General features: G+C 50.6%; 6 protein-coding genes across 7 annotated transcripts in view; 4 read left to right on the top strand and 2 right to left on the bottom strand.

The window, feature by feature from the left end:
- PADI2 (peptidyl arginine deiminase 2) overlaps positions 1 to 47149 on the bottom strand; it is a 47838-nt gene extending 689 nt beyond the window's left edge. The window contains exons 1-16 of the mRNA XM_010957469.3: positions 46945 to 47149; positions 32888 to 33071; positions 31833 to 31905; positions 25443 to 25504; positions 21092 to 21209; positions 20213 to 20338; positions 14934 to 15112; positions 12475 to 12578; positions 11618 to 11729; positions 10988 to 11095; positions 8311 to 8462; positions 6300 to 6444; positions 5456 to 5549; positions 4781 to 4866; positions 3037 to 3165; positions 1 to 2358 (exon numbers count right to left, since the gene is read on the bottom strand). The exon at positions 1 to 2358 is cut by the window's left edge and continues 689 nt beyond it. Of these exons, the coding sequence (XP_010955771.3) occupies positions 2125 to 2358; positions 3037 to 3165; positions 4781 to 4866; positions 5456 to 5549; positions 6300 to 6444; positions 8311 to 8462; positions 10988 to 11095; positions 11618 to 11729; positions 12475 to 12578; positions 14934 to 15112; positions 20213 to 20338; positions 21092 to 21209; positions 25443 to 25504; positions 31833 to 31905; positions 32888 to 33071; positions 46945 to 47036 (1998 nt within the window). The 5' untranslated portion in view covers positions 47037 to 47149 and the 3' untranslated portion in view covers positions 1 to 2124. The remainder of the gene's footprint in view (positions 2359 to 3036; positions 3166 to 4780; positions 4867 to 5455; positions 5550 to 6299; positions 6445 to 8310; positions 8463 to 10987; positions 11096 to 11617; positions 11730 to 12474; positions 12579 to 14933; positions 15113 to 20212; positions 20339 to 21091; positions 21210 to 25442; positions 25505 to 31832; positions 31906 to 32887; positions 33072 to 46944) is intronic.
- A 62442-nt stretch (positions 47150 to 109591) lies between these two features.
- On the top strand, positions 109592 to 146754 carry PADI1 (peptidyl arginine deiminase 1). Its single transcript, XM_074377309.1, has 16 exons — positions 109592 to 109792; positions 125070 to 125250; positions 126312 to 126384; positions 126980 to 127041; positions 128318 to 128435; positions 128523 to 128648; positions 130666 to 130838; positions 130969 to 131072; positions 132021 to 132144; positions 132550 to 132657; positions 134027 to 134178; positions 138926 to 139070; positions 139879 to 139972; positions 141148 to 141227; positions 141966 to 142091; positions 144740 to 146754. Exons 1-16 carry the CDS (start codon positions 109701 to 109703, stop codon positions 144971 to 144973), a joined length of 1992 nt encoding a protein of 663 aa, XP_074233410.1. The 5' UTR covers positions 109592 to 109700; the 3' UTR covers positions 144974 to 146754.
- Positions 146755 to 148829: 2075 nt separating this feature from the next.
- On the top strand, positions 148830 to 176671 carry PADI3 (peptidyl arginine deiminase 3). Its single transcript, XM_010957467.3, has 16 exons — positions 148830 to 148942; positions 154981 to 155161; positions 157520 to 157592; positions 160458 to 160519; positions 161496 to 161613; positions 162623 to 162748; positions 164384 to 164562; positions 164900 to 165003; positions 165095 to 165206; positions 166509 to 166616; positions 167773 to 167924; positions 169143 to 169287; positions 169383 to 169485; positions 171364 to 171443; positions 173529 to 173654; positions 175374 to 176671. The coding sequence occupies exons 1-16, from the start codon at positions 148851 to 148853 to the stop codon at positions 175605 to 175607; spliced, it is 1995 nt and encodes a 664-aa protein (XP_010955769.2). The 5' UTR covers positions 148830 to 148850; the 3' UTR covers positions 175608 to 176671.
- Positions 176672 to 195020: 18349 nt separating this feature from the next.
- PADI4 (peptidyl arginine deiminase 4) lies at positions 195021 to 227581 on the top strand. Its single transcript, XM_010957468.3, has 16 exons — positions 195021 to 195163; positions 204956 to 205136; positions 207361 to 207427; positions 208973 to 209040; positions 210358 to 210475; positions 211907 to 212032; positions 213612 to 213790; positions 213958 to 214061; positions 215222 to 215333; positions 216845 to 216952; positions 221774 to 221928; positions 222972 to 223113; positions 223357 to 223459; positions 224289 to 224359; positions 224939 to 225079; positions 227093 to 227581. The coding sequence occupies exons 1-16, from the start codon at positions 195072 to 195074 to the stop codon at positions 227324 to 227326; spliced, it is 2001 nt and encodes a 666-aa protein (XP_010955770.2). The 5' UTR covers positions 195021 to 195071; the 3' UTR covers positions 227327 to 227581.
- A 4733-nt stretch (positions 227582 to 232314) lies between these two features.
- Positions 232315 to 253088, top strand: PADI6 (peptidyl arginine deiminase 6). Its single transcript, XM_010957465.3, has 16 exons — positions 232315 to 232424; positions 233217 to 233400; positions 235127 to 235199; positions 236454 to 236521; positions 237038 to 237152; positions 237966 to 238091; positions 242509 to 242687; positions 242909 to 243012; positions 245674 to 245785; positions 247334 to 247441; positions 247653 to 247807; positions 248329 to 248485; positions 248590 to 248713; positions 249747 to 249817; positions 251308 to 251469; positions 252615 to 253088. The coding sequence occupies exons 1-16, from the start codon at positions 232333 to 232335 to the stop codon at positions 252846 to 252848; spliced, it is 2064 nt and encodes a 687-aa protein (XP_010955767.2). The 5' UTR covers positions 232315 to 232332; the 3' UTR covers positions 252849 to 253088.
- Positions 253089 to 254280: 1192 nt separating this feature from the next.
- RCC2 (regulator of chromosome condensation 2) lies at positions 254281 to 278324 on the bottom strand. 2 transcript variants are annotated; one of them, XM_074377307.1, is made up of 13 exons: positions 278136 to 278324; positions 276793 to 277078; positions 271472 to 271565; positions 268367 to 268510; positions 265758 to 265889; positions 265353 to 265441; positions 263908 to 264022; positions 261823 to 261989; positions 260577 to 260757; positions 260053 to 260158; positions 259088 to 259160; positions 257442 to 257519; positions 254281 to 256715 (listed from the first exon to the last, which is right to left on the bottom strand). In XM_074377307.1, exons 2-13 carry the CDS (start codon positions 277069 to 277071, stop codon positions 256611 to 256613), a joined length of 1563 nt encoding a protein of 520 aa, XP_074233408.1. In that variant the 5' UTR covers positions 277072 to 277078; positions 278136 to 278324; the 3' UTR covers positions 254281 to 256610. The 2 variants fall into 2 exon arrangements, with proteins under 2 accessions (XP_074233408.1, XP_074233409.1); XM_074377308.1 differs by having other exon boundaries at positions 278246 to 278268.
- Between the last annotated feature and the right edge of the window lie 4651 nt (positions 278325 to 282975).

Here is a 282975-nt window from a genome sequence, read left to right as displayed (position 1 = left end):
TACTGGCCCAGCTGAATGGGAAGGAGGCCTGTTTAAAGAAGACCCACCCCTCTCATTTCACTGAGATAGTACTTTCTGGAAGATCTGTGTCCTGTGCATTTCCTGAATGTAGCAGATTGGTATTTCTAAAGACCCTACACTGAAAGAACAAATGCTGGCCATTTAAATGTGGGTGCCATAGGTTGGGAACTGACCAGCCCCATGAAGCAGGGACCAAACCCAGTTTGTTACTAAACACTGTATCCTCAGAGCCCACTCTGTCTGGTACTTAGTAGGCATACAACATGTTTGTTGAACGAGTGAATAATCCAAGAAGAAAACTGCCTTCTCCAAGAATACAAATTTATAAACTTTTCATTGGTTATAAATCAGTTCTTTTTTAACTCTCAAAAGGGAATTATAACTCATTTATTCTCCAGAATCGGCTGGCCCTAAAGGAACTTTTTTTGGTTGAAACTGAGTCATTTCAGTTGGAGCTAAAGAATTAATGTGATTATGCCCAAATGAGGTCTTCAGCAAATGCACCGGTGAACTTCAATGAGATAATCAGCCTGTTTCTAAGGCCAGCAGCTGGCCCAGAACTGGCTGTTCTGGCTGGGAGCTAGGACACGATCTTTGTGTGTGGGGGCTGATGTCTGGAGAGGAGGGGTGGGTCTTGGATTATGTCCTGGGGGCTGGTCTGAGCCTGGCTGGTGGGGAAGAAGTCCTTGTCTAGCTGCCTGGAGAGATGGCATCGGAATAGGAAGTGGAGGCCGTGAGAGGAGGGAGCTCAGGGACTGGCCAGAGACTCAAGAACCTGGCAAGAGAAGATGGATAAGGCTCACCCTGCGGCATTTTTACACACCGAACTCTCAGGCCACAAGGATGCTGGTTTGGGGAGAAACCTCCAAGCATCTGGGAGAGCCTGGGTCCATGAGAAAATGAGGCGTAGAGGCATCTCGAAAACGGAGAAGGCTGCTTTGATAAAATCTGCTTCCAGGGAAGGTTCTAAGCTCAATTATTGGACCCTTAGGGAATGGGGAGGCTAGCCAATGGTGTCTACACTGCAGAGAGAAAGCCAAGGGGATCTGAAGGAGGCTGGTAAGGAATGAATAATTGGGGGTGGCACCTGGACACTTCAAGGGTTTAAAATGATGATGGCAGTTCAAGGTATATCTGGAGGTTCCGGAGTCCCTTTCCACGCAATCTACCTTGACCTTCAGGTATGGTTACCAAGAGAACTGATCATCCCAGAACCTCCTTCCCTTCTCCCCTCATTTGATTTTGTTCAGGAGGCTAAGGATTCTCTGAGGAATGGCTTGGGTACATGGGTTTTTGTTTCATTTTGTTTTTCATGTCAGGGCTATACAGATGTTGGCCAAATGTTCAGCTATTTTCAGGAAGGACAGAGTTGAGGCTCACTGGAGGTGACTTTGGTGGATGCTGAGGCCCTTCCAAGGGAGGGCAAGGCACGGATACCCCAAATCCTTTCCCACTTCCTAAAGCTCTCTTAATGGGGCCCTCCAGTCCATGTCAGGCAGGGGGGAAGCTCTGGGGGTTATGAAGAGTCTGGAGGACTTGGGGAAGAAGGGAGGTGCCAAGCTCCCTGTCGTGTAAGCCCCAACAGGTGGGTTTTCTCCTGTTTGTAATACAAGTGCCTGACTCAGCTTTGATGGCTGAGGCTACCACTTCAGAGACGGCTATCTCAGGTAAATGTATTGCAGCCACACGACTAGAAAAAGAGCCAGGCTGCCTCCCACCGTGGAATCTCCTTTCTTTTAGAGATCTTGGTTGATTTTGATAACTGACCATTTGGGCCACTTGTTTTTTTTTCTCTCACCTCGCTTTAAATTCCCACTCTTACGTTTTAAATTCACTAATAATGGGAGAGCCCTCAAAACTCTAGGCATCTCCCCTCAACCCCCACAAAAAGCAGAACCCCAATCCTATGAATTCTCTCTTCCCATGACCTCACTGTGTGGCCCCAGGTGTGCCAGGTAATTTCCAGGTCCTGTAAGTAATACGCTCTGTTTTTTTCCCCAAGTGTCCAGATAATTATTGCTAAAGGGCATCTTGCAATCGTAATAAGAGAACCACGAGGGCTGGTCCAGCCATCACACTGGCACACAACAGCCCCCCTGCAGGTCAGGGCACCATGTGCCACCACTTGAAGGTGAAGGGCTTCCTGCGCACGTTGGTGCCGCAGTGCACCTCCCCCAGGAACTTGTGGTAGGCGGAGATGTCGTCGACGAAGGTGCAGCAGAGGCCCAGGGGCTCCAGCAGGGAGCGCACATGCGTCTCCAGGCAGCACACCTCCTCAACCTGGGGCCCGAACGGCTTGGGGATGCCCAGGTCCTTGTCCAGCACAATCATGTTCACCTGTGATGGGGGCGGGGCAACAGCTCTGTTTAGTGAGCATCTACTACACCTGGCCCTGTTCTCAGCTCTCTGAACCCTCCCAACAACCCTGTGAAGTAGGGATTGTGACTATCCCCACCTTATCCCCACCAGGTGAGGAAACTGAGGTTCAGAGGGGGCTAAGCAACTCATCCATGGCAGAGCTGAAGGGGATAACCAGCCAACCTGTCCATGTGTACGTGTATGTCCACGCATGTGCATGCAGCGATGTATGTCTGCATCAGCGTGTGCATTGCATGCATGCGAATGTGTGTTTTCATGCATGTACACGTGTGTATATATGTATCTGTGTGTAGGTGTGTATGTGTTCTAACTTCTCTATCTCATAGAAGCCTCTCCTCTGTGATAACAAGGATCCTTCCTGTCCATAAAGGCCTTTTCAATTTCCAAAGCACTTTCCAATCTGTGAAGGTCAAGGATCCCCCAGGACCCCAGTGAGGCCACTAGGATAAGCATATGACCCCAGGAGGGAATGAGGCCCAGAGAGGGCGCATGCCTGGGGTGGGTAGGAGGCCACAAAGCAGCTCAGCCTGGACTGGGACCTGGGCCTCCCGGCTGGACAGCCTCAGCTGAAGGGTTCCTCTGGATCTGGCTGTCCCTGATTGGCCCGGATGAGGTTTGGGGTCCGGAGCGCCTCACCATGTTTGGGAAGAAGGCTCTGGCCTGGCGGTCCTCGTCCATCTTGAACAAGGCAGGCAGGTCGATGATGTCCTGTTCTGTCAGTCCCAGCTCCTTCTTGAGGATGTCACGGTTCCAGTCCAGGCAGCGCTGAGCGAAGGGGAAGGAGAGAGGGCAGGCGAGTGAGGGGAGACCCTTGCCACCTTCGTCATTGCACCAGCCCCGGGGCCCTGGCACTCCAGGGAGACTTCCAGGGCCCCTCCCACCCCTCCCGCTCCTCCGCCAGGGCTCAGTCATGCCAGTAATAAAGACACTACTAAGGTCTCATTTACTGAGCACCTACTATGAGCCAGACCCTGGGCTAAGTGCTTGCTAAGTGGTGTCTCCCTGAATCCTCAGGCCACCCTTTGATGTAAGAGTAACAGTGACAATGATTTTGATTAACAATAATAAAAGTTAATATGTACCTTAAGTGTACCGTTCTCAGTGCTTTACATGTATTACTTATTTAAGCCTCAACCTCATGAGGTAGACACTATTATTATTCCCTTATTAGAGATGAGGGAACCCAAGACATGGAGTCCTTAGTGGGTTGCTCAAGATCCTACTGCCAAAAGTGGGGGGCCATGATTTGACTCCAGACCCACCTGATGCCAAAAAATGACCATTTGAGGGGAGTTATAGTAAAGTCAACTTTCAAATAGCCAGTGAGGCGTTCTGTGAACTTTGGGAAACCTTACAGTTACTTCTCCAGCAGCCACTCCACCTGCTGCCCTGAAATGTAGAAGCATGTGGTTGGACTGAATGGAACACACCCTACCGTCTGGTGAGAGTTAATTAGTGGACTCTTGCCCTTCCCTCTTTGCTCCAGTGATCGGTTCAAGGATGGGCAGTAAGCCAGGTTTAAGGCAATCAGTGTATGGAATTTCCTTGGCTACAGTTACTTGTTCAGGTTGGCACGATCAGATTGAAATGCAAGGCTTTTGTTTAATTGTTGGAGGCATATAAAACCTCTCTCTTTGTGGATGGTGTGCTGGGTAGATGCGAGACCTTGAACTGTTGCAGCTAATCTGCAGAACTCAAGAAGTACAGAGAAATAGAGTGGGAGCCCTGATCAACCTGCACCTGAAATCCATACCACTGCTGAACTTTCCACTTATAGGAGCCAACCATGCCTTTTTGTTTAAATCAGTTTGAGTTTTTAAAAAACTTGATACTTTCAATATGCCCATGCAAATAAAGACAGAACTAATTCAAGTAAATATGACCCTGCTGACTGGTTTCTACTTCTGGAGACAATCTTTGATACTTAGGTACTCAGAAGGTGGGATTTATCCATAGATAGAAAACTTCAGGGGTCTCTGATCCCCTAAAACAAATTAAAATTCAGAGCATATATTCATACGTGTATTTTTCTGGAGAACAAGTCTGCAGTTTCATCATATTTTAGTGAATGCGTGTCTCCTCCAAATGTTGTGAGTTCTTGCCTTACAGAGCCCTTGGCTCCTTAGTATTGCCTGATACGCCTTCCTTCCCAGGGCTCCTGTCTGCTTCTAGCTTCCGCTGACCTGTTCCTTCCGCCTTTGTCATTCCGTTCAGCCTCCAGCTTTAGCACAGGAGTAGAGCAGGAAGGCTGGACCGAATGCTTGTTGGGGCTGTCCCCTCTGCCATGTGCCCTGAACCCTTGGCTATGGAAACCCTGATGATGTGAGAGGTGTCATTGGTCACAGCCTCATCCCACCCACAGGTCCCTGCCCCACCTCACCTGGAAGTACTGGTTCTCCTGCACGAGACTCTCATTGGACAGAATCTTGTTGATGGTGATTCGCTTGCTGCTCATCCCGCCCAAGCCTGGAGGGGGGGTCAAAGGACAGGGGACAGTCCAGCCTTAGGTACCCAGCCTGAGTGCTCCCCTTTGCCAAGGTCCCCCAGCCTCTGGGATAACTGTAGGATGAGGGAGATGGGGCTGGGACAGGCTGGGGCACAGGAGGGCAACCTCAGGGGAAGCCAAGCCCCCTCTGCCTGGGAGGGCAGCACACACTATGCTCTCCACAGTAGCCTGTGTCACCTGGGCCAGGGAATGGGTGGAAGCTGCTTTGCTCTCTCTCTGACCAGAGGATCAGGTGGCCCAGTAGCCACCTGGGTCTCCCACCTGGAGCCTGCTGCTAAGGATGAGCAGCTGACCCGAGTGAGTGTGGCAGAAGCAGGATGCCCAGAGGTGTCACCCTTCCTGTTTTCCAGAACTGCCTCATACTTGGCCTCTGCCCTGGTCTGTGTCTACTTTTGCCTCCTCTCCCACCATGATGGCCCATGTGGTTTCTGGCTTGATTGGTAACATTTAACACTCGTGGAGCATCTGTTGATTGGCAGGTAGTCTTCTCTGAGGGTCCCTCTGGGGGCTCAACTCCCTGCTCCCTGCCAAGGCCCTGTGGGCACTCACCTTTGAACATGATGGCCTCCCCATGGCCCTCTTTCTGCTTCTCTCGGAAGAGCTTGTAGCAGGCCGAGGTGCTGGCCATGAGCATCCGGAATTTCTGTGAGAGACCGTCAGAAGGATGGTGTCAGCAGAGAGGAAGTGGCCAAGCAGCATGAGGGAGCCCCTGCCTTGAGGACCCGGGGCCCTATCTGTCTGTGTCTCAAGCCGCCCCCAGGCTAAGTGGCAAAGGCTGCCTGGCAGGGTTTTCTCTGTTTCAGAGGAATATTTCTCACCCCTCCTGCTACAGCAATTCCTCCACTTTAGCTACACCATTGAGTCAAAGCTCAGGGATAAAGGTGGCTTTGGATAGAGAGAAAGAGCTTCTCCAAGTTGTCGAGAGGCCAGGCCATTTGCACAAAATTTCCAGGGCACGCCCAGTTTCTTTAACTTCAGAAAATGAAGAATTTTTTCCAGAGCCCCAGGCTCATACCCCATTGCTCTCCAGGGCATTGCAGCCAGTACAGTAGCCCCTATCCCTGTGGGATTACTGGACACTTGAATCGTGGCTAGTCAAGTCGAGATGTGCTAAGAGTAAAATACATATCAGATTTTGATGACTTATTATGAAAAATAGAACATAAAATCTCGTCAATAATTTTTATAATCATTACATGCTGAAATGCTAATATTTGGGATATACTGGGTTAAACATTTACCTGCCACAGCAACAACATACAAACTAGCTCCAGCCTACTTCCTTCTTCCTCTATGTGGTCCACTTCCTTTAGGTAACCCTCTTGGATGACAAGACCTGATAGGACGGGGTTCTCTGAGATTCTATTCACTCCAGCTTCAGGGGCCAGCTCACCTTTGTGCCTGGGATGGGGACGAAGGTCATGAACTCGTCCACGTGGCCCACGGTCAGCCAGTCCGAGTAGAGCTCCACAGGCGCCTGCACCTGCTGGGCCTTCAGGAAGTCCCTCACCACCTTTGTCATCCTCCGACCACCGGACCTAGGGTGGGGATGGAGAGGAGGCAGCTCTTCAGAACGTGCCCACTGTGCCTGCCTCACCAGAGGGCCTGCAGGAGGCGTTCAGCCTCTAGAACCCAGCCTGGACCCAGTGTGGGATCAGCAGAAAAGTCACAGGAAGGAGCCTCAGTTGTAGAGACCCTGGCACAGGCAGAAAGGCATTTGAGCCCAAGGGGAAAGAAGGAGTTAGCTGTAGCCATGGCCTGTGCAAAGGGCATTAAGCCCAGCCATCAGCCCCTGAGGGTGTCTGTGGGTGTAAGGAAGCCAGCTTCTGAGCTCAGGGATCCTTCCTGGACTGCTGGAGAGGGCTAGGGCACAGGCATGCTTCCAAAATCCTCCCCAGCTCATGTATCTCTTTGCTTATTAACTTCTCAATTTCAATCTTCAATCAATTCAAGTGACACCTCTTCCAGGAAGCCCTTTTTGACTTCTACACTCACTGAGGCCTTCAATCTCCCCATTACCTTTAGAATAGAACCCAAGGCCCTTACAGTGGCCAAAAAATTCCTCTCTGATCTGGCTCCTGCCTGGCTCTCCTACCTCATTCCTCCCTTCCTCCTTGTTCTGTTTGCTCCAGCCACGTGCTAAGCTTGTTATCACTTCAAGGTTTTGCTCATGCTGTTCCTTCTATTTGGAATGCTCTTCCCCTTTGACCTTCCCATGGCTGCTTCTTTCTCATCATCCAAGCCTCAATTCCAAAATCACTTCCTCAAAACCGCAAAAGGGCTAAAGTGCCCCCACCCTGTCACTGTTTATCATGTACCCTATTTTATCTTCTTCATTGCACTGCTCAGCACCCAGAAGTATCTTATTTACTTGCTTGCTTCCATGTTTATTTTCGACACTCCCTGGCCCTTATCTGAAAATTCCCTGAGACCTGGGATTTTGTCTGTTTTGTTCATTGCTGTCTCCCCAGAGCCTAGAATAAAGCCTGGCACAGAGAGAACTCTTATTAGATCTTTGTCTCTAAGAAGCTCCCCCTAAATTCCCCAAGAGGGTTAGGGACCCCTCCTTGGGTTTCCTTGGCTCTCTTCCATTCTATCACTGTACATATTCCCTATTTCATGTCTGTGGTCTCCACCATCTCCTTGAAGGTATGGGCTGGGCTTCTTGTTTGGAACCCCACGCCTGACACAGGGCTTAGCATTTGGCTGATGCTTGGGAAATAGCTGCTGAATGGATCAGTGACTACTGAGTGGAGGGAGAAGGAGGGTAGGGTGGGCAAATGGTCACTGCCAGTGCCAGTGGCCTTCCTCCAGAAAGCAGAGTATCTCATGTGGCTCAGAAGGACTTGGTGTCCAAATCCTGGCTGATCCCATATGTGCAGGTTCCTGGCAGCCCTTTTGTGAACTGAGGGTCCACAGTACTCATTCTTTCCCCAGCAAATGCCCTGACCAAGGAAGAATTTGCCTTTTCATTGACTGGTGGGTCACCCGGGGAGGGAGTGAGGGTGTTGTGGACAGGCCAGGGAGCCAGGGACTGGGCAGGGCCATGTCTTCTCATGTGTCTTTGTGTATAGGCACCCTTGATGATTGGTTGGTGTGTTCCCACTCATCTTTCAGTGTTCCTTCTCTGGACTCCTTCATCCCTTCCCCACCTGGCTTATAATCTCTTTATATACCCTCCCATTTGGGGAAGAGGGTTATTTATTTAGTTTTATATTAGATTCTAATTCATATTAAGATGTAGAGGCTAACTTTCTTTCCAAGAGTGTCTGTATCTTGTAAGAGAGTCGCGGGAGAGGGTAATTCTCTCAGCCAATCACTCCATGCCTAAGCCACCCGGGACGCTCATCACCCCCAACCCCCACCTTCCCCTTCTGCCCCAGCCCCTCCCTGGCTTCTCTTACAGCGGAAAGCTGCTCCCGATGAGGATCCGGCCCAGGGGGTACGTCTTGCCGTTCACGGTCACTGGGGGACTGACCTCCAGGTTCCCAAAGGAATCAAGGCTGGTGACAGGCTCAAAGAGGGGCTCCCGGGTCACATAGCCAAAATCTGGGCCCTAGGCAGAGGGCATACACCCGTCATTAGTCTCCTGCGGCCAGGAGCCCTTAGCCCCAACCCAGCTGCCCTCTAATGACCACTTTTCACCACCTTTGGACTGGCACTGTGGGCACTTGAGATCTAGGGGGATCAACCATGGTCTTCTTACTCCCACTGAAGAGCAGGGCCCTGGCACGGGGAGGCTGAGTTTGTGATTACACTGGTGTGAGTGCGGGATGAATGTGAGTGTATGAGTGTGTTTGAGTGTGCATGTGTGTGTATGCAGGCACATCTGGGTCTCTGCACGTGCCTGCTTCCCAAACACAGAGATGCATTGGTTATTTCATGACTGGTCCTCATTTTGTGCTACTGATGTCCCTGCTCATCTCTCAATTTCTCTCACCCTCTGTTTCCCCATCTGGAAAAGTGGCATCAGATCATGTGACCTGGGGCAGGGTGGTAGATTGTATTCTTATTCCTAAAGACTTGCTACTCACAGTAAGGGTTTTGCATCCCATGCCATTGCTGTGTAACTTCTGGTAGCTCCCTGTGGCAGGAATATACTTCCTGCCCAGCATCAGAATTGGTCATGTGATTTGCTTTGGCCAATGAAATGTGAGCAGAAGTGATACATGCCAGCTCAGAACACAAGCCATGAGCTCACTGTGTATGCTTGTCAAATCCCTTTATTTTCTCCTTGTGCTAGGAGAATGGCATTTCCCAGACTGGGGCTGCTCCTGCATCTTGGGCTCTAGGATGAGGAAGGGACGAGGAAGCAGAGCTGCAGACAACCAACCAGCAGTCAACGTGGAGTGCGAGCAAGAAATGGACCTTTGCTGCTGTCATCTATTGAGATGTGGGGGCTGTTTGTTACTGCAGCCTTACCTAGTGAAAGCTGACCAATACACACAGGAATGGTAGATATATAACATACATATCATCCCAACAAGTTCCCAACCAACCATATTTGTTTACTGAGATGTAGTTTCAGAATCCTTCTTAGCACAGAGCTCCAACAGATTGAAGTTATATGATATAACCCCAGGGATCCCCTGAATTTTAAGTTTCCTTCCATGATTTTTTTGGTTAAAAAGTTGAGGTCTTGCTTGGGAGCTTGCACTGGGGCTGGGACTAAGCTTGTCTGGCAAAAATCCTTGTTAATAAAAACCATAGAGTGAGAAGATGTGGCTTATCCTAGCTGGGCCGAGAAGCTCAAGGGACAGCCATGCCAGTGGGTGGATGGCTGCAGATTAGCGCTTTCTCGCCTGGGAGTCCCAGATGGCCAGGTGCGATTTGCCAAAGGCTGGGGCAGCTGAAGATTTATGGCCTCACACAGGCAGACAGGCACGCAACACAAAGCTGGGCTTGGCCCAGTCCTCCAGGAACAATGCAGCCTGGGGCTCTTGGAACCTGGCCAGCCTGGGACACTGAAGGTAGGTGGTGACCCAGGAAGAAAGAGTAAGGGCAGGATGTGAGAGGCCTTGGTTCTCAAGCCTGCGGCAATGGCTGGCTGGTTTGACTACCCCTCACAGTGTTGGAGGAAGTGAATAGTCCTCACTGAGGACCATGTCCAGGGCTGTGAAATGACCAGAACAACATCTAATAATAGTCATTGTATCAGGTGCAGCCCAGATGCCTGATATAATGCCTTCAATCTTCATAGCAAGCCTGTGAGATGAATACTGTTTCTATCCCCATTTTACAGATGAGCAAAATGAGGCTTGAGGAGCTTAAGTTGCTTGCCCAAGGTCAAATTGTGCTAAGAGATGGAACCGGGACTCAAGGCCAGGTCCGAATGACATCCAGAGCTTGGTGTTCACACCATGGGGCTGTACCCTCTCCCATGATGAGGGACCAGGTTAGTGGATGTTCTCAAGAAGTAGATGTGGACCTGGCAAAGGGTTGCCTCTGAGCAGCCCTGATGTCTCCCAGGAGGCTGCCCTGCATGTGACCGTGGGAAAGCCCCTGGACATACCCCAGCCTCTGCTCTGTGCTCTGTCCAAGCCTCCCCCTGTCTGTTCAAGGTGGAAGGTGAGGACGAAGAAGATTGATTTGGCTTCTGTCTTCATGCAGTTGGTTGTTGAGGGCATAAAAGGGGAGTGGTAATGACCTCTAGAATTGGGGGTGGGGTCAGATTGCTTTGAAAAAACACATGACCTGAAAACCACAGCTTTCATGAGCTTTGATGTTGGAACAGTCCTTTTCAACAATTGCTTAACTATAATTTTCCTCTTTGAAACTTATTTTGCTGCAAGTTGGAGGTGGGGTTGTGGCAGGAGTTAGGCCTCTATCTCCCATAGCAACCATTTCCTAATGAGAAAACCCTCCATGTTTTGGAAAACCACCAGTTATCAAAGCAGGAAAGGATGTTAGAGGTCGCTATCCCACCTGACCCATTTTGCAGATGAGGAGACAGAGGCAACAGCCTAATTTGCAACAGACTAATTAGCCAAGGGTGCCCAGGGCCTCCCGACCGCTCTGTCCTGTAAGAGTCCTTAGGATTGGGCCCTCCCCCCACCCCCAATGTGGCCCTCAGTATCTCACCAGGAGCTGCTTCACCGGGAAGTCCTTCAGGTTTCCATCTCTGGGGGAGTCCAGCACCACAGGGAAGCCTTTGTGGGGGGCCTCGATGTAGCCAAACTCAATTTCATCCTGCGGAGACACCAGGAAGAGCCATTAGATGAGCCCAGGGGGCCACCAGTGAATACCAGCCAGCCTCCTCATTCTCCTCCCCAGCACGTGACAGCACTGGTTTCTTACATATCCTTCCTCAGTCTCTGTACATCCCAAGCATGTTTTGTATATATACTGACTTCATTTTAAAAACATAATTGGTAACCTCCTGCATATGTTTTCCTGCAAGTAACATCTTAACTTGAAGTGTGTTCTGTATTTATAGATTGACTTCTTTTTATCTGCTATATAGTACTCCATGGTAAGGCTGTCCTATCATAGGGTCACCCTGTCCCCTGTGGATGGACATTTAGGTTGTTTTACAGTCTTTTGCTACTGCAGTGAGTTGCCTTAGACATTTCTGTCCCTATGCACAAGTGCATGTGTGATCTGATGGCAGAACTCCCATATGTGGCGCTGTTGGGTGCCAGGGTATGGATGTTAAGCCACCCTTCTTGCCTGAGCCCAGGGCCACGTCCTTCCCGGCCTGGGGTTCCTCACCTGGATCCAGCGGTCGCCCCGGTTCATGTACTGGAAGCAGACCTTCAGTTCACAGTTGGTTTTCTCCACCAGGTTCTTTACCTCTTTCAGGAACAGGTAATTGTCCTTCATGCTAAGAAGTTTAGGGGAGAAGGGGAGGCCAGGAGGAGGGGTAAGGAGGGATGAGGGCCAGCCCATGGAGGTGGCAATAGCAGCTGGCACCTCTGCACTGCACTGGGCAGATGTGGCCACATCTGTGTTCACAGGCTCCTTTGCAAAGGCCCAGCAAACTCACCTCCTCACACGGTGTTTGCCAAGGTCATGAATAAATACAATGAGGAGGGGAACTCTCACCCCTACCTGCCCCAAAGCATCTCTGATCCTCCCAAATTTCCAAAGAAGTGCTGTGCCTAGCACGGAGGCGGCGGCTGGACCCCCGTCCCAGGGGTCCCTTTTGGTGTGACCAGCATCTACGGGCAGGCACTTCTTCCCCCTGCTTCTCATCTGGCTTTGGCTGCCTAGCATGTAATAGATGCTCAATCAAAAACTGCTGCATGGATAAGCTGAGCTAGATATCCATTGTACAGGAGATTCCCAACTACACGGCACAGGCCAAGAAGATACAGGAAAGAAGCGGGAATTATTATTTTCAGAGCACAAAAACAAACTGTGCTAGGACCTTGGATAAATACTTTGCCTGCTTCATCTTATTTAATCCCCACAGTAACTCTGCGATATCTGCATCTCAGAGAAACAGAGGCACAGAGAGGCCAAGTGAGTTGCTCAAGGCCACACAGCTAGTAAGTGACAGAGCCCCAGAAGCCCCGGCTTCAGCCACTCTGCCTTTGCCACCCCTCTGCGCTGTGGCTACTGCTTACCAGCACACAAACACCGACACAGGAGGCAGGATGTTGGGGGTCATGATCCACGGAGCAATCCGGAAGGTCACAGTGTCCGTGAAGATGGGGGTCAGGGGAATCGCCTGGGTGTGGGGGAGAAGGGAAGGGGGTCAAAGAGTCTTGTCAGGGTGCTTTTCACTCCTGCCTTCCAAGGTGGGTGAAACTGGTAACAATAGTACCTTATTGGGCACTTACTGTGTGCCAGGTCCTATTTTTCTTTTTTTTTTAATTATTAATGATTAAAAAATTTTTTTCTTTTTTTTTGGGAGGGAGGTAATTAGGTTTATTTATTTATTTACTTAAATGAGGCTACTGGGGATTGAACCCAGGACCTCACGCATGCTAAGCATGCACTCTACCACTGAGCTATATACCCTTCCCCCTTTAACAATTTTTTTAAAAAATTGAAGTATAGTCAGTTTACAACGTTGTGTCAATTTCTGGTGTTTTGGTCATACATACACATACTTATATTCGTTTCATATTCTTTTTCACTATAGGTTACTACAAGATATTGAATATAGTTCCCTGTGCTCTACAGTAGAAACTTGTATATCTATTTTATTTTACTATTTTTTTTAAAGTTTAACATTTTTTTGTATATCTATTTTATATATAGTAGTTAGTATCTGTAAATCTCGAACTCCCAATTTATCCCTTTCCACCCCCTATCCCCCCGGTAACCACAAGTCTGTTTTCTATGTCTGTCAGTCTGTCTCTGTTTTGTAAATAAGTTCATTTGCGCAATTTTTTTTTTTTTAGATTCCACATATGAGTGATACCATATGGTATTTTTCTTTCTCTTTCTGGCTTACTTCGCTTAGAATGAGATATCATTTCTGCCTCACAACAACCCTTGGGGGAGATGCTATTTTAATCCTTGTTTTACAGATGGGGAAACCGAGTCACAGACCTCAGAGTCCCAGAACGGTCACACAGCCGGCCAGGTGCACATGGTTAGTAGGTGGTACGGCCTGTATTAAACCCAGGAGGCCTGGTTGCTGAGCCCGCACTCTTGACCACTGTTGGATCTTGCCTTATCAAACTTCTCTTCCTGAAACTGGCTCACATGATGGCTGAGCCAGCCCCGGCCTTCCTCTGTTTTGGCTCTGGGCACTTTGCCCTTTCCTATGTGCGAGCATCTTAATGTTATTGGGGAGTATTTTGCTATGTCCAGATCATTCTTTAAGAGAAGGTTCGGGAAATTCACCTGAAATCTCAGGGAAGATGGGATATGATTTCTTTGCATGGCTGGCTTTGGAAAGAGAGGAAACCCGCCCCTGCCCTTGGTGGGGAGGATGGGGGTGAGATTAGGGCAGGCTGGCCTTTCCTGTATGGGTCTGCCTTTCCAGTCTCTGCTGGTGTCTGCTGGAGGGGCCAGTCTGAGACACCCTGATGGCTAGGGTGCTCCAGGCACCAGTGGGAGCAGGAGAAGCCCCCTCCCTACCCCATCCTGTTAGCTCTGCTTTTTCTGCCTTTCCCTCTTCCCAGGGACTTGAGGGTGCTTTGCGAATGAGCTCTCACAAGTTTGGATGCTCAAAACCATCCTAGGAAGCAGAAGTGTTGGTTGGTTCTGTTTTACGGATGGAGAATCTAAGGCACAGGGGGAAAGTTCACTTGCCCAAGGTCTCCTGGACTCGAACCTGGGCAGTGTGACTCCAGAGCCCCTTCTCTTCAATGTAAGCCAGACCCCGCTCACCTTCTACAGAGCCCATTGCATCCTGCCCCAAAGTGGTCTGGGGGGAAACGTGGGGAGGAGCCCCTGCGTCTGAGAGGGCAGCCAGGTTACTCCCTATATTGAGCAAAGCGGGGGTGCCTGAGAGGTGGGGATCTGGGGCTGCAGTCTTTGATGAGAGGTCCTTGTGGGCAGGACACACCCTAAGCTAATGGGGCTTCTTCTCTAGTGGGGCTCTCTTTTTCATCCAGTTTCCCAAAACCAAGAACGAAAGTGGGTGAGATGTCCGGCCCCAGGGAGGGGACATGGCCTGGGACTGGGATTTGGGGTTCAGCCTGTGGTCAGAGTCAGCAGAGCCCACAGCTAGGGTGAGGGGTCAGTCAGGGAGGGACAAACAGGGCACACAGGCAGTCAGTAAGCCTCACGTGTGTGGCTTCGTTTGTTCCTTGTGCTAACCATTGGGGCTCTGGGCCTCAGAACTAGGCCTGCCCTCTGTAGGGAGGGCAGACCAGGGGACGGGCTTGATGTCAGAAAAAGTCACCCGCAGAGACTCCTGGGGAATAGGTACAGCAAAGAGGATCCCCAGAGCACAGCTCTGAGGCCCCGGCAGACATGTGTGGGTGGTGGGGGCATCTCGGTCTCCAAGACTGGACACCCCTACCCTTGGAGCTTTGAAGGGAGTGGAGCACAGCCGGGACTCCTGGGAGTGGCCCTTCCAGAAGGACCCCACCAGGCCCCCAGGGTGGAGACCTGGAACCCTCACCTCTGCCATATACTCCAGCAGGCTGACGTGGATGGAGACCAGGCCCGAGAAGCCCTCATCAGGAAAACGGAGGCCTTCCACGAAGAACAGCAGCTCCGCGGAGCCACCTGTGTACTTGACCACGTGGTAGAGCTTCCGCCGGCCCAGGATGTGGATATAACGCTGGCCGAAAAACGGGTCTAGAGGGAGAAGGACCAGAGTCAGGCCCCGCCCCCAGCCAGGATCCTGCCAGTGGGGCGGGGTCACCGATGGGGGACGAGATGGCAGAGTAACTTGTCCCCTAGAAACAGAGAGAAAAGCACAAGCAGAAAAAGCCACCAGGAGGGCCGCGGCCCGGTCATTGTCCCAGCACTGCTGTGCCCTAGCCGTGGGGCACAGACACCCTCCCTGGCTTCTGGCTTCCTCGTCTATAAAGTGAGCTCGTTCTCCCAGGAAGGGCACGTATGCAATGGTAGCAGGTGAGGACTGGGCAGACAGTGGTGTCGAGGAAGGGAATTATTGGTCCTATTATACAGAGGCGGAGACCAAGTATCAGAAAGGACAAGTGATTTGTTCGGAGTCACGTAGCCAGTAAGTGTCTGAGCTGGGACTCAAATCCATGTCTAATTCTTTTTTCTTTTTTTTTTAATAGAGGTACTGGGGATGGAATCCAGGACCGTGTGCAGGCTAAGCATGCACTCTACCACTGAGCTATACTGTTCCCCTCCAGCTGAGCTACATCCATCTCCCCACCAAGCCCGATTCTGAACCTCAACCTCCCTCCCCTTTATATAAATAAAACACTAATGCACCCATTTGTGCCAAAAATTCCCCTTCATGTAATGGAAGCCATGTTGGCACCTGGGTCTCAGGCTACACACTTCTGCAGGTGGGAAGAAAGGCAAGCTTCTCCCTGCCCCCCTGAAATCGCCAGCCCTTCACAGTGCTGTCCCCTCCCGCTTGGGACAGTTGTCTCCCTCCTCCTTTCAAGCCTTACTTTGTATCACTTCTGGGAATTGTGCCAGATCCACCAGAGACCAGGCCAGGGACTCCGTCTGGAGCTTCCGCAGCCCCTATTCTTCCCTATCACAGCCTTTACATGGATATGATCTCAGTAAATTAGTTGCTGGCCCTGAGAGACTGTCACCTGCGTGGGGGCAGACAGGCCCGGCCGGGCCCAGAGCAGGTTGTGTTTAATAAATGTCTACTGAACAAACCAATGGCTCACCCACCACTCCCTACAGGAGAATTTTCAGGCTGATTCAGAGCACAAATAATGAATTACTCCTCTGTGACCTGCATGAGCAAGGCGCATTGGGGGAGACAGAGATGGTCAAGATGCAGCATTTCTGTGTGTCTAAGAGCAGCGCTCAGGTGACAATAAGCTAGTGCAGATGTGGGAAGCATAACAGAGCTACAGGGTGAGAGAGCCCGTGGGGATAGTGGGGTGGGGTGTGGAGGGCAGGGGACAGGAGGCGGGCTGGGAAGTGTGAGCAGAGAAAGGCAGCCTTTGAGAGGCCCTTCGGGGCAGCAGAGGTGGGGTGCAGTGAGGAGAGGAGATACTTGCATTGCCAAAGGCATGGAGGTAGGACCCTACGGAGTTCCCCGGAGGAGTTTCTTTCTGCCCTGCAGAGCTGGAAGGGCAGAATCAGGCTCAGCTTAGTATTGTTGTCGACAACAATGGTAACGATTAACGACCAGTCACCCAAGGGCTAGGACATGCAATTAGAACAGTCCTGGCATAAACAGGATGCTTGATTCAAATTTGCAAAATGAACATAGGAACCAGTGAAGCCCAGGCTCAGGATGACAATGTGCTCAACTAGACCCCGGTTATGCATTTCACTGAGGGCGGGTCACTTTAGTGGTTGTGACCTCCAGAGTCAGGGAGATGTGGGTTCAAGAACCGCTCAGGCTTATGAGCTGCGAAACCTTGGGGAATTCACTTAACCTCCTTGAGCCTCAGTTTACTTATCTGTTAAATGGGGGATAATAATACCTATGCTACTGGGTCCTTGCAAGATAAAATGACACAGTATCAGGAACTGAAGTAAGCTTGGCAACCGAGAGTAACCATCGGTAACACAGCTGGGAACTGCTGGTGTTGCTGCTGTGAGAGCCCATGAATGAATCGGCACACACTTTATTGTACAACTCGCAACATGTTCACTGATCATTTTAGGACCAGAAGGCAAAGAAAAATACCTCACTTCACCTTTCCTTGGGTGGGCCCAAGAAAAGAAGCACTGGTTGTTCCAAGGAACTCATCACAGCCCGACATAAAGATGAAGTCCTCCTCACTCAGAAAAGACAGCACGTGCCCTGTGTCCCAGTCACTGAGTCGATCCAGATGGATCTGCATAATTTAAAAAATTCTCCCCCAGGCACCAGGCCCTTCCCTGTCCACATGTCCCAGGTAGCACTTGAACTGATGCTCAGGAAAGATATCCGAGGCCTAGAAGCTGACTTGTCTTTGCAGAAAGCTCCAAAACTTTCCCAGGGCTCTGGGCAGCCTGGGGAGGGAGGGAGGGAGGGAGGGAGAGAGAGAGAGAGTGTGTGTGTGTGTGTACTTGGTGGGGACAATGCAGCCACTGTCCCGAGGAACCTCCTTCCCCCATCCCCGGGCCCCAGCTGGGTGCAGGCCTGCCTGAGTGTGGCCGGCTCTCCCTGCAGGAACCAACAATGTCCCTCTATTGAGCAGCCCACGTGCCTTGGGACTGGGCCCTGTTAGCCACCCTGACCTCTCTTTAGCCCCAGGCATCGCCCCTGCAGGCTGGCACATGGAATGGTTTGGCATAACCCTTCTGGTCACTTTGGAGCCATTCCACCTCCCAATGAGACTCTTTAGAAGTGTGACCAAACATCCTGGATTACCTGGTATTGAGGGGTTTCCTGAAATGCGGGCTTTTCAGTGCTAAAACCAAAAGTTCTGGTTCTGGGCAAACGGGGACAAGCTGGTCACTGTATCCTTGCAGGAAGATGTCAGGCCCCAACTTTGAGATCGTGGGCAGGATGTGAAGCTGGAGCACAGACACCTGGGTTTTCCTGGAGGACTGGAGACTCCTGTCCACTTCAATGATTATAATTAATAATCATAATAATCCTCCCCAAGCAACAAGTGCCCTCTATAGAGAACGTTCCATGGGCCGGCTACTGTACTGAGTGCCTAATACATGTTCCTTGTTTAATCCCTGTCATCAGCAGGGACAGCCAGGCCTCTCAGTAGCCCTACATCACATCACAGATGAGGAGCCCAAGGCATGGTCTGGTGAGTAGATGTGCCCAGAACCAGGATTTGAACCTCCTGGGCTTGGTCTCCAGCCCAGCCCCTGCCCTTAGGGGACACAGATGACATGACGTTCATGTGACACAACACATTCTCATTGACAGGTGTACTTGGATTTTGACAAAACCCCAAGATGCCTGCATGGAAGAAAAGGAAGAAAAAGGAAACTGTGCCACAGATGGGTTATTTTTCATCCTGTTCTTTAGTGTGGTACTAAGTATTTATCCAGGATTCCAATTTTGTGTGAAACTGGCTATCCTGGGATTGTCGCTGCGTCAGTAACGCCTTCCCCTGCAGGATGGCAGCCCAGAGAAGACAGAGTGGGAAACAGTATCTCTAAGCACTCACAGTAGTGGTTCCTTTTTTTCTTGTCTGCTCAGGACCCATCTCAGGTGTCAGTGAGCAGAAGGGATGTGATTACGGGCCAGACCTCAATCCAATGCCATCAACAAAAAGACCCTCTAGAGAATGTCCAGGTGCCACTGTTAGCAACAGGGCAGTCATCACAATTCAATGCCCTGGTTGAGATGCCCAGGTCCTGCCTGTACCCCTCCTGCTGGCAGCCACCCCCACCCCCCACTGTGGCAACCCTGGCCTGGACGGGGTAAATATCAACATCTCTGGCCCCCTGGGGCAGTGGAGCCGGCCTGACTCTTGGGACATTCCAACCTGTGTGAGGTCACTGCCTGAGCCCAGGGTGAATCAGGAGGACTGGCTTCAGGTGACAGCTGTCCACTGCTGTCCTGACTAAATCACTCCCTGAGGTGAGGGTCTAGGGCCACCATGACCACGTCCTCACGGCGACTGCCCTGGTTCTAGTGGGTCAGTGCAGAGGTGGGTCCTGGAGCTAGGCCGGAGATCCTGGGCCCCTGGACAGCCGGAAGCCCCCCCCCCCCACCACCACCACAGCAAACTGCAAAGCAAACTATTTTGCTGAGAGAGCTTTTTAATACATAAATCAGACCTTGACAGTCCCTTGCTTAAAACTGTCTAATGGCTTTCCGCTGCACTTAGAATAAAATCTGCATGCTCTGTCTGCGTGCCCTGGCCCCTGCCCAGTTTGCTGACCTTGCCTCTAACACATCCCCCTGCTCCAGTCTTCTGTCTGCTCCTCCAGCACCCAAAGCTGCTTCCCTCCTCCTGCTTTGTACGCACTGTTCCCTCTGCGTAGAACACTCTTCCCTCAGCTCATGAATGCCTGGTTCTTTCTCATTGTTGGTTTGGGTCTCAGCTCAAATGTCACCTGCTTAGAGAGGCCTTTCCAGACCATAGGCTAGCGGTGCCTCACCCCCACCCCTGCCATTCTCTATTACTTGGTCTGCGTCTTTGCCTCCAATTGTGTTAACTATTATGTCTCCCTCAGGAGACTGTTTTCTCCCCGAGGCCAGGGTGTGATGGCAGAGCTCACCCAGGGATTCCAGTGCCCAGATCAGCACCTGACACTGAGGGGGCTCAACACACATTCACAGAAAGAATGGGACGGAGCAGGCAGCTGCGAGGATTAGCTCCATGGCGGAAGCACGCTCCCTACACACTGGGGGCCCAGGATGCCCTGTCACCACTAAGAGGAGCAAGGGGTCCCCTCTTCAAGGGGGCCCACAGCATCATCAGGGGCTCTGTAAAAGTCGGAGGCAGTTCTCAGCTCCAGAAAGTCTGTGGTGGGCAGAAAACTCCTGGTGGGGAGGGCACCTGCCTCAAGGACCATGAAAATGCTGCAACTCTGGGAATAGATGGATCTCAAACGCCCTTCCTCTCCTGGTTCACAGGGTAGAAGGGCCTCTGGGCGCCACATAAATTAGCATCACCGCCGACTCCTTTGAGGGAGGAGAGATCTATCCTACGGGGCCTCCTGCCTTCACAGGCCGACAGCGGTCCTGGTTACCATTATCAAGAGGCCAGTCCTGGCCCTCTCCAGTCACCTGCAACTGCGGGGACCATGACTGCTAAGGGGCGGTGTCTGGGGAGCCTTAGAGGGCAGAGCTGGGCTCCCAAGGGCCAGGCTGGGGTTACTTACTTTCCACGTAGAACACGCCCACTTTGTCTGAGTCTGATATGGAGATGTAGAGGACAATCTCGTATCCGACGGGGAGGCGGTCCGGGCCTTTGGTCCGCAGGATCATCTGGGACATGTCCTTGAGGTCTGAGCGGGGAGGTTAGAATTAAGAGAATTGTGACTGGTTGGGGGGAGAGGGAACTGGATAAGAGTGGTCCAAAGGTACAAACTTCCAGTTATAAGATAAATAAGTGCCAGGGATGTAACGAACAACATGATTAATAAATTAACGCTGTTGTATGTTACATGTGAAAGTTGTTAAGGGAGCAAATCCTTCGAGTTCTTATCACGAAAAAATTTTTTCCATTTCTTTAATTTTGTACCTATATGAGATGATAGATGTTTACTAAACTTATTGTGATATTCACTCCATGATGCATGGACATCAAATCATTACTCTGTATACCTTTAACTTACATGGTGTTGTATGCCAATTACACTTCAACTAAAAAAAAAAGGAGAATTGTGGCTGGAATGTTAGCTTAGAAATGCCTGTTACTTTTATACTCAGGACAAAGCAACCCCACACACGTGTATTATGGAAGCTACACAAAAGACTAAAAACCAGTTGTCATCTCCAGTGACACAGAGGGCCTCCTATAACCTTCTGGGAATTTCCTTTTGCTCCTTTTTCTACGTATGTGCAACTTTTTAAAAACATGGTTGCAAATGAACTGTATAGATAGCTTTGTCTTCTGTTTTTAGCAAGAGTCCATCATCCTCAGGAGACCTAAGTTCACTCCTGCCTCATTCTCGGCCCAGCCCAAGGCTTAGCATGCATGTTTCCATTGTCCCCCCTGCCCTTCCCGCCCCCCAACCCCAAGTATGGATCTGCGGCACCTTCCTTGCTGTAGACCTTCTCATCGCTGCAGTCCTCCTTGGACAACCAGGGTGTGTCTCGGTCACAGTTCACCAGCAGGATAGCCCCCTGGCCCTCAGGGCCCCAGGTCCAGGATGCCTGCATTGGCAGGGAGAGAGGTCAGTGCCGTCTTCTCCATCTTCTGTTAGAAATTCCCAGTCCCCATGCAGACCCCACAGGACACCAGAGAGGAAGCCCCTGGATGAGACTCAAGAGCAACCACTACCCACTGGGGCAGCTGTGAGCTGGCAAATGTGAGTCCTACGTCTGATGACCAGAGAGGGTCTGTATAAGCATCAGAGGTAAGTTCAGGAGGGGGACGGTGGCAGAGAGAGACACAGGGACAGAAGGCTGACTGGGGCATTTTTGAGCCTCACATCTGATGTGCTGTAGTCTGGAGGTGGGTGGAGGCAGGGAGGCAGAGGGCGGCCAGGGAAATGAACAGGCAGACATTCTAGGACAGGCTCTAAAGTATCCAGAGGGAAGGTATCACATGCCCTGGTTTCAAGCTATACTACAAAGCTACAGTAATCAAAACAGTATGGTGCTGGCACAAAAAACAGACACACAGATCAACAGAACAGAATAGAGAGCCCAGAAATGAAGCCACACTTATATGGACAACTAATCTATGACAAGGGAGGCAAGAATATATAATGGCAAAAAGACAGTCTCCTCAATAAATAAGATTGGGAAAACTGGACCTCTACATGCAAAAGAATCAAACTGGACTATTTTCTTATACCATGCAAAAAAAAATTTTAAATGGATTAAAGACTTAAATGCAAGATTCGACACCATAAAACTTCTAGAAGAACACATAGGCAGTACACTCTTTGACGTCAGTCTTAGTAATAATTTTTTAGATTTGTCTCCTCAGGCAAGGGCAACAGAAGCAAAAATAAACAAATGGGAAAAAACAAACTAAAAAGCTTTTGCACAGCAAAGGAAACTATCAACAAAATGAAAAGGCTGCCTACTGAATAGGAGAAGATATTTGTAACAGATATATCAGATAAAAGGTTGATATCCAAAATATACAAAGACCTCATACAACTCAACATCAAAAACAAACAAACAAACAAAAACCACCTGATTAAAAAATGTGCAAAGAAGATGAACAGACATTTCTCCAAAGACATACAAATAGCCAACAAGCACACGAAAAGACGTCCAACATCATTAATCACCAGGGAAATACAAATCAAAACCTTCTACCTGTCAGAATGGCTATCACCAAAAGACAACAAATAGCAAGTATTGGCGGGGATGCGGAGAAAAGGGAACCCTTGTGCACTGTTGGTGGGAATGTAAACTGGTGCAACCACAATGGAAAACAGTATGGAAATTCCTCCAAAAATTAAAAATAGAATTACTGTATGATCCAGCAATTGCACTCCTGGGTATTTATCTGAAGAAAATGAATATACTAATTAGAAAAGATATATGCACTGTATGTTCCTGCAGCATTATTTACAATAGGCAAGGGATGGAAGCAACTTACACACCCATACATAGATGACTGGATAAATAAAATGTGACTCTACACACACACACACACACACACACACACACACACACACACACACACACACTGGAATATTACTCAACCATAAAAAAGGATGAAATCTTGCCGTTTGCGACAACATGGATGGACATGGTGGGTATAATGCTAAGTGAAATACGTCAGACAGAGAAAAACAAATATCCTATGATTTCACTTATATGTGGAGCCTAAAAGAAACAAAACAAATGAACAAACATAACAAAATAGAAACAGAGCTATAGATACACAGAACAGACAGGTAGGTTGTTGCTAGAGGGAAGCTGGGTGCAGGGGAGGAGAGAAATAGATGAGGGAGATTAAGAGGCACAAACTTACGATGGCAAAATAAATGTCGTGGGTATGAAATGTACAGTGTGGGGAATATAGTCAATAATTATGTAATATCTTTGTACAGTGACAGGTAGTAACTAGACTTATTGTGATCATTTTGAAATGTATAGAAATATCAAATCATTATGTTATGTAACAGGATCGAACATAGTATTGTCAGTCAATTATACTTCAAAAACAAACAATCAAACAAACTCAGACATAAACAGATCAGATTTGTGGTTACCAGAGGTGGGGGTGGGGAGAGGGGGAATTGGATGAAGGCAGTCAAAATGTATGAAGAATGTAATATACAATGTAATATAATTAATACTGCTATATGTTATATACAAAAGCTGTTAAAGAGAGTGAATCTTAAGAGTTCTTATCACAAGGAAAAATTATTTTTTTTCTATTTCTTTAATTTTGCATCTCCATGAGAGGACAGGTGGCTTTTCATTGAACTTGGTGTGGTAATGATTTCATGATGTATGTCAGTCAAATCACTATGCTGTACACATTAAACTTATGCAGTGATGTGTGTCAATTATATCTCAATAAAACCAGAAGGAAAAAAAAGTGCCCAGAGGGGCTCAAGGGGAGTTGCCTGGACGAACGGACACCCAGCCATTTTCAAAACACTCCGAGCGCTCCAAATGGGACCTGCAAGGCGAATGATTTTCAACATTGCAGCCAGAGGAATATTAGAGCAAACTCCAGCCAGATCACGTTGCTTTCCTGCTTTAAGCCCTGTCGGGGGTTCCCTGTTGACTCAGGATAAAGTTCCAACCCCTCACTGTGGCCTTCAAGGCCCGGGGAGACCTGCCCACCTCTGCATCTGTTCCCTTCCGCCTTCCCTGTTGCTCTTTCTGATTACCCCATGTTCGCCACCTTTCAGCTCCCAGAAGACTCCAAGCCCTCCAGCACTCTGCCTGGAAGGTTGCCCTGTTCCTCTTCCCCTGGCCAACTCCACCCCTCCTTCTGGTCACAGCATTTCAGACCAGAGAGGTTTCCCTGGGTTTATACTTATGGCACCAGACACGTTCTTTCTGGGGAGCACTTAGGACAGTTATGATGAAACAGCCACCCACATCATTTATTTATTTAACGTGGGATCCCACCCTACCCCCTGGACTATGGGCTCCCTGAGGGCAGGAGCTGCATTTCTCTCATTCTCACATCCCCAGGGCTCCACCTAGTCCCGAGACATAAGAAGTGCTCAACACATCTTTACGGAATGAGTAAAGAAAATATGAAACTTCACTGGCCCAGAAAGAGGAAGTCTGAGTGAGTTCAGGACCACACAGGGACTGTGTGATTCCCCAGATCCTCAGGGGAGGTCGAACGCCTTAGAGGCCTCCGTCATGTCACTTGGCCATGAACACAGAGAACGTATGTGCGGGGCTGACTCGGCCTCGGGAAGGCAGGGAAGACAGAGCTGGGGCAAAGCCCCTTGATGAACCTGAGAGAAGAGGTTCCCCACTAGGCCTGAGGACCCGCTGGAGACATGCAGAGAGTCTGGGGCTGGCTACTAGGCCCCAGGCTTCTCACTGGGCTGTATTTATTTAGCTTTTTAAAATATCCATCTACATGTAATTTAAACCAGGCCTTAGATTGTTATTATAAAAGTAACATATGCCCATGGAAAACTTTTGAGTGATAAAGAAAGGCAGAAAATGGAAAATAGAAACAACAGTTTGGACATACACAGAGCAAAACCAAAGGAGCTCAACAACTGGGTTGAGGTAAAAGGAGGAATTAATGACGAGAAGAACACAGTGCTATCTGCACAGGTTAAAAATACTCGCCCGCTCGCCAACCACACCACATGTTTCACAAGAATCACAAGAAGAGAGAGTGACCCAAGAAAACCACTAAAACGGTCCTTTGTAGGGGAGCAGAATGGGAGGGGGGCAGGCAGGATCAAAGAGGAAGTGAATGAATGAACAAATGAATGAATGAATGATGAATGAATAAATAAAAATAAATAAATAAAAACAGGACGGGGTTGGTTGCGCACGCACCATGAAAGACGACAGGCCTTGAATTGTGGGTGATGAATGCGATCTTCTGCTCCCGATGGTCTCCCCCACTCAGTTTTAAAATAAACAACAACGACAAAAAAAGGCGAAATAATAAGAGCAAAAGCTTTGGCAGCACTTCCTCTGCAGCAGGACCTGCATTCTTTCCAACAACTCTGTGAACTGGGTGTCCCCATCCTGTGCATGGGGAAACTGAGACTCGGGAACCTACTCCATAGCTTTTCTCCAAGGAGCTTGCTCCTTGGTGGCCTCTGTCATTGTTGTGTGTGTGTCCTGGAGCCTGTCTCCTCATCTGTGAAATGGGAGTTGTCTGAGCTTGCTGGGAGGACCATGGCTGCCTGCAAGACCCAGCCTGGGGCTCTAGCCCCAGAAACCCACCCCCATTCAGGGCAGTCTGCCCCGGCATTGGCGTACCTTCCTTGGGTTGTTCTTCTCCACCACGCCATCCCGGTCTGCATCCACATCCAGGGAGATCTCTGGGGACAGACACGTGGGTGAGATGCTGAGCAGGGTGGGTGGGGCAGGGGCAGGAAGAAGACCTGTGGGGTTAGGGTGCAGCTCACCCATTGGCTGGGTCCCCGGAAGGGGAGGGCCTTGCTGAGGCCATCTTATCCAATCTCCTGCCTCAACACCCCACTGCAGGCTGGAAACTCAAGTAGACACCGTGCAGACTGCGCAGCTCACCAAGGTGCTGTCAGGTGGGGGTCTCGCACCCCTTCAGTGTTCCTCGGTCAGTTCTGAGTGGTAGGCAAGATAATCCCTACTGGACAGATCTGTGAGCCTCTTTTCAGAGAGGCCAACGCACATGCTCAGGGTCACATAGGTCATGTTAGCAGAACTGAAGCACACACTGCATTTATGCTCATATTTTGAAAACTTTTGAAGGAAAGTTTTCCTGTGAAAACTACCTTCTGCAGCCTTTCCCAGCCTGTCCTGTGCACACGTGCATGTGTGTGTGTCTCTCAGAATGTACAGTGGTCTAGACCCCGCCTCTAAGTACTGAGGGTATTACTTCGGGTGGGAAACTCATTCTTCCACCTCTCTCCATCTGAGGGTCCCCGAGAGGCCAGGGCGCCAGATAGAGGACCGAGGGCGGGGTCCCTGTTTATCCTTTCCCTAGGTGAAGGGGCCTTCGCCATCCCTAGGCCTGCTGTGGGGACTGTGTGGGGCAAGGAAGTGAGCCTATGATTTAGCATCACACAGTGCTGGGTTCGAACTCTGGTTCTCTGCTTACAAGCTGTGTGACTTTGGGTTGGTTTTCAGTTTCCCTGAGCCCTAGTTTCTATACCTGAAAAATGGGGCCCTTTCCAGTTAGAGGAGTTGCACTAATTGCAATCGCAGGCACTACTGACATTTTAAGCCAGATTCTACTTCGCTGTGGGGGCCGTCCTGTGCATTGGAGGGTGTTTAGCAGCATTCCTGGCCTCCACCCACTGCATGCCAGTCACATCCCCCAGCTGTGACAACCAGAATGTCTCCAGATACTGCCAGAAATCCCTTGGTGGGTGATATGGCCCCCTGAGTTAGAGACTAACAGGCAGGCAGGGAGTTGTTGGGAAGGTGACACAAGCCACACACAGAATGAGACGAGATGGGTCCAGGCCCCAGAACTGGCCAGTGGGCTCGGCCTCGTGCTGGGCATGACTTGGACCGATGTAGGAGTTGGGTGGGAATGAATGGATCCCTGGTCAGACCGCTTGGCAGATGTGTCTCCTCCCTTTCTCGTAAGTCCGGGAACTACATTCAAGGTCTCCCTTTGTCCACAGCCCAATTCCCTCCCAACCCTGAATGTGATTCTTCTGGGTCTAGAAGGAGGTAAGATGGGGAGGCTTTAAAGTTGCCTAGTCCTTGGGAGAGATGCACTCCCAATTTCTGTAGTCCCACTCTCAGTTCGATACTGTAGGAAATCATTATATAAACTCCTCACATTGAGCCCATTCACGCAGCAAATCACCACTGAGCATCCAGTGTGTCCCAGGCACCATGCTAGGTGTGGGGACCTGGTGGTAGGCAGCTGGGGTGCAGGGCTTGCTCTCAAGAAGCCCCCAGTCCTATGAGAGAAATATTATTGTTCCCATTTTACAGGTGAGCAAATCCAGACCTGGACATGTCACCTATCAGCAAATTGGGCTGATGATCTGGAAGGCTGGTGCAGGGTGAGGATTCCAGGGAGAAGGCAGAGAAGGTGGCACCACCAGCTACTGTTAAAGAGGCTGAAGGCTCAGATGGAGGAACAATATTGATTTTGACTCCCAGACTGTCACAAACTTTCCAGTGGAACATTCCCCAGGGAACACTGCCTCTCAGGGAGTGTTGGCTTCCTGAAGCTCCTCCCTGGGGACCAGCTGCTGAGCCAGCCTCCTTCAGGAATCACTCTTTGCTTTTCAAGATAACGATCTCTTCTGTGTGGACAGTTCTTTGCCAGCAGCAGAGCACTTCACATGCAGGTTCTACACTCAATCACCCCCTCGGCCACCCCCGCCTCTAAATGAGGAAACCGAGGCACCCAGCAGGGCAGTGACCATAAAGTCCCCAGAGAGTGCAGAGCGAGGGGTCCCACCTGGGTCTCTGACTCCTGACCCCTGCCCTTGGCTTTTCTCTCCACTGACTCAAGCTGACCTCCGCCCTGGGCTATTTCCAAAACCCAACCCTGCCTTCTAAGACCCAAGACTTGCTCTCCTAAAGGTCATTCCCAGAGGACCTGGCCATATCCCCACCCTGGCAGCTGTGTGGTTTTCATCTCCAGGCTGCAAGGTGGCTCCTGTGGTGTGTCCATGAAAGCAGTGGGTCACAGGAGAGAAATTACGAAGCACTTTACGGTGCTTTACTTCATCATGAATTTCTTAAATTAAAATTTTTTTGTCAATATAATATTTGCACAAGTGCAAAAAAAAAATCAAATAGTATCAAACAGCTTCTTTTTTAAAATGGAGGTACTAAGGATTGAACCCAGGACCTTGCGCATGCTAAGCATGTGCTCTACCACTGAGCTACACCCCCACCACCCCCAAGCAGTGTTTAAAAAAACCTAGCAGCTCCCTGTCCAGCCTGCCCCCTCACCTGCCTGAAACTATCTCTGTAATAGTAAATAATATGCTTATTACTCTCTCTTGGTTTGTTAAACTCAGGTAAATTGACTTCCCCTTATGAAACTTTTTATGTAGTTGGGCTCCCTTGTTGCCCACCTCCCAATGTCCTACGGTGCTTCTCACTTTCTCTTTTATGACTCATGACCATCTCCACAGTCAACTGGAATGGCCTCCTCTCCCCTCCACCCTTCCTCAGAAACCCCCTCAAGCTATAAGCCATCCCTTGAGGACTTCTCCCCTTCAGAACATCCCCCAATGTCCAACTTAACTAGACTCCAATGGGATGATTCCCGTGGGGACGGAGAACAGACCAGGCATGGCCTGTCCAGAGCTCTGGCCTCCTGGGAAGTCTCTGTCTTCCCCTGGGGTAGGAGGGAGAAGACATCTGTTTTAGGGCCTCTGGGCTCCAGACAACATCTCTTCAAGGCTCTGAATCCTACCTCAGCTCCCCAGAATAGCCCCAAGGTGTCAGGTCCAACCTGGGGTGTGGGGCAGTTAACAGGAAATGTCACTGGGATTGGGTTCAAGGCAGCCTGCCCTGAGAATCAAGACACGGAGGCCTCGGCTTCCACACAGGCACAAGCGTTCTGGTGGGCTGCCGGCCCTCGTGGACAGTGGCAGGGTGCCTGGCCGTCTTGCCTAACCAGCCAGCTTGGGGTGCGGTGGGGAGGAAGGGCTCTCTTCCCCAACAGCCAACTGGGGCAGTAATCTTAGGCCCTGGGGAGGGGGCACCAGGAATGAGGGCCTTAGGTTGATGCTAAAAATTCTCAAGGCTCAGGTACACGTACTGTTCTCATTGCTGGGACCACAGCAAAGAGGGTGAGACTGTTCCTCCTGCCGCCATCCCTCCCCTCCCACTTTCCCCCTTAACAAGGAAGGCTTTGCAGGTCAGCCTTAACTGGGGTCTTGGAGGCCCTCAGGGATCAATGGGCCACAGCCTGATTTGGCCAAGGGCATCAGAGTTTTGTTCTCAAATCCCAGGAGTAAGACTGAAGTACGCTAAAGTTCTCCAGTTTCTCCCAAGCAGTGAGAAAATGGGCTACCCCAGGAAGAAGGGAGAAAAGAAAAGAGCATCTCCTGAGCACCTAGTCCACGCCGGGCCCTCGGGATGCACTATCCCAGCGAATCCTCTTAATAAGCACTGTGCAAGTATGCCCCGTGAATCCCATTTTGCAGATGAGGAAACTGAGGCTCAGCAGAGGTGGTCACAATGTGGCTGGAGCAGGCGGGGCCAGAACTTTGCTCACTCTGAAGCTAGGGATTTTTTTGCTCATCGTGGACTCTAGACAAAACTAGGGTGAGATGGACTCAGATACACCCTTGGAGGACAGCTCCACCACCCTGAGGCATTCAGGGAGTTTCTGCCTCTGAGGTGCTGCTTCTGAATAATTACTCAGGGCATGGGGCTCAAAGGCTCCTGAGGGAAGACAGGACCTGGAGCAGGTCAGACAGACCAGTGAGTCCCAAGGGAAACCCAGTTTTTACCAGGATCTCTGGTGGAACAGGAAACATCAGTTTGTTTGATGGGGTGAGTGTAAATTATAAAGCTTTATTTCTACAATGTAAATGAATGTCTTTTATTCTGAAATTACGCCCTGCTTATTTTTTAGATGTTAAAATGACGGTAATAGCTAATGGCAAATTGTTTTATTTTTACTCCCCCCCTTAACGGAGGCATTGGTGATTGAACCCAGGACCTCGTGCATGCCAAGCATGCACTCTACCACTGAGCTCTAACCCCCACCTGGCAAATGGTATTATTAATGTCTTTTCTTTTCGGCCAAGCATAAGAATTGTTAGGCTTATTGTGTTTTAGGTGGTTGGGGGGTGGGGAAGAGGGGCATTTAATTGGCCCCTGGAGCCTAAAACCTGGAACTTGTGGCAGTTAAAGAAATAACTGCTCAATGAGACCACAACCTCGGAGCCTCAGAAGGATAAGCCTGGCCATTCATCGTGCGCATATTTGGCATCTCCTGGGGTCTCAGCCCTGCTGCTCCCTCGGAAGCTTCCTCTGAGCACATGATTTACAGACTTCTAGTGGAGACGAGCAGGCCGGTCCTGTCTCCTTCCAGTGTGCTAATCTGCTGTCCATCCTAGGTCGGCTGTGCTTGTGTTAGTGGTGTAGTCAGCCCTCTGGGATCTCCCTCCTTCGCCAGGCCTCCGGCCACTGCCCTTCCTGCTGATGTCCTCAGGTGTCCCTTCTTCTGTGGGGTTAGGTTTCCCCAGGGACGGTCATCTGAGACCCCTGGGGGGCACGGTGTGCCAGTGAGGTTCACACACGTGCCAGTCCTTAGCTGTAACTGGGGAGGCTTCGGTATCACCTCCCAAGGCTCCCCAAGGTTGTCCTGAGGAAACCCTGCCCTCTAGGCTGGGCACTCACTCCCTCGGTGCAGAAAGAAGGGCAGGTGACCAGCCACTAAGCCCATCTGGGAACAAGCTCAGAAGTGGGAGAGCACAGATGCTGAGCCTATTTCAGTGGCTAAAGGCACAGGGCTGGAGACGGAGGGGTTGGCTTGGGAACTAGTTGTTTTGTGGGGCAGTCTGAAGACCCCCAGAGAATGTGAGACAGTGAAACAGCTGGGTGTCCCACAAACCACTTTCCAGGTGTGTGGCTTCAGGCAAATTTTTATTTATTTGTTTGACTTTTTAGGAGCCTTGGTTTTCTCATCCGTAAAATGGGGACAATAAGAGTGTGTATTCTTGGAATAGATGTAAGAACGTACTGAGATCATGAGAGTAAGACGTCTAGTCTTGGCACACAAAGTAGGTGCTCGATAAATGTCAAGTGACTCTCTTCCCCCACTTCCTCCTCAAAGTGCCAGATACAGTCCTGGACACAGAGCAGGTGTTCAGTAAATAGACAACAGCACTGTTATTTTTAAAGCACTCAGCACTTGATTGACTCTTAATAACTGGAAGTTCTCTCCCCCTGCCAAGTGGTAGCTCTGTCAATGTTATACTGAGACAGGATAGACAAAATGACACTCTGAAATGTCCCTCTGGCTTAAACATTATATGATTTAAAATTTAAAAAAAAAAAAAGCAATACCCCCACTGCAGAAGAGTCAGTGAGTGAAGCTTCAGAAGACCACACCCCACGTGCCCTGGCACCCAGGGCAGGGGAGTGCCACGGGAATAGAAAGAACCCAGGAGGAAATGAATCCTGAGTTCTGGACCCAACCTGCCACTGAGTGGCTGTGTGACTTTGAATGAGTTTCCTAACCTCTCTGGGCCTCAGTGTCCTTGTGAATCAAAGGGCTTGGACCAGGTGAGTTAAGGACCCAGGCTGCATCTCTGTGCCCCCAAGGCTGGGTCTGGGGAGGGAAAGAGTGTAGCTGAGATTGTCAGAGACACTACAGGCTTTGTAGACAGGTCATTTCCCTCACTGTGACAGGCAAGCTCTTCTCTGGGTGGGTGGCAGGGAAGAGGCAGGGGGAGAAACAGATTTTGCGCTTTCTCCTCCATGGACCACAGTGCCTGCGATGGGGACCCTGACATTGGGGTGAGTCGCTGGAGGACCAAAGCATGCCTCCTTCTGCAGGACATCCCTCACCCCAGTACAGAGGACCTGGGCACGTGTGGTATCACTCCTCGGGCCTGCATTATTTAGAGGGAGCTCTGAGTGCCAGGACTGTAGCACTGAAAACACTGAGAAGGGCAGCAACGCCAGCCCTTGGGGAACAAAGGCACCTGGGCCAGAGCCATGCCAACTCACCAATGGCCGTGAGGAAGAGCCCAGCCTGGTCGATGGGGATGAACCCTTCCTCCTCATAGTAGTTGACGGTGACCTTGATGGGGGGTGGGGCACATTGGGAGAGAGAGAAGAGCAGAGATCACAGATCACAGGCGGGAAGATCCAGTGACCACCCTCCCTGTCTCACACCTCACGGCCTGTGAAGCCAACCCTCTCTAAACATCTGAATTCTCTCCTCCAGGAAGTACTCCTGGGTTGGTGGGCTGTTTCTCTCAGGTTATCCAACTAGATAGGGGACTCCCTTCTCTGAGTGCATCCAGGGTGCTGTCTGCCTACCTGCCCGCAGGTGCATTCTGCTGCCTGCAGGGGGCCCCCACATCAGCCATGCTGTATGTCTGCCTCCTGATATGCAACCAGGGGGCTTAGGTGGTTCTCTTTGGATAATTCCCAGCGCCATCACTGCCATGGGGGCATGCGGTGAAGTTTATAATTAGAGAACCCAGGGAAGAGAGAGTCTGGTCTCAGCTTCACCACTTGGGCTAATCACTTTGCTGTGTGGGTGCTCAGCATCCCATCTGATACACGATAAGACGGAGGATGTCTGTGGCTGTAACTTCCAATGATTCTAATAGTCCATCATTCAGCGGCCCATGATTTTAACTTTCCATGAAGCCATCATTCCAGGGTCTAACACCAGGCTGTCTAATATGGTAGTCACTGGCTACAGGTGTTTACTGAGCACTTGAAATGTGGCAAGTCTGAATTGAGATGTTCTACAGTGTGAAATTCACACCAGATTTAGACTTGATATGAAAAAAAGATGTAAGCTATCTCATCAATTTTTTTTATATTGATGTCATGTTGAAATAATATTTTGATATATGGAGTTAAGCAAAAGATATTATTAAAATTAAGTCAACCTGTCTTTTTGCTCTTTTAATGTGGTTGTTAGAAAACGGACAATGACACACGTGGCTCGAGTTCTGCTTCTATTGGGCAGCAGTGGTCCAGCCTGTCTTGATGCACAGCCCCTGGTTCCCACGGCCCTCAGAGGGACATGTCCCCAGCCACAGTACCTTGTCGCTGCTGGCCTCAGTGCTCGCCCGGCTCATGGTGAGCCGCAGTGTGGTGCTGGGGGAGAGGGCCCAGCGCTGTTTGCCATTGGTGGCTACCTCCTCGGCTTGCCCATCACGCACCACCTCCACGCGCACACGCTGCGAGTGCTTCAGGCTGAAAGTTTGGGCCCCGGCTGGGGCTGCGCTGTAGGGAGAGAGGACACAGGTCATGGGGGTCCCTGGGCAGGCAGGACAAGGGGCTTCAGGAGGAAACTCCTGGAGAGGCAATGTTGCAAGGACCCTCCCAGGCCTCCTGGTCTAGGGGAGCCCCCAAGGACCCAACTGTACTGTAATCACCTGGTAGTGAAGGGCACACATGTTAAAAATACAGATTCCTTCAGCCAATCTTATACCCACTGAGTCAGAATGTTCCAGGGTGGGACCTGGGGAATCTGCATTCTTAACAAGCTTTTTTGTGCTTCTGATGGGTAACCAGCTTTGGAGCCACATGGTTCTGTAGTGATGGAGGACTGAGGCCCAGAGAGAGGAATGAATTTGCTCCGAGGACAGTGCTAGGCCTACAACCCTGTCTCCCAACCCCTGTCCAGTGTCTGAGCTGGAAGCCAGGAGAATTCAGCGGACAGTGAGGAGGCAGGCATTAAACACTGGGTATGCATACAGCATGGAGCCTGGAACTTGTGTCTTAAAGGGGTAAGGGTGGGCTGGCTCTTTCACATAAAGACCCCTCTTTTCAGCCACAGCTTTCATGGCTTGGAATTCTCCCCTCTGAGAGTCATTCCTTGGGAAGTGGTGTTCTATTGAAAGAAATAATTTTGGAATTCTTGAAAAGCCATCAAGATTTCAGAGCAGGGAACTAACCGGTTTGACCTGGCTGCTAAGGACTGACTGTCTCCTCAAATTCAGGTGCTGAAGCCCAAACACATTCTCTAACACCACATACAAACATAAACTCAAAATGGATTAAAGACTTAAATGTAAGACCAGATACTACAAAACTCCTAGAAGAAAACAGAGGCAGAACACTCTTGACACAAATCACGGTAATATTTTTTTGGATCTGTCTCCCAAAGTAAAGGAAACAAAACCAAAAATAAATAAATAGGACCTAATTAAATGTAAAAGCTTTCACACAGTAAAGGAAATCATAAACAAAACAAAAAGACAGCCTATGGAATGGGAGAAAATATTTACAAACGATGTGACTGACAAGGGATTAATTTCCAAAATATACAAACAGCTCATACAACTTAATATCAAAAAACCAAAAAATCCTGCTGTACAACAGAAATTAACAAAACATTGTAAACATTCAATTAAAAAAAGTTAAAACAAGCAAACAAACAAACCAATTGAAAAATGGGGCAGAAGACCTAAATAGACATTTCTCTAAAGAAGTCATACAGATGGCCGACAGGCACATGAAAAGATGCTGAATATCGCTAATTATTAGAGAAATGCAAATCAAAACTCCAGTGAGGTATCACCTCACACTGGTCAGAATGGCCATCATCAAAAAGTCTACAAATAATAAATGCCGGAGAGGCTGTGGAGAAAAGGAAACCCTCCTACACTGTTGGTGGGAATGTAAATTGGTGCAGCCACTATGGAGGACAGTATGGAGGTTCCCTAAAAACTAAAAATAGACTTAACATATGATCTACCCCTGGGCATATATATCTAGAAAAGGCAAAAACTCTAATTTGAAAAGATACACACACCCCAATGTTCATAGTAGCACTGTTTACAATAGCCAAGAAATGGAAGCAACCTAAATGTCCATCAACAGATGAATGGAAAAAGAAGATGTGGTGTACACACACACACACACACACACACACACACACACACACACACACACTGGAATATTACCCAGCCATAAAAAGGATGAAATAATGTCATTTACAGCAACATGGATGGACTTGGAGATTACCACACTAAGTACAGTAAGTCAGACAGAGAAAGACAAATATCGTATGATATTACCTATATGTGGAATCTAAAAAATAATACAAATGAATTTATTTACAAAACAGAAACAGACTCATAGACATAGGAAACAAACTTATAGTTACCAAAGGGGAAGGGGACAGAGATAAATTAGGAGTTTGGGATTAACATAAACACACTACTATATATAAAATAGATAAACAAGGACCTACTGTATAGCACAGGGAACTGTATTAAATATCTTGTAATAACCTATAATGGAAAAGAATCTGAAAAAGAATATATATATAATATATACATACATACATATATATATATATATATATATATATATATATATATGTATATATATAAAATAAAACTGAATCACTTTGCCGTACACCTGAAACTAACACAACATTGTAAATCAACTACACTTCAATTGAAAAAAAAAAGGACCTAACACTGTGGGTTCATCTTCAAGTTAATGTTCTTACTTTAGAGTGTATTGTAAAAGGGCCTTATAATTCCCTCCGTAACAAGTTTGAGATCTCAACTTAGATTTTCCTTCCAGGGTTTTTAAAGTGCAAATTTAAAATAAGATTTCATTTAAACACAGCTCAACATTTTGTGATGCTTTTGTGGCTCAGACCCTAAAAAGTAGGCCAGAATACCGTATTTTATTAGAGACCATGTTTCTTTGTCTACAGTATCCCAAGTGAATGGTCTCAAGTTAGATCTCCCTGTATATAATAATGAGGCTAATGATGACAGTAATAAAAAAAAAAACCTAATTAAAAAAAAAAGATACTGGCTTGAGGGGAGGTAACAGGAAGGACAGGGAGACAGGGCTGACAGATTTACTGGATCTCCAGCCCCTGGTCTGAAGATTCCCAAAGGCTGAAGAGTGCTCAGAGGGATTTAGGTGGGATTCTCATTGGCTTTGGGACTAAGCTGTAGGGACAAGTGTCTGCCTCAAAGGCATGCCTGCTATTTTGAAGGCCTGGTGCTCTTGGGTTCTAGAATGGCTCTGGGCATCAGAATCATCAGGGGGTGCTGTTTAAATCTTCAGGTGTTTTTTTTAAGGGTTACAGATTTGTGGATCCTAGCCCCGGAGAGTTTGGCTGGCATGACGGAGGCACGGCTGGGGCCGCTGAAGTTGTGAGCAGTGGCCAGGGCTGAACGAGAGCTTCAGATCAGCGGTTCTCAAAGTTAGGACTGGCAGCAGCAGCATTACCCAGAGGGCTTGTCAAAACACGGATGGCTGGGTTCCTTCCCAGGGTTTCAGACTCAGCAAGCCTAGAGTGGGGCCTGAGAATCTGCATGTCTACCATGCTTCCAGGAACTGTTGGTGTTGCTGGTCCAGGGGCCACAGTTTGAGAACCACTGGTCTAGATGTGCAGGGGTGCACTGTGGTGCTTAGAGCCCTGGGATGGGATGGCCAAGGCCCTGAGTAGGAGTTTGTAGAGGCCACCAGGCAGGGCCTCTGATCCAGGCCACAGGGATGCTTCAGGGGTTACTGGCAAAGACCACTGGTCTCGGGCACTGGCAGGAGAGAGTGGACGAGCGTCTGGCAGCCCATGGCCAGTGCTGGGAAAGGAACTCGTAAAAGAAGCTCCAGCACCACTCTGTTTCTCGCCTGTGCCCTTCTAACTCCTCAGCCCATCATGGGGACACTGGGTTGATCTGAGGCTGGACACTTGTTGGCTGTGGTCTGCTGCCCTCCGTTCACGTCCATCATCAGGAGAGGCACAGAGTCCGGGCAGAAACCCTGGATCAGGTGCACATGTGCAGAAGGTTTGGGTTCATCTGTCACTGACGCACTGATGGCGACTTTAGTGTGTCCCTTGCACCTCTGAAGTGTCCATTTGTTGACCTATAAGGTGCAGGATGACTGTCCATCCCTCCTGACCCTCAGGCCTTGTCTCTCATTCCTCAGGATGGTGCCTGCATTTTGCCTCATGGTGTTGCCACAGGGTGTCTGCTCTCCTCTGGATTGTAAGCCCCTAGGGCATGGCCTAGCTTTTAGGATGCACAAATTGAAATTGGACTTATGTATTAATTAAATGTGTTATCTTTTTATGGCAATGGATAAAGGCTTGCCATTTACAGTAATATTATAAGATCTCCACTTAAAGTTCTAAGAAAATATGAGTTGGTTTAAAAAATTTTAAGTCAATATTGGAATATGGTTTTGGTAAAATCATGAGAGTCTGGACAACCATGGGCTCAGGTCTGGGAAACATTCCTCTTGTGCAAATCCTGGCTTTGACCATCAACCTGCTGGATGGCCTGGGGCAAGGTGCTTGTCCTCTCTCAGTTTCATCAAGTGTGAAATGAGAGGATGGGACCAGGTCAGAGGTGGTTGGAGTCTGGGGAGCACAGAGAGGGCAGGCCTGGGCAAAGGGGTGGGAGGGAGGCACTGTTATTCCATCCGCTTGTATATATTGGGTTTCTGCATACAACTCTATTTAGAAAAAAAAAAACTTTATAAATTCATGGGGCAGGATGATCTTTTAAGGCCCCGACTCTGACAGTAGTTGTTGTAAATGATGCTTCCCGCCAACTTCATCCCTCTGAGCCAGTGAGAAACTGGAGGAGGCCCCAGAGGATGGGGGTTAGCTAATGCCCCGCCCACACTGGAGCTCTGGGGCCCCACACCCTCCCATCCCAGCACCAGTCCTGCTCTGAGCTGAGTAAACAGCTATTCTTAGAGAGGCCCTGGCTGAAGCAACAAAGGCACCCATTGTCCCCTGCAGATCCTGCTGGCTGCCTCCCTCCCCAGGAAGAACCTCTCAGAACCCCCCACAGAAACCCAAGAGCCAGGGGCCGCCGGCACCTCAAATGTTCCTGGAGGCTGCAGGGAGGGGCCCAGGGAGGAATAGAGGGAAATAAAGCAGGGATGGTGGTGGCCATGGTCTCCTGCTTATGGGAAAGAGATTAAAGATATGTGAACAGAAGGACAGGCTGGGACCACGTCTGCTCGGCCCTCCACTGCAGCCCAGTGCTCAGGACATGGCCATGCTCAATATATAATTTGGGAATGAATGAATGAATGAACCCACCCTTCTTGGTTTCCCAAACTGTATTACCAGAGTGGTTTAACAAAATGAAATCAGCTTACTTGCCTGCTTGAAAATATTCAGTGGCCCCTGACTGCTTACCACACAATAAAATCCAACTCTGTAGCCTGGTCTTCACCCAGTGGAATTCAGCCACCGCATCTTAACTCGACTCTCCGGCCTCCTTTCCTGCATCTCCTCCCTGCCTCAACTCCCTGTGTTGCTTCATCTCACCATTCATTTGCATATGCTGTTCCTTTTACCTGCATACTGTTCCCTGACTTCTCTGCCTGGCAACTGCCCATCCCTCTTTGAAGACCCAACCAGATCAGTTTGTCTCCATCCATATTTATCTTCCCTTGTGACAGTTAGCTCCTTGAAAGTAGAGATTTTATTTTATTTTTGTTTTAGCACCTGCTTTAGCATAGGCACACAATGAGTATAGCTTAAGGCAGGAAGGGCTGGAAGAGGGGGCTTGCTTATGTGGTCATTCATTCACCCAACATGCATTTATTGAGCACCTACTATGTGCCAGGCATATACTAGGTGCTGGGGCAGGGCAAAAGAGATAAAATGTTCCTGTGGCCCATGGAGCACATATTCTAGTGGAAGAGGGAGACTTTCAATGGATTACACAATTAATTGTGTGATTACAGCTGTGATAATTGCTATAAAGGAGAAGTATGGATTGCTAAGAGGCCCTGGCCTGGAGGTCAAGAAAGGATTCCTGGAGGAAATGGCATTAGAGTTGCGGTTTAAATTTTACACTCTAAACGACAGATGAAAATTAATTAGACCAGTGGTTCTTAACTTCCAGTGTGCATCACTGTCACCTGAAAGGCCATTTAAGATACAGGTTGTCGGGCTACCCCCGGAATTTCTGATTCAGCAGATCTGGGGTGGGTGCTGAGAAACTGCATTTCTTTCCCCACCCCAGCTTTACTGAGGAACAACTGTCAGATATAACTGTGTGTATTTAAAGTGTATAACATGATGATTTGATATACAGATACGGTGGGAGGAAACTGCATTGCTAACAAGCTCCCAGGTGATGCTGTGGCTGTTGGTCCAGGGAACCACTGAATTGGACAAAGCGAGGAGGGAAGAGGAGCAGGGATTTCCAAGCGGCAAGGACATCTTGGGCAATGGCCTGGGGTAGACCTTAGCCCAGCATGCTCAAGAAACTGGAAGGAGGTTAATGTGGCTGGAGTTTATAAGCGAGGAGGAGGGAGAGTGGTGGGTGGAGATGACCCAGGTCAAGGCGAGAGCTGGCCTTTCCCCCGAGGGCACTGAAGCTCTGGGCAAGGGAGACATGATCATTTTTGCACTGCAGACAAATCACCCAGGGCACAGGGTGGGGAATGGATTCCAGATAGCAACAGTGAGAAAAGGAGAACCAGGGAGAAGTTGGCTGCAGCTGTCCAAGTGAGCGATGCTGGTTGAGTGGGACCCAGTGGCGGCCGTGGAAATGGAGAGAGATGGCCACTTGGTTGGGGTCAAACAAAGGAACTTTGAGCAAGATTGTATCAGATGTAGAAGGAGTATCAGATGTAGAATGGGAATGCTGGGCATTGTGACCTAACATCTGCTCAGCCCCACAAGTGCTGTGTAGCCTCTGGGAACTGAGTCAGCCTCTCTGGTCTTCTCTTAGTCAGTGGGGAGGGTCCCCAGCTTGGCTTGTCAGGGCTGGGACACTCACTCAGCCCCAGACTTGAAGGCACAATGTGCCTGCTACTTGCTGGCATCTGGCTCTCTCTGCTTGTCCGACTGCCCTGGGCCTCATTAACACCAGTGGGGCTTACTCCACAGTGAACTCAGCTCCTGGCAGCCTGGGTGTGACATCCTGTCCTTGGGTCTTTGCAGGAATCTGAGGGGGTTCGTGGATGCCAACCTGGCATGCAATCCTATGGCGAGCACCCTCCAGGAGCTGCCTGGAGTTGTGGTGGCCAGAGCCCTGAGGTGGGTCACTGGCCTGGACAGGGATCACTGAAGACAAACGATGAGGTCTGTTTTCAGACCACCTTCTCCTGAGCCTCGTAAGCTCAGCAGCCACCCTCGCTAGGCATTGGTGCTTCCAGCTGCCCAGGGGCCCTCTCCTTAGGGAAGAAACAATCTAATCCACTGTCACTCCCTCCCCAAACACCTTCAATGACTCCCCACTGCCTGCAGAACAAAGTCTAATGCCTGAGCCTGGCATTCAAAGCCCCAGGTTAAGCTTATCAGTGCTCTAGTTTTGCACTCCAGGCCATGGAAACTATGCCCTTTCTGCCCCCACATGTCCCAACTTTCTTGCCAGTACTTGTGCTGCTGCATGGCATGTCCTGGTCACACTGAGAACCCCTGTCCATCCCTTAGCTAGGTTGCCACCTCGGCCAAGAAGTCTTTCCTGATTCCATCAGCCCGGATTCTTCTCTCTCACCCTTTGTGGGTGCCTCAAACAACACTTATCCAACATTTCTCTCCCCTGAACATTGTAAATGCTTTGAAGCCATAGCTCATTATTTGTTTTAATCCTATTATGATAAACCCAATACTAATTCATACTATAACTACTTATTCAGTCTTATGTACTAGGCTTTGTTCCAAGTCCTTGGGCCACCTGATCTCAGTCCATAACCCCATGAGGCCTGTATTTAATATTATCCCATTTTGCAGATGAGCATGTTGAGGCCCGCAGAGGGCAAGAACTTGCTCCAAGTCTCAGGGAAAGACTGTAACAGGTAGAGTGTGGGGTAAACTCAAACTTTCTGAGCTCCCAGCCTGGCTGCTCCCTTCCCGGGAGAGGATCCAGAGGTTACAGTCCTCTCTAAAGGTCCTCCGGGTAGGGACACTTGGTGGTGAGGAGGAGTGTCAGGCCTGGCTCAGGAGAGGATCAGATGAGAAGCCCCTAGGAACCTCTAGAGTTCCCTACTTATTTTGCAGGTGGGGATCAGAGGGCCAAAGAGGGGACACAAAAGGCTGGCTTCCTGCCCTGGGCTTTTGGGTGAGTGACCAAGAGAAGCAGGCTTAGGCCAGCCAAAGCCTGGGGCACAGGGCCTGGCATGGCTGGGCTGGACAGAGCTGCCTCTGAAAACTGGCCTCCCCCAAAGTTTAACAGGTGTGCCTGTCCAGCTGGGGGTGGGCACTTGGGTGAACCCCTGCCACCATGTTCCACCTGACTCAGGGCTCTGTGAGTAGGGAAGGAAGGCTCTCAGGGACCCCAGCTGTGCAGGGGGCTGTGGGCTCAAGCCACAGGGTGCCGGGTGTTCCTTTGGACCCTGCCATGCCCTGGTAACTAGCCTGAAACCTGAGCCCTGGAGCGGCTCCTGGCTGGGCCTCCTGTTTAGGGTTGAAGGCTCTGGGTGTTGTTCTAATTTATGGGCCACCTGACCTGCCCTGAATTCCACTTACTGTCATTCTCTGGAGAATACGTGCTGCTCTGGCCAAGCTCGGCCATCTGCTCTTGACCTTCCATGGGCCTGTCCAGTGGTACCCATCCCTTGAGGCTGGGGGTGGAGAGCTCAGCCCAACAACAGGCCAGTCCACAGGCATCCCTGGCCACATTCATCCATTCATTCACCTAACCAAGGAGCCCTTCAGTGACCTGAGGGCAAGACGTTCATGGGAACGAGGAAGGCAGCGAGCATGGAGGAGGTCACGCCTAAAACACGAGTCCCTGAAGGCAGCCCAGCCGAGCGATCAGGGGCCTGGGCTCTGCACCGCCACCATCTACCAGCTGTGCCATCTTGGACAAACATTCTTTACCTCAGTTTCCCCAATAATAGTACCTAACTCATAAAGTTGTTGTGAGGTTTGAACACGTGTAAATTATTAAATACACACGAGCTGAGTGTGCAAGGTGCCCAAAGGCTGCCTGGTACAGAATAAGTATTCAATAAATGTTAGCTTGTAATATTAAGTAAATAATGAGATCTGAAAAAAAAAAAGACAATAGTGATGAGGTAGAGAGTGCCTGGTGGGGCTTGGGGTAGGGTACCATGAAATGGGGGGAGTCAAGAAAGCTGCTTGGAGGAGGTGATGTGAGCTGAGACTTGATGGATGAAACGCCAGGCTTGCAGAGGTCTGGAGAACAGTGCTCCAGTCAGAGGGAACAGCGCCTGCAAAGGCCCTGAGGTGGGGATGAGCTTGGTGCCCTCAAGGGCCAAAAGCATCCACAAAACCAATGTGGCTGGAGTTTGGGGTGTGCAGGGGAGTCAGCAGGAGATGGGATCAGTGAGGCGGGGCCTGGCATCCTATGGGGAGGGGAGACCATGGCATCCCAAGTCCCCATTACTTCAAACCGGCCCTGTGTCCATTCCACCCTCTACCTGGGCCGTGAGCAGACCCTCCCTGGCCTTTGTCCTAGGGATACTTTCTAAAACACTCACACCAACCATGAGTCGGAGAGAGGAAGTCTGGGAGTGAGGTGGGGATGAATTTAGATCCTCCAGGCTCTCCCCCAAGGCAGGATACACAACTGTCCTGTGCCCTGTTTACCCAGCACTTTACTGTGCTGACATCTAGGATCTCCCGCCCTGGTACCCCCTTTCCTGTCTTCTGCCAGAGAGTGATGGGGAAGGCTCTGCCAGGAGAAAAGGCTGGTTAGCCTTTTCTAACTGGTTGGGGTATCTCAGAGAAAGGGGCAGGGGATCACCCCGACAGCCTACCTCATGGGCTCATCACGAATTCAAACATAAGCAGAAGAAAGTTCTGCAGAGGCAAGAGATAGTTGTTAATATCATCTCTGCCCTGAAGCTCCTGAAGACTTCAAGATACTGGTCCTGACCTCTCTCCACTAGGGAGAAGGGGAGAGCTGCCCAATGGAGAAATTTCACCCTCCTGGATAGATGCATAAACCGAGGGAGGGATAGGAGAAGCTGTCTGCCCAGCTTTGTTTGTGGGTCGGGGGAGAGCTGGGCAGAGTCCGATCCTCCGTTAATTTACTCCAACGCTGCCCTTCCTCCAATCCCTCCAGGCTCTGGGGGTGCCTGGCAGGGGTAAGTGGGGAGGGGAAACCAACATGGGATGCCACTCATTCCGTGCCGTCTCTCCAACTTCAAGCCAGAATCAGATGGGGACCCAGGTCAGCCCTAGTGAAGAAGCAGCTGCCAGCTAGAGGGGCCGTCGGGGGAGAGTGTGTAGACAGGATGTACTTGTGCCAGATTCAAGATAAGGACACGGAGAGAGGTGGGAGGAACAAGCAAGTATCCTTAACAACTATCACAAAGTAAATCTCTAGAAAAAAAAATCCTACTTCCTTGTTTCTGCGCATCTATTTATAGCTTGCTGGATACCAGCACTCAGAGTGTGGCTGGGTCAGGGTATCCATCCCCAAAGGGCCAGTTTTGCTAGGAGATGGTGGTGACCCACAGGGCCTGCTGAGGAAGGGGCAGGCAAGGCCCTGTCTGTGTGTTTGGAGGGGAAGGAAGCGTGTGTACATCTCAGGAAAGGGGGCCCAGAGCCCTTGGAAAGGGGGTGGGTGTTGAGATCTGTTCACCTTTGTGACTCAGGAGTGAGGGGTCAAGATACCACCCCCTACTCTAATTTGAAAAGACACATGCACCCCAATGTTCATAGCAGCTATTTACAATAGCCAAGACATGGAAACCATCTAAATGTCCATCAACAGATGACTGGATAAAGAAGTTGTGGTGTATTTATACAATGGAATACTACTTACTCATCCATAAAAAAAATAATGCCATTTGCAACAACGTGGATGACCTGGAGATTATTATTCTAAATGAAGTAATCCAGAAAGAGAAAGAAAAATACCATATGATATTACTTATATGTGGAATCTAAAAAAAAAAAGGCACAAATGAACTTATTTATAAAACAGAGACAGACTGACAGACATAGAAAACAGACTTGTGGTTACTACGGGGGAAAGAGGGTAGGAAGGGATAAACTGGGAGTTTGAGATTTGCAGATACTAACTACTATTTAAAAATACATATACAACAAACTTCTACTGTATACACAGGGAACTATATTCAATATCTTGTAGTAACTTATAATGAAAAAGAATATGAAAACAAACATATGTTTGTATACATATGAATGAAACATTAGGCTGTACACCACAAGTTGATGCAACATTGTAGAATTACTACACTTCAATTTTAAGAAAAGCTATTAATAAATTTAAAAAAAAGACACCACTGCCTTACTAACTGGACCTAGGGTCCACCAGGCCTTGTCGCTTGGTGTCTCCTTGGAGATTGGAGACCCTGGGGCATCACATGGGGTCATGAGTCAGGATGTGTGTCTGACTAGTCAGTTCCTCTGGGTGGGGAAGGGCTCGGTGGGAAGCGGAAGGTTGATGGGGGGTGGGTGAGGTCTCTGGGGGCAGTGGGCTCATGGCCTGGGTGGAGGGTGACAGGCCCTCCAGTCCAACCTGCTCGTTTTAGGGTCTCACAGGCTATCGTACAGATTAAGAGCATGAGTTCTGAGTCAGACAGAACTGGACCTGAGTCCTATGTGACATCAGGCAAATGGTTTCACCTCTCTGAGCCTCACTTTCCTCACCTGCAAAATGGGAGGCTCCTAGGATGACTTCCAAGGTCTGTGGGAGGAAGAGAAGAGACAATGCACTTGGTTTGGAAGTGCTGTTACCTCCCGCTGCTAATATTGACCGGAGTCTCCCCACTACAGCTGTCAGGAGTACCAATAGCGCGGAGCCCCGGCTCCTTAGTTCCAGAAGGGGCTTCCTTCCACTAGCCCAGTGGGTCTCAACTGGGGGTGATCTGTCCTACCAGGGACAGCTGGCATTGTCTGGAGGCATTTCTGGTTGTTACAACTGGGGGGTTGTTACTGGCATCCAGGGGTTAGAAGCCAGGGATGCTGCTAAACATCCTACGATGCACAGGACAGTCCCTGATAACAAAGTTTTATCTGGGCTCAAATGTGGTAGTGCCGAGGCTGAGAAGCCCTGCTCCAGACCTGCGCTGTTCAGTACACACAGTGGCCACCAGCCACCTGTGGCTACTGAGCACCTGAAATGCAGTGAGTCCACATAGAGATGTGCTATAAATATACAGCATTGAATTTCAAACACTTCACATGATGTAAATGATCTCATTAATAATTCTGATATTCACTACATATAGAAATGATACTATTTGGGTTCTATTGGATTAAATAAAATACATTATTGAAATTAATTTCTCCTGTTTATTTTAACCTTAAAGATGTGGCTACTAGAAAATTAACAATTACACGTGTGGCTCTATTTGTGGCTTGCATTCTATTTCTGCTGGACCCTGTAGGTCTAGAAGGCACTGCTTCTCTTGGGGGTGGTGGAGAGTCTTAAGTGAAGTGCAGGTGCAGGAGGGTCACTGTGACTGAGAAAGGACGAAATGGATCATCACACCTCTGCCCCCGCCAGAGGGGAGATGAGTCCACACCGCCCCCACGGGGGCTGGGCCTCTCTGCCAGGACAGAGGATGGGGAGGGGGCCCGGGTCTGAACCCTTTCTTTACTCGTCACCCCCTACTGGAGGCACCACGCCAGCCTTTTAGGCTGCACTAAAAGTGCCCCAGTGAACAAACAGGCGGGTATGTTGACAGCTGAGGCTTAGAGACCTGACCGTCCTGGCTTCTGGCCCACTTCCTGGCAGTGCCCAGTCTAGGACTGGGGGTGGGGAAGGGAGGGGAGCTCTCCCGGGCCACTGAGGCCTGGACCACACTCCTCTTCTGTGTTATGACCCTCAGAAACCAGCCCTGAGGTTTACATGTGGACAACTGAGGCCAGGAGCCAATGAGTGGAGAAGGTCCCTGGTCTGCACAGTAACCGACCCTTTGCTCTCGGGGAAGGCCAGTGCCTGCTAAGGAGGTGGCAAGGGACCAGCCTAGCAGGATTGCCAGGGCCGCTGGAGGTGACAGAGAGAATGCGCTGGGGAGGGTGTATGGGAAGACACAGGGATGCGGTTTGGTGGGGGCCTGGGAGAGCAGGGTGCTCCAGATGACAAAACGATTTGGGGACAATAAGCCACTTTGGCACCTCCAGCTTAGCTCAAGGCACAGAGCGGTCTAGGGGACCTGCTCAAAGGTAACAGCATGGGGTCCCACCCTTGAGTCAAGCATGCTCCCTCCTCTCAGCACTGACCCCTCCCACGCTGGCAGTGGGGAACATTTCAGATGCTTGGAATAGAGGGTTGCAGGATCCCACCCTGGACTCTCCAACTGTTCACTCACACAAGCCACACCTTTGCCAGGCCTCCCCCCCCCCCCCCCGCACCATAGGGAGGTGGATCGTTAGACTTGGCTGCTTCCTGGGGGCTGGGGATAGTGGTGGCGCTCTGACTTCAATTCCCCCACCCTATGTCTGCTGTCCCAGAAATCCTGCACCCCACCAAAGTTCATGGACAGGAGAAAAGGGTGGGTGGGAAAGGGTCCTGAATCAAGAGAGCTCTTCTGATAAAAGACCCTACCTCCACACCCTCCATTTGGTGTAACAAGGTCCCTCCCTGACCCCAGGGTGAAGTCGGGGAAGGCATCTGGGGACATGGAACTCACGGCCAGTGAGCAACCCCCAGGGCCAGGCTCTGCCCCAGGGCAGCTCCCCTCTGGCCCTGCCCCAGTCCTCAGCAAGTCCTGAAGGAAAGCTCAGCTGATCTGGGGGGTGGGGCGAGGGGCTAGGCTGAGGTGAGTGGTGAGCCAGTAGGGTCTGAGGGAAGGGACCGCATTAGGCAGGTGCTGAGGGGAGAGCGGGGAAGGGAAAGAGGAGAGGATGGCCAGGAAGCTGCTGGGGTGCTGAGGTCGTCCTGAGGGGATGGAGAGGGTCAGGCAGTCGGAAGAGTGTGGTGAAGGGGCAGGGGTCTGAGAAAGGAGTAGCGAGGGAGCTGGGGCTGTGTCAGGGTGTCTGGGAGGGTCTCTGGATTTCCGGGAGTCTGACACAGGGTTTGGGGGCTGTCAGATTTCTGGGAGAGGTTCTTAGGATTTCTGGGCGCGGGGGCTCAGATGAGGGACAACTCGGGCTGTGCGTGTCCCCGATCCGGGGAAGGTCTCAGGATTTCTGTGGCTCGGATTTCGGGCAAAGCCCAGGGGGTCGAAGGGGGTCTCAGGGCGGCGCAGCGACCTGGCTCACCTGTAGACATCGGTCCAGAGGTGAGTGCCCAGCACGTACACCGCCTCGACGCGGCTCCCGTACTGCAGCCGCACGGTCCGCTCGCGCAGCATCTTCCCTGTGTCCGGTCCCGTGCACGACCTCGCTCTTCGGGGTTCGGCCGAAGCACCTGCCGCAAAAGAGCCCCCCCCCGCTGGCCGCACAGGCCACGGCCCCACGCTCTGCCTTTATCCTGCCGCCGGTGGGCGGGGCGGCCCTTCGGCCTCCTCTCGCAGTGGGCTGTGGGCCAGTCCGTCAAACGTGGCCACGCCCCCAGCTATTTTCCGCCCCCCGCCCCGTGGTCGGGATGAGGTCAGGAGTTGCCAGTTTCCGCCTTTCCATGGTTGATTTGCTCGTTCTTTCATTCAACATACTTTCAGTGGGCCCCCAGCTGCCCGGCGCCAGGACACGGGGCCCGTCTCCCCGCTGGGAACCCCTAGCCCTGCGGGGCAGATCATACAAATGTGGAGCTATCATAGGGGCGGGGGCGGGAGGTGGCGGGAGCCCAGGACCAGTGGGTGCCCTAACCCAGCCCAGGGTCCCAGACCAGAGCCTTCTTAAAGGAGGGGTTTTCGAAGCAAGGGAAAAGGGGGGAGAGGGAGCTTCCTGAGCAAACCGGGAAACCAGATACAGCCTGACATCCATCTCAACTTCCCAACAATCGGATCAGTATTACAGTGCGAAGATGCTGAGGGAGTGGGATGGGGGACCTGGCTGCCTGCCGGGCCAGAATGGCAAGGCATTGGTGGGTGGGTGATGGGAGCCTTGGCACGGATGCCTCAGTGAGGAGTGGTCAGGAGTGGGAGTGAAGGAGGCCATCCTGGCTCATTGGATGGAGGTGCCCCTGGGGAGGGTGGATGAAGACCCCTGCTGGGGCTGCCCAGAGCGCTGGAGAGAAAGGGATTGAGCTGACTAATGTTTGTGGACTGAAATATTGACAATGAGGGGCACCATGTTGGCCTTGGCCACTGGGCACAGGAAGGTGCCGCCACAGGGGTCAGTTTGTGGCTTGTGGAGGCTGAGGTGCAGGATGACACCCAGTGGGGGCCTGAAGCAGCCAGCCCCTATCCCATTCCAGACCCTTCCAGCTCTGAAGCCAGGACAGGGCCTGTTCAGATAATTCAGAATGTATGACTGAGTTGTCCTTGGTAGAAGAGACAGGAACAGAGGTGTGAGAAGGCAGAGGTTATAAGAAGGACGTGACAGGCTGGAGGGGATGCATATTTGGGTAGTAGGTGGTCTGCTGCGGAGATGAGAGCCCTGGGACGGGGTGCACCTCTGAGTAAGAAGGTTGAGGCTCACAAGTGCCCAGAGCTGAGACACACCTAGACTCCTGACCCCAGCGGCCTCCTTGAGGCAGCCCAAATTAGGAAATGGCCAAGAGCCCAGCTGCTCCTGGGTAGTGGGAACTTGGAAGGAATGTGGGTGGAGAAGAGGGAAGGCCTGTGTTCTGACACACAGACCCAGGGAGATGCTGGTAACTTTTGATAGGCTCCTGGTGGTCACTGAGTGTATCCTGTAATTGGGAGGCAAGGTGGCCTTCTGTCAAAGAGGTAAAAACTTGTGCAGCCTGGAGCTGATTTCGAGGCCCCTGATGTGGGCTCTTGTCTGGGCATCCTTCGACCAGAATTACTTTTTTTTCCTTTTCTTTTCTTAATTGAAGTATAATCGATTCATGATGTGTTAATTTCTGGTGTACAGCACGCTAATTCATTTACACATGCATATATTCCTTTTCACACTCTTTTTCATCATAGGCCATTACGAGGTATTGAATATAATTCCCTGAGCTATAAACAACACCAGGACCTTGTTGTTTATCCGAAACTACATTTGAGCTCCTACTATGTGGCAGATACTGGGCGTGGGCCAGGGTGCCCATTATCATGGGGATCATAGTGCACAGCACCCTCATTTCACCTGCTGGGAAACCGGGGTCCAGAGTGAGGGGAGGGGTGGTGCACCCCCCCCCCCCCCGCAACTGAGGCCTGGGCAGGTCTTAACAGGAGCCAGGGAGTGATAACGTCAGACAAAGGCGGTGATTGCCGGCAGAGAAGGAGTAACAGCCGGCCCTTAATGTGTTCTTTCTGTGAGCCAGGCGCTGGCCCAGCGGCACTTTTCATGTGTTAGATCATTATACCCTCCCACCAACCCCACCACTTTACAGATGAAGAAAGCGAGATGCAGAAAGGTTAAAGAATTTGCCCTGCCTCTGATCTCATAGCTCCTAAGAGCAGCAGAGCCAGGAGAGGAATTTGCATGGCTGCAGTGGGAAGGGGAGGGGCGGGGCTGGGCAAAGCAAATAGAAGCAGAGAAGGAATGTTGTCCCAGAACCCAAGTTCTAGTGCAGCCCTGCCTTTGTAGACCCTTGGACAATTCACCCTGCCTGCTCTTTGGGGCCTCATTTTCTTATCTGTGAATCAGCTGATCTCTCAGCACAGATGTAAGGATGACAGTAGATGAGACCATGTGTGGAAGACACTAGCACGGTCTCTGACATATAGTGATTGATCAAGAAATCAGACTCCCTCTTCTTAAAACACACACACACACACACACACACACACACACACACACACACACACACACATACACAAACACACACAAAATCCCCTGGGGTTCAGGGTATAGCTCAGTGGTAGATGGCATGCTTAGCATACACGAGGCCCTAGATTCTATCCCCATTACCTCCATTAAAAAAAAAAAATCCTACCCTGACCTGGCTGACCTACACTCAGGGCTCCTGTCCCTGGCTCTGGGCCTGCGGTGTTGGGTCACAGTGCATGGTTGGTGGGATGGGAGCCTCCGGGTGCCCAAGGGTTTAAAATAACTGAAGTGGTCACAGCTGTTGGTGGATTCAGGGCCGGAGGTCTCACGCATGACGGCTGCTCCCCTGGGGCCTGGAAGAGCCACGAGACATCTCATTGTGCCTTTCGGGGGATGCCAACAAAGGGCAGGCTTAGGTCAGGCCAGCTCTGGCACTGACCCGCACCCCACACCCCCAACTCGCTCTGGCTCCTGTCAAGCACGTGGACAGAAAAGCTGGCCTGGGAGAAGCTCATCTGAGCTGTTCTGATCCTTTCCTGGGTGGGTGGGGGAGTGTGTGTGTCTCTCTCTATGCCAGGTCTTGGGGGAACCTTGGGAGGTGACCCGGATATCTCACGGGCCTGCTTTGTCCTCAAGTTCACTTTGGGCCTCATACGTGCAAGAATTTAAAAAGAAAGAAATACACAAGTAATCCTTGATCATTTTGGAAAAATAATTTTTAAAAAAGGTCACTCATGAGCCATGACTAGAGACGACCACTGTTAATATTTCTGTGTATGATCTCACAGCGCTTGCTTAGGGGCAGTCCGGTACTGCTTGCGCTCAATGAGTTACTGAGCCCTCAACCTGTGCCAAGAGCAGCTCTAAGGGCTTCACACCTCTTAGCTCATTTAATCCTCCTAACAATCCTGTGAGGTGGGAGCTATTATTATCCCCAATTTGCACAGAGGCACTGACCAGCCTGGCGGTGAAGAGCATGCATAGCCTTTGGGCTTGGCAAACCTGAGGTCAAGTCCAGCTCAGCCCCTCTCTAGCTTGGGGACCTCTCTGGACCTCGGTTTCTTTCTCTGTATAAGAGATACTAGCGGTGCCCAGCGCACAGGGTTGTAAGGAATAATGAGACACAGTGCTTAGTGCTTAGGCCTGGCACAGACTCAAGTCCTAGTAGATGGTAATTATTTCCTACGCGTGTATATGGTTAAGTTTTTGTAAAAACAGGCTTCTGACTGTATGTTGCTATTTGGCTCCTTTTTTTTTTTTTAAATGGAGGCACTAGGGATCGAACCCAAGACCTCATGCGTGCTAAGCATGTGCTCTACCACTGAGCTATATCCCTCACCTTGTACGTAGTATTTGATAACACACTTAAAAAACGTCTGCAGTGTGTCACAAGCATGCATTCCTCTCCCTTCATGTCCAGAATTTCAGAGTTTGCAAATCAAAGCCAGGTTCTAATTAGACAAGGAAACTCAGAGAAGGGAAGGAATTTGTGTCAGGCGAACGTGATAACCACTACACTACGGAAACAGTCTAGGGGGAATGAATTTGTGCAAGTCACCCAGTCAGACAGCAAATGGAGGAATCCAGAGCAAGGAGTGAGCACAGTTATGTGCCAGGCTGTACTAAGTACCAGGCGGTCTGAGATGTGAAAGCAGGCAGTTGCAGTACAGCTGTGGGAGGGAGAGGGAAGGGGAGGGCCGGAGCAGGGTAGTGCCCTGTGATCACTCCCAGCCCCTCCAAAGCCACCCCAAGCAGATGGTTGCATCTAAGATCCTCAGATACAGAAATTCTGGAGGGGCAATGGAGCCAGGGTTTTGGGGGGCCTGGAGGAGGGGAGCAGGGCTGCCACACAGAATAAAGGGGTAGACCTAGGTGTCCAAGGTGAGACCGGGAAGGTGGGCTGCGCGCGGGACGGGGGATGAGAAGAGTGTTCCAGACAGAGGGAAGTACATGTGCAAGGGCCTGGTGAGTTACATCTGGCCAGGATTTGGGGGATGGCGGTGGCGGAGGCCGGGCTGGCCATAGCCACATCACACAGTGCCTCGTAAATATTTTGGCTTTATCTTAAGGTCACAGGAAAGCCTGGGGAGGACCTTGAAACATGGCAATGGCATGATGCGTGCTTTAGGAAAATCACTCCGACTGCCCTGTGGAGCTGAATTCAACAGGGTCTGGTAGGAAGCCAGAGTGGTGATGTTAAACCAACAGTAAGACCCCTAAATCAGGAGTCTGCCTGGCGGCCAGAAAGAATTCACAGCTGAGGCAGAGGGACAGAGGAAAAACTGCTTTTACTTCTCAAAAGAAGAAAAGGAAGGAAAATGGTCGAGCAGGGAGAAGGAAAGCGGGAGCGGGGAGCGGGGCGGGGAGCCGCTGGAGCAGGGAGCTGGCAGCCAAGAAGGGTGGTAAGACAGCTCCAGCCAGGCTGGGCCACATGGGCTTTGATGGGCATCTCTGTCATCCTGTCCTCCTTCTGGGTGTGATGGAGCCAGTCAGTCCTTGGAGGGGCTCTTCAGTCCTTGCATGGGCTTTTCCAGTTGTCATGGCAACTGTCAACGTCTTGGCGCTGGTGGGAGTGTCACCTCGCCTGCTACTAATACATGTAATCAATGAGTGTATGCTGAGGCCTAAGGTCCACTGGAAGTCAAATTCTCCACCTTCTCAGGTGTTGGTTCTAACCAGTTCTTGTTTCTTCTCTTTGCAGCTGCCTCCTGAGACTTAGATAAGAGAAACTGGTTTCTAGTTGAGGGAGGAGCAGGGGTACGTTCCTGGAGGCAACAGCCTTGGCGACAAAAAAAAAGAATGTTGCTTTTAACCAGAATGCACGCAATCTGGTGGACCCAGCATCCCTGGAAAAAAACAAAAAACAAAAAACAAAAACCATCTCCAAAGATTCTGTTCAGCCATGAAAGTTTTAAAGGGAAATGAAGGAATACTCTCAGTTAATCGTTGAGATAGGTGGTCAGAGTTGTCGCCATCCCCCAGTGCCTGCAGGCTTGTCCTGATCAACTGCCTGCGCCTGCTCTTCTATGACTCAGGGAGGCCTGGGAGAGGCCAGCTCTTCTATAAATAAGATGCAGGGGTTGGGGGTGCCCACAGAGTCCTGCTCCCCCTTCAGGGGGTATTACTTCTGCTTCTTTTTCAGCCCTTGGTCCTGCAAGGTATTTCACTGAGAAGGAGGGCAGGGCTGGGGTGTTACATTGTTGTATTCATGCAGTGGCTGGAGCAAGGCAGTTATTCAACCTCTAATACCAGAGGTATTCAGAATGAGGGACAGGTGTCCTGCTCTATACTCAGCCTTCAAAGACTTCCAGGGGCTACCATCACCGAAAGGAATTTAAGGAACTGCTTCATGCAATTGTAGGGGCTGGGAATTTTGAAGTTTGTAGAGTAGACCAGCAGGCTGGGTGGCAATTTACAAAGAGTTGATGCTACGGTCTTGAGTCTGAAATCTGCAGGCTTGGAAACTCAAGCAGGGTTTCTATAATGCAGTCTTGAGGCAGAATTTCTTTTTCTTCCGGAAACCTCAGTCTTTGCTCTTAAGACCTTCAACTGATTGGTTGAGGCCCATCCACAGTATGGGGTGGGGGCAGGAGGGGTGACATGCTTTACACAAAGTCTATTGATTTAAATGTTAATAACATCTCAATAAAAAATAACTTCACTGCAACACCTAGTCTGGCGTCTCACTAAAACAACCAGGGAGCCAGAGCTGAGATGTTGCTGTGGAAAATTAACTACCACAGTGCCAAAAGGAGGCTATGGCTCTGATACATGAGGTCACCATTTATGCAGTATTCACTTCTTGCCAGGTGTTCCTGCTGCAACCCCAGAGGGCCCCTCATTTTGCATTTCAAACGGTAACATGACTTGCCCGTGGTCCTATCCCTAGACCCTGAGATTCAGTCCCAGCTCAGTGGGAGGACAGAGCTTGGATTCTTAATCCCTCCACACCTGTAAAGCAAAGCTACAAATGTGGACCCTGAAGAAGATGGGATGGGTTGAATCTCTCAACAACTGTCAAGGAGCCAGAGTAGGTTGACCTGACTGTCTAGCCTTGTGCTGTCCAGCATGGTAGGTAGCTGCTGCCCCCTGGAGCTACTGAGCCCTTGAAATGTGGCTAGTCCAAATTGAGGTGCACTGTGAGTGTAAATACACAGGTATTTGAAGACTTTGTTTGCAAAAAAAGGGGAAACAATTTTTAAAAATATATTGATTACATGTTGAAATGATAATGTTTGCGATATATTGGGTTACATAAAAATATTATTCAAATTAATTTCACCTATTTATTTTACTTTAAAAAATGTGGCTACTGAAAAATTCAAAAGTACATGTGAGGTGTGCAATTGTGGCTTGCATCATATTTCCATTGGACGTGCTTGTCCAGATTCTTCTAAACTGTTAGGCAGGAACTGTGGCTACCTTGTTCATGATCGTCTCTCTTGGGTTGAGCCTTGGTGCCTGGGCATAGTAAATACATATTTCGTGAAGAGGGTGGAATTACTCTGGAGTTTCCAGAAATGTCCATCAGCGGTGTCAATGACGAGAAGAGAGGAGGAAGAGAAAACGTAGTGGACAATGGAAGAGGTGGTGACCACAAGGTGGCGCCAGATCCCCATTTTAGAAGCAGGGAGGAGGGAGGTTTTTCTGACCGGAGAGAAGGAACGAGCCAGCATGAAACTGAGAGATCAAGGATGCCTCCTGGTTCTTTCCAACCTCACTCAGCCCCTTCCTTTAGCTTTTGGGACTCTCTCCTGAATAGGTGGTTGGAGTCAGGGCTCAGGGACTCTTTGTGAAGTCCACTCCCTTAGACTGGAACTCTCTCCCTGGACAGAGGGGCAACTGAGGCCCAGAGAAGATGGAGTGAGGCCCAAAGAGGGCAGTGACCTGCCCAAGCCTATTGGCAGCAAAGCCAGGTCTCTCGAGCTTCATCTTTTATGCCTGCCCTGTTGCCTTAGTGCCTTGGTCCTGTGAGCCTGGGTTGTTGATTCATTCTAACAAGCACTTAATAAACAACCACTGAGTGCTCAGGCACTGGGCTGGGCAGGAGGAGGTGCATGGCTCTATGCAAACACGTGTGTAGGCACACATCCCCTTTTATAAGAGTTCTTCTTAGGCATTTACACCTGGACACAGGTGCTATAATCATTCCTGCCACGCCCCACAAGGTGGTGAAATTCTCCAGCTTTAGAAGCAGTCCTCTCGAATTTAAACCCCCAGCCCTGACACTTGCTGGCTTTTGAGAACTTGACCAAGTCATTTTACTTGAGTCTTGATGTTCTCATCTGTGAAATGGGGGTAACCATGGCACCTATGTCCCAGGTTGTCATGAAGTTTAAACCAGACGACGCATATAAAGGGCCAGGCACATAGAAAGTGCTTGATTCATCTTGCCTGTGGTTTTCATGGTCATCCCTCAAGGCCTCTGCTGACCAGTGCTACGGCAAAGGCACCAGCCAAGTACCACGAAGAGAATGCCCTGACAGCTTATTGAGGGTTGCCCTGGAAGCAGATCCTGTGGCAGGAATTCAGGACGAGCTGTTTACTTGAGAGTCAGTTCCAGGAAACACCTGGAAGGGAGTGAGAAACTGAGGCAGTTAAGGTTAGGGAGTTAATAAGGAGAGTAGTATAAAGTGATTTGCCTTGGTGGGCAATTGCAGCTGGGTCCTACTGGGGTCTCTGGGGGGCAGTGTGGAGCATTAACTCAGAGCTACCCCAGCCAGGGGAGAGGGAGCTGGGTGTTCATCCTCCATCCTCCAGCTGAATCACGGGGGAGGGCTGTGCCTGGGTGGGGGCTGGGGTAATTCCCCAGAACTCCTGGTCTGTTGTCTGCTCAAAGAGAAAGCCTTCAGGCAGAGGTCCAGTTGCTGCTGGAGGTCTGGCTGGTAGGCAAAGCCTGTACTTCAGCAGAGAAGGGAAAAGTTCATTCAAGCCAAGGAAAGAAGGCCTCATGGAAGAGGGGGACTTGGAGCTCCCCTTTGAAGGATGTGTAGGAGTTTGACACGCAGAGATAGGGGAAGGGTGTTCCTGGCAGGAGGCAGAGCACAGCCAAGGGAGGACAATGTGACAGCTCAGGGAGTGCAGGTAAGTTGTGGGCGGAATATCTGGGGGTGTGGGCAAGGCCAAGAAAACAGTCTGGGGCTAGGCCACGGAGGCCTTGAGTGCTGGGCCAGAGAGCCTTTTGGTTGGATTCTTTGGGCAGTAGGGAGCCAGGGAAAGCAGGATCTTTCTCTGCTGCAGGTGAGGGTAGGTGGGAAGGACTCCCTAGAGGAGGAGGTGGAGGGCTGCGCTCCAAATGGCAAGTGATGAAAGCCCAGACTGGACAGTGGAATTGACCTTAGAGGCAAACTGGAGGTTAAAAAACTTCCGGGGGTGGGTGGCGGTCCCATCTCGGAACTTGGAGCCCTTTCTGTCCCTCCCCCAGGGCAGAAGCCTCAGACGAGGTTCTTTCTGAGCGGCTGTGAAAGGCTGTGCCGTATGCCCATCTTCCAGCAGGGGGCGCCAACGACGCAAGGATCTCAGCCTCTTAGAGCTCAAAGCCGGAAGAAAGGAGGGGCTGCTCTGAGCAAGTTAATTAGATGGATTCCATGCTTTAGAGGGGAGCTTGCCAAGACACAGCCAGGAGATCTCTGGATTTGAATCCTAGTACTGCTTTACCTTTCCGTGTTCCCACTTGTAAAATGCGGGTGATGAAAGTATCTTCTTCACATGATTGTTCTAAGAATGAAATGAGCTACAGCACATAAAGCCCCCGGTTCATAGCAGGTGCTGTTGCTGTTACTGGTGGGCACGTCCCACGAGGGCTGAAGCCAAGAGGCTGACCAAGGGGCTGGTCATCTGGAGAAGGTGACTTGAGCCGTCCAGAGACTCGGGGCCTTGTCTGAGGGTGCCCAGTGCACCTGGACAGTCCAGTGACCCCTGGGGGGATCTCAAGTCACTGGGAAAGTGGGAGTGGGTGACCTGCTTTTAATTTCCACAGCTGTTGTTACATGAGCATCAATGTGAGTTTTTGGGTGGCTTTTCCGCCTGGAAGAGATTATTCAGATTCTCCTTTGGTTTTCAAAAATTGCTAATTTATGATATTCAGTTTATTATATTTATAAATTCAACAACCCCACTTCAGTCTGAGTAAGCTTAAATATCTTCTTTTATGAATATAGCAATTTAAAAAATAACTTTAAGGGGACATTGGATGAATGCTTCTAATGTTGGTTAATTAAACATGCTGAAATATTTTAAACTACATTTATAAATTTAATATATTCAGTTTATTTTTTAAATGCTTTGCTTGCTTTAATGACAAACAAAGCTTTCTCAAGAACTTAAATACTTCTTAGAAATCTAATAATTTATGTTTATAAATATGGTGAATTCCCCCAAAGGGAGGGGGTGGAGGGTGGAGGGATAAATAGGGAGTTTGGGATTAGCAGATATACACTACTATATACAAAATTGATAAACAACAAGGTTCTACTATATGGCTCAAGGAACTATATTCAATATCTTGTAATAACCTATAATGAAAAATAATATGAAAAAGAATATATATGTATAACTGAAACACTATGCTGTACACCAGAAATTAACACCGCCTAAACCAATTATACTTCAATTCAAAAAAATTTTTAAAAAGATGTGGTGAATTTGAATTCTTATAACTATTTTAATATACAATGGAATAAAGACAGTCTCTTCAGCAAACGGTGCTGGGAAAACTGGACAGCAGCATGTAAATCAGTGAAGCTAGAACACTCCCTTACACCATACACAAAAATAAACTCAAAGTGGATCAAAGACTTAAATATAAGACAAGATACAATAAGCCTCCTAGAAGAAAATATAGGCAAAACATTATCTGACATACATCTCAAAAATGTTCTCCTAGGGCAGTCTACCCAAGCAATAGAAATAAAAGCAAGAATAAACAAATGGGACCTAATGAAACTTACAAACTTCTGCACAGCAAAGGAAACCAGAAGTAAAACAAAACGACAACCTATGGAATGGGAGAAAGCTTTTGCAACTGAAACAGACAAAGGCTTGATCACCAGAATATATAAGCAGCTCATAGGACTTATTAAGAAAAAAACAAACAGTCCAATCCAAAAATGGGCAGAAGACCTAAACAAGCAATTCTCCAAGGAAAAAATACAAATGATCAATAGGCACACGAAAAAATGCTCAATATCACTAATTATCAGAGAAATGCAAATCAAAACTACAATGAGGTATCACCTCACACCAGTCAGAATGGCCATCATTCAAAAGTCCACAAATGACAAATGTGGGAGAGGCTGTGAAGAAAAGGGACCCCTCCTAGACTGCTGGTGGGAATGCAGTTTGGTGCAGCCACTGTGGAAAACAGTATGGAGATTCCTCAAAAGACTAGGAATAGACTTACCATAGGACCCAGGAATCCTGCTCCTGGGCATATATCCAGAAGGAACCCTACTTCAGGATGACACCTGCACCCCAATGTTCATAGCAGCACTATTTACAATAGCCAAGACATGGAGACAGCCTAAATGTCCATCAACAGATGACTGGATAAAGAAGCTGTGGTGTATTTATATAATGGAATACTATTCAGCCATAAAAATGACAACATAATGCCATTTGCAGCAACATGGATGTCCCTGGAGAATGTCATTCTAAGTGAAGTAAGCCAGAAAGAGAAAGAAAAATACCACATGAGATCGCTCATATGTGAAATCTAAAAAAAAAAAAAAAAAAAAAAAGAACATAAATGTAAAACAGAAACAGACTCATAGACATAGAATACAAACTTGTGGTTGCCAAGGGGGTGGGGGGTGGGAAGGGATAGACTGGGAGTTCAAAATTTGTAGATACTGACAGGCATATGTAGAATAGATAAACAAGATTATACTGTGTAGCACAGGGAAGTGTGTACAAGATCTTGTGGTAGCTCATAGTGAAAAAAAAGTGACAATGAATATATGTATGTTCATGTATAACTGAAAAATTGTGCTCTACTGGAATTTGACACAACATTATAAAATGACTATAACTCAATAAAAAATGTTAAGAAAAAAGATATGGTGAATTTAAATTCTTACAACTATTTTAATACTGTTGATAAATTTAGTAAGATTTTGACTTAAAAATCACAAGTCTAAATCAATCAATGATTCATTTATGTACTTTAAATTAGAAATTCAAGGCTGATCTGTTATTCCCATAGAGAATATTCTTTTAAATATTACAAACACTTAAAATTCCAAACATGCACCCATTATTTCTTAACACAAATAGGTAAATACTCTATGTTCGATTCTCTTATTTTTTCTTGCTCAATTCTTATCATGCTTAAGAGACGTGGGCTCACTAAGGGTTTGCCATCCCAATTCTTGGGGTTGACTTCCCAAGCCATTGTGGAGTAATCATCTCCTCTAAGATTCCTTAACGTCCACAGACGCCCCAGGCTTAGTCGTAGGTTTTTGCCCATAACCTTGATAAGACATGAGTCCCACTCCAAGTTCCACTCAAACAGGATTTCCCACCATGTAAAAAGGGCGTGGGTACATAGCCTGGCTCCTGTGAATTCCATTTATGTCTTCCCCCACTTCTCACGTCAGATTTGAGGCTAACTGTCTGTGTTTGGGTTTGGGTTTAACTGATGGATTTACTGCTTGATTCTAAGACTTCTTCTGGGGCCCCCCTGTTACAGACACTGAAATGACACACAACTGAATTTCTCTGCTTTTGCCTGGCTCCTGGGGACAATTCTAAGGTTTTTACAGTGATGATGAGTCTAATCCTAAGAAGCCAGAATATACCTGAAGAAATCAGAGGTGGGTGGGGTTAGAGATGGTGTCTGGGGTGGGGTCTTCCTCCTTATTCAGGCCTCAGCTCCCCTGGCCCCCCCACCCCCACCCCATACTATCGCAAAAATCACCCTAGCTTAGTTTCCTCAGATTGTTTGTTACCAGCTGAAAACATTTTATGTAGGCAAATAAAAACATAAGATCCCCAGTTACATTTGAATTTCAGATAAACAATGAATAATTATCCCAGATCCCAAATATTACTCAGGACATGGACAATTATTCACTGTTTATCTAAAATTCAAGTTCAGCTGGATGTCCTGTAGTTTATCTGGCAGCCCTACTTATCTGTGTTGAGAACTGCCTGTCCTGCACCCTCCCCTCAACTCTGCTCTGAGCCTGGAGGGCTCAGCCCCTCTGTCTTTCACCGCTCTGCTCTTGGTCCCAGCACAGGACCCACCTCATGGAAGGTGCTGAATGAATGAATGAGTGAATAAAGGAGCTGAGACAGGCATTGTAACTGAGCAGGACTCTGCTATGTCCCCTGCGTCTTGTTGGTAGACAAGCGCTAGCCTCCTAGGCTTTCCCTGAGTTCCAAAGAGCAAATTTGATCAGAGAAATGCGAAAAATGCAGGAACAAAGGAAAACAGTCAAACAAGACAAAATAATAGTTTAGCCATAAAACAAAGTCAAGGACCTTTAGTTCCTCCGCATGGGCTATAGATAATATATTGAGCCATATCCTAGAGCTGTTTTGCACGTGCTGAAACCCCCACGAGGTGGAAGAAGTTAACTGTATGCTGCCCACAGGCAAGTAGACCCTGGAAGCGTTGGAACAAGAAGGCTGATGAGGTTGACTCCTGATTAGCTCACCACCAGCCAATCAGAAGAGTGTCCATGAGCTGGTCACGCCCCCCACAACCCCCAACCCCTCACCGTGTCTTTAAAAACCCTTCCCTAAAATGCATCAGAGAGTTTGAGTCTTTTGAGCACCAGCTGCCTGGACTCCTTGCTTGGTGCCTGCAATAAACGTGGCACTTTCCTTCACCACAACCCGGGGTCAGTAGATTGGCTTTACTGCATGCAGGCGAGGGACCCAGGTTTGGTTCTGTAATGGTGTCAGTTCGGGCTGGCTGGGTGGGCAGAGCCAGGGCCAGTGGTGGGTGAGTGCCGCAACAGGGCAGGTCCGACTTTTCCCAAGAGTTCCACACCTCAGGGTGTGGTGAGGAGCCCTGACATTCCGTCTGCTCCACCACCCTGAGGCCAGAGATGGCCACCCAGAGCAGGGCTGGGTGCATCCTGGGCCCCGTGGACCGGCTGAGTCAGCTGCTAGTCCCACTCTGGGTGCCCAAGAGAGAAAACAGGGGTCACACGTGTGGCCTGCAGGAATGTGCTCTTTCCTGGGGCCAGGCGGGTGACCCTCCTACCCTCACAGGCCATTGTGGGCTCTGAGGCTGGGTCCTGGGGTCCCCATGGGGCTGGGCTGCATGGCTCCCGGCTGGGGTGGTCAGGCCTGTGAGAGGTGGCAGCCTCGGCCTCTGCATGCATGAACCAAACTCCACGTGCACAGATGTGCTGACCCTCACAGGCCAGCCCAGAGAGGCACGTGTGTGCTCCACACACGTACACACACGTGCACACACAGTCTCTCTCATTCCCACCCCGAGTTCTCACACACGAGCTGACCCTGCCTCAGTCCTGTTAACCCCATAAGTATCAGCTCCCAGAAGCCTCCTGGGCCCCTCCCTGAACCCCTCCCCGGGACTCAGCACCCCTTCTTGGAGGGCACACATCACCCTGAAGGTGAGTTCCTGGTGGTCAGGGACCTCCAATTTCTCTTTGTCCCCAGTGTCTGGCTCAGGGCTTAGAAATGCTCAGTAACCACTAAATGAGGGTGAGATCAGAGACCTTGTCCCCACCAAGCAGCGAGATTAAGTCCTGGGCACCTGCTTCAGGCCCGGCACCGCTTTAAGCTCTTTACAGGTATGAATTCACTGAGTGTTCTCCAGAAGCCTACGGAGTGGCTACTACTATTACCCCTGCGTTCCTGAGGAGGACACTGAGGCACAGAGAGCTTAAGTGGTGACCATGGTGAAATGACCTGAGCCCTGGGAGCCCGCCAAACCGTGAAGGTTAAGAAACACCCCAACCCTTGGGTTTCAGAAAATGGTTTACTGCGTGGAGCCCCCTGGGCCGGATGCCTTAGTAACTAAGACTCACAGAAGCCCGGCTGGCTTCCCCAGGGCAAAGCCAGACACAGACCCTCCCAACTCCCATCCTTTGCCCGATAAACGGACTGCCTGTGCTTACTGATCACGCAGAAAAAACGCTTGTTAACCAAACTTAGGTTTCTCTCCTTCCTCCAGGCCCACCCTCAGCCGGAGCCGGCAGACAGCTCCGCCATCCCCAGAACAGGCCGGCCTCAGGATCGAACATTCTCTGATCTATCTTTCCATCACCCACCCTTTCATCCCACTTTCCCACACCAGATCTTTCTAGCCTTGTTTCCTCCTTTCCGTAAAAGAAAACTCCCTTTTGCCCAATTCTTGAGATACTTGCAGAATTTACAGTCAGAACGTCTTCCTGGTGCCACAGTCGCCTCTTGCCCCCTTGGCAATAGTGCCTCCCCCACGATAATCCTTTTGAATAAAGTCTGTCCTTACTCGGTCTGGATCTGTTGGATTTGATTTGGCATAGCTTATCCAAAGTCGCACAGGTAGCAAGTGGCAGAGTCCGGGCTGAGACCCTCTGCTCGTCTGCCTGTTGTAGCCGCGTGCACCCTGCACACCGCCACAGCTACCGGCAAACACACAGGAAACACGCATAAGGAACTTGCATCTCCATCACCACGAGCTGTGTACCCGCTCACGCCCCACCCCCACCCACCCACGTGCGTATGCGCACACGATCGCTCACGCTCCTAGTCTCCCACGCAAAGCAGGTTCTTGGCGCCTGGGAAGGAGGCTGAGTGTGAGTAAAAGCTTGTGGCCGGCTCTGAGCGCGACCCCACTCTCCTGTCATCCCATCACTGCCTGTGAGGGGCTTCTGATCCCCCACCCCTATGCTGTCCTAGGGCACCTACCAGGCTGCAGTGGTCCCTTGCCTCTCACCCAGTTGTGATTCAGGCCCTGGCAGGGAGGGAGCCGGAGGGAGGTGGTTAATGGAATGTGGGTTCCAGCGCCCTGGTACCCCCAGTTCCAGCTGGCAGTGTGGAAGTAAGGCCCGTCTTGAGCTGCACAGACTCAGGCATGGCTCTGTCCCACCCGCTCCAGAGGGGTCTGGGTTTGCCTCTGGGCTTGAATCTTCTTTCTGCAGCCTGCCAACTGTGTGGCCTTGGACACATTGCTTAACTTCTCTGAGCTTCAGTGTTTTCACCTGCTGCGTGAGGACAAGGAAGACAATTAAAAAGACAAGCTACTGTTTATTGACTATTTACTATGTGTCAGACACTGGGCCAACGACATTAGTTGGATTCATTTATTTAATCCTCCCAGCAACCTGCCAGGGTAGATTTTCATCTGAACCACATGAAATTGCCATTTTTATAGGTCCAAATAGTCAGATGTTGACAAATTTATTTAGTTTAGTCTAATATTTTTGTCTCTGTGTTACAGATGAGGAAACTGAGGCTTGGAGAGGATGTGATCTGCCCAGCATCACACAGCCAGGAAGTCTCAGAGCTGGAATTTGGACCCAGATCCACCTGGCTCTTCTGCTGCACTTTTGATCTCAAGGCTCAACACAGTAAGTGCTCAATAAATGCACCATTCCTTTCCTTGCTTGCTGGGGTGACTTCTCTCAGAGCTGAAACCTGAACCCCTCCACCAGGCTAGATGATGGAGTCCCCCCACTCCTCCCCAGCCCCTCCCCCTGACCTGTCTTTCACTCCAACTCTGGGCAGTCATTCACTCCAAATCAGGTGCTGGCCTCACCCCACATTTGACCCTCATCTTCCACCATCATCTAAATGGATCCTGGCAAAGGTAATCCACCCTCTTTTAGGGAGTCTTCCCGGTTGGGCACCTCCCTGCCTGGCATGCACTCCCCTTCTCCCTGGGCTCAGGTTCAACACCGTGTTCAATTGGTTCTGCATGTGCCCATAGAGGCTGTGTGCCTGGAACAAGGACTCTGCATTCAGAGCCCCTCCCTGAGCTCTTCAGCTAATATTCTGTGTCTGGCACTGGGCTCATGTTTCCTATGTTCTCTAATTTCATTTCCACAAGAACCCTTTGAGAGGGGTGCACTTTTTTTCTTCCCATTTTGCAGATGGGAGACTGAGACTCTGAGAATTAAAGTGACTTGTAGGCTTGAGGTGAACCTGAGGATAGAGTGGGGGCTGTGACCTCTGCCCAGGGGAGCAAAGGGGCACATCCTGGTGGAGGTGACATTTGGGGAGACCCTTGAGTGGATTGCCTGTCAACAGGGAGAGGTAGGAGGTGAGGAGAGAGGGGACAGTCAAGCTGGGCAGGGGAGACCTTGTGATTGAGGCTTGACCATTTTAATGTTTTTTATTTTTAACAACTTGGCACCCTAAGATTTCCTCATCCCAACATTTCACTAGTGTAAGGTCCTGTATGTTCTAAACTTCTATTAAACCAAGAGCTTAAAAGCTCCGAGGTTCTATAATTCACACTTGCTGAAAAGCCTTTGTGTCTCAGATCCTGTAATTTGAAGATTCTATGATTAATTTCAGGAAGATGCTAAATGTGTGGGTGGGGAAGGCAGGGACTGGTCTGGTACATAAGCATCACCCCCTCCCCGCTCCCAGCCTTCCTCAGGTGTCAACTTCCCCAGGGCTGGGTCCAGAAGAGGAATCAGGAAATACTTACAGAATGATTGATGTTTGGGTAAGAAAGGACAGGGCCACCTGGGGCTTTGGGGTGGGGGCTGGGGGTGGTTCTGGGCCAGGTGCAGGGCTCGAGTTGGCACAGTTAAGAGGAAAGGGTCAGGTGCATTTGTGGGAAGCCCACACGAAACTGCAGATAAAAGTTTGAGCACTTGAGCCTATATTTGAAACGGGAACCATGCCAACATTGACATGCAATGAATTCAGACTAACAGTCCAACCCCAAGGTGCTGTGAAGCCAGGAAAAACCCAAACAGGGGATATCATCCAATCTTTGTGTAGATGGCCAGACAGTAAATATTTTAGGTGCTGTGGACCATGACATATCTTGTATTCTTTTAGCACAGATATAGTGTCATTGCCTAATACGCACAATGCTTTGCCATCTAATCAGATAAAAAAATAACACACACTCCACTGTACCTTAAAAGTGCAACATTTGACGGTAAGTTGATAAACTAAATGTGATATATACATACAGTGGAATATTATTCAGTCTTAAAAAAGGAAGGGGATTCTGATACATGCTATAACATGGTTGGACCTTGGGAATATTAAGTGAAAGAAACCAGTCATAAAAAGTGCTTAGAGTTGTCAAATGCATAGAGACAGAAAGTAGAATGGTAGTTGCCAGGGGCTAGGGGGAGGGGGGAATGGGGAGTTACTGTTTAATAGGGGCAGAGTTTCAGTTCTGGAAGGTGAAGTGTTCTGGAGATGGATGGAGTGATGGCTGCACAACAGTGGAAACGTACTTAACACCACTGAACCATAACTTAAAAATGGTTACGATGATAAATTTCATGCATTGTGTGTTTTACCACAATAAAAAAAAGTGTGGCATTCAGTGTTCACTTTTCTTGTTTTGACATGATGGATGTGCACAGGTTATAAAAGAATAAAACTTTGCACTACGGTGATATGCATGCTGTCAAGGCACAGCTGTACCACTGTGGCTTGTCATGCTCTGAGCAGCCACGCACAGGGGTGAGAGGACAAGTCTGTGTCATAGCTACTCAACTCTGCGTTGCGGGGCGAAAGTGCCACAGACAGGACGTAACGAATGGGCGTGAGTGTGCTCCAACGAAGCTTTACTTATGGACATCGGGACTGAATTTCATTTAATTTTCACATGTCACGGAACATTCTTTTGATTTTTCTCCCCCGACCTGTTAAAAACATTCAAACCATTCTTAGCTCGGGTGTTGCAGAAAAATTAGCGGTGGACAAGGTTTGGCCCATGAGCTGTAGTTTGCTGTCGCCTGGGAGCATCAGACAAACCCAGACTGAGGGACAGTCTATGAAAAAATTGCCTGGACTCTTCAAGAATGTCAAAGTCACAAAATGCAAAGAAAGTCTGAGGAACTGCTCCAGAGTAAAGGGCACGAAAGAGATACGCATTGGGTGAAATCCAGTGAGATCCGTGGGTTAGGTCATAGTGCTGTGTCAGTGTTAATGTCCTGGTCTGGCTAACTGTGCTCTGGTTATGTAGGAGAATTCCATGCTTTTAGGAAATACATACTTAAGTATTTATGGTAAAAGGACATCATGCCTGCAACTTACTACTAAGTTTTGGAAAATCGACAAATACATAATATATAAACCACAAATAAATATACAGTATATAAATATATATAAACTATAAATAAATATATGCAGTGGGAGAGAGAGAACACGGATGTAGTAAGATGTTACTATTTGGGGACTCTGGGTGACCTAGATGCAGGGCATCTGCAGATTCCTTGTTTTATTCTTGCAACGTCTCTGTAAATCTGAAATTATATCAACAGAGAAATTTGAAGACAAGTAGAGGATTGATCATTCTATTTTATGTATCTATTGATATTGGCAAATTTCCTTCCAAAAAAGATGATACCATTTATCTTCCACACTAACAGTGAAGGAAAGTGCCAGTTTCTCCACATCTATACTAACACTGAGCATTATCAATCTTTTGAATTTTTGACATTGTGATAAGTTAAATATATATCTCATTTGTTTCCTTGGGCATTTCTTTTGCTATAATTGGGGCCGAGCACATTTTTCTGTGTGCGCTGTCCATCTATATATTTTCTTCTGTGTAAATAGGAGGTGAAGGGGGCCAAGACCACATGCTGGGACCCTTCAACATTGGGAGGAGGAGCAGAGGAGTCGAGGAAAGCTGAGACAGCATGGTATCATGGATGCCAAGGAAAGAAGGTGCTTCAAGAAGGATGGAGGCCAGTTGTGTCCAAGGCTGCTGAGAGAGCCAGTAAGATGAGGGCAGAGGAGTGACCAGTGGGTTTACTGGCAAAGAGGCCAGTCTTCGTGGCATGTTGGATGGTGGCCCAATCACAGTGGGTGGAGGGGAGAATGGGAGATGATGTTTCGAAGATATGGACCATCCCAGCTATTTCAGGAATGCTGCTGTGAACTGGAGCAGGACTGGAGGGGGAAGTGAGACCAAGGAAGGGTGACACTCCTTGTGTTTGCTTATGGGGGTGATTCAGCAAAGAGAGAGAAACTGATGACGCAGGAGACAGTGGAGATAACAGGAGGAATGAAGTCCTTCAAAAGAAGAGAGGGGCCATTTTCTTCTCCTCAGGTGACCTCCCCCAGTCCCACGGTCTAAATCCTATCTAGACACCAGTGACTCCCAGTTGCAGGCTGTCTCTTCACCCCAACTGCCTGCCCGAACCCCAGTCACATCCATACACCTGCCTGCTCGGTATCTCTCCATGGATGGTCAGCAGGCACTTGAGCCCAATCTGGCCCCAGAAGAACTTAACTACTCTGGGCCTTAGTTTTCCTCATCTGTAAATTGGGGATGATAGCCGAACTCAGAGTGCTAGTGAGGATTATATGAGAGAACCTATGCAGAGCAGTGTTCCGAACCAGTAATGATTTTACCCCAGGAGGCTATTAGGCAATGTCTGGAGACATTTTTGGTTGTCCAGCTGAGTGTGTGTGTGTGTGTGTGTGTGTGTGTACACATGTGCTACTGACATCTAGTGGGCAGAGGCCAGGGATGTTGCTAAACATCCTACAGTGTTCAAGACAGCCCCACAACAAAGAATTATGTGGCCTCAAACCCCTGATGTAAAGCGTGCCGGGCACAGAGGAAAAGCTCAGCAAATGTTAGGTAATACTATTATTTTATTTTATTATTTTTATTTTATTTATTTATTTAATTATTCTTAATTGAAGTGTAGTTGATTTACAATGTTAGTTTCAGATATAGAGCAAAGTGATTCAGTTGTACATATTATACTGTTATTTGAAAACTTCTGTCCAAACCATCTCCTGCCCACCACCTCCCACCCTGTCTTCTGTCATTTTTCCCATCCAAGAAAAAGTACCACCATCTACCCAGGGCAAAATACATGCAGTATCCTTAACTTCCCTTTTCCACTCATCCCCAAATCCAGTCCATTATTAGTAAATCCTGTCAGTTACTACCCTAACATCCTGAATCCTTCACCCCCACCCCGACGCATTCACCTCATTTCAAGTCCTCATCACTTCTCCACTGGTCCCAAGTAGGCACCTCCTAACTCAATTCCCTGCTTCCCTTCTGGCCCTACTTTTGTCAACTCACAGCAGCCAAAGTGAGGTCTTTAAAAAAATGCAACCACATCATGTCATTCTCCTGCTTAAAACCTTCTGATGGCTTCCCACCTCACTCAGACCTCAGCCCTCTCCCCGGCTTACAGAGCCCTGCACATTTGACCCCTCCCATACTCCACACTCCCCTCCTTGCCCACTTCTCTCTGGCCACACTGGCCTTCTTTTGGCTTCTTGAACATTAGAGCTCATTCCTACTTAGAGACCTTGTGCTTCCTTGCTGGTCCCATCTCTGGAGTGCTTTCCCCAGAGAATGGCTGGCCTGTTCTTATCATTTGGATATCACACCTTCTTTCTTTAATTTTTATTTTTTATTTTATTTTATTGAGTATATAGTCAGTTACAACGTGTCAGTTTCTGGTGTACAGCATAATGTTTCAGTCATACATTTACATACATGTATTCATTTTCATATTCTTTTTCATTATAGGTTACCACAAGATATTGAATATAGTTCCCTGTGCTGTATCAGCACCTTCTTGAGAGGTCTTTCCTGACCACTCACCTAGAGTAGCTCTGTCACCTCTATCATATCACTCAATTTTACTTTGCTGTATAGTACTTATCATTAGCTGCCATGTGAGATATATATGTTTATTTGTTCGTTACTGCTGCGTCCCCTCACTAGGCCGTTTCAAGAAAGCAGGGACCTTGTCTTGCTCACTGTGCACCTCCAATGTCTAGAACAGTGCCTGGCATCCAGTAGTTGCTCAATGAGTAATCATTGAATTGATTTAAAATTATGTGGCTTGCCTCTTTGTAACTTTTACCTATTTTTGTATTGAGTTATTATTTTTATTTATTTGTAAGAGCTCTTTGTTTATTAAGGATATTAGCACTTTGTTTTCTGATTTCTTGAGAGGTGCTTCCTGAAACAAATGGTGCAAACTTTGGGCTACAGTAGTGTGAGTACCTAGCTCCTACCATTTGGATTAAGTGCTCCAGCCTCGGAATATGAACAGTGAAAAAACATGCATGAATACCCAGGGTTGGCCAACTCTTTGGCAGCATCAAAGGGTGGGACCACTTCCCCTCCATGGAATGCTGGGGAGCTTGGAGACCCAGATCCTTGCCCTGACTTAGCTAGTGGCGTGAGCAGGTGACTTTTTGGCATGTCTCTTTGCCTGAGCTGAGTCACTTGCAAATTGGGGATAATGATGCTTGTCCCTGGTTCATCAGCTTGGGGTATTTTAAACTTTTTAGATGGTAGGTTTTGGGGTTGGATCAACAGGTCCACAAATATTTATTTAGTGAGTTCCCTTTCTGTGCCAAGGCCCTGAAGGAATAAGACATAGTTCTGCCTTTAAGGAGTTTACAGTCCAGAGAGAGAGACATGTATGTATATCATTAGAGGGGCTATGAGAAATAAGTGTGTGCACAAAGCACAGACATCAAACCCAAGAAGAAATGGGTAATGGCCTAGAAGGAGAGCAAGGAAAGCTTCCCAAAGGAGGTGACATCTGAATAGGGTTTGAAGGAATGAATATGAGTTCGTCAGACAGACAAGGGGACAGAACAATCAGAGCAGAGGGAACTGCATGTGCAAAGGCTTGGAGGCAAGCAACAACACAGTAGATATGGGAAAATGACAATTCTGTGGGATTCTTCTCTGTCTCACCCCAACTTCCATTACCTCTTTCCTTTCCTGACTTTGGCCTGAGCCAGTGTGTTCTTGAAGCAGGGGAGGTGGACGATGTGTTGGCAGGGGTGCTGAGCCTCCTTGGGTAAGGCTGGGCAACAGCCCTGCAAGGAGGTGCTCCCTGGAGGTGGGGTAGGTCTTTAGGAGACCTGCTAAGTCTCCTTCCTCTCTGCCCTTGGCCCAACAGTCTCATCCATCATGGCGGAGGACCCTTTCCAGGAGCAGAGAAACCACAGGGCTGGGACTCTGGGAGAACTGGAAGATGCTGACTGAATGGCAGAACTGGGCAGAACCTGAGCTGCCTTAGTCCTGGGAGGGCAAAATATTTCATCTTCTCTGGCACTTGTATCCTTGGTGTTTGGTGGCTATTGGGAGTTAGGTAGCTGAGGCTGAGATATGTTTCAGCAGGAAAGTGTGCTGGGATCAATTAGCAATGTCTGCCATGACTGTTGGAAGGGGCAAAAGTGGCCTGTGTGCTAGTATCTTGCCATTTCTGACCTAGTCAAATGCTCTCATTTCACAGATGGGGAGACTGAGGAGCAAAGAGTCAGAGTGCCTCCTAGTGGTTCTATCTCCAGTCCCAGGACAGTATCTGTCACGCAGCGCCAGGAAAAGTCTATGCAACTGACTTGTATGAGACTAAAAGCCCAGTTTTCCCAAGTCTCAGTTTCATGTTCTCTCTGCTAAAACTGGACAAATGGCTGTCTGGTGCACAAACGCTTGCACATTTCCTGGGAGATTTTCCGCCAAGGAACAGCCCCCAGAGGAGGCTGGGGAGTCAGAGTGGTGCCTCCTCCCGGCAGCTGTGGGCTGACCTGGGCAGAGAGCCTGGGAAAAGGGTCAGGCACCAGGCTGCAGAAGGGCTGACTTTGCCCTTTTCAAAAAGATCAATTCAAGTATATAAAATATCCCAGCAGAGCCACAGAATTTCAAGTCTGAAAGCCCTCAGCAGACTTTAGTTCAATTTAGTTGGAAAAAAAACACAGACCTGGGTTTAAATCTCAGTTCTCTTTCTACCTACGTGATCTTGAGCAAGTGACCTGAACTCTCTGATTCTATTTAGTTTCCACATCTGTAAAACAAAGATAATATCATCTCCAGCTAAAAGGTTTAAATGAAACATGCAAGTGCTTGACACTGAAAATAGGAGCTCACATTTTACAAAGTGGAAACAAAAGAAAAACGGGCAGATTCTGGTTCCAAAGACAATAGTGTTGGTATTTCTAGCAGATACACATATAAAAGAGGCACATTTTACTGCTATTCTGCACCTTCCAGAATATTCCATCTCCTCACTTCTTCCACTAAGTCTTTGGGCCACAGTCTTGTCTTCTGCACCTGTACAATGTGGAGTTCTGGGATGACCTCAAAGACCCAGTTTCACTCAACACCCATTATGTGCCAGGACCTGGCTTAAGCACTAGGGCACAAGTTTAGTCCACACAGGTACAGGCAATGACTGTCAGAGGATCAGTGATTCCACAGGGAAGTCCAGCTCTGCTGGTCCTGGGTAAGTTCCTTCTTGCTGGGCCTCAGTTTTCCCATCTGTGATATGGGGATGTCGGCCTGGACCAGAATTGCAGGAGCCCTTCCTCTGATCTCCCTGAGAGGGTGGGGGGGTGTCTGGTGCTATTAAGGGGCTGGGGTTGGGGAATGGTGGACCGCGTGGTGTGAGCAGGGCGAGAGAGATGCGCCTGGCCAGGCACTGACCCATGACGGCCCAACCCGGCCTGGGAGTGAGCTCGCAGTGAGGCTTAGCATGGCATTAGCCAGGGATTAGGACGGGCAGCAAGCGCATTAGTGACTAAGCCTGTGTTCGAGGCCTGAGCCACTGCCTGGGGCATCCGAGCTCTGAAGGACGGGAGATGTCGTTAGGCCCAGATGCTGAAGAAATGCCAGAGCCCAATGGCTGGTGGCAGCCGCGTTGCCATTTGGCAAACCAGGCGCCTCCATCTCCCCAGGACTCGCTAGAGTGAGCCTGGGGCATGCAGAGGGCGCTCCACAAAGACCCCGGGTCAAGCCTTACTCTGCAGGTATCTGTGCTTCCCAAAGCATGGTCTTGTGGCCCCAAGTGAAGCACCTCTTTGTCAGTGGTTCCAGGCATCCTTTGTCCAGGCATCCTACCGTTTCCTGTTAGCCTGGTGTACCGGTGCGATCCCCGGCCATGGGTTCAAATCCCACCTTTGCTGCTTGCCTGCTCCATGACCTTGACAAATTAAGCTCTCCAAGCCCCCACATTCCTTACAGGACTGTGGCAAAACTCATTATTAATAATAACAACAATAGTGAACACTTATTAAGAGGCATTATAGAGCCTGGAAGCTCTGAGTATGGTCTGTGGACCAGGAGCACCGTCCTCTCCTGGGAGCTTGTTAGAAAGCTCCAGCCAGACCTGCTGAGCCAGACCACATTTTCACAAGATGCCCAGCAGATTCGAGCACGTGGTGCAGTCTGAGACACACTGGAGTGCCAGGACCTGCCTGCCGACCCCTGTCTGCCTCCTACCAGCTGCTAAGTTAAGACAGGTTACTCTGGGGTGCAATTTCCTCTTCTATAAAATGGGGATAGCGTGCCTTAGAGAGATGTAGTGAGGATTAAACAAACTAAAAATTAAAAAAACTGAACACCGCCTGGGACAGAATAAGGACTCTGTAAATGACAGCCAAGCACGGAGGGGCTCCCACATCCCACCTTTGCTGCTTCTCCGGCTGCCGGCTGCGGTCCGCTCTCCTGTCCTGGGAGGCTGCTCGGCCCTAGCCCCGTGCCTCGGGGCTGTGAATCCCCTCCCACCTTCACGGCAGCCCGGCGTCCCTTTCTCCCGAAGGCCGAGTCCCCCCACCAAGGAGGGGACACGTTTTGCTGGGCCTTACCCACAGTAGGTCATTACTAAGCGTTTGTCCAACAGGACTGGGCTGCCCCCGCCATTGTGCCTTTATCTGTGTGCGTGTTTGGGGGGGGTGCTTAAAGGGAATTTAATGATCGCCTTTATTAAACGCTTACTGTGTTTCTAATCCTTGCTAAATATGTGACATGATTATTCATGGGAGTGAGGTAGGTACTCCAGTTACTGCCATTTTTCTGATGAGGAAAAATGCGGAGGCTCAGAAAGATCAGGTCATTGGTTCAAGTCCCCACAGCGGGTAGGTGGCCAACTTTGGATTTGGTTGTCTTTCTGCCCCGCTGTGTGACCCTGTCTCCTCTTTATTAAGTCTCTGGGGAAAACAGTCCATGAAGACACTGGGGAGAAGGGAATCTAAGCTGGATCTGAAATGACATGGGGTCAGAGGTTCTCTTTTGCTTGCTCCCTGGAGAAAGCCATGGGCTGGGATAGAAGGAGGGAGGAACTGAGGCTCTGAGAGCTGCACCTGGCATCGGGGCCAGAACCTGGGCCCTGCCCCTGTTTCTTCCGGCCCCTCCCAAGACTCTCCCTTAATCCTGCTGCTCTGGCCTGGCCAGGTGAGGCAGCTCAAGATCCAAGGTCTAAGAGTGTTGGGGTGGTGCCTCACTGAGGTGGGGGACAGGCTTCCCAGGGATGCCCCACTTGGCTAGAGAGGAGTGAGACCCCCACATAGGTCTGGATTGGAACCCTGGACTTTGGGATGTCAGGGCTGAGCTCTCAACCTCTAGTTCTGCCAGGAATCCGCGGAGGTTGGTGCAGTTACTTATTTCCCAAATAAGCAAACCGAAGCTGTGTCTGTATTAGCTTCCTACAACTGCCGTAGCAAATGACCACAGACTCGGTGGCTGAACAATGCAAGTTTATCATCGTAGAGTTCTGGAGATCAGAATTCCGACCTGAGCTGGGCTAAAATCAAAGCGTCAACTGGGCTGCATTCCTTTCAGGAGGCTCTAGGGGAGAATCTGTTTCCTTGTCTTGTCCAGCTTCTTGAGGCCGCCCACTTCTGTTGGCTCACAGACTCCTTCCTCTAACTTCAAAGTCAGCGATGCTGTGTCTTTCCGACTCTTCCTCTGTAGTCACATCTCCCTCAGACCACAGCTGGGGCAAGGTTCTCCACTTTTAAGGACTTGTGGTTAGATTGGGCCCTCCTAGATAATCCAGGATAATATTATCTTAAAATTCTTAACTTTAATCACATTTGCAAAGTAGCTTTTGCCATCCTCACAGGTTCCGGGGGTTAGGATGTGGATGTCTATGAGGGAGCATTATTTTGCCTCGCACAGAGTGGTGAAATGATCTGCCTGAAGTCACACATCCCAGAAGTGGCAGAGCCAAGACTTGAATTTCAAACCCCATACCCCAAGCACCAAATTCCACAGTGATGTCTCTCCCCGTGTCCTTCTGCTGCTCTGGTTCTAATGTCTATTGACTGGATGAGGTTCACTCGAAGGTTTCAGGAAATTTCTAAATTAATAAATCTTTTAGAAACTAAGATGTCTCGGGGAGGGATATAGATCAGCTGTAGAGCTCATGCTTAGCATGCACGAGGTCCTGGGTTCAATCCCCAGTACCGCCATGTGAAACAAACAAAAAAACCTAATTACTTCCCCCCCAAACAAACAAATGAAACTAAGATGTCTCAGTGGGTACTTGCCCAGTAGATATGATTAGATGGAGGACAGAAATGTCAAAGATGGGATGGAGGAACTGGACTGCCCATGTCACTGCTGCCCATGGAAAGTTGATCTTTCTACCAAGGCTGCATCCTAGATTTGCATTTGGGGGCATAACTTTGAGGTCATTATTTAGCAAAAGTGCAAAAAGAAGTGGCAATATGGATGGAGCTGGAGAATGAATAGTCGGGCCCACTTTCTGACTTTCCTACAACCTGCCTTAGTAACAAGTGGGGCTATGAGAACCTATAAAAACAGTCACTGTGTTTATTGTAGGGATATTACTGACTAAACTAAACTGTTTATAGTTGTTAGAATACTCTTCATCAGCTACAAGGTGTAGAAAACCCAGCTCAACTAATAAAGGGAATTTATTGGCTCATGGTACTGAAAAGCCAGAGGTAAGTTAACCTTCAGGCATAGCTTGATCCAGCAGCTCATACATGCTCAATTCTGTAGCCTCAACATTAGCTCCATTCACAGTCAGACTCTTCCCTTGTGTTCTTATAGATGACTCAAGAAGTTTCTGTGATTCTCTGTTTCTAGATTCAAATGCAGTAGAAAAGAGAAAGTTGCCTGGAATGGGGTCTTGTTGGCCTCAGTTGACCTGCTGTGGGCCATCTGTCTATCTCCCAGTCAGTAACTATGGCCAGAAGAATGGGCCATGCTAACTGACTTAAGTTAATTGGCACTTGCCTCTGAAGCTGAGGGTGGGGTTAATTCCTCTCAAAGCATCAGGTTGGCAAATTCAGAGTCCCATTAGAAAGGGAGAATGGATGCTGTGGTGGCTAAGGCATCACTCTCCTAGTCATCATCATGTCCCCCCTTGTAAAGACACACAGCTTTGCTATGTGTGACAATCTGGGCAATGGGCATGTTTGTACCTATGGACACCATGACTTTCGTGTGTGGGGGAGGCGGGAAGGGGTGCTCAAATGAAAAAGCAGTTAGGAGGAAGAGAAAATGAAGGTCAAGTAGGGTAAAGCCAAGGAGAAATAGCACACAGAGATTAATGTCACAAGCTTCTACTTTGTCTCAGCCTCTCTGAGTCTTAGTTTCCTCATCTATAAAATGTGGATACTAACCCTGGATCATGAAATCAAATGAGAGGAAGTTTATAAAAGTTTGTGTGAATAGAAAATGGTGGCCATCCCATCATTCAACAGTCATTTATTAAGCACCTAACATGTACCAGGCCCCGTGCTGGGGCGCTAATGATGGGCAAGACAGATGTGATTCCTTACTCAGAGGACCCAGAATTGCCCAAGCATAGAAGTTGTTGTTATTATTAAAAGATGGTGATGCTGGGGGGTCTCCCCAGCCAGGCCTGAGTGAGTAGTGACGTTCCCAGTGCTACACATTGGTGGAGCTTGGACTTGAACTCTGAGCCTCCAGCCTTTGCTGCTGAGATCCGTGGCCTCTTCCCTCCCCACCCAGTAGCCACCCACTGGTTGATGCACCAGACTTCCTTCTGGTGCACTTAAGAGCTGTGTTTGATGTTGTTCTTCCTGGCTCTGGGAGCCAACAGGCCCTTCCCAAACTATTGCTGGTAATTGGGGTGGAGAATTAATCACAGCTTTGTGGTTCCACTTTCCCTGCCGGCATCCGGCACTGCAACCCAGAGAGGGAGGTAGAACACGAGTGGTGGGTCGTGATTTTTGTGTTCTGGGCTGAAGCCACCGAGTGGAGGTCAAGCCTGTTCTGCTCTGTGTGTATGTATGTCTGGGTGTGTTTGCACATTTGGGTATGTGTGGTGTGCTCTGTGTGTGTGTGTGTGTGTGTGTGTGTGTGTGTGTGTGTGTGTGTGTGTGTGTGTGTGTGGCGGGGGAGGGTCTGCAAGTGTTGGGAGTATCACTGGGCAGGGGTAGGGCCCTCCCCAGAGTAGACCTGGGTCTAGACCTGGCTCTACTCTTCCTTAGCTGCATCACTGGGGCCAAGTCACGTTTCTCCAGTTGGCCTCAGTTCCCCTAACTGTAAAACAGGGGCCATCTCTGCCTTGGTCCTTGCCTTCCTTATGAGATGTTCGTGAAAAACAAATAAGACCATGAGGACAAAACTGGACAGGGGGAAAAGAAGGACGTCCTATAGAGGCAGAATGCCTCATGGTTAGAATGCGGACTGCCTCTGTTCCAAGTCCCAGCTCCCCTGTCTTCTAGCTGCATGACCTTGACTTCACCTCTCTGGGCCTCAGTTTCCTCATCTGCAAAATGGGGAGAGCATTAGAAACAACCAAAGTTCATCAAGTCTAAGACTCCCTTCAATTATCCAACATCAATATGTTATGTATTATAAATAAAGAAAAAAGGCTACCACTTAAGCTAGGACGTGATGCTTCCTTATCACTTGGATTTTATTTTATTCTCACTCAAAGAGCCCTTTCAGGCAATGTGCTTTATTATTAATCAGTCTTACACATATATTAAAAGGAAAATATAAGTAAAATGTATTAGTTAAGATATTCCATAAACATCTTCACATTCAGAATCCAACTTTTCTGAATCACTTTTCAACTCATACTTGCTGGGGACCATGTTTCCCCTGATTGTGTTCTCTGTGCCTGCAGGAGTGTGGAGGTGCGGTGGGCAGCATCTCTTAAAAGGGAGCTTGTCCTACACTGTACTTCCTTTCAACCCCTGACCCTCCTGCATTCGGTCCTAGACATGAGGCCTCTTTTGGCCAAGGGAGGAGAGTTGGCCCTGGGAATTAAGAGCAAAAGCATCAAAAAAGCTGCGTCTGTATAAGGCAGAGAGATTCAGTAGAAAATTGACAGACTGTACCCTGCTGCCACCTCCTTGAAAGGAGCTCAGAGGGCAGGGGATGAGGCCACAGAAATTTGGGGATCCCAGAAGAGAGAAGGCATGATTCTTTAACCCAGGAAGCTGTGATGATCAGGGGTTTGGGGGATGGCCCAGCAGTGGCCTAAGTTCTCTGACCTCAGGTAGGGTATAGAGCAGGTGAAACTTCCAAGGAAGGTGTGTGGTGATGCTGTGGGATCGTGATAAGATGACACTGGGCCAAGGCAGCTGAGACCCCACAGCTGGAAACCAGGCAGGGATGCAGGTTACTTAGAATGGCCACGAACTCCATAGCATTATGTCCACCTCTGATTCTGCCCAAATGCCAGATGGCCCACTCTGGTCAGTGATATTCTGATGCGCTATTTAAGTTATTAAGTGGACTTAAATGCTACTGAGGAAGGAGGAAGGGGTGAGGAATGGGGAGGAAGAACCCTAAATTGATGGAACTCACCCTGATTTGCTCAAGGCAAACAACTCCTTAACTGAGATTAATCTGAAATGACCAAGGTTATCCATTAGCCAGTTTAGGTTTCTACTAGCAGGAAAGGAGCTTGAGGCATAAACTACATTCAGTTGCAGGAAAATAAAGTTATATTTCTTGTATACCTGAGTTTGTAGCCTGGGAAATCCATACCCACTGCATATTCAAATACATGTGCCCACATACATAGATGAATATTCATGTATATATTGATACATGAGGGAAAAGAATCAAAGGAGAGACATCAAATGTTAACACAGATTCCCTTTGGATGGGGCTACCCTGGTTTGTGTCAGTTGGCTCCTGGGTTTTGTAGCTGTAACAAAGGCCGGAAAAGCAGTGGCTTTCACAAGAGAGGAGAGGCATGGGCAGAACACACACAGTCTAGGAGTGATATAGAGGCTGACTGACAGGTTGGGTCCCAGACTCCTTCTGTCTTGTTGCTCTGCCTTCTTCAATACTTGACTTCTGCCTCATGATCTAATCTGGCTGTCCCTGGTCCCTCCATTACATCTGTATTCCATCTGCTGAGAAGGGAGAAAGGGGAAAGGGAGGGCAGGCTTCTTTGTTTCTTTTGTTTTTTAAGGGCACCATCCAAAAGTTGCACTCATCACTTCCTATCACATGACTTGGACCTATCTTGGTCACATGATCACATCAGCTGCAAGGGCGTCTTCAGCCAGACGGTTGTGTGCTCGGCTGAAGCTTTTACTCTTTTTTTTTTAAACATTTTTTATTGATTTATAATCATTTTACAATGTTGTGTCAAATTCCAGTGTAGAGCACAATTTTTCAGTTATACATGAACATATATATATTCATTGTCACATTTTTTTCTCTGTGAGCTACCATAAGATCTTGTATATATTTCCCTGTGCTATACAGTACAATCTTGTTTATCTGTTCTACATTTTGAAATCCCATCTATCCCTTCCCATCCTCTGCCCCCTTGGCAACCACAAGTTTGTATTCTATGTCTATGAGTCTGTTTCTGTTTTGTATTTATGCTTTGTTTGTTTGTTTGTTTGTTTTGTTTTTAGATTCCACATATGAGTGATCTTATATGGTATTTTTCTTTCTCTTTCTGGCTTACTTCACTTAGAATGACATTCTCCAGGAACATCCATGTTGCTGCAAATGGCATTATGTTGTCGGTTTTTATGGCTGAATAGTATTCCATTGTATAAATATACCACCTCTTCTTTATCCAGTCATCTGTTGATGGAAATTTAGGCTGTTTCCATGTCTTGGCTATTGTAAATAGTGCTGCTATGAATATTGGGGTGCAGGTGTCATTTTGAAGTAGGGTTCCTTCTGGATATATGCCCAGGAGCAGGATTCCTGGGTCCTATGGTAAGTCTATTCCTAGTCTTTTGAGGAATCTCCATACTGTTTTCCTCAGGGGCTGCACCAAACTGCATTCCCACCAGCAGCGTAGGAGGGTTCCCTTTTCTCCACAGCCTCTCCAGCATTTGTCATTTGTGGACTTTTGAATGATGGCCATTCTGACTGGTGTGAGGTGATACCTCATGGTAGTTTTGATTTGCATTTCTCTGATAATTGAAGCTTTTACTCTTAAAGAAGGGGAGAGTGGATCTGGGGGAGGTGCATCTAGCAGTCTGTCACATGGATGGTTTTCAGCATTCTTTTTCATACTTTCATACTTAGTGAAATCATCCTGCCCTGCAATGTTGATTCATTTTTAAATGTTTTTTCTTCCCCTGTTTAATGGGAGGCAGTGTGATGTAGAAGAATGAAGATCTGTCCCGAGTTTAAATTCTAGATTTGCCACTTTCTAGCTGAGAAACATAGGGCAAGTCATTTAAACTCTCTGTGGTAGATGTTGCTGTGTGTTGCCCAGATGCTCCCCCGCCCCCAGCAAAAGAGAAAATCCCTGAAGTACACGTGCCCTGGCTTTGGGGAATATTGGTGGCTGACGGCTGTCAGATGAATCCCTCTCCAGGAATTGCCCTTAACCAAAGGGAGCCGCCCTCGGCCAAGGCCATGCCTCTTTCCTGGGGCAGCCCGTATCTAGTGATTCATCAATGTGGGGGTGCAAAGCCCCACCCCTTGCCTCCATGTAGGACATCTCAGAAGGACATTCCAACTCCAGAGCCTTCCCAGGGGTTAGTTGAGGCCCCTGTTATGAATGTTCCGTAGCCCAGCTTCTCCCTTCACCCTGGCCAGCTTCCCGCCCTGCTCCCCGCCCAGGTGTCCACTCTGGGAGCACTTCTCAGTCACTGCTTGCATGCAGATCTCCATCACAGAGTCTGTTTCCAGGGAACCTAACCTCACCCACACTCTAAGCCAGTTCCCTCAATTTGTAAAATTGAAACAAACTGTTATAAGGGTTAAATGTAATATTTTAAGTGAAATATCCAGCACCTAGCAGGTGCTTAGTAAATAATATTAGTGAACACTTAAATAGATAGCACTGACTCTGCCACACCCTGTTCTGTACCCTTTACCTGCATAACATCATTTATTCTTCAAAACAAGTCTATGAGAAAAGCACTACCATTGTCCCCATTTTACAAAAGAGAAAACTGAGGCTCAGAGAGGTTAAGTAATGTGCTCCAGGCACCAGCTTGTAAATATGAAGATGCAGTACAGATACGTGTCAACTGGTGGATCAGGATTATGAGGCCAGAGCCAGGAGGATGGGCTCCGTGACTCCAGGCAAGGAGCCTGGACCTTAGGAACCTCTGCTGAGAACTTCCATCCAAGCCACCACACTGGCTCCTTCAAGGCTCCCATGTGACCACAGAAGGAAGTGCTTTGTAAACTGTAGTGTGCTGGGCACTTCTGCAGCGTGGTCATCTCTTATGACTTTTCCTTCCTTCCTTCCTTCCTTCTTTCCTTCCTTCCTTTTCCTTGCAATGAGAACGCTTAGGATTTACTTTTACTTTTTTATTAAATTTTTTTAATTTAAATACAATTTTATTTAAATAAAATATATATTTTTATTGAAGTACAGTCAGTTTACAATGTTGTGTCAGTTTCTGGTGTACAGCACAATACTTCAGTCATATAGGAACATAAATACATTGATTTTCATATTCTTTTTCACCATTGGTTACTCCCAGATATTGAATATGGTTCTCTATATATACACAACACATCTTCTTTACCCAGTCATCTGTCAGTGGACATTTAGGTTGCTTCCACGTCTTGGCTATTGTAAACAGTGCTGCTGTGAACACTGGGGTGCATGTACCTTTTCAAATAGGAGTTTTCCTCTTTTCCAGATACATACCCAGGAGTGGGATTGCTGGATCATATGGTAAGTCTGTTTTTAGTTTTTTGAGGAATGTCCATACTGTCCTCCATAGTGGCTGCACCAATTTACATTCCCACCAAGAGTGTAGGAGGGCTCCCTTTTCTCCACATCTTCTCCAGCGTTTATTATTTGTAGACCTTTTAATGTCTACAAATGATGAAGTCCATTCTGACCGGTGCGAGGTGGTACCTCGGTGGAGTTTGGCTTTGCGTTTCTCTGATAATTAGTGCTGCTCGTGATTCTCTTTACAATGATGATAATAGCACCCATTGGTGGTGTGCTGGCCCCACGTTAAACACTTGACAAACATTATGTCATTTATTCTCACCAACCCCATGAGGCAGGCAGCTGTTGCTGTCTGTGTTTTTTAGATGAGGCCACAGAGGCTCAGGGAGGTTAAGTAAATTGCCTTAGGTCCCAGGGCCAGGAGGTGGCTGTGTGGGACGCAAACCCAGGTCAGTGTGAGTCTGGAGGGTGACCCTGATCCCGAGGCCAGCAGCAGGAGGAGGCCCTGCAGCAGCTGCCCTCAAACAGCCACTTCTCGGATTCTAGTTACTGATCCCAAACAGAGAAGGATAACTTTACCAGGGCTTCCTGAGCAGGGGATCCAGGGAGTTCCCAGGGCGTCGGGGAGACACAGGTCCACGCTGGAGAAACTTCTTCTGTGCAGTTTGATGGGCAGGCTCAGCCTCTGTCCCAGCAGAACCACCAGTCTGAAGCGGGGAAGTCCTGAGGGAGCTCCTGGTGTGGCTGGAGAAACACCGGCCCTGCCTTGGAGGAGACCGCAATCTAGTAAGGGAAACTCTGTCCCGGCCCTTGCTCCCTGCGGTGGGGAGCTCGGGTGCCAACAGAGGCCCTAGGAAGGAGGAAACAGTGGTGAGAAGGGGCCGAGGAAGGGGAGAAGCTGGAGCAGGGAATCGGCCAGAGGCCAAGGTCAAGGCCAGTCTCTCCTGCCTCGCCCCTCCCCGTCTGTTCTGGTTTCTGTAACAAGCCTGTGAGTACCTGCCTGGGGGCTGGGAGGCCAGTCACAAGGACATGATGGGGCCTCATGAGGAAGCCACACGGCCCGGTGTGTGGGACCTGGTGACTCAGGAGCTACCCTCTAGGGTGGTGTGTGGCTGGCTCCACCATCTGCCCAGGCTGCTCCCCTCCCCAACTCACTTCGCGGCCCTGGACCATCCTTCTCCTCTGTGGGCCTCAGTCTCCGCATCTGCCAATGGGGGGAATAGCCCTGAATAGCCTTTCTCCTTCTGTGGCTCAGTTGCCTCAGGCCACTGACCCATAGGAGCCCTCAGTCTGGGAAATGTGGTCCTGAAGTCCCCTCGGCCTCTGGTTCCTGTCCTGTTCCATTCCCCGCTCCTTCTCAGCCCTCAGTGCCCGCTAAAAGACCCCCTTCTGAGGAAGTCCTTGCCGCCAAAGCCAAAGGTCGGTCCTAGACTGCACACAGCAGCTTTGATTTCATCAGCTGTCCCTCCTGGGTTGAGTGACATGGCAGGTTCCTGGTTTCCCTCCTGCTGCCCCATCACCTCCTTTCCCTCACCCTTGGCAGGGTGCAGGGGGTGGGGGGACACTCTGCAAGACTCAGATGTCCCTCTGTGAGAGCAACTCCCAGGTGCGTGTCCAGCTGCTCGTGGGGCCTTCCCTCTGGGGTGTCCCCCGTGCGGCCCGACAGGATACACGGTTTCCATGCTCACTGCAATTCCTCATGCCCCATTCTGGAGATGCTAAGTTATTTCCCCTCCCCATCCTCAGTAATCAGTGAGGTCTTTGCATCCCTTGCTCCCAGGATGTGCCTGGGACCCAAAGCCAGGCGCCCTTCAGACAGTATGCTCTGTGGAGCTGGGACTGTGTGTATCTCGCACATTTTGGTACCCCCCAGTCTAGGTTCCACACCTGGCATGTGGTAGGTGCTCCATAAATATTTGTGGACTCGATGGGTGACCGGATGGAGGAGTAAGTGCATGCAGCGTTGGCATCTGTGCGATGGGGAGGGTCACAGTACTGACTTCTCAAGGTTGTTGGGAGGAGAAATGAGAAATGCCTGTGAGTAGCTTAGCACAGCGCCTGGCACACAGTAAGTGCCCAATGCATGGCAACGGGGATCGTTGTTAGCTGGCTGCAGTTTGACAGGGTGAAGTGATGAGAGCTTGCACCTGTCACTCTGCTGGTTTCTTTTGGGCCTTGATTCAGATTCCTGCCCATGGCCTTTCAGAATGAGTCCAGGTTGGTATCTGATGGAAGACCTTGGAACCTCCGAGTCTCAGCCTCCAGCTCCTGGGGACTTGTGGGCCACCCAGACCCCAGTGTTCTTGTTGGCCAGTTCCCATAGCAGTAACGGGGAGGGAGGGAGCCCTTCAGGAGGATGCCATCTGAAAGAACAGAGCTGAAGCAGGACCTGCACAGAAGGTGACTCCTTGGGTTGGACCAGCCTTTGGATCAGTCTCTGACTCTCTACTGAGCATCTGCTGGGGGCCTCCACCTGGGACAGTGGGGTGTGGGTAAGATGTGAGAGGCGGCTGCTTATGTGGGGTTTGGAGTCAGACAGAATATAGGGTGACTTGGGAGGAACCCCTTCATCTCTCTGAGCCTCAGTTTCCTCAAGATGCAGGGTGACTGTGAGGACTCAGTGAGGATGGAGCACAGCCTCATATGGTCACGCTGCCGGGCACAGTGTGCAGCATTCAGGAAACAGCACCTACCTCTTACACTTAATTATACGGTAGGGTTTAGACTCTTAAGGATCTCACATTCCAGGTAAGGAGATGGACTGATAAGAAACAAGCTGAGAGCCCATAGTTCCAGCCATGATGTGGGTCCCAAGTGATGTGCAACTGGGAAGAGTTAAGACAGAAACTCACCTGGGTTAGAGTGATCCAGGAGGGCTTTCTGGAGGAGGAGGGGTATCCCTCAACCTTGCCCAGGGGAGGAACAGGCTGTGGACAGGTGGATGGGAGAATGGAGGGCATTCAGGCAGGGGAATGAGGTGCAGGGAAGCATGGAGGAGGGGTGATATCCATACACTGAACCTGGAGACAGTGTTAGGGGGTGGCAGTGATGTGGCCGGAGGGCTGCCAGGGACACTTTGGGGGATGTCACAAGAACAGGGTGGGAGGCAGGGCCCACAGCCTTCTGGGGGCAGGTGGAGGTCGCTGAGTAGGCCTGATTTAAGGAAGGTTTATCATCTCTTCTGCACTAAGCTGGGTTGGGAGTTAGTTTTAGCAGTTCAGGGAAGAGATGAGGGGGCTGCAGCCTCCCATGGCCTTCAGGACCAGTCCAAGCCCCTCAGCATGACCTCCCCTACCCAGGGCCCTTTGTGACCTGGCCTCTCCCCATCTCTCTGACCCAAGCAGCCCCACCTGACCCCCTAGCCAAGCTGAACCATGCCGTGTCCCTCAACATGCTTCTGGCCTTTGCTCTGCTGACCTTCCTCCTGGAATGATCTTTCCCTCACACCCACCTGGAAAACCCCTGCTAATCCCTTAAGACTTAAAAGTCACCTCCTCTGTGAAGTCTTCTTTGATCTGCCCAGGAGGAGTGGGCTCCTTTCTCCTGTGTGCCCCACACATTCATCCATTGTAGCAAATGCATTTTGCTGTGCCAATAGCTGGCTATGTGACCTTGGGCAAGTTATTAAACATCTCTGTGCCTCAGTTTCCTCATCTGTAAAATAGAGATAATAATGGTACGGCCTTGAATGGGCTAACACTTGTAAAGCATTCAGAACAGTGCCTGGCACTTAGTAAGTAGTAAATGTTATCCATTATTAAAATAATTACTGTTACCTCATAGGGCTGTTATGAGGATTAGATGAGTTAACACATGTCAAGTGCTTTGCACCATGCTGGGCACACAGTGAGCCCTTAACAATTTGGACCGATCATCCCCATTGTCATCACCGTCACCACCATCGTCATCATCATCAGTCTGCCCATCTGCCTCCCCTAGACTGCGAGGCACAGCTATGCCCTGGCTATCTCTGATCCCAGAACCAGGCACACAATAGGTGCTCAGTAAGTGTTTCTTGGGAGAATGAGGAGAGAGGGCTCTGGCATGGGGGTGATGAGGAGGGCAAAGATGTAAGCGAGGTTTTGGAGGGAGAGTTTGGACTACAGCAGTAGGGGTGGGGGTGGCTATAGGGGAAAGTGCTGGGTGGGCATTAACATGAAACCAACCAGCACTGGGAGGCTCTGTCCTCCGCAAAGTCTTTCCAAAGCCCTTTGGATCCAAGCTGCAGCCTCTGTTGGAGCAGAAGGGTACTAAGAGGGATTTGGAGAAAGCAGATCCCCTCTGAAGATAGCTCATCCTAAACTTCCAGCCTCAGGAACTGTCTCCAGTCTTGGACTCCACCCTGAGCTGAAGCTGTTGACCTCATAGATGTATGGGGTGGCCCTGGGCGAGGACGGTGCATGTGGCTCCAGGATAGTCTTCTCAACAACCAGCAATATGGATGGAGAAGGGGGTCCCTGGGATACAAGCTGAGGGAGTGTGAGAATTAGGGTGGGCTTCCTGGAAGAGGTGTTTGCAGTTGGGAAATAAATCCAGAGAAGGGATAGGTGGTACCAGTGGTCAGCAGAGAGAGAGGAGTAAGCCCTGGGTTCTCAGGGCTCAACCTACCCACCTCTCCCCACCTCATTGACCCTGCTCTGGTCCAGGCCCCCATCTCCCCTACCTGGATCGCTACATCCCTCTTCTTCCTGTCTTGCCTCCTTAGATTCCACTCCCTGCCTGGCATCCTCTGCTCAGAACCTTGCAGTGATTCCCGTCTCATTCAAAGTCAAAGCTGCCAGAGGCTCTGGCATGACCCGGCCCCTGCCTGTGGCTTCTATCTTCCTCACCCCTTCTGTCTCTCACCTTTCCAGCCACAGAGGTCTCCTCGCAATTTCCTAAAACCCTCCAGGCTGTTTTCTACCCCAGGGCTTTTGCACAAGCTTTCCCAGCTGCATGGAACACTCTATTCCTGACAATGCCTGGGGCCCTCTCATTCTGGAGGTTTCAGCTTAAGTGTTTCCTTGTCTAAGGTTTTCTCAGACTTCCTTATTTGATTCCTTCATAGACTGAATCACAATCTGCAATTCCCTGTTCTGTTCTAAAATTTATTATTCCTTCTCTCCACTAGAATGTCAGCTCCACAAGGGCAGGGAACTTGTCTGTCTCTTATTGCCACATCCCCAGAACCTCACGCAGTGCCCGGCATCAAATAGACCCTCATTAAATGGTACAGAATCCATACTGTGCTTTGAGATTAGGAAGGTTGGGGGAATCGAGGAAGGCTCCCTGGAGGAGGTGTTCAGAGCTGGGAAACAAATGCAGGGCTGGTATGGGTGGTGGACAGGGAGGATAAGTTAGAGATACAAAGAAGATGGGTGGAGAAGGCCCAGGGGAGCCATTTTTCCCTCTTTGGAATAGTTTAACGATCGCCCCCACCTGAGGCTGGAAAACTTCTGTCTAGGTGTGACCTTGCTCCAGGAGGGCCATCCTGGGAGGCTTTAGAGCCAGGAACACCCAACTCTGCAACCTGTGGACAGTGCAAGCTGTGTGGTCATGGGAAAGTCCCTTAATAGTACTGGGCCTCAGTTACCCCATCTGTTTAATGGGAGTGGTGCTAACAAGGCCAGTATTCAATAAGCGGCAGCCCTGGTGCTAAGTGCTTTACAAATGCAGCCAACTGGATCCTCACAGCCACCGCATGTGGCAGGTGCTACTGAAACAGGCACAGAGGGATTCCGCACAGTCTTGCTGGTGAAGGGCTAGTCTCCACGGCTGGCCCTGGTGCGCACTCAGTACTAAGGGTCACCAGTGAAATCGAGGCTGTGGGCACTTATTTCCCCTGCAGAGGGAGCCCGGGAACCTGCTGGATGCTGACTGGGACTGAGTCAGGCCCATCCTCAGGCTGTACCTTGATGCCTGCCCGCACGAGGGGACTTCTGCCCTTCTCCAGGCCTCTCTCTGGAGCTTGGTCGGGTCACCTGTCCCTCTGGCCTGCCCCACTGGTACCCAGGGCAGTGATGTGAGTCATGCAGCGCTGCCTCCCTGCCCGTGAGCCAGGCCAGCTGTCTGCTGTGCGTCACATTTTTATGTCAGTTAATTACAGCCATTACTGTCATCATGAAAAAGTTATGTGATCTCGCAGGTCCAGGAAGCCCTGAAACAGCCCTGAAGCTGCTCTCCATGGATGTGGGGACGAGGCTTTTCCTTGCTGGCCTGTTCCCTCTTCCTCCATTGCACTAGCAGCCCTTTGAGGATAAAGATGGTATCTCCCTCACTGGGCAGGTATTCTGGACCAAAGATCTAAAAGAATGTTTTAAAATGCATGATTCAGCTGGCAAGAAAGTTGAAGCACTCCAAAGCAAAACATAGATAAATAAGTTTTAAACAGTAACAAATTATAAATAGAAAAGAATGTGTGCACAAGCCGAGAGAGGTCTGTGAGCTCTGAACTGGCACCTCCCCTATAAGAGTCCTGTAAACTAGAGCTTTGCTTGTTTTCAAATTAAGGCCAACTTTACACAGAGTAAAATTCACCCTTTTCAGTATAAAGTTCTTTGAGTTTTGACAAATGCATATAGTTGTGTACCATTCACTACAATCAAGATGTAGAATGGTTTCATCTGCCCTCAAATCTCCCCATGTCCCTCTAATCTCTTTCCTCATCCCTGGCAAACATTGATCTGTTTTCTATGCCTCTAGTTTTGCCTTTTTTTAGGATGTCATATACATGGAATCATATACTAGGTCACCTTTTGTGTCTGGCTCTTTTTTACTTAACATAGTGCATTTGAGATTCCTTGGTGTTGTGTGTGTCAGCAGTTTACGCCACTGTATGGATGTACCACAGGGTGATTAACCATTTGCTTGTTGAAGGACATTTGTGTTGTTTGCAGTTTTTAGTGAGTATGAATAAAGCTGTTAAAAACATTTGTGTACAGGTAGTGGTATAAATGCAGGTTTTTATTTCACTTGAGTAAAGAGTTTGGGGTGGGATTATTGGGTGGGATAGTAAGTACAAGCTTGACTTTATAAGAATCTGCCAAACTGTTTTCCAAAGGGTTGTGCCATTTTGCATCCCCCTTCCTGACCAGCATGTAGACCTTTGCTTTTAACAGATGTGCATGAGGCAGGAGACAAAACCCGAGACCTCACCGGACAGAAGGTGGGATCTGAGACTCCCCCGTAAAGTCAGAACCTCTGCAGACAACATCATTAAAGAAAGGGCAAACTTGAAAAATACCTATTTTCCAAAGGTAGATGGTGAGAAAAATGATTGGTCTTGACTTTGACTGAGGATGGAAGGGGAAATAAACTCTTCCCTGAGCTAGCCCTCAGGTGAGGTCAGAGCCCAAATTTCTACTTTTTGTTTAGTCTGGAAACTTCAGGCTGAGAATTAGTTTGAAGTAGTTTCTAGTGAGTAATGCTCCCAGGTGTCCAATGAAAAACAAACTAAAATCCTTTTTGGAGGAAAACATGATAGTCAAAGCCTTATACAATTTCCAGATAGAGTCCTAATGATCATGAGCTTACAATGAAAAATTTAAAAAACACACAAAACCCAAGATTCCAGGAGCAAGTTTTAATAGAAACAAGAAACAGCAGAATCAGACCTGCAAACACCTCAGGTGTTGGAGTTAGAGCATTCATATTAGGAAATAAGGGTGCTAAACAATTTAAACAAATAAAAGGAAGTACCGAAAGTATGAACACGGATCAGGAAACTACTAAACATAACCAGGCACAGACTCTCATAAAATTAAACATCTATTTACTGTATGAGCCAGCAACTCCCCACCTAGGTATTTGCCAAAGAGGGATCAAAGCATATGTCTTGGAAAAGATTTGTATATGAATGTTTGTAACAGTTTATAATACCCCCAAACTAGAAATGACACGAATGTCCATCAACATATAGATGGAGGAACAAATTTTGGTATATAATGGAATTCCACTTAGCAATAAAAAGGAATGAACTATGGATACTTTGAACTATCTGAATTAATCTCAAAAACATTATGCAGAGAGAGAGAAGGTAGACACAAAAGAGTACAAACTGTATAATTTGTATGAACTCTTTGAACTGTCAAAATCTGAGCTATAGTGACAGAACATAGATTAATGGTTGGCATTGGGCAAAAGGACACAGGAGAGCTTTCTGGGATAATGGAAATGCTCGTTTTTCTTAGTTTTTATTGAAGTGTGGCTTATTTGCAATGTTAGTTTTAGGTGTAAATTGCAAAGGGATTCAATTATACATATACACACACACATACATACATATTTTTTCCACTATGGCTCATTACAAGAAACTGAATATAGTTCCCTGTGCTATACTGTAGGTCCTTGTTGTTGGTCTGTTTTATATATAGTAGTTTGTATCTGCGAATCCCAAACACATAATCTATCCCTCCCCCTGGAAATGCTTTATGTTTTGATTGTATTGGTGGTTATCTAAGTGTATACATTGGTCAAACCTGTACACTTAAAACAGATGCACTTATGGTATGCAAATTTTAGGCAATATAATTACACCTCAGTAAATTATATTTCAGTAAAGTTAATTTCAAAACTAAAGAGTCGGTTATCAGGAAGTTTGAAAAAGACTTAGACTGAAGTTCTGGAGGTGAAATATATAAAATCAAAATAGAAAATACAAGAGATAGGTTGAGTAGTAGACTAGACACAGCTGAAAAGAGGATTCGTGAACTGAAAGATTGCTGAATAAATCTCCGGATTGCAGCATCGGGAGACAAAGAGATGGAAATCATGAAAGGAGGTTAAGAGAATGACGCGAAAAGGTCTAAAACAAGCCAACTCAGAATTCTAGACAGGGACCATAGGGAAAATAAAAGGAAAACATTTTTCAAAAGGCTAAAGGCTGAGAAATTTCCAGAATTAACGAGAGATGAATCCTCAAATTCAGAAACTCAGCCAGGAAAACTAACAAGAAATACATCTTGACAGTTATACAGAAATTTCAGGATATCGAGGATGAAGAGAAGACTTTTAAAAGCAGTTAGAAAAGTCAGGTCACCTACAGAGGAATAACAATTAGGCTGATAACTGACATTTCATCGGAGACAGTGCAAGCCAGAGGCACTAGAATGATACCTTCAAAGTGCTGAGAAAACAGCTACTGACCAGAACCAGATACTTAGTGAAACTATCTCTGAGGAGTGAGTGGGAGTTTCAGGCAGTTTTGGATCAAGAAAAGCTGAGAGTTTAACTCCAAAGGAGACACATGAGAGGAAATCAAAAAGGATGTGCTTCAAAAAGAAAGAAAATGATTTTAGAAGGAATGTCTGAGACACAGATGGAAATGTGCATAATAAACATGCCAAACATGTGGCTAAATCCAACTAAATACCAAATCTATAATTAGTGATGGTAATATCTTTTTTCAGAGCATAAAATAATACAAGAGAATGAAAATGCCAGGCAGCAATAGCATGTTAAGTCAAGAGGGGTGATCAGATTTAAAGCTTTCTAAGGCTGCTGGATTATTTTGGAGGAGAGTGAATGCAGTGATTATTACATATGCTTTTTAGGACAGAGGTCTGCAGACTATGACTCTAGGGCTAAGTTAGGCCCAGTGCTTGTTTTTATAAATAAAGTTTTATTGGCACACAGCCATGCCCATTCCTTTATGTATTGTCTGTGGCTGTTTCCATGAGTGGTTGCCGCAGAGACAGTATGGCTCACAGAGCCTAAAACATTTACTGCTGGGCACTTTGTAGCAAATGTTTGCAGATGCCTGCTTTTAGGTTTTTAACTACTGAAAATACAGAAATAGAGGATATAACATTTAAACAAACTGAGGGGGACAAAAGCATGAGGAGAAAACTCAATCCAAAAGAAATGAAAAAAAGAAAAATTTTAAAGGAGATCAAGATAATAGAAAGTACAAAGACGGCAGAAGTAAGTCCAAATGCTTCTAGTCACTGCCCGATTCTCTGCTTCCATTTCAGCAAAGCCCTGCCGAGGTGGCTTCATGCATAGTCTCCACACCTCGCCTCTCCTCTCTTTTCTCAAAACACTGCAGTGAAGTGCTTGTTCCCATGACCTACTGTCTCAGCTCTGGTCAAGGGTACCAATAATTTCCACATTAGTAAGCCCAATTGTCGAGAGTTTTCCAACTGGAGTCCCATGCGTGGAAGGGTCTCAGATGCCCAGATGTGGGTTCTCTCTGCTCTTGGGGCATTGGGCAGGGCCAGGGGTGGCTGGAAGTCTCAAGTCGGTCACCTGCATCCTTGACAGCCTTGTCTGTTTCCCTGGGAGGCACACAAATATTGGTGTTTTCTGTGTATCCCATCACATGGAAAACGCTGGGAGGCTTGGTTAGGTCTGTCTTCAGTCCTTTCCTTAGACTCATCTGCAGCCTTCCGCAGCTGATCATGCCTCTTTTGGGGACCCTTTCTCTTCTGGGTCGTGCCCACCTTTTCTTGGTTTTCCTCTTACCTCCCTGGCTGCTCCTTCTCATCTCCTTCCTTCTCCCCAACCTCTAATGGTTGGAGGACTCCAGGATGTGGTCCCTGGGCCTCGTTTCTCTCCAGTCCACAGCCCCTAGCACTCTCACCCAGACTCTGGCTTCAAAACTGCCCTACAACTCCCACATTTGTATCTCCGGCCCAGCCCTCATCTCTGAACTCCAGTGGGATCGTCCAGTCCCCTCCACGTGTCACCTCTTGAGGGTCTAATTGGCACTTCAGTCTCAACTCCTGTGAACCCATCCTCCTGGTTTGCAGTCCCACAACCCTGCGCCTCCCCCTAGAGTCCCCATCCCAATCAGCGGCAGCTCCACGCTGCTGATTGCTTACATCACAAACGTGGCGTCATCTTTGGTTCCTCGCTTTCACTCATACCCCACATTTACTCCATCGGTGACCTCTGTTGGATCTGCCTCCAAAAAAAAGTTTCAAGCTGACCACTTTTTACCTGCTCCACTGCTTGTTTCTGGCTGAGATTATTAGCGCTGTCTCCAGCTGGTCTCTCTGCTTCCACTGCTGCCTCCCTGTAATCTGTGGTCAGAAAAGCATCCGGAGGAATTCTGTTGAAACGTGGAGCAAATCATGACTCTTCTCTGCTTAAATTCTCCCAATGATGCCTCATCTCACTCACATGAGTGAGACCCTTCCTTTGGCCTTCAAGGTCAACACGATTCTACCTTGTACTTTTCTGACCTCATCTCCTAGTACCTTGGCCCCTTCCCCCCACCCCTTGGCCACATGGGTCTCCCAGCAGGTCCCTGAGCATACCAACCAAGCTCCTGTCTTGGGGCTTTTGCACATTCTGTTCCCCTTCCTGACACTTGGACCCTCCACATGTCCACATTGCTTGTTCCCTCGCTTCCTTCAGGTCCCCACTCAAGTGTCACTCTGCTAGAGGGGCTTCTGGGCCCCTGGATAATACAATGACCTTGCCCTGTTCTATGGTGTTGATGACCACATCTTAGCATTGATATTGGCCTGGATCACCTGGCTGTGTGTGACTGGCACCTTAGGCTCCTCACTAGGCTGGGAGGTTTAGGGGTGCTCCCTATATGGTCTCTACTTACACCCTGGGAATGGGGGTTGGCCTCATTACCCTGAATGGTAGTGGAAGTCCTGACCCTCTTCTAGACTTCCCCTGACACTGCCCCATAAGGAGGAGCCCCCTGTTCCTGCCGGGTGCTGGGAGACCAGGCCCCCTCACACGGTCTCCTCTGGTATCGCAGCATCAGGGAGGCACCTCGTTAACTCCCAGTGAAAATGCAAGTCCTGGCTCCTCTGATTCCTCTGACAGCGGCACAGCGGAGCCGTTGGGGCACCTTATTACAGTCTGACAGAGATGGGGGTCAAGGTCCCCTACTCACCCTTTGCTGGCACGGTAAGCCTGGGGTCACAGTTTTTTCTATGCTGTTTGGCTGGAATAGGTGGTTATTGTCTCAAAGTTTCCTGTCTTACTCAGCTACCCCTTTCCTGGTCACTTGGCCAAAGAGTGCAGGGTTTTGTGGGGCTTTTTGGTCTCATGTTTCTGGGTTGCTGGCTTCTCCAGTGCTCAGTCTGGGATATACAGTCATAAAGAAAACTCAGGGAACTCAGCTTTGTATATTTTGAACTTACGTTGTTAAACCATACAAGTTCAGAATTGTTCCAGCTTTCCAATGTGTTGAACATTGTAACATTATGTAGTAACCCCTTTATTATTACATTTATTAATAATGTACATTATATATTTACTGATAATATATTTATTTATATACTTATAGAGAATTATGTATATTAATATTAACTATGAGGTTAATTAATAATTACATGATTTCATATATAATGTATATATACATTATACATGTATTGATGAAATAAAAATTCATATTCTAAAGCAAGTCAAGAAAAATTTAAATATAAAAAATTTTCTCTGCCTTTTGGCCTCCTCTCCCCTTTACTGTGCATGTGTATCTGCGTTACACATCAAACAGGCCTCCCCAGCAGCAGAAATACCTGCTCGACTATAAAGAACAACATTCTCCTAGCACCAGCAAAATAACTCCTTAAAAAGAAAGTTGTGGTATATAAATACAAAGGAATACTACTCGGCCATAAAAAAGAATAAAATAATGCCATTTGCAGCAACATGGATGGACCTGGGGATCATCATTCTAAGTGAAGTAAGTCAGAAAGTGAAAGAAAAATACCATATGATATCACTTATATGTGGAATCTAAAAAAAAAAAAGACACAAATGAACTTATTTACAAAACAGAAACAGACTCACAGACATAGAGAACAAACTTATGATTACTGGAGGCAGGGTTGGGGGAAGGGGTTGGGAAAGGATAAATTGGGAGTTTGAGATTTGCAGATACTATCATATATAAGATAGATTAAAATAGATAAACAACAAGTTTATACTGTACAGCACAGGGAACTATATTCAATATCTTGTAGTAACCTATTATGAAAAAGAATATGAAAACGAATATATGTACATGTATGTATGACTGAACTATTATGCTGTACACCAGAAACTGACACATTGTAAACTGACTACACAAAAATCAGTAACAGAAAGATAATAGGAAAATCTCCAAATGCTTAGAAATTAAATGATATGCTCCTAAATGATACATGGGACAAAGAGGAGCTCTCAGGGAAATTAAAAAATACATTAAACTGAATGAAAATGGAAATGCATCATATCAAAATACATGATGAGAAGGAAATCTATAGCTCTAAATGCTGACATTAAAAAAGGGAAAAAGTCTCAAATCAATATTCTAGGCACCCACCTTAAGAAATTAGAAAAAGAAGAACAAAAACAAAATAAAACAACAACAACAAAAAAGCAAAACCCACAAAGCAAGCAGAAGGAAGGAAAAAAAAATAAGGAGAGGAGCAAAATCAAAGCAATTGAAAACAGAAGAACAAGAGGGAAAAGCAATTAGGCAAAAACCTGATTCTTTGAAAAGATCAAATGACAGAGAGAGTGAGTGAGAAAGACACAAATGATCAATATGAGGAATGAAACCAGTGATACGAGATCTGCAGACATCAAAGAATGATAAGGGAACACCACAAACAACTCCACACACTTAAATTGGAAAACTTGAATGAAATGGATCACTTTCTTGAAAAACACTAATAACAGAAATTCACCCAATATGCAATAGGCAATTTGAATAGCCCTGTATCTATTAAAGACATGGAATTCACAATTTAGAAATTCCTGAAAAAGACATTTCCAGGCTCAGATGGTTTCACTGGATCCTACCAAATTGTTGAATAATGAACACCAATTCTATACAATCTCTTCCGGAAAACAGAAGAGGAGAGGTCCTTCCTCAGTTCATTTTGTGAAGCTAGTGCTAATATCAACACACAGGCAACCAAAATGGATTGACATCTAAGAGCTGGAAAAATCTACTCTTAGAGTGGAAGATATTATGGATAAACTGATGGATAAACCAGCCCCCTGCCCCCAAATCAGTAGTCAGTAGAAGATTTGACAAACACCAATAATGAGCTCCATCCAACCAACATTGGTGCAACCTGCATCAACCATGGACAAACACATTCCACTCAAGCACTGTGAACATATGTAAAAACTGACTGTGAATCCTGGCCGTAAAGCAAGTCTCAACAAAATCGAAATAAATCGGACCATCCTGACCACATCCTCTGACTCAGAAGCGATTAACTTAAAACTCAGTCAGGATAATAAGAAAATCCCATTTGTCTGAAAAATTTAAAAAGTCATTTAAAGAACTCACTGATCAAAAGAGACGGGGATGGAAATTCTGAACTGAACAATAGCAAAAAGGCAACTTATGAAAACCCAGGGACTTAGCTGAAATGGCTCTTAGAACAAATCTTAAATGGTTGCGGAAGGAAACAAGAAAGGCAGGAAATGAATGAATTAAGCACTCAACTTGGGAAGTTTGAAAAATAAGATTAACCCAAGGAGAGGAAAGATAAATATAAAAGTAGGAGTTGGTAAAAAGAAATAGGATTTTTTAAAAATCCAAAAATTGGTTCTTGGAAAAGATTAGCTAAATTGGTAAGCTTCTGACAAGATTCATTGAGGAGAAAGAGAAAAGTATAAATAAAGGGATTTAATGAGAGATTCACAGGAGAGGATGAAGATGTACATAGGAAACCCAAGGGAGCCACCTTGGTGCCTGCAGTGGAGAAATGGGTACCATCTCAGATCTACCGGCCTTTGAATGACCCCAGGAGGGGAGACATCCGTGTCCTGTGATCTTTGGGGAAAGCCAAGCTTATGAAGCCAAATTTCACACTCCTACTTACAAATATGCAGGACTCTAGGCCTCCAGAGAGGTGCCTGCTTCCTCAGAAGAAAGCCCCTGGCGTAGCATTCCCTTCCTCTTACACCTCCTGCCTCACTCTCCTCTTGCTGAGAGGTAAAAGAACTATCAAACTAGCACAAAGCTGCACCGAGCTGCATTTCCAAGCAGCGACACCATTTTACATCCCCACCAGCTGCATATGAGAGTTCCAGTTTCTCCACATCCTTACCAACACTTGCCATCATCTGTTTTTTTAATTTTTGATAGTAGCCATCCTGGTGGATTTGAAGTGGCACCTCATTGTGGTTTTGATTTGCATTTCCCTACTGACCAATGATGTTGAGCATCTTTTCATGTGCTGCTGACCATTGGTACCTCTTTCTTGGAGAAATGTCTGTTCAAATCCTGTGTCCATTTTGTAATTGGGTTGTCTTTTTAATGTTGAGTTGTAAGAGCTCTTCATATATTCTGAATATTAGACCCTCCTCAGATAAGACTTGCAAGCATTGCCTCCCATTCTGCAGACTGTCTTTTCACTTTCTTGATCTTGTCCTTTGGATCACAAAAGGTTTAAATTTAAGTGAAGTCCAATTTATCTATTTTTTTCTTTAGTTGCTAAAATTAAATGTAAATGAAAAGAAAATATATACCAACAAATGTGAAAACCTAGAGGAAACGGACAAATGTCTAGAAAAATGTAACTTTTCCATACAACCAGTGGTGTGCTGGTAAATGCTTAACATTTGGCCTTCCAGACCAACCAGACACACACACACGCACACGCACACACACAAATCCCCTCATTTGTAGCATTTACCAATTTCTATTGTGTAAATAATACCACTCTGGCCAGTTTCAAGCTACCAATCTGACATCACTGCGTGTAGAGGCAGCTGCTAGCGCACCTCTGAGTTCTAACATGAGAAATGGAAATCTGTCATGTCTTCCTGCAAAGGACGCCCCAGCAAGCCGCCCTCCACTCTGGTAGTCACGGATGTTGCAGTTAGTGAGGGATGACCTTGACAGAGTCCCACCAGAGAGGGGCAGCTCAGGAGTTCACAACCACTCCTAGCCTGGCTCTCTTTCTAAGGACCGATACTAAGCAATGGTCCTGTCTGAACCTTTGAACCTAACCAGGCATGTGTAGAAGTATGCATCACAGGATGTTAATGACCAACTCTGGCTCAGAGAGGGCCAGCAACATGTCCAAGGTCACACAGCAAGCATATGGCAGAGTTCAGATGGAACCCAAGCCTCCCACTCCAGCCTTGGGACTGTGCAAGTTTGAGTCTGGCTGGTGAACTCCTTTAGCTAGGCCCCTGGGCCTCTCATGTTGCCCTGTGCTGAACTGGGGATCCCAATGGATCGCTCATACACCAAGGCCAGGTCTGACTGTCTTTATTGCTCCTCCTCAGGAAGCTTAGGGGTCTCCAAGAGCAGGTCTATGGCTAGAGGGCGGTCAGCAAGGCCAGCTTTGAGCCATGGGGAGAGTCCACCTCCCCAGGACCAAGTCATCAGACTAAGGTTGACAGAAGGCTCTAGACACTTTCCAGAGGAGGCAGGCATCCCCTGGGGCCCTTTCGGAGTCTGCGCGTACAATGGGGAAATAAAGCATGGGCTTTGGAGGCAGACAGAGCTGGGCTGGCAGCCCAGCTCCCCACGGGGGTGCTGCGTGACCTTGGGCAAAGCGTCTCAACATCTTTGAACCTCCGTTTCCTCTCATAAAGGTGCCTGTCTCACAACGGTGTGAGGCTCGCATGAGGTCATGCTCAAGGGCTCTCTCTGGGTCCGTATACAGGAGGTGCCCAGTACACAGCAAGTACCGCTCCTTGCCCGCTGTCTCAGCAGGGCCTTTCCCCTGTGCAGGGGATCCTGCCGGCTGACCGCGTGGCGATGGGCAGGCGGGTGATATGAGTCTCTAAGCCTCACAACCCCTATCTTGGCAAATTCCTACCATGGCCAGGACCTGGGTCAGTCCCCTCAAGGCATGCTAAGGAGGGGTGGTGTGCAGAGCCAGGAGTTGCAGGTCCAACCCCAAGGCAATCCTTGAATACCCCAAGTACAGAAGATCTTTCTGACCCCTGAGCTATTCCCACAAGGGCAGCTTGAGATGAAGAGCTGCTCCCCGTGGCCCCAGTGCTGGCAAGAGCCTTGGTCAAGGGTCAGGGGGCCAGTGGCAGGTCCGAGCTCTGCTGCTGATGTGCTGTGTGACCTTGGGCAAATCATTGCCCTTCTCTGGTCCTCACTGTTCCCTTCTGTAAAAGGCAGGGGTTGGGCCAACTCAGCCCTGGGGTCCCTCTGGCTCTGATCGTTGGAGATTTTAAGCCTCCACCCAGCTATGGCTCTCAGAGAAGTGGCCTTGGCCAAGGCTGCACCCTAGCAGGTGTTTTCCTTGGCTCACGCAAGAGCTGTGCCCCAGGCTCCCTGGGCCAGACCAATAAACTGAGCTCATAAATGCCTGGCAGGGCAGCAGGACTCCTTCAGATAAAGTGTTTTCCAAACAGATTTGAGGAAGGTCAGCTCTGGGCAGCCCTGAGTCAGCTGTTGCGGGGCAGTGGGGCAGAGGGCTTCCGGCTGGCTGCCCAGCCCTCCCAGGCCAAGGGCGTGGGGAACCAGCTCCCTTAGTCATCCACCCCTCTTCCCTACCTCTCTCCTTCCCTCTTTGCCTCCAGAGATAAACTTGGGCTCTGGTCCTGCCTTCCTGTGGCCTTGGCCCTGCCACTTCTCCTTCTGGGCCTCAGTTTCTCCATTTGTCAAACAGGTTCCGCAGAGCATGGCCTGTGCCTCCTCCTTCAGACTGGGGACCCCTGTTGTCCTTCTTTGTCCATCTCCGTCAAAGCCAGCACCTAGGAGGCATGTTGTGGGCAGCTGCTGTCCGCGGGGCTGGCCCTTGGGGACCAGCGCTGGACGTCAGGGAGAAAGGAGGCCACACGTGGACTCGGGGAAGTGGAGCAGGAAGCACGGATTAAAGCAGAGCTGTGGCTCGGAATGAGGTGCTCGCCCTGCCAGGCCACGCTGGCACCGAGAGCTCAGGCAGAGGGTCAGGGTCAGGCTGGGTGACTCAGGCCTGCCCTGGGGCTGGTTGGCTCTCAGACTCAACCCAACCCTGACTGGCGTCACTGTGGGTTATTTGGAGTGGAGGGGGGGTGGTCACTGAGGCTGGGGGCACTGGGATGCTCTTAGGAAGGAGAAGTAGGGGGGTACCAGGAGGTGTGGGCCTCGCCTAGTTGCACTGAGTCCACGCTGGTCAGCGCTCTGGGATCAGCCACCCAGTCTTCTCCTTGTACAGATGTAAAGACCCAGATCGTGAAGAGGGTGCCCAAGTTTACACTGCCAGTCTGCAGGGCATTAGACATGGAGCCCTAGGCTCCGACTCCTGGCCCAGTGCCCCTTCCACTCTGCCTGCCTATTTTGTGGGAGACAGAACCCGAGCACTGCCTCCCATCTGAGGGTGGATGGAGCCCCCTATCCGCACCCCACAGTTAACACTGAGCCCCGACAACCTGGGCAAGAGTCTGGGCGCTGTCTGCGAGACTTCCCAGGCCCTCTTACCAAGGACACGTCACCTGACACTTGCCAATATCTACCCCTGAGTAAAGGCACAGCCAGAGACATGCCCTGGAGGGGTTCTGGGGTCGCAGCCTGGGAAGCCAGCTGTGAGCACAGGATCTCCTGGAAGGTTCCTGCTTAATACCTGCAGCCTGTGAGCTCCGCTCTACCGTGCAGGACTGGTGGCTTCTCTTTTTCACGCTGATTTGCAGACGCCCCTTACAAAGTCTGGATGGGGGCCCTTTGTCAGATGTACGGATTACGAGTATCTTCTCTCCTACATGGAAAATGAAATCATTTGTCATCAGCTCACTCTGGGAGCATCAGTAACGAATGGGCCAAGCCCTGTTTATGCTGGGCACCGGGGTTCCCAGGTGCGTGTGATGTGACCCCGTCCTCACAGAGAGCACACCTCTAGGGGATGAGACGGACATTTAGAATGAGGAAGAAAGAAAGGCCACTTCTTCCCAGGTTAACATGATTTTCTTTACAAAAGATCTATCAACACTTTCTTTAGAACCCAGGTAGAGTGAAAAGCAAGGTTTCCTCTTGTTTGTTTTCTGGGCTGGGTCTTTAAATCAGTAAGCCCTGCTTACAGGTACTTCCTTGACTCCCCAAGCCCCATTGGCTGAACCTCACCCGCTGACCTGTCCCCTGGGTTCTGCCCTGGTTTTGTGTGTTAATGGCTGGGAGGATGGGGAGCAGGGGTAGGGTCAGGCCCCATGAATGTTCTGCAAAGCTGGGTCCAGTTTAGAACTCCTCATCTGTCCTGGGGTCAGTGCATCCCATGTCAGGCAAAGCCAGACTCCCCCTCCCATCTGAAGGGGACTTGGGAAGCTGTGACCCAGACGAGGGACAGAGGCCAACCCTTGGAGCAAAGGGGCCAAGTGGAGGCTTTTCGAATGGGTCTGGCATGGAAGGGGGGCCGAGGCCACAGAGAAATCCATGGCCCATCAGTGCGCGGATAGTGGGGCCTTGGCAGGCTGGGGGCAGTGTGTTTAGAAGTGTGATAATAGGCAGAGGAGGGCAGAGGATGCTGGGCAGGGTGCAAGAGGCCTGGGTTCTAGCCTGGGCCCTGCTCCCGGCCTGCCATGTGCCAACCAACTCCCGTCTCGAGGCCTCAGTCCTCTTATCTTTGAGGTGGGTGGGCAAGACGGATCTTGGTAGGTGGGTGGTGACAGTTTCCACAGCCCTTCTGATAAACCTAGAGCCTCCTTGCCAAAGACTTCATGAGATTTATTTGTTTCCTTTGGAGCCAGGCAAGGTGCCAGGCGAGCTGGGTTCCAGCCTGGGCTCTGTGGCTAGCTGCTTCGTTACCCAGAGCCAGTCACCACCCATCTCTGGGCCTCAGTCTCCCTGTCCATGACCTTCCTGCCAGCACCCTAGCAGCAGTTTATTTAGATGAGTCATCTATGGCTCCCAGCCTCATTTTCTTCATCTGCAGAGTGGGGATAAACACAGCTACCACCTGAGAGGTGTGGCGGGGGGAGGGGTTGTCCTCAGCTCCCAGGCCAGGGGCAAAGTAAGTAATCAGCACATGCCTGGGTACAGGGAGCAGAAGACTTGGGGAAGAGACCCCACGGGAAGCAGGAAGGCGAGAGAGGATCTTGTGGGCTCTAGGACTCCCTCCTGCTCCTCCCTCAGTGTCTCTGTGCCTTTCATTCTCTGTTTCGGTCCCTCCCTCTGTCTCCATCTCAGCCTCTCTATGCATCTTGCTGTCTTGGTCCCCGCTCTTCTCTGTGCCCCTCCTCTTCCTCACTCTCTCCCTTTGTTCTCTCTTTTCGGGCCTTCTTTGTCTGTCTCTGTTTTTCAGTCTGTTTCTGTCTGTTTTTCCGTCCCCTTTTCCCATTCTCTCTCCTCTCTGGAGGCCCTCTGGCTTCATGGAACCGCCAGGCCAGGCTGGGTAGGGAGAAGGATGCAGCTCTGCTCCCAGGTGACCTCAGGGCCCCTGAGGATGCTCAGCTTAGTGCCAGGGTCAAGGAGATAAAGGCCAGACAGCCCAAGAGCTGTGTCAAGGGATGGCCAGAACCTCTGCCTGGGGAACATGGGGGCTGCTGATTGGCTGTGGGATGGGTGGCCGTGAACTCTTGTACCTCTGTGAGTCTGGATCTTTTCATTTAAGCCAGTTTTCTCAGCCCCTGCCCCCACCGCCACCAGAGTCAAAGACATGGCCACTCTCTGTCCTCTGAAATGTGCAGTTTTGCCAGAGTGACATGGGATTGAAGCAGGTAGTTTCCCAGGGCAGCGCCTATAGGGGTCACTTAGAGAACAGAACACTCCTGGGAGCCAGAGCCATCTGGAAGGGCTTCCTGGAGGAAGCAGTCTATGAGGGACCAGGAGGGAGCCTAGCATGTCCAGGGCCCTGACCTATGCTAGGTGCTTTAGAAACTGCAGGTGAAGAAACTACCTGGGAGATGTCCGGGGGGTTGTTGTAAAGCCCAGCACCTGGGCCAGGTGTGCACGTAACAAGTCCCTTTAGGCAGATGAAGCTAAAGCAGCCCCAGAGGGGTCAGGTGGCTGCTCATGGTCATGTGGCCAGTGAATGATGGGCCAGGGCTGGACCCATGCTCTGTGCAGTGTTGGTACTGCCTGCCCAACTGCTGACCCCCTACACACCCCTAGGGGCCCTTCCTCCCTCCCCAAGTGACCTCGGGTCTGTGGCTGGCCCACTGTGGGCTTACGACCAGTGGCAAATCAGGCAGGTAGCTTTCTGAGCGGATCTGTGAGCCCCAGGCTCCTGCTGTAGGGTTTCAGGGACTGCTGGAGGGGGAAGGGGTGATCATGTGGGATTTGAGCCCCCAGCCGGCTTGGGCCTGAGTGTCTACTCTTTAATCAGTTTTCAGTGTGACCTCCTGGACTTCCAGGTTATCTCTAAAGCCTCCCCTTGCCCTGACTTCCTAGGAGGGCACGTGTTCCCACGCCCTTACTCCAGCCATCAGGGCCCTCTCTGCCCAGGCTAGCCCCCAACCCCAGGACTCAGGCCAGGCCAAGGCCAGTGGGGACAGGATGTCCTGGCCCTGCCCTGGGAGGCCCCAGGGCCTGAAGGGGTTCCAGAGTGATGGAGTGACCTAGGCTGATGTCCATAGGACCTTAATGGTGTGAGGCAGCTGGGAACTGGGTATCTCTTGAGTTCTTCTGCCATCAGGCCTCTGTGTGGGGGTCAGAAAAGGGGTTGCTCTGGGACCAGCAGGCCAGACCCAGGACAGCCTCACCCTTCCCAGGGCAGAAGTAGGTAAGGGGTACACGGATGCAACAGGAGAGGCTGAGGCCAGTGGCCCCCAAAGCCTATAAGTGCCAACAGCACAAGAGCTACCCTGGCTTCACCCTCCTTGGGGGCAGTAGAACGTAGCAATTAACACACAATCTGAGTCCCCTGGATGGGGTTGCAACTCTGCTCCCATCCTCAGTAGCAGGACACCTTGGACATGTTGCTGAAACTCTGAGACTAGATTTCCTCCCCTGCCAATCAGAGGCAGCAGCAGTGCTCATCTCCTGGGTTAGATGCAAGAATACAAGATAATGCCTGCAAAGCGCTTAGCAGAGCTGGCTCAGTGTCAGTGTTCAGTCAGCGCTGGCTCCTGGCATTACCATCCCTCCCCGCCGTGCACGCATTCCTGGTCCTCAGAACATCCCCATTGTGGCTCTTACAAAACTTCTCAGTGACAGCATGTTCACAGACCGCGTACTCCATAAACTACGCTCTCCTATAAGGCAAGTTGAAACCAGGTCTTGTTCATCTGCTTATGGACTGGCCCCCAGTAGATGCCCAAGAAATATTTGATTGAATGAGTGAGCGATTTGGGGAAAGATGCTGAACCCTCTGTGTGATGGTTTCTCTACTGGGGGTCTTGGCAGATGATGCTTCATCAGTAACATAGATGGTGAGAGTAGCAGCTGGACGGGTCAGATGTAGGTGGGGCATCAGCTGGCCTGAGAATCCAAGGTTCTAACTCTGGGGTCGATTCTCCCTCTTTTACCCCACATTGCCTCCACCCGGCTGTGTGTTTTGAGGCAAGTCACTACTCTTCTCTGGGCCTCTCTGTCTGTGTGTGTCTGATGAGGCAGGTGGACCAAGTTTTCTGTAGGGGTCTGCTGAGACTTGAAGCATCTCCCCAACCCCCTTTCCACGAATGATTCTCCATTTCTGAGTAAGTGGGTGGAAGGTGCTGGACCCGGGATGATTCTCACAGTGAATGTCAACTGCAGCCAGATTGGCCAACATTGGAAGATATTGGATCTCTGCCTTCTCAGCACCAGGAAGAGCCATCAGAGAGGTCACCCCCAAATCCTCCGCCATTCCCTCCCTATTCAATTAAAGGCTTGAATAAATGAAGAATGCTCATGGAGGAGAGTTGGAAGGATACAAAGCCCATATTTCTATAGACAGTCCCCTCCGCAATTACCTGTGGATCAAGCCAGACCCAACCATAAGAATGTCGTGGATCACTTAGTTTAATATCCCACCCTTGCCCCATTTATTAAACGCCTCTCCCAGGGGTGGGGGCAGGGGTATTTCCCTCAATTCTCAGGGCCTGAAGAGCTGGGCTTCTCTTCCTCAACTGTTTTAGTTTTATCTCATGAGCATCATGATTCATGGACTTGATGATGTTTCCCTTTTTTCCTGGGCCACCAGGAAACTCACAGTGAAATCTACCAAACCAGACAGGATGTCTCTCCCTGTCTTTTTCCTTCTTTCCCCGCTGTTTGACTCCATTTTCTCGCTTAAAATAGCAATCTTCTCCAGGTTGCATTTTGTAAGCTGTCTCAAATCTTTGTTATTACAGTGCAGGCTGTAAATCCATGAAAGAAGTAGAAGCGTTGAGTCTTCCCATGGAGTGGGTGCTGGAGGAAGAGAGTGGGGAAGGGAAGGGGAGGGAAGGAAGGCTGGTAATGGGCAGAGGTTCACGGAAAAGCCCAGGTCAGTGAGTAAGCCCCCAGTAGGGGCAGGAGGGCAGCCCAGAGGTAAATGATCAAAATGTGGGTCAGGTACTGAGTGAAGGAGGGGTCATCAGGGGCCTGGTCCGAGGATCTTTAATGCTAGACTGAATTTCTATTTTTTGAGGATCAGCTATACCCCAGGCACTTTATGCATGTCATTTATAACTTCTCCATTATTCCAGGTTTTTGTGAATTAGGAGACGGCCTCAGAGAAGGTAAATCGTTTGCCTAGGGTGCTGAAATCTAAGAAATGTCAGAGCCCAGACTAGAACTTCAGACAGAACGGCACCCCAATCTAGGCTTTGCCCACTTTCCTTTATCCTGGGGACCGTAGGAAGCTGAAGGCTTTTCAAGGGAATGACACGATCAGATGCATGTTTCCTACAGATCACTGCTGCCTGTGGCAGGGAATGGGGTTAGTCTGGGGCCTGGGGGACCAGGAGGCTGCTCAGATCTCTGCTGAGAGTCAGTGGTGGCTGGGACCAGTAACGGGGGTGACAGTAGGGTCAGAGAGGAAAGGGTGGGGCCAAGAGAGATTTGGGAGGTAGAGCTGACAGGTCAGATAAGGTGACTTTTGGTGCTGGGGGTGACCAGAGAGGTTGCCTAGGTCTCTGGCGTGGGCACCTTGGGGTAGAGGCAGCACTGTTTGCTGAGATGGAAAAAAGCCAGCTGAGGGCAGGGAAAGAGGAGATGTGCTCGGGAGCCTGCTGAGTCGGCCACCCGTGGGGGCGGGGCTGATTCCACCTGGCCGCAACCACCCCCAGGCCTGGACTGTGCCCAGCCCAGCCCCTCCTGTGGTGTCATTAGCTCTGCTGACATTGCCACATGGAGCCTCGGCCGTCCCAGAGCAGAGGAGGGAGTCGGTGATTCCTGCAGGTCCCTGGTGCCCAGTGGAGACCGGGGCTGCGGTGTCAGACTCCGAGGGGACAGTGTGGATTGAGTTGGGTGATTCACGGCCCTCACTACTTCCTGCCATTACAGCCACTAGCCCCAGGCGTCAGTGGGTCTCCTGCTTCCTCACGATGGCTGAGTCAGAGCCCACGAGGCCCCTCCCACTTGGGGGTCCAGGATCCTGCTCTGGGTGTCAGGGGCACAGGGAGAGTTTGGCGGTGACCTGGGAGATCCTGGAGGGATGACTCCATGTAAGAAGCTGAGAAGACTCAACAGGGAGTGAAAGCCCTGATTTCTAGAATAGCATCTATATACAAAAAGTGCCCAGTAGCTGTTTTTCAGTGAAGGAAGGAAGGAAGAAATGAAGGAAGGAATGCATGAAAACCTTGGATTCAGTGTGATCACTGTTTCATCTCAGAAATGTCATTACTCTTCTCTGAGCCTGACTTAACTTAACTGGAAAGTGGAGGGGCTGGATGAATGGCCCCCAGGGACCCTTCCAGCTTAAAGTTGAGGATTCTAGAGAGCAGATGGGACTGGCCCTGTGGTGCTCAGGGGTGCTGGGCATGGAGAAAGGCCACAGCGGAGAGTCCAGAGAGCTGAGCTCTGCAGGTCCTCCCACCCTCCCTCCCTGGCTGCCCCAGGTAAGCTCAGGCACTAACTGTGTGTGTATGTTGGGGGGTGTTCCCCCAGAGTGGAAGGGCCCACAGCTGGTGTCAGCAATGATGGGGACAGCCCAGAAGCCACTCCCACAGGTTATAAGGCCCGATGCAGGCGGGTTCCATGTCCCGATGGTGCCAAGACTCACCTGGGCCCAGATAGCTTATCCTCACAGGCATCAAATGACTCCCCCGACCAAAGTCATTCCCTCCACCGCCCTGCTTACCCACCAATTCATAAATAGTCCATGCTGGGGTCTCCAACTAAAGGCCCAAGGGTCAGATCTGACTTCCAAGTGAGTTAGTTTGGCTTGACCCATGGTGTTCTGTTTTTAAGGAATATTGCATTTTAATGCATCTGCCAAAGCAGGCTGCCTTCCCTTTGTCACAGCTGCCACTCCTCCCTGTGGTCTTGTACTTGGTAGTGTCACACATTTATGTTATCCTCTGACCCCCGAAGTCATCTGAGTTTGGAAACTGAGCTAGTTCAGCAACCTGTGAGCAGGGAGATGAGTGGGGAGGATGGAACCCTGGATGATCTGAGGTTGGAAGCGGCCTTGAAATCATGAAGGGCTCATTTTCAGACCTGCCCCAATATCATTTCTTCAGAGAGGCCTTCCCTGACCAGCCTACTCAAAACAGCACCCCGTCTGCTCTGCCCCTTACCCTGCTCTGTCGTCATCATTTCCTGACACCCCAGTCTCTAGCCTCCCAGTCTATTCCCTGTCCCCCCGGCTACTGTCTGTGCCCCAAGAGGGCAGCGACTTGGTTTGTCTTATTTCACTGCTACATCCCCAGTGCCAAGAATAATGGCTGGTGAAAGGTAGGTGCTCAAAAAAATTGTTGAAGAATGAGGAGAATGAGGTATCTGGACATGGTAGCGCCAGCCCAGAACCTCTCGCAGCTACAGTTTCCCTGGGTTGTTCCTGGACATCCTGGAGTCACGCTAGAGTCCCATGGTCACCCAGTGGCTGGCAGCTCTCTCCCCCTGCATGGCGCTGTGTTTGAGGCTCACCCATCCGTGTTCTACGTGCCAGAGGGGAGAGGGGCTGGGATGTCTTCCAGCTCCCCAATCCCTGCTCCTCCCCACCCCTGCTCCTCCCCACCCCTGCTCCCCAGTCCGGTCTGGAATCCCAAGTTCAAACAGACCACAGCCTAGATGTGCAGGATGTACCTTTTGCGGGTTGTGGGCAGGGCAGGGGCCCGGGCAGGTCATGGTGTCTTAGGTGTTCTCAGAAACGAAGCAAAGAGGAAGGCTGCAATCTGCCAAGGGTGGGCAGGGAGGCCGAGAGCAGGAAACTCTTCTTTTTTTTTTTCCTCCAAGAGAGACTTTCTTTTTTTCAACAATAAAAATATTTGGTCACAAACTGTGTCAACACGCCACAGAAGCATGAGGAAGAATGTAAAAAGGACACGACATTCTACCTCCCGGAAATCTAGTCCACAACACGAGCCTGGCTAGAATCAGATGGCCAGGGCTCAAATCCTGGCTTGACCACTTGCCAGTGACAGACCCTAACTTCTTGGTGCCTTGATTTCTTCATCTGTGAAATGGGGATGCTCTGGTGTTCCTCTTAGCCTCTCTGCCCACTCCCTGCTATTTCCTCCTTCTTTCCTCCAGCTCTGAGAATATTTCTTTCTAGGACACCATGACCTAAAAGGGCCCTTGCCCTGCCCACAGCCCACAAAGAGTACATTCTGCACGCCCAGGCTATGGTCTGTTTGAACTTGGGATTCTAGGTTTAATCGGTACCTGTCACTCAGTATTGTTGTAAGGATTAGATGAGTGAATCCATGGAAGGGGCTTAGAACAGTGCCTGGTACATACATGGTGAAGGCTGTGTATGTGTTTGCTAGCATCTCACCATCATTTGACATCATCTTCACCATCGTCATCACTGCCATCATCATCATGGTTATCATCATCATCTTTGCAGATAGCCGTTTATACACCAACCTGCATTCCTCCTTCTTTCTCATCTGTTCATTCACCTATCCATCTGTCCATCCATCCATCCATCCATCCATCCATCCATCCATCCTTCTGTAATGGGAACATACCCATGTGCTCTTCAGGAACCTGCTTTTTACACTCCACATTACATTACATATAAACTAAATGGCTCAGGTCCTGGTTAATGCAGAGGGGTGTGGGTGGTGGAAATGAAACCATCGTGCATCCCATGCTGTTTTGCTGGGTTCTGTATCCATGGGGCAAATCTAGACTCTGCCTTGGTGCCTTTGGGTGTAACAAACTTTGCAGATCAGGAACATGCGTAATCAGGTACATTGGCAGTAAGAAAGATCATTCCAGGAAAGTCTTCCAAATCAAAAATAACAAGATAAATGTTTATCCCATTTTTATGTTTCCCTTCTCCCTGACCAGGCTGGGCATTTCTGGAGGTAGGGACTGTGTCCTCTCCTGCCCCATCAGATTGACAGTTCCCCTAGGCAAGGGGTGTTTCTCCTCTCTCTCTCTCTCTCTCTCTCTCTCTCTCTCTCTCTCTCTCTCTCTCTCTCTCTCTTGCCATCTTTCTACCCCAGACCTGTGGATGTGGGTGTTCTGGTTGTGCATCCACTCTGTGCAGTGACTGCATGGCTGAGAAGGGCCATCCTGGGATTCCTGAGGGAACTCTCCTCCTTGTCACCCACTGGTGCCCAATATAGAGGAAGCATGTCCCCTGTAATTACTGGTCTCTACCCAGGGGCCCAATAGACATTTCACGCCTGACAGGTCCAAAATAGAATGTCTGGACCCCCTGCCCAACCTGCCCACCCCCCGCTTTCCCCATCTTTCTGAGGGCAACTCCATCCTTCTAGTTGCTGGGGTTCAACCACTCCAGTCATCCTTGACCCCTCTCTTTCTATCACACCCACATCCAATCCATCAGCAAACCTCAACTCTGTCTTCAAGATACATTCTGAATCCAACCACTTCTCACCACCTTCACTGTTACCCCAGGACCAAGCCACCGTCATTTCTCGCCTGGATGAGGGGGACGAGCATCCTGACTCTGTCTGATGTTACCCGTACTTGACTTATGCAACTTTACTCATCCTCCGTCTCCCTGGAATATAAATGCTGTCAGAGCAGGGACTGTGGTCTGTTTTGCTCAGAGTTGTGTCGCCATTGCTTAATAGGGTGCCTAACAGAGTAGGTGCTCAACGAATGTTTATCGAGTGAATGAATGAAATTCCACAAACGTCCTGAGAACAGGTGGGAGCCAGTGCTTTCCAGAGCTGAAAGGAGGGGATTTTTCAGAAACAAATTAGGGGGAGGGTATAGCTCAGTGGAAAAGTGCATGCTTAGCAGGCATGAGGTCCTGGGTTCAATCCACACTACCTCCATTGAAAAAAAACCCTAATTACCTCCTCCCAAAATAAAAAAATATTTTAAAAAAGACTGAAAAAAAAAAAAAAAGAAATCAGTCTTTCCTAGCCCACTGTTCTGAGCTCCTTTTCAAGTTCCCTCCCCACTGGCTATCCAAGGATACTGACATGGGGTAGCTTCTGCCATCTCTGGAGTTGGGGGACAAAGGCACAACCTCACCCCCTGAGAGGTGGCACAGTGTGGTGAGTCAGCCGACCTGCCTGTGGCTCCCCCACTGACCAGCAGTGTGATCGGCATCCGGGGTTCTCCTGTGACATGAGGGTACCGGCAGTGGTTGCCCGTGTTTCTTCTGGTGAGTATTGCGTGCCAGGCACCGTGCTGAACCTCCTACTGGGAGGTCACATAATCTGCACATCAATCCAATGGAACAGGTAACTACTGCTACGACTGCTGTCTCACACACAGGGAAACGGAACCTCAGAGAGGTGGAATAACTTTTCAAGATCGTAGGGTTTAAGAGGCAGAGCTGGGATTTGAACCCAGGCAGTCTGACTGCACCGTGGTTTATGTGCTAGCTGATCTCTTAACATGTGAGATAAGATCTGCGAACCGCTTAGCCAGCATGTAGTTAGCCCTCAGAAAACACTGACATCGTTACCGTGTGGATTCAGGCACTGACAATCTGAGGATAGAGGCAGAACTGCAGGAAGGGGGACAGGGGCTGCTGGGGAGCTTGGTCGCCTTCTGTTGGCAGCTGAACTCTGCTCCACCAGGGGACCCAGTTGAAGCCCCCCTTCCCCATCCTCCGAGAGGCCCTGGGTACCTCCTCCCTTCTCCTCTTCGATTAACAGGCCTGAGTGAGGAGGGATGGGCATGGAGCCAGGAGGTGGGGACGAGGCTCAGGCAGGCTAATCAAATCATAGGGTGAAATTAAAAGGGAGGAGGAAGGCACCGGCTCATCAGAACTCACTCTCCTTCCTGGCAACGAGGTGCCGGGGAGAGGAGCTGGGGAGCCAGGGAGCCTGGAGATTGAGAGCCAGGGGGACAGGATGGCCCCGCAGAGAGCTGTGCAGCTGTCCCTGAAGAAGCCCACCTATGCTGTGTGTGTGGTGGGAGTTGAAACGTATGTGGATGTTTACAGGTGAGAACTGAGAAGCGCCCACCTGGCTGTGGAGGGCTGGGCTGGAACGGAGGACCTGAGGCAAGGGGTGGGCACTGGGTGGACGAAATCAGACACTTTGGAGGAAGCTGGCAGGAGGCTGTTTTGACAGCAGAGCAGGCGGATTTGGCTGTAGCACCTGGGAGGGTAGGACGAGGATATCAGGTCCACCTTGGGGCTCTGGCTTCTGGCACGGGGAGGGGGGCAAGTCTTTGGCCTCAAGTCCTGGGATGAGGGTTCCAGTTGTGAGCTGTGGGACCAGGCTTTGGGGTCTGAGCTCTGCATTCTTATGTCCAAGCGGAACTCGTATGGAGCATCAAAATGAATTGTTGCTCAAAACAAGGGACAGGACTGGACCTCCCCTGATTTGCCAACAAACTGATTTACCAACAAACTGATTTGTTTCAGTTTCTTGCCAACAACCCATCTCTCTGAGGGGGAGGGGTGGTGTGTGTGGCAGCTTGATCATTGGAGGCCGGACATCAGAGGCGACTGGGATCAGGAGGGAGTGGTTAGGGAACAATTCAATGAATTAATAAAGTAAAAGGCTGGGAACCAGCCTGGGGCTTGATGGTGATGACGGTGGTGACAGTGGCAATGATTACATCTGAGGGGCAGTGGAAGCGTCAGCTTCTCCCATGGGCCTAGAGTCTCCCTGGCCTGGCCCCAGCCTCAGGTTCCCCAGCTGGCCACTGAGGGAGTTGGGCTTGAGGATCTCTGGGGGCCCTTCTGGCTCTGACACACTGTCTACGAACTCCATCATTACTGGAACAGTTGGGGCCAGAGCCCTAGCGGATGGGGGGTGGGTCAGGAGGGGAGCCTTCCTCCCAGAGGAGGTGGGGGCTGAGGTCTGCTACAAGGTGGGATCTGAGCCTCTCCTTCCTCCCCTCCCGCCCCCATCGGCCCTCTTGGGTCTCAGTCCCTGTGCTCTCCCAATCTGGTTAATGAACGCTGAGCCCAGCTTCACCTGGCTTCAGGTGAGCCTCTGCCCCAGAAGGCCTCCCTGCCCCTCTCTCGGGCAGTGGCCAGGGGCCGAGGAGGGACAGCCAGGAGCCCTGGAGGCTCTAAGTCATCCTGGGGGCCCTGATGTGGGGCTGGTTCCCTTGGTGACCAGCAGATCCCATTTTCTCCTGCCCTTTTAAATTAACACAAGGTTGCCAGACTTAGCAAACGAAAATACAGGATGCCCAGTTAAGTTTCCACTTCAGATTTTAAAAAAAACATTTTTTTTTTAGTAGTTGCATGGGACATACTTGTATTTAGAAAAAAAATGGCTGTTTAGCTGAAATTCAAATTTAGCTAGGCACCCTGTACTTTATTTGGCAACTCTGCTTCAACACCGAGAGCAGAGAGGGGGTCTCTAATGAGCCCCTAGCTTCCCAGTTCCAGACCCCTGTTCTCACCCCAGGGGATGTCTGTCTCTGGAAGGTCATTTCAGAACCCCAGGCCCTGGGCTGAGGTTCTGCTGTCTAAGGCCAGAAGCACTTGACTAGTCACTGGTCCTCCAAGGGCCTCGTTTCCTCCTCTGAGCTCTGACAGGATGACCCGAGTCACCTCTGCAGTTCAGGGTGGCGGTAGGGCCCCCACGCTCTGAGGTTGGACGGACTCAGTTACCTCATCCCAGCCTTGTTCGTAGCTGTGTGACCCTGGGCAAGCTACCCTACTTCTCTGAGACTCTTTCCTCATCTGACAAGCCGGGCAGCAATAACATTGATGTTAATGGGTTGGGGCAGGAGAAATAGGAGTGTGCCTGTGCAGGGCCTTGCTCTGCCGGTGCCGGGGAAGAGGGAGGTGCTTACAGCTCTGAATCCACAGCTCCTTGAGCTCCGTTTCCCCCACTATCTGTTCCTCCCATCTGAGAGGGTGGGGTAGAGGACAGATCAGGGGGTGTGTAGTGGGAACATGGGGGCGATGCTATCTGTAAATCTTCTTGGAGATCACCAGGCACCTTGGTATCCTCAGGTGTGGGCCCCAGCCCAGGTGAGGGGCACAGGGAAGTTGCCTGATTGTCCGAAGCTTCTGTGCCCTGGTTGATTCTGTGGGTAGGGAGCTGCTCGGGTCCTGAGTGAGCACCAGTAAGAGACCTTCAGGAACCTTCACCCTGGATATTGGTGGTGACTAGGGTCATAGCCACGGAGAGTCGCTAAATTAGAAAACTGAAGTTTATTCTGCAGCAAGTTGGTTTTAAAGTAGACCTAAAGAAGAACTTCCTGCCAGTGAAGTCTTTGATAGGTGGAGAAAGGCAACGTGGAATTGTCAAGAGAGGTGGAAGCGGGGGGCCATGAATGGTCAACCTGGGATAGTTTTAAGGGGAGCCTAAAGCTAACTCCGGGCCTGGGCTGGCTTGGAGGGAGGGGCTACACCTGATGGTGACCCTGGGGCTTCCCCACCCTCATTGCCAGGTGCCTGGCTCCAGCTGAGGACAAACAAGGGCCTTCTGTTTGGCTTTGCTGGTTGAAGGGGGAAGCCCCCCCCCAACCAAAGAGGAGGTGTACCAGTCGCCTGAGCTGCCCGGAGTCTGAGCCCTCCAGATTTAGTAGAGATGGGTGTGTAAGGGTGACATCATGGGAAGTAATTAATTCCCCCATGTGCTCTGTCGACTGGTTATTTGGAGAAATATTTGTACTGGGGTAATTGTGTGCCCCAGGGTGTCCCAGCCCAAGGAACCCTTAGAAATCCTCTGACCCAGCATGTGCTGCAGATCCTACACTCATCCCAGCGGGCTAGCTCACCACCGTGACCCTTCGGGTCTGGCCAGATGGCCTTGGCTGTCCCTGTCCTTGCCTGGAGGTGGCCCCCAGAGGTCTCATGCCAAAAATGAGGGGGTGTGATGTGAGGAATCCATTAATGATCCAGCCTAGGCTCCCTGTCTGCCCAGGGGCCAGAATCAGAGCTGGAGGCCATATGAGTGTTTATTCTTGGGGGTGGAGGGGAAGGCTGGCTGGGTGGGGCTGGGGACATTCTCCTGGAGTTTTTCTAAGTCTCCCCCAGCCCAGCAAAAGCATCAAAGCAGAAGAGACCCTTTAGATCCCAGATTGTTGGGATTTGAGGCTCACAGAGAAAGGAGTGTCTGTGGGGCCTCTCAGACAAGCGGGAGAGAGGAACAGGCCACTTCCTTTTTCTGGGGTTACCTGTATTTCAAGACACAAAAATACCCAAACAGAGTTATAAAACTTGTGAGATATATATATATTCTTAATGTTTATGTTGAGTAAATTAATGGTTTTAGCTTGCACAGAAGGACAATGAAGCATAATTGTGCTTCTCATGGGATAATTATAGGATTGATGCCAATACTAATTCACAATGACTGACAGGCTCCGAGAGCCTGGCTGAGACCTGGGTTTAAAGCCAGATGAGGACCTCAGCTCCTCCCAGTTCCATTCTGCTGCTGCATCACATTCCTTTATTGGAAGTAATGTTGAAGTTTAAATTTGAAGATTCTTGGAGAATGTGAAACGGGGGTTCCCCGTAAGATCCACGGAGCTATGAGAGGTCAGAGGTCACAGAATCTGAATGGGAAATGGTGGAGTGAGTGAGATCTTGATGTGTAAAATATTAGCATCAGGGAGGGCATCAGAGGTCAGCCTCCTCTTAAGTCTACAGATGTCCTCACCTCCCTGGTCCCCATTGCCACCTCCTGTTTTGAGATCTGGGAATCCCTCATCAGTCTCTCTTTCCTCCCCATTTCTGTCCCTGTAGCCCCTCCCCTGCCCCAGTCTTCTCTTTCCCATCCGTTTGGTCTTAGAATCTCCCCTCCTCCTCCACCGACTTCTCATCCCTCTCCTGTTCCCATCACTTCCAACCCCCACTTCTCTCTCTTCCACCCCAGCCCTCTCCCTGCTTTTCTCAGTGGTCCCAGGGGCCAGCTGATGGGCCCTGAGAAAAGACATGAGATACAGGGAATGGAATTATGGTCATTTACCCGTGATGCAGATTCCTCCTTGATCCCAAAATGCTTTCCCTGTGATGTGTTGTCCTCTCCTTTGCTCTGTCCAGAGAAGCTTCCACTCCCTTTGCTGTGGCTTCTAAGCAGCTGTTCAGCTCCGCCAAGTGGTCCTGATGCTCAAAGATATGTGGAGGGTGGGATGTTGGGCTGGAAGGAACTGGCAAATCCACACCCAGCCAAGATATCAGCCACCTGGGGAACCCAGGAGGGGTGCTCAGCTGTGGGCTGAGAGCGGTGGGGGGATTCCAAACGCTGCTGCCGAGGGGCCAGTACTGAGGAGGCTGGGATCTGCTGGAACTTGATAGGGGCCTGGCCTCTTAGCAGGTACAGACCTGTGTTGTGCCCCCAAATGCACCCTGGGCCACAGAACAGAGAACTAGGTCACCCTGCATTTGAGTCCAAGGCTACTTAAAGCCCTGCCAAGTGCTTCTCCATCATACCTTTCCAGCCACGTTTATGCCCCCTCCTCCCCGCACCTGGCTCTCTGTTGCCATGGTGGGAGGAGTGGGCAAAGGGAAGGCCAGAAATTCCTCAGTAGGATCCTGCAGAAGATATGGTCTGAGCCAGGCTGCCAGGCATACAGGAAGAGGGGGCTGGGGTTTCTGGACCTGGGTGAGGAGGAAGGAAGGCTGGGCACTGTCCCGACAGCCCCAGAAGACGATGAATTGAGGTGGGACCGTCTGAGAGTCAGTTCAGTGACTGCTAAGAATGGGATGGTTGGTAGTTATAACCACCAGCTGGGGGTTAGGCTGGTTCTTGCAGGCTGTGTGACCTTGGGCCAGTTACTTAGCCTCTCTGAGCCTGTTTCCTCCCATGCTAGATGGGGATACTCTCACCTGTCGACTGTACCTGTGAAATTGGCCCCTGTTATACAGATGAGAAATTACCTCATCCGCAGAGCACATTTTGCAGATGGGGAAACAGGCTGAAAGGAGACAAGTGACTCATGACTGTGATTTTCCATGCAGGGCTCTTCTCTCAGGACATTCTGGCCCCCAGCCCCTGTCTGCCTCTGCTGGGAAGGCCCATGGATGAAAGCCATCATTCCCCTTCTCCAGCCCCCATTTCTGGGCAGGCAGAGGTCCACTGAAAGAAGGCCTGGCGGGCCCAGACCCTCCTTGCAGGCACTCTGGATGCGCCCTTAGCTGAGCGATGACAGGGCATAAGGCACCCATGATTACTGTCTCTGGGGAGGAAAGAAAGAGGGAGAGGACATAGCCACGCCCTGTGTGATTCTACACTTAGGGGAAAATTCCTGCCCACAGTGTGGGGTCTGGGCGGGGGCAGGGGGTTGTCAGCCATCGCCCTCCCCGCACTCTGTCAGCACAGCCAGCACCCAGGGAGGACCGTGCCAGGGTCTGAACCTTCTGTGGCCTTTACTCTGCTGCAGTCACTTAACAAATGTTACTGGACACCTGCCCCTTGTCTGGCTCTGTTGGGCTGTGGCACTTGGAGATGATACAACCCACACCCGCCCCTGAGGGGCTCCCATCTTAGTCTGGGAGCTAAAAAACTTCAGGATGTGGATGCTGACAACTGCATCACTAACCAGGTTTTCAGGCAGGTCAGAAAGTGAAGGGAGGTGCTAGAGTCCTCTTCCCCAGGGTCTGCCTGCTCCCCGTGTCCCCTGTGACAGTAATGACAGTGACGGCAGCACTGTGTTACGTGTTCACCGCACTCTCTCAATTAAGCCTCACAACGAACCTATGAGGTAGTAACACCTAATCTCCATTTATCGGACAAAGAAATGGAGATACAGAGAGGTCAAGAGACTGGCCCACAGTCACACAGCCTGCACATAGCCGAGCTGGGATTTGAACTCAGGCCTGCCTGAGCCCAAATTCTCTGAGCCCAATCCCGAGAGAGCCCATTATCTGGGAATCTTTTATGTTGTCGGGTCAGCTCTAGGGGTGCGTGGGAGCAGGGCAGAGAATGAGCTTTGTAGTCAAACCTGAGTGGGGTCATATCCCAGCTCTCCACTGTCGCCCTGTGTGTGGCCTCTCTCTGAATTTCAGCTCATCTTCTGTAAAATGGGGAAAGGAATAAAAACTGCCTTGCTCAGCAGACAGGAGCCATGTGGGTGGAAGGAGAATGGTGGAAAAGCATGTTGCAGACCATGATGTACCTGCCGTGGGTGGATCCCAAGAGGGCAGGGGCAGGGGTGACTCATCCCTGCTTTCCCAGTACCCAGGGTGGCACGTGACACAGTAGGTGCTCAGGAAATGCACCTGGAGGTGGAGCAGCTGACAGCAGTAACCGGAGCTCCCTGTGCTCCTGGGGAGGGGTCTGCCATCCTTTACGGCACACAGGTGGTCGGCCAGCTCTGTGGGACTCACAGTGAGTCTCAGCTCCTGACAGGAGTCGCCACAGAGCTGGATGCACCAGAGAGGACTTGCTGGGTCTTGCTGGCTGGTCCCATGGCATTTCTTGTGGCGTCAGTCCAGGGAATGTCAAGTCTAGGCCCCCTGGAGGGTGACACCTCTGGGACTTCGGGAGGGCAGGTGGCTGGCTAGGTATGAAGGAGGATCCACAGGCTTGGCAGGCTGGTCTGCTCAAAGGTGGCCCACTGGCTTGCTCTCCCGTCCTTCCATCCAATTCTTCACTATTCTCCCTTCTGCTTTCACCTCTCCCCCACCCCAGTGCCCTGGACAAGCCTCCAGAGCACACTGGTCCTCTGCCACCACCTCTCATACCCACCCACCCAGCTGGAGGCTAGGTCAGTACCACTCTGCCTTCCCTGCCCACACCCTCGACGGGCAGAGGGGCCCCTGACCCCTAAGCTCGTCCTGGGGCTGGTGCTGTCCAAGAAGCAGGTAGGAAGGAGGGCACGGGAGGGAACTTCTCCATGACTGCGGTGTTTCTCTTCTCCCTGGAGACCCGGTGGTCAACTTCTGAGCAGTTGAGATAAGGTGTGTCCTGTGGAGCCCCAGTGGGAGGAAGCTTCTGGATGTAGGTTGCAGCCAAGCCAGAGAAAAGCTTTCTAATTCCCTGGGCTGTCAAAGTACAGAGGGTGTAAGGTAGTGAGCTGTCTGTCACAGGAAGTGTTCAAGCACGGAGTCCTGTGATGGGCAGGGAGCCGGCCAGGATGACCTCTGGGACCCTTCTCTGACTCAAGGCCTGTGCAGATACTCCACAGTCTCATTGTTTTAGGGCAGAAAGGGGCCAGAAGGTCATGGGTGCCACTCTCCCAGTCTGGACCTCACCTCTGCAAAGTTTGGGTGTGTGGAGCGGGAGGAGGGGACATGGCTTTCCTGCCTCAGTGCCTCCATCCTGCCAGCTCCTACAGGAGTCTATTGAGAAGCTTGTCTTGCAAAGTTTCAACGTTTTCCTTTTCCTTCCTGCGTCTTCCCTGTCTCCTTCCTCCGATCCTTGCCGGGGACATGCTCAGGGCACATACACCCATTTGAATGTCAGCCGGGACAGCAAAAGATAGAAGACAAACCTGCTGCTCCTTCCTCCCTGTGTCAGCTGTGTGACCCTAGGAAAGTTACTTAACCTCTCTGAGGAGATTGCTTCATCTGCTGAATGAGGACAGCAACACATATGTAAGAGGGTTGTGGTGAAGTGTAGGTGAGATCACAGGTACCAAAAGCTGAGCGGGTGCCTGGCACATAGTAGGTGCTTGAAAATGCCACCCCAATATTACCCGATTCCAGTGTTACCTGTGAAACATGCTGCCCTTATGCCTTAACAGGTAGGTGGGCACATACCTTGCCAAAGCAGGTGGGCCTGGCTGGGAATTAACCTGTTGATTTGAAATTCCTCGTTCCTTCCTCTGCGCCTCCTTTTGTGAGATTCTGTGAGAATTGACTCCATTCTCCTTGCAGCCTCTTTATTCACGTGGTAAAGCAGGCCTGGCTCTGGGCATGGGGCGTGGAGATGTGACAGGGTGAGTCAGGGTGCTGCTCTGGGTGACACAGACTGTCACGGGGTCGGAAGGAGGGTCTGAACTGGTGCTGTGGGGTCACAGAGGAAAGGATACGGGGTTCTGGCTGAAGTGGGTTGGGCTGTTGGGGCTCTGGGAAGAGTAACAGCAATGATGAACCTAACACTTATTAAGCACCTACTGTGTGCCAAGCACTTTAAATGTACCACCTCATGAAATCCTTCCAACAGTCCTAGGAAGTAGCTCTGGATTATATCCATTTTACAGAGGAGGAAAATCGAGGCTCAGAGTGGCTCAGTGACCAGGTTCAAAGCCACACTCCACACACAGCTCATGCTCCACTCCACGGAAGGGGTGGCATTTGAAGTGGGTCTTCAAGAAGGCAAAATATCGCCCTCTCCCGGTCCCCACCCCACCTCCGCAGAGAAGGGCGAGGGCAAGGTGAGGGCACAGGCCCATCAGTGCAACAATGGGAATGAGGATACAGATGCTAAGAATGATGCCACCTGCCAGACGGCACCTCCTGTATGGTAATGACTTAGTCCCTTTCGCTTAATAAAGGGGTGCTTTCAAATCCATTACCTCACTTGGCTCTGAGTTTGGGGGCATGCCAGGACTGCCTCCCGGGGTTTGGTTGGGTCTGGGGGCTGCATCCTAAGACCAAGAAGCAGGGGGGGGCGTGGGGGGAGGGAGGCGAGGATTGGGAGGAACCTGCCCAGCCGCTTGGGAGAACTGGTGAGGCAAATCCCACTGGGGGGCAGCCTGAAGCTCACCCCAACTCCCACACCTGCCTGTTACACCCTCTAAGAGCTCCCCCCTCAGCCTGCAGAGTTCCTGCTGGGACAGCCTCAGCTCCCCGCACCTTTTTCACCCTGAGAGGCAGCACAAGGGGAGCGGCTTGGTTGGGGAGACGGGGCCTGGAAGGCAGCGGGGCTAGGACCTGAACAGCCCCTTCCGGGAGGGCAGGTGATACCTGCCCTGGGGCTCAGCCCTTCCCATCACGTGCAGGAAGCCTCCTTTCCCCAAGGTCCATCCTTGCAGGGCTCACCTGGCACCTGCAAGGGGGAAGGGAGGAAGCTGAGACCAGGATCCCAGCGCCCCAGAGAGGGGCGAACTAGGAGTGAGCTGCAGAGCAAGGTGGGGGGGTAGATTGAGACTGCAGGACACCAGGCTGGGCTCAGAAGGTCCTGATAGCCCCTCTTCTATTATTAAAAAAAAAATTTATTACTATTTTTTCTACCAAGACTCCAAATAAGGGGTTGTGTGGCCAGGGCTGTGGGCAGCATGCAGTTAACTTCTGTCACCGGGTGGGGGTTTCAGGCTCTGTACAACAGTTCAAAGGACATGGCTCAAAATATTATCTATGGCCCTTGAGAAGAAACTAAAGTCCTTAACTTTGTTTAATGGCTAAAACTTTATCTTGCTTGACTCTTTTCCTTTGTTCCTACATTTTCTCACTTATCTGATTAAATTTATTCGTTGGAACTTGGGGAGGGCCTAGGAGGCTAACGTTTTTCTACAAACAAGAGGCAGGTGAAGGACACGGGGTGGGGGTCTGTCCCGGAAAGGTCCATAGGGTCCTGTTTGGTTACAATTCCACGTTCCTGGACTGCCTTGTCTTCATCTGTGAAACAAGGGTTTCCTGTACTCCTCAGCCACGGCAGGCACTGCGCTGGGTACTGAGATGACAGTAGTTTTAGTGAAAATAAAATAGAAAAGTTCTCTGTGTTCTAGAGGGAGAGATGGACAGTAAGGAAATACGTCAAATAAAGATGACACATCAGGTGACAAGTGCTGTGGCTTGAAATGAAGCTGGATCATGGGTTTAGGGAGCGTGGGATTCGTGGGGTCATCCACTTCGCACTGCCTTAAATAGGGCAGCCAGGAGGACCTCTGGGAAGGAGGGGATGAGTACCCAGCAGATGCCTGCGAGCTGGACTTTCTGAACCAAGAGTACTGAGCGCAAAGGGTCTAAGGCAGCAGGGAGCTTGGCAGCTGGAGGGAGAGCAGGAACTGGGTCTGTGGGAGCAAGGGGGTCATGGCCAGCTGGGGGCAGACCATGGAGCCCCCACCAAGGAAAGGCTGCAAGTAGAAGGGACCTCGTAGACTTTTGTTTTAAGAGGATCCCTCTGCTGCTGTGTTGAGAACAGACCGCGGGCTGCAGGAGAAGAAGCAAGGGGACCAGCCTGTTGTAAAAACTCACATGTAAAAACTAGTGCCTGGACCAGGATGTTAGGCATGGAGGAGATGCGAAGGTCAGCAGGGGGATGCTGTGAAGACGGAGCTGATGGGGTTCGCTGGTGGCTAGATGTGAGCGTGAGGGAAGGAGAGAGGGCCTGGCTGATCGGAGGATGGGGCTCCATGGACTGACTTGGGTAGGTTTCAACAGAGCAGGAGTGGGGAAGGAGGAGTTTGGTTTTGGATATGTTAAGTTTAAAACACCTATTAGACACCCTATTACAGCTGTCAAAAGACAGCTGTAAGGGCCTGGAGATGGAAAAGTGGGGGTTCTCAGCATACTGCTGTGGCAGGTGGCAATCACTCAAGGGGCGAGTGTCGGCAGAGAGGAGGGGACAGCCCAGCACTGAGCCCCCGGGGCCAGGCCGGCTGTAGCCACTTGAGTGCACTCGCCAGAGCGCGAGCCCATTGCTAGCGCATCCATTCCAATCCCGCATTCCGGAACTGGGGGAATAAGACTGCAGGTTGGGTTTGTTCGGGCACCCACTGGGCCCGTGATGAGACAGACCTGAGCTAAACTCCATTGATCACCTGATCGCTACAAGCCTCTGCTCTGACTGGTGGGCTGCAGGATCCCTTTGAGTCCCCCAGAATTAGTGTCAGTTCAGAGCCAGTGTCCATGAAAACCAGAAAAATCTGATCATTTCCTTTTCCCCAGTGTAGAGTCACCCTGGTAAAAGGCTGTAAGTCCCTTTGGGGACGGCTGGGAGAAAGGAGAACAGCACAAGTTTTTAGCAGTGTAGCAGGATCCTTCCCCAAAGGGACCTGGTTGTCCATTGTTTTAAGGAAGTTAATGAGCCTGTCATCAAACACAGCCCTTATTTTAAATTAAACTACATATACTTACTGTTAAATAAATTATATAAAATTCAAAGGTAATGAATACTCAAAGTGCATCGCTTCCTAATTATTTGACTACGTTCTATCAGTATCTGCGATCATTCCCCTCCATGTGGTAGGAGAGTTATCCATGGGGGGGGCTACGTGCACCTCTTTGCAAACCTAAGTTCAATGACGTTGCAATGGTAACTTGACATTGTCCATACTGGGAGTATTTACACCATGGAAACTAGCCAAGGCGAGTCAGGACTCCATTGATTGTTTTCTCAATGAAGAAAAATTAATGACGCAGATGTCACTGGAAGGTGTATGGTGTCTATAGCTGTCCCCTTGAGATTAGCACGAATGTGTGAGGAGGTGCTCTTCAGTGGCCTCTAACCCGGCAAAGAAGTCGCTCGTGGCCTTGAAGGAGTGAAGTCTCACATCGTCACAGTTTCACTTTCCTCTTACTCTCGAGCAGAAAAGAAAATATCAATCAACATCCACATCATATAAATGTTCGGCAGTAAACCTGCTGGGGGAAGAATTTGCAGATCCAGATGCAACTCCGTTTCTGGAATCATGACTGAATTGCAACCATAGGTTGTTGGCTCCATTGATAAGAGAGGCATTTTGTAAGAGTCAGTGAGCTACGGAACACTGACAACACATTTTACAACAAAGAGTAATGTCTGCTGTACTGTTGTTTGTATCTTGTGTGTTACATGTCATCTATATCAGTAACATTTATAGTAAACTTATATCTGTGCATACTTTGCTCCCTCCTCCTACCCCAGCTGCTGGTGTTAAATGTGTGCCTGTGCACCACAGCCTGGGGCACCTGGAGTTAGAACAAGATGCAGGAAGGAAGCAGCAGAGAAGACAGCCAGGGAGGTGAGACAGCAGGAGAGTCTTGTGTCCCAGAGGCCGAGTGGAAAGTGTCTCCAGGAGGATAGTTGGTCACCTGGGTCAGACGCCGCTGACAGATCACCTGGAGGAAGAAGAGAAAGGACATTTGGATTTGGCAGCAGAGTGGTTTGGATGGCACTGTGCAGAGGAGAGCTTGATTAGAGGCAGGTCACGGAGAGGACAGGAGGAAAGATCTGGGCAGCAAATAGCCTTCAGTCTTGAGGAGATTTGCTAAGATGGGAGCAGAAGAAATGAGGCGTGATTTGTTACGATGGATGATATTTATAGTATATCTGTAAGGTCGTGAGTGAGGGTGAGAAGGGGCAAGGCTGGGGCAATGCCCTCCAGTAGGGGAGGATTGGGGCAGCCCATCCATTGTCCAGGAGGGCAGGCGCGCTGGGCTCAGAAGCAGTGGGCTGACAGGTGCAACGCTGGGAAGAGGGAGGTGACCAGCTCTGAGTGATGAGGGGAGGAGTGAAAGAGGAGGGGAGGAGTGAAAGAGGAGAGGCCTGGAATGGTTATCTGGGACCATAAAGGAGAAGAAAACGCCCCAAAGTGTTGTAAGTGACCAGCTGCATGGGTGCAGATGTAGAATTGGGGCGAGGTGGATTTGACAGTGGCTGGAGCTTTGCCAGCCAGTATGATGGAGAGAAAGACACGCAGGGGAGTTGAGAGTGGAGGAGGGAGTGACCTTGATGTGGGATGATGGAATCTAAGCCCGGGGAGGGGAAGAGAGAACAGGAGGAGTGAGGGCTGGCAAGAAGGGGCAGAGTGGGCGCAGACTTCCATGGATGCAGGTCCCTGTGGACTTGAAGGCCTGTTGCAGTTGGCGTGGCAGAAGGAGCGGGCAGGTTGGGAGGTGGTATCAGGGTGGGTGGCTAGTAGGGGAATTTGTCATGGGTGCAGTTCTTGGCCATGACAAAGTCTGGGGTCCACCCACGGGAGAGGCCGGGTAGAGGACAGGACCACTGGAAGAGAGGAGGTCAAGGGACTGAGGGGCCAGGCTACCCCCTCACCACCCCCGTGGCCTTTGAAATAAAAGTGGTGACAGCAGCGCTGGAGATGGTGGCAGGAGCTGACACCCTCAAGGAACAAGGACAGAGTGACAGTGGCCTGGAAGGGACAGTGAGGAGCAAGCCAGACCCCGGCCCACCCCTGGGCCCAGTGGATGCGGGGAGCAGGTGTCTGTGACAGGAAACTCTCCCAGATGTGGTTGAGGCCCCCGTGCTGATGATGGCGTGTGACACTGACTGAGACTGGAGGAGGTTGGGAGATGGGGTCAGGTTAGCGGATGAAAGTCTGGGAGACTTGGGTTCCCCTGGCAACTGATTAAATAAGGACAAAGAGGGGAGGGTAAGGTGGGAGGCTGCCTGAAGGGATTGTGCCTCATGGGGGTGGTGAGGCCAAGAGTGGGGCGTGGGGGACGTGGATCTTGCCAGGAGCCTACAGGGCTCAGGGGCCCCCTCCACCCCAGCCTCATCCTTAAAACGAGGAGATTCAGAACTGCCTTGTGGAGCCATGGTGCACATCAGAGAGCCAGGCACTGAGTGGGACCTGGGGTTGTTCGAACTGTAACCATCATCACAATGGTCAAAGGGGGCTGTTGCTTTGGGGGACTGAGTGACCATGGTGGGGGCTAGAGAGGGGTGTCTGGTTTCTCCAGGGCTCTCAGGGGTCCAGGAAAGGATGAAGGCGGGAGGAAATGTCAAAGGACAGTGCATTTTTACAGTCAGGTGGATGTCTGCAAGTAGACTTGTCCTTGGGTGATGGCCTTGAGGCTGATGGCTCTGCCCTGGGGTCTGTCAGTGGAGACCCCTGACACGTCATGGAGGGAGAAACATTGACATGTAGTTCCCTGGTCTGACTTCCCCTCTAGGGTGTGGGCTTCATGGCCAAGGGCCTCATGGAACCCTAGGGCCTAGCCCAGGGCCGGGACAGGGAGGCACACAGCTCAGGCTTACTCAGGGGATGAAGGACAAGATGCACCTGTGGAAGTCCTGTTGGCTTAGCTCTGGGTGCCCTGCAGCCCGAGTTTGCAGGGCATCCCCTCTGAGTCTACGGCCCAGGAAGGCTGGTCCCTCCCTGCTGTAGCTGGTGGTCCGAGGAGCAGCTTGGAGGCCCGGGAGATGAGTGCCCCTGGCTGGGGTCTGGTGGACTGAGGGTTCCCCACCCCCTTTCTGGAATGTAGGGTTCTAGGGCATCAGGTGGATGTGCTATATCAGGCGGATGGGGAAAATTTTGCTCTGGGTCCTGGCATCAGTCAAGTTTTGTACCACCTGGGACAGATGGGCCTGCATCTCTCTGCAGAGTAGGGGAAACTGAGTCCATTCATTCATTTAACAAGTGTTTATGAGCACTGACTGCACACCAGGCACTGTTATAGGTGCTGGGATATAGCAGTGAGCAGAATAGACAGAACTGCCCGCCCTCGTGGGCCTGACCTTCTAGCAGGAGAGATGCACAGTAAATAACAGCATGATTAACAGTCAGCAGAGTGAGAGTGATAGGGAGAGTGAGGGAGAGGGTGGGGAAAGGCATAGCGTTACATGGAGTGATGGGGGAGCTCACTGAGAGCGTGACATTTAAGCAGAGCCCTGAAGCGGGTAAGAGAGTGAGCCATGTGGATATCTGGGGGAGGAGCATTTTCTGCAGAGGAAACAGCTGGTGCAAAGGCCCTGAGGCAGGACAGCCTGACAGCTTCCTGGAACAGCAGGAAGGTGAGTGTGGCTGGAGCAGAGTGAGTGAGGGTTGAGCGTGATTGGGAGGAGGAGGTTCTAGGGGGTGGCAGAGGGCAGATCAGGAGGGGCCTTGTATGTCATTGTGAGAATTTGCTGCGTGTGACTGGAACCGCTGCTTTTGAGCATTGGAACAACATGTGCTGTGTGCAGAACAGACTGGAGGGGGCACAGATGGGCCTAGAGAAATGGGTGAGGAGACTGCCCAGCAGTCTAGGAGGGCAGGGATGGCAGTGGAGGAGGTGAGATGGGGTCCTGAATGGATTTCCTGTTGGGCTAGAGAATTCAGAGGCATCAGAAGATGAAACTTTGGGGTGGGAGTGGGCTATCCAGAGGTGAAAACTCCAGAGTCTCTGCTCCCTGGAGCCTCAGTGGAAGGGTTAAAAGGCGTGGCGTGGCACCACCCTAGCTCCCTTTTGGCTGTCTTATCTCTGAGGTTCCACGTTAGAGCCACTGAAAGGGCTCAGCCACAAAAACAAAGCTCAACAGGCATTATTCTGCTCCAAGCCCTTCAGGTTACAGATGGGGAGCCTGAGGCCAGGAGACGATGCGCCCAGGGTGGGTCACGTGGGAATCACTGGTGAGCTGGGATGGAGCCCTGTGGCCCAAACAGGCTGGTCTCCCGGCCAGTGGCACACCGCACTGCTCCTCCCCAACCCAGCCCACTACCCCACTGGTCTCTCTCCTGAGCCCCTGGACCCTTCCCTCTCTCCTTTCTGTCAGTGATGTGCCCAAGGGCTCTGTGACCTTCGGAATCTCTGGGAGCTCTGGGGTGGAGATCTTCATGGTCTACGATCCAGCACGGGTGACAAAGCCCACAGGCAAGACCCACTGGCCCCTGGGCGCCGGCGTGGACGTGATCGTATCCGTGGACACAGCCAGTAAAGATTTAAATGACCTCAAGGTAAGAGGCCACCTCCCCACAGAAGGTAAGAGCCCCCCAACAGAGCACACCCTATTCGCGCATCTCCCCCCCACCCAATCCCCATAAGGCTTTGCCACCCACATCCACACAACACAGCCTGATACAGTCCATAGACACCCCAAGCACGCAGAGCCACCTCAGCGCCCCAGCATCTCACACACACACAAATGAAACTCCCATAAAAGCACAGCCGGTCTGCTCACCCCTCAAATTCACAATCACCCCCGTTGATCCCTGTACTCAGTTCCACACAGACTCCAAACAAACCCCCAGTTACTGAGCCCACAGCAGGACCTGTGTATGCTCATACACATGCGTGATACATTCACCGGTACATACCTGGCTGTGTGTGTGTGTCTCCCACCTAAGGAAGCAGGAAGCTTCCACTTTTACAGAGGACACTGTCCTTGCTCACGCCCAGGTGCCCGCCACACACACAGTGACTCCTGATTCATTGATTCAGCCTCTACTCCAGCGACAGGTGTTAAGGGCAGGGGCCCTGGAGCTCAAATCGTACCTCTGGGCCCCATTTACTGGGCCGTCCTGGGGTGTCGTTGAGATGGCCTGGGTCAGGCACTTGGAATGGCTTCTGGACCTTGGGGAAGGCTCCATGAGCACTGGCTGTTATTGTGGGTGTGGGGATTGTTATTCCCATTTTATAGACGAAGAAACAGAGGCCAAGAGAGGTTGAACAACCTGCCTCAGTCAATGATGACAGCTTCCCCATCCCTCATTTTTTCTCTCTGACATCTGCATGGATTCCTGAGGCTCCAGCTGTTCCCTCTGGGATCTGCACCCACCCTGTCCCTCAGCTCAGCCCTGGGAGCCAGGGAGGCATCCATGGCCTCTCCAGCTGGAGAAGGCAGCTCTGAATCCAAGCTGGAAGCCCATGAGTCTTGGGCCTTCAGCAACAGGGAGTACGGGGGGACCCCACACCTCCCCTGCCTCTAGGCAGGGCCGTCGGGGTGTCCCCCATTCTCTGTGCCACGGCCATTGGAAGGGGCGGCCGTGCTGGCTCAGGGCCAATGATGTCCCCGCAGGTGAAGGTCTCCTACTTCGGGCAGCAGGAGGGCGGTGCCCTGGGCCAGAGCGTGCTCTACCTCACTGGCGTTGGTAAGTACCACCTCCTGGCTGGCCGTTTGAGGGTCTTAGGGGAGCCCCTGAGTGCAAGTTGATGGTCACCTTCCTCCTCTGTCGAGGAGTCTGGCTTCTTAAGAGGCTGTGCATCTTCTTTAGGACCTCGGGGGTAGAGCCCCAGCCATACTTAAGGGCCACGAGAATCTAGAAACTGCACTGCCCATGGGTCAATGGCTAAACTCCTTCATCCAGAATCCCACCTGTCACCCTCACTGGAACTCCAAGACTTAATCACTAGACCTCGGAGGGCCCCATGTCGCCTTCAACCGGGGCACGGGGCAGCTGGCTCCAAGTCTCATCTTGACCACCAGAGTCAGGGCCACCAAGAGGCAGCAATTCAGCACACGCTGATGAGTAAGGAATTCAACAGCCAAAGACTCGATTCCCTCCAACACCCAGAACCATGGGGGGCTGCCACAGGGGCCTCCCAGGAGTTGGGTGTGGTCCCCAGAACAGGGCCTCCTGGTTCTCATGGGCTTGGGGAGGGGGCAGAGCTTGCCCCAACCTGGACATTATGGGTGTGAGGCTGGGACTAGGGAGCCCCTGGTAGCCCCTCTCCATCCCTTTTCAGACATCTCCCTTGATGTCGACATGGGCCGTGCCGGCAAGGTGAAGAAGAGCCAAGGTGACAAGGTGGGACTCTCCTGGCTAGCCCAAGAAGGCAGAGTTGACAGGCAAACCTTGGGGTGGGGTAGGCTCTCCTTCCAGAAGGCTAATGAATTCTAAGGTCTGGGGTATCCAACAGGGTAGGGAAGTCATCTGAGGACTGCCAAATCGGCACAAGTAGGCACAAGTGTGATCAAAATGCTGTGTGACTACTGGAAAATAGCTTACCCTCTCAGAGTCTCTCTTGTGCCACCTTAGAACTGGGATTGGTTCTTTTGCTTGATGTCTTTTCTATTTCCTGGGCTGTATTTAAACCCCTAAACATGACAGGTACTTCATAAAAGATTGTAAAGTGACTGAATGAAGGCTTTTAGTAGACGAGGCTGAGTAGACAGCCCCAGTTGGACTCTAAGAGTGAGGAGGAGGATGGGGTAGGCTCAAGGCGTTATCCCATAGGAAGTGTCTGAAAGCCATTCTGGGAGGGTAGGAGATAGAGTTTGCAGGGAAAGTCCCCAGAGAGGAAGTCTGGCTCACATACAAGACTTTGTAGACAAGATGGAGCAGGGTTGCCATGGATGGCTGTGCAGGTTGTTCACTGCACAAGATTGCTTGGGCAAGGTGGTGGGTGGGGCCTATGATGCAAACCATGTCTTGGGCACTGGTACAGAACAGCATCTAGCCAGAGGGGTGAACAAGAATGCCATATAGGTTAGCAGTGGCCCTGTGAGTTTGAGTCCCATCTATGTGACTTGGGGCTCACTTCCCCAGAGCCTCTTTCCCATGTCTGTGAAATGGGGAAAATAAGCCCTGCCTTGCAGAGTCTGGTGGGGATAAAGTGGAGGCACATCAGGAAGAGCTTGGATCACAGAGGCAGGGCTCCAGCCATCTTTCTTGCCTTAGCTTGGACCTCCCTGTAGGGCCTTCAGGACCATGAGTGAATGTCAGAGACATCTGTGGGCCAAGCCCCAGGAGAGACGTGGGGTGGGGATTCTCCAGCCCCATCAAGGTCAGGGAGAGGCAGCCTCTGTCCCCCAGGTCGGGCCAACACTAAGCAGCTGGCAGAGGCCTTTCTGGGTTCGGCAGCATCACCCTCTTCTGGTGTGATGGCTGGGTGGGGCTGCTGGGTGGGGGTGTATAGGCTGTTCACTGGGTCTAGAGACCTGGAGCTTTAGTCCCCATATTTATGACCCCTCTTTAAATCTTTAAGCAAACCCAGAATACAAGCCTTGAAGTTAACAAAGCAGAACCCCTTCCCAGAGACCCCTGGGTTCCCCTGACCCCAAGGCCTCTTGTTTTGCCACAGAAATCCTGGCGCTGGGGCCCTGAGGGCTATGGGGCTGTCCTGCTGGTGAACTGTGACCGGGATAGTCTCAGGTCCAAGGGGCTGGACCTCACCAACACCCAGCTGACATCACTGGATGGTGAGTAACAGAAGGGATGTGCAGGGCTGTCCAAGGTGATGGTGTGGGGTGGCGGGAGGGTTGTCTCATGGGTACCACTCTCTCCAGACCTGCAGGACATGTCCCCCATGGTGCTGAGCTGCGATGGCCCTGACGAGCTCTTTGACAACCACAAGCTGATCTTGAACGTGCCATTTTCTGATTCCAAAAGAGTGGGGGTCTTCTGTGCTAGGGGTGAGTGGCCTGGAGGGTCCTCTTCCCTCCCTGCTCCATCCTCTGCTTCTCAAACTAGTTCTTTCTTCTCTGATCCACATCTCTCCCTTCTCCATCATCTTTTTGTAATTCTCCCAACAGCTTACAAACAGCCACTCCATCAGGACACGACTTATTGCCCAAGAAAGAGGGTCCCAAACTAGACCCATCTTACTGAGGGGGAAACTGAGGCTCAGACCCATGAATTCACTGTCCTAAGGTCACATAACCAATTGTGGGTGGAGCAGGCATCAAAGCCTGCTCTTCAATACCAAAGCCTCCCTCATCTTTCTTTTTCTTTCTTTCTTTTTTGGAAGGGGGAGGTAATTAGGTTTATTTATTTATTAATTTATTTTAACAGAGGTAACTGGGGATTGAACCCAGGACATCGTGCGTGCTAAGCACACTGTCTACCACTGAGCTATACCCTCCCCCAACCTCCCTCTTCTTTCCACAGCCGCTGACCCTTCCCCCGACCCCGTCCCCTCTCTGGGCTGTCAGCCTGGAATGGGTTCTCCATGTATGACCAGTACTGTCCGGGCTGGGTGAGGTGGGAGCAGCGACTAGAAAAGCTAAAAATCCAGCTGTTCTGCCAAAGAGGTTATTAATTGAAGTCTGTGGCTTAAAAAAACAAAACAAAGTGAAAACAATCCTTAACCCTGAGGTGCCCTTACTCATTTTTATAAATAGCAAGAAGTCTCTCCTGCCCCTTCCTTCTTCCTTTTCACCCTCTGTTCAAACTGACCCAGAACTTGTTCCAGCTAAATGAGACTGATAGGAACCAGAATGTTCCTTCTCTGCACTCGTGGTGGAAGTTTAGGCAGAGGTCCAGCCTGAAAACATTTACTTGTGATACCAGAACATAAGCAAAATCTCATTTAAGTGAACTGACAACCTTTCCTGCTGTGACTAAGAGCGTGCCAGGGTGACACTTCCCAGACAACCCTTGGAGGGGAGGAGAAAAGGGGACGGGCCAGAACTCCTGTGTGCCGGGCGCTTTTTTTTTTTTTTTTTTTGGGTTCTTTTTTATTGACGTATAGTCAGTTTACAATGTTGTTTCAATTTCTGGTGTACAGCATAGTGTTTCAGTCTTACATATACATACATATATTCCTTTTCTTTTTCTTTTTCATTATAGGTTACTAGAAGATATTGAATATAGTTCCCTGTGCTATGCAGAAGAAACTAGTTGTTTATCTATGTTATATGTAGTAGTTAGTATCTGCAAATCTCGAACCAGGCGCTTTTTTTTTAATTGAGGTGAAATTCACATAACATAGAATTAATCATTTTAAAGTGAGCAATTCAGTGACATTTAGTACATTCTCAATGTTGTGCAACCACCACAAAATTTCTAGTTGCAAGACATTTTCATCACCCTCAAGTAAAAGCCTGTACTCACTGTCACTCCCCATGCCCCCACTCCCCAGCCCTAGGCAACCACCGACCTGCTCTCTGTCCCTAAGGATGTACCTACTCTTTCAACTTGTACAAATGGAATCATCCAGTGTGTGGCCTTTTGCGTTGGGCTTCCTTCACTTAGCATAATGGTCTCAAGACTCATCCATGCTGTAGCGTGTCTCAGTACTTCATTCCTTTTGTGGATGAATAACATTCCAGGATATGGATATGCAACATTTCATTTATCCATTCATCTGGTGATGGACATTTGGGTTGTCTTCCCCTTTTGTGCCAGCTGCTTTTATTTCCTTATCTGATTTAAAGCTTACATTGACCTCATGAGAAACATATAATGTTAGCCCATTTTACAGATGAGGAACTGAGGCTCAGAGAGGTTGAGTCATTGGGCTGAGGTCATGCGGCTTGCACGTGGCAGAGCTGGAGAAGAGCCCAAGTAGTTGTAACACAAAGGTGACTCTGCCCCTGGATTTCTGGTCTCAGGTTCCCTGTCCTCCCATCTTCACAGCCCCACCCCCCCTGTCCCAGCACTGCTCTCCACCCCCCCCCCCACCCCGGTGCTGACTCTGGTTGCCCCTAGGTGGGAATTCCCTCTCCGACTACAAGCAGGTGCTGGGACCCCAGCATCTGTCCTACGAGGTGGAGCGGCAGCTGGGGGAGCGGAAGATCGGCTTCTATGTGGAGGGGTTCACCTTTCCCGATGCTGATTTCTTGGGGCTGGTCTCTCTCAGCGTCAGCCTGGTGGACACCAAGGTGCATAGGGCGTTGGGGGCTGGGATGGGGGTGAGGGGCTTCAGGGACCAGTTTGGAGCCTCCAGGGCTGGGAGGCTGGAGGCTGGGGGAGTCTTGAGGCCTGATGGGACTCCCTGCATTTTCCCCCCAGACCCTGCCCGAGGTGCCCCTCTTCACAGACACCGTGACCTTCCGTGTGGCCCCCTGGATCATGACCCCCAACACCCAGCCCCCCCTGGAGCTGTATGTGTGCAGGTGAGGCCTCGCCCCTCCTGCAGCTCCCCCACCATCTCTGGACTCGTAGAGATGGGAGCAGAATGCTGTACTGGGGTTGGCCCCTCCTTCACTCTGGACAGATTCACTGAGGACACCCACAGGCACAAGCTGGGCCTTCAGCCCCACCTGCTCTAAGCACTAAGGCCCTGGCCACAGTCACTGGCTCAAGCTCCAGCAATCCTGCCCCTACCCTGCCTGCAGCAGCCCTGCAGCATCTGGGATTGATTCTAGGCCGTGGGGCCAGGCCCTGTTCAGGCTGCTAGTGGCTGCGTGAGACCTAGTCTTGCTCTGATTTCAGTGTGCTCCTGGGCCTTAGAGAACTTGGGAACCCAGCCTCCAGGATCTGCTGTGAGCCCTGCCCCAAAGTGCAGTCCTGGTCCCTCTGCCGTCCCTCAGAATCCTTGTCAGGCCCCTTGATGGACAGGTGAGCCTTGATTGGCAAGGCTACTCCAGGCCCCTGCATCCGAGGCTGGACCAATGGAAAAGGCTAGAGGTGACTTGGAACATAAGTCAAAAGGCCAGGAAGGGTGTGGCCAAACAGGTTTGCTCTGCTTACCTGGATCCAGGTGCGTGCAGGTGTTCAGAAGGAAACACTTTCTTTCCGCTTGCTCACTAACCCCACCCTCACTCGTTTATTTAGGTCAATTGTGAGAAACTGGAGAAGATAGGGACTACCTGCCCCCACTACCTCCTTAACCAGCAGTAGATTTTCCCTCCCCTTGTGCCTACCACCTGATGTGATCTGGGGACATTATCCATCTCTGTCATGAGCCTCTCTAGTGCAGGGGCTGTGTTTGAACTCCTGTACCCAGAGGCCACAGGGGGCCTAGCACAGACTGGCCACCCCATCCATCCCTGCCTTCTGGCCCTAAGGCCAAGGCCACAGTCAAAGTCATTATTTCTCTCCCCTCTCCCTGTGCTCTGCAGTGTCGTAGACCTTCATGGCTCAAATGAGAAGTTTCTGAAGGACATGTCTGACCTGGCATTGAAAGCCAACTGCAAACTGATCATCTGCCCTCGGATCGAGAATCGAAACGACCGCTGGATCCAGGTGGGAGCGGGAGGGACCCTGGAAGAGAGGAAGGCAGCCCTGGAGGCCTGAGCCCCATCCTTTACTCTGGCTTTTGGGAAAGAGGGTGCGCACAGGCTCCAACCTGGCTTCCATCTCCCTAGAGAAGCCAGGTGGGCTGAGTGCCCGGACTCAGGGTTGGGGCGTGCAGTCTAGGGGAACCCTCTCCCGCTGCCTGCATCGCCTCTAGTCTCTCCTGCTGCCGTCCAGATACTCTGGTCCCTGGCAGAGTCCTCTCCTGGCTGAGGTCCTGAGAGGCCTCACTCCACCTCTGTTCCCTGCCCCCTGCACCCTCCAGGCCCCGCCCTGCCCTGGGCCTGGGGGATACCCCCATTCTTAATACTACACACCCAGGTGGTCACTGTGGTCTTTTCCTCCCTCTCCCAGGATGAGATGGAGTTTGGCTACATCGAGGCCCCTCACAAGTCCTTCCCAGTGGTCTTTGACTCCCCTCGAAACAGAGGCCTGAAGGATTTCCCTTATAAGAGGATCCTGGTATGTGGCCAAGGACAGAGTGGGGAAACCTTGGGTGGCTCCTTCTATAGGACCCTTCAGTCAGCCTGGTCCTAGTGTTTTAGGGGTTGCAAAAGGACACAGGCGGTGAGGCCTGGCAAATGGAGAGTTAGTGGGAGGTTTGGGATGATTATTTAAATTGAATGCAAATCACATGCAAATCACCCCTGTTCTGGGACGTGTAGGCCAGCAAAATTCTCCTAGGCGAATTCACTCCGAGTGAACAGAGGAGTCAGCTCTGTGGGGACCAAACTGCCTTTTAAGGGAAGTGCACCCTCAGTGAACCCTCATGGCTCTTGCTTTTGTGACCTGGGGCCTCTCTTCAGGTAATGAATATTTTCTGAACACCTACTGTGTGCCAGGCACGATGCTGCCCCCTATACACAGCAGGGCAACAAGAGCAGCTCTGGCAACTGTGTACTGAGTTCCAGGCCCTCCCTCCTAGTTTTACATGGTTGCTAATTTAATCCATGTGGACTCCTATGGATAAGGACTGTTATTATTCCCTCTTTACTGAGGCTCAGAGAGGTTAAGCAATTTATCCAAGGCCACACAGCCAGTTAGCGGTGGCACCAAGATGCAAAACTAGAGGGGCTGCCTCCACAGCCCCTGCACTTCACTGCTAGGCTAAACCACCTTTTGAAGTGGCCTGTGTCCCACTTACTGGCCCCCCATCCCCCACCATCAGGATGATGCCAGGGTCCAGGTAGGGGCTCTAATGGGAAAGTCTAGGAGCTCGTGGGCACACAGAGCCGGGGCATTCTCCCCAGCCTGGAGGGATCGGGGACGAGTCCCTGGGGAGGTGATTCTGCATCAACCAAGGAGCTGACCCGAGCCCTGGGCTTGACTTGGACAGTGCATTTTCTACCAGTCTCTGCTCCTTTTTCATTATTTCCTTCCTTCTACTTTCTTTAGGTTTAATTTGCCGTTCTTTTCTTAGCTGGAAGTGGAAGCTAAGATTTTTCAACCCTTTGTCCTTCTTATATGTGTGTTTAGAGTCAGGGCATTTCCCTAGAAGTGCAGCTTCACTGGCCTTGCACATGTTTAATGTGCTGTGTTGACCTTACCTTTTAGCTCAAAATATTATCTAACCTTCCCTTTGGCTTCTTCTTTGACCCATGGGTTCTTTAGAAGTGTGACGTTGCCTGATTTCCAAACATTTGGGGATTTTCTAGTTACGGTTCCGTTATTGGCTTAGACTTTAATAGCACAATGCTCAGAGCACAGGGAGGATTTTCAGGGAGTGGGAGCCCCCCACCCCATCACCCCTCGCCCCCCTGCCCCAAGAGCTGTCTCTTCCTGTCCTCACTGACCCCTCCTTCTGGGGATGGTCTCATTGGTCCTCCCCTAGGGTCCTGACTTCGGATATGTAACCCGGGAAATCCCATTCGTTGGTGCCTCCGGTCTTGACTCCTTCGGCAACCTGGATGTCAGCCCACCGGTCACTGTGGATGGCAAGGAGTATCCCCTGGGCCGTATTCTCATCGGCAGCAGCTTTCCCAAGTGAGAAACCAGGGTGGAAGGGTGGCGGAGGTCACTGGAGGGCATGGGGGGGGGGACGAGGGAGGAGGGAGTGACTAGAGCATCCACCTCCAGCTCCCGCACCACAAACACAATTCTCCATCTGAGAAGTGGTCTTAACTTCCTGCATGGAATCCTAGAATCAAAGACTCAGTGTCCTAGCATCTTAGATTTGAAAAATCACAGAATTTTAGGAAAAAACCCACAAACTAGTGGCCCACAGTCTTCGACCCTGCCTAGTATTTTATGAGCGTAATTAGTCACCAACATTAAATCAATTTATATCAGAAGGCCTCACACAAAAGGCCAGATTTCTGGCTTCTTTTGAAAAAATCAGAAGGGCTGGGAGGTGATGTGTAATCCAGCGCGGAGGCAGGAGACAGATCCCAGGAGGAGATCAAAACAGCTGCTGTCCTGGCAACAGCATGAAAGGGCACAGAGGTCACCGCACGGCTGCAGGTGAGCGAGTGGCTGGCCAGGATACCAGGGTGACAGAGGTGACTCGATGGTTCCCACCCTGGATAGCTGTCATCGGGCAGGAAACACAGCATTTAGGGTTTAAGGTATCTGTTAAATCCCCCTGAGTAGGTCCCACCCCGCCTGTGGGCAACTGAAGAATGGGGTGTGTAGCACAGGGATCCTGATGGCATCCCCTGCTTCCTGCCCCAAAGATTAAGCCCATCACAGGCCCCAGAGGCCACCTTCCTGTTTGTGTGGGGTTAGTGTGGAGCCCAGATGTGCCCCAGCTTGCCTCCGCATGCCCTGACTACCTACTCGTGGGCCGGGAGCAGCCAGGAAGTCCTGGGAAGGTCATCCAGCCTCACGTGGTGACCCTGGTGGCCTCAGGGCTCTGGATCAGGTGAGGTGAGTCTTCCTGGCACCAACCCCGGGTGCAAAGCCAGGTGCCCAGGCTGGGTGCCCGGGGCTGAGGTTGGCCAGGGCAAGAGGAGTGTGTCTGCTCACCTTGCTGGTGATTCATGCCCAAGACTACTCTGGGGCTAGATCCTGCCCACAGCCCTGGGGATAGAAGGGACTTGGGACCTCTGGGCAGTCATTCTGTGCTTCAGGGAGAGGGACTCAGGAGCAAGGAGCACAGGCTTTGAAATCAAATGGATTTGGGTTCAAGTCCTGGCTCTGCCACTTATTGGCCACGTGACTTGGGGGTGTGTCACCTAACTAGTGCCTACCACAGTGCCTGGCACATAGTAGGTGCTTGATTAATTCATTTAAAATATTTATTGAATGCCTACGAAGTGCCAGGCACTGTTGAAGGTAGTAAGGCTATATCAGGTGACAAAGATACATTATTAATTGAACAAATTATTTTATATTTTGTGCCTCAGTTTCCTCATCAGTAAAATGGGCCTACAAAAAAAAAATCTCCATCTTAGCTATATAATTGCCATTACTGGGGATAAAGGATTCATGTTAACTACCTTCCAAATGCTTAAGAATTGTTTAGCTGGATCTCTAGCCGTGGATCTGCCTTGAAGCAGGTTGGAACTCAATGGATAAAAGTTATTGATCACCTATGTGCCACGAACTATGTGCCATAGTGCTTTACCCAGGTTACCGCATTTAATTCTTATAACAGCCCTATAAAATTGGGACAACTGTTATCCCCATTTTACAGATGAGGAAGTTGAGGCTTAGGTAAGTGAAGTGAATACCCTCATTCATGCATTCATTTATCAATTCAATAAATATTTATTGAGACTTCTGATATACCAGGGCTGGGGCCCCATGCTGAGGATGAAAAAATGTTCTGGGAACTCCCAAGCTCAGAGCAAGGACCCCAGAAGGGAAGGTGTGGGGTCTCTAGTATAGCTGGGCCCCACTCCATTGGCCATTGTGTTGAAAACTAGGAATAAAGCTTTTGGTGATCAGATGGGGTCCCGAGGCTCAGAGAGGGAGAGCTACTGCCTAGGACCACACAGCAAGTTAGTACAATGGTCAGAATCCAGGTCTTCTCCTTGGGCCTCCAGTTAAAACTTAACACCCAAGCTGCAGAACTATGTTCCTATCTTGGCTTTGACCTCAGCAGTGAACAAAACAGACAACCTACATACATTCTAGCAGAGAGAAACCAACAATAAGCAAACATAGTAAATAAGTAAATTGTCTAGTATGTTAGATAAAAGTAGCTTTGGTGAGAGGTTGAGATTTCCCTGAAGGAAATGAGACAGTTAAAGATGTGGCTATCTGGGAGGAGGATGTGCAAGGGAGTGGGAAAAGCTAGTGCAAAGGCCCTGAGGCAGGGCTGTGTTGGAGACATTAGAGGAACACCAACGAGGCCAGTGGGGCTGGAGCAGAGGGAACAAGGGGGCGTGGAAGGGGATGAGGTCAGAGAGCTTGGTAGGGCAGAGTTCAGATCATGACCTGGACCCATTATTTGTAGGACTATCATAGGGTTATTATGGGGATTAAACAAGATACTCAGTGTGAGGAGCCTTAGGCAGGCACATAGTAGGTGCTCAGTAAATGCCCCCTCTATTCTCTGCTATCTTGGGTTCTTCATGCTCTGCTCTCACATTTAAAAGACTCTTTGAACAATTCTGCCCCCTGGTGGCAGCTTTGATGTGACTCAGAGACCAGGTCTGAGGCTTCCCAGGGCTGGAGTCATCTGGTCCATCCCTCTGCCTCCAGGCAGAGAGCTGCAGAGTCTCAGGGAGGGACTCTGCCCTGCCTCCAATCTTATATGTTTCTGATTCCTGCCACTTTTTGCTCATGAACAATTTCTGAAACCTCACTCTTCTCTGCTATCTCTCTGTTTTTTAAAGAGGTCTTTTAAAATTGCCAACACTATATTAAAATACCAGAAATACAAGAAAAATACTTTCTGTGTTCCCATCCCTCAAATCAGGTTAATGTTGTCATGGTCACTGCTTGCTGGGTGTTTCTTCTAGTTTTGTCGACAACGTATTCAAATTATATGGACCATGGACTCTTACACAGCTGTTCAAAAGCCTTAATATCATTCTCAAATATTTTTTGAGTGTCTATTCAATAAAAGGTGCTGGGCTACAGCTGTGAACCTAGACAAAAATCCCAGGCCTCCTGGAGCATCCATTCTAGTGGGATGCCAGACAATAGACAAGACGTCAAGGATGCCAAATAGTACCAAATGCTGTAAAGAAAAATAAAGCTGGGAAGGGAGCTGAGGAGTTGTTGTTGCTATTTCCAAAGTCCTCACAGAGAAAGAAGGTGACATCTGAGTAAAACCTGAAGAAAGTGAGGGACGTGGGGAGTGGGCAACAATTCCTGGAAGAGAGAACAGCAAGTGCAAAGGCCCTGAGGCAGATATATGTACCTGATATATGCAAGGGACAGCAGGAGCCCAGCATGACTAGAACTGAGTGGATTGAAGGGGATTGTGGCAGGAGGGGGTTGGGATTGCCTAGGGCTGTGCTGGTTGTTGTGAAGACTTTGCATTTATGGTGAGGGAGATGTGAGTGATGCGAGGGTTTTGTCCAGAGGTGGGACATGGCTGACATACTAAGAAGCCTCCCTCTTATTAGACTGCAGGGCAGCAAGGGTGAAAGCAAAGAGACCAGGAAAAAGGACAAACCACCAGGATTATTTAAGGGATGGAGTTGCCGTGGCCAGATGGTGGCAGAAAAGGAGGAAGGGGAAGGGCTGAGTTAAATTCTGTTTAAGATAGAACCACCAGGTTGGATGTGGGCTAGGAAGCTCATCCATGATATCTCCCTAAGCTGGACAAGCAAAGGCAAAAAAATGTGATCCCTTTTTTGTAAAACATATTGAGAAAAAAAATCTCTATACAGATTGTGTGTGTGTGTATGTGTGTGTTTACACATGGTTACATGTGCCAGGGAAAAGTGAAAAGGGCCCAGAGTGTAATACATTGTTCTGACTTAGGACAAGTCACCTCTTTGAACTTTCTAGGCTTCAGTGTCCTCATCTGTGAAATGGGGACATGGCCATTGCCTAAGGCAGCATCCTTGCATGGACATTCAACTTTTGGTAATGTCTCCTCCCACCGCTCTGGGATGCCAGCTCCTGCCCCCTGTTCCCTGTCCTAGGCCACCTCAGCTCCTCCCTCTGCTAATAAAGGGTGGTTTGAAAATGTCCCAACCTCATTTCAAGGACTTCTGGGGATTAGACAGTCAGTGCTGAACATAAAACCACTGGAGCAGCAGTTCTCTTGTGTGTGAATCAGCTGAGGATGAGTATCAAAATGCAGATCCTACATCCTCAGATGGGCCACATCCTCAAAGACTCTGAGATGGGGAGGATGTCAGGGCCCAGGAATCCTCAGTCTAAACAAACACACCTCCCCCTCCCCGGAAGCAGAATCTGACCCCAGATGGTCGGATCCCACACTTTGGGAAACACTGGACTAAGTCTGGTGAGGGGTGGCTGGGTGCCTTGGGTAAAGAATCAACCTGTCTGAGTCCCAGGATGTGAGATGAGTGTCTTCGGTTCCGTTTGGCAGATGGTGGTCTCTCATTTGACTCTCTTTTGTGGGAAGGGGCAGCAGGACTTCCCTGGTCCTGGGGAGGATGCTTTGGGGTGAGGGAGGGTCACTGTCTGGGACGATGGTCAGGATGGACAGTGAGTCCCTGGGAGCACCTGGGGGCTGGGGCCAGAAAGTGGGGACAAAAGAAGACCCATTCAGAGAGTCGTCATGAGTCTCGGGCAGGGAAGCGCTGCAGGGAACCAGGACACAGGCGGCACCGACGGCCCTGCTCTTTCCCTCCCCGGCCAGGTCAGGTGGGCGGCGAATGGCCAAGGTGGTGCGTGACTTCCTGAAGGCCCAGCAGGTGCAGGCGCCCGTGGAACTCTACTCGGACTGGCTCTCCGTGGGCCACGTGGACGAGTTCCTGAGCTTTGTGCCCACCTCCGATCAAAAGGTACATCCCCTCTCCTCCCGCCCGAGCCACCTCTGACCGGATAGGCTGGGATAGGGCAAAGCCACCTGAAACCAGCTCACCTTCTCTGTCCATAGAGAGCTTGGAGTCAGGGTAGCCTGCGGGCCAGGTGGTGTTAATCGGGGCGGGGGGGGGCTTCCTGGTGGAGGCCAGAGCTCAGGTCACGAGGGCACTCATCTGCTCACTACTCGTACTCTTACTGGGTGTTCGCTCTGATTCAAACCTCTCAGCCAAGACCCATAAATGACACCGATAATAATTGGTAACATTTACTGAGCACTTATGAGATGTACATGTTTTAATCCATTAAATCCTCTAACAGCCCCATGAGGTGGGTACAGTTATCATGGCCCCTACTTTGTAGATGAGGAAACTGAGGCTCAGAAGGGCAATCAACCAATAGGGTAAGATTCAGACCCAGATGGTGGGCTCTAGAGCAGCATGTTAACCCCTCAGCTCCACCACCTTGCAGAGGTGTCTAGGGAGGGCACAGCCCACAGGGAGCAGGCAGCCTGGGAGAGGAGGCCTCCCAGTGCCCAGTGGTTGAGTTCCCTGGTGGACAAAGTGAGGAAGGGCCTCCAGGCAAGGAGAAGGTCATGGACAAAGGCCTGGGGGTGTGAACCAGCTTGGAGGATTGGGGGATCTGCAGACAGTTCTCTGTGGCTGGTGGGTGGGATTGAGCAGGGGTGCCATGGGCGGTTGAGCCTCTGAACTCAGGCCTCTCCTGAGTTTGGGGGCTTCTGCATGTCGGGGGATCCCATACACTGAGCTCTCCCTCCCTCTTTGCCAGGGCTTCCGGCTGCTCCTGGCCAGCCCCAGCGCTTGCCTTAAACTGTTCCAAGAGAAGAAGGAGGAGGGCTACGGGGAGGCGGCCCAGTTTGACGGTGAGTGCCAACGAGCCCATCACCCCTCTGGACCCTGCGCTCCCGTTGCTAGCCCTGGGCACCACTGGTGCCCTTCATGGTCGTGCTCTGTTTATAGGCTCTTTGTCTTTGAGCTCTCAGCTCAGAGCCCAACATCACTGATTCTCCCAACACCTTCATATGGGACCAAAGGATGAGGGCTCTCCCTTTCTTGAGCCAGGGGTGGAAGCCAAGGGACCCGTGGATTGTCCCCGGCACATGCAGGGTGTGACCCCCTCCCTAGGAGTCGGTGCATCCTGGCCACACCCCAGGAGAGGAAAGAAACAGGAAGCCGAGAGCGCTCCATGTGCCTGTCTGTGCAGGCGCTTTCATGCTCTTGACCAATCAGATCGCCAACCCCCTTCTCCTTACCCCTTTTCACTGAGGAGGAAACTGAGACTCAGGGAGAAGTGGCCTGCCCAGGGCTAAGCAGCAGGAAGCAGCAGGGACTCAAGCCAGGAGGATGGTCAGGACCCCTCTGTTGACACTCCTCTGGGACTTGAAAGACCCTCCAAGGGCCGGGCTAGCCCCCTTGAGCATCACCCCCACTTCCCCACCATGGGGGGTTCAGTGTTCTTACCTGAGGAGTGGAGCACTGGACGGGATATGGCGTAACCTTTGGCTAAGATAGACCTGGATTCAGATCCAGGTTTTGCCACTTGCTGCCTGTTTCCTCTTCTCTGAATAGGGGGTGATAATTAACCCAACCTAGTATTGTTTTAAAGATCAATAATAAATATAATGGCGGGGGAGGGTATAGCTCAGTGGTAGAGCATGTGCTTAGCATGCACAAGGTCCTGGGTTCAATCCCCAGTACTTCCATTTGGAAAAAAATGCATATATGTAATTATTCCCCCCTCCAAGATATTAAAAAATAAAAAATAACTATAATCGAAGGCCCAGAGCAGGGTAGCCGTACTGTTATTAGGCCCTGAGCGTAGGAGTCCCTTCCCAAGGAGTCCATAATCCATCACCAGGTTTTACTTGCTGCACGAGCTTGGTCCCATCTGGGTTTCCAGTCTCTGGCTTTCTCCATCCAAGCTTCAGACCCTGGTGCTGAGGTGGGAGGAAAGTCCTGGCCCAGATCCTGCAGCCCAGGCTGGAGGTAGCTCTGGGCAGGACTCCCTGAGCTGGCTACTGTCTTCTTTGTCTTGCAGGGTTAAATCACCAGGTGAAGAGAAGCATTAACGAGATGCTGGCAGACAGACGCCTCAGGAGTAACAACCTCCATGCACAGGTGAGGGGGGTGGAGGGTGAAACAGCCCCAGGAACCACTGGGGTGGGGGTGAGGGGTTCAGCCCTGGACCTCTGACTGTCCTGGGTGCTGCTGAGACCTGTGGGTAGGGTAGGGCCTCTGCCCTTGGGACCCCACAGTCTGGTGGAAGAGACACAGCCACGCCAGTCTGATGGGGGAGAGCTTGCTGTGCTCTGGGGAAATGACAGGTTTCCATGGGAGCAGATGCGTTCTCCCCTGAGAAGTCTGGTGAGATCAGAGATGTGGCTGGGAAATAGGGCTCTGTAGGGGCAAGGGAGACCCTGTGAGGAGGTGAGGAGACAGGTTGGAAGGAGGTCTCAGGAAGAGGCGAAGCTAATGCCTGCCACGTAAGTGGTGCAGGCCTGGCACGGGGTCCTGCTTAGTAAATGGGAGGATGCCCTGGGCTTCTCCTCAACTGGGCAGGGGCTTTTAAGCCCAGCTGTGGCTGGAACAGCTTCGGGAGGCAGCAAGCACTTTTGGGACCAGAGACTGCCTGGGTCCAAAGTCCAGCCCCACTACCTCCTAGCTCTGTGCACTCGGGCAGGTCACTTGAGCTTCCATTTCCCCGTCTGGGGCAGCAATGGCACAAAGCCGTTGTGAGGATCACAGGAGCTCAAGGACACAGAGGGCCCCGCGCGGGGGCCAGCACACAGCAGGTGCTCAGCAAGCGCTGGCTCCTTCCTGGCTCCCTCGTGCCTGTTCCTCTCCTCCCACCCCCAGAAATGCATCGACTGGAACCGGGAGGTGCTGAAGCGGGAGCTGGGCCTGACCGAGCGGGACATCGTGGACATCCCCCAGCTCTTCTCCCTGACGGGCTCCTACGCAAAAGCCTTCTTCCCTGACATGGTGAGAACGAGGAGGCAGGATGGAGCATTTCTGTCCCTGGGGCCTGACAGGGTCCTGATGGGCAGTTAGCAGAGGTTCCAGAGGTCCCTGTCCCTGTCCACAGACACTGGCACAGAGGCTGGGGCAGGCCCTGTGAACCTCTCCAGTGCTTGCTTTTTGGGCAGATATAGAATATCTCCATCAGTAGTTCTCAACCATGGTGATTTTGCCCCCCAGGGCATTTTGATGGCCGCTGAGCAGGATGCTACTGGCATTTAGTGGGTGGAGGCCAAGGATGCGGCTAGACATCCTACAGTGCACAGGGCAACCCTCACAGCTAAGGGTTTTTTTCCCCCAAAGAGAAAAAGGAAGCGTGGTTTGGTTCCAAATATTTCAGGCTTCTGTTTCTGGGCCTCAGCTGCCTGCTCTGCTCCCCTTCCTGGCACCCTGTCGGCTGCTCCCCAGTAGGGCTCCTGAATCAGGCAGCTGGGGTGGGTGGTACCTGCCTCCCTGGCTGTCATTAACTCAGGCAGCTGACAAGCAGATGAGCAGATGTGATCTCACCAGTGTGGCCCCTGGGAGGGGCGTGAGCGATGCTATCAGCACAGTGCTGCCCAGAGTGCCCATTAACCCCTTGGGAAAAGATGGGGGGGGTATTGACAACTGTGAGGGGTGGTTCCCCAGGATGAGAGACCCTCCTTCTTCAGCCTGGGGCCTTTAACTCGAATCCCTGTCATTGGACAAGCCAAGGGTTGGGAGTGAATCCAGGGAATCCAGGGGTCTTGACTGGACGCAGGTGTGTGGGTGGGGCTTCCCTGCCAGGATTGTATTCACTCCTGACTCCTCGCTGTGGGGTCCTGGCAGAGACCTGGAAGGCAGGGCTTCACAGCCTCGGTACTACTGCTATTTGGGGCTGAAGAATCCTTTGTTCTGGGCGGTGCCCTATGCATCACAGGATGGTTGCAAAATGCCCTGGGGGACAAAATCACCCTGGTTGAGAAACATTACTCTAAGTCAGGGCTGTTAGAACTTTCCCAGATGATGGAAATGTTCTACATCTGTGCGCTGTGACATGGAATCCACCACATGAGGCTACTAAGCACTTCAAATGTGGCGACTGTGACTGAGGAATGGAATTTTTACCTTTATTTTAAGTCCAACAGCTGCAAGTGCCTGATGGCTACAGTGTTGAAGAGCAAAGCTGTAAGGAGGCACCTGGCTCTGGTGCTGGCTGAGGGTTGGGGAGGGCTCAGGACTTTGGTCAGCCCTCCTTGGGCTGTGGCCTTGCCCACACCTGCTGGGAGCCCCCTTCCCAACATACACCCCCTCTGTGGGAATCTGCCAGCTCCAGCTCAGGCCCTGTGAGAGGATCCCAGTGTGTCCTCACTGTCCTTAGGGAACACTCAGTTCACCCCTCATTTGTCAGACGGGGAAAGGGACCCTCAGAGGAGAGTGAGAGCCTGAGGTCACCCAGCAAGCAAGTGGGCCAGCCTCCAACCTCCCGAGTCCTCATCCAGGAGGAAGCAAACCGGGCTGCCTGTGGTTCTGAATCTGGCTCTTGGCCCTACTCCCACCCCAGCATGTTCTGGCCCATTAGTGGGCAACTAGGCAGCTGAGGACCAAGGCCATGGGACTGACCCCAGGGGGACCCTCCAGCTCCATGTTGGTCCCAGTAGTGGATGGCCCTGCATGGCAGACTTGAGGGTGAGGGGTCAGGGCATGGAGATCAGGAGGGAAGCTCACCCCACACTGAGATGACCTAGTACCAAACAAAGCAAGTCCAGAGTCCAGAGTGTCCCCTTTGAGCACCAAGGACAGCTCCTCTGGCCATCCATCTGGGCCAGAGGTTACCTCTAAGAAACCTCTACACCCTGCACTGGGCAGACTTCCCTTCCCCTGTGTTAGGGCCCTCAGCCAGGGAAGCAGAGGTGCCACCAGAGATAAACACAGTTGTTCCCAAGGGCTCCCAGCCCCTTACCCCAACTCCTCAGCACTCCAGGCAGCCACAGTGCAACACTCTGGCAGACTATAAAGAGCACGGGCTGTGGCATGAGTCAGACCTGAGTCAAATTTCAATCTCCCCGTTCTCTGACTGTGTAGCCTCAATTACGTTACTTAAGCTGTCTAAGCCATGGCCTTGGAGGGAGGCTGTGGGGTTTAGTGATGCTATATTTGGCACATAGATAATGCCCAATAAACAGTAACAATTATCAGGGCTTCCAGGAACAGTTGAGCAAGATGTGTACTGCACAAATGCACCACGCCTACGACATTCACACTGTGGACCTTGTACAGGAGTACATTTGCTGTACAAGTTTCTGGCAGATGACAGTAAAGTCTTGGTCCAACAAAGCTGTTATAATCTAATTTTCTGATAGATGGAAGAAAGTGTCGGAAGAAGGGGTGACTTCTATTTATATGAAGTTACCAGGTATGTTACTGGCAGCCCTGCCTGTTATTAATCCTGTCTTCCAACTAGGAATCTATGTCTTTTCTGCTTCCAGAAATTCTAGTTCTTGAGTGAGTGCCAGCCCTGGTGGCCCAAAGATGCTGGCAAGGATGGGACTGGCCCTGGGGATGGGTCTGCCAGAACCAGAACCCAGAAGAGGCCCCTTGTGTTGAGCATCCCCAGTGAACCAAGTCTCTTTCTTGCCTTCTCTCTTCTTCAGGTGAACATGGTGGTCTTAGGCAAGTACCTGGGCATCCCTAAGCCCTTCGGGCCCATCATCAATGGCCGCTGCTGCCTGGAGGAGAAGGTGCGGTCCCTTTTGGAGCCTCTGGGCCTCCACTGTATCTTCATCGATGACTACTTGTCCTACCATGAGCTGCTTGGAGAGATCCACTGCGGCACCAATGTGCGCCGGAAGCCCTTTCCCTTCAAGTGGTGGCACATGGTGCTCTGAGCCTACTCCCCATCTGCCATCCTCTCTGCCTACCTGCCAGGGAACCCCGCCAGGGTGAGGAAACTTTGCCTGGCCTCCATCCTTTTGGGGGAGCCTTGGGTGCTTCCCCCGAGTGCCTGCAGATGTGCTGGTCACGGTGGGTACCAGGACACACGGATGCTGCCTGTCCTCGCCTCGGGAGTGGCCTACCCAGCTCGAGAAGGACCGTCTTTGTTCTTCCCTCTCCTCTTCCCCATCCACAACTCCCAGAAGTTCTGGAAAAGATCCAAAGCCTTAGCATGTTCAAGGAAGGCTGTGCGCGGCCTTGACAGGTGCCCCACTTTGAATAGCCGCTCCCCTGTTCTGACATTCCCTTTGTGGTTGCACCAGGAATGGAACCACAGGGCCTGGGGTTGGATGTGAGGGCCCTGGGTCTAGGCCACCGGTGGCTCTTATAAGACCAGGAAGAAGGATCTGAGGCACCCTCTTGCCTTTATCAACTGTCTTCTCCTGCCTGGGACCCCCAGGCGGTGACCCCCTAGCATCATATTTACATAGACAAATAAGGACAGAAAACCTCAGCATCTGGAGGCCTGTTTTAAAAAGAAAAAGCAACAACCCCCTTTAATACCCAACTCCAGCCTCAGAAGAGTGCTTGTGACCTGTTTGGAAAGCCTTTAATTAGGAATGCTGGCTGCTTCCGGTTCAAAAATGCTGAGAGGCCAAAGTGAGGCCTGAGGCAGGTGCACAGAGGAAGGTGGGGCAGGAGTGGAGGAGGCCAGGAGGCCAGGATGGCAGAAGAGGCTGAGACAGGAGGATAAGCCAGGGCCTGGCTTCTGCGCCCTAGGGCTCCCAGGCTTTGGATTTAGGACTGATTGTGAAGGGGTCTGTCCGTTCCATATGCAGAAAGGGGTGGGGCCCAGATGTTAGAAGAGGGTGGGGGGAGCCATTTAGGTTATCTCTGAGGGTGGAGTTTAATTTCCTTTAATAGTCTTTAATTATTCCCCTTCGTTCGGCAGGCAGTGGGAGGGGAGGCTCGCCCAGTCTCTCTCAGCAGCCCAGAGACCCTGCCTGTATTTGGGGTTTCACCTGTGAGTAAAAGCCTGAGGCAGGCCTGTGTCCCCTCCCATGGAAGGGAAGGCTGAGCTGCCACTGGGAGTTAATAGCCTGGCCCCAGGTGAGGTCACCGAGATGTGTACAGGCAGGCTGCCCCAGACAAGCATGGGCAGGAGGGAACCAGCCTGCCCTCCTCGGGGGCTCACAGCCCCCAGGCCCCCTGCCTTCTGGGTTTTCTCACTGGCCCGAGGTGAGACATAGGCTGAGCCAGCTGCCCTTAAACTCTTTTAACCCTGAGCGATCAGAGGCTACCATGGAGACCCAACGTATGAAAAAGGAACTGCTCTGGTTTAAGGCAGTGCGGGCCTTGTACCTGGATCCTCCCCTTCCAGAAGGCCCTGTGGAACCCCATTTGCAAGTCCCTGGTCTAACCTGTGCACTTTCTGCTCATAATCACGATGCAGCCTAGACTGAGCCAAGAGAAGGAAGCTCTTCAGAGGCCAGAGGGGTGCAGCCAGGGTTGGGATTCCCCAGGGACCCGGCTGCGGGGGTCAGGGGAGAGGAGTGGGCATTGCAGAGATGGGGAGGGTGGGGAGCAAGCCTTCTAGAGTGGCACTGAGCGCAGAAAGCTCTGGAATTGCTGCTGGGCTGTTGAGGGGCGAGCCCTGATGTTCCCTCAGAGAATGTTCCGGGTGACCGGTCACCTCCTTTCTGATTAATTAAAATGTCAACATGCATTTCTTCAAGTGGCTGCCTCCTTAGCTTCTGTTCGTTGGGCTGTGGGGAGGAGGGGAGGAAAGGGCAGGGTGGGGGCTGCCTTCTCTTCCACCCACCACGCTCCCAGCTGCTTGGCTCACGTTCCACCGGCCATGGGCAGCTCCTACTCGGCCGAGAGAGCCCCCAGGGCCTGTGCCGGGCAGGCAGGCTGACGCGGCAGGGTGGCTGGCATTGGCCCATTGCCATGAGGCTGCCTGCCCTGCTGAGATGGCTATCAGGGGAGGGTGGGGCCTACCTCTTCCTCTCACTCCCTTCACTGGACTATCTTGTCCATCTCTCAGAGGACAGGCCGGCTGGGCCCTACTGGCAGAGAGGGAGATTTCCCAGCAGGACTGGTACCCAGGGCCACAGGCCACTGTAACACCTTTTCATTTCTGCCTCTGTAGCTACTAAGTTACCCAGCCTTGGTGGTCTGAAAACATCACCCCCCTCATCCTACATACTTGGTGCGGCCTCAGATCGCTCCCTTTGACACTCACTCACCCATTCACTCACTTTATTTTAGCTTTTGTTGTGGACTAATTGGCAAAGAGTTGCTGCCCATCTGTCATTGACACTTTAGTCTGAATGAACCTCAGATCTCTTTCTAAAAGCTGGCATGTATTAACTGGGGAGAGGTGAAGGCATAAGTCTACTTCCAAAGAAAATTACAGAATTCTGAGGGGGCGGCTGGTTTAATTCCCAGAGGGAAGCCCCCACTTTCTGCATCTGTTTCCCAACTGTGCCTGCCTGGGGTTTCCTCCTGAGCTCTGACTCTGACCCAGAGCTGAGTCAGCCACTGAGCCATTTTACAGCCAAGAAAGTGAAGCTGTCACTGGACCCAGTAGCTCAGCAGCTGTCCTTAAAATCATCCTTACTTAGAGTCTTGCTGTGATCCTCGAACTGGTGCAAACACACCAGCCGGGGACTCTGGGGAGCAGGTCCTCGTGCCCACCCTGCCTCAGGCTTTCAGCATCACCCGGGAGGAGGGAGGAAACCTCTATTCAGCACCTTTTGAACCTTGCTGGGCAGGGTGTACCCCGCTATTATCTCTGCCAGGGCTAGTGATTAGCCACATTTCCTACAGATGAGGAAACCAAGGCTTCGAGAGAGGGAACAAAACTCCCCAAGGCCACACACCAATGCCTGGTGGAGCCTGGATCCGAACCCGAGACTCCTCTCCCCAGAGCCCTCGCTTCTGCTGTTTCAAGCTGCTGAATGCCCCTTCTGACCTCAATTTCCCCACCTGACCAGTGAGCCTTCCTTCCGAACATTCCAAGCCCCTCCTGGCCAGAGAGGGTTTTCACCTTCATCACTTACTTTTTTCCAGAGGCTTTGAACCTCTAATAATAACAACAAAAACAATGACCCTCATAATAAAATTATGCTGAGCTCCATGCTAGAGCTCTACCCACACTGTCCTATTAAGTCTTACAACAACCACTTTTCAGATGCCAAAGTTGAGGCAAAGAGCAACGAAGGGACTTGCCCCGATCACCCGGTCAGGATGTGGTTGAAGCAGGGCTGAAATCCAGCCCTGCCTCTAAAATCCATGCTCTTAAAAAAAGGGCTGGTGTTACTCAAAGAGCATCAAAATGCTTTAGGGGTGCTAGTAAAAAAAAAAACCCAGCTGCCAGGCAGCTTATTAAATTGGAGATTGGGCCTGGGAATCTGCATTTTCATCCATTCCCCCAGCTAGGTAGAGAAGCTCCCCATCTCTGAAAATGCAGGAAAAGTGCGTAAAGAGGATGAGTGCTGAAAGTGAGGAAGGTCCCCAGATCAATACCCCACATCTCTGCACCCCTCCAAGGCCCTGGTGCCCTGGCCATGTAGGTACCTGTAGGGAACCTACTTGCTCCCCAGTAAAGTGAGAAATTAACTCCCTCTGCGCCTGAGGCAGGAGTAACAGGTTCATATGCAAATACTGGGTTCCTTCCAGCCAATCCTGAGCTCTTGGCTCTGGAAAGGGGCCGGGCTTCCAGGACTAGAGCCAATGAGCTAGCATCTTGGGCTGCAGGGGCAGGGCCAGGGGCTTTTAAACCACAGGCCAAGGGGTTTTGTGGCCCAAGCTCAGCCCAAGGCCAACATGTCTCTACAGAGGATCGTGCGTGTGTCCCTGGAGCATCCCACCAGCGCTGTGTGTGTGGCTGGCGTGGAGACCCTCGTGGACATCTATGGGTAAGAGCCAGAAGCCTGGGGGTTTGCAGGCCCCTGGTGCTGACCCCCTTGGGCTCTCCCTACGAGCCATGTGGGGCTTCCTGGCTTGGCTGCCCTCTCCTGAGCGTTGGCCTTGGAACAGCAGCCAGTCACGGAAGCTTGGGTCCTGGCCTTTCTCAGCCAGACTTCTTAAAGACCCCAGCTGGGGACTTGAAGTGTGGGAGACTGAACGAGGTTAGAGACGGTTGCAGTGGCAGAGCTCTGATTCAGGGCTATTGGAGGCTGCTGGTGCTGTGGGATCTTGGGTACTTTCCTTTTTCAGAGGATCCTGCAGGCTGGGTCGGGGGTCTCGCTGGGCACACAAGAACAGAAAGAAGTGTACCCTCCACCCCCAGCCTATGAGCTCTGAAGACAGAGCATCACTCATTTTTTTAAAAAACTCACTTATACTTAACATAGCACTTACTATGTGCCAAGCACTGTTCTAAGAGCTTGACAAGCCTCTTGAATTTAATCCTTGAATTTTAACTCTCGAATCTGACTTTCACAGCAACCCTGGGAGCTAACTTTATTATTAGCTTCCTTTTGTTTGCCAGATGAGGAAACTGAGGCCCAGGGAGGGCAAGCCATTTGCTCAATCACACAGTTACTAAGTGGCAAACCCAGAATTTAAACCCGTTCATGGTCAAGTGTCCTGTGCTTTCAGCTGGCTGCCACTTGAGGAGGAACACCCATGCACTATGCCCCTGCTGTGCGCCATGGCCACAGCCGTGTCCTTAAAGCCAGTGCCTGGAGGTCAGGCCCCACCTTATCGCCCTCTCCCAAAAAGAAAAGGAGAGTTTGGGCAGAGTTGCAGGAGCTGGGCTCTGGGAATCACCAGGGAACTAGCTACGTTACCTTTTGAGGAGTCTCCAGGGGTCCCAGCTCCAAGGCTGAGTGGGGGACACAGGTAATCAGGGGACTAGGAGGGGAGAAGGCAGAACCGTGTCACTGTTCCCATCTCGCAGGTCTCCCACCCTCTCCTGAGACCGGGTTTCTCAGCCTCAGCAATCTTGGCACGGTCATTCCTTGGCGAGGGGACCGTCCTGTGCGCTGTGCCATGTTGAGCAGCGTCTCTGGCTTCTGCTCACTAGCTGCTGGTAGCACACCCACTACTCGTGGCAGCCAAAAACATCTCCAGACATTGCCAAATGTGCCCTGGAGGGATACGTCACCCCCAGCTGAGAACCTGTATTCCGGACTAAGACTTCAAAAATTAGAGTGAACTTAGTCAGAAGTAGAGATGGGGTTGGTTCCGGGGCATTAGACAAAAGTAGGTGAGAAGTGGGTCATGGGAGGGAACCAAGTCTGGAGCAGGCCCAGCCAAGCTAGGTAGCGGGAGCTAAAGCCTGGTTGAGGGTGGGTGGGCAGTGAGTGGGAAAGGGATTCATTTGCTCCTGCAGCTGGGGGCAGCCACAGAGGGGGGATGGAAGAGGGGGTACTCATACCAGCTGGCGCCACTGCCTCCTCCAACACTGCATGCCCATGGGGGTGACTCACTTGCCCTGGCTGCCAAGTGCGCATCGGGCAGATGTGTCTCTAGCTTGACCTGCCCCAGGAAGCCCCGGCCTGGCTCCTCCCCTGCAGAGGATGGAGGACAGATTTGGGTCACGAGAGGTGAAGGCAGTAGTGTCTTGGGATGATGTGGTTAGATGGGCCACCTTGGGGTTCGCAGAGGAGCCTGTAAGTGGGACAGTCACAGAGTGGGGGATGGGGACTCTGGCACCCTTAAACAAGGGACTCTGGGGTCTCCGATGACCAGACCACCTTGGAGATGCAGGAGAGCTCCTAGTATGTTCACACACATGTTCATCAAGTGTTTCTTTGCAGTCTAGCGTGTTCCAGACACGGGGACTCAATAGTGAACAAGCAGGCATGGTCCCTGCCCTCTGAGAACCCTGTCCTGCAGTTCTAGCAGGGGCTGGACCACCTCGCAGGGGTTCTGCAGAAATGATTCCTGTCTTGCAAGGGGAGCAGGACCAGATTAACTCCAAAATCCCTTCCAGCGTAGAGATGCTGTGATTTAGCCATCCTGGGCACTCAGACTGTGGGCCAACGAGAGAAAGGGCAGTGGGAGGGGTGGCTCAGCCCTGGCTCTCTGACCTAGCAGCTGTGCGACCTTGAGAAAGCCACTCAACCTCTCGAGTCTCTCTTTCTTCATGTGTAAAATGAAGATAATAATAGTAATAGCAGCAATGATATTTAAAGCCAGCTCCATACCAGTCACTTCCCTAACATGTGAACTAATGCTTACAACTATTCTGTGAAGTGGGTACCATCTTTATCTTCATTTTTGAGATGAGAAAGCTGAGGCACAGAGAGGTTAAGTAACTTGCCCCATGTCACACAGCCAGTGAGGAGTGGCAGAGCCAGGAAGCAGCCTAAACACTTTGGCCTTCATTTCAAAGGGCAATTGGGACAATTGAATGAGATTGTGCATGTGGAATACATAGGCGATGCTTGGTGTGTGAATTATTATCATCATCATCATTTTAAGGCTCTTTTCTGGCCCCATAGACAGCCTCAAGCATTCCCAAACCTGCCATCCACCAGGTGGCTGGGGAACAACCTCTGAGCCCTCCTGGGAGAAGAAGGAGATAAGAAAAGAGAAATTAGCACAGGCTGAACAGTCAGGGCAGGCTTCCTGGAGGAAGGGCACCAACCAGAGCCTTGAAGGGTGAGCACAGGCAAGACCTTTAAGACTCCTCTCTATCTGTGGCAGTGAACTAAACTCTGTCCTCCCGCCTTTCGTTGAGTTGGAGATGACCCAGACTTGGTAAGGGGGCTTTGCCTTCCTGAGCGGGGATTCTTAGCGGGGAAGGATAAGGAGGAGTAATACACAGGCGTGCTGAGCCAGGCACTGGGTGTGGATGTGCAGCCAGGGTTGAGAACCACTGCCCTGGGTTGGAAGGGCAACCAGCTAACCCCTTGCTCAGCAGAGGTGGTCTAACAGAATGAGGAGGCTCGGGGCACCTGGGGGCCGGGAACCCTGAGTTTTGCTCCTAGTTCTGTCACCCATTGCTCTGTCATCTTGAGCAACTTTCTGCACCATCCTGGGCTTCAGTTTCCCTGTATGTACCCTGAAAATGTTGGCATAGCAGAGTCGTTATGGAACCAAACTTGGGTCTGCTCACCCGCCCACAGTAAAGCCAATCTACTGACCCCAGGTTGTGGTGAAGGAAAGTGCTGTTTATTGCAGGCGCCAAGCAAGGAGTCCAGACAGCTAGGGCTCAAAAGACCCCAACTCCCCGAAAGCTGTCAGGGAAGTCTTTAAAGACAGGGTGAGGGAAAGCGGTTGTAGGGGGCGTAATCAGCTCGAGGACATCCTTCTGATTGGTTGGTGGTGAGGTAATTGGGAGTCAATTTCATCAGCCTTCTGGTTCCAGCCCATCTGGGGTCTAAGTGCTTGTGGGCAGCGTGCAGTCTAGGACGTGGCCTTTTAGTCTAGTCCCTTCTCTTCTGGGCCTCAGTTTCCCCAGCAGTGAAACAAGGGCATGAGCTGAAGTGCTTCCAACTTTCATCCCAACTGTTCACACACACCCACTTCTTTCACCTTCCATCACCCCACGCTATAGATGTAGACCCTGAGGCAGAGGGAGGCCAAATCACTCCCTTAAGGTCACACAGCTAGTGAGCAATAGGGCTGGGATTTGAACCAGACTGCCCAGCCCCAGAGTCCACAGGCTTAACCATCTTGCCGTGGCTCCATTGTGTTACTGCTCACATCAAGAACCATCGCTGGCTCCCTATTACATAGGGGAGAAATGAAAATGAGCTCTTTGCAGCCTGAGTTTACACTTGACCTCCTACGGCTCTGGAGTGGAAGCCCATCCCCCTCATCCTTGGCTCAGCTGCTTTCCTCTGGGAAGTCTTCTCCAGACACAACCCACCCTCTCAACCTGCTTCCATCTATCCATTTCCTGCGCCCTAATTTACCTTAATAAACCCTTCCCCTGTCCCGGGCTGGTCGTTTTCCAAGACTCCCCCGTATATTATTGCACTTGAGCCTCACAATTGCCCGTGAGGTTGGTCGGGCAGGTGTCATTATCCCACTTTATAGCGCGAGGTTACTGAGCCCAGGGAGGCCAGGTCATTTACTCAAGGTGACCTGGCTGATGTGTGACCCAGCCCTGTCTAGAACCTGACTCCTGACCCTGGTCGTGGTGCCATCGAGCCCCCGGCTTCTTTGGGAGCCTCCTGGGCAGGGGCGCTTCCATCTTCATCAGGGGTCCCCTGGTATCACACAGGGCTTGTGCCAGTGAGGTGCAGGGGAGCTGGGCTGAAATACCCCAAGCCAGGGGCTGGGGCCTGGGAACTGGGTGGACTTTAACAACATCAAAGAAGGACCAGCGAAGGTGTTCAGCTTGAGCTTGTGGAGGCCTGGGGTCCGCGGAGCAGTTTGGGGTTGAGGGCAGGGTACTGGGGGCCCTTCGTACCCAACTCTATCTCCATCTCCACAAGTCTCTGTCTTCCTGGTTCTCCATATCTTTTCATGTCTCCTTGTCTCTCTCTGTCTCCATGTCCCCATGCCTCTCTATCCAGGGTCTCTGTGTCCCCTGATGGTCTGGCTCACACACCAAGGGCACAGCAGGCCAGGGCCCTGGAAATTATAGCTTTGGTAGTAGGGTTACCAGATAAAATCCAGGATGCCTAGTTAAACCTGAAGTCCAGATAAACAATGAATAATTTTTTGGTGTAAGCATGTCTGAAATATTGCATGGGCTATACCTAAACTAAAACACTTGTTTGCTGTTTATCCGAAATTCATGTCCAACTGCATGTTCTGTATTTTATGAAAGCTGGCGGCCCTGCTTGGGAGGGGACACAGGTGTTCCAGCCCCGCCTACCTGGTGAGGATCTCCGGCAGGGCCAAGCCCTGGAGTGGGAGCCCCCTGGGGGAGTACAGTTTGAGCTTCATTTATTTCTCTTTTTATAAAGAAGCCATGTCGAGAAGTGTCAGAATCTTGCTGGTGGAGGAATGAAGAGGGGGCTTTGAAGGAGGTCTGTTCTCCTCTGGGTGGAGGTGGGAAAGGGAAAAGTCCTGGGAGTGGGGGCTTCATGGTTGACTGTGCCAACTTGAGGAAGCCTTTTGCACATCCTGAGCCTCAGTTTCCCCACGTGTAAATGGGAGTAATAAGCCCCTCCTCTTGGAGCCAAGGATTAGATGAGCTGGTGTTTGGAAAGTCTTTAGCCGAACCTGCCACAATAAGTGTGCAGGGGCCAGGGGCCAGGGGTTATGATGACTGATGGTAGTACTCTTGGGTAAGAATGTGGACTCAGGAGCCAGAAGGCCTGGGTTTGGATCCCTGTCCTGTCACTTATTAGCTCCATGACTTTGCACAAGTTACTTTAACCTCAATTTTCCCATCTGTAAAATGGGAGACAATAACAGTACCTACTTCCTGGGGTTTTTGAGTGGGTTACATGACATAATACACATAAACTCAGATCGGGCTGCACATGGCAAGGGCTCAGCCAGTGTCAGCTGCTCTTCTCCCCCAGCTGGATGTGTGTACTGCTTCCTCCAGGAAGCCTTCTGGCCCCTCTGGTTTACAGTGGCCTCTCCCTACATGGGATCCCACCGATCCCATGGTCCTGAGCCCCATCTGGCTGGAGTGATTGAAGGCTCTAGGGCAGCGGGTGTATTTGCCACAGCGCGGCAGTGCCTGCGTGCACAATGAGCACCCCCTAGACAGTCAGAGGAAGAAGAGACTGACTTCAGACGCCAAGACTAGCTGGAGTTGGAGGACTGCAGTCCGCAGGACAACAATCTTTTTAACTCTACAACTAATGCCTAAAGAACCCACAAGGGAAATTTTAATAAACACAGAACCTTAGAATGTGAGACTGTGTAACGTGTGTGGGGTCCAGGCTTGGCTCCCAGGGGCTTGCTGTGAGGATCTGAGAGGCCAAAGGTAGTCAGGAAAGGCTTCTTGGAGGAAGCAAATGTTTGAGCCAGAACTCAAGCATCTGAACAAGGGCCACCTCCTGGCGCTTCTCACGGCTCCTGTCCTCCCCAGGGCCGTACCCCAGGGCACGGAGATGTTTGAGGTCTATGGGACCCCCGGCGTGGACATCTACATCTCTCCCAGCATGGAGAAGAAGCGGGAGCGTGCAGACACCAGGCGGTGGCACTTTGATTCAGGGTTCAAGATCATCGTAGTCGTGAACTCTCCCAGCAACGACCTCAATGACAGTCATGTGAGTGGGTCCCCTGGTCTGGGGGATGGTGGGGAGGCAGTGATCTAGCTTCATAAGGGCCTGGCGCCATCTCTTTACCCAGAGCGCAGGGTAGCACAGTGGGTCAGCGCCTGGCCCTGGTGCCAGCCAGCTCTGTGACTTACAAACACCAATTGTGAGTCCACCGGAGAGTCACATCCCCCCTCTGGGCCTCAGTTTCCCCATCTATAAAATGGGGATAGTCATAGCACCTCCCTCCTAGGAGGTGGTGTGGAGCGGGATGTGAGCCAGGCTTTGCTCCTGCTCTTGCTTCTCAAGACCCCTTGTGATGGGGGGAGTTGTGTCAGGTCTTCGGGTTGGGCCTCAGTTTCCCCATCTGCTGGCTGAGGGTTGATACATGAGCTCTCCCTCTCTGAATGAAGGAGAGAAAGCAGAGATGGGGGATGGGTGCCGCTGCCTGGAGAGATACCCCCTCCTCCAGCCGCCTTGTCTTCCCCAACCCACTCTCTTCCTGACCCCGTTCCCTTCTCAGAGGCAGGATGGCTCCCCTTCCTCTTCTCTCTCTGCTCATTCAGCCAGTGAGGGTGAGTTTAACAAGGCCCAGCTGGAGGCCAAGTTCCGGCCCCAGGGCAGGGGGCATTTAAAAAGTGGGAGAAATGGGATGGCCCTTGAGCTTGGCACAGGTGACACCCCTTAAAAGGGTGATGGGAACTAGGCCTTGTTGTGTGGGTAACAGGTCCCCATTCCATGTCAGGAATCATGCTTCGAAAAACTGGCCCTTTAAGGAACACCGACTTTGTGCCCTGACTGCCTCCAGCCCTCACAACAGCCCTGAGAGTCAAGGTCTGTCTGATCCTCATGTCACAGGTGGGGCTACCAAGGTTCAGAGTAACTGTCCAGGGCCACGTCTGATCAGTGGGAAAACTAGAACTCATCACAGACCTGTCTGACCACTGGGGGCATGTTCCCTCCATCACCCCCACATCATTACCATCCATGTTTCTGATTTAGCCTACCCAGGGAGCTCTATGAAGCAGATGGGGGCAGGACTCCATGAACCCATTTTACAGACAAGGAAACTGACACCAAGGAGCGTGATCAGTGAGAGCCAGGACAGAGGCCCCGGGGCAGAGCAAGGGAACCAGCCAGCCTGTAAGAGGCCCCTCCTGGTGCCCCTCATTGAGCCCGAGGCCATGTGGGCACCTCCCCACCCTGAGTTCTTTGACCCCAAGAACCACAGGGATTGAGGAGGGTGGTCAGACTGTCCCCCTACTTCCCTCCCCTCACTTTTGGCCGAGATCCAGTTAATTGTCTGCCTGAGGCAAGCATCATTGCTGGGGCTCAGTAACTGCAGGATTCCGGGGCTCCCAGGACTGAGAGGTGCGTGGCCTCTATAAGCTCCTGAACCTTCTGGCTGAGATGAGGATATCGGAGCCAGAGAGTTGAGGGACCCACATCGGGAGGGAATGTCCACATGGAAGGCCAGGGTTCGAAGGGGCTTTGATGCATCCGCCTGGAATTGCTTTATCATCACCCGCATCTTCAGCCTCACCTCTGACAGTTATTGGGTGCCTGCTGTGGGCCAGGCACTGTGCCAGGCATGCCACATGTTTCCTTCTTTCATCCTCACAGCCTATAATTAGTCCTATGGAACTATTATTATCCCCACTCTATAGCTGAGGAAATTGAGGCCCAGCAAGAACAGTAACTTTTCTCGGGATGTTTTCGCCCGGTGGGTCCTGAATCCCAGCGCAGGCCGTCTGACTCCTGCGCTCTGCACTCACTGCCACACCTGCCCCCTAGTAACAATGACTGGGAGTTCTTGGGCAGTTCCTACGGGATCAGTCTTTTACATGGATTGATTCAGAGCTGCACGACCATCCTCGGAGGTGGAGACCTGCGTGGTCCCCATTTTGCAGATTAGGAAACTGAGGCAGCTCAGAAAGGAGAAGGGCCTTGGCCAAGGTCATAGAACCCAGATTTGCCAGGCTCAGTCGAGGCTTATCTGAATCCCACTGTGAAGAGAGAATCGCTAAATCCTGCCCAGTCCAAAGTCCTCATTTTATGACTGGTGAAACTGAGACCCAAAGGGGAGTAGAGGCTCGCTCAAACCCCGCAGTAGTCCTGGGCGGCACTGCAATGCGGGTCTCCATGGAGTCCCTCACATATAGTTCCTATTTTACAGGTGGGCCAATTGAGGCATGGAAAAATAAATGGCACAGAGGAGGCTAAAGGAGGAGCCGGGCTAGTAAACTCAACTTGAGTGCACAGAGTTTCTTGAGACCTCCTCCTCTCCCTGCCAGATTCCCCCGAGACCTGTGTTTTGGGGGTAGAGCTCTTGGCTTCAGCCAGCTTGACCCTGGACCCATCTCTCTACAGGTTCAGATTTCCTACCATTCCAGCCATGAGCCCCTGCCCCTGGCCTACGCGGTGCTCTACCTCACCTGTGTTGGTAAGCTGGGGGCCTCAACCAAGGGACGTGTGAAATCGGTTAAATATAGTGTTAAATATAGAGCAAGGGGTCACATAGAGAACCAGGACAGAGACCCAGGCTCATGTGATTGTCCAGTGACACTCAATGAACTTGGAGCCCTGCCTCAGACCATACTCAAAAATGAATTTCTCTAGTGGTTCCCAGTGGGGAGAGGGAAGGGGGAGAGGCAGTATAGAGGTAGGGGATTAAGAGGTGCAAACTATTAGTTATAAAATAAGCTACAAGGATACATAGCCAATATTTTATAATAACTGTAAAAGGAGTATAACCTTTAAAAATTGTGAATCTCTATATTATATACCTATATTATATATATAATCTTGTACATCAACATACTTCAATTCTGAAAATTTTTTAAAGTAAATAAATTTCAGGTGGGTTAAAAATCTCAAAATGAAATTCAAAATTTTAAAGCTTTTATAAGAGAATATCATTTCAACTTCAGCGTAGTCCAATGTTTTAACAAGGCAAAACAAAAGCACAGGCCATGAGGGGAAGGATTGCTAAATTAAAATTTAAAAAATGTTTTAAATAAAAAATTTCTGTACAAGTACAAAGTCAAACTATGGTTGGGAGAAGAAATTTGCAATGCGAATGGCTGATGGGTGTATGTAGATGATGGAGAACTCCAATCAATAAGAAAGGAAAACAAAACAATTAATAGAAATAGGCAAAAAATATGAACTAGCAATTCACAGTTGAGAAAGCCCCAAGGATCAGAACCCAAGTGAAAAGAAACTTATTAGTTAATTAATTAAAACTTTTTAAAAAGGAAGATAGTGTCGCCAAGGATATGGATGCGGGAGCTCCTTGCACTGGGGATGGGGGTTTGCATTGGTACAAATACTTGGAGAACACTTAGCAAGAAAGTTGAAAATGATTCATCTGCAGGTAGCATTTTTACATTTTTTTAAATCTTATTTTTTATTGAATGTATAGTTGATTTACAATGTTAGTTTCAGGTGTACAGCAAAGCGATTCAGTTATACATATACATACACATACATATATATTTTTTCTCTTCAGATTCTTTTCCATTGTATGTCACTACAAGAAACTGAATATATGGGGGAGGGTATAGTTCAACTGGTAGAGTGCTTGTTCAGCATGCACAGGGTCCTGGGTTCAATCCCTAGTACCTCCATTAAAATTAGATAATAATAAAAAGAGATTGAGTATTGTTCCCTGTGCTACACAGTAGGGCCTTGTTGTTTATCTATAGAGTCATGTGTATCTGTTAATCCCAAACTCCTAATTTATCCCTGCCTCCTCTTTCCTCTTTGGTAACCCTAGTTTGTTTTCTGCGTGCAGGAGGCATTTTGAGAAGCAGATCCGGAGAGTTATAGGGAACATACATTTAAAGTGCTGATAGCTATTGCCAAATGGCTGTTCACAAAAGACCACACCACTTTACACACCCACCAACAGCACATGAGAATGCCTTGCCCACACTGTACATTGTCAACCCTTTCCATTTTTGACACTTTGAGAGGTTGGTATCTCACTGTTGCTTTAATTTGCCTTTCATTAGGATTGAGGTTGGGTACCTCTCTGCACCACCCCACCCCAGAACACATACACACCCTTGTTCGTTGGAAAATACACATACAGAAAAAACAAATTTCTTCTGTAGAGTGCAGGGAACTATACTCAGTATCTTGTAGTAACCTATAATGAAAAAGAATATGAAAATGAATGTATGTAAGTATATGCATGACTGAAACATGATGCTATACACCAGAAATTGACATATTGTAACTGACTATAACTTCAATTAAAATTTTTTAATTAAAAAAAAGAAAATACACATACAGAAAGGTGCACAAAGCTTTATGTGTGTGAGTGTGTGTGTGTGTGTGTGTATGCATACACACAGTAATGAATAGTTACAAAGCAAACACTCGGGCAACCATCACTCAGGCCAAGAAATAGAATGTGGAATGTGACCAGCGCCCCAGAGTACACCTTGCCTCCAAGCTCCTCTCTGATCATAACTCCCTCCTTCCCCCAGAGGTAACCACTATCTTGTGATTAGTATTTCATGCTTTTCTTTATGGTTTGATCATCTAAGTATGCACACCCAAATAATATATTTTTGCCTGTATTTGAATTTTCTATGGATGGAATCATATTCTACACGTCCTTTGGGGCTGGGCTTCTTTTGCCCCACGTTATGTTTGTAAGATTCACACCCTGTTGCGTGGTGGCTGGGTATCACTCATTTCACACGATTAAAAATCATTTCAAATTCTCTATTTCTCTACTAGGGGCTGGGGGTCTTCTCTCTCCCTCTCCTCCTTGAATGTTTCATTGGTATCGTAAAATCTCTAGGGTTTTAGAAAGGTTTCTAGGGAGAACGGTTAAGAAGGTGGGAAGGGGGCTGGGAAATTGTGAAGAAGCTGAGCCCAGATTCACATCCACGACACTTAGACCCCAAAGTCCAGGCTCACTGCCCCATCCCAAGGAGATGAGTCAGCTTCATACAGACCAAGAGTATCCAGCGTGACCTGGGCTCAGTACAGGGCGTGCCCCAGACAGTGATGGCCATAGGGATGCAGAAGAGGGAGAGTTCAGGGAAGGCTTCCTGGAGTGGGCAGCATTTGACCTTTCTCTGACCCTGCTTCCTCCTCAAGGCCTCTTTCCCTAGCCCAGGGAGGGAAGTTCCAGATGCTCCTCACCTTTGGGCAGTGTCTTCTTGGAAATGACTTCTATTTGCTTGGCCCCAGGCGGGTCCTGAGACTGAGACTAAAAGCTGGAGGCCATGGGCCTGTGCTGGGCTCCTGGGAATCCTGTCATGACTTATCCTCTGCCCTCCCCTTACAGATATCACCCTGGATTGCGACCTGAACTGTGAAGGCAGGCAGGACAGGAGCTTTGTGGACAAGGTAGGGTATCTCTGCCTGGGACCCGAAAGGGGCTTGGAGTTTGGAGATGCTCTAGGCTGGGTTAAGAGGGTTGAGGCCACTCACGTGTCCCCCTGCCTCCCAGCTGATGCCGAGGTCAGGGAGCCAAAGAGGAACCAGGCATAGCTGGGGGGGTCTTTCACTGAGAGAAAAATCATCACCAAGAGTTTTCAAGCACACAGGTGCCTAGCCCCAGGCTAGGCCTTCCTTTGCAGGGAAAAATCCTTCTGGGTTTTCAACCTAGATTGGGAGTTGGCAAACATTTTCTGTAAGAGCAGGATAGTAAACGTTTCAGGCTTTGACAGCCGTACTGTCTCTGTTGCAATGACTTGATTCTGCCATTTAGGATGAAAGAGCTGTATTCAACACAGAAACAGAGGGACGTGACAGCGTTCCAATAAAACTTTATTTAGAAAAACACGCAGTGGGTGGGCCAAGTTTGGCCCACCGGCAGTAGTATGCCGACCCCCTCATCTAGGTGAAAAGGGAAATCTACCAAGTATGAAACTAAGAACTTTGGGCTGAATTGTGGTGGCATTTAATGCATTGGGAGTTCAGAGGAGAAGGGTCAAGATGGGTTTTGTGAGCGAGGAAGACTTTGAAGTCCACCTGAGCTGGGCTGCAAAGCGATGCCAGAGGGAGGGCATTCCAGGTGCAGAAACAGCAGGGGCCAAGGCCCGGAGGGAGGAATGGATCTAGTAATCAGGAAGTTGCCTATGGAGAAAGGATATTGGCTGGAGGCATAACACAGACAGCCATGAGAGGCAGATGTGTAGCTGGGCTTGACGGTGCGGGCAGTAGGGAGCCATTTCCATTTCTTGAGCAGGAGTGGACCTATTCTCAGAGGGTGGGGTGAAGATGAAGAGATGGGGTTCAGTGGCTGGCCACGGGGACACTGGGGAGGGAGGCGCTGGTCTGGTCTGAGCCCCCATCATCAGATCTGCTTTGTCGTTGGCAGCGGCAGTGGGTCTGGGGGCCTGGTGGGTACGGAGCCATCCTGCTGGTGAACTGTGACAGGGACAATCTGAACTGTGATAACCAGGACAACTGTGACCAGCGTGTGCACTGCCTGCAAGGTGAGGGGGTGACGGGGCAGCTCGTGGTCCTGGATTTCCAGGGTCACTGCTCAGCTATCCTGCAGGGATTCTGACCCACATGGGCAGCTCTTGAAGGCAGAGCTTGGGGCCATAGTTTCAGCTCCTAATACACCATGATACTCCTTCAAACCTGCCTCAGGCTGGCATCTGGCCCTCCCCAACACCCCCAGTGCCAGTGGGCACCCACACACTGAGGCAGAGCTCTGGAAATGAGCTGACTCACCGTTCTCTCCCTCTAGGGCAGTGGAGAATGCTAACATTACTTAAGCACTTACCGTGAGCCAGACCCTTTCCCAGAATTCTCTAACCATCCAAGCTGGAGGGCAGCATCTCCACAATTCAGAGATGAAGTTGTTGAGGCTCAGAGGTCAGGAGACCCCTGAAGTCACTCAGCCGGTCTGTGGCAGATCCAAGGTTTCCTATTCCAACCCAATTCTGGCTTCCTCCCCAGGCCTCACAGGCCTGGATGTCAGGGAAGTCCATCCCAAAAGATGTGGGCCAGGGAGGTGCTTCACAGCCAAGATGCCTGCAGCTACCCTGAAAACGGGCATGATTGTCCCTGGTTTCAGAGACAGGAAGGCTGAAGCCCAGGGAGGGAGGGTCTGGCCACGGGCAGCAGCGAGTGATGCTGGGACTGAGGCTTCGCTCCTCCCCTGCTTGCCGCCCAGGTGGCCTTCTTACCCTAAATGCATCTCCCGAACACCTGTCGTGTGCCAGGCACTGGGCTGGCCACTCTCCACTTCCTGTTCCTCTGAGCAGATGAGGGAACAGAGGCACAGAGTGGGACGTAGCTCACCACGTCACACACTTATGGACATCTTCGTGGTTTGCTCTTGTTGGTTCTCAGTGTTTCCACAGGGTGGGCAGAGCTGGGGCTCAGAGACCCAGGTCCTGGCACCCTGTGCCCTGGGGAGGGCGGCAGGCAGGAGTTGGAGGTGCTGGGGTGTCAGAGGCCCCCTGAGCTCCCGCCCTCTGCCCGGCTCCACAGACCTGGAAGACATGTCCGTCATGGTCCTGCGGACCCAAGGCCCCGCTGCCCTCTTCGATGACCACAAACTCATCCTCCACACCTCCAGCCGTGATGCCAAGCGAGCACGGGTCTTCCACGCCTGTGGTGAGTCCTTGCGCATCCTGCCCCGCCAGAGGGGCCTTAGTTCCCCCCCCCCCCCGGGGGGCTGGAGGGCTGACTGCTCTTCCCGAGCTGCCTTGGTCGGGGGGTCAGAGAAAGCGCAGTCAGACTTGGGGGCTCTGGAGCCGGTCAGCTAGCATCCCCTGCACAGCCATGCCCAAGGTTGTTTTACTGGATTAATACATTTTTAAAACATGTTCTAAGCACATTTAGAAATTTTTATTATCAAAACTTTTAAACATACACCAAAGTAGAGAACAGTGTAATGAAAGCCCACCATGCCAACCACTTGGAGTCAACAGTTGTCACTATTTTGTCTTTCCTGCTTCATCAACCCTTTTCTATTTACTGAAGGGCTTTAAAGGCAGTCCCGGCAGGGGAGGGTACAGCTCAGTGGCAGAGCGTGTGCTTAGCGTGCATGAGGTCCTGAGTTCCGTCCCCGTACCTCCATTAAAAATAAATAAACAAGACTGGTGTTATTTCTTTCTCAAATATTTGGAAAGATTAACTGACAAAGCTAAAAGAAAATTTTTATAAATAAACAAACATAATTACCTCCTCCCCCAAAATAAAAATAAATGGAACGATAAGAAAAATTAAAAAAAGGAAAAAACCCTGAAATGTTTTATAAATAAGTAAAGAAAGGCAGCCCCAGACACCATGGCTATTTGCCTTGGTGATAATTCAATTTGCATCTCCCCCCTAAAAAACCCCAAACTATTGTTTTACATAGTCCCAATGCCATTATCACAAGTACAAGCAAGGATATTAAATACCCCTTAAAATACGAATGTATATGATGTATAATGCATATCATATATGTATGATATGCTCCTTTTAAAATATAGAAGTATGTAAAGTAAAAAAATGAAAGTTCTCTATCCATACCCCGAATCTTGACTCTTAAAATGTGTTCACTGTTAACAGTTTGGTTCTTCCTGACTGTTTTCCTATATGCACTAAATGTGCATGGTGTGTGTTTGTGTGTATGGACATATTCTGCTTTCCAAATGGTTTCTTTCATTGAGTTGTATCTCCTACACATCTCTCTGTGTATTTATTTAGCTCTGCTTCAGTCTCCACCATGGCTGCATGGAATTCCACACCACGGAGGGGCTGTAACTGACCTGGTACCCTGAACGCATAGTTTTTGCTGTGTTTTGATTTTACAACCATATAGGTGCCTGGAGGGCAGGGACCTTGCTCACGGCTATGTCCTGAGTCCAGAACCATGCCTCATAGGTGCCCAGTAGGTGCTCAGTAAATATTTGTTCAACAAGTGAATAAGTAACAGTGAACATCCTTGTACACTTATTTTGTAGGAAAGATACCTAGACTTGGAATTGCTGGTTAGGGGTAAAATTACTTCGTTAATAGCCACCAAGTTGCCCTCCAAAAGATCTGAACACCTATCTTAGAAAGGAATGCCCTCCCTTCCCTGCCCCAGCCCTGCTCATGCTGTGTCTTAAGCATCTTTCTCTCATTTGCCAGTGGGAGGCAGGAGGCAGGTGTTGTTGTCTGGCTTATATTTTTTGAGAGAGGTTGAACAGACCTTTCTGCATCCCTCATGCACCCCAGGCCTGCTAGGGAGCTACAGCCACCCCTTCTGTCCCCTCCCAGGTCCCGAGGACTCATGCGAGGCCTACAGGCACGTGCTGGGCCAGGACAAGCTGTCGTATGAGGTGCCCCGCTTCCACGGGGACGAGGAGCGTTTCTTCGTGGAGGGGCTCTCCTTCCCCGATGCTGGCTTTTCGGGGCTCATCTCCTTCCACGTCACCCTGCTGGACTACTCCAATGAGGTAGGGGTGGCCAGGACAGAGAGGGTGAAAAGGTGCCCCCATTCCTGGGATAGATGGGAACTGCTGGCTTGGAAGATCCCAGGCTTCCCGGCCACCTGGCTGGTGCCTGTCTAGAAACTAAGGAGCAAGGCGGGTGGGTACAGCTCAGGGGTAGAGTGCATGCTTAGCATCAGGAGGTCCTGGGTTCAATCCCCAGCACCTCCATTGACTAAAAAAAGAAAGAAAGGAAGGGAAGAAACTAAGGAGCAAGCAGCTTGGGCAAGACCTCGGTGGCCGTTGAATCACCCAGGCTCTGCACCCTGAGGCCACTGCCCTTTCCCCCGGTCTCCCCCTGCAGGACTTCTATCAGTCCCCGATCTTCACTGACACCGTGGTGTTTCGCGTGGCACCCTGGATCATGACGCCCAGCACCCTGCCACCCCTGGAGGTGTACGTGTGCCAGTGAGTCTGGGGGTGCTGGGTGTCCTTCTGACCCTGGTGGCCCCTCTGGCCTGGCTCTGTCCTGAGCCACTCTCCCCTGGCTTGTCTGCAGGGTGAAGAACAACACGGGTTTTGTGGATTCGGTGGCGGAGCTGGCCAGGAGGGCTGGCTGCAAGCTGACCATCTGCCCACAGGCTGAGAACCGCAATGACCGCTGGATCCAGGTACTGCAGCCTCTGGGCGGCACCTCATGGGACGCTCTCCTGGATGGAGAGGCTGGCCTATCCCAACGCGGGTGCTGCTGGGAATATCCAGGAGGACCAGGGCTGGGATCACCCTCCCCAGGGCCCTGCTCTTTCCGATTCTAGACTAGAGCTCTTTCCCTCTCTCTACAACTATATGGAGAGCCAGGCACACTGTTGACATTGGACTCGGCATCCATTCATGCATAGGATCTGGGTGAGGCACTGGGCGGGACCTGAAGGGGATGGCAGAGGTGGGGTGTGGGGTACATGCTTCCTGCCCTCAACAGCCTGAACCAGTGATTCTCAAAGGAAGGTGATTTTTGTCCCCCCAGGGGACATTTGGCCATATCTGGAAACGTCTTTGGTTGCTACACTGAGGGTGGTGATGCTACGGGCTTCTAGTGGGAAGAGGCCAGGGGCACTACTAAACAGCCTACAATGCACAGGACAGCCCCCACGACGCAGAATTATCTGGCCCCAAATGTTAGTCATGCTGAGGCTGAGAAGCCTTGACGTAGTGAATGGGTGTGACAAAAGCCCCCACTCCAACCATCTAAGAGGTAGCAGGGTTCCAGCAAAGTGCCAGCAAGGTCTCGAGGAGGGTGGCATCACCTCTCTCTGGAGGAATCAGGGAAGACTGCCTGGAGGGGACATCTGAGCTGGACCAGATTTGGCGAATGGATAATGATTTGTGTCATTTATTGAGCACTTGCTACAGGCCATGTGTAGCATCATTTCATCTTCCTGACAACACCTGTCAACACCCCCGTACAGAAGGAGCTGTCAGAGGGGACAAATGTCTAGGGCCACAGAACTGGTAAGGGCTGTGCTGGAACTCAATGAATGGTGGTTCTGGTAGAGTGCCAGTGTGTGCAAAGGCCCAGAGGTGGGAGGCAGGCGAAAGGACGTGTTCTCTTTGGCCAGGGCCAAGTTTCTGTGAAGGGCAAGAGTTGACGTGGGAGACCTCGAATGCCAAGCTAAGAAGCTTTTATTTCGGCTTGGGGTTCATCCAACGAGGTGATTCAGTGCAGGATTCTGGAGCCAGAGTGGCTGGTTTTAGATCCTGACTATGCCGCTGGTTAGCTGTGTGCCCTTGGACAAATAATTAGACCTCTCTATTCTTCACTGTCCTTATCCGTAATACGGGGTAATCATGGTGCTTCCACGTGGGTGTGTCATGAAGACTAATGGAATTAATATTTGTAAAGAGCAGGACCAGGCACAAAATAGTGAGCTTCTTGTTGGATACCAACTTCAGCCGTGTGTCCCTCATGTTTGCAGGACGAGATGGAGATGGGCTACATTCAGGCACCGCACAAGACCTTCCCTGTGGTCTTTGACTCCCCCAGGAATGGGGAACTACAGGACTTCCCTTACAAAAGAATCCTGGTGAGTGGTCCCGGCCACAGCCTAGCCCTGAGGGCTGAGGGACATTACCCTGAAGGCCAGATTGGGAACTGTGTTCTTTAGGGACAGGAGTAGAGTTGCCAGGTAAAATACAGGAGATGCTCAGTTCAATTTGAATTTCAGCTAAGCAATGAGTAACTTTTTAGGATAAGTATATCTCATACATTGTATGGGATATACTTATACTAAAAATATATTTGTTATTTATCTGAAATTGAAATTGAACTGGACATCTCCTGTCTCTTTGTTTACTAAATCTGGCAGCCTTAGCCAGGGGGAGGCGGGACAGTACAGCTGTTAAAAACATAGGCTTTGGAGTCAGAACAACGTGGCTCTGTCACTCACATGCTGTGTGATCTTGCAAGAGTGATTTCCCCTCTCTGAGCCTCAGTTTCCTCATCAGTAATAACGATATGTTAGCCTGGCCTCCCAGGTGCTTGTGAGGCTTCTCCATGCCCAAACAGAGGAAGCATATAGCGCAGTTAGCTGGTGTTATTATTGGTAATAAAATAAAGAGTGTGTTTTAACAGACCCCCCACCTTGAGGAAAGAGGGGAGATTCCCTTGATGCCATAGAGATTGGAAGGTCTCTCCAAGCCCTCAGTGGGTCCCAAAGTGAGAGGCGCTCTCCTCCAGCTCTCAGTATTGTCTACATTCCTTCTAAGAGGTGGTCCTGGGGAGTTCTCCCTCTTTCCAGAGTTGAAAAACTGATGTTCCTAGGGCCATCACCAGTCTCTTGGTCCCCAAGAACAGGCCACTCTAGAGCAGCCAGATACCTGCCCTAGAGCTGGACTTGGCAGGAAGACTGTGCAGAGGGTAAGGGGGTGGCTGTGGCCTTAGGCTCCAGGTCTAATGGGGAGTGTAGGAGCAACCTCTGCTATTTCCCAGTGACCATGGAGAATCACGTACGGCAGCAGGGCTAGAGGGCTGTGTGTTTCCCAACTTTGGCAGGCATGCATCTCTGAGCATGTGTGAAATATCAACAGGTTGGAGCCCCATCTTTGACTCAGTATTTCCATCTGAAGAATGGGTGGCTACTCCCACCCTGTCTTTAAGGTGCTTAGAGCCCAGCAAGTTGGTTCAAGCTCTTCCTGGTGAGCCCTCTCCACCCCCCAGCTTGACTCAGTTTCCCCTAACAGGGTCCAGATTTCGGCTACGTGACTCGGGAGCCACGAGACAACTCTGTGAGTCGCCTGGACTCCTTTGGGAACCTGGAGGTCAGCCCCCCAGTGGTGGCCAATGGGAAGGAGTACCCCCTGGGGAGGATCCTCATTGGGGGCAACCTGCCTGGGTGAGAGAGGAGCACGGAGAGGTGTTCTTGGGGTGGAGGCTGAGGGGGAGCGGGGGCTGATGGTGGCTGGAGGAGGGGCCATTCTACTGCAGGAAGAGAACCAGAAAAAAGGTAGTCCTGGATGTGGTGGTGGTGGGAGCAGTGGGATGTTCTTCAGACACTGTCCACACTTACCTCGGGGAGTTTGAGAAGACCAGACCCAGACATCGTTCAGTCCAACACTTTCATTTCACAAGTGGGCCCAGAGAAGGTGAGTGACCTGATAAAGTTCACACAGGATGCAAAGTTACGACTAGACTTAGGTCTTCTGATTCAGAAAATAAATAGATGTTGCTATTGATTAATAGTTACAGAAGGAAAAACTTTAAGTCTCAACAGTCCTGGAATAAATTGCATTTAAATCAATGCTTGTTCATACTATGATGTAAATGACTAATGTCAGCTCTTTTCCTGAGAGCAGAAGGGAAATAGAGGACACAAAAAGTGAAATGGCAGTAGCACAGAGAGCGTAACATGATGTCTCTTGTTCAAGATGTGACACAGGGGTACTGCTGGAGAAGAAAAGGGGTTATAGTTAATGATTATTTATAGACCAGGACATAGAGTCAACCAAATTCAGCAAAGCAGTTAGAACAGACTTGTGATCAAATAACAGATGAATCAAGAAGCTTCAGAGGGGACAAACTGCCCACAGACACATGATCTCACAGAAAGGGGAAGTTTGGGTCATGCCATTAGATACTTTTTCAGAAGGCAAAAGAAGAATGGGGTTTAAATTCATGAACATCAAATGCCAGGGCTGTGAGACAAGATCACCCTCTCTCCCCACTGAGGTGCAGGAAGGTGAAGCTGCAGCAAGAGAGATGTAAGTTAAACTCAAGGAAGAACTGCCCAGCCATTGATTGAATATGGGGGTGAAATAAGTCTCTTGGAGAGTGTGAGGATGGGGTCTCAGGGTAGTTCTGAGGATGTGCCTGGATGGTGAGACCTGGGTGCATCATTGACCTGGTGTGATTGACCTGTCCTGTGTCTGCCTCATCGAGAACTCACCTTGAGTGTAATTTTAAAATATATATTTTTTATTGTCTTTTTTGATTACAAAAGCGATGCATTTTTTGGGCAGATATTGCAGAAATCTTGGACTCTTGTCATTCCATTTCTGCATAGTTTTATTTTGTTTTGTCTTAAGCAACTTTTTTTTAACCCCTTGGGCCCCAGGTCAAGGGGTCGCAGGGTCACCCAGGTGGTTCGGGACTTCCTCCACGCGCAGAAGGTGCAGCCCCCCGTGGAGCTCTTTGTGGACTGGTTGACTGTGGGCCACGTGGATGAGTTTCTGAGTTTTGTCCCTGCCCCAGATGGGAAGGTAAGGACTTGGGGGACAGCTCTGGGTTGGGGGATGAGCTCCAGGGAGCTCTGCTGAGGCCAGGAAGCTCAGCCAAGTCTGCTTTCTCCACACAGGGCTTCCGGATGCTCCTGGCCAGCCCTAGCGCCTGCTTCAAACTCTTCCAGGAAAAGCAGAAGTGGGGCCACGGCAGGGCCCTCCTGTTCCAAGGGGTTGCTGGTGGGTACCAGTGCTGTGTCCCTCATCCCAGCTTTCCCGCCCCCTTCACCTAGATCAGTGCACATCGTGGCTTGAGAAAGGAATGGCACATTTTAAGGCAGGGCTGTCCCCCCAGGTTTGAGATCCCTTGCTCCACCAGCCACAACCATTCCGGACTGGGGCAGAGCTGGCAGGGAGCGCCTTGATGACGGATGGGCTTGGGGTGGGCGTGGACGGAGTGGAGACATGGCCGGCTTCGTGGGCATGTGACCAGCTCAGTCAGACTGGGCCCTTTGCTCAGAAGGTCCCAGCACTTGGGGTTTAATGCTTTGCCCTCGCTGTCTTGGAAATCTTAATAATTTGGGTTCTGTGAGTGAAATCTGATTGATCAATGGAGCATCTATTGGGGCTTGGAGCCTGGGCTCATGAACAGTCCCACCCTGGACCAAAACTACCACTGAAAGAAAAGCTTCCACAGAATTTAGAAGCTCCTAAATATAACTTCCCATGACCCCTTACTCCCCATCCACAATCATCACCTCGGAGCCCAGCTGTAAAGTGGAAGAGATAGAATTTTCCCCAACCCCATTGCTCCCGTAGGGACCGTGAATAGACTCCTTAGAGCCCAGACCAAATCTGAAAAATCCTCAAACCCAAATTTCCTGCACCAGGCTAGGGAAAAGCCATCTTCAACTTTCCTGGAAGCACCTGGTTTACAGTGAACAAGGACCAAAAATAAGCTAAGCAGTTTTTGCAAAGGCCCAGCTGGGAGGAATGGGGAGGGAATTCACACTGTCGGGCCATGCATCCCCACCTCGCTGCCTGGGAGAGCTGACCCTGGGGACCCAGCGCACCTCAGTCATCACCTACTGCGTGTGCCGGGTCGCAGCTGTGTGGTCCATGCACATTATCCCACTGGATCTCAGGAGAGCCTGTGAGGATTACTGTCTCTCTGCTTCATACCCAAGAATGAAAGGCTCACAGAGGGGAAGTCGCTGGCCCAGAGGCCTCTGCAAGAATGTAGTGGAGCTGGGACTGGACCTCAGCTGTCTGACTCCAACTGGGATGAGGGGGAGGCCAAGCCTGCCCGTGATCGGGTGGGTCCAGCAAGCCCTCCGCTTTCCCTTGGTCAAGGTTTCAGCCCTTCATGAGCCCTGGGCTTGGGTTGGAATCACAAACATCCCGTTTCCTAGCTGCAAGATCTGTGCCAAGTCTTCCTACCTCTCTGAGCCTCAGTTTCCTTATCTGCAAAGTGGGGGTAATGATGCATACCTTGTGGGGTTGCTGTGAGGCCTAAATAAGGTGCTGAATGGAAAGGACTGAGCTCAGGGCCTTCACGTGGTAAGAGCTTAATAAATGACAGCTGTGAGGATTGTGAGCCATTGGCATTAACCTCCCCTTCCCTGCCCTGCCTGTCCCCACAGGCACCCTCTCAAGCAGGCAGGAGAGCTGGGCCTGAGGGAGCCCCTTTGCCTTGCAGTCACCTCTTGGAGATCAGGGACAGGGGCCAACGGTGTCCATCAGGGCTGGCACTGATGGGCAGGTGGGTGACCCAGCCCCTGCCCCATCCCACCACTAGCCAGAAGAAGAGCGATCATCATCCAGTGCCCTGGGGGTGTGGGGTGTGGGGTGGGGTGTTTGTACATTTCCCATAACAGGCATCACCACTCCAGTGCACCTGAATGAAGGTCTGAAGTTCACAGCACTGCAGCAACCTGCCCTGGCTGTCCTCACACACCCAGACGTGCGCAGGGGCCAAGCGGAAACGGCAGGGAGCTGCTGACTCAGCAAGACCGGAACCTGCGAACTTGGCCTCTGCCTGCCTGCTTCCCAGAGCTGGTGGCCCTCACTGCTGGTGCTATTCCCACCCGGCCCTTCATGTCTCTCTCTCCTTTACAGGCAACCAGCAGGTCAACACCATCTCCATCAACCAGGTCCTCGCCAACAGAAACCTCATCAGCTACAACAAGTTTGTGCAGGTACAAGGGCCGTGGGCTTTGAGTGGAGGGCGGGTGTGGCTGGGGCCAGGGATATAAATGGAGGTCTGAGGCTCATGGTTCTTGAAAGCTCAGGCTGGAACAGGCCCAGACAGAGGGCCTCTAAACCCTGACTTTGACCCAAGAGAAATGAGGGCGTAAGCCAGGTGCACGTGAGGAGGACAAGCATTCCAGGCAGAGGGAACAGCACAGACAATGACCCTGGGGGCCTGGAGTATTTAAGGATGAGCCAAGAGGCCGATGCTGGGTGAAGGGAGATGGGGTCACACAAGGCCTTGTAAAGTATCACTGGGACTTTGGTTGTGACTCTGAGTGAGATTGGAGGCCACTGGGAGATTTGAGCAGAGGAGGGACCTGATCTGACTTATGCTCTGAAATGATCTCTCTGTTGCTGTGTTGAGAAAATATCACCTCTCACGGTGGGGCGTGGGGGAAGGTGATAGCAGGTCCAAGCAGGAAACATGCAGCACTTCAAGCTGGAGAACGACAGCAGAGTTTATAAAGGGGGTATTCCCAAAAGCACAGGGGAGATTTGAGGAAATCAGCAAGGGACTGTGCTGTATCCCTAGGTTGGGAAGAGGGGAGCTGTCACCACCACTAGTCCTGAAGGAATTAGGGGAGGAAGTTGTTCCTGGAATCTGGAGGGGTCACTACAGAAAGAGGCTGAAAGACGAGAGCTGGGACTTCACAGGCAACCCTCAGAGAAGGAAGGGCGTGGCGGCGGGGGGGGTGGAGGGGGTGGGGACAAAGACCCCAACTGCACTCTCAGCCCCTCACCTCTGGCCAGTGCCCCCATTGGCTGACCCAACTGGAAGCCAGAAGGTATGGGAGTCCCTGATTCCCAAGGGTCAGCCTCCCAGGGCACAGAGGAGAGAAGTGGGGACAGTGGGCCCAGAAGAGCAAACTGTATCCAGCACAGGGCCCTACAAGAAGCAAATGCGAAGATGGGGGTTTAAACACACTAGGGTTGCTTTAGGGACAATACCTGCAGGAAGGAAAGAGGAAGGGAGCTGGAGGGGGCTGGGAGAGATGGCCCCGAGGGAAGGACAGGGCCAGAAGCGGGGGTGGATGCATCCTATACTGTCATACAGTCTAAGTCAGGTTTGGCAAAGCTGTGGGGGATGCTGCAAGCCTGTCAACCATCAGAGGGGTCCCGTCTCCCAGAAACAGTCTGCCCTCGTGTCCATGTAGCGCTCAGCCATGGGCAGTTAGCAGCCGGTGGGAGGTGTGGCTTCAGACGCCAACACGGAAAAGATTTTGGAGCTGGAGCTGGGCAGCAAGGGCTCTTGGTCAATTCCACTCTCGCAGTTGAAGGTCTGCGAGGAGCATTGTCACGGCTGTCACGTGAGCAAGAGCAGAAGCAGCAAGGAGGCCAGTTAGGAAGATGCTGCAGGCAGCCAGGTGGGAGGGGATGCCTCTCCTCCAGGTGGAAGCAGTGGATGTGGTGGGAAGAGGTCAGATCAGGGATATATTTCAGAGGCAGAGCCCATGGGACTCGCTGATGACGGATATAGTGAGAGGAAAGGAGGCAGCGAGAATGACACCAAGGCTTTTGGCCCGAGCAGTGGCTCCATTTACTGAACTGAAGAACATGGCAGAGGGGCAGGTAGAAATGAAGAATTTGCCTTTGGACCCGTCACATCTGATGTGCCTGCCAGACATCCAAGTAAAGATGCAGAGTGGTGGTTATCCTTACATGTCTGAGCTCAGGAAAGAGGCTGGGCTTTATAAAGCGCTTGGGAGATAGGAATTTGGGAGCTGTCATTATCTGGTGTTTTAAACCATGAGACTGTAGGGGATCCCCTAAGGAGTGAAGGATCTGGAGAAGAGAGGAGACTAAGGAAGGAACACTCTGGAACACTCTCACTTGAGCCCCAGTAGGGGGATAGGGCTGTGAGGGGTGGGACATGGGGCAGGTATATTTTGATGAAGGGGCACAAAGAGGGTTTGTGTGCAGAGTTGGCCCATGGGTACTTGGACATCCTGCCCATCCTTAACCAGACATGATCCTTTGGGTCTCCCTGAACACTGGCAACGTCTCCCCAACTCTGCCCCCTCCTCCCCCAGAGCTGCATTGACTGGAACCGGGAGGTGCTGAAGAGGGAGCTGGGCTTGACTGACTGTGACATCATTGACATCCCCCAGCTCTTCAAGATGGAGAGGAGAAAAGCACTGGCCTTCTTCCCTGACTTGGTGAGGCTCCCACTTGTGACTTAAGGTTTCATTAAATTAGGCTCCAAGCCTCCGCTGCCCAGAGGACAAGACATTTGGTCGCTGCCACGTTTGGGATTGCAGTGACTGGTTGGGGAGAATCAGAGGTCCCATGGTGCCCAGCAGAAGGACTAGTTGGCTGTCATGGTCACTACACAATGCTCGTTGGCAAAGGTCTTGCTCAGAGGCCATCAGGGAAGGCCCCTTCTCTCCACCCACGGATTCTCTTGATATTTATGGAGTGAACAAAAGATTTCATAAGGCCATGCATGTAAAGCACATAGCATCCACTGGAAACTCAGATGCCCATTCTGCTCCCTTCTTCCCAGCTCACAGCTATTCATCCATCCCTCACATGTTAGGGTACCCTGCGTGAGATACAGAGATGTTTCAAGCAGCTCCCTGCTCCCATGGAGCGTCCAATCAAATCTGGTTGGAGGAAACTCTCTTCACCTCTCTGAGGGCATGTCCCAGCAATCTATTTTGTGTGATAAAGTGATGTGGCAGTTCAGAGATGAGACAAAGCACATTCGGCCTAAGAGGTAGCACTGGAGATCCAAGAGGGCTTCATGGAAGAAGTGGCCTTTGATCGAGCCCTAGAGGCTTTACTTCTGGTGCCCCTGAAACTTGAACTTGCCTCTGGAACACCTGGAACAGTCGGGGCCCACCTCAGAGGTTCTGATCCAGCAGGTTTGAGGTAGGACCTGAGATGCTGCCGCCTTTCTAACAAGAAAGCACCCAGGAGGCGCTGATGCTGCTCTCTGAGGACCGCACTTTGAGTAGCACTGCTGTCAGTTGCCCAGCTCGCCTCTCCACCCCTCCTTCCCTCCCCCTCCATCCCTTCCTCACCTCCATCCCTCAGAGGAACTAGACTTGCCCATCGTCAGAGTCTTGCAGGGAGCCTGTCCACACCACCATTGCTTCATCCCCCCATTTTTCCTTCTCCTTTCTGGCTGACTTCCTGCCCTCTTTGATTTCCCCACTTGCAAAGCCTCTCATCACGCCCTTTCCTTCCTGCATCTCTAAGGAGGGATGTATGTGCCCCCAGGAGCTTGTGCAGTGGTCCAGGTTCTTGGATTGCAGGAGATAGAGGACTACCCAAGCTGGCTTCAGCCAGTGCAGAAGATTTAATATAAAGATACCATGGAAGCTGAGGGCAGGGCTCTGGGGCATCAGGAGGGCCTGAAACCATCTCTTGTCTCTGGATCTGCGTCATTCATCCCCTCCCCCCATTTTGGCTTCCTTTGCTTCTCTGTCCCTGGGGATGAATATTAATACAGCCACACAGAAGCACAGACACAGACCAGGCAGAGATTGACTCCACTGTTCCACCATGTCAACTTCAAATACTGGAGAGAGAGAACCTGATTGGCCCAGCTTGGGTCTGACGGTCACCCTGGTCCTGTCAGCTACAGCCTGGGGGTTTGGGGCTTGTGTAGCACAGACACGGCAGCCCCGACAATCCACCCACAAGGAGGGCAGTCGCCAGAGAAATAAGTTGTCACTGTGAGCTCTGAAGATGCACCCATGGGAATGCACAGCTGTCTAGGGTTCTTACCAACCCAAGTTCCTCTCCCACTGCCTGAAGGGGCGAGTAGCTACTTGCAAGGCTGCCTAAAGGACAAACCCAGGTCCTGCCAGGGATAGTGAAAGTGTTGGGGTGCGAGTGGATGATGAAGTGCTGCTCCCCGTTCTCTGCAGGTGAACATGCTGGTGCTGGGGAAGCACCTGGGCATCCCCAAGCCCTTCGGGCCCATCATCAACGGCCGCTGCTGCCTGGAGGAGAAGGTGCGCTCCCTGCTGGAGCCGCTGGGCCTCCACTGCACCTTCATCGATGACTTCACCTCGTACCACATGCTGCACGGGGAGGTGCACTGCGGCACCAACGTGCGCCGGCAGCCCTTCTCCTTCAAGTGGTGGAACATGGTGCCCTGAGCCCATGCCCCACCCCCATCCTCTCCTCCTGGGGAGGAACATCGGCCTGGGTGATGGAGACTGAGACAGGCTCTTGAACCCCAAGGTTCCAGATGGAACCCCCTCTTGGAAGCCTTTTCCCTAGAAGTGTTCACGCCTCACCTGCAACCCATTCGGTTCTCAGACTTGATTCCCTTTGGCCTCCCAAAAAGAAGGACCTCATTTCTTCTGGCCTCTCATGTCGATCAGCATGACCCATGAGGACTCTTCCAAATACTCCCCCTCCCCACCCCCAAATCCTCCGTTTGGAGCCTAATTCACTTTGTGGTCTAGAAACTTCCATGAATCTCCTCTGCTTTCCTGACCTGTGTGTCCTGATGGAAGAAGAACCCATGGTCCTGCTTTGGTCTGATTGCCTATCACTGTGCAGGGGAACAGCCATAAGGTCGCAGGACAGGAGACACTAGGCCCATAGCCTCACCCACAGGGAAGGAGCAGAGGTCCATTTAGGTCAAGGTGGGACCAGCCTTCCGATTCCCAAGCTCCTGATCAGATGTTGACCTCTGCCCTGCCCAGCATTCTCCAGAGGTTCCATGTAGTAGGTGCTTCTAGGTGTATGTTGAAGCAATGATAGTCCCCCCTTAACCTTAGAAACACCTTGTCATCTGATGTTCAGAAATCTGGCTTGGTTCCAAAACCTCCTGGAATTTCTTGGTGATGAAAGTATCTGGGGAATTCCTGGAGCCTGGGAAAACTGCGTGTGAGGGAGAAAAGTGTCCTTTATAATACATAAGGCGCTTCCGTGGCCTCGGGGCCTCTCTCTGGGGGTGTGGGGGAGCCAGTCCTAGGTTTTCTGTTGACCACTGGTCAAGATTTCCCTATCCTGCTCTGCCTCAGGAGACGGGGGCCCGGCGGGGCAGACCCACCGAGACCGCTCACAACGGGACCACTCTGGGAATGAACTGCTCTGAGCACAGGGGAGTCAGGGGAGGGGTGGGTTGTTTTCTCCAGATGTGTGTGTCAGTTGCATGTGTGTTCTGTATGGGTCCAGCTTTGTCTCCATCACTAACTAATAAACCTACAGAAACACAAATGGTTTGAGTCTAACTGGGGCCCTGCTTTGGTCTTAGAACACGACGCAGGAACAGGGGAGTTTCTTGCAGCTGAAACATTTGCTTGCCTGCCCGCCCCCGCCCCGTGCCAAGAATTTGAGGCTGACAAGCCCTGATTTTGATAAGACTGTGAGGTAGCTCTGTCTTGGTCATGGGAGGAGTTAGGACTGCCATGGACCGTGGCAATAATATGGATGCAAAAATGCAACCCACGGGTCAAATGCAAGGCTGCCAGGACCTGGTGAGCATGGCAGGGCGGGGGCTCACCAACCTTGCAACCAGAAGGTTGCAACCACAGCCCAGAAGGTTGCATTGTGAGTGTGGCAATGTGGGAAGCCTGTGTGTGTGTAACACGGGGAGGCCTGCTGTGTACCCTTGGTGACATCTTCCTTCCTGCCCACGGGGAGGCCACAGGCACCCCATAAAGGCCAGGTGGGCTGGCTGCAGAGCCCCAGGAAATGGCTCTCTATGCTTGTCCTTTCCAAGCCCCCATACTCTCTCTAGAGGTGCAGAATTCAGAAACAACTCAAACTGGCCCCAGGGCTGGGGTGTTTCTAGGTGGTTAGAGAAGGTACTACAGCCTGCCTTCCCCTAATTCACCCTGTTCACCACCGTTTACCTAGAATCTCTGAAACAGACTCCCAGTGCCCCTCACGTGACCGGATTTGGATGGAATAAGCCCACGTCCAACAGATGCTGAGACAAATGTGAAAATCATACATATATATATATTTAATTACAACTACATCTTTACTAGACCATCTCTACCTCTAACACCTTCAGATCCTCGGAGATTCAGAGTAATCTTCCATTAACTGCAAGAAAAAGATAAAGGAGAAATTTATTCTTTCTTGAGCTCACAGCTGTGAAGTCCTGTGGTTATACAAACTCTGCATTTGTGTGTAAAGCATGAAACACATTTACCTTAATTCTCCGTGCTTAGAATTGGCAGTTAGCTAGCAGGACTTTCCTTCCAAGACACAGAGACCGAGAGGTGTTTTACATAACTGAGAAAATCATTTTTGAAAGGGTTTGGGCTGGGGAGCGTGGCTTTAGAAGGCAAGGGTGAATTTCCAAGCAGGCTTTTCTCACCCCTGGATGCTCCCAGACTGGCCATGAGGCTCTGGGTGGAGCCAGCGGAAAGCCTTGGAAACTCCTCGCACCTCAAGTTTGCCTTCTTTGCTCCAGGTTGGTGTAGGTGGGCGGCAGCCTAGGAACCTAACCACAAAGCAGAGGAAGCTTCATTTGAGCCACTGAAGACGACATTCACCCGCCCACACGGCAAAGGTCACAGCCAGTGTGTTGGGTTCCTATTGCTTCTATAACAACCACCACGAACTCCGTGGCTTAAAACAATGCAAATTTATTGTCTTATAGTTCTGGAAGTCTAGAAGGCTGTTTCTTCTGATGGTTCTAGAAGAATCTGTTTTCTTGTCTTTTCCAGCATCTAAAGGCATCCTGCATTCCTTGGCTAGTGACCTCTTCCTCCATCTTCAAAGCCAGCAGTGTTGTATCTTCAAATATTTCCCCAAATCTTCTGCCCTCCTCTTCCACTTTTTAGGACCCTTATGATTACAGTGAGCCCAGCTGGACAAGCCAGGACCCTCTACCATTTTGAGGTCAGCTGATCCACAACCTTAAGTCAATCTATAGCTTTGATTCCCCATTGCCCTGGAAGGTAGCATACTCACAGGTTCTGGGGGTTAGGATGTGGACATCTTTGTGGGCGCCATTACTCTGCCCCATGCCACGCCTCCAGCTATGCCCTGCCTTGGCTTTCTGGACCACATATGCCCTCTTTGAAATCCAGCTTGGCCTCTTTTTCTTTCCTTCTTTCTTCCTTTCTTTTCTTTCTTTTCTCTCTCTCTCTCTTTCTCCTTTCGTTCTTTTCTTTCCACAAGCCTTCAGCTATCCTTATCTCTGATCAATACCAGAGGTTTTGACAATTGGTTCAATAAATGTTGAAAAAGGTTTTCTTTTTGTTACTGAAGTATAGTTGATTTACAATGTTGTGTTAGTCTCTGCTGCACAGCATGGTTATACACATACATACACATATATGTATATGTTCTTTTTCATTATAGATCATTACAAGATATTGAATCTAGTTCCCTGTGCTCTACAGTAGGACTTTATTTTATGTATAGTAGTTTGTATCCGCTTATCCCAAACTCCTAGTTTATCCCTCCCCCTCTTTTCTTTTTGGCAACCACAGTTTGTTTTCTATCTCTGTGAGTCTGTTTGTTTTGTAAATAAGTTCATTTGTGTCATTTTTAAAAGATTCCACATATAAGTGATTTCATATATTTGTCTTTCTCTGTCTGACTTCACGTAGTCTGATCATCTCTAGGTCCATCCGTGTTGCAGCAAATGGCATTATTTCATTCTTCATTTATGGCTGAGCAGTATTCCATTGCGTATATGGATATCACATCGTCTTTACCAGTCATCTGTCGATGGACATTCAGGTTGCTTCCATGTCTTGGCTATTGAAAATAGTGCTGCTGTGAACACTGGGGTGCATGTGGTTTTTCGAATTAGTTTTCTCCAGATGATGTGCCAGGAGTGGGATTGCTGGATCATATGGAAACCCTATTTTCAGTTTTTTAAGGAATCTCCATACTATCCTCCACAGTGGCTGCACCAAACTGCATTCCCACCAGCAGTGTAGGAGGGTTCCCTTTTCTCCACAGCCTCTCCAGCATTTATCTTTTGTGGACTTTTTAATGATGGCTATTCTGACTGGTGTGAGGTGATACCTCATTGCGGTTTTGATCTGCATTTCACTAACATTTAGCGATATTGAGCATCTTTTCATGTGCCTATTGGCCATCTGTCTGTCTTCACTGGAGAAATGTCTGTTTAGGTCTTCACACATTTTCCAATTGAGTCATTTCTTTTTTTGTTATTGAGCTGTATGCAGCTAGGCCTCCTGACAAGTTTCACGTAGTCAGCGGGAGCAAGGTGCCATCAACGGGCTGCCTCCGGGGCTGGCACTTAGTCCTGGGCCTTCGATGACACTGGGCTGAGACCTGGGATCTCACTGGTGCAGGCTGAGCAGCTCCTAAAAGCACTGGAGGCTGTCTCACCAAGCCTGGGGGCAGGGGTGTCCTCCACAGGCCACTGCCTTCCCAGGCAGCTGCCTGTGGTGCACTACCTGGTCCCTCCCAGGGCCTGGTTCTCAGGCCTGAAAATCCCCAGGGAGACCAGGATGAGGCCTGAGTTTTTGTGGGGGAACTCCCTCTCCCCTCTCCCCACTCATATTATGGTCCCTCCAACACAGGGGTCAGCCTTGATCCTGGGAAGGTCAGAATGGAGGTCCCAAGGGAGCCTGAAGACTGCTAGGCTGAGCCAGTTGTTTATAACCTAGCAAAAGCCTGTTCAACACCCTCTGTTAATTCCTCATTCATTCATTCAAAAAATATTCAATGAGCATCTACTCTTTGCCAGGCAAAATCTCTGGACTCAGGCATTTATATCTAAGGAGGTAGTAAGTAAAGAAACACAAATAACTAAAAATTAAGATAAGGGTCATAAAGTGGAGGAAGCGAGGGCCAGGGAATAAAGGGGATGGGGACCTACTTCAGTAGAAAAACCGTCACCTCTCAGAGGACTTGACATTTGGGCTAGGACTGAAGGAGGACACTGAGCTGTGAGCAAGCTGGAGAGTAAGCTTCTGGGCATTGGGAACTGCTGTGCAAAGGCCCGGGGGTAGGGTAGCACCGGTGGCACAGGTAGGATGGTGGGAGGTGGGGTGGAGGCCTGTTTTCCTGTAGCCCTACTACACCCACTGTGAAGCATGTTGCCCCCCTCCACTCCCCATCCCCAGGGTCTGACTTGGGAGTGGGCAGGATTGGGTAGAGCCCGCCCTGGGCAAAGCAACAGGGCACAAAGGAAAGGCCACGTGCCTCGGAGTTGGATGACCCAGTGCTGAACTGGCACGTCTCAGCTGCGCACTTAACCTCTCTGTGTCTGTTTCCTCCTCTGTAAAATGGGCATAATCATTGTGCCTGCCCCACAGAGCTTGCATGGGGTTTAAGTGAGGTGCTTAGTAGCACAGTGCGGGGCACAAAGTAAGTGCTGGAGAAATGTGGACTGTTGTTACAGACTATCCCCAGACCCTCCCCAAGCCACTGCTGTATGTATACGGATACTCCCAATTCCTGCATCCTCACAGCAGACGGAGACCCTTTGAGACCCAAAGGTCAGATGTGGGAGGAAGGGAAAGGAAGGCTGTTCCCGAACTGAATGCTCAGGTTGCATCCTGCTGGGCTCAGCTGCACAAAATTAGCCCAGGAGGAGGCTCCTGCCCAGACAGGAAGTGAGAGCTTGTCTTTCTTTTGGGGATTTACAGCTCTGGCGGCACTGGGCCTGCCTGACTCCTGCTTTATTGAGAAAGGAAAAAGTAACTGCAGGGCCTTGGAGGTTGCCCAATCTTAAGGTCCCCTGCACCCTCCCGGGCAGCCCTGGAGGGCGGGTGTGTCAGGCTGGGATGGCTGGGGCTCTGGAGGGTGAGGGTAGGGGGCGGGGATGGCCGGAGAGGAATTCCGGGCAACTGGACAGAGTCAGAGTCATTTCCTACGGAGTCAGCATCATCCCATGTCTCCTACAGCACAACGGTGGTGAGTGTGAGCCGCGTGCCGGCCGCAAGCTGGACACCTGGCAGGCGCCAGCCCGCTTGCTCTTCCAGGCTAACAGGTAGTTACTATTTTATACCCTCCCTGTATAGACAAGGATGCTGAGACACAGAGAAATGAAGGAACTTGCCCGGATTCCAGAGCTATTAAGTCGGGGGGATAGGTTTGAGCCCGGACAGGTGATCTCTGTAGCCTGGGTTCTTAACCAGCCGCTCCAGCAGTTCTCAACCTGGCTGCCAGTTAGAATCACCTGGAGGGCTTTTAAGTCCTCCTCCCCCTTGGAGACTCTGGGTGTTGGGATGTTGTAAAAGCTGCCCTGTGCCTCTACGTGCAGCCAGGGCAGAGCAACAGCACGCCCCTCCTCGCCATATTTTTCTCCTAAGTGTCTCCCCCAACTCCCACCCTGGGACCCCTTCTGGGATCAGCAGTTTGTGGTAGCCACTCAGGCACGGTGGCACCTCCAACAACCAGACAGTTTCTGTTACGTTCAAATTTTCTTGCTGGGCCAGTGGTTCTTAAACAGAGTGCACGCAAGATTTCCCAGATGATTCTTGTAAAGATACAGATTCCTAGGTGCCCTCATCCCTGCTGCCCTGAGCCAAGTCTCCTGAGGCCAGATCCCCGGGCCTGGGTATCTGCACATTGTGAAGCTTCCCAGGTGGTTCTGATGCTCATGTGGGTTAAAAATCCCAACTACTTCCTGTTCATTGTGACAAAATACCTGGACACAAAGTGAACATTTATCAAGAGGGTGTCTTTGAACACATTCTGATATATTCCACCCCTTGGACTATCATTTAACAAGAACTAGTAGTAAATATCCCATTTGACTTAGAGGGATTTCACAAGAGAGAGAAAGACAGGGCACAAAATAGTGTGTGCATAATGATGGCAGCATGGTCACTGTGACCTCAAAGCCACACCCCCCCACTTTGTGTGTGTGTGTGTGTGTGTGTGTGTGTGTGTGTGTGTGTGTGTGTGTATCAATTTATGATTATACGAGCACAGAGGAAAATATGGACTGGTCCACACTAGATGTTAGCTGGAAGAAGCCAACCAGACAATGGATTAAAAAAAAAGTTAAAAGGAGGGTGTGATTTGGCCACATGTGTGATTTATTTATTATAATTGTATTGGCATATCTATGTATAAAAGCTTTAAAAAAAAATGAGCTGTGTTTTGGGCCAAAGACTGTGGCAGCCCTTGGAAGTTAAAGTTGAAGTTCTGGGGAGAGTTTAAAGGACAAGATGGCCCTGGTCACAACAGAGGCCACGGTGAAGCCCCTGCCTCCATAGAGCCCACAGTCTAGTGTCTGGAGCAGACAGCACAGGAACTCAGCGCCAAAGAACACCTGGCTCAGGAAGGGAACAAATGGGGCATGGAGTTGGGAGCCAGAGGGGACCTGCCTTTGATAAGCAATCAGGGAGGCCCTTCTGAGGAGGTGACATCTCAGACTGGGTTGGAAGGAGCCAGGTGGAGAGAGGAGATAGTGCCAAAGCCCTGGGTAGGGACTGGCTCGACGTGTTCTAGAACATGGCTGAAGACCTCGCAGCAGGCAGAGAGCGTAGGGAGCCAGGGGCGTGACATGGGCGATGGTGGCATAGAAGGCAAGTCCCTGTCTCTGGGGTCTGGGAGGCCCCAGTGATGAGCTTGGCTGTCACCCCCATGCAGTGGGGAGCGCTCGAGGTATGGGTGACATGATTTGGGCTACGTCTTTTTCTAAAGAATCCTCTAGGTGGGGAACAGCTTGGTGTGAGATTTTGGGTTAAGGACTAGGGTGAGAGCAAAGACGCAGGTCAGAGGGCTGCACACTAGTTGAGCCAGAGAGAAATGACTGTTCAATTCACCATTCGTGTGAAAACAGGAAGCAACAACTTGCTGGCAGACGGGCCGTGGGACTGCGGAGAGGCAGAGCCAAGTACCTGCCAGGTTTCCATATTTCCTACGTACTGATTTTTTTTTTAAATGAAGTCGATCAAGGCTCCAAAAGAGGTTTTATGATGTTTCTAAATGATTTAAAGAATAATTAGGAAGTGTGTACTCAACACTGTTTTCATTAAAAAAGAGAACATTCCGAACCCCTCTGCAGTCCTATGGGTGACCCCTCCCACCCCTCTCCCATACCCAGGAGTCTCACTAATCTGGATTGTTTGTTTATTTGTTTTGGTGGGGGAGGTAATTAGGTTTTTATTTATTTGTTTTAATGGAGGTACTAGGGATTGAACCCAGCACCTCGTGCATGCTAAGCATGTGCTCTACCACTGAGCTCTACCCTCCCCCACTGAACTTTGTGTTTATCATTAGTTTGCTTCTCTTTCTCATTTTATGTCAGTATCTCTGAACTACCTACTCTTTCATTTTGCCTGCTTTTAGAATTTATGTGCATAGAACCATATTCATTCTGTTATTCTGTGACTTGCTTTTTTTTCACTCAGCACTGTATTGGTAAGATTCATTTGTGTTGCCTGTGGCCATAACTCATTCCTCTTTACTACTGTGTAATATTCCATTCTATGAGTAAGATCTATTTATACAGCTTTCCATCCATGTGTCTCAGGTCCTTCCCAAGTTTGCTGTAACAAGCAATGTGGCTATCGCCATTCTTGGAGATCCTTCCTGGTGTACACATTTATGAGTCTCTCTGGAATACAGATCTAGAAGATTTTAGCTTTCTTAACTGGGAGAATGGTGAGGCCATGGGAGAATGGTGAGGCCATGGGAAAAAGGGAAAGGACCAGTTTGGGAGGAAGTATGCATTCAGGGAGGCCAGCTTCTCTAACAAATAGACTATAAAATGTATACTGGCTCAAGTGTTTATTTCTTGCTCAGGCCAACAGACTAAGGTGGTTCAGGTCTGAATGCTAAGTACATGTGTTGGGGTGGCATGGGAGGAGCTCTGCTCCACACAGTCACTCAGGGACCCAGGCTGATGGAGGCTCTGCTGGCTTCACTCTGGCATGGACCTTGAGCCTGCAGAAGAGAAGAGAGAGGCTGGAGAACACACACCTGCCTCTGAACTACCTCGGGCCAGAAGGGTCACATATCACTTCTGTTGACCATCCAACAGTGAGAACTCAGTGGCCCCTGGGGATGCTGGGGACTCTGGGAAATGGGATTGTTCATGGGAAGCCACCTCCAGAGTCAAGTTTCATTCCTGTTCACTTGGTGTTGTTCTGCCCTTAGGGATTCAGAGCCGGCCTTCTTCCCACAGTTGTGGCCAGACGGCGCAGGCCCGCCCCTGCAGGTTCCTCTCTGTCTGAGCCCTCACCCCAGCCCAGACCCACTCATGCTGCAGTTCTGGGTCTTGCCCCCTGAGCAAGGGACACAGTAAGCAGAGTTTCCTGGAGAAAGATGGATGAGTCAAGGGATTTCTCCAGTGTCAGTAGACAAGAGCCCCGGGAAGGGCCTGGTGACGGATGAAGGTGTGTAGGGAAGTGTCACTTTCTGCATTTCCTGCTTCCCTGTTTGGGGCGATGGAGCAACGGGTGTGCCAACATGGAATTAGGTTGTAGTTGAGCTGCCAGTCTGTCCCTGCTGTTGCTCATGAGTGAGTGCACTGCTGATAGGGAAGGAACCAGGAGCTGACTCTCAAGTGCACTTTCATTTAATCCGACGAATGTTTGTTGAGCATGTATTATGTGTCCCCAGGCAATAAGCAACAAGGACGGTAGCATAGTCTGGGCCCCAGGACCAGGCTGCCGAGGTGTGTTTCCCAGCTTGGCCACTGCCAGCTGTGTGACCTTGGGCAGATGACTTAACCTCTCTGAACTTTACTCTCCTCATTGGTAGAATGGGATAGAGATAGTACCTATCTCAGGGGGATGTTGTGAGCAGTGTGGCAGATCCGGGTAGGCGTTTGGCATAGAGCTTGGCACTCAGCAAACTGCAGCTAAGTGTCGGGGAGGAAGTAACTTGAAGTAACTAGCCCGAGTAAGCTAAAAAGACAGATGTATTTGGCTCTGAAGCCTCGATTTTTCTGCACTGCCACCTAGAGTCTCTTTCCCACTTTTTCCTGATGATAATTTTTTTTTTTTTTAATTTCAAGCTGGATACATAAGAAGTTGGGTGGCAGCAAAGCCTTCTTGAAGACCACAGGAACACGAACTTTCTGCCCCCTGGGGGCAGGCAGTGGTGTCTCCTGTTTGCCCATCACCATGTGCTAGCAGCCTCTCTCCTTGTGACTTGAAGCTGAAACAAGGGCTGGGCAAGTTTTCAGGAGGCTCAGGACGAGAGAGGGGCTGGACTCCCTATTCCCCCAAGTCCATCACCTCAGTTCTGGACACCAGACCCAGGTCTCTTGCTTCCCAGCACTTTCTTGTTATGTGGGCAGCAAGGATTTGAAATGGTTGCCGATAGGACTTCAGGGAGCAGGAGTCACCCTTGGAGTTCCTAGAAAGGAACGCCTGCTTGGAAAGCCTAGGGTGAGCGTTGCCAGTGTGGGCACTCGTCACATGTGTGTGTTGTGAACCAGCGGATGCAAAGAAATCACCACCAATGACCCTCTGAAGCAAAGCCATCTTTGAAGGTCTAAGGCCAACATGAAAGTCATTTCCGTAGTTTCTTTCTTGAACCCTTCTGGGGTCTTTAAATGAGTCTGGGCATCTTGAGAAACAGCATCTCAGTGCTAATTATCTGAATCTGCAACATCTCAATTGCAGAAATTATAGCCGCCCCAGGCAGTTCCCAGGGCTCCGGCAGGCAGGGACCTGAGCATCCTTCGGAAATGAGTTTTCATGTGAGTAACACGACCCAAGAGGCTACTGGATGGCTCAGTCATTATGCTTACTTTTTTTCTATTTTTTAAATTGTTTTATTCCCTTAAGGAATGCGTCAAGGGATTCCAGGTCAGTTACATAAAGGAAACATTCAGCAAATGAATCATTAAAAAGGAGAGAAAAATAAAGACATCAAAGTAGGAAAAACCTAGGACATAAAGGCCATGGGAAAGGACAAATGTATCTATAACCATGAGGATCAAACTAGCACCTGTGTGGTTAAGCTCAGTATTAGGATGAGCTTCTCAGCTGCCCATGCAAGAAAGGAGCCGGAGTTAACCACTGGATTCTCATTATCAGAAGGAAGGCAGAATGTCAAAGGATTCCAGCCACACGTGGACCTTTATAAAAGGACATGGAGTAGTCAGTGTCCTCAGCCACCTTGCAGCAGCAAGTCTGATGAGAGACTGTCTGGGGCTGAATCTCTGTTTGCTCATTTGTAAAACATGAACAATTCTTACCTTTTGGATGATTGGAGGACTAGACCGGCACCTAGCAGACAGCAAGCACCCAACCAAAATTCATTTCTTTACCTTCTATTCTCTCCAACCCGCATGGGATATAGCACCTTACTATAATTATTCGTGCCTTATTATATAGCTAGCTAATCCTCACAGCTACTTTATTTGGACACAATTATTTCCACTGTGTGTTCAGCTCACTGGTGGATCTTGGGGTTCCAGCAGAGAATGAGTAAATATGCATGGACCTTGCCTTTAGGAAGCTCACAGATCAGCAGAGAAGCAAGAAACAGACAATGGAAACATGGTAACAAAATTACAATGGTAGAACACGATAATAACCATAACCTCCATTTTTAGCACTTAATCTGAGCTCGGTACAGTGCTTGACAAGAACAGAGTGAGAAAGGAAACCTAGAGACACGGTAAGGAACCCATAAATACAACAATTCTAAGTAAAACTCTTAGTGAATCGCATGCAAAAAAAAAGGAAACGCTATCAGATTATCTAATATCAGATCAAATGAAAGGGATCCCAGGAATGAAGTTTCACCTTAGAAAATCAGTTCAGTAGATTAGTCGTTCAAAGAAAAAATTTATACAATTATCTCAATAAATCAGAAAAAAACAGTGGAAAAATATCTACAATAGTGATTCTGAGATGGGAAGCCCCATAAAAAAGACCAGCAGGATCCCCAAACAGGGCCACTACTCTCCTGCCAGCACCATCTGGTTCCCTGGCCCAGTGGCTTTATCTCACTTTTTGCCTCTGAAAGGGCTAACTTCTAGGAAAGCAGAGCTCACTCCTGATTGGTCCATTTGTAGTACTTCATTTGCATAGAGCTCACTCCTGATTGGTCCATTTCCCTCACTCCTGATTGGTTACTTCTCTCCCTTCTGATTGGTCCATTTCTACAAAGCCTGTTCCTAATTAGTCAATTTTTGTTATACCTTATTTGCATATGATGTTGCAAAGTGTAAACTGGCAGCCTATAAAAGCCTGTGTAAGCCTACAGATGGGGTCCCGAGCTTGGAGTGTTAATTTCTCTGGGCTCACTGGCATAATAAACCTGAGTTCTCCAACTCTCGGAGTGATGTTTGGTCTCTCACCAGGATCCAGGTTGCTGTCACAACTGTGCTGTAACACTGAGCTGTAACACGTTTTTCTGCAACAATTCTTAAAGGGCATTGGGACTGCCAGGGAACTTGTTTGAAATGAAAACCCTCAGGCCTCACCCAGACTTTCTGAATCGAACTCTGGGGAAGGTGGAGGGGAGCTATCTGTGTTTTAATAAGCTCTCCTGGTATTGCTGGTGCTGTTAGAGTTTTGACAAACCTGATCTACAAGAAAATGACACGAAAAACTATACAAGATGATGGAATGTTGAAACCATTCCTTCCAGGATCAGAACAGGGCAAGAGTACCCATAACCATCACTTTTATTCAGCCTTGAATCAAAATTTCATGCAGTGCAGTAAAGCAAGAGAAAGTTATTTTAAGGATTGGAAAGGAATGATTATACAGGTAGAAAATCCAAAAGAATCTACAAGCTATAAGAATTAATAAGAGGGTTTAGCAAGGCTATCACTATAAAACCAACATACAAAAATCAGTTGTATTTCTAGATACCAACAGCACGTGGGAAAAAAATTTAAATATACCACTTAGCATGGCAATAAACAAAACTGCAAAGAACAAATCTAACAAAAGAGGGGCAAAAACTTTATGGAGTGTACATACAACTGCACTGAAAAACATTAGAAGAGATCTCAATTCATGGAGAGAGTTACCATGTTCATAGGTTGAAAGGTTAATATTGAAAGAAAGGATAATTCTAAGATCTATAGATTAACGCAAACCCGGTTAGAATTGCAGCAGGGTGTGTGTGTGTGTGTGTGTGTATGTGTGTAGAATTTACAAGCTGATTCTAAAAACTATACAGAAGTGTAAAGAATCAAGAACAGCTAATCACTCCTGAAGATGGAAAGGTCCAGAACTTGCTCTACCAGGTATAAAAACGTAGAACTTTTTAGAACTTATGCAGAGATAGACAAATAGCCCATTTACACAGAACAGAGGGCCAGACATTTTATTATTGCCTGGTAGAAGTTGTTTGTAAATCCTGTATACTCGTCTGTCACCATTTACATGTATTACAAATATGTTTTCTGCCAGGTTGTGGTTTATCTTTTTCCTCTCTTAATCTGTCTTTTAGTCAATAGCAGTTCTTAATTTTAATGTAGCTAAGTTTATCCTTCCTTTTCTTTATCATTTTGTTCTTTGTGGACCAAGATCTAAGCTACAGGTATGAATCACTCCTGCCATTCAATAAAAATAAGAAAAAGGAAAAGAGAAATAATCTGAGAGAAAAATAGGATAAAACTCTGAAGAGGTCCTTCACAAAACAGAAAACATAGATTGCCAATAAACAGATGAAAAGTTATTCCATTCATTAGTAAGCAGGGGAATTCAAAGGAAAACCACAATGGTGTAATATGACATGCTCACCAGACAGGCAAAAAAAAAAAAAAAAAAAAATACGTAAAACAGAATTAACTGTTAGTGAGGATATGGAATAACCAGGACCCTCATAAATTGTTGATGGGGATGAAACTGGTACAACCACTTTGGAAAGTAGTTTGTGACTTCCCAGTGAGTTGAAAATGCGCCTACCCTAAGCCAGAAACTCAAAGCCTAGGTATATACCTGGAGAAACTCTTGCCCTTGTGTCTGAAGCGACATACATATTCATGGCAGGGTGGGAGGGTATAGCTCAAGAGGTATGTCACATGCTTAACATACACGAGGTCCTAGGTTCAAGACCCAGTACCTTCTCTAAAAAAATGAATAAACCTAGTTACCTCCCCCACCAAATTAAAAAAAAAATTAAGTAATACAGTAATAAATAAATAAAATATTAATATTCATGGCAGCATTTATCAAATGATCCAAAAGCTGGAAACAGTGTCCATCGCCAGTAGGATGGATAACTCAATTGTATATTCACACGGTGGAATATTAGCAATGGAGAGGAAACACTTATGGTTCCCACACCAACATGATGCATCTCACAAACACAACGTTAAGTGAAAGAAGCAAGTCACTAAGGGATAACGTGTGCTTCCATTTATGTAAAGTCCCAAAGTAGGCAAAACTAAAAAAGTAAAAACCATAAAGAAAAGCAAGGGACTGATGATGACAAGTTTGCATCCTTGTTTGCTCTGCAGTAGGGGCGATGGTGTGAGGGAGGTGTCCTTAAACAGCTTCAAAGGTACCGAAGACTTTCTATTCCTCAACCTGAGTGGTGTTTACATGGTGTTCACTTTATTGTTATTTCCTAAAATGATTGTATGTTTACACACTCCTCTGGAGGCATGATATATTTTGCAATTGGAAGAAAGGCACACCAATATAAAGGCAACCACAGAGCAGGAGTGGATCAAGTTCATCAACACGGTTCACACTGGCCAGAACAAGAGCAGATCCCCGCCTCCAGTGGCAGATGGCAGAGGATTTGCCAACCCCCGGAGAGGGATGCTGGGCATGGACTGCCAGGGGCCAGGTGCTCTGAAGCTCAGGGAAGAGGAGGGCACCCACACGCTGGTGACCAAACTACAATGTCATCACTGAGCCACTTTTCTCCGGAAGAGTCCCTGAGCGCATGTGGGTGGAGGGCAGCTGTGTCAATAAAGCCTTGATTACCTCCTGGCGGGGGTGGGTGGGGAGAGGAAGGAAGAGTCACTGGAGATAGAGATCGTCAACCGGAATCCCCAGGGGTGTGTGAATCCATCAAACTGTAGGCAAAATATTCCATGTGCCTTTTTCAGAGGGGATGTGTCCCCAGCTGTCTTGTTTCTTGAAGAGATGGGGATGTCCCCCACCTCCTGTAACAGTTGCTGTCGGTGGCCCCCACTCCCTCTTCAGTTCACAGAGGCCCAGCTCTCAAGTGCCAGCACCTGCCCAGAGGCTTTCTCTGTCCACCAGAGCCTGCTGATCAAAGTGCAGGGATCTAATGCCCCCCCAGGAGCAGCCCTTAACCAAAGACTGATGAGAGTGGGTGCATTGATGCTCAGGCTCCCTTGCTCCTGGGTGGGCTTGCTCTGGGGCTCCACTAGCTCCACACCACTTCTCGGGGCTCCCCAGTCACCCCCAAGTGGTAACCATTGTAACCATCTCACTAACACACCATCACTGAGAGTTCCCTCCCTGTCTCACTTTCCCATCCCCTCTCAGTGTATCCTGCACCTCCCAAATAAACGACTTGCACTCAGATCTTTGTCTCAGAGTCTCCTCTGGGGAAACCCAGACTAAGAAGCTTCCAGAAGATGAAGAGCACTAACAGGGAGTCGGGAGAGGAGACTCCCATCTTGGTCCTGCACCAACTTGCCCATGACCTTAGGCCAGTAACAGCTCTTCCCCAAGCCTCAACTTCCCCATCTGCAAGGGAAGGAATGCTAAGGGCATCTCTACTGCCTTCTTTAAATGCTCAAAAGGACAAGTAACCCCAGAAGTATTAATTAACACTTGTCCTAAACTACGTGCTCTGTGATGGTTAATCTTATGTGTCACCTTGGCTAGGCTGTGGCACCCAGATATTCGGTCAGACATCAGTCTGGATGTTACCGTGAAGGTACTTTTTATCAGATGAGACTAACATTTAAATCAGTAGACTTCAAGTAAAGCAGATCACTCTCCATAATATGGGTGGGCTTCACCCAATCAGTTGAAGATTTTAAGAAGAAAAAAGACTGACATCCTCCAAGGAAGAGGGAATTCTTCCAGCAGACCCCTTCAAACTCAAGCTGCACATCAGCAGTTCCTTGGGTCTCTAACCTGCCTGCCCTGCAGATTTGGGACTCACCAGCCTCTACAATCAGGTGAGCTGATTCCTTAAAATCACTCTCACGCTTAAGCTCTTTCTCTCTCTCATGTGCACATGAAATATACATATATATATATATGTATTTATGTTCTTAGAGAGAGAGATCTCCTATTGGTTCTGTTTCTTTGACTTTTGTTTCATGTCCCTTGAAGGGAAGGACCCTTCTGTCTTCTGTGTCCCTAAAACCTGGCCATGCCTGGCGCAGAGATGTGCTCAGCTGATGTCTGTAGAATGAATCTCAATCAGTAGACCAGAGGGTCTGGAGTCTTTTCCCTTCTCCTCGCTAATTAGCCAGTAAAGATTTGCGGTTAAGGCTTTGCTATCAGCTCAATCTGGGTTCAGATCCTGATTTCTTTGACCACCAGTGTGTGATCTCATTTGAGCCACTCACCCTCTCTGAGCCTCAGTTTCCTTGCCTACTGAACAAGGGTGATAACCCCTTCCTCATGGGGTGGAGGGAGGGATCATGTGAGGTGGTGCGTGTCAGGGGCTAGACCTGGAGCCTGCCCTGAGCTCGGTACCCGCCAGTCAGTGCTATTGGTTGGGAACACCAGGCTGTACCATTTTCCACACAGAAGCAGTTAAGGAAGTGTGTGTAGGGATAGCATACTTGATAGCAGAACATCCCAGAAAAATCAAGGCTTTCTCCCTGGATTCCTTAAGACCTGGGAAGAGGGCGTGGCACACAACAAATGCCTAGTCACTGAATGAAAGGATGGTGCCCAGACAGTGTGATGCAGCCATCGGAGGCCATGCGCAGTGTAAAACAGGACAGCAACCCCAGATGTAAGGCCAAGTGGCAACCCCAGGCTTCATCATCTTTCATCATGGCTTCTGGGCCCTGGAATTTACAGGACCAAGAGGCATGTTCTAAAAAACGGCGCAGGGTGGGGCCTGGTGCATCTTCGAGTCAGATGTTGCTCTTCTGTGCCCAGATCCTTCCAGGGCCTGGAGGGGTTCTGTGAAGGAGGGAAGGGAGAGGTGCTGAGGATGCTGCAGGGCTGTGGGAGCAGAGAGGAAGAAAGTACAGGCACACAGCTCGTAGATGAACATCTTGGTAAGAGACGGAGATTTGCCAGTTTGGGTCAGTCTGGATGATCTTGACACTCCACATTTTCTACTTGAAGTTCTGGAGAGACTGGAGGGTCTTTGTGCTTGAAGGGAATTCAGAGCTCATTGGCCAAGGGACCTGACCAGGAGGCAGCTGCATGGTGCCCAGAGTGGGACAAGGGGCAAATTTAAACCCAAGTGTCACTGCTTCCAGGCTGTGCAACTGTGGGCGAGTTACCTAACCCCTCCAAGACTCAGTTTCCTCATCTGGAAAATGGGGAGAGTACAACTAAGGCATTAAGTTTGTTATAAGGATTACAGATAATGCTTATCAGTGAACTGACACAGGTAAGGGCCACATCAGAAAGCAGAGTGTTAGACAAAGCTGGGTTTGAAGCCCACTTAGAAGTCCTGTGGCCTTGAGTACCGTGCTTCCCTCCTCTGCAGAAATGAGATTGTAAGTCCTGCCCACTGCGTTGTTGTGAGAATGAGAAATAATACAGCCCAGGGACCTGGTGACAAGTGTGGCACATTGTGGGTGTTTAATTGATGGTGGTCAATTTAGACAAAGCCTAATTAGCCTCTAAGAGAATGCCAGGGACTTCGGAGGCATTTGATGAGTATTTGTTGAGTGGAGAGTGAAATAATTGAATCTGAATTGTATCTATGAATGAAGAAATGTCTTACTTCCAGTAAGAAAATAAATAAATAAATAAACCTAATTATCCCCTCTTCAAAAAAGAAAAGAAATGTCTTGGCCATCTCCTCCAAACACAACTGTGCGACATCTGCAGTCCTGCAGCCTCTGGGAAAGATCCCCGACGCCGATGCCTTTTCCCAGAATGATGTCATCCCACCCACCTGGCGGAGGATAGCCAGGCCAGTCACTGGGGCGTCAGCTCAGGTGCCCAGTGACCCAGGCCCCAAACGCCCAGAGGGCATTGGGCAACCCTCCCACCGCCGAGCTTCCACTGGGCTGGGGATTCTGCTTTTCAGCAGAAAGAAAGGGCCCCTTCCTCTGGGGTTTCTGGCCTGAATTCTGAGCCAGCTGCCCTTATGTGCAAGAGGGTTTGCTTCCCAAGCCCTAGGGCCCCCTTCCAGCTATGAAAGGGTTAATGTCTTCTGCGAGGGTAGCTCTTGGAAACTGTCCTCAGTACCCCCCTCTAACTCCCCCTCAACACCGTGGGTCAAGAGCAGAGCTGGGTGCTGGAAAACACTGCAATCTTCAGCCACAAATATTTAGTGAATCAGGAGCTGTTCTAGGCACTAGGGGTGCAGCCGAGATTGTCAAAGGCCCTGCTCTCATGGCTAGTCGGAGAATAGACATTTGAACACACACACACACACACACACACACACACACACACACACAATGACAAGCTGTAGCAAATTTTAGGAAAAGAACCAAATACTTTTGCAACAGAATGGAGACAAAGGTAAATTCACAAAGTCCCTGCAAAGAACCACAGACGCTGCCACAATGAATGCACTGCTGCCTGGTTTATGATACTGAAGTCACAAACAAACTTCACATCCAACAGTGCTATGGACTGAATTGTGCCCCCTACAACCTCAAATTCATGTGTTGAAGCCCTAACTCCCAATGTGATGGTATTTGGAGATGAGGCCTCTGGGAGATAGTCAAGGTTAGATTAGGTCATGAGGGTGGGACCCTGATCTAATGGGATTAGTGCCCTTAGAAAGAAGAAACCCTCGAGCATGCTCGCTCTCTCTCTCCTTGCCCCCTACCCCTGTGAGAACACAGCAAGAAGACAGTCATCTACAAGCTGGAAAGAGGGCTCTCCCCAGAACCCAGCCATGCTGGGACCCTGATCTAGGAATTCCAGCCTCCAGAACTGTGAGAAAATAAATTTCTGTTGTTATGTTCCCCTGTTTATGGCAGATGAGCTAAGGCAGGGAGCAGCTATGTAATCACGCAGCTGGACATGCTGGCAAAGGTGATACCCTGCGCTACACCCGGGTATCTCTGCCTCTTGTCTTGCTGACCCCGGCCCCCTGGCCTCATCTCTGTCACCACAGAGCCTTTTGCCCCTGCGCTGCCACACAAGATCAGGCCTGAGTCTACAAAAAGGCGACCGTGTGACGCATAAAGTGGGGATCCAGGAAACCAACCTCCCTCCTCCAGCTTCCATTAGAATCTCAGACTAGTCCTAATCATATGACCAGCCAGAGAAATTGGGTTTATTAAGACCTACTGTGTGCAAATAGCCATGTGAATGCATCAGAGCATCAGGTCTGGCACAGAAATGGGCTTTGAACCTAGAGAAGGTGATTTGGATCCTGAGCCCTCTGCCCTTCCCAGGAACCTGACAAAACCAGGCTGCCCCCGATTCTGGCATCAATGCCCGTGCAGGGGCTGGGTCCAAGGAGGCAGCTCTGGGGCAGAGGAGGAGTGAGAAGATATGCCGGGGACCTGAAGTGGGGAGGGGCTGAGCTGCTGGGCCACAAACCACAGGTGCTGACTCATGGCCTCCTCTGGGTGCTGGGCGCTGTAAAGAAACCAGCCCAGGGACTTCCTGCAGGCGGAGGGACAAGCTAGCCACACGATGGTCCAGGGGGCAGTGATCCATGTGGCCCCAGAGCAGCCCACCTATGCTGTGTGTGTGCTGGGCACCGAGACTCAGCTGGACGTTTACAGGTAAGCGAGGGACATCCTGGCTTTGAGGGGCAGGTCTGGTGATGCTGGATAAGCAGGTTCTGCTGACACAAGATGTGTGTTTGGCTCAAGCTTCAAACTCCAGCCTCTGCAGCCACTGCCAGGGGAGAAGCTGGAAAGCTAAGACCCAAGTGGCCCTGGGATGTGCCTGGACTCAAGGCAGTGAGTTCATTGCCACATACAAGTGAGGCTTCCCCAGGGTCTCACTGCAAAGGAATTATTATAGAGCAAACAGGACCATCTCCTTTAACTATGGAGGCAATGGAAGCTCAGAGAGGGCCTGTGACTTGCCTAAGGTCACACAGCAAGTGTGGCCTGGAAGCAATGCTTGACCCTGGACTTTGTGGCCTAGACCTGGTTCACCCTGAAGTTTGTTACGCCAAACCTCTCAGCCAAGCCTCCCTCCGTGGGTGTGTAACAGCGTGGGTGTGATGGGACGGGCTCTGGCGTGGAGAGGCCAAGGTGGAGACCTGGCCCTGCTAGTGGCTGACTGGGCTGCCTTGGGCAACTGAACCTCAGTTTCCTCATCTGTGAAATGGGGGGTATTACCTATTCTGTAGGGTGCTTGTAGGGGTTAAATGTAAGAAACACGAAAATGTTTGTTAAGTACTTAGCGCAGTGCTGGGTCTGTCCGTGGTAGTTGTTTATGACTGCCTGCCTGCCTGCCTGCCTGCCTGCCTTTTACAAATGCCAGCTGAAAACCTATTATGTGGAAGCCCTGATTAATCCAGATGGCCTAGGAATGCTCGCGGTGCGTGTGCATGGTTGGCGTTATTGTTGTTGTCAGTAATAGTAGTGGCAGCCCCTAGCTTCCTCCATCCCAGGCTTGAGCATCTGTGGTCTAGATTGGTGCCCACAGGAGTGTCTGTGACATTTCCTTGAAATTGTCACTTGCTCCTTGAACCCAGGCAGCAGGAGAACAGCATTAAATGTCTGGTGGTCTCTCAGGGCCCCACCTCTCTGAACCTCAGTTTCCTCGTAGGGCAGAGAGGATGGCTGTGAAGCCCCGGCAGGTGGCAAAGCCACCTGTCCACGCCCTTCTCCCTGCCCCTGGCGAGGAAGCCACACCCAGCACAGCCAGCTGAGGGGATCCCCGCCCCACAGGTCAGGTGCTGCCTCCCTCTTTGTACCCCCTTGTCTCTGTCCCCAAGTCTCTGTCTCCCCGTTGTTCTTGGAGCCCTTTGTTCTTCTTCCTGTTGTGGTAGACACACAGTATATCCCTGTCCTGTCTGCCTCCTGCCTTGGCACCTGGCAGCTGGAGAGGCCCTACTTCCCACCTTGGCTTTGTGAACATCGTGGTAAACAGCTGTGCACGGAGCAGAGAAGGAACCTCCAGACTTTGGCAGAGAAACAAAAATTTATATACATATTTTTAATTGAATAGTGAATTTACAATGTTGTGTTAATTTCTGGTGTATAGCATAGTGATTCATTTATACATATATATATTATTTTCATTGTCTTTTTCATTATAGCCTATTACAAGGTATTGAATATAGTTCCCTGAACTGTACAGTAGGTCCTTGTTCTTTGTCTAGTTTATATAGAATAGTGTTTATCTACAAATCCTGAACTCCCAATTTATCCCTCCCCACCCTCTTTCCTTCCTGGTAACGGTAAGCTTGTTTTCTAAGTCTGTCTCTGTTTTGTAAATAAGTTCATATGTGTCCTTTTTTTTTTTTTTTTAAGATTCCACATATTATATAGTATTTGTTCTTTCTGGCTTACCTCACTTAGTATGACAATCCCCAGGTCCATCCATGTTGCTGCAGATGGCATTTTTTAATTTCTTTTTTATGGCTGAGTAGTATTCCATTCTATATATATATCACAACTTCATCCAGTCACCTGTCAATGGACATTTAGGTTGCTTCCATGTCTTGGCTATTATAAATAATGCTGCTATGAACATTGGGGTACACATATCTTTTGAATCAGAGTTTTCTCTGGATATGTGCCCAGAAGTGGGATTGCTGGATCACAGGGTAAGTCTATTTTCAGTTTTTTAAGGAATCTCCAAATCGTTTTCTGTAGTGGCTGCACCAAACTACTCACATGGCTGCTGGCAGCACTTTGCTCCTGTGGGCTTGTGGACTGAGGGCTTTGGTTCCCTCCACACTGTTGGCAGGAAGTCCCCCTCAGTTCCCTGCCATGTGGGGCTGTTCATAACTCACAATGCGGCAGCTGGTTTCATCAAGGTGAGCCAGCCGAGAAGGCGAGAGAGAGAGAGATCTTTTGTAATCTTACCATGAAAGTCACAGCCCATCACTTTTGCCATTTTCCACTGGTTGGAAGGAAGTTGCTAAGTCCATCCTACTCTCAAAAGGAAGAACTTACACAAGAGCATGGACGCCAGAGGTGACAGTTATTGGAGGCATCTAAGAAGTCTGCCTACCACATACTCTTCCTGTATTTTCCTAATTCTCTATAATGAATGCACAGAATTTTTGATATGGAGACAAAGAACTTCATTACAAAAGTTTACACACGTGCGCGCGTGCACACACACACACACACACACACACACCGTGGAATATTACTCAACCATAAAAAAAGAATGAAGCCATGCCATTTGCATTGACATGGATAGATCTAGAGCTAATCATACTAAGTGAAGTAAGTCAGAGAGAGAAAGACAAATACTGTATAATATCACTTATACATAAAATCTAAAAAAATGATGCAGATGAATTTATTTAGAGAACAGAAATAGACTCACCAACATAGAAAACAAACTTATGATTGCCAAAGGGGAAAGCAGGGTATAAATTAGGAATTTGGGATCAACAGATACACATTACTATATACAAAACAGATAAACAACAAGGGCCTATTGTATAGCACAGGGAACTATATTCAATACCTTGTAATAACTTATAATGGGAAAGAATCCAAAAAAGAATATATGTATGTGTGTGTGTGTGTGTGTGTGTGTGTATAAACTGAATCACTTTGCTTTACACCTGAAACACTGTAAATCAACTATACTTCAATAAATTTTTTAAAAATAGAAAACTTTTAAAAATAAATAAAAATAGAAAATGTAATCATAAAATCCATGTCTTTATGGCCTTATGGAGTGAGTCCTGCCTCTCGGGGGAGTCTCCACTACAGTTTGATTCTGCTCCAATTAATTAGCATTTCTTCATGGGGATTTCACTCTCTGTTGGTCATTCACTGTCACAGAGGGGCTGCTCTGAACACTCTTGGATGTGCCTCCTGATGTACACATGCAAGACATTCTCTAGGAGTGGAATTGCTGGGTTTGGGGAGGGCTAACGTTTGACTTTACAAGATAACACCAAGTTGTTTCACAAAGTGGTTAACTTCCCATCCCAGGAGTGGGGTGTTAAGAGTCTCCTTTGAACCACATAGTCTATGGTGTTTTTCATCAGTCAAGTGAATATAAAACCCTCAATATTTTCATTTCCTTACTGATTAGTGAGGTGGAGTGAATCTTCATGTGTTTATCATCCATCTGTGTTTTAACCTCCATGAATGTCTGCTTATGTCTTTTGCTCATTTTTTTCTATTGAGTTGGTTGTTTTTTTCATGTTGATTAGCCCAGGTTCTCTAAATATTGTAGAAGCTAAGCCTTTGTCAGTTTTGTGCTGTGAATATCTTCCTCTTAGCTTACGCTTGTCTTTTCACTTTATAGAGCATTTTGATCAACAGAAGTTATTTATTCTCATCTAGTTGAGTTTATCAATCTTTTTTTTCTTGTTTATGGATTTTTTGAGAAAGGGCTTGTTTAAGAAAGGGCATAAAAAATGTCTCAGACACCTTTTAAAAGATGCAAAATCTCATTCATGATATAAAAAATCAGTAAACTAAGAATAGAGGGGATCTTCTTCAGCTTGATAAAGAATATCTACAAAAGGCTTACAGGTAACATCATACTTGATGGTGAGAAATTTGAAGCCTTTTCACTAAAGTCAAGAACAAAGCAAAGGTGTTCCCTCTCACCACTGTTTTTCAACATGATACTAAAAATCCTAGCTAATGATTAAGACTAGAAAAGGAAATAAGAGGAATACCTATGGAGAAGAAATTAAGGTGGGAAGCCCTATAAGAAGACCAGCAGGACCCCCAGGCATCACTGCTACTCCCTGCCAGCACCATCCAGTTCCCTGGCCCAGAGGCTCTATCTCACTTTTTGCCTCTGAACCGGCTTACTTACCCCTAAAATTCTGTTGGTTCCCTGAGCTCACTCCTGATTGGTTACTTCCTTCACTCCTGATTGGTCCATTTCCCTAACTTCTGATTGGTCTATTTGTAGTACTTCATTTACATGGAGCTCACTCCTGATTGGTTATTTTTCTCACTCCTGATTGGTCCATTTCTACAAGCTTGTTCCTAATTAGTCAACTTTAGTTATACCTTATTTGCATATGATGTTGCAAAGTGTAAACTGGCAGCCTATAAAAGCCTGTGTAAACCTACAGATGGGGTCCAGAGCTTGGAGTGCTAACTCTTCTGGGTTGTTGGTGTAATAAACCTGAGTTCTCCAACTCTGCGACTGCTACTTGGTTTCTCGCGGGGATCCGGGTTGTTGTCACAACTGAGCTGTAACACATTTTTTTTCTGCAACAAAAGAAATGAACTTGTCTTTGTTCACAGATGACATGATCATCTATGTAGAGAACCCAAAGAATTGACCAAAAAAAAAAAAAAAAAAAAACCACACACACACACAACAAAACCCCAAAACTTCTGGAACTAATGAACTGTTATAGCAAGATTGCCAGACACAAGGTTAATGTACAAAAATCACTTTCCTATATACCAGCAAAGAACAAATAGAATTTGAAATTTAAAACACAATAACATTTACATTTGACCCCCCAAATTTAAATACTTAGGTATAAATCTAACAAAATATGTATAAAATCTGACAAGGAAAACTTCAAAACTCTGATGACAGATATCAAAGAAGTAAACAAATAGAGAGCTATTCCATGTTCATGGATAGGAAGACTCAATATTGTCAGTTCTTCCCAAATTGATCTATAGATTTGATGCAATCCCAATCAAAATCCCACCAGGTTATTTTGTGGATATCAAGAAACTGATTCTAAAGTTTATATGGAGAAGCAAAGAAACCCAGAATAGCCAACATAATATTGAAGGAGAACAAAATTGGAAGACTGACACTACTGTAAAGCTACAGTAATCAAGACAGTGTGGTATTAATGAAGGAATAGACAAATGAATCAATGGAACAGAATACAGACCAGAAGTAAACCCATATAAATATAGCCAATTCCATCTTTGACAAAGAGGCAAAGACAATACAATGAGAAAAGGTAACCTTTTCAATGAATAGTAGTGGAACAAGTGGATATCCATATCCAAAAAATAAATCTAGACACAGACCTTACATCCTTCACAACTCATAATAGATTACAGACCTAAATTAAAATGCAAAACTATAAAACTCTTAGAAGATAACATAGAAGAAAATCTAGATAATCTCGAGTTTCATGATAATATTTGAGATACAACACCAAAGGCATGATCCATGACAGAAAGAACTGGTAATCTGGACTTGATGAAAATTAAAGTTTTCTGCTCTGCCAAAAGTACTATCAAGAGAATAAAAGACAAGCCACAAACTGGAAGAAGATATTTGCAAAAAGCCTATCTGATAAGGGACTATTATCCAAAATATACAAAGAACTCTTAAAGTTCAGCATTAAGAATATGATTGAAAAATAGACCAAAAACCTTAACAAACACCTCACCAATGAAGAGATTCAGATGGTAAGTAAGGATATAAAGAGATGCTCTGTGTATGTCCTTAGAAAAATACAAGAAAACGATGATGAGATATCACTACATACATACTGGCATGGCCAAAATCTAGAATGTTGACACCTTATTCTAGTTTTGATTTGCATTTCTCTTATAATTAGCGATGCTGAGCATCTTTTCATGTGCCTGATGGCCATTTATATGTCTTCTTTCAAGAAATGTCTATTTAGGTCTTCTGCCCATCTTTGATTGGGTTACTTGCTGTTGTTGTTGTTGTTGTTGTTGTTGTTGTTGTTGTTGTTGTTGTTGTTGTTGTTGTTTGATATTGAGTTGTATGAGCTGTTTGTATATTTTGGAACTTAACCCCTTGTTGGTTACATTGCTTGCAAATATTTTCTCCCAGTCTGTAGGTTGTCTTTTTGTTGTGTTTATGGTTTCCTTTGCTGTGCAAAAGCTTTTAAGTTTGACTGGGTTCCATTTGTTTATTTTTGCTTTTATGTCTTTTGCCTTGGGAGACTGATCTAAGAAAATATTGCTACGATTTGTGTCAGAGAATGTTTTGCCTATGTTCTCTTCGATGGTTCATGTCTTGTATTTATTTCTGGGCTCTCTATTCTGCTCTGACCTACATGTCTATTTTTGTGCTAACATCACACTGTTTTGATTACTGTAGCTTTGTAATATTGTTTGATATCTGGGAGTGTTATGACTCCAGCTTTGTTCTTTTTCCTCAGGATTGCACTGGCAAGTCTGGGTTTTCTGTGGTTCTGTATAAATTTTAGAATTATTTGTTCTAGTTTTGTGAAAAATGTCCTGGGTAACTTGATGGGGATCACATTAAATCTGTAGATTGCTTTGGGTAGTATGGCCATTTTTGAAATATTCTTTCTTCCATTCCAAGAGCATGGGATATCTTTTCATTTCTTTGAATCATCTTCAGTTTCCTTTATCAGTGTTTTATAAGTGTCAGTGTATACCTCTTTCACCTCCTTAGTTAGGTTTATTCCTAAACTTTTTTCTTGATGTGATTTTAAACAGGTTTTTTTTTAACTTTCTGATATTTCATTGTTACTATAAAGAAATGTAACAGTTTTCTGTGTATTAATCTTGTAATCTTGCTGAATTCTTTTATTAGTTCTAATAGTTTTTTTTAGGGGGGGTGAGGTAATTAGGTTTACTTATTTGTTTTATTTTTAGAGTTGGTGCTGGGGATTGAACGCAGGACCTTGTGTATGCTAAGCATGTGCTCTACCACTTGAGCTATATCCTCCCCACTAGTTCTAATAGCTTTTGTGTGGACTCTTTAGGGTTTTCTATATAGAATATCATGTCATCTGCATATAATGACAATTTTACCACTTCCCTTCCAATTTGGATACCTTTTATTTCTTTTTCTTGTCTGATTGCTGTGGCTAGGACTTCCAATACTATGTTGAATAGAAGTGGTGAGAGTGGGCATCCTTGTCTTGTTCCATAATTTAGTGGGAAGGCTTTCAGCTTTTCACTGTTTATTATTATGTTGGCTGTAGGTTTGTCATAAATGGCTTTTATTATGTTGAGATATGTTCCCTCTATACTCACTTTGGTGAGTTTTCATGTTGAGTGAATGTTGAATTTTATCAAACGCTTTTTCTGCATCTATTGAGATAATCACGTGGTTTTTGCCTTATCTTTCATTGACGTGGTGTATCACATTAATTGATTTGCTTATATTGAACCATCCTTGTGACACTGGAATGAATCCAATTTGATCATAGTGCATGATCCTTTTTATGGATTGTTGAATTCAGTCTGCTAATATTTGGTTGAGGATTTTTTCATCCATATTCATCAAAGATATTGGCTTATAATTTTCTTTTTTTATAGTGTCTTTGTCTGGTTTTGGTATCAGGGTGATGGTGGCTTCATAGAATGACTCTGGGAGTGCTCCCTCCTCTTCAGTCTTTTGGAGGAGTTGAGAAGGATTGGTGTAAGTTCTTCTTTGTATGTTTGGTAGAATTCCCCAGTGAAGCCATCTGGTCCTGGACTTTTGTTTACAGAGAGGTTTTTTGTTTTTTGTGTGTTTTATTACAGATTTAATTTCACTTCTAGTGATCAGCCTGTTTAAATTACCTATTTCTTTTTGACTCAGTTTTGGCAGGCTGTATGTTTCTAGAAACTTGTCCATTCCTTCTGGGTTGTCCAGTTTGCTGGCATACTACTATTCACAGTATTTTCTTACGATTTTTTTGTATTTCTGCAATATCAGTTATTATTTCTTATTTTGTTTATTTGGGTCCTCTCTCTTTTCTTCCTGGTGGGCTGAGTTAGAGGCTTATTGATTTTGGTTTTCCTTTCAAAAAGCCAGCTCTTGGGGGAGCGTAGAGCTGAGTGGTAGAGTGTATGCTTAGTATGCATGAGGTCCTGGGTTCAATCCCCCATACCTCGGTTGAAATGAATAAGTAAATCTAATTACCTCCCCCAAAAAACTAAAATAAAAAATAAGTATAATTTTTTTTAAAAATCAGCTGTTGGTTTTATTGATCTTTTCTATTTTTTTTTTAATCTCTATCTTATTTATTTCCCTTCTGATCCTGATTATTTCCTTCCTTCTGCTGATTTGGGGTTTTGTTTGTTCTTCTTTTTCTAATTCTTTCAGGTGGTAGGTTAGGTTGTTTATTTGAGATTTTGCTTGCTTCCTGAGGAAGGCCTGTATTGCTGTGAACTTCCCTCTTAGAAGTGCTATTGCTACATGCCACAGCTTTGGTAAGATTGCGTTTTCATTGTCATTTGTCTCAAGGCATTTTCTGATCTCCTCTTTGACTTCATCGTTGACCCATTGCTTCTTTAGTAGCGTGTTGTTTACTCTCCACATACTCATTTTTTTCCTCATTTTTCTCTCTGTGATTGATTTCTAGTGTCATACCACCTGTGGTCAGAATACAGCTTTACATTTCAATCATACATTTTTAACTCTATAAAATCTAGAATTAAACACTATTTTAATTCTCTCTCCAATCAAGAACCTCAAAATACTTCAACTCTTGTTACCCCTCCCAATTTACACTCTGCTCTTTTTTTTAATTCTTGCAATTTGGATATTTTAATAAACTTTTAAAATGCAGACAATTTGTTTTAGATTTACCAAAATATTTACCATTTTATTTGTTCACCATTATTTCTTACATCCAGACTGTGCTTCTGGCATCAGGTATCTCCCCCTTAAATATGTCTTTAGAAGTTCTTTGGGGAAAGGATGCTGATTTTTAAATATCAGTTTTTCTTCATCTAAAAATGTCTTTATTAAATTATGATTTGGGGGTACACAATTCTAAGTTAACAGGTTTCTTTTCAAAATAGTTTGAAGATATTATTCACCTGTCTTCTGGATTTCACTGTTACTGTTGGGAAATCTGCTCTCAATCTAATGATTATTCCTTTACAGATGGTCTTACTTTTCTTTGTGGATACACTTAAGACCTGTTTGTCTTTGGTATTCTCAGCCACTGGGGTGTGTGTGTGTGTGTGCGCGTGCACACGCACATGCAGAAAACAGAGTCCTTGGAAATTTCTCTCACTTCTCATGAGCTCAGCAATGCTTTAAAAAGTATATTCTAACCATGGCCAGTTGTTTTGTAAGAGGAAGTTCCTTCAGAGAACTGGGCTGCCACAGCTCCAGAAGCAGAAGTCTGTGTGATTCTTTGTATATGCACCACCCCGTGTGTGCACATTTGTTCAATGTAAACCTCATGGTGTACACATGACTCTATGCATCCATCCATGCGTGTGTCCTTGGTGCGCCCATCTTTCTGTAGTTTTCCTAGTATAAGTGTAAGCCCTCCGGGTCTTCCTGTCTGTTTCTCACTAGCTCCCGCCAACCTCACAGTACTTACTCCCAGGGTCAGGGTCAGGGTCAGGGTCAGACTGGCTGCCGTCTGGTGTTACACCTGTTGGGAAAAGGCAGAACGCTGGAGAGAGCAGTGGTGGGCCAGGCTCTGCCTCACTGCATCTCTCCATCCTCTCCATCTGTCTCTTCCACAGCTCTGCCCCCCAGGGCTACACATCCTTCAGCATCAGCGCCTCCCCAGGAGTGGGTGTGGATGTTGCCCACAGTCCTCCAGCCAAGAAGAATCCCACGGGTTCCTCCACATGGCCCCTGGGCCCAGGGCTGGAGGTGAACCTGAGGGTGAGAGCTGCCAGCAGTAGCACAGGTGACCAGAAGGTGAGTGTGGCAGCCTGGGCTGGGATGTGGAGGAGGAGGTCAGCGGGTCACATCGGATCAGCCACTCAGTCCATCCTGCACTGACCCCCAGCCCCAGCCCTAGCAGAGTCCCCTTCTCCCTAGAAAAGCTCGTGATGGCTTTTTTCCAGCTGTAGCATCCTCACGGACAATATGGGGATGCCAAGGGTGTATGGAGGTCAGGGTTTTGATTAAATTCATGCATCTAGTAAGCGTTTAATAATCACCTCCTCCATGCCAGGCACTGCCAGACACTGGAGATACAGAAAAGAACGAGAAAGGTGAGGTTGCAGCCCTCATGAGGTTTACAGCCTCTGGGTAAGAGCAACACAATGTAAACAATTAGAAGTGGTGGTGATGGCTAGGAAGACCACAGCCAGGCAGCGCCAGGCAGCCCTGGTCCTTGCCTGTGGATTTAGTTTTTTATGGCTGCTGTAACGAATGACCACACTCTATTGGCTTGAAACAATAGAATGTATACTCCTATACTTTGGAGGACGGAAGTCTCAAATCAAGGTGTTGGCCGGGTCACGATCCCTCTGGAGGCTCCAGGGGAGAATCAGCTCTTTGCCTCTTCCAGCTTCTGGTGGCTGTGGGCGTGCCTAGACTTGCGGCCGCATCTCTCCAATCTCTGCCTCCGTGGTCACATTGCCTCCTCCTCAGCCTGTCAAATCTCTCCCCCACCTCACTCTTCTTAAGGACACTTGTCTTGGGATTTAAGACCTGTCCAGGTAATCTAGGATGATCTCATCTCAAAATCCTTAATTCCATCTGCAAAGATCTTTTTTCCAAATAAGGTCACGGTCACAGGTTCCAGAGATTAGGATGTGGACATACCTTTTCAGAGAAACACCATTCAACTCACTGTACCCGCACTGACTTATAGATGGGTTCAACAGAACCTTCCAGTATTTCTGCAGAGATCTGGGCCAACAACCACTTGTTCCCAACAGGACAGGCCAAGCAGGCTCCCCTGGGGCAGAGGTGTTGCCTGCTGTAGGAACACAGACCTTGGGCAGCAAAGCTGGTCAGGGAGGATGCAATCAAGGAAAGCTTCCTGGGAGAAGTGGCAAGCTGAAGGATGGTACGAATGACCTGCTTAAGAGAGGGAAAGAGGAGTGAGAGCCCTCCATAGAGGATGTGGCCTGTGTGTACACTCTGGATAAGAGAGGGAGAGGCATGTAGTGGGGAAACTGAGGAAGATCTGCATGGAAAGAAAGGAGGGTGGAGGGGGAGATGGGGGAGAGAGGAAGCCAGAATTAGAGGGTTTTGCATCCGGGAGCTCATTTCTGGGGGTAACAGGAAGCCAATGAAAATATTTCGAACAGGAGTAACAAGACCACACATTGTGTTAGAAAGACCCCACTGGCAGCAGTGTAGCGAGTAGGTTAGATCCAGGTGGTAGACAGGGGACAGGGAGACCAGTCCGGAGGCTGATGCCACAGTCCAGACTCCAGGTGACAGTGGCTGTGACATTTCCCTGGATCTCCACCACCTACAGGACAGGGCCAGACACCTCAATGCGTCCCCTCAGGAGCTCCTCTTCTGCTGGGGGCAGCTCTTTGGTTTGGCTTTGGGAACATCCCTCCTCCATCTTGGTGGAAGTGTGGTTCCTGATGCCCTGCCCTCCTCTGGCCAGACTGGGCCAATCACCCCCGTCTTCCTGGATTTTGCACCTTGGGCAATGGGGGTTGGTGTTTCTTAATCTCAGCAGCACCTGCCCTAAAGAGACCAGCACCCACCCGAAACTCCGGCTCCCTAAATCCTCAGAGGGCTGGGGCTCCAGCCTCTCCAAAGTCTGGTCCTTCAGGTCTCCTCCCTCCCTCTGGCTTGCCAGCCACTTTATGTGGCTTATAACCAGCACTCTCCTGCTAAAATGCCTCTTCCCCCACATCCCCAGCTGCTGACTCCTGCTCCTGCTGCTGGACTTCTCCGTCCAAGACCTACCTCAAAGGGTGTCTCCCTGACACCACACAGGCAGAGTAAGCCCCCACATCCCTGGGCTCCCAGAGGACCCTCTTCTATGCATCACAGTCACTTCAGTGTTTTGCTACCCCTCCACTCCCACCAATGGAGGTGTTCCTAATAGGCTGGGAATCCCAACCTTGTCTCCTCAGCATCCTGCTCTCAGCTGGTACATAGCAGGCCAGTTGGTATTTGTTGAATGGCTAAGAGAAGTCATTAATGGTTTCCTTCTGTCCTACAGGTTCAGATTTCATACTATGGACCCAAGACTGCCCCAGTCCAAGCCCTGCTCTACATCACCGGGGTCGGTAAGTGATGCCCAGAATCTTGGAGCATGGCCCCCTACCCCTGCGCACACACACACACTCACACACACACACACACACCTGCAAGGTATCTTTCCCAAGAAACTATACCCTGAAGCTTACTTTAGACAGAGCAGAGAAAAAGGACAATTTCTAGCCAGTCATACATCTAGTAGTTCATAAATATTCCTTCCCCAGTCAGTGAAATGCAAATACAACTGGGAGAGAAGGCATTTGTAGGGAGCTCCAATTATATCTCAATATCTTATTTATCAGTTTAGGAAGTGGTACGTGGATTTTCAATATATGAGTCTCTATGCCTTTTGGAGACCTCAGATATTTATGAGGAAAAGTAGATGATGACACTGTCTTACACAGGAATATAGACCAATGTTCCCCAAATTCCTTTATTTACATCCTGTCTTCACCATTTTTGTTGCATCAATGATCTACATATACTCATACTTAATATTCTTTTTTAAATAAAGTATATTTTTAACTTGACCTCATGTTGAACAATAATATCATGATATTACTATTATATTAATTGTATGAACAGCATATGGATGTTTCATTTTCATTTCATTAATGAATTTCATTCATTTATTCCATTAATACACATTTTAATAATTAATGATAATTTATTATTATTAATATTATGTAGCATTCACTCTGTGCCAGGTGGTGTGCCAAGACTTTACACTGAAACCTTACAACAATCCAATGAAATTGGTAGTGTTTTATCCCATTTTATAGACAAAGAAACTGAGGTACAAGAGGTAAACAGACTTGCCCAAGGTTATGCAGCTGGTTAGTGAAGGAGCGAAGAAGTCCAGGCCACCATGCATGGTGCTCTCTGGTCCAGCACTGATCCGTGGCTATGGATACATTTAAAAGAACATCAGATCAGTCTCATACTGTGAGCTTATGAGGTCACTATATCACACCATGGGCATGCAGTGTCATTGGAATGACCGTGTAGTCATGTGTTCTGATGAGCAGGGAAGGATTTAGAAATGAGCATAGGCTTTCTCAGCCATGCCATTTGGACAGAGCAGGGTATGTTTGGGGCCATGATTCATCCCCAGTGCAGTCACAATACACAGAATGAAGCGCCAGGTGGGGCTGGAGTAATCACCATGTCCCTTGCCCCAAGGGGGCTGGAGTTGGGGCCAGAGACCTTTGAGAGCCTGGCAAGGTGTCCTTGCAGGGACTTCGCACCCAACATCCACTGGATGGCCGGGAACTCTTTCTGAAACCCCTGGGTGTGGCCAGGTGTGCAGGGTCTGGTTGGCATCACAGCTATGGCATGGCCCCCAACTCAAGGAGAATGGGTGTGGTCAGAAGCCCTGGCTCACTGTCTGAATTGCAGTCAAACTTCTTCGGAAACATGGGGGTATCTTTGAACCTGTATCTCCTCTGAAAATGAGGGAACAAAGCTTTTGTGCAGATAGTCTCCTGGAGGAAGGATTGTCCATCTGGGGCCAGGCTGAGTGCCCTGACCCTTTACCCTCGCCAACCCTCTCCTCTTACTTACTGGGATTTCAGAAATCTCCTTGAGCGCGGACATCTCCCGCACTGGCAAAATGAAGCCTACAGGAGGCAAGAAAGATCAGGTATGGCTCAGCCTTGACCGACACCCCAAATGCTCTCGAAACTCTACTGGGCTCTCCTTGGGCTCCCCCTGGTGGTGATGGGGTGAACAGCAGTCTATCTCATGTATCCTACTTTAATAGTAAAAGAAACACAATTTAGGAAGAACAAAACAAAAATAAGAAAATTAAAATCACCAATATCCATTACCGTTTTGGTTTATATAGTTCTCAGCCCTTTTAAAAAGCTAATTTTTCATAATTGTGGGCTCAGAGGACGTGCTGTCCGACAAACTGGAAACTACAGATTCACCCAGTAAATACATGGCAGAGAGAAAATTTGTAGGCAGGTGTCGACTCTGTCTCAAAAATCCCCTGATAATGACTGATGGGAGAGATTCACATGGGGTGAATAATAGAGAAAGGAAGACATGGCTGGCGTGCGGGAGGGAAGGAGCCAGGTAGGGGCAGGGCGTGTATGTTGAGGAAATATAGGGTGGGGGGGCATGTAGGTGATGAGTAATCTTAACTGGGGTACATTGACGAACCTCAGGATGTCCCTGAACCTCAAAGCTGCCTGCACAGTTTTATGCTGCTATGCACTCTAGGATGATATGACCTGTCAAAAATTAAGATCCCTTTGCGGGGTCAATCAAAAGTCGGGGGACGAAGAGGGAGGGTATAACTCAAGTGGTAGAGCGCATGCTTAACATGTATGAGGTCCTGGGTTCAATCCACAGTACTTCCTTTAAACAATAAATAAACCTCATTACCTGCCCCCCACAAAAAGGTTTTTTTTAAGCAGGGGGAAGAATTACAATTCTAGGAGTGGAATCCAACCTACCTTCCACTCAAAATGCAGTCATTCCCTGAGGGGAACGCTCTCCTACAAACAGAAGATGTCACCACTATTAGATCTTGCTGGGAGGGGCTGCTTAATTTGCTTTAATCTTTGGGCAGACAATAAGTGGCTGCTAAGAATAGCACCCACACTTTGATGAACGAGTAATTAAGAGTTCTCCTAAGAGTAACTATTTAGATTAGAATCTTGACACAAATATTTAGCTCAGTTTGATTTGCCAATCCAACAGTTTTTCAGAGCTGTTGATGTCAATTTTACTGTCTTGGGCTCCTTTTTAAAAGTGAATTGAATGTGTTTATGACTTTGAGAGCAGGCACAGAGCCCACTGTTGGGAACAAAAAACTACCTGATGTGGGAGCAAGGTGTGTAAATCATGCAAGGCTATCGAGGGGCTAGGGAGAGGGGGCTGTGCTTTCCCAAGAGTTGGAGGGACATAGGCAGGGTCCTAAGCGCACTGCATCTCTGCTGGGTGTCCACAGAGGACTTGGACCTGGGGCCCTCGTGGGCAGGGTGCCATCCTGCTGGTGAACTGTGACAAGGACAATCCTGATTCTTCCTCTGTGGACTGCACGGATGACCAGGTGTTTGACAGCCAAGGTAAAGACCCCCAAGAGCCAATGGGAATAGAGTTTTGTCTGTTCATAAAGCCCTGGGTCCTGAGTCTTGTAAAAGCCTGAAGAAATCGGAGTTACTGGAAGTGTGTTCTTGTTAGGATGTCTGTTATGTAGGTGGAGGAATGGACATGGGTCCTGGGAGGGCAAGTGACCCACTGAAGGTCACAGTGCAGCCAGGGACGAGCTGGGAACAGTGCTGAGTCTCCAAATGCCTCCTCCAGGGCTCAGTAGCCATGCCCTGGCCCACTGCCCAACCCAAACTTTTGCTCTTGGGTCAAACCTGGGGCCTGAGATAATTCAAAATCAAAGCCTGACATCGGCCCCCAACTCAGGTTAGAGCAGCCCGAGCCCCCGCTGTATGCAGTTCGGAATCTTTATCTCATCTGATCCTTCAGCACAGGGCTCAGATGTATGTATGGTCCTCATCCCCACTTTACAGATGGGAAAACCGAGGCATGGGAAAGTTAAGCAATTTGCTCCAGGTCACAGCTAGTAAGTCACAGGCTCAGGATTTGAACGCGGACATCCCTACACTGGGGCAGGTTTAGGGACACAAGGATGGTGGCAGGTGCAGGGTCTCTGCTGTCTCACCTCTGGGATGTGGCGGGGATGGAGGACACACTGCCCACCTGCCCTGGAGGAGGGCGCTGAGGGGGTGAGGTCCACTGGCCAGGGCAGCGGCTGCAGCCCTCCTGGGATGTTGCTAAAATAGCATAGAAATGGATGCATTTTGAAGCTGCCTGCAGCGGGCCTGGCCTGACGCTGAGAAGCAGCCTCTACATGGTGCCCGGCACCCAGTAATAGTCGCGTGGTCCGTATGCAGCCTTTGTGCTCTCCCAGGGTGCCAGGTGCTGTAATTAGCACTTTATATACACGAGGACACTCCTCCCTCCGCGTGGGCACTACGCTTTGCCCTGTCTGCTGACGAGGAAACAGAGGCACCAAGAGCTGAAATAACTCCCCCGGGCTAACACAGATCCCGGGTTCCAACCCCGCCAGCTCCAGTGCCCTTCACCACGTGGCCCGTGGCCAGCTTGGCTCCCCTCACACGTTTGTTGGCCACGGTTTGGGTTGGTTGACTTCCCACGCAGGCGCAGGGAAGGAACCTTTCCCCTCGCGTATTCCATAAATGGTTATTGAGCACCCACCTTGCGCTAGACATTGTTCTAGGTGCTCCTAGGAGCTGGGAACAGAGCAACAATTGATATCAATGTGGTCTCTGTTTCGCTGAGCTCACATCCTAAGCTCACTGGTGAGAGAGGACCAAAACCTTGCTTTAATTCTAAAATGAAAAATGTCATTTAAATACCAGAAAGAGTGTAAAGACAATAAAACTGGGCGACATGATGAAGGGTCTTGGGCTGGGTGGTGGTCTCACGGACATGTGTCTCAGGCCATGCCCTTCTCATTCTAGACCTGCAGGACATGTCCCAGGTGACCCTGAGCACGAAGACCCCCAGGGACTTCTTCAGCAAGCATCAGCTGATGCTCCACGTGGCCAAATCTGAGATGGACAAAGTCAGGGTGTTTCAAGCCAGTCGTGAGTTGTCCTTGGCTGTTCGTGTTCCCTTCCTGCCCCAGCCAATGGGTCACCACCCCTTCACACCCACTTTGGCAAATAATTCCCAAGTACCTACCATGTGCCAGGTTCTAAGAACCAAGGATGAGGCAGTGAGCAAGATGGACAGCTTCTCTGTCCATTGCCTTCTAGAAAGGGCACAAAATAGAGCCAAACAAGATGCTGTGTGGTGCTGGTGAGTGCAGAGAAGGAAACGACCTCCCTCCCAAGGAGTGTTGTAATTGTTCCTTGTGTGGCTGACTCTGTCTCTCTCTGACACACACACACACACACACACACACACACACACACACACACACACACAGGACTCTTGTTTGCAGAAGTTTCTGATTCCAAGCTGACTGCACATGTTATGTAATAATTTATTCTCAGCATCCTGCTGATCAAAGATATCAGTAACTTCTCAGAGGCTCGTGAGCACAGACCACGGAGGGCTGGGCTCCGTTCTAGGTAGAGAGCAGGGAGCAAAGAACATAACAGAGTCCCTGCCCTCCTGTTGCTTTCAGCTCAGTGGGTTGAGAGGTTGAAAGGGATGATGTGTAAAATCATTAAGTAAAACATCTAGTGCATCAGATGTGTTAAATGCTACACAGAAGAACTTAACGGGGAAGGGGAAGAAGAGGATGGGGGTGGCATCTGGGGGTGTGGGGAGAAGGTGATCGGGGAAGGCTTCCTCCAGGTGTCATATGGGCAGAAGGAGGGGTGGGAACAGCCACGCAGACACCCAGGGGAAGGGCACTCTAGGCAGAGGGAACCACCAGTGCAAAGGCCCTGAGGTGGGACAGTGTCTGTGGGCTTGAGGAAGGCAGAGAGGCTGGTGTTCATCACGCAAGGGTTAAGGGGGTAGATGACGCTGGAGAAGAAAGGCCACAGGGGAAGGGGCCAGGTCAGGGAGGCAGGGAATGACTGCAGCTCCTAGTTTGCAGGAGCAGGAGGCAGACCATCTGAGGGTTGTGCAGAGGCACAGCTTGATCTGACTTACTTCCATTCAAAGTTATTAGAATGACATTGGTTGGGCCGCAAACCTACTCCTTGCCTCTGCTGAGGTGTCACCTCCTCCAGGAAGCCTTCCCTGACCCTCTGGGGTTGCCTCCATCCCAGCACTTAGTGCCATCTGTGATTTTGACTATCTTTGCACCTCCCTATTCACCCCGGAGGCTGTGCGCTCCCTGGGAACCACGGCAGTGACTGTCTCCCTGGTCTTTCCAGGTGTTAGCTGAGAGCAGGTGCTCAGGAATGAATGAATAAATGACTGACTGAACGAATGAATGAATCTTAATGTATATTGACCTTTCTATAAAGTTGGGGATGGCTCAGGCACCCCCGTTACTCCATTCCTAGACCTCCATGGGGAGGCGAGGGGAATGTCCCAACTGAGGCTTTAGTCCCTTCCTCCTAGGGGAGGCTCTGTCCAGATGCGCTGTGAGGGGCCCTCATGGGTGACGTACGGTGGCCTTGGGAAGGTGTCACAGCACCAAAGAGAAGAAGACAGGATCTCAGAGGAGGGGACGCAGACCTGAGTGCCCCCTGTTCTCTCTAGCAGACAAACAGCCCTCCAGGTACAGCATGGTCCTGGGGCCGCAGCAGCCCTCTCACCCGCTGGAGCTCCCGGGCGGCCAGCACAGCACAGACTTCTACGTGGAGGGCCTGGCTTTCCCAGACGCCAGCTTCCCAGGGCTCGTCTCCCTCAAGCTCTCCCTGCTGGACACGTCCAACCCGGTAGGCCAGGATGGCGGCCCAGAGGGGGAACGGGACTTCCAGGTGGTGGCCCAGCTTGGGTGGGGGGTACAGAGCCCAGCTGGGGCGGGGGCTCCAAACAGCTGCCAGGAAACAGGTGTGGGGCCATGGCTGCTGTGACAGCCCCTCCCCTGCCCCTCCGCCTACAGGATCTCCCTGAAGCCCTGGTTTTCCAGGACAGCGTGGTCTTCCGCGTGGCCCCCTGGATCATGACCCCCAACACTCAGCCCCCGAAGGAGGTGTACGTGTGCAGGTGAGGGCCCTGGAGTGCTGGGGCCGGGGCCCAGACACACCTGGGAGAGCCCTCAGGAGCCCTGTGTTGGGGCGCAGGCCCAACACGCGCTTGTTGTGAGAATGGGGAAAAATTTGTATCCCTGCTGCGACTCGCTGAGGGCTGAGGCCGGCTGGAGCCATAAAAAGGCAGGAGAAATCGTCATTGTTGTTGATTTCACTGTTGCTCTGCTGCCCTGATGTGGGCTGAGGCTGCTTTAGCTCCTGGGGGCCTACCGAGTTGGCCAGACCGGGAAGATGAGAACCCTCAGTCCCCGAGCCAGGCTTCCAGGGCTCCTGAGAGTGTGACCTGTGGGCCTCCAGCACCAGAAACTTCTGGGCGCTCGTTTAAAACGCGTGTTCCTGGCCAACCTCGGAACAGCTGGGTCTCAACTCAGGGGACCAGGTCCAGCTGCATTTTAGTATATGTGCGATCCTGCTGCTTTTTCACAAGCTGCTCTAGAGAACTTCGGCATGTATCCTGCAGTTTGAGAACACCTACTAACTATGCAGGGTCTCAAGGGGACCCTCCTCTCTCCTCTTCCCATCACTTCGGGACAGAAGGGCTGAGGGTGTAAGTAATATAACCTGGTGCTCAGGACACAGGCCGAAAGCCAGCAAGGTCTGGGTTCAAATCCCAGTGCTGTCCCCAGGTGGTGTGACTTTAGGCTTTGACTCCCTCATGCTGTCGTGTGTGTGTGTGTGTGTGTGTGTGTGTGTGTGTGTGTGTGTGTGTAGGGTGAGTACCTGCTAGTTCCCCTCCTGGGTTGTTACAAGAGTTCAGTGATGTGGGGGAGGATATAGCTCAGAGGTAGCGCATGTGCTTAGCATGCATGAGGTCCTTGGTTCAATCCCCAGTGCCTCCATTAAAAAATATATTTTTAATAAATAAATTAATTTAAAAAAACAAAAGTTCAGTGAGATAAGCTTGCTGAGAGCAGAGAGGCAGGTGAGCCGGGGTCTCCATCCAGGCCCCAGGTGTCTCAGAGCACCCACCGTGCCCCTCCCCGGCTCCTCCAGGCCTGAGCTCCTGCTTCACCCCTAGAGAACCCCTAGGGGTCCAGCTTGTCCCATGGCAACCCAGCCAAGGCCACTGGCCACTGAATCAATGGCACTAAGGAGCTTCTTTTCTGCTCTTTCTAGAATATTGGAAAATGAGGACTTCCTGAAGTCAGTGGCTGCTCTGGCCAAGAAAGCCAGGTGCAAGCTGATCGTCTGCGCCAAGGAGGAGAGCATGGATGACCGGTGGATGCAGGTCTGTGACCCTCAGGGCAGGCTGGCCGGACACACAGGAGGCATATCCCTGACAGTCAAGGGACACTGGGGACCCTGGCTCTGAGGGCTGGGCCCATCCCCTGTCTAGCCATCCTACCTCGGATGGGCAAGGAGTTAGGAGCCTCTGAGGGTCCTCACAGACAGAGGCTCGGGCAAGTGACTCAACTTGACATTACTGTGGCCACAGCATGCCCACCATGGTCACCAAGATGAAAACCATGGTCCTGCTTGAAAACTCTCAGCTGACCTCAGGAAATGCTGCAAAGCTCAGGGGCCTGGAACTTAAACAGTCCCTCCAGTGGCCCTCCCTCCAAGCCAGCCATCCTGGGCACAGCCACAGCCCAGGCCACACCCCTGCTCCAGCAGGGTCCATGGCCCCCATCTCCTCCTTCTCAGCCTGGCTGCAGGGCCCTCTCCACCTGGCTGTCCCCAGTCTGGCCACACTGATTCACCATTCCATTGCTGCGCCAGGCTCCCCCATTGTGCTGTGAGCCTCCCAGGGGCAGAGATGGAGTCTCATTCAGCTCAGCGCCTGGCATGGGTGGGTGGGGGCGGGGGGGGCAGTGGGCGGGCTGTGCTGGGCGACTCCGCCCTCCCCCCTGCTTTCCCTTCCCACCCCCTCCCTCAGCCCTGTTCCTTCTCTCCCACCTCCCTCCCTATTCCCATCCCCCATGTCCAAATCCTACCTGTCCAATCCCAGCTCGAATCCCCTGCAGAAACTTCCTCGAGCTCTCCAGTGGGAATTCATTCCTCTTTTTTCTAAACCCACAAATAACACCCTCTCTTCCTTTCTCGTCATTCCGTCTGGGCCAAATCGGGTTGAACCAGATGAAACTGCTGATATGCCACCATTTTTTACCTCCAAGAATGACAGTTTCATGTGGTTCAACCTCATCGTCATTCATGTCCAACATCAATATCCATCTGCTAGAAGGTAGGACTTGCACCCAATTCATTTCTGCGCCCTCGCCCTCTCTGCCCCATGGGCTGGGCTGGGGCCTCATCCGCCCTCCTTTGGGGCAGGGCTACTCCCACCTTCCCCCGGGCCTCAGCTTAGCAGTGCTCTCTTCCAGAAGTCCCCTCTGACTCGTTCCTGTCCCCATCGCATCAGGAGCGCCTCTTGTGTTTCCACAGACCCCTCCCTCCCCTCCCATCACCTCCTAGTACTGGGTGGGGCGTGCCCTGCTCCTGGGTCTCCCCGGGAGGACAGGGCCCGAGGCTCGTGCACCAGGGTTGCTGGCACCCAGCCCAGGCACTCACCAGGAGCGGGAGTGAAGGGCGTGCCCGCGATTCCACTACATGTTGGTGCAAATACAGGACAATAAGCTCTGATTCCTGGATCCCCTCTTCTGGGGTTGAATAGCCCATGCAAATTTGCCCTTGACCACAAGAAGGGGAGAGTGTGGTTGGTCCCACACTCCCCATCCCTGCGCTGGGTGTCAAGACCCCAGCAGCATGTGTAACAGCCTCCCTTCCACTCACTCTGCACAGGATGAGATGGAGATCGGCTACATCCAAGCCCCACACAAAACGATGCCCGTGGTCTTTGACTCCCCGAGGAACCGAGGCCTGAAGGATTTCCCCGTCAAGTGCATGCTGGTACGTGCTGGGGGCACCAGCGCTGAACGCCCTGCCTTGAGGCCTCCTTCCTCATTACCTGTCTCCTGCCTCCTCCCCTACTGCCGAGCATCTGGCAGGCATGTGACCTGCTCTAGCAGCAATCTCACAGGTGGCCAGGGCATTTTGTTATGTGATGCGATCTGGCTCTGCCTTTCCCAAAGCCCTCTCCAGCCAGGAACTCACCTTGTCCTCAAGATAACCCTGCCACGGAGGTGGGCCAGGAGTGGGCGTCCCTGTTCCACTGAAGGTGCTTTTGCTGCAAGGTAGGGGTGGGGCCGGGACCAGAACCCTCCCCAACAACCAGCTGGAGGCTCTGTCTTTTGGGTGGGGGTCTGGCCTTTCAGGGGGGCTCATTCTGGGACACGGGGGGTTTTCAGGATCAGAGTGGTCATTTCCTAGGTGTGAATTAACAGGCAAAGTTCTCTATATGTGTTTGGGGAGGGGGCGGGGTGAGGGTGACATATTGGTGAGTCACGTGTCTTACTTGGCAGTTTCATGCAAAGTCAGAGCAGAATAATAACGATCGTGATGGTTACATTTCCTGAGCACACATTCTGTGGCAGTCACGGTGCTAACTTCTACATGAACTGACTCGTTTAATTTGTCTGACAGCCTCTAATGTGGATGCTATCAACAGGCCCATTTTTTAGATGAAGAAACTGAGGCTCAGGGAGGTGAGGCAGCTTTCCCGAGGTCACACAATAAGAGAGTAGAGAAGCTGGAATTCAAACCAGGCTGGTCTGGCTCCATGAGCGCCTTGCTCCTGGCTTTCCCAGGAAGACCCCAAGCCTGCATTCCGAGCCCTGACAGCCTCCTGACCTCAGATGCCCAGGGAAAACGGAGGCAAGAGTGTGGGGTGTGAGGTTTGCTGGGGTGAATGACTTTCCAGTGAGCACCCTGAGCCCCAGGGGGAAAGGAGGCGGCCCTGCCCACGCAGGAGGCTCTGAAGGGAAACCTGGGTTTAACTCAGCATCTTGTCCAAGTCTCACTCTCCTGTGCTGAGTGGTACTGATGCAGAGATCCAGCTGGGTCATGGTGTCTCTCTGCCATGGAATCAGGTCAGTCCTGTTTCAGGAGCACTGGGATGAATTTTCCAGCTGCTCTGAGACTTCGGCTCTTCTCGCTGGTGACTGTCCTACTCTGTTCAGTAGCCGCATCTCCAAGGCCAGACTCTCTGACATCACAAGCCAAACCACCAGGCAGACAGACAGACACCTCAGCAGAGGTGTCTTCACCCCTCCCACAGACAGCCTCGGATGGAGGCAGGCTCTTAGCCTTGCATGTCTGGGGTATTCCGACACAAACTTCTCAGGAAAAGAACTGGAATAAAAGTCAAACTCCTCACCAGGCAACGGCCCCATCTGTTTCTCCAGTCCCATCGTGGGCCACTTTCCCTCTCCCTCCCCCAGCTCCAGCCCTGCTGGCCTCCTTCCTGTTCTTCAAACATGCCCAACTTGTGCTCACGCTGCACTCTTTGCATATGCTGTTCCCTCTGCCCACAATGCTCTTCCTGGCTCACGCGTCTGGCTGCTTCTCAACCTTTGGGTCTCAGCTTCAATGGCCTCCTCGGTGAGGCCGTCCTGACGCGGAAGGACACAGCCCAGGCCCCTGGCAGGCTCTGCTGCTGCACCTGCTGGTTCCTTCTGGAGCCTCTGTTATAAATCAAAGACCTGTTTACTTTTCATGCTCTGCCTCCCTGCTAGGTGGAAACACCACGACGGCAGGGCCTTGGGCTGTGGTGCCCGTCACTGTACACCAGGCACTTAGCTTGGCACACTCGGTACATTTTATACTGACGCTGTAAGTGGAACACCAGTTGCACTTGATGTAAATAGAAGGCAACCTTGAAGTTAAACCGAATGAAAATAAAAGGATGCTATCAAAGCCAGCCCCATGCAAATGACTGCATGAACTCTGAATCAAGGTTTCGCTCTGCAGTTGTTAAAACGAGAGGTTAGCAGGGGTTAAGGCTGGATTTGCACCATCTACTCTGGTAGATGGACCTGTTCAGGTTTCATCTTTGATGGACCTGAAAGACTGGAGGAGAACTTGGACAACTTTCTAAGTCTGTGCTGGAAACTGCAGCAAGTAGCACCTGTGAGCATCTCCCATATATCCAGCCCTGGGGGGGCCCTTCTGCAGACAATGGACACCACTTCACTTGCTTGCAGAAATCCAAGCCTGCAGCCTATGTAGCTGACTTCCTCTCATGGTGACAGCCAGGGCAGTGGCTTGAAGGAACTTATCATTCATTCATCAAACATTCTTTGAGCACCTACTCTCTGCCCGGCCCTGTTCTAAGCACTTGGAATGCGTCAGTGAGCAAAGCCAAGGTCCCTGCCCTCACAGAGTTGATGTTCTAGAGCAGAGAGAGACAATGAACAATAAGTATAACAAATGAATAAGTTACATCTATGTTGGGAGGTGAAATCAAGCGCTACAGAAAAGGAAAGAACACAATCAAGGGGCTCACAGTCCCAGAGTGGTGGGGGATTCCATCGCAATTTTAAATAAAATGGTCATGGTAGGCCTCGTGGAGAGGCTGACGTTGGAGCAAAAACTTGAAAGAGGTGAAGGAGTTGGCTTATATGGATGTCTGAGTGAAGAGTGCTCTGGGTGGTGGGAACAGCCAGTGCAAAGGCCCTGAGGCAGGGCATGCCTGGCATGGTCCAGAAATAGCAATGAGGCCCAAAGGGATGGAGCAGAGTAAGCAAGAGGAAGAGTGGTAGGAGAGACAGAGGTGACAGGGATGAGATGTAGTGGAGACAACAGACCCTGTGGACTTCTTGGCCATTGTGAGGCCATTTGTTTAGAATCTGAGAAACTGGGGAATCATGGCAGAGTCTTAAACTGAGGATGATTCTGATTTGATTGATGTTATTAAAGGGAACTTCTGACTGTGGCATTTTGAGAATGGATGGGGGACAGGGCGGGAGCAGGAAGAGTGGGGAGCAGGCCAGTGAGAGATAATAGGGTTGCCGACCAAGGGAGCAGGGGAGGGGGTGAGAAGTGGCCAGATTCCGGGAATGTTTTGAGGGCAGAGCCAACGGGATTTCCTGATGCTGTGAGGGAGTGACAAGCCTCAGGTGACTTTAGGCTTTGACTTTGGTGAGTGGCAGGTGCCATTCCCTGAGATGGGAGGACTGAGGGAGGAACAGGGGATGGGGTAGGGTGGGAGAAGAAGGGATCAACAGTTCTGTTTGGGGCAAATGTGAGATATTTGGTCAACATCCAAGTAGGAAGTCAGGCTAGCCGTGGATACATGTATGGCACTTGAGAAAAATGGAGACTGAGATATAAATGTGGGGGTGGTCAGCGCATGGGCGGTATTTCATGAGATGGGGTGAGCTCATCAAAGAGGGGAGTGAAACAAGGACTGGGCATGGGGCCCCCAGTGCACAAGAGACTGAGACAGATCAATGGGGAGGTGTGGCCCAAGAGCTTACGGTCTCCTGAAGGCCAAGTGCAGAAAGTGTGGGAAGGACATGGGGTGGGTTGGTGGGGGGCAGGCCAGCTGACTCAGATGCTGCTGGTGGGCGAGAAAGCCTGGGCATCGCCCATTGGGTTTAGCTGTGTGGTCATGTGACCTCGAATGAGTGGTTTTGATGGCACAGTAGGGGAGGAAGTCAGGTTGCCATGGATTTTAGAGAGAAAAGGAGGAAGGGAATTGGAAATGATGGTTTTGAAACTTGTGGAGTCACAGGCTTCCTTGAGACTATGCACACAGAAAAATGCACCTGAGCTCACTATTTGGCATCTACTTTCAGGGAGTCCGTGTTCCCTGTGAAGCCCCCGCGGTACAGACCACGGATTCGTAGGCAGCTGGTTAGAGGTGCAGTAAGCAGACGAAATGATGGCCCCTCAAATATGTCCTAATCCCCAGAACCAAATGCTACCTTATGTGGCTACAGGGACTCTGCAGATGTGATTAAGTTAGGGACCTTGAGATGTGAGATTCCCCTGGATTATCTGGGTGGGCTCTATGAAATCACAAGGCTCCTTATAAGAGGGAGGGAGAAGGGTCGGGGTGGAGAAGGCATGTGATGATGGATACTGAGGTTGGAGAGATGGGCTTTGATGATGGAGGAAGAGGCCACCAACCAAGGTGATCACTGCAAGTGGACAAAGGCAAGGAAGTGGATTCTCCCCCACGTCCAGAAGGAACCAGCCTGCTGTTCCTTGATGTTAACCCAGTGAAGCCGACTGCAGACTTCTGACCTCAGGACCATAAGAGAAAAAAATGTGTGGTGTTCGAAGCCACTGGATGTGTTAGAGCAGCAGGAGGAAACCAACACCAGGGCTGAGAGATGGGCCAGCCACCCGGTCTTCTCATGAAGATGGAGATGCCACAGCCATTCACGGAGGCTCATTCCAGCCCGAGGTCAGGATGCAACCCAGAGTGGACCAAGAGGGCCTGCTATAGAGACAGCGCAAATCCCAATCCTTTTGCCAACTGGCTAGGGGGAGGGGTGTCTTCACACACCCCTCCCTCCCACCTTAGTTTCTGCTCTGAAAATGAGGATAAAATGATATTTTACAGATTCATCACTACACCCAAGTTACGATTTATGAAGTGGTTGATGCACACTAGAGAGTCTTACAAATTCTGGTCCCTTTTCTTGCCCCCAACTTGGCATTTCTTCAACATTTCCACAAATAATAACACTACCTGCTCTGGACCAGCTGCTGAATCACAGGATTCCTTCCTGTGACTGGGTTAATCTTTAAACCTGGACCCCATCCTCTCTTTACCCAGGGACTAAGTCCTCTAACTCTTGGCACCTGCTTCTCCCATTGCAGGGTCCAGATTTTGGCTACGTGACTCGAATGCCCCAAGCAGGGAAGGTGACTGACCTTGACTCCTTTGGGAACCTGGAAGTGAGCCCCCCAGTAGCCGTCGGGAAGAAGGAGTACCCCCTGGGGAGGATTCTCATTGGGGACAGTGGTTACCCCAGGTAAGGAGAGGTGGGTGGAGAGGGCTGGCCAGGTTCCAGGGATGCAGAGGAAAAACAGGCCAGAGCAGAAGCCTTCCTACTTGCTCTCAGCCCAAGAGGGCTCAACACACTTGAAGGAGTGTGAGAAAAACCAAAGTACCCAGCAAGAAATAGAAACTTAGGGGCCCAACTGTCCCAAGTTCAATTTCCAGCTCTGCCACTTACACTCTTTCGGTCAGTGACTATTTTCTGAGCACCTACTTTGTGCCTGGCACTGTGCTAGGAGCTAGGAAGGAAGGCAGCCACTCTTCTAGTGGGAGAGACACATAACAGAAAAGTAAACAAAGAAGATAATTTCAAATAGTGAAGAAAACATGAAAGAGAGAGGCAGAGGAGGAATAGGAACTATGTCAGTCAGGGTGACCAGGGAGGGTCTCTCTGGGGAGGGGACTTGTGAGCTGAGGCCTGATGACAAGGAGGATATGGCTACATGGAGATCTGGGGTAGAGGGTTCCTGGCAAATAAAAGAGCATGAGCAAAGGCCCTGAGGCAGGGATGAGCTTAGTGGATTCAAGAAGGTGAGAGAGACTAAAACAGACTGACCATGAGGAAGAACAAAGGGCTAGATCACTAAGGACCTTGGAGGTCAGGGCAAGGAGAAAACTGAAGCTCAGAAAGGTGAAGGAATGTCCCCAAGGCCACACGGCCAACAAGAGATCACTGACTCAGTGCGGCCAGCTCCAAACCCCATGTTTTCTCCCAACACCAGCATCTAGGCTGAGTCAACAGGCAGTGATTTCTGGGGCTAAGCTCTGGTCCTGCTTACCTTCCTGACTCCATGCCTCAGTTTCCCCCAGTAAAACTGGGGATGGCAATTTCTACATTCCTCAGTTGTTAGGAGATATAATAAAGGCATGCCTGGGCCCTGGATCGCTTCCCTGAAGGAGAACCCTGACCCCTTGGCCAAGTCCCAGTCTCCCCAGAGACTTCCTTGTTAATTCCCACCTCTGTTGACTCCCCCACCCCCACCTCCCCGTAACACTTGTGTAACCCTGTGTTGGCAGCAAGAAAAGCCAGGAGATGAACCAGGCCCTGCAGGATTTCCTCAGTGCCCAGCAGGTGCAGGCCCCTGTGAAACTCTATTCCGACTGGCTGTCTGTGGGCCACGTGGACGAGTTCCTGAGCTTTGTTCCAGTGCACAAGAAGGTGCAGTCTTGGGGGAAGAAGCCACATGCCTCCTTCCTGGGTTCCCAAGCACAGCTCTGCCCTCTGCCTAGGGGAACTGACCTTACATGCCTGACTCTGTTTTTCCCTCACCCCCAGGAGGGGGCATGGAGGAGGTGGCCAGGCTGGGTCCAAGCCCACACTTCTTGCACCCTCAGCAGTACCCTCTTTCTTGGGAGCCCCAGGGAGAAAGCTGACCTCTGACCCCAGGGTTTCTGCCTCCAGGGCTTCCGGCTGCTCCTGGCCAGCCCCAGGTCCTGCTACAAACTATTCCAGGAGAAGCTCAAGGAGGGCCACGGGGATGCTCTGCTGTTCCAAGGCGTCAAAAGTAAGTTGACCATGCCTTGTTCTTTTACCTGGGAACCTTCCTCTGCCTTCACGTGGTCTCCTATTGCCAAATGGAATCATTCAGGCAACAGATATCTTCTGAGCATCTACTGGGCCCCAGGGATGCTGCGTGGACTGGGCAGAATAGCTCCCTGTCCTCAGGACTCACAGTCCAGGGGAAGTGAGCCAAGGAAACAACTAAACACAGGGGCTTTGAGAGGTGTCTGGGAGGAGCTCAAGGAAGGCTTCCCGGAGGAGGCAAAGATCAAGCAAGAGCATGAGGGATGAGTAGGAGTTGGTTAAATGGGGCAGTGGGGTGAGAGGAAGAGACATATTCCAGACAGAAGGAACAGTGAGTGCAAACCTGAGGTAGGAGAAAGCAAGATGTGTTTGGGGACCTGAAAAAAGGTCACTCTGGGTGGAGCACAGAATGAAGTTGGTTTGTTTTTTTTTTCAGTAAAGTCCACAGACACAGGCCAGAGTCAGAGGTGGAAGTCACCATGGCCGAGAGTTTTCACCTAATATCTGTAAATGTCATGTCGCATCAGGCAATGGTCAGACCTCCATTTGCCCCTCAGGAAATGGGATCCCTTTGGAGATAAGAGAATTCAAGGGAGTGAAGGTGACCCTTTTAAGGAGAACCTATCCTGATAAATTATTTATTAAAAGCGTTTGCCTCCCCATTGCTCATAACAAAACTATATGTTAGGAATCATTGCTACCCACATTTTATAGATGGGAAAACTGAGTCCCCATTGTACCTTCTGGAAAGAGGGAAATGGACCTCTGAATTCATCTGCTTTTTTTTTTTTTCTTTTTCTCCATGACAGACAAAAGCCAACAGAAAATCAAGGACATTCTGTCAAACAAGAAATTGAGAGAACATAATTCATATGTGGAGGTACTGGCCTGGCCGCCCAGGAGATACCACATCCCGGGCAGACCTGACACCTCCCCCTCCCCGCCCCCGCCTTACCCTCAGCCACCCTCCTTGAGGTTAAAGGCACAAGGTCTGCCTTGTGCCTCTTGGACTGAGTCCAAGTCTTCCATGGACTCGGTGGTGAATGGCCTGGGATTTGGGTAAATGTGTGTGAGAGGAAGAGGGGAGTCACCATGACAGGAACACACACAAGGTGATGCACAGAAAGTGAGAGAGTCAGCAAAGCTGGAGTCAGGGAAAGACAGGTGAAAATCCCAGAAACAGAGGGACAGAGGCAAGTGAGAGGCCAAGCATAGAGTGGCAGGATAGGCAGGGACACAGAAGCAGAAGCGAGAGGCAGAGGGACTGAGCGCAGCAGAGGGAGGGAAGGAGGGAAGCAAAGGGATGCCCGTCACTGCCTTCCTGACCGTCTCTTTGGTCCTCCCCTTGTCCGGGCCTCTGTCCCACCGTCCCTCCCGCACAGCAGGCCCCGCCCCCACAGCAGGCCCCGCCCCGCCCCTTGCTGGCCCCGCCCCACCCACCGCCCGTCCCCGCCCCCAGAGTTGCATCGACTGGAACCGGGAGGTGCTGAAGCAGGAGCTGGGCCTGACGGAACGCGACATCGTGGACATCCCCCAGCTCTTCAAGCTCCAAAAAGACTTAACAGGGACCCTCAAGGCCGAAGCCTTTTTCCCAAACATGGTGAGGAAGTGGCCTTCTGAGTCGGCTCCCCTTTGTGAGTGGCCTTAAGTGGCTGAGACGCCAGCGGGGCTCTGGGTCCAGGAGGCTTGGTTGTCTCCGCCCAGCTCGGGGTTTACACGGCCCCGCCGGCTTACAAAGCCCCTTTAGGCGTCTCACAACCACCCCGGGAGTCGGAGACTACCATGGACCACCCTATAACAGATGATGCACAGGGAAGCCAGGTCTCTGGCACAAAAAACGCACAGCTGGCAAGAGAAGGTATTCAGAGCTGGGATTCAGACAGGGGGTCTGGCTGCACTGTCCCCTGTGGGCTTTCCTCCCGGCGGTGAGGTAGGAGTGGGGTGGGGGTGGGGGCAGGAAGAGGAGAAGAAGCAACAAGCAAAATGCTCTCAGGTGGAGTAAAGCGCCAGGAAGGGAATAAAGGGAGGGCACCTTTTCAGACCACGTGTCCCAGAAGTCTTCTTGGAGAAGGTGGGGCTGGAACTGCCTGGGCTAAGTGAGATTCACCTGCCTGAAGGATGAACTTGAGGGGGACCCCACCTTTGTTAAGAATTTTAACTGTGACCCCAGCACTGTCTTGAAGTCATTCTAGTGTACATTTACCAGCTCTCCCCCTGTTACTCTGTCTCTTCAAAGAACACCCAAGGGCCAGGCAGAAACCTCACCTAGTTCTGCCGGCGCCGCCCCTCCTGCTGCAGCTGGGGTTTACAGTTCAGGGAGGAGCCAGTAGCCCCTGGCACAGTGGTCTTCACACTGAGTTCTCCAGGGCTCTGGGATTCTAAGGTGGGGCCTCAAATACAGTAGTTTCAATTTTTTTTCTGTTTTATGCATTGAGGTGTTGCAAAAGATTTCGTTTAGAATAAAGGGTTCCTTGGCTAAAACAAGACAGGAGGGCATACCCTCCTCTCACTCCCCTCTGTGAGATTCCTGGGCCCCATGCATTTTGCTTTTTCTCCAGTTTCGCCCAGCCAGGAAAGAAAGCTGATGCTGATGGCTGGGGGATGAGGCATCTTAGGTGAAGTCATTGGCTGCCTTGAGGACCCACTCGGTGCCTTCATTGTATGAGGCCCCAGAGGGCCCTGGAGCCTGAGCCACGACTTTCCCAGGAGCCCAAGATGGGAGGTGGGGGCGTGAGCCTGGGTGCAGAACAGGTGGAGAAATTAACATGTTGTTCACCCGCTGTGGATAGGGGGCCCCTGAGGAAACAAAGCTGTAACCCAGATTCTGGTGACATGGCGATCAACGTTTAAAAGTGCCAGGCACTCAGCATGGGCTGCATCTGAGGGGTGACAGAGAATGAGGTGCCCCTGCAGTGACTCATAAGCCCTGGAGACTGACTCTGCGCTGACTCTGCCTGCTGGTGCAGACTCTGCATACGTGTTCTCATCTAACTGTCAGAGCAATGGGAATGGATTTGGGCTCTTTTTGCTGATGGGGCTCAGAGAGGAGAAGTGACTGCCTAAGGCCACACAGCTATGTCATGGTAGAGCTGGGATTCAAGCCCATGATGGCCTGGAGCCAAAATCCTCATCCTTTCACCTCACCAGGCCATCTCCAAATATAATGGAGGAAACAGTCATTTATGTAAGGTATATTGTATAGAAAGCGCCACAAAAGAAGTAGTCACTTACTCATTTATTCAACAGATATTTAAGTTCCTTCTATGTGCCAGGCACTGTGCTGGGAGCTATGGAAACACAGAGGAGGACGACTAATCGGGGATTCACAGGCAGCTCCCCAGAGGAGGTGGTATTTGAGCTGGGCCTTGGGGAATAGTTTGCCAGACGTGGCAGTGGGGAGGGAGAGAATTGTGTTAAGAACATGGACCCAGGAGTTCCCACAAGCTTGGGTGTAAGTCCTAGACTCGCTGGGTCGCCTTAGGTAGCTCACGTTACCTGTCTAGGCCTCAGTTTGCTCGTCTGTGAAGTGGGGCTGTTGTTTCCAAAGCTCAGAAGAGGAAAGGGGCACAGGCTGCATGCCACCACCCTGACCTGGGCTCCCCGTTCTCTGCAGGTGAACATGCTCGTGCTGGGGAAGCACCTGGGCATCCCCAAGCCCTTCGGGCCCATCATCAACGGCCGTTGCTGCCTGGAGGAGAAGATGTGCGCCTTGCTGGAGCCGCTGGGCCTCCACTGCACCTTCATCGATGACTTCACCTCGTACCATGTTCAGCAGGGGGATGTGCACTGCGGCACCAACGTGCGCCGGCAGCCTTTCTCCTTCAAGTGGTGGCACATGGTGCCCTGAGCCCGTCCCTCTGCCCTGTCCTCTCCCTCGAGAAGCTCCTGGTCAGAGGCTCTGGTCCCCTGCAGTGTGGCAGGGAAAGAGCTCTTGGGGACATTTTTTACCCCGGGGCAAGGGGGAGGGGGCACTCTCCAGGCAGCAACTTGATTCCCTCCCCTGTGCCCTGGCCCCTGGAACCCCCACCAAAGATCCCAAGATGGTCCTGGCACTGAAAACCCAGTTCTGTGAGAAGCTGCAATAAAGTCTAATCACTTTGTACGTGAGGTCAAGCTATTGCTTTCCTCCCTTCCTTCCTCCCTTCCTTCCTTCCTTGTCATTATCATGGTCAAACTGTTATAAACTTGAAGTTGCAATCAGGATACGTTGAAGGCCAACATTCCTGGTGTCTAAAATTTCCTATGATCTGAGCCTAATTGATTCTAAGCTTCCTGAGGAGATTTAGAGGGAAAATGAGGGAGAAGGGAATGGGCTGAGCCCCCACCACCGGGGTGCAGCACATCCCCAAGGCTGCACTGAAGTCAGTTCCCGAACTGTCAGCCAGATGAACAGCCTGAATCCTGAGGTCAGTGAATGTTCACTGGATGATTTGCTTTAATGTGTGTGCATGTAAAACGCACTGAAGAGTGTGTGTCTATTTCGTGGTAAAAAAAAATAAAATTGTAAAAAGTAGACTGGCTCACAGGGACACAAGGCAGGGACGAAGCAGTGTCAGCCTTGGGCTTCTCTGCAGAACACTGAGTGACGTTGATGAGGTTCGAGGGCCAAGGCACAGCATCAGAGTTGGATTTCCGTTCGTGTTGTCCTTTGAGAAAGACGCGGAACGCAAGGACCCAGAGGGAACGTGAGAACTGACTCCTGTTAAACACACTCAGACATCAGCAAAGGCTCATTGTCCTGCCCCTTTGTCATTTCTGTTCCCTCAGCTTGAAAGCCCCACAAAGTGAGCTCTGTCCCTCTTGTTTGCAGCTGCGCCACTGGACATGGCACGTAGTAGGGGCCATGCGTTTTGTGGGGTGAGGCTGTCAGTCCCCACTGTGTCCTTTTTGTCTGTTTTCTTCTTTGGCCCTGACATAGGGACTTAGATTCTTCAGCTGAAAATAAAACTTGGTGATTTGGGATCTCTAAAACTGAGGCCCGATTTTGGCTCCGTAGAGCCCAAGAAGCTCGGAAAACACCCAGAGATACTGTTTTCACGTGTGTCGTGGAGAACATGATAGTGGGGAAAGATGGTCACTCAGAGGCTCTGCCCTCACACGCACTAAGGAGACAGGGGTCCGTAAACTGGCCACAGTGTGCTTCTCTGAGGAGAATCAGCTGTCCCCTCCCACCCCCCGTTCCAGAATTTGCTGCAGCCAAAGATGCATGAGTGTTTCTTGTGGAGAAGGGGGACGTGCTCAAAACGAAGTTGGTGTGAGATCGTCTACAAACCTGATTAATAGGGCAGCCTGGTGCAGCGAACGGCGTAAGCAGACGAAAGCTGAAGGTTTTACCAGATTCCTGGGGCTGCAGAAGGCTGGAGAGACAGCTAATGGCTAAAGCAGCTCTTGCATAGAGGTAAATGCAGGTGAGCCTCCCCTAACTGTTCACGGGGGATCTGGGGCATGAGAGGAAGCACCCAGCTGTAAGCCCTACCAGCCCCATAGAGCATCTTATGATGCTTGGTGGCTCCCCTCTCAGCCCTGGAGGCCAGAAGTTCAAAACCCATTTCACTGGGCTGAAATCAAGGTGTCTGCAGGGCCGTGTCCCCTCAGGGACCCTAGGGGAGCATCCACTCTGCCTCTTCCAGCTTCTGCTGGCTGCCGGCATGGCCCGGCTGCCTCCCTCCAGTGTCTGTCTTACAAAGACACTTGTGATGGCATTTAGGGTTCTCTCAGATATTCCAGTATCATCTCCCCCATGCAAAGGTTCCTGGTCACATCTGCAAACTTAGTTACAACGGCAAAGACTCTCTAGATGAGATAACTCAGGTTCTAGGAATTAGGACCTGATATCTTTGAGGGGGCAATTATTCAACCTATAACATGTTAGGAGCCACCATTTGACAGCTGGGCAGGTAGAAGGGGAAGAAAGAAGCCTAGCGTGCCCTTTCCAGGGTTCTAAGCTTTGCACCTGCATTAAATCCTAACAGGAAAGAGGCAAGACTTAGCTTTTTTTCATTGAGATATAATTGACATATAACATTGTTATTGATTTGATACATTTATATATTACGACATGATTACCACTGTAGTGTTAGCTAACGCCTCTATCACATCACATAATTATCACTTCTTTTTTGTGGGGGCAGATTTCATTTTTTAAAAAGATATTCATGAGCATTTTATCGATTGATTAATTGATTGATTGATTTAATGGAGGTGCTGGGGATTGAACCTATGACCTCGTTTACGCTAAGCATGCACTCTACCACTAAGCTATACCCTGTCCCCTGATTTAATTTTTTAAACCAAGTTTGGGGCGTTTTCTTTTGTGTGCGGTTCAGATTTTAAACTTCAGAACTGAGATTGTTGGTGGTGACTTATGTCTGATTCCTGGAAACAGATTCTGAGATGGAGGTTTCTGGGGGTGGGGGTGGGAATGGCGAGAGGGTGCTTTTAGGAACCACACCTGGGAGGGAGTGTTGGGGTCCGCAGGAGATAATGAACTGGGATGGAGTGGCCACAAAGTCTGGGCCCTCAGAGTTGTCCTGAATTAGGACAAGCAGCCTGCCCTTTGTCCCCCTACCTTGGATGTCGCTGCCCCCAAGGAGGGGCTGGAACCTTGGGAGTTGACAGTAGATGATTCCAGGAGAGCAACTTGCTGTGAGCAGCCAGAAGCCAACACTTGTAGCAGCTGGGCAGTTGGTGCCTCCACTCTGAAGTGGGGTTAGATGGCACACCACAGTGCCCACCAGTGACCCAAAGTGACCATGGGACTTGATGACCTCATTGAGGAGCTGAGGGAGGACGTCCTACACTGAATAAGCATGAAAGGAAGTGTGGGAGTCCATGGAAAGCTGCCTTAGGGTTACAGACCACTCAGTTCACTGAAGAGTCCTGCGGAAGCCTGCTGGGTTAGCTTTTTAGGGGTGAGGGTCATTTATTCATTTGGGCCACCAGAATTTATTGAGTACCTACTGTGTCCAGGACACTTGTGTGGGCACTGGGGATTCAGTGATGAACAGGAAGCCCCCGGGAGGGGAGCAATACCGACTCTAGATCCCTGCAGGTCCATCTCGTGCCCTGAGAGCTCTCCATGCACCAGGCTGAGAGTACCCCGCCCCACTATATTCAGAGCCCTGCTCAAGGCAGGGCTGCCGGAGGGTGGGAGGGACAGAGCTCCCAAGCTGTTCTGCTGCAGAATCCCAAGCCCAGCCCTTGCGAGCTCTCCCCAGTCAGACCATCCCCTCCCTCCAGCCCACCTGTGGTCGTGTTGTGTGTAAGTAGATGGGCAGATGGGTGTGGCTGAACCATTTGAGGTGAGACCATACACATGCTGAGCTCCTCCTGCCAGAGGGGCTTTTAGGGTCTTTCTGGCCACCCCCTGCCTCCAAGAGCCCCCCAAACAAGCCACTCCTGACAGTTATGCTGCGTGCTTAAAACTCCCAAAGAAGGGTGTTTTTATTTTTAATACTGAATTGAACAAGCCTGGCTCCCCAAGCAGTCTTTGCTCAGTACCCAGCTATGTCCCCCAGGTTGTCACACACAAGTTACTCAACACAGCATCGTGTGTCAGGGCAAGAGACTGAAATGAAAACAAACGCTTATAGGTGATGGGACAGCCCTCCTTGGAATACTCTACAGCCATAAAAAGGGATCAGGATGCTTTTTTTACAATAGGAAAGGAAGAACTTCTCTCTGATTTGTAGTACAAAGTGAACACAGTGAGGTGTGGAATACTATGTCACCTAGACTCCCATTTATGTAAAAGTAAGAAGAACGAGGGGAGGATATATGTTCGTGTTTGCTTGATCACGTGTAACATTTGCTTGAAGAGACAGAAGAACCTGATGCCGCTGGCTGGCTCCATGTAAGGGAACTGAGTGGGTGAGAGACAGAGGGAGGGAGATTGTGTTGCAAGCCCCTTTTGAACTTGGACCCGTGTGAATGCGATACCTATTTGAAAATAACCATGACTCACACTTAAAATATAAAATGAACAGTTTTCAGGTGAGCTGGTAAGGCCCTTGGGCTGGAGCAGATGTTCTGATTTCTTCACTCAGTGGGCTTGGCAGAGATGGGGAGCAGCTAGTGACCTCAGCTCAGTGGGTCTCTTCCATTCATTCATTCCACCAATACCTGCCAGACCTCTGCTTGAAGCTGGTAACACAGCTGTGGACAAGGATCCCTTAATCACATGAAAGAGGGGATGCAGATTCCTGGACCACATCCCAGACCAATCAGGATCAGGAATTTGCAACTTTTAACAAGCCCCAGATCCTGGATCATATTTGCAACCACCAGAGCACTGAGAACCAGGGGTCCAGCATTTTGTACCTTACCTAGTCAATCTCCAGAAAACATACACCTTAGAATTGAGGTCCCAGAGCTAGAGATGTTGCCACGTGCCCCTATCCTGACCACAGCCCCACGCACCGCCTGCAGATAATTGCTTCTGACAACTTCCAGCTGAGTCAATCCTCCAGGGCCGGGTTGACCAGTCCCAAGCACCAGCTTCCCAGATCCCCTCTCTGCTCCCAGCTGGAGAACAGAGACCTAGGCAGCCAGCCTCAGCCTCCTCAGGTCTGCAGGCACCAGCTGCTTAATAATAGGGATGCACGGACTCTAACCCCAGCTGCTTCTCCCCAGCATCCTCCTCTGCATCTCTGCTCCTACCAGCAAGCCTCCTGGAGAAAATCAGTTACATTTGGGCAGCTACTCAAGCCTCCTTAACAAGGGGGCGGGCTGGAGATGCCCTGAGCCCATAAGAGGGGAGGGAGATGGGGCGTCCCAGAATCATCTGAGGCCACTGTGTTGACTGAGGGCTGCTGCTGTGCAGGTCTGGGGGTGGTCAGCTTGGAAGGCTGTGCCATGTCCTTCCGGAGCCTTGTCCATCTCTCCCTGGACAGTCCTGCTCATGCCATTTGTGTGGTGGGCATGGAAATCTGCTTAGATCTCAGTGGGTGAGGAGCTGGGGGCTCTGCCAGGCTGGCTGGGGGCAGGTCTGGGCAGGGAGGCTGGTGCCTGGCTCCCTTCCTAGGGCTGCCCCTGGACTATGTGCAAGTCGGGGGTTACCTCCATCTTCTGTATCTTCCCCCACCGTCCTGCCTCATCTCAGAGAGCCTAGTTTGGGTCTTTAAGGGCTTCCCAGTCCTGATGCTGTGGGATTTGGACCTAAATTTGGCTTCTGCCTCTCATGGTCCATGGGGACTTAGAAGCAAGTGCCTTGCCTTCTCTCGGTCCCCTTACCTGTGAAATGGGGGTGAGATTTGCTCTCAAGGCAGACATGAGGATTAAGTGAAGGAGGCCCCTGTAGATTGAACCATCAGTGGGGAGGTAAGGACTTGCTCACAAGGAGCCACGTCTTCCCCCTACGTCACAGCTCAGATGTTCCAAGTCCCAGGCCATGTTTTTCACCTATGGGGATCCCTTTTGGTTCAGACAAATGGTTTTCCCCTTCTTGGGATTTGGGAGCTTATAAATAAGATGTAGCTTGGTAATTTCTAGAGCATCGGTGGGAGAGTGTGGTCTGGGCTGGAGCTTGGAGGGAGGACACGGGGGTCCTTGCAGCAGGGCATGTAAGAGTAAGGCTGAAGTTGCAAGGACCCCCAAAACTGCCCTGACTATAAGTAAGGGTGCTTCAGCACCTGAGAGGAGAGATGATGGGGGGCAGTCCCCTATCATGCCAACTGCACTCAAGGCTGAGAAGGTAAGGTTCTCATGCCCTAAATTCTATCTCCTTGTCGGCAAACCAGGTGTGCCCCGCCCAGCTGTGAGTCCTTCACCATCAGTGGCTCTCTGGGCGTTCTGGTCGACATCCACAATACAGTCCCAGGAAAGGCCAAGGAGGAGGCTGCCATGGCCCGGTGGCCCCTGTCTCATCCCGTGGACGTGCTGGTAAAGATGACATCCCCCAGCTCTGCCATCAATGAGGAAAAGGTAGGTCTTGGGGGAAGGTGAGGGGGACTCTCCCAGGGAAGGAGCTGACACTCTGGGGGCCTCCCTCCTGACCACTGGCGTTTCCCAAGCCCTGAGTCTGTGAGAAATCCAGTGCCAAATGTTTTGCATGTCTGTTCTTATTCAGTGCTTGCGACAAACCTGTGATGGGGGCACACCATGACCCCATATTACAGACAAAGATACGGGGTTCTGAGTCAGGGAAGGGCTCTGACCAAGCCAGTAATCTGCAGAACAGGGATTTAAGCTCAGGTATGTGTGTCTCTGAATGTGCTTCAACCACGACACTAGCTTCCAGATTTGCTGCTTTTGAAGTCTGGTTTGAAAGGTTTCGGCAACAGAACTCAAATGGGCCTTTTGGCTAAGGCTGGTCCTCCGACGAGGAGGTCTTAATAAAACCGAAGAGCTACCATGTGTTAAATGCTGAGGACTAGGTATCTTGAGTCACATCTCAGGAGGCTTGCTTTACCTCCTTTTACATACGAGGAAATAGAGGCACAGAGACCTGTCTGAACCTAAACAGTGTAACCAGTGTGGGACAGATCCAGCACCTGAGCCCAAGTCTGGGCCCTTCCTCCTGGGCAAGCTGTCTCCCTAACAGGGCACTGGGGTCGGGGGAGGTAGATACCCACCTGGTAGAACAGGCTCGTCAGGTCAGGCGCTGGTGATTAGAACCACTCAGTACCCAGGCCACACCCCCTGCCAATCAAATCAACCTCTCTGGGTGGGACCCCGGCTTCTGGAGTTCACAGCTCCCCAGGTGACTCCAATGTGAAGCTGAGGGTGAGAACAGCTGAGGAAGCCCATTCAGGACCAGGGGGCTTGTGTCAGCAGAACCTGCTGGTAGTTAGAGGGTTAAGCTGGGATGACGGGGCGGTGGCGGGTGAGGACACATCCCATTCGACACTCTGTGCCAAGGGCAGGCAATTCCCTAAGAGGCAGGAAGTCTACTTAGATAAGACTGAGCATCTCACAGATAAAGATGAAGGCTGTGATGGGTCCCAGCTGAGCCCAGAGGACCTGAGGCGCTTTCTCTGCCCAGGGCTCAGCCTCCAGCACCATCGAGAGTGAGATGCTTACTCCTGGCCGCAGCTAATGGCTAGTTTCCTGGTTTACGATGAAGGCCTGTGGTCAAGGCCAGTGGCTGAAGGGCAGGTCTTTGCCTAAAGTATAAAGGGTCCTTGGAGGCAGAGGTTGGTGTGGGACGCAGGAAAGACTGAGTTCCCATTCCAGTCCCCACCCAGGTGTCCCACTTTCTTTTGAACAGCTTAACCCATTGGAGGCCCCACATCTCACGGCTCATCTCAGGGGGGCAACAGGTGGGATCCTCGGAGGGCAGGTGTAGTGGGAAAGACATGTAGCAGAACTTAAGTCTTGACCTCTAAAGCTGGACAGCCCCGACCATAAATCCTATGCTGTGCTTTTTTCTGGCTGAATGATTTAGTCCCTCGATCTCTCTGCCCTTGGGAGTATAGCCCACCTGGGTGGGGGGTTGTGGAGCCTCAGTGTGGAAATGCTTGGAGGGTCACGGAAGGCTGTACACAAGGGTTATTACAGTCCATGGTCCTGTACTGGCTCTCAGCGAGATGCTGGATGCTCAAAAGGTGAAATGTGAGACCAAGGTCAAATGGCCAGAATTGGGGACATGTCCTGGGGCCCTGCTCCTACCCTCCAGTGCTCCCATGGGTTCTGGGTGCTGTCTCCGCAGATTTTGGTCTCCTACTACCAGTGCAATGAGAAAGTGCCCGTGGCCACGGCTCTGCTCTACCTGACTGGCATTGGTGAGTGCAGCTCCCATCCCTGGAGACGGGGGGTGGGCTTTGCCAAGGCAAGAGGAGCTGAAGGGAGCTCTACCTGGACCAAGATGCCTCTGGTGGGTCCCGTGGATTCACTCAGTACCCACTCCCACGGTCCTGCAAAGCTCGGTCACCTCTCTGCCATGCTCGCCACTGACCTCATTCCAAGAGGCAATCAGAACGACCACGTGTTCACATCACCCACCTACCCGTGTCCGGGTCCTACATTCTGCTTCCTCTGTTACAATGGATGACACATCTGATCCCAAGTTAATCTTATCATACCAGACTCTTTTCCCTCTCACTTGTTCAAGAACATTCCTTCAGCAATTCTTACTGATGTAGGAATCCACTACCCCTCCCCCTCCTCTTTTAGATTGTTCCAGAACAAACTATAACATCTATTCCCTTAATAGGAACAAGCTGTAATGTCTATTCTCTTAAGGGACAAGATAGAATATCATTTTTTAAACTATATATATTCTTTTTCGGATTCTTTTCCATTATAGGTTATTACAAGATACTGAATATAGTTCCCTGTGCTCTACAGTAGGTCCTTGTTTATTTTAAATATAGTAGCATATCTGCTAATCCCAAACTCCTGATTTATCCCTCCCCATCCCTTCCCCTTTGGGAACCGTAAATTTGTTTTCTATGTTTGTGAGTCTGTTTCTGTTTTGTAAGTCCATTTGTATCATTGTTTTTAGATTCCATATAAGTGTATCATATATTTGTCTTTCTCTGACTTACTTCATTTAATATGAATCTCTAGGTCCAACCATGTTGCTGCAAATGGCATTATTTCATTCTTTTTAATGACTAATATTCCATTACGTATAATATACCACAACTTCTTTATCCAGTCATCCGTCGATGGACATTTAGGTTGTTTCCCTGTCTTGGTTATTGTAAATAGTGCTGCTATGAACATTGGGGTGCATGTATGTTACAATGTATTCATAGACCTACTTCTATATTGTCTTCAAACTCAACTCCCCACCCTCTTCTTTAAAAAATTTTTGGGGGGGTAGTTAGGTTTTTATTTATTTATGAATACCTGGGCCTCCCCAGGCTGGCTCACGAGAAGCCCTCTGCCTCTGATGCACATTCTTCTGCTGAGCCAGCAGCATGCCCCAAAGGCTGGAGGGCCCTGATGCCAGCCTTGGGCAGCCCTGGGGCCATACCTCCAAGGCTGCATCTGCAGGTCTAGGTGGCCGAGACCTTCCCCTCCTGTTGCAGAGATCTCCCTGGACGTGGATATCTACCGCAGCGGGCACGTCGAGATGGCAAGTGACAAACAGGCCAAGGTGAGGCTGCCAGGGGCAGGGAGCAGAGAGGGCCAGGGACCCAGGAGCCAGAATCTGGCCCACGGACTCCACTTGGCCTTCATAGTGTCTCTTAAGTCAAACTGCTGCAATACAGATCAGAACAAATGATGTCCATTTCTAGCTTTTTAAAAAAACAAAACAAAACTAGAATGTCTGGTGGTACCCAGCTCGCATCCTAGCTTAGTGGTGTAGCCAACTAGACCAGAGGATCAGCTGCCCCCATTCTGATGGGTATATGTCTCCTCCGGTTTGCCGCAGACCCTGCCCACCCCAGCACTGAGGCAAGATAGGAAACTGTAACCCACATGTAGAGATCCCTTCCTCTTGGCCTGCTTACCTGATGGTACCGTCCTGTTCCTGTAGGCACTTGAGTTGGTGAACTCTGATCTAAAGCTCTCTGTCGGTCTGGAGAAAGGCTTGACTCTGCCCCTGACGTGGGGAAGCAGAGGACCTACCTGGCTTCCGGCTGAACCAACACTCCTGTCTTCTTTACAGAAAAACTGGGTCTGGGGCCCCAGTGGCTGGGGTGCCATTCTGCTTGTGAACTGTAGCCCTGCCGACATGGGCCAGCTCGTGGACAAGAAGAGCGGGAACGTGCTCTTTATGGAGGGTGAGAACAGGCCGCCGACCAGGGAGCATCACCCCCTTTCCTCCCTGGGCTCCGCCTCCCCTGGGGCTTCATGGCCCCAACCCTCAGCAAACCCTGATTCCAGGCTGATGTCCCTGCCCTGGGCCCATCCAGTCTCTGGTCAATGGCTTGAGGGCTTGAAGCTTGCAACTGGAAAGAAAGGGGGCCACTTGGCCCCATGGCAAGAGCACTGGCTCTGATATCAGATAACAAACTTACTTCCTGGCCATGCACTTGAGTGTCTTAACTTCCCTGGTCTTGTTTTGCCATCTGTAAAATGGGGATGATACAGTCAGCCTTGTAGGTGGTTGAAGATAAAATGAAGACACGAGAGGGGTAGGCGAGACCCTTCCTAAAAACTGTCTCATAGCCTGAGGGTGAGGACCCTGACTGTCCTACCAAAAGCCCTCTGGGATCTGGTCCTGACTTGTGGTTGGGACCTAGGTTCCAGGTCTCAGTGGTAGAACGGGATGTCCTGGCTCACACCAAAACTGGAGGGGAACTCTCACTGAACTGACCGTGCCAGGCCCTGTTCTAGGTGTTGGTGGGGGGACCATCTACTCCTTACAACTGATGGGGTAAATGCCAGCCACACTCAGAGTGGGGCCCCGGGGATGGCAACTTGCCTGTGGCCAGGCGGGGAGCAAGTAATAGACGTTATGTAGGCCTGGACCAGAGCGGGAGGCAGAGGGTCCTCGGTGCTCCAGTATACAAGCCCCCAGCCCAGCTGCTCCCTCCATCCATGGAGCACTGGCTTCCAGAAGGCCCTGAACTTTATCCTTGTCTTTTGCTCAGAAATAAAGGGTCTGTCCCAGATGACACTGAAAGTTGAGGGGCCCAGCTGCGTTTTAAAGAAATACCGGCTGGTTCTCCACACCTCCAAGGAAGAGTCGGAGAAGGCGAGAGTCTACCGGCCAAAAAGTGAGTGCTTTTCAGCGGGCCAGGGCGAGTTGTGGCCACATCTACTCCGGGCAGGGTCTCTGTCAGAAGCCTGCTGGGGACCCAGAGCTGCAGGGCAGGTTCTGTTATGGCCGGACTTGTGTCCCTGGGATTCTCTGGCTGCTCCTTCACCATAGGCTAAGTCTGTACACGTGGGTGAGTCACTGTGCCTCCAAAGCACTTCCCCAGTGGGGGCCAGGATAGGTCCCGCCTGCAGGATTTTCATAGCTGGAAGAGGAGCGATGGGTGTTAGCTGAAATGGTAGCTGTTGCCCCATAGAGATTAGAGACTGTCTTCTCCCCAGTCTTCCTGCCGTGCAAATCCATGCTTTTTCCTTTTAACTGAAACATGGTTGATTTACAATGTTGTGTTAGTTGCTGGTGTACAGCAAAGTGATTCAGTTACACTTATTCTTTTTCATTATAGGTTATTCTAAGATATTGAATATAGTTCCCTGTGCTCTACAGTAGGACCTAGTTGTTTATTTTATATACAATAGTTTGTATCCACTAATCCCAGACTCCTAATTTATCCCTCTCTCCCTTTGCCCTTTGGCAACCACAGTTTGTTTTCTATGTCTGAGTCTGTTTGTTTTGTAAATAAGCTCATTTATGTCATTTTTTTTTTAAGATTTCAAATACCATATGATATCAATTATTTTTGTCTTTCTTGGTCTGACTTCACTTAGTATGATCTCTAGGTCCACCCCTGTTGCTGCAAATAGCATTATTTCATTCTTTTTTATGGCTGAGTAATATTCCATTGTATATATGTACCACATCTTCTTTATCCATTCATCTGTTGATGGATGTTTAGGTTGCTTCCACGTCTTGGCTAATGTAAATAGTGCTGCTGGGAACATTGGGGCGCATGTATCTCTTCGAATTAGTTTTCCCCAGATATGTGCCCAGGAGTGGGATTGCTGGATCATATGGAAACTATTTTTAGTTTTTTAAGGAACCTCTATAGTGTTCTCCATAGTGGCTGCACCAAACTACACTCCCACCAGCAGTGTAGGAGTGTTCTCTCTTCTCTCCAGCATTTTTCGTTTGTGGACATTTTAATCATAGCCATTCTGATCAGTGTGAGGTGATACCTCATTGTAGTTTTGATTTGCATTTCTCTGATAATTAGTGATACTGAGCATCTTTTCATGTGCCTATTTGCCTTTGTACAAATCCATCTATTCCTTAACCAGGACTCCACTACGTTAGGTTTCTAGAATTTAGGGTCCAGGAAGCCAGAGCCGCAGCTATGCCAGCCTGTCCGTCCAGGCACCACACCACAGCCCTTTACCTGGCAGGCAGGCGGCTTGTCTCTGTTCTACAGATGAAGGCACAGAGGGCTGCTTGTTTAGAAAGGGAACATGTCTGATGCCAGCAAAATGCCCTTGAACAAACCTAAACAGATTTGGTATTCAGTGCCTCAGAGTTGAGATTTAACCCTTTACTATCTCCCTTTTTTTTTTAAAACTACTTTTTGAGGGAGGGTAATTAGGTTTATTTTATTTTTGGAGGAGGTACTGGGGACTGAAACCAGGACCTCGTGCATGCTAAGCATGAGCTCTACCACTGAGCTATATCACCACCCCCTCGCCCCACTACCTCCTTTTCAAAAGCCAGCTGCTTCAGCTGGGCAACTGGGGAGCCCTGTGATTTATAATGGACCTTCTCTGTCTCCAGGATGGGAGGGCACATCTTAGCTACTTTTCATCCACACTCAGAGGCCTCGGCTCCAAGTCTTCGCTCCGTCTCTTCCGCAGACCATAGGTCACAGCTGGACTTGGAAGTGACCTGGGTCTAGCAGAAAAGGCAGCCCAGGCTGTATGTGGTCCTTCTACAGGCAGGCTAGAAGTGAGCCCTAACAACCACGGGTCTAGGCCCGGTTCGGGCCATGAGGATGGCTCTGGCCCCACGAAGCCCACCACGTCCAGGCAGCTCTAGGTGGGCTGGGCTGGGTGGTCCTTGGAGCATGTTCAGGAGTCCAGCGATCTGTGTACCTGCTCAGGATTCTGTACTTCGAGCTACCTACCTGCCTTTAACTTAAGAGTATTCAAAAACCTAGGGCAGGGAAACAGCACACTGCATTAACACGTCTTCCAGGTCATTCTGAAGTGACCTGAAGTTTGAGAGCCACTAGTCTAAAAAGATATAGCATAGGAGTTTAAGAAGTTTCAGAGAAATTGAAAGGGCCTAAGGTTCTAGAAACAAAAGGAACATAGTGATGAACTGTGGCCAGTGCTATTAAGATACTAAGATGCTGCATCAATGGGAAAGTCTCAGTTTTCAAAGCCAATCATTAGTGACCTTGATAAGAACAGTGGGGATTTAAAAGAAAAAAAAAACCTAGAAGTGAAATGGGCAGCAGGCACAGTGAATATAGACCAGGGAAGGAACCTAACATAGAGGGAACCACTGGAGGCAATGACTGGGTGGGGGCTGGCGTGGGGGAGGCGGTATCTGAAGACGGTGGAACACAGCACGTCTGTGTGCAGACAGGACTGATCCCACGGAGGTGGGGAGACTTAGGGAAATTGTAGAAACAAGTACATCAGGCTGAGAAGGGAACACGAGCAGTGTTCATGGACACAAAATGGTGCTTCTGTGTAGTGTCGAGGCCCCTCTCTGAGGCTGGATCATATCCTGAAAGGTCTTTCAGAGTGGTGGCTTCTTGAGGCCAGAGTTGAGGTCTTGGTGTGGGAGCTGACCGTGTGTGCAGGGAGGGGTTGAGTGATGGATCTTGGAAGGTGAGGAGGGTGGAAAGGAGTGAGGGTGAAGGGTGGGAACTGGCAGTAAAGAAAGTTTGGGGCTGAGAGCTCAGATGAGCTGAAAAGGCTGGGAGAAGATGTCAGATCTGTTTGGAGGTGGTGTCGGGGCCATGAGCCTTGACTTTGGTGTCTGAGATGGTGCAGAACTTGAGTTTACTGAAGTCAGGTCGAAGAAGAGACTGGATGGTCTGGTCTATGGTGTCAGTGGTAATGACTACACTAGCGGTGGAGACAAGCCAGTGCTAGAACAATCCACGGAGGATGGCAGGGGTGGCAGTCAGGGACAGCGGGGAAGGGGGCAGGTGGCAGTATTTTCAGGTATTATTACCTGGGAGCACGCCCTTCCAAGGGATTAGGATTCTTGAAGAAGAAATGGTCTAGAAGTGCCAGCAAAGGTCAGAAGGTACCTGCCACACCTCCAGGCGCAGTGGTTCCTGGAAGGCAAGAGGAAGGAACATAGTTCAAAGAAGTGTTGGCTCTGGGCCCTGGGGCTCCAGCTCTGGAAGAAGAGGCACGTTACCTACTCCAAAAGCCTAGAGCAGGTGGACAGATGGCCGAGGACCAAGCAGGGGCTGAGGGAGTGGAGGCAGGGAGAGTTTAGAGAAGCCCAGCTGAGCAGTGAGTGGGAGCAAGGCCAGCCTGTGAGGCTGACAGCAGGAAGGGCCTTCTAAAGGACACCGTGTTATGGCCGGGTCCTAGGGCTTCAGGCCACCTTTTCCACATAGCGGCAGATGATCATTCCAGCACCTTCCCTAAAGGGTGGTGAGGATTCAAATGAATCTGTTGCCACAGTTGCTGGCTTGTAATAAATCCACAAGGAACCTTTAGCTGTGCTTGAGAACAAGCAAGCAGAGATTTGAGAAGGCCCCCAGCAGCTGGAGAGAGCCCAGGTGGTGGCCAACCATGACCCAGTGCATGTGGTTGGGAACCTCGCAGCCCACCTGCTGAGAACCCTGGGCTGGGGGCCTATGGAGATGCGGGTGGAGTTGTCAGGTCTCGCCCCCCTCGAGGCCTGGCTCAGCAAGGAAGCCTCCGGGCGGACTAGCAGCAGGGCGCCACACGGGTTCTCCCCCAGCTCTGGGGCTGTCCAGCCGGCCCAGCCAGACCAAGGGCAAGCCTGTGGCCAGCGCTTGTGAGGAGGGTCTTCTGCAGAACTGCCTGTCACTCAAGGCTGCCTGGGGAGGGGCAGCCCCACTCAGGTGGTTGCTGTGTTACAATCCAGAGCAGGAGGCCAGTGAACCAGGCCAGGGCCCAGGCTTGTATCAGACTTTTCCGACGAGGCTGCCAAGCCCACCTTTGTACACAGTATCTCACCTTTAAGATTCAGGACATTCTCCCCAAAACTGGTCAAAGCCCAGAACCCTCCACTGATTCATCACCCCTTGAAGGCTGGCGTTTTACCTGCGTCACAGCTCCTGACACAGAATAGGTGAGTAACTGGCCCTGGTTTGTGAACAAAGACCTGTTGTCCACTAAGCCTGAAACACCAGAGACGCAGGGACCAGAAAGGCAGCTTGGCCCCCGCTCTCCTGGGGCTCCGGGCCTGGCTTCCGACCTGAGGAACGTGCCATCAGATGTGGTGACAGGCACTGGGCTCCTTCAGCAGCCGGTCTGTCCTTCTCTCCTTCCTAGAAGACAGCTCCAGCTCCTTCGAGCTGGTGCTGGGGCCTGACTGGCATACCTATACGTTTGCCCCCCTCGAAAAGAACTTGATGGAAACTTTCTACATTGAAGCCGTGGAGTTCCCATCCGCCAGCTTCTCGGGCTTGATTTCCTACTCGGTCTCCCTGGTGGAAGAGTCTCAAGACCTGGTACGTCCCCGGGGGGGCACAGGGCCCTCAGAGGAGGCAGGAAATTGGGGCTGCGTGAGTGGAGCTAGGGTGTCAGGCCACCTTCGGGAGAGTGCGCTGCAGAGGACGGGGAGGGCCCGGGGTGTGCTGGGCTGAGCAGCTGCAGGCCCTGGGGTGAGGGGTGGGGTAGGGACGGGAGACGTGGAACCAGGTCACCAGCAGGACCCCATCTTGTATCGCAGTTAATTCCAGAGACCCTGCTGTACAAAGACACGGTGGTGTTCCGGGTAGCTCCTTGCATTTTCATTCCCACCACTCAGATGCCTCTAGAGGTTTACCTGTGCAGGTAAGAAACCCTCCAGCTGCCAGTGCGGGTCACTTCCATAACCGCTGCGTCATCCTGTTGGTCGGTGGGGCCAGGTGGGTAGAGATGATTAGACTTCTCACCAGGAAGGTGACGTCCTTCCACCCGAGCCGCCTGGTCCCACCCCCAAGACAGTCATCCGATGATGCTCGTCTGAATACTTAACACTTCCAGGGCTAGGGCTGGAGCAGTGGACAGACAGTCCCCCTCTGTTCTTATGGGGAGACGCAAACAGCATGGTTTCAGGTAGAATCAAGCGCTAGAAAGCTGGGAAAAAGGATGGAGTGGTAAGGATGAGACTTTTCCAGGGACAGCAAGGAGGCCTGCTGACCAGGAGGAGCGGGGCAGAGGGAGGGACGACAGGGCCTGGGTAAGCTGGGCCTCGTGGACTCGGTATGTTTGGGCACAGCCTCCGGGGCTGTAACAGACCCCCAAACCCAGTGGTTTGAAGTTTACCTTCTCCCACCCAGATGCCTACAGTGGCAATCAGGGGCTCTGGTTCCTTCAGTCTGGGGATAACGCTTTCCCCTGGGGCCACAGCCTCATGTTGACAATGGAGGCTGAGGTCGGGGAGTCTCAAGGCTCGGCCCCACCCCCAGGAAAGGGGAGGAGCCAAAGTCTGGGCAAAGCTGCCCATTTGTTGTGGCTGGGGTCTGGGGTCTGTTAGTCTCCTGAATGGCCGAGGGCCTGAAGAGGTACGGGCCACAACAACAGCAGGGAAGCCAGGATGGGTCTCTGGCTCTGCGGCTGCAGAAGGGGAGAAAAGATCCTGGCAGGTAAAACCCACGGGAAACCATCAAGGGTTCTGTCTGTACAAGCACTCTGGCCTTGCGGAAAACCAGGGGTACACATAAAAGGCAGAAAGCAGTTCAGCTCTTATAATAGTGTGGGCCAGATGCAGCAGCGTCTTGGGCTGGCGTGGCAGGAGCACAGTGGTGAGATTCAGGATTGCTTGGAAGGTAGAGGGCCGGACCCCCCAACCCTGCCTCACCTGCAAGGTTAGCTGATGCATGAGGTGCAAAAACCAAGCGTGCCCCCTGGGTTTGGGGTCTGTAACAAGATGGTGATGTCTGGGGTCAGGGAAATCAGTGCTTTGGTTCTGGTGACTTAAAGTTGAAGACATCCAGGAGCTTTCTAAGTATCTGGAGTCCAAGGGAAAGTCTGGCAGCTGGCGATGAGTTGGGCACCCCTGGCAAGTGGAGAGGGTTCAGAGGCACAGGCCTGGCTGAGTTCATGGCAGGAGGGAGTGTATTCTGGGAAGATGCTTGAGAAGTGAGCTCTGGAGCAATCCAACACTTGTCTCCAGACAAGACACTAGCAAAGAAGCCTGAGAAGGAAGAGGGAGTTCAGATCAAAACCAGGAGAGCAGAGACCTAGAGGTTAAGAGCAGGTGATACCAGGTAAGGGGCCAACCATGTGAAACTCCGAGAGGAAACGAGTAAGATACCCATTGGATTTCGCAAGATGGAGGTCGCTGTGCAGAAAGTGATCCCAAGGGGTGGGTTTGAAAGTTTGACCTGGCTGCACTGAGGGAAGAAAAATGGCTCTTCCATGGGAGGGCTGCTAGGGAAGTAGGGTCCACGGAGGGACACCAGATTTCAGAATGAGATGGTAAAAGGGAAGAGCTTGAGGGATTTTGCTGATAATAGATATCCAGATACCATATTTTATCTTTTGTATCTGAAGACAGAAGTTCACTCACAGGAGTCATCTGCTAAAACTGATTTTTCTAAGACTCTCCCACAGTGGTGGCATTCAGGCATGGCTTGATCCAGCTTAGCCACAGATGGCCCATAAGACTGGGGCTACATTCCTTTCCCCCAACACACATGTCAGACTGTTCCAGACCTCATCAGGCTGGGGCTACATTCCTTCCCCCAACACACATGTCAGACTGTTCCAGACCTCATCAGGCTGGTCAGTTCCCTGTAGTCTTGTCTGTGTAGACTCAAGAAATAGGTTCTTTGGAAGAATAGCATAGAATAGCAGTTCAAGTTCTTTTGGACCTAGAACTAGACAAGAACCTGAATTTTGACACTCCCAGTGGTGACGTTGCTGGCATTCAACTCATGAGGACTGTTTATAAAATGGGAGACCTTAACGTCAGCCTCAGACATCACTATTCATCTCCAACAAGAAATGAAAGGCCACTGTGGACCATAAGCCTGGTGCTGTGCATGATGGCACTAAGACCTTGGGGTTCAAGACCCACCCCCTGCCACCTATATGAATAGGACAACCTCATTAGCCATCTCAAGGGGGCACTCAGCTTCTTGGGGAGAAAAATACAACCCTTTCAGGGAGAGAAAAGCCCTCTGGGTAGACTGAGGCAGGAGAGCCTGGGGTGGTTCCTAGGTTGCCTGGGCAGGGGTAGACTGTCACTGCAGAGGAGGCTATGAGCAGGGTCCTAGGCCACCAGAGCAGAGACGGACATTAGCGATTCTTGACCTGACTCTGCCGTGAGCTAAATCGAGTCATACTGGCAAGACACACCCGGAGCTACCAGCTGGTGCTCCATGAGGTGGGGGGACAGCAGCTCTGCTGACCTCACAGGTGGGGGCCCCCTTCCCCTGGGACAGCGAGGTCACCACCAGTGGGGGAGCCTCGAAAGTCTTCCCAGAGCCGGCTTCTCTCCCGTGGCAGAGAGCTGCAGGTCCAGGGGTTTGTGAACACGGTGACGTTGCTGAGTGAGAGGAGTAACAGCCAGGTGGCATCCGTCTACGAGGACCCCAACCGCCTGGGCAGGTGGCTCCAGGTAACGGGGGAGGGGTGGGGGAGACACCACGGGCGGCACATACAGACTTCACCAGCTTACATTTAACCTTCTGGTGAAGCTGAGAATGACCAGAGGCATCTTTGTTCTTAGGATCTCAGTGGGGGCTGAGATGAAATGACCTTCTAAGTCACAGCCACTAGGGGGTAAAGCTTAGAGTCCAACTTCCTCCCGTTCCGGAATGTACGTGTTCAAGAGGACAGAATACCTAACCCTGAGCCCCAGACATGTGAGGGTCTGATGCTGACAGCTCCAGGCTGGCAGAGCCAGGGCACTGCCCCAGGATCCAGCCCAACCCTGGCAGAGCAGGAATTCTTGAGCCCAATCTTTTGAGGTCTGGCGCTCTATTCTCTGCAAATAATGAGCACCCTTCTAAGTCCTAGAGATGAAAGAGACTGGGACAGATACTGCTCCTGCTCCTACAGTAATAGAACTCTAAGTGCTGTGAAAGCAAGAAAGTGAGATGACCTAGTGAGTTACTAGAGCAAACGCTAGGTGACTGGGGTAGTCAGGGAAATTGTCCAACTCAGGAAACAAGGAGCTGGCCATGCAAAGGTTGTGGCTGTGGGGTGGCATGGAAGTAGGAACCCTTCGGGCACAGGACCAGCGGACTGAAGATCGTCATGTAGGGGTGGGCTTGGAGGATTTGAGGAACAGGAGGGCTCGTGTGGCCAGATCAGAGTGAACAAACGTCAAAGGTAAGAGCTAAACTATGTATCAGGGACCTTGTTAAGCCAAGGTAAGGAAGAGAAGGAAAAAATCCAAAGCAAAATGAGATGCTATTAAATGGTATGAATCTGGGGAGTCGAACGTTCTGACTTAGGTTTTAAAAAGACTTTCTGGGTAGGGGTGGGGGGATAAATTAGGAGTTTGGAATTAGCAGATACAAACTATTATATACAGAACAGATAAACAACAAGGTCCTACTGTATAGCATGGGTGACTATATTCAATAGCCTGCAATAACCTATAACAAAAAAGAATAAATGTATGTATAACTGAATCACTATGCTATGTACCAGAATGGCCACGCTATACACCAGAAACTAAAACAACATTGCAAATTAAACAAAACAAAATTGCAATTAAAAAAAAAAACCCTCTGGCTGAGAAAGAGAGCCAGCTTTAGGAATGGGGGAGAATAGAAGGGATGCCGATTGGAGGGCCATGTAGGAGCATGGGGAAGAGGTGACCTTCGCCTAGGTGGCTTCCCCTGAATGGTACTAGAGATGTTTTGGAAATAAAGCCAACAAGGTTGGTCTCATGGATTGAGTTGCAGAAGATGAGGAAAAGAAGAATCTTCAGTGACTCATCAGGTTTTGAACCTGATGAATAGAAGGTCAGGGAATGCCCCCAAGAAAGAGGAATGACTGAGCAGGGTTTTGAGGGCTGAGCAGGAGTTGGCAGGAAGAAGGGGGCTCTCTCTGGAGGTGGCCCCTGTCCGGTGAGCACTGTGGCTGGAAAACTGGGGCAAGGAAAGTAGTTGATGACGCAGGAGCAACTCACACCTTGTTTCTCTGTCTCCTCCAGGATGAAATGGCCTTCTGTTACACCCAGGCTCCCCACAAGACTGTTTCCCTGGTCCTCGACACCCCTCGGGCCCTCAAGCTTGAAGATTTCCCCATGAAATATTCACTGGTGCGGGGCTCAGTTTGGCTGATCTGAATTCAGTCCAACTTCTCAAGCCTGGTGCCTGCCTAGAAGTGACGGATGCCGGGGTGGGGTAGGGCCCAGGCGGCCTCGGGGAACTGGGGGTGGGGGAGTCTACCTGAGAGTCTGGACTAGGGTAAAACTGAGGCTTAAGGCCCATCCCTCCTAACACCCCTGCCCCGGCTGGGTCTTCCTCCAGAGCCCGGGGATTGGCTACATAATCCAGCGCACCAAGGACCATAGGGTGGCCAGCATGGATTCCATTGGGAACCTGATGGTGTCCCCACCTGTCAAGGTCGAAGGGAAAGAGTACCCCCTAGGCAGGATCCTCATTGGCGGCAGTTTTTACCCCAGGTGAGGCAAGAGGCCAGGTGGCGGCCAAATGTCTTAAAATTGGAGGGACCCTGGTAGTTCTGCTGGGTGGACCTGATTCCCAGAGGACTCGGCAGGTCATCTGCTCTGGACCTTAAACGGTCATGTCAAGACATCTGTGTCTTCCAGTCACGTGGGAGACTGAGGTAGAAAAAGCTGATGAAGGACACATTTGGAGTGGTGATTTCAGGGTTTCAACTGAAACAGGAAAAATTTGGTTGGCAGTTGACAGGCTGTTCCTGCCACAGGATGTGTGGCTAGATTTCTTGGTGGCCATTAATCCAAATCCAGGAAATACTTGTGTCCCAGGGTTCAGTCTTTATCTAGAACGCCTTGGCTCAGTCATGAATTGAGCCACAGTTAGGGATTCTTAATAACCATCTATGGGCCAGTCAGTGGTTGGAGCGGCCAGTTACCTGAAGGTAGCTGGCACTCACCGAGGAGCTGGCAGCTCACCTGGGCCATGCCTGGCTTGAGAGCTGTTCTTTCCGTCTTCCCTTTAGCAAGGAGGGCCGGGACATGAGTAAGGCCCTCCGGGACTTCCTCTATGCCCAGCAAGTCCAAGCGCCGGTGGAACTCTTCTCCGACTGGCTGATGGCGGGTCACATCTGTGAGTTCATGTGCTTCATCCCCGCACAGTACAAGCAGGAGGGGAGAAAGGTTTGTGTTGGGGGCTGGAGAGGATGTCTCCCGCCCTCTTCTGGAGACTCCTGGAAGCTTCTGGAGGGGAAGCTAGCATCTGACTCCAGTTCCTTGTTTCCTAGGACTTCCGGTTACTCCTGGCTAGCCCCAGCTCCTGCTACAAACTGTTCAAGGAGAAACAGAAGGAGGGCTATGGAGACATGCCTCTGTTTGAAGAGGTTAGAAAAGATCAGCTCATTTCTAATGGTAAGAGGATCCTTCACAATAGAGCAGAGGCAGCCCCTTCTGACCCGGATGCCCTTTCTAGAGAGCCATTTCCGCTTGGTTCCTCCTGGTAGAAGGGATCTCAGGGAAGCATGAAAGCCTCACACGTGCTGTATGACAGCATCCCTAGAATATACGTGAAGGGGACCTTCATTAGCAAATAGACAGCTCCACGTGGCGGTGGGAGGGGGAGTAAGATACAAACCAGATGCTACCAACACTAGTGTCTGGACCTGTTCAGGGAGTGCTGGGTTCAGTACCTGGGCGTGGGGACTTCAGGGTCTCCTGGTCACCCTGAAGGAAGACATAAGTGGACAAGCACACATTGTGGAGCCTGGTGCCACACCAGTTTTCCTAAATCTTTGGGGGACCTAGAAAAGGAGTGGGAGTGTCAGAGTTCTCAAGAACCTCGCTACTCCAAGTGTGGCCCGAGCACCAGCACCACCTGGGAGCTGGTTAGAAATGCAGAATTTTGGGCCAACCTTTGGGGTGGGGCCCAGGATCACATGGTCCAGGAGTGCTCATGGAAGGTGACACTGAGCATGAGCCGCCTGTCACACACCACATGCTGAAGACCTGGTGCTAACTCAGTTGATGAACTGGGCAACTGAGGGATGAAGTTAACCTGGTCAAGACACAGGTGGGAGGCAGCCAGGTTGTACTGGTCAGAAGACACAGAGGTGCCCAGGTGAGAGGTGAGTGGAGGCTGACGTCACCTGCTAACCTGTCCCAGGCTGTCTCTCAAAGCCCATCAGAGGCTACTCCCCTCCTACCAGGGACTGAGTGGCTGGTTGTGGCAGAAGTCCTCCCTGGGCTTCCACGGACCCCAGATGTCGGTCCTCAGATGTGACATTTGACCTAGATGGGTCCCCAGAGCTGAGCTGGGCATCTACCATAGTCACTGGTCTGAGAAGACACCGGCTGGCTGTGCCCAGGGCGGGAGTGTGCCCGGCTCTGGACAACGCTGCCCGCTCCCTGGCCTGCAGGCCTGTCCGCCCTCTCCTTCTTTCTACAGGGAGGGAGGCCAGTACCATCAACCAACTTCTGGCTGATGAAAACATGAGAAAGCAGAACGACTATGTGGAGGTAGGGGCCAAGGATGTGGGGGACCTTCTCCAAAAGGCAGGGGGAGGCAATGGCAATCCCACCAGTGGGTCCCTGACTGAGCAACAGCTGGGACCCAGCATCACACACAGTACCTTAACTCTGGTCCTCAAAGTTACCCTCAGGTAAGAGCCATCTTGTCTACGAGGAGAGAAGGGCTCAGAGGAAAACCACCAACTTAAGCTGATGAGCTGGGGAACCAGGTCTGAACCGGAGTGTGACTCCCAAGTCATCTAGTGTGTGACCAGAAGCCAGTGCAGTGGCTCAGCATCCTCCCGGCAGAGGACCACCCCCAACCTGGCACACGCGTGCACACACACACGCACACACACACACACAACCAACCCACCACACACACACACACAACCAACCCACCACACACACACACACACACAACCAACCCACCACACACACACACACACAACCAACCCACCACACACACACACACACAACCAACCCACCACACACACACACACACACACAACCAACCCACCACACACACACACACACACACAACCAACCCACCACACACACACACACACAACCAACCCACCACACACACACACACACAACCAACCCACCACACACACACAACCAACCCGCCACACACACACACACACAACCAACCTGCCACACACACACACACAACCAACCCGCCACACACACACACACAAACAACTTCCCTAGGAAGCACTGAGCACCTGAGACTTGAACACACCAGGGCCTTCTCAACGCTTCCTGGATGAAGCAGCCCTTCGTCTCAGAATCACCCAGCACCTCGGCTCTCTTTCAACATGAATCACAGGCTGAGAAGCAGTTCCCAAAAAAAATCCAACCTGTAACAGGGAAGCCAGGGCCTGAAGAAGGGCAATGACGTGCCTGAGGTCACCTGGTCAGCCCAAGACCACTTGGCCCACCGAGTCCTCATGGTTCCTGGCCAAGGCGTGCATCATGCCCTGGCCTTGGCTGAAACTGGGGAGGCCCCCCAGCAGGGCAGTGCGGGCAGCGGCCAGGAGTGCAGTCAAAACAGCATGTCTGAGCCCTGGTGACACACACCCTGGGTGCGAGGTCGTGAGCCCTGTGTCAAGACCCACGAGATGGTTAGGAGTCGGGTATTAGCTGGTCTGAGCAGGGAAGTGCCCAGGGGTCCACGGCTCATGTCCCTTCCTAAGGAAGGAAGCGAGTGCCTGGTCTGAGGACTTATTCTTGCCCTGGCTCCCCACTCTGACCAGGACCGAGGGCCAAGGGGCCCCAAATGACAATAGAATTGGGGCCAGTAGCTGCCCTAGCCCTGATCAGCTGAGGGATCCTGGCCTCTTGAGACCAGGCCTTTTCTCTGAGCCCCTATTTCTGTGGGCTGGCCCGCCAAGCGCAGCTCCTGGCCCGCAGTCAGTGAAGAGAGGATGCAGCTGTCTCGTTACCCATGAGCTCACGCCCCTCCCGGCCCCTTCCTGCCCCTTCCTGCCCCTCAGAACTGCATTAATCTGAATCGTGACATCCTGAAAAGGGAGCTGGGCCTGGTGGAGAAGGACATCATCGACATCCCACAGCTCTTCTGCCTGGAGCAGCTCACCAACGTCCCCTCCAGTGAGCAGACCCAGAAGCTCTTCGCCAGGCCCTACTTCCCGGACCTGGTGAGGGGGCGAGCCAGGCGTCCCCGCGGTGGGGGCGGGGGCTGTCTGGCTTTCTTGATGTACATGGTGCTAGACTACAGGGGTGGGGGGTGGGCTGAGAGGAAGCGACATGAGAGCCCTCTGCCGTGCGGGAGGCCCCCTCCCAGAAGCAGGTGAGCAGGGCCCAGGCTGGGTCGGACCCCGGGCTAATCCCCACACTTAGGAGGTAGACGCGAGGCGGCCCACCTCAGACGGGGCGCTGCGCTTGGAGAGCTGAGGGTGGTAAGCCATCTGCGATGAGAGCACGGGCGAACTCCCTGATGGGGTCTTCCTGTCCACTCACCTGAGCCCCATTACTCAGAACTCAGAAGTTTTTAAACACCTATCTAGAGTAGGAATTGAGAATTTGGGTGTGGGTATGTAGGAGGCCCTTGTTACACTAAGTCTATTCCAAACATGGCCTACACCCAACCTTTCTCACAGTTGTGACCCATCATGTCAGCACTTGGAGTGAATTGAGACGCTTGGGCTCATCCATTCCTTGAACACTTGCAGACCTGTACTCTGAGCCGCAGGGACACAGGCCTTGCATTCATCCATCACACATGGTTATCTTTTCATTTTGTAAGTCCAGTGAGGCCCTCTGGGCCTGAAATGGAGCTGATCAGAGACCCTGGGATGGGAGTAGCTGTGGGTAGCGGTGGGAACAGCTCCTTGAGGGAGAGATGCTGGAGTTGAGATATGAAAAATGGACCTAAGTCCAATGACAGAGCTGGGGGTGGGAGCGCAGTGCAGTCAAAGTAGGCAAGATTATGGCCCAGACAAGACTAAAAGGCCAGGACAGGAGAAGGCAGCAGAGGAAGGAGCAGGGGAAGCTGGCAAAGCCAAGACTTCGGCCACGAAGGAGTTTGGTTGTGTTACTGAAACACATCAGGAGCCCTTGGAGGGCTAAGAAGTGGGTTGGAGTTTGCTCCAATTGCTGAGTGCCATCTGTCCAAGCACAGGCCTGGAGCAGGGGGCCCTGGACTTATTCCTGGTTCCACCCAGCCACATGGAGGCAGCTGTCTTCCCCTGCACTGAATCCAGTGACCTTCCTGATCTAGAAGAAGGATGGGGCCTTTCCTTCCCAGCTCTGCCCCCTGTTCATCCTGACACCTCTCTGACAGCTGCAGATAATCGTGATGGGCACAAACCTGGGCATCCCCAAGCCTTTCGGGCCCCGGATCAATGGCACCTGCTGCCTGGAGGAAAAGGTCTGCCAGCTGCTGGAGCCCCTGGGATTCCAATGCACCTTCATCGATGATTTCGACTGCTACTTGACTGAAATTGGAGACTTCTGCTCCTGTGCCAACATCCGCCGGGTGCCTTTTGCCTTCAAATGGTGGAGGATGGTGCCCTAGACCCCAGCCCCACGCCAGCATGAATGGTCCATGATCACCATTTAACAGCATCCAATTCTTGCCCTGTTCGGGGGCCCTGGAGAGTCAGGGTGCTACACCCCTCCCTCATCCTGTTCACCTGTCCCTCAGTATCCACTGGGGTGGTGATGCTGCCAGCTTGACTCCCTTGGAAAAAGATGGAAAAGTCTTCAGCTGAGAGGTTGCTGAATGTCCACTAAAGCTCTAGCCCTTCTGAATGCATTTTGGCAGTGGCCTCCTTGTTTCGGGGAAGGGGGTGAGTAACAGCTAAGGTCGGAAAGCAGGGCAGCTGGGACAGCTGTGGTCAAGCCGTCTCACTCGTGGGAGTGGGGGGCTGGGCTAATGTGGGGTTGGCGTCCTTCATCTTCGTCATCTTTGCCTGTGGGATATAATTAGGCTTAGATCAAACTCTCCAGTTTAAGCATCTGACTAGCTGGTTCTAGATGCTTGAGCAGAATGGGACAGAATCCAGGCTGGGGGGAGGGGGGAAGGACTCCCTCTGGGGACTGCTAGGAGCTGCAGGGGGCCGGCCCCCAAGGTGGGGGGGGATCCTGTGCCTTGAGGACAGCTGGCTTCAGCAGGGAGGCCCTGGGCTCCTTGGTTGGCAGGTGTAGCTTCAGAGACAGGAGTAGCTGGGACAGGCCTGCATAGACCCTTGTTGAGCCTGAAGTGTCCAGGGGAGAGGAACTGCCCCCTCTGGGACCCAAAGCTGCCTATTTCCATCTCTCTGCCCACCCTTATGTTAAGGGCACGTTAAGGGCACGAGAAAAGTAACCATCCTGAGGTTTAACCAGTGCTGCCCCACCCTACCCCTCCTCCTGCTGCTGGGAAGCTCCAAGCAGCGGAGGCACTTAGAATGGGGGCAGTCAGTGCCTGTGGGAGGTGTTGATCTAATAGCATAAAGCAGCACGCAGCCCAGAGGCTCCAAAAATGAGGACCGGTGTTGGAACATTGGTGGCTGGAGGCCTGGAGAAGCCTGGGAGCAAAGGCTGTCAACCTGGACAGAACAGACCTGGGGCCTCTGAACACGTGGCTGGCCTCCTGGTGCCCCCTGGTGGACAGCTCACCACACTGCCAGGAAGGGGCCAGCACTGGCCTGACCCCCGCAGTTCTTATCAGGAGTGGATGGAAATGTGGGGAACCTGTGGTATATCACGGTTCAGGTGCTTTCCATGCCTCTTATCCTCTCAAAGCCAGTGTGATAAACAAGAAAAACTCCATTTTTAAGTTGGGCCAGTGAGGTGCTGAAGCTTCCCTGCGGGTCACATATTTCATGGGACAGAGTTGGGAGTTGCACTCACCTCCCAACTCTGGTGTGGCTTCCCCCTGGGGCCCAGAGTGGGAGCGGGCACAGGAAATAGTTCCGTGTTCACTTGTGTTGTGTTCTGCTGAAAAAGAAGTGCAAAAGCCGAAACAGAGTAAACAATGATGTCGTTTATTTAAAATGTTTACTCCCAGAAATATATATATATATAAAAAGACAATTACAGCACTAAACCAGGCACCTTCGACCAAATCACAACCTCTTCTTGGATTCTCCCCTTCTCTTTAAGCCTCTTCTACCACAGTCTCCTTCCTGAGCTGGAAGACAGGTCAGGTGCCCAGAGGGTCACTGCAAAGCACACCCCTGGCCAGGGTCACTGCCTCCCCTCCTCTTGGAGTGCAGGACCGTCTCCCACAACTCCTTGTTCTAAAGGACTTCCCCCCCATTAGGAAGTTTATTTTAAAAGCCTTAGCCCAAAGGAGTGATTGTGGGAGAGCACAGGGCAGTCTCCACTCGGAAGGGCCGTCCCCTTCCCACTCCAGTCCCAGGACAAGGGGGTCCTAAAGCAGGTGGGTGCTGGGCTTCAGATGAGTCTACTTGAAGATCAAAGTCCCGCTTGGCCAAGGGCAGTTCCTGCAAAGGCCAGGACCCAGGCTACCGCTCCCGCAGGGAGGCTGGGCAGGCACAAAGAGTGCTTTGCACCTAAGCCCATTCCGGGTAAGAGACCTGTCCGGGGAAACTGATGGGCTCGACACAGGGAAGCTTGAGACAGGGATGGTGGTTCTTGGGTGACTTGGACAAGGTAGGTTAGTTTAGCAGAAGCTCTGAAGTTGCAGAAGCTTCTCCCCTGGACTATTAACACAGAACAGTAGAGACGAGCATGAAGTCAGACTAAATCTTAGAAAGATGCAGGCCAGCCTCTTCCCGGCCAGGACAGACACTGTTACACAACCTGCAAAGGCAGGAGCCAGGCAGGAACGACAGGGGGGCCGAGTAGGGAAAAATGCAACAACAACTAGATCGTTTTTGGCATTTTAACATCAAGACAATGACACGTGGTAACAACAGCAAAGCAAAAAAATAAAAAAGACCAGTTATTTAACTTTCCCATCCACCCAAGTCTCACACTGGAGTTCTATCCCCATCTCCCCCGTAAGCACCACTGAACTAAAAAATCTATTTTAAAGCACCCAAACCAGTCCAGACCCTCTCGAAACCAAGAGCCCCAGCCAGAGCTGTCGCCTCTCTTGGGTCCAAGCGAGAGGAGGGTTCCGGGCAAGGCACCTCGTAACTCACGCAGAGCAGCGCAACGCCGCTGACGGGCTCTGGCGGAGGGCACGTGGCGGGGAGGCGGGTGGCAGTCGCAGCCTCTGCGCTGACACGCGGGGATGAGGGGTTTCTTCCATCGTCCCAGCTATTTGGTACCTCAGCCGAGCGCACGCGACTACAGAGCTGGGTTGGCCGAGCGGGACCCTGAGCCTCAGGAACAGACTGCGCCCGTTCCAGCAGGATCCGGCTAGGGGAGGGGGTCGGAATACAGACAGAAGCACAGAGGCAACAGGGGCTGGTACACAAAGGGCTGATCCTTCTTTGCAAGGATTCCAGAATGCACTTTTCACTGCTGGCTGATCAATCTCTAACGGCGAGTGCTGGCGAGGCGGCCCCGGCTCACCAGAGGAGCCTTCAAGCCAGATCTTGAACCAGATACATTGTCCCCACATCTGCCCACCCCCAAGTCCTCACTGGTTCCACGGTCACCTGATTTTCATTTGGACTTCTTTTACAGCTAAAGTAGATAGAAATGGCTAAACACAGATCCGAGAGCCCCCACCAGGGGGGAAACGGCGGATTCTATTAATGTTGCAGCCAAAAGGCGGTGGGGCTTACAAGCAGCCAAGGGGAGAAGCGGAACGCACGCGGCCTCGGCCGGTCTAGAAGGAAAAGCAAGAAGGAAGTGACCCAGATGCTTCCAAGCACGCAGGTGTAATTCTGGATGGAGATCGACCACCAGGGACCGTCTCTGCATGGATGCTGCCGGCTCCCACAAGGGACATTTTTTTCTGAGTACGTGGAGACTGCTCTCCCAGGCAGCACCCACTCAGATCACAATGCTAATCACAACCGGAAAAGGGGGTGTTTAGAGAAGTATATTTAGGAGGGGGCAGGGGGGGGAGGAAAGAAAAACAACTTAAAAAAAATCTAGATTGCTCAAAGTTTCTGCCTCTTTTGTAGGAATGGTAAATCAACTCTGAGCAAATATTTTAATTAAACATTAAGAGGGGGAAAAAAACCACTTTGGAAAGCATACAGAAAAGGTAGTTGACGTTGAATCACTTATAAAACGGAACCTCAGGGAGTCTAACAAAAATGCACCTTCGGTCAACTTTTGCTTTTTAAAATTCCTCGTTCGACTTCCCGTCCCAGTGCACGTGGAAATGACAGCTGCCGCGAGAGGTGTGGAGTTGCAGGCTCCAGGAGAGTCAGAGGGTCCGGGGGTTGTACTCTGGCAGTTTCTTGATCTTCTCCTTCTCCGTCTCACTTTCGTCTCTCGCTATCACCAAGGAGTGTGAGTAACCCATGGCCACCTGGGGGGATAAACCAGCGCTGGGTGGGCAAGAACACTGCAGCTAGTCCCGGAGTTTGGGGCCAAAAAGCACAAGGCAGACAGTGGGACGCCAGGAAGCTGGGCTGGCCCACAAGGCCACTACAGAGGTCAAGATGGAAGCGTCCAGAAGAGCTTAAGAAAGCCCTTCAGTGAAGACCACCAGTGTCAGTGTGACCTGCCAGCCTGCCTTCCAGGACGTCTTGGGGAGACGAGATGGCAGAAGGCCCCCCACAGGCAGAGCCTGGGCACTGAGTGCTGGCAGAGACCGGCAGGGACTCGCGGACTTGCTCCATTTCTCCATCTCTGGACCACGATCCTGCCTCGTGTGCAGGCACAAGCCCCATCTGTGTCTCGGCCAGAGGGCTGGCAGCCTGCTGGACTGACAGCAAGGGGCCTCTCCCCACCATCTGCCCCACAGCTTAAGGGTGTGCAGAGTCTTGGGCGAAGGGGCAAAGCAGACTGAGCCACACACTCGGCCAGGAGCAAATGTGCACCGTGGCTGGTGCCCCCACAGCAAATAGCCCTTGGGTCTGGCCAGCACACCTCTATGCTCTCCGAGTCACCCACCAGAAAAAACTCTAGCACGGGCACAGGAAAGATGCTGCAAGATGTCAGACGAGGCTCAAACAGGCTGCAAAGGCCAGAAGCAGGAAGAGGTGTGAATCGACCCCACCTCCTTCTCTGCTCCCGGCACAGGGGTCCTCACCTGCTCTGTGAAAATGCCGTCCAGCGTCTTCACCTCCTGAGCAGCCGTGGAAGACTTGGGCTTGTGATCCCCGTAGCCCTGGCGAGGCAAACAGAGGGACACTGAACTGGGTCGCTGTTGGCCACCTGGAAGGAGCGAAGGACGGCCGCGAGTCTGGGCCTCCCGCTGACCCGGGGCTCCTCTGTGGCCGAGCCCCCAGGTCTCAAGACACAGGGCCAGGTCTGGGCAGCAATGCACCACAGAACTGCTGCCGGGCAGGGGCGGGGCCGGGACCAGTTTCCTAACCCAACAGAGAGTGAGATGCTAAAATCTAAGCTGCAGGGGTCTGTGTGGTAGAGGCACCATCTGGGGAGTCACTGGTTAGATGACACCATCGTGAGCACAGGAAGAAACGGCAGCCGCGGCCCCCCGGGGCTACCAGGTCAGAGAGTGCTGGCCGCCCCGTCCCCACCCCGAGTCCATGATCAGTGGACTCCAGACACCAAGGGCTGAAAGGATGGTCCAGGGCTGCTTGGGGGGGTGTCATGCGCTGTGACATGGAGGTGGGTGACTTCAAGGCGGGCAGATCCCTCAGCCCAAAGTGGGGCCACGTGGCCAGTGAGCTTCACCCACTACCAGCCAAGTGCCACACCACCTCCTCACCCCAAGCTGTGGCTGCCCCACAAGTCCTCCTCGTACCCCTCTAGTCTCAAAATTGATACTTGGAGTCTATTTCTGATAGGCCCCAAGAACATCTGTCCTCCTCTATGAATAGCCCCTAAAAACTGGGCCAGGTTCTGGGTCTCTGTCAAGGTTCCACACGGGGCCGCCTCTGAAGGGCCCGACTATCTGCTAAAGCATGTGCGCAGCCCTGAGGACTCAGCCCCCAAGCCCTGGAGATGGTGCGAGGGGTCAACAAGCCCTTCCCTCCCCTCCGTCCCCCCATCAGCTCCCACCCACGAGAGCAGAGGAAAGGGAAACAGGCCATGCTCCCAGCAGGAAGTCAAAGAGCCAGGCTGACGATCAAATCATAACCAGGACAGGCAGACATCAGGATGAGCTCCACGGCCCGCCTGTTCTTCTTGATGAAGAAATTAGAAATTAAGGACTCACCACGCCCCAGAACCTAAGAATCAGACAGGGAGGCCAAGTGTGTGTGGGAAACCAAGGGCCACGGGGTCTAATCTCTCAAGTAACAGATTAAAAGTAGGGAACATAGACAAACTTATCTGGAAAAAATTAGGGAAGAAATGTCCCTAAATGACCTATGAGGCTGGAAACCAGGAAGAGTCGATGCATAGTCACCACTGGCCACATGGTTTAAAAGGACATGCTGTCCCTGTTGACTGAAACCCTCCTGGGGAGCGGGAAGAGAAACCACCTCTTTCCTACTGACGTCATTCCACAATTACAGTTTACAAAACGCAAGGGGAAATGGGACCTGAAACTTCCCAATTTCCACATACAATGTGGACAGAGAGAGCTTGCACAATTATTTGATGGGCAAAGAATCCTCTTTGAAAGCTGAAGTGCCTCAGACATTAGGGAATACGGCAGAACTTAATGCAAGAGAAAGACACACACACACGTTTTCCTTCTCTGTATTTTCAGAAGGCGGTGCAGAGCCCAGACCGAGTCCTGCCTCCCCTACGCGGGGACCAGCTTACCAGCTCCCCAAAGGTGGGCGACGGGCCCCAGCTGATCGTGCTCTCGTCCGCAGCCACGATGATGCTGCTCTTCCTGCAAACAGGCAGAGGCCATCAACACCACGGCCAGCAGCCCACCCTGCACCCCACCCAGCGGCCCTGGATGCTTCCCGTGGGCTCCCTGCTCGAGAGCACAGGTGACCTACTAAATCAAGCAGGTCCCATTAAAAACTCCACAGGGGTCTCATTTCTGAACAACACACACACAGCACAGGCCAACAGCTTCTCCTGCAGCCTACACACTATCCCGTGCAGGCCCCAAATGCTTAGCGCCACGAACCACACAGGACCCAAGTGGGGGTCCAGGGCTGGGGGGGAGGGAGGCGGTGTCACTTTTGGGGTGAACACACACTGGGAAAAGGAGAAGAGGCCAAATCAGGATGAAGTGACAGTTCATTGCAGAGGGGGCAGAACTCACCAAACAGTAACTGGAGTGGGGCCAGTGATCTCAGATTAAAGCCACACCAAACCTAACAACTAACTTACACTCTCGTCCCCACACATCCGGGCAGGTGATGAATGCCACCAACCTCCTCACCAGGAAGTGCTGGACAGCCCAACAGGTGTCCTCTAAGTAATCTGGAAATCACTGACAATGGTGCTTTCTTCTTCCCAACGTGTCAGGGTAACTAAAATTTCCTGACCAAATATAATTTTGAACCTTCAACACGAGGAGGGGACACTGAGCCTTTAAAGAATGAAACTTTTAAAGCGACTCTCTCTCTGTGAAGGCAGTGAAGCCAGTCACCTGCTCTAGTACCTCCCTAGCCCTCTTTCCCAAGCGCAGTCCTTCCCCTCGTCCCGACGCTGCAATCAGTGCACCTGATGCCCACGAGGGAAAGGGCACCTCCCAGGTGCGTCCAATACGCCCAGGAGGGGACAGACATCCCACCCCACCCCGTTCACGAGGAGACAGGGCCACATACCCGCAAGCCAGGCTCCGGATTCTCCAGCCGCAGAGGTCCTGCACGGCCTTCGGGTACATGGTAGACTCTCGGGACGTGTTGGTGGCCCCCCAGAAAAACAGACCACCTGGGAAAGACAAACATGTTCTCCACTGTGCCCAGTCACCTCGAAGGCTGGATTCTCATCTCAGCAGTATCAAGAAGGCAAGAGCCCAAAGCTGCACGCTCAGCTGAAGAGGATGACCATCCCCGATAGAGGAGGACCGTTCTCAGTCAAGGGTATTCGAGTAGCTGCACTCCCCGGCTAGAACCTCCAAACAAGCTCTCAGGAAGGAGAGAGAACGGGGCCCGCCACACACAGCGCTTGGCCCGGGTGACAAGGAGCATTCGGCTCAAAGAACCAGGAAGTCAATGAAATCAAGGTTCTCGGTCTCGAATAGGACAAGGACTCTGTGACACCCCACTGGAGCACGTGGCCAGGGAGGGAAACCTGAAACTTGGCTCCCGACACCTCCCTCCTGAGGCTGGGATGGGGAGTCACTGACCCACTTCACTGACGGCAAAGGAGCACGTGTAGCCAGCATATATCTGGGACGCCCCGCGCCCAGGGAAGTCGAACAACTTCACCAGGCGGGGGACCATCTCATCCTTCTGCTCAGCGTGGCCCAGTCGGCCGTAGCCACCGAAGCCCCAGGAGAAGACACGTTTCTGGGAGTCCAGGACCAGCTGCAGGAGAGAAAATGCAGACTGCAAGGCCGGCCCCCAGCGGGGACAAGTGGGGTCCCTGCTGTTCCAAGAGCCTGTGGCAGTGGGGAAAGACACAGGGACAGAAACACCCAAGATGACCCACGCCCACCTCCAGTGGGGGGAGGCACCCAGCAGCGGGCATGGCCCTTTCTCCGCCAGGGACACTACCTTCCACTCCTGTTATTATGGCTCAAAGTCACAAGTCTTTGCCTTGCCCTCATCAGAAGCATGAGGCTTCTGTCTCAGGAGCAGCCCAGGCCCTGCACGTCCCAATTCACTCCTGACTGAACTGCGGACGGAGCCGGGGAAGCCCCGCCCGTCCCGGTCACCCCTCCACCTGGTCACTGGGGCGGCACCCCCGCCTACATGCCAACAATTTTAAACTCATCTTCTTTTCCCCCGAAGTACCCTTGACATCTCACGTTTGAACCGTGTGAATGAACCACCCATTAACAGGATTTGATGTCAGAGATCTAAACAAGATCTAACTATTTCTCCTGACTACACTGTACAGGAGAGAAGCAGTTTTCGGGCGTGAAAGGACTAAAATCTCCTAGTGCCTGAGATCACTCAGCCAGCCGGCCGCACGCACGAGACTGACCTGTCTCTGAAGCCCAGACCCGTCCCTGCTCCTTCAACCAACTCTAAGGGGCAAAATAACCGTAGGGAGGCAACTAAGATAAAAAGATGCACATACCAAAATCTCACTGCCATTTATCCAGATGGACCTTTTAAGTAAACAGTCTTAATGACACAACCTGCTCAACACCTGTCTGGGTTATCGTCTGCTGACTCGGAACAACTTCTGTGACACACTCAGCACAGAAGCCAAATGCAGAAGAACGTTCGGTGGTCCCAGCCCGAAGCGTCTGTGCTTTAGCTACGTCTGCAGATGACTCCCATGAACAAGTCCAGGTGCCGAGCCCAAGGAGGAGGGCAGGTGCTGAGGATGCCCGGCTCAGCTCCTGATCATGCAGAGCTGAACGTCTCCCCTGTGGTGAGCCCCGGGAAGCAGAGGAAAAGCCAGAAACCCTTGAGCCTTACCGTGTGGTTGGCGCCACAGGCCACATCCCGGACCACCACATTGGGGACGGGCAGGATCTGGCCGTCCTTTGTCTTCTCGATGAAGATGGCCACTCGCCGGGGCACCAGCTCGCAGTCGTATTCTATCCGCTGCGCCCGGGCGATGAACTTCCCGTCCGAGTTGTGTCCTGCAGCGACCACAGAGAAGCAGCCGTCAGCAGAACGCCTGGCCCAGCCTGGCCAGTTGAGGCCTCACAGAGACACCTATCAACCAAGGTAGCGTCCTCCAATCTGAGGCACAACCTGGTTAGCAGGGCAGGGAATCGATTGAGTTTGTGGGCTGAAACCAGTTATTTGTTTAAAAAAAAAAAAAATAGAACAGAATAAGAACACCCAAGGACACTGTAACAGGATTTTGTGAAAATTCTTTGTATGCGCTTCTACGTCAGCTGGGCTGTGTACAGAACGCATTTCCCACTGAGGGCTGCAGTCAAAAAGGTTGGAAGCTGCCGAACCAAAGGAATGGTCGTCGTCTTCTCTATGCCCCATGCAGGGTCCTTGAGGAGCCCAGGGTGGACTGAGACAGGACAAAAGTTCAACACACTTCCTCAGACTTGCGTTTTTATGAATTACCAGTAACCTGATATATCAATCGTGGTTGTTAAAACAGTTAAAATCACATTCTTCTCTCTGCCTTGCCTGACCCAATAAATGTGTGAAAGAAAGTGTGGGGGCAAGCATGTGTGCCAGGGGGACAGGGGTAATCTCCAAGGTCACCTTCTAACTTGAAAAGGGATCTCTCCGGGTTTGGACCATGAGACTGAATACTGGTTTTTAAATTAGCTGGGAAGTTAAGAATGATTCTATAGGCATAAATCAAGTGAATTTCTCAAACTACCTTTAAATGAGTATCAACCAGGCAGATGAGATTGCTAGAAGGTGCATAAATGGGGACTGGCTCACAGTAACGGCTCACTAGATGTTAGCCAGTGTCACCACCACCAAGACCATTTCATTTCCCTGAAGGAAAATCAACCTGCTACGTCAAGCTGCCCATCCGCAGATCTGGGGCAGCCACGGGCAGCAGGGGAGCCACACACGCTTCAGGAAGTAGACCAGAAACTTGCTTCCGGTGTTTTGCCCGGGGCTGGGGATGGCACCGGGGCCTGTGGCCATGGAAACGGTTTCTCCAACCGTCTCTGGCAACTCCCTGGCAACCAACACTGACTGTGCACAGGGGCTGTTCTTTCTTATTCACTTCTGACTTAGGTATATTTAGTTTCACAAAGTCACTGTTCCCTAAAGTCTAAAGGCCAGCGAGATGCTGCTCGTGCTATTTATACTGTCTTCCATCTGCCTGCTTTTAATGACGTGGAGACCCAGGCAACCCAGATCCGGGGGCTGCCGAGGATCCGGAGCGGCCTGCAGCGAAGGAGCCAGCAGAGGGCGCCCACTCCTCACCTCCCACCGGGAAGGAGCCGGGAGGTGGGAAGATGCCAGAAGGGAAAAAACACTTTGGTGTCAGATGGGAAAAGAAAATGGAGACCTTGTAAAATCAGGAGCGGGAGGCATTTTCCACTTACTGAGTTTTTCTCTTCTGCTCAATGAAATACAAGCATGTTCTGGGACGGATACATTCTGTTTAGGGATGAAAAACGGGAAGGGAATCCTACTTTTACACGATACTGGGTCTTCATGTGCTACTTGAAATAATCGCCCAGGCCAGGGTTTCCAGGACTACCTTACTCTCATGTAATTTTCACATTTCCAATAAAGGTAAATCTTTAAATATGAAAATGAATGAAGGTGGTTTGATTAAAAAAAAAAAACTTTGAAACCCTTTTATGTAAAAATGAATTCCCAAATCAGAAAAAACTCTTTTGTCAGACTCAAGCCCAGACTTTCATTAAGGCAAGTCATTGTAAGACTCCACAATCCCGCGAGTTACGCCATGCTGGTCCGCTAAGTAACAGGACAGCCACTTAATGGCTCAAGGCTATTATCTGCGATCAATTACCCACATTTCTATCATGTGTGTGCAGCCCCACACCGACTTCTGGTTCTAAACATACAGATTACAGAGCTTTTAAAAATGTACTTCCATACCCAGCTGACCATATTCAGGGCACCCAAAGGAGTAGAGGTTTCCTTTGCAGTCCATTATCATACTGAATTCAGCCCCACAGGCCATTTTGGTAATTGGCTGGCCGTTGTACATTATCTGAAAAGAAAAGACAGTAGACTTTCAGACATTTTATTTTTCAATTGATAAAAAGACAACCTCTCCACAGCTTGGTGAGAAACAATTACTAGGCTACAAAGGATATTTGATGGACTCAACAATGCTGAAGACAAAGGCTTAGAATGTTTGTAAAGAAATACCTCCCAGTACAGAGTCAAGTTCGAAGACAGGTAAATCATGTCCCAGGTCTTTATAGCCCTCAAAACGCCCAGCACTGTGCCCTGCGCATCCTGGTGCCCATTGAATACTGAATTCAACTGGCCAGCATGGAGGCCAGGGCACGAGAAACAAGAAACCAAGCACATTTGGTACTCAAATCTCACTCTAGTCACTAGTTCTGATGTCAGGCAACTTTAAAAAGAAAAGTTTTTGTAAGTGTTACTGCCAACCACTAAAAGGAACTGTTTTCACACTCTCCTGTACCACTGTAACAGCTGCCTGCTAATTAATCTTCACTGAAACGTGAGTAGGAAACATAATGGTCCAAAGTAAGAAGTTAGAAGACGACAGCAAAGGCCCCGAGTAATTTAACAAGGGACCTGGAAACAAATCTGAGGAAGCACTTAGAAAGCTTGCTATTGCAAACTTATTAGTCTGGGAAAGTCCAGACTGGAGGAACGGCGGGGCGGGGCCTGAAGTACCGGCATCAAGGGAAATTCTGAGACTGGAGACAGGATGCTGAGTCCTGGGCTCCGTCCCGGGCCCGTGCTCACTCTGGGAACTGTCATGTTCCAACGCAGAGCAAATGACTGGCAAAACGGCAACACCTCAAAAACCCTCCCAACTACAACTGCACTTGGCCACTGTCTCTTTTTAAGATCAAGAAACCCGAGTCCCCGCCCTCATCAGACACTCCCTGGCATCCTGCTGCCATATACTAGTAGCTTATTTTTTTGGCATAAAGCCCACCCCTCCAATTATTTCAAAGCGTCTTGGGAATAAGACCACCCACACCCCCCCCATCTGTGTTCTAAGCACCTGGCAGGTGACTTCTTACAAAATCAAAACTCAAGGTGTTTGCAGGTAAGGACAAATCATGCCCATGTAACAATTTCACTTTCTCTGGAATAGGAGCGTGCTTCAAAGAGGCCTCTGTAACAAATTCAGTCGGAATGAAAAACCGTTTTTCAGAATGTTCTTCAACTGTGACCCTATATTAAACCTGCTCCACTCAAAGCATCAAGACCCTGCTCTTACAAGGGACCAGTAACTCAAACAATGGGGAGGACTGCCCGATCTCCCGCCACCCAGCAAACCCAACACAAAAGCAGAGAGAAGCACCGGTCCTCGCGCCGGAGCAGGGCGGTACCTGCGCGGGGCTGGGAACAGCGTCCGTCTGGTTGCCGAGGCCCAGCTGCCCCATCTTGTTCTCCCCAAACGCGAATACGGAGCCCGTTTCTAGAAGGAAAGAGTGACGTTCATTACAAAAGGGAAGATAATGCTCAGTGTTCTGAACTAGATTTGGAATCAAAGGCTCTAAAATAATAAAAACAGCTCCTCTGCCAGGAAGAAGGCAAGTGAGACAATTTTCCAGAAGGGGGTGGGCCAGGTGCCTCAAAGCTGACCTGCAGGTGAGGCTCAAGGCCTGGAGAAGCCACCCCCGGGCTCCCTGGGGCCATCATTCTGATGAGGAGTCACGGGGGTGCTCCACTGCCTGCCCCAGGTGGACCATTTGGTCTCTGACCCCATTTCGAAGGAAGCAGCCCTTCCTTACCCGTCAAGGCCAAGGTGTGGTTCCGCCCACACGCCGCGGACACGATCACCTCGTGGCTGAGACCCTCGATGAGTCGGGGGGCTTCAACTCTCTTGGTGTCGCCGTGTCCCAGCTGCCCCTTCTCATTCCGCCCTGTGGATTGAGAGCAGGTTCAAGTGGGAAGGAGACAGAGGGCAGCCCGAGCAGCTGCAGGGGCGAGTATCCCGGGTCCTCTGCACCCGCAGCCAGGAGCCCGAGAAAGCAAGCTGGCTCTGCAGGCAATGCCAGCCTTCCCGGGCTGCCGAGTGGGGTCGGGTGACCAGGTGAGATGGGCGGGGCTGTCCCCAAAGTCGCCTGTTCACCTGCTCTGACTCTCTTTTCTGGGGCAGTGACTGGGACCCACTCTCCCCAGCCCTCTAACCCTGAGGGCAACGGCAGAAACGCCCGGTTCAGCCCGGATGTCACATACGAGCAGACGAGTCCTAGGAAACAACCTGCTTCTCACGGTACCTGCCAGACGCCAATTCCCTCATCCGCTTCACTCCGAGATGTATTTTAAGACAGTGACACCTGCCTCACAGGAAGCTGGCTACCTCAGTGCTCTGGGCATCGACCTGGGACCCCTTCATTCCTCTCCTTCTATCTCACCCCAGCACTCACAGGACCCTTAGCCATGTGAACCCCGATGATGGCCAAAGGCCAGACCTGCCCTGAATACAAGCCCTCCCTGGCGACCGGCCCTCCTCCACCTCTGGGCTGTGCTGGCGTGGGCTCAGGTGGCAGGAAGGCCCCAGGAAGCCAACCCCTGCCAGGCCCTCTGCAATGCACAGCCCCCCCACCCCCAGGCCAAGCCCTTCAGTTCAAAGGAGACATGGAGGGCTGGGAGGGCCAAGAGGCTGGACACCCCTAAAAGTTACCTTGTTTCCAACACAGGCTGCAACAGTTCCAAAATTAAACACCTCCATGGGCCTCTCCCAGGCCTCTCTACTGAACTATACTTGTAACTGAACATTTGGGGAGATTTTTGGAGATTCTACAGAGCCAGGAAGCCAGGCAATTTGGGTGGGGGTCATGTTTCCACATCCTTGCCAACAATGAACTCTGACCTCTCAGGCATGAAAGGTGGTGAGCAGAGTCACAAAGATGAGCCCCAGGTGTCCTGGGAGGGCATGAGGCGTGAACGGCCTCCAGCTACAAGGGAAAACTGTCCTCAGTTTGATTAAGGGCTCTGGCAGGACAAGCAGACACCAGCTTCTAATGGAAACTGCCCAAGTTCACTGTGAAAGGCACTTTAAAGGGGTACAAGCACCAGCAGCAGTTTTTCGGCAAATGTGAGGCCCGAGTGGCCAACAACTGGAGACCCTGTGAGTGATGGACACTGGACCAGGCCCGACGCCTTCCAGTGACTCACAGTGGACTCGTGACATCCCCACTGGCTCCTCCCCCTGCAGCGGCAAGTCTGCTCCTGGGACATCTTTGCTCTGGGTCAGGTCAGGTGCACAGCCTTTAGAATAGTTCCCTGCCAACAGGGTCAGCACAGGGGACGTTTTCAGAAGCACCACATAAGTGAAATTCAGTAGAGAGATCAGAAATAAGATACCTGAAGTTCGGAACTGCGACACAGAAGGCTGTGTTCGGGGCTGGCACAGTAAGAAGGAGGGGTGCTTTGGGGGAGGGACACACCTCCGTGCCAACCAGGAGAAAATGAAAATCGTGGCAATGTCAGCGTGTCACTGAGAAACTATAAAGTTTAAATTTGGGCCAGACACACTTGTTAGCTTTTTTTCAGCAGAATTACAAAATTAGCAAGAGTGCAGGGAAGACAACAGATGTTAATATATTTGGACTTTGGTACAGCAGCTCGTGAAATTGCAAAAAATGGTTCGAACAGACCAAAATAAAAATGCAGTCATATGGACTCAAAGCGGGCCAAGGGACCAGAAACAAAGGGTGAGGATAAATGCCAACCCCCCACTGGAAGTAGAGTCCAGGAGCTTCCAGAGGGCATGGGGGTGCGTGAGCCTTCGCCAGTACCTGTACGAATGATATGGAAGAGGAAACAAGCGCAGGGCGTTAGCCCTTGGCAGGGGACACAGAAACGGGAGAGATGAGGTGAGGGCGGGGGGCCGCCCCTGCACCTGGGCCAGGGAGTCCAGTGCGAGGGAGTTCAGAAGGACAAGCAATTCACCTTGGATAAAGTAAACTCAACTGTCTGGGGAAACGTAGTCAGAGACAGAGAAACAGGATGGCAGAGACTGATGTCACGACGTGGCAGATGTAAAAGCCGGTGGCATTTAAAGTGGCAAGAACAGAGGTCTACATCACACTGTGCTGCGGGGGGGAGGGCAGTGTTGGGGGGACAGCAGGCTTAAAATAGGAATTCAATTCTAGGGACCTCGATATCGGGAAGATTCAGGCGCACTGAGAACACTCAGGAAAAGGTGACTTAAAGAGGATTTAGAGAGATAGGGGGCTACACACAGAGCAAAACCTGGCAGAAAAGTGGAGGTGATGCACTCACGGGGCACAGGCCAGCTAGGAATCAGGAAGAGGGTCGCAAACGGAGCAGCACCGCCCCAGAAGGTGGGCGTGGGTCTCCCTTCCACCCTCGGGCCCTGCTCGGTACTTACCCCAGCTCCACAGCTTCCCTTCCGTGGTGATGAGGAGGCTGTGGGCAGCGCATGACCCCGAAACCACTGTCCGCACCCGGACCCCCGAAAGGCACCCATACCTGTGGGGCCCCCACAAATTCTGACCGAGATTGCGGTAAGCAGCTGCAGAGAGAACAAGGACGCACATCAGACACTCGCGGAGCCGAGGTCGGTGGTGAAGAGCCACCCTCAAAGGGCCCACCCCCGTATAAGGTACCCCCGTGTAAGGTATCCCTGTGGGGGCTCCTGGACAGATGCTGCTCCACCTCCGTCTCTGGTCCTGACCCGCGGGGACCTCAGACCCACAGGCAGCTGCTGTTGAGCTGGCCACGCACAGGTGACTGTGACCAAGAAGTGGGCACTCTCCGTTGGGCAGACCTGCCGGGGAGGGGCTGACTCACAAGAGCAGGCAGCGGACCTGAGTCGCCCTTGCCCCCTCACAGCCAGAGATCTCCTCACCCTCACGACGGCTCCCTCCCGCCCTCCAGCCCAAGGCTCCCTCGGGGCCAACTCTGACAGTCCCCATCCTCCACAGCTATCAGGCCTCCTGTAGAGGGCCCAGCAGATCCTCCTCCCCATCTTCCTCAGGGGTCCCATCATGCTGCCCAGGTCATAACCCCTAGCTTTGCCCATGAATTTGCTCCCCTGGGAAGGCCTTTCTCTGCCCCCTTGCATGTTCTTCACATCTCAGGTCAAGCACCCCCCTCCTCCAGGAAGCCCTCCTTGCCCGCATCTCCCTTTTAATTTGTCACTCTCTGCACCCTGGTGCCCTGGGAACCCTATCACAGCACTGTCCTACTAGTACTAGCAACCTGAGGGCCAGGGCTGTGGCCCCCTCTAGTCCAGGGCCTCCATGTGCCTGGAACAGAGGGAGCGGGGTCAGGGAGGGCAGCCGTCTCCTTCACAACCCCTCTTCACCTTACCGGTGGACAGGGCATGGCCAAATTTCGGCTTAATGCTCTCAATTTGGGGCTCAAGGACAGAAAACACGAGCATGCTTCTAGGCCCATGGTTACTAGTATGAAATGCTAGCTGCTGCCAAATCAATTGTTAGATTGATCCAAATGCAGAAACTGACTGAAAAGTCCTAATTCCTCCATCCAGTACCTGGCTCAGTGGGAAAGCATCTGTAAAACTCTTCCCTGCCCGTACCCCACCAGCAGAGGGCACCAGGCACAGCCTCTCATTTAGTTACAAGGGATTGGGTAAAGGAGGGAAGACATCCTGAGCTTCTCCGTCTGAAGACACTCCTCTACCACTAAAAGTTTGAAAAAAAAAAAACCCCAGCAATTTCCTGGGAAAGAGCAAACTAAAAACAACAGCCTTCACACCTATGTGCATGGCATGGTTGACATGTACCACGTTTGTGGACAACACACAGTGCCGGGAGACACCAGGGGACACCACAGTTGACCCAGGGTGGCTAAGTGACCCAGGGTGGGTAGAGAGTCAGAATTACCAAAGCATCTCCCCTGTATGAGCTCCATGAATGTCAACGCCCAAGATGCAGACAGCTTGCATCCCTGGCCTCCCAGGGAACTGTCAGAAGGATCCAAGTCAAATTAAATGCACAGCAGTAGCAGTGCCGGGCAACTTGGCCAGTTGGAGGGGGTCATTCATGCCCGGGGCCTGGACCTAATCAGAGGTGGAGCACGAATCACTGTGCTATCTTGAAAACGAAGGAGGCACTGCGCTGCTGACTTTAGGAGATCCACAGTGCTGCGGACTCAAGGGTGGACAGGTTCCGGGAGGGAAGGCTCACTGCAAGGATGGGAGGGACTGGGAAAGGCTTGGGTGGGAGGGAAAACCCTTCCCTTCAGGTCTGGCACCAGAGGGAAAACAAATTCTCCCTCCCAGCCCTTCACATCTATTGGCAAGGTCAGAGAGCTCAAAAACATTGAAAAACACTTAGAAAAAAATTTTTAATTATATAAAATTTCATTCTGAGGGAGAAACATCAGGGAAGCAAAGGCAGGAATGGGAGAAGACAAAAAGGCGCTCTTAAAATGGGCCCCATCAGGGCAGAATTCCCTCCAGCAGAGGCGGACTTGCTGTGCGCTGGCTCCCCACTGGAACCCACTTTCCACTCTGGGCCCGCGCATCTCTAATTGCAAGTGGGCCACTCACTCAAAGAGCAGCCTCGAGAAACAACACGACCCATGCCCAGGGGCTGGCAGGGAGACTGATGCTATCGCACCCTGGGAGGGGTTCCAGGTGACACCAGCTGTCAGGCGGCTCTGGCCCTGACAGCTTGTCCTGAAGGCTGGGCACTTTCCACCACAGGAAGACAATGACCAAACCCCATTTCCAACTCGGCTGGACCCCGAGAGCTGCTGAAACTCCACCCACTGTTTTCACAGAATAAGATGATCTCCACGGCCCGTCCTGAGGCACTAGGGAGTGTCAGTGTGCAAATATTTGTTCACTGGGCAATGTTGGAAAGTACTTTGGGAATCTTTCCAAATGAAATCAAGAAGCCATAAAACATGGCGAAGTGCCAGCCTCACTTCTCTCAGATGGGCTGGTATTCTCGTGAGGAACCACACCAATTTTCTAAAAGCATCTAGGGACTAAAAGTTACTTCTCAGGACTTCTCTGCTGCCGACTCCAGACTGTTACTTGCTATGTCAAACCAGTTTCCACAGTCATTTGGCAGTTTGCAAAGAAACACGGACTCTTCTGAACTGCCTAACACTTTGCCATCTGACCTGCGACAGACATCTAGGACATTCTGACATCCCACAGCAACAGCCTCTTCATTTTAACAAAAATGACTTTAAAGAAAGACGGAAAAAAGGTGCTGGTGTTTATATGAAGCTACTTTGTATTTTTCTCAACAGAAATGGTTTTTCAAAAGCAGGGTTGTGAAGTGAGAAACCTGCCCAAGACCAGGGTTCAAATCCCGTCCCACAAAAACTAGAGTGGCTGTGTGGCCTTGGGCAAGTCACAAGGCCTCTCTGATCCCTTCTGCACATGACGAGAATACCTACCTGGAGGATGGTCACCAGAATCACACTGAACACCCAGTACACAGGAAGCACTCAATACAAGTAGCATCTTCTATTTTTAGAAACTTTCTCATACCTTGTTGTTTAGGCACTTCTTTTCGACCAATCAAGTCCCAGTTGGTTGCCCCAAAAATCAAAAGCTGCCCTTTGCACTTAGACCCTTCAAGTTTCTACAGAGACAGAGAGAGGGGAAAAAAAGAATTAGCTTGCAACGCTGCTTCCAGCTTCCCAAGTCTGTCTCACAACAGCAGAAAACAGAAGAAAAACAATTCATCATTAGCACTTTCCCCCAGCAGTTCGCACGGTGGACAGAGGGGCCGCTGTCATCACCACCTTGTCAGCCACTTGGATGTCAACCAGCCCCAGGAGCTCACTGGTTAAGCTCAGGCTCATTTTCATCCTTTGGCTTTTCTTTATAAAACACCTGCAAACACTACAAAATAGCCAATCGTGACATTCCTCCCCTCTGCTCTGCAAACCGCCTCATACAGGTATTTGCAGGAGAGCTGCCATGTCACACAGGGGGTGAGTGTTAAAACCGCTGTCCCTGGGGCCAAGGCTGCATTTTCCCATCGCAAGCAGAGTGCCGCACAGGGACCTGCAGCCTTCGGGCCCCGTGGCATCTTCGCACAGCAATCATGTGGGCCAACTTCCCCACCCTCCCGGTGCACTGCCCACACTGCCAGGGGGCCTTCCGTGGAGAAAACATCGAAGCACCGTGTTCAGTTCTCCACTGGAGGAAGACCTGAGTGGGGCTGGGCAGATCTGACAGCTCGTCCTCACCTCTGGCCCAAGAGCCAAGGGACCGACAGCAGGCAGAACGAGGGACATCCCCGCCAGTACACTTAGTCCCCACCCTCAGCCACTAGGGCAACATGCTCTCACTGTCGAGGGGAGTACGTGTCACTTAAAAAGACTCCTGTCCGATTCTGCGTGGCACTCATTCTGATGCTCTCAGCCCTCCTCTCTGTTTCTGAGATGCCCAATACACTTCTCAAAGTCGACTCTCAGAGTCAACCCTGAACTCTCCACTCAGTTCCACAGGCAAGGGAAGCAGTTAACTTCCCCTTCTGCTTTCATCCTTTATATCATCATTGTCCCAGGACATTAAAAGCAAAGAAGGGGTTCTCCTTCTGTGACCAGAATCGTTCTTGGAAGGCTTCAAGAGAAAAAGACCAAACAGCTCCAAATCTAGTCATTCTAACTCCCACGTGGTGACTGCCCTGGCGGGATGTTCCAGCAGCCTGGGGCGGGTACGTGTAAGAGGAACGCATCCTCGTGGTGGGGGATTCCAACTCTTAGGGAACCTGCGTGGCCCAAACCCAACGTCACGGGCACCACCCCCCGGAGGTGGGGGGAAGGTTCCGTCAGGCTCACCCCCATGTAGGTGGCTGGAGGAAAACAGTCTCCTACAGGACGCACCCTGCAGTCAGCGTGCAAAGGGGCGACAAAGCAGCCGGGACTGGAGAATGTCTTCGCCACACTTCAATTATTCAAAGAATGACCTCAATTGGGGTACAGTCCAACCCTGCAGCACCCACAGACTCGGATTACTTGAATGGAAGCCTAGTTTCCCCTGGTTATCTCCCGTTCTTTGTTAACTGGCGGGCCTGGCTGGAACATTCTACACATCTAGTGCAGGAGACAAAAGGCTTCAGAGGGTGCCATCAAGTTCCAGGGGAGGAAGCAGCCCTGGGTCTTTGCCCACGTTACCGACCTGCTCTCCACTAATGCTCAGGCCCGCGTGCAGCATGAGAGACTCGGGATGGACCTAGGATACAGTGAGAGGAGCTGCCCGGCCTGAGGACAGTGGGGAGAAGGTCCCAGGAGGACTGCAACCTCGGGCCAGGCCACCCCTGCCTGCCTCAATGGAGCTGGGTGCGGACCTCGTCCAGACAGTTACCACCCCCACCGAGATGTACTCAACATAGCAACAGTGCACCAGCGCTGCTGGCCCCTGCGGGACCTGCAGCTCCACCAGCCTGCCAGAACCTGCTGCCCTCACCCTGGGCGCGAGCGAGCTTTCCTCTGTTACCTGGAGATGCCAACAGCACCTGTACAAGTGGGCAAGGGCCTGCGGCCCATCGAGCCAGCTGAGCATTGATACAAAATCCCAAGCTGCCTGATGCGAGGTGTTTGTGGGAAATCCTGGCAAACTGGTCGCTGTGTCTACTCCAGTGACAGAGGTCTGAGTCCCGGGAAGGGCAGTAAGCATCCCTTATTCGGGCTTTTACGTCATGGGCCTCGCTTCCTCATGTGAGGTGCTATTACCTCCGTAAGTCTTTGCTGTAGGCGACTTACCTTTATTTCTTTATAGTTTAATTCTCCCTTCCACTTACATGAAATAAAAAATTTAAATAAGGACTAGAAGTCCTAACATCTCTTAAAATCACAGCCCATACCGCTCTTCATCACAGAGCTGAACCCATTCACAGGTGAGAGATCCCAGATGCATGGGGGCTCCATCCAGAGGACTCCAGGGATGGCTGCCAGGGCTGTCAGAGTCAGAGGTTATGGGACCCTCCAGGGGTGACATGGCCTTCGCTAATGGGCCAAGAGATCTTTTTTGGGGGGATGAAATCAGCAACCATACTGCCTTTGTCTAAAGGCCATGCGGCAGAAAAGCTGAAAAAGGTCTCCCACCAGGACGTGTGAATTTCACCTCACCCTGCGGCCTCCAACAGCCCAGGCCCAGAAGCTGGCCGAGATGAACGGCAGAAACATGCACTGAGCTTCTTCAATCAACAAAATGGAGTTTCTGGTCCAAAGCGATTTTTGAATTATTGCTCAAGTGCAAGGAGCATGTTTATGAGTCCAGGAGTCAACCTTTAACATACATCCATTTAGGAGGCTGCTGCTCTCGGCAGGGGGAAGATTGCTCAGAAATGCCAGCAACAGCAATTCCCTAGCGGGCTATCAGCTACAACAGGCTTCAAGCTCAGCGTTCAGCTGTATTTATTTGCTCCTCTCAGACCAGACAGAGTTGTCTCAGGGTTCCACAAAACCTGGGCAACCCGACACTGGAAGAACTATGAAGACCAGGACAGGCTGGGACACTCACCTGTCTTCTAGGATTCAGCCAAGGCTGCTTGTTTTATCTACAGGGTTATGAAGTTCACAGGAAATTCAGGCTGCAAACCCTCGACAATCGGAAAACACTCATCTGATACAACTACACAGAAACCTGAGGTCACTGGAGAGAGCACTTCCGGAGACTGAAATGCTAAGAATGTTTTATAAAAATACACATCTCATCCTCAAGGCAACTTTGTCCCTCAACCACACAAGTATCTGGGGCTCATCTTTCACAAGCTCACCATCTGCAGCTTTGTGTTAACTGAAGGCAACACGCTTCAGACAACTCCTGGCAGCTGCTCTCACACACACCTCCCTCCAACGGCTCTGAACAGCGGCAAGGCTTGCAAAATTCTGAAACAAGCAAAATTCTGAAACAAGCTGGGGACTGCTGTCTGTCTGCAGCAGCAGACAGGACCCCCAAGACTGCTTACCAGGTGCTTCCCTTAGAGTCCAGGAACCTGAGGCCAGGGACACACCCGAGGCCAGGGGGCAATGCCCACCTAGGGCAAGGCACTGGCGAGGCAATGGGCCAGTGTGGGCCTGACCTTGACCCAGGACCAACAGATGCTAAAAAGAACTTAGAACTTGGTGTGTGCACTTTCCATGAGGCACAGAGGAGCATCAATTGTTGAACCCTCTGTCTCCTGCAGGCCTGAGCCTAGGATGGTGTGCTGGCCAGTCCACTGCACACTCTCTTCATGCTGCCTTTTTGGGTTAATCTTGGCACGAGGTAAGACATTCACTTCCTGACAACAAAACCCACCATTCTAAAAGGTTGACTGGAAATGCTCAAGACACAGCAGAGCAGAGGCAGAGCCCAGACGGCCTTTCTCTTCCTTTCTCTCCTAACACACCCAATTAAGGACAAATGTCTGGAGTATCGCACAGAAGACTATACGTGCTAAGGGAAAACAGTTCCTGCACTCCGTTTTCTCAGTATTGTGGTCATTTCCCTGGCACTGGCCTCGTCCCCAACCCCAGGTAAGACATTTCAGTGATACCAGTTCTCCTTCACGTCACTCTCCTGCACAATCTGAGAGGGCAGTTATAAAACATGAACAATTGCAGAGGTGTTGAGGATGACATCAGAAAAAAACAGCCCCGTGGAATTCTAGCTCCATATGATTTTGGGTTAGGCCCTTAAAACTCTCTGCCCCAGTTTTGTCATCTATAAAGTGGACCTAGAAATGCAATATTTTTAACCATTTAAACATTGCCTGCAGGAAACAGCACTCTTGTACCGGCTAAGAGAAGGATCTTTCCAGATCGTCAGACTCCAGACCCTAAGCAAAAGTCCTCACTCCTTTGGGGTTATATGAGCATCTGGTGAAAGCTTTGACCCTCTCCCTAAACACAAGTCCCACAGTAAACTTGTGGGTTTTTAGGATCGCTGAGCCCACTCTGGCTCCGCAGGGTTTTGCAGGCACATGAGTTGGTCACGATCTTAACTAAGATCTGAAGGCCCGACTCTAATAAGCAAATTGAAGCCCATTCATACCAAGGGAGATGCTTCTTTCCTTGGGGGGCTGTATAGAGCCCACGCGGAGCGCCCGCGTCCTCGGACCACAAACGGTGAACAAAGCCCAAACACCTCTCAGCCCCGAGGGGGGTGAAGGGGGGGGCCTTCCAGACCTCCAGGGGGAGGGCTCTCCAGAGCATGCGCCCTCGCACCCTGCCCCGGCGCCCGCCACCCCCGCCTCCCCGGCGGCGCGAGACGGCGCAGGGCCGCATGGGGCATGCGCGGCGGCCGCCAGGCCCCGCCCCCCCGGAGCGCCGGAGCCGAGGCGGCGGGAACCTCAAAGCCCCGGCGCGAACTGCCGCTCCCCGCAGCGCGCCGGCGGCCCCCTCCCCCGCGGCGCCCGGGCCGACCGGTGGCCGCAGGGGGCCGGAGGCGACCGAGGGCACGCGGCGTCTTGCCCCGCACCCAGCGCGCGCATCCCTTCCTCCGGCCGGAGACAACTTGCAAAAGTCTCCCTTCCCGGGGCGGGAGGGGGAGGGGAGGCGGAGGGAGTCGGCTCGAGCGGCGCCGGGGGCGGGGCCATGACCCCCTAGCGCGGGCGGGCGTGGGCTCCCGCCGCCCCTCCCCCGGTGGGGGGCCCGGGGCGCGCGCCCTAACGGCCAACTGCCGCCCGGGCGGGCGGCGACGGGGTCGGCTAGGCCCCGGCCCGCGCCCACCCCGCGCCCTTTTGTTGTGCGGCGGCGGCGGCGGCGATGATTCAGCCCGCGGCCTGCGCCGGCCCCGCCGCCCCCAGTCAGGACGCACGCGGTGACGCGCCGCGGCCCTGGCACCCCGACCCCCAGCCCCGGCCCCGCACTCACAACGCGCTCCTTGGTGTGTTCCGGCTCGGTGATGACCACAGCCGCGCCGCCCGACTTGGCCGCCGCCGGCCGCGCCGCGCGCTTGCCCCCACCGGGGGCCCCGTCGAGCTCCAGGCCATCCTCGTCGCCACTGCTGCCGCCGCCGCTGCTACTACTGCAGCGCTCGGGCCGCTCGCGCTTCCTGCCGGCCGGGCCGCCGCGCTTCCTGGGCCCGGCACGGGCCGTGCCGTTGCCCGAGCTCGGCTCCTCCCAAGCCGCCGCCGCCTTCTTCCTGGGCATGGTCGCGCTGGAGGAGACACGGGGCAGCGGCGCACAATGGACGGGTTATAAACTGCGCGGGGGGAGGGGAGCCAGCCGAGCCACCGGCCTCCACTTCCTCCCCTGCCCTCCCCAAAGTGGCGGCCGCGGGGTGGGCGGAGAGGGGGCGAGCCGGGAGGAAATCGCGCCCCTCCCGGACCCCGGCGCGCCTCCCCCGGGGAATCCCGCACGGGAGCCCAGGTGCCCGACTGCAGTTCGCTCAGAGAAAGAAAAAAAAAAAAAAAATGGAGGACCCCCCCCCCACTCCCCTGGCCCATCCTTAAGTTAGGTTTGCCTACATCGCATCACAATTGCAGCCTGGTCCCCAAAGAAGTAAAGAGAGGAAAAGAGTCCCTGATCCCCTAGGTTTTCATTAGAGAAGGCTTCGGGACACTTCGAAGGTCCCCCTTTAGCACCTTGGTTGGTGAAGGAATTCCCCCCTCCCCAGCTGCCCCACCTGCTGCTTTTGTCTCCGCGTCTCTTTACCCAAGCCCACTCAAAGGCAATTCTCCCCACCTAACCCCCCCGCAGCCTGAGCCCCCAATTCTGCTTTAGCCTGGGGGTTCTGGCCTCGGTCTCTAATTAGCCGAATCCCTGAGGGTGGGCTGTCCCCGGCGGGAAATGAGGGGGTGGCTCGAATAAAGCTGGCCCCCAAACCCAAACACCTGCTCGCACAGACACGAAAAATAAAAACTTTAATGGTGCCCAACTCTCTCCCGGCCCCTCCCGGAGCGTGTGGCTCAGCCGATCCCTCTGATCCCAGCTGCAAAGTGCCCCGCTCCGCCGCTACTTTCCCCCAGCGTCCCTGCGCCTTCGCCCCGTCTGCTTTTTTTTTTTATTATTAATTTTGAACAATGGGATCTCTGTCTGTCTCCGATTAAACCACGTGGATCCGCCTTCCTTCCCCTTTTTATTCATTCAATTCCCCCAACCCCCCTTCCACAGGTTTTTTTTTTACCTTTTCTCAAAAAAAAAGAAAGAAAAAAAAAAAAAACTTTCCCAGACCCCGCAAACTGATCATTATCGATTTCATTTTCAGCCCCTACCTGCTTGGAGTGATGAGAAATCGGAGAGAAAAAGGAAGAGAAGCGACTAAATGACGAAACGAGGGCTTTTTTTTTCTCCCCAGCCCAGACGAGGGCTCCAGCCCACTCACCAGATACACTTAAAATGTAAATACGAGCTTCCAGAACAAATGCTACAACACAAAACAGAAACACATGTGCGGCCGGGCGGCAAGCGAGCGCGCGGCGGGGCGGGCGGCGCGGGGCCCGGGGCGCTTGCGCCCCCTGCCGGCCGGCGGACCCCGCGGCGGCCCGGCCCCCCGCCCGCGCCCGCGGGGCAGCCCGGCCCACCGGAGCCTGCGCCGGGCGCCACGCCGCCAGACTTCACTCCCCGGTCCTGCGCGTTTCGCAGGCGGCGCAACGAACCTTGGGCCTTTTACGCAGAGCGTCCTGCGCGTCAGAGATTTTTTGGGGGGTTAGGGGAGTGTTAGATTGTTTTTCCCGGGCATGTCTAGACAGGTCACCTGAGGACACTCGCTGGAAAATAGTCACTTTGCTCACAAATCTGCCAACAAGGGACTTGCCCTAATTGAGTGATTGGAAATGAAAGATGAATACAATTTGAATAATTTTCTCCTCTGCAGAGAGCTGTATTTTATTTGCCTATGGATGTGTCCCAGTATGTAGCAAGGTGCTGTTACATAGTAGAGTTCCATACATAAAGGTTTGCTACGTAAGTAATTGATTTGGAAGCCAAGGATGTCCTAGAAGCTAGTTTTGATGGAAAATTTTCACTTTTGACAAATATTTGCTGAGTCCCCAATACATGCAAGACGCACAGTGCTAGGTGCTGGGGATATAAAGCCAGAGGACAAGATTTCTGCCCTAGTGGAATGACAGGCTAACGGGAAAGATAGGTAATTAAACAAGTAATTGCCAGTGCGGTATGTGATGAGGTTCAAGACACCCCACCCCAAATTGTGCCATCTTGGCATACTGAATATTTTAAGTTGAGTTTTGAGAAAAAGATAGAAGCAGGAAGGTCGCTCTGACCGCCCCTCTCCTCCCCTTCCCCAAAGCCCGTCATAAAACCCTCAGGTGATCGGTGCCGTCCCCATTCCAGGAGGACAGGAACATTCTTATCTCTGAAGACAGGGGACACCAAGAAGAATCCTAATAGACAAGCCTTGCAGAGTTTCCCACACTCTGCTATACTTTACCTCAAACTCCTTAACCTCTCCTGCGTCCCCCGGACTGCCCACTCTTCATCACACCTAGCAGAAAAATCCACAGATCTGTTTCTTTGGGACTTGGACCCCTTATACAGTCTCCTGTGTCATGTAAAAGTTCTGTTCAAATAAATGTGTATGCTTTTTCCTGTTAATCTGTCTTCTTCAGCGTACTTTGCAGACCCAGCCAGGGACTGGAAGAGGGTCAAGGAAAGTTTTTCCTCCCCCACGTAATTGTTGCAAAGTGATACCTGTGTAGGACCCTCATGGCAAGCGAGTCCATCCTATTCTGGGGTCAGGGAAGGCATCGCTGTAGAAAGGTCAGCTGAGCTGAGTGACTGACAGGATGGGTGAAACTCACCAGATGAACAGGGGTGAGAAGATTATTCCAGGGCAGGTGGAGGGGACAGCACACACAAAAGTCCGGGGATCTTGAGAGACATGTCTCCTGGGAGGAGAAGTGTCCTGTGGGGTCAGGAGAGAAGAACATTATGACTCGAGCTGAAGAGGCAGGCAAGGGCTAGCTTATGCAGAGCCCCGTAGTCACATTTAGGATCACTTTTTGCTGGAAGATCTTGTTAGCTCATCCTGAAAGGGGGAAAAAAGGGCTGTCTTTCTTCCTACTGGTATCCCCTCCTACATTATAACCTCAGTATCACTTGGTCTGCTACCAAAAATTTTTACCTGCTTCCTTTTTCCTTAGGCATCCTGCACAAGGAAGTTCCTTCTTTAGGCAACTTCCTGAAGAAGGCTAGAGTGCTAGGATTTTTGCAATCAATTAATTCCTTAACTGTTACAGCAAGAGGCAGGATTAAGGAAGCAACAGATGTTTAAAGGGAACCAGAGAAACCAAGAGGCCTAAATCTGAGATATTTGATCAGAGTCAAAAGTCTGTGTGTCCAGGGAGCCAAGAGTACTTATGTAAAAGAATTTTGTAAATGAGAAATCAACTGGTACATTTCAGAGATTTTCAGAAAGGTCAAGACAGGGAATAGAAGCATCCTTTGAAAGCCTCTTCTTAATAGTCTTGCATTTAAAAAGATTTAAGAGATTAAAGCCTGATATTTTGATATAAAACATAAGTAGAGCCAACCAGACAAGAATTTCGCCTAAATATGCCATCAGGTCCCCTCCAGGGAATCAGCGTGCCGATGCTTGTCAGGCTTCGGTGGTTGGGTGGGTGTTTATCCTTCAAACACCCTGTGTGGCCAATTAGGAGCGGTACTGACAGTATCTTTAGATGTCAGCCAGCGAGTCTTTTTCTTTTTTTCTCCTTCCCCATTATAAAGCTTTTTGCGGGCGCAAAAGACACATGCGTCAGAAACACTGATGCAATGAGACGCTAATATCAGATTGCATCATATGATCCTAGGTGTGGTCCTGAAACTGGTTTTTCTTGAGGTTGTGCTGCAGTGGAAAGGCGCTTTGGGTATAGCACCCGAGAACTGGCCCTGCTTGTCAGATGGCAAAAGTAGTTTTTGCAACTGCATGCCTCAATTCCACACCACTGTTCTCCCGGGGGAAGCCAGTGTGGCTCTCCTGGCTGGAGTGGGTGTGCTGCTGACTGACATTCATCAGTTAGGTGTGTCACCCTGCTGCTTATGTAACAAGTGTTACCTAGGGAGACACACCTACCAGGCAGGCTGGAAACCACACTTCCGCCTCCAAGATGTGCTCAGAATTGTATCTCACTTGAATCGAGCAACTTCTCTGGGGACACACCAGTTTGGAGCAAAACTGGAAGATGAGAAGGGAAAGAAGTTGGCCGAGGTTTCTCAGGCACTTGCTGGGTGGCTGGCACTGTGTGATAAGCACTTCACACACAGGACTATGGAAGTGTGGGTTCCAACTGCCAGCCTACCGTCACCGAGACCCACAGCAGGCAATTTTGCCTCCCGTGGTGTTCATAAAGTCATACCTCAGGTTAGATTAAGTTACTTTTTTGGGGGGTGCGGTGGGTAGTTAGGCTTTTTATTTATTCAGTTAGTTTATTTTAATGGAAGTTCTGGGGATTGAACCCAGGATCTTGTGCATGCTAAGCACACTCTCTACCACTCAGCTATACCCTCTACCCACCCTTGTGGAATTTCCTCTCTTTCTTTTTTTCTTTCTTTTTCTCTCTCTCTCTCATAGAGGTACTGAGGATTGAACCCAGGACCTCATGCATGCTAAGCATGTGCTCTACCACGGAGCTATCCCTCCCCCTAGATAGGCTAATTTTAAGATCTCTCCCAGAAGTGGAATGCTATTTAACTTGACCACAGAAAGCAGTACCTCCTGTTGGAAGATTACTTTTCTGATCCAGTGTCTATAAAAATGATCACTGATCACGTGAAGGATGCTACTGCCCATTGGAAAATGGGTCTGTGTTTGTACAGTTGGGTGAGGCTAGGATGCTACAGCTTAGATCTTAACCATCCAACACAGCAGCCATGCTGGAAATGTCACTATTGCAAACTGAGATGTGCTGTAAAATGCACTTACACTGGATGTCTAAGTCTTAGTACGATGAAAAAGAGTGTGAGATGCCTCATTAATAATTTTATTATATTGATCATCTGTTGAAACGATAGTACTTTTGACATTTTAGGTAAATGTAGTATTAAAATGAATAGCACCTGTTTCTTGTTCATCTCTTCCACGTGGTTAGCACAAATTTTTTGATTATGTATTTAAAATCTCATGGTACACAATTTATTTCTCTTGGAGAGCATGACCTTCAAAAGCATAGCAGGAAAACAGTAATTTGCTCTGGACCCAACACTTTCTGCCCTGTTCTCTAGTGTCCCCCTTCTATTAAAGGCAAGATAGAGTTTGGGCTAAATATCTCTTGGGGTTATTCCTGGGTTATTCCTGGATTGAATATTCCCTGATTCTGAGAATAGTTGGTGGTGGGGGGTCCCTGTTATACTGCTTGGAAAGACGTTTTCCGGGAGAGGAAGATCTGTAAAGCCTTTCCTCCCAGTGAGCCAAGAAATTGTAGAATCCAAGTGATCTTTAAATATTATCATTGGACCTTTAAGCTCCCCGATCTGTAAACCCCTCCCGGGCTGGGCTTGTGATTCATTCATCTTTGTTTTTCCAGCAACCACCCAGGGTGGCCTGGCATGTAGTAAGCTATCAATCTATGTTTGTTGACCTGTATAATATCCAAACAAAGAACTGAAGCCCAGAGAGGCACTGAAACCATCTAAGGCCACACAGCTGGCTGGTAGAAGAGCCAAGAAGAATACAGCCTCTTGAACCACTTCAGGAAATCCTGAGTGTGGTCCCTGGACCAGCAGCAGCTGCATCACTTGGGTGTTTGTTAAAAACACAGAATCTCAGGCCTGGCCCCAGCCCGACTGAATCTGAACCTGCATTTTTATTGAGATCCCCCAGGTGAGGTTTATGTATCTTAAAGTATGAAAAGTGCTACTCAGAGTCATGCCATTTTTTCAAGGAAAGCCTCTGTCCCTGCCCGGCAGAAGCTATTCAAAGTCTAGTCTCAGGGTGAGGAGGTACAGGATGCTCGTCACCAAGACTAACATGCTGGCTGATGATTTAAGGAAAGTCACCAAATCTTGCCTGAGCCCCTACTCTGCCCAGTACCTGGAGCCACTGCACCTGCCTCTTTTCCTGAGGGCTTCAGGGGCTCCCACTTTTGTAGCTCA

The sequence above is a fragment of the Camelus bactrianus genome, chromosome 13 (genome assembly GCF_048773025.1).
Source record: "Camelus bactrianus isolate YW-2024 breed Bactrian camel chromosome 13, ASM4877302v1, whole genome shotgun sequence".
In the NCBI taxonomy this organism is placed as follows: domain Eukaryota; kingdom Metazoa; phylum Chordata; class Mammalia; order Artiodactyla; family Camelidae; genus Camelus; species Camelus bactrianus.
The sequence above is the reverse complement of the archived record's forward strand: the minus strand, read 5'-3'. Positions and strand labels throughout refer to the sequence as shown.

What these genes read in the sequence shown, in the direction of transcription:
- PADI4 (XM_010957468.3), top strand. Translation starts at nt 195,072, where the DNA reads ATGGTCCAGGGGGCAGTGATCCATGTGGCCCCAGAGCAGCCCACCTAT. An exon ending in GCTCTACATCACCGGGGTCG is followed by an intron (nt 207,428 to 208,972) that starts GTAAGTGATGCC and finishes CTGGGATTTCAG; the next exon opens with AAATCTCCTTGAGCGCGGAC. An exon ending in TCCCCGTCAAGTGCATGCTG is followed by an intron (nt 216,953 to 221,773) that starts GTACGTGCTGGG and finishes CTCCCATTGCAG; the next exon opens with GGTCCAGATTTTGGCTACGT.
- PADI6 (XM_010957465.3), top strand. Translation starts at nt 232,333, where the DNA reads ATGTCCTTCCGGAGCCTTGTCCATCTCTCCCTGGACAGTCCTGCTCAT. An exon ending in CAAGTGACAAACAGGCCAAG is followed by an intron (nt 236,522 to 237,037) that starts GTGAGGCTGCCA and finishes TCTTCTTTACAG; the next exon opens with AAAAACTGGGTCTGGGGCCC. An exon ending in TCCCCATGAAATATTCACTG is followed by an intron (nt 247,442 to 247,652) that starts GTGCGGGGCTCA and finishes GTCTTCCTCCAG; the next exon opens with AGCCCGGGGATTGGCTACAT.
- PADI3 (XM_010957467.3), top strand. Translation starts at nt 148,851, where the DNA reads ATGTCTCTACAGAGGATCGTGCGTGTGTCCCTGGAGCATCCCACCAGC. An exon ending in ACCCTCGTGGACATCTATGG is followed by an intron (nt 148,943 to 154,980) that starts GTAAGAGCCAGA and finishes TGTCCTCCCCAG; the next exon opens with GGCCGTACCCCAGGGCACGG. An exon ending in TCCCTGCCCCAGATGGGAAG is followed by an intron (nt 169,288 to 169,382) that starts GTAAGGACTTGG and finishes TTCTCCACACAG; the next exon opens with GGCTTCCGGATGCTCCTGGC.
- PADI1 (XM_074377309.1), top strand. Translation starts at nt 109,701, where the DNA reads ATGGCCCCGCAGAGAGCTGTGCAGCTGTCCCTGAAGAAGCCCACCTAT. An exon ending in GCTCTACCTCACTGGCGTTG is followed by an intron (nt 126,385 to 126,979) that starts GTAAGTACCACC and finishes ATCCCTTTTCAG; the next exon opens with ACATCTCCCTTGATGTCGAC. An exon ending in ATCGGCAGCAGCTTTCCCAA is followed by an intron (nt 134,179 to 138,925) that starts GTGAGAAACCAG and finishes CTCCCCGGCCAG; the next exon opens with GTCAGGTGGGCGGCGAATGG.
- RCC2 (XM_074377307.1), bottom strand. Translation starts at nt 277,071, where the DNA reads ATGCCCAGGAAGAAGGCGGCGGCGGCTTGGGAGGAGCCGAGCTCGGGC. An exon ending in CTGTTCCCAGCCCCGCGCAG is followed by an intron (nt 264,023 to 265,352) that starts GTACCGCCCTGC and finishes TTTTCTTTTCAG; the next exon opens with ATAATGTACAACGGCCAGCC. An exon ending in ATCCGGAGCCTGGCTTGCGG is followed by an intron (nt 259,161 to 260,052) that starts GTATGTGGCCCT and finishes GCCTGTTTGCAG; the next exon opens with GAAGAGCAGCATCATCGTGG.